This window comes from Dendropsophus ebraccatus, chromosome 10 (assembly GCF_027789765.1).
Source record: "Dendropsophus ebraccatus isolate aDenEbr1 chromosome 10, aDenEbr1.pat, whole genome shotgun sequence".
NCBI classification, from domain to species: domain Eukaryota; kingdom Metazoa; phylum Chordata; class Amphibia; order Anura; family Hylidae; genus Dendropsophus; species Dendropsophus ebraccatus.
In genome coordinates this window covers 13,520,704-13,764,496 of record NC_091463.1, presented here as the reverse complement: position 1 = coordinate 13,764,496, position 243,793 = coordinate 13,520,704, and the positions used below count along the sequence as shown (strand labels likewise).

General features: G+C 46.0%; 5 protein-coding genes and 1 long non-coding RNA gene across 13 annotated transcripts; 2 read left to right on the top strand and 4 right to left on the bottom strand.

Moving 5' to 3' along the window:
- Nucleotides 1-205: 205 nt before the first annotated feature.
- Nucleotides 206-87,780, bottom strand: EHMT1 (euchromatic histone lysine methyltransferase 1). 6 transcript variants are annotated; one of them, XM_069986518.1, is made up of 27 exons: nt 87,672-87,780; nt 41,549-41,618; nt 38,795-39,327; nt 33,440-33,611; nt 33,140-33,276; nt 30,021-30,203; nt 28,184-28,267; nt 27,459-27,579; nt 26,246-26,347; nt 23,962-24,107; nt 22,217-22,360; nt 19,810-20,039; nt 18,063-18,227; nt 17,860-17,966; nt 15,443-15,549; nt 14,243-14,365; nt 13,883-13,984; nt 12,702-12,806; nt 12,014-12,168; nt 11,465-11,620; nt 11,225-11,369; nt 11,064-11,141; nt 10,436-10,551; nt 9,669-9,755; nt 8,961-9,039; nt 4,552-4,727; nt 206-2,996 (listed from the first exon to the last, which is right to left on the bottom strand). In XM_069986518.1, exons 3-27 carry the CDS (start codon nt 39,314-39,316, stop codon nt 2,807-2,809), a joined length of 3,732 nt encoding a protein of 1,243 aa, XP_069842619.1. In that variant the 5' UTR covers nt 39,317-39,327; nt 41,549-41,618; nt 87,672-87,780; the 3' UTR covers nt 206-2,806. The 6 variants fall into 6 exon arrangements, with proteins under 6 accessions (XP_069842619.1, XP_069842618.1, XP_069842614.1 ...); XM_069986517.1 differs by lacking the exon at nt 87,672-87,780 and adding an exon at nt 87,485-87,532; XM_069986513.1 differs by lacking the exon at nt 87,672-87,780 and adding an exon at nt 64,474-64,569.
- LOC138802831 (uncharacterized) lies at nt 87,641-123,122 on the top strand. Of its 2 annotated transcripts, none has more exons than XR_011364815.1 (3): nt 87,641-87,798; nt 88,915-88,962; nt 122,634-123,122. It is a non-coding gene; the product is annotated as an uncharacterized lncRNA (long non-coding RNA). The 2 variants fall into 2 exon arrangements; XR_011364816.1 differs by lacking the exon at nt 87,641-87,798 and adding an exon at nt 88,011-88,094.
- On the bottom strand, nt 109,444-134,770 carry ARRDC1 (arrestin domain containing 1). The gene is made up of 8 exons (XM_069986520.1): nt 134,613-134,770; nt 120,466-120,576; nt 117,064-117,114; nt 115,804-115,958; nt 114,827-115,009; nt 113,933-114,109; nt 111,329-111,752; nt 109,444-110,098 (listed from the first exon to the last, which is right to left on the bottom strand). Exons 1-8 carry the CDS (start codon nt 134,728-134,730, stop codon nt 110,040-110,042), a joined length of 1,278 nt encoding a protein of 425 aa, XP_069842621.1. The 5' UTR covers nt 134,731-134,770; the 3' UTR covers nt 109,444-110,039.
- Nucleotides 134,771-158,643: 23,873 nt separating this feature from the next.
- On the bottom strand, nt 158,644-164,482 carry LOC138802653 (glutamine synthetase). The gene is made up of 7 exons (XM_069986185.1): nt 164,375-164,482; nt 161,940-162,118; nt 160,818-160,979; nt 160,497-160,643; nt 160,105-160,232; nt 159,806-160,005; nt 158,644-159,067 (listed from the first exon to the last, which is right to left on the bottom strand). The coding sequence occupies exons 2-7, from the start codon at nt 162,103-162,105 to the stop codon at nt 158,746-158,748; spliced, it is 1,125 nt and encodes a 374-aa protein (XP_069842286.1). The 5' UTR covers nt 162,106-162,118; nt 164,375-164,482; the 3' UTR covers nt 158,644-158,745.
- Nucleotides 164,483-206,893: 42,411 nt separating this feature from the next.
- On the top strand, nt 206,894-216,922 carry LOC138766244 (neurofilament heavy polypeptide-like). 2 transcript variants are annotated; one of them, XM_069943689.1, is made up of 7 exons: nt 206,894-207,048; nt 210,000-210,133; nt 210,677-211,034; nt 211,699-211,826; nt 212,842-212,900; nt 213,394-213,535; nt 213,615-216,922. In XM_069943689.1, the coding sequence occupies exons 1-7, from the start codon at nt 206,986-206,988 to the stop codon at nt 214,858-214,860; spliced, it is 2,130 nt and encodes a 709-aa protein (XP_069799790.1). In that variant the 5' UTR covers nt 206,894-206,985; the 3' UTR covers nt 214,861-216,922. The 2 variants fall into 2 exon arrangements, with proteins under 2 accessions (XP_069799790.1, XP_069799789.1); XM_069943688.1 differs by having other exon boundaries at nt 210,677-211,181; nt 213,615-216,920.
- Nucleotides 216,015-224,965, bottom strand: NELFB (negative elongation factor complex member B). The gene is made up of 13 exons (XM_069943690.1): nt 224,733-224,965; nt 223,911-224,074; nt 223,613-223,712; nt 222,777-223,007; nt 221,706-221,891; nt 221,350-221,462; nt 221,135-221,237; nt 219,985-220,080; nt 219,559-219,701; nt 218,732-218,838; nt 218,303-218,444; nt 216,694-216,802; nt 216,015-216,482 (listed from the first exon to the last, which is right to left on the bottom strand). Exons 1-13 carry the CDS (start codon nt 224,832-224,834, stop codon nt 216,342-216,344), a joined length of 1,737 nt encoding a protein of 578 aa, XP_069799791.1. The 5' UTR covers nt 224,835-224,965; the 3' UTR covers nt 216,015-216,341.
- Between the last annotated feature and the right edge of the window lie 18,828 nt (nt 224,966-243,793).

The window sequence follows — 243,793 nt, the reverse complement described above, 5'->3', positions numbered from 1 at the left end:
TGGCAAGAAATTGGCCATGTTTTTCTAAGCCCGAACACCACCTTTAAAGTGAGACTGTCCCTTTAAATCCAATTTTCTCAAACCTGCCCATGTCTATGGGAAAAAAAAACAACAACAACGATCTTCCTTTCTACCCGGAGAATGACTGGCACATCGGAGCCACAGCCCCTTTTAGTGGCCTTTGAAGACACCACATCAACGATACTCAGATTTAAAGCATTTTATTGTTTTACTGAAAACAAAACAGGAAACGAAAGACTGAATGTTGGCAATGATCGGGGGAGGGGGGGGGGGGCACTTACAATTTATGAGAAAACAGAAAACAAAAAACCCGGCTGCACTAAGGGACAATTTTATAAAAGAAATGACAAATTAAAATCCACCAAAAATGGCAGGTTCTGGTTTTTTTATTATTTATTTAAAAGGGGGGAAAAAAAACAAAACAAAAAAAAAAAAAAAAACATAAAATACAAAAAGAATTTTATTCACACTACAGTTCTAACCTTTTTTTTTTGTTTTTATTTCTTTTTTTTTTTTTTCTTAAAAAAAGGTCTGCTTCTGGTAATTTCTCCTAAAATTCAGAATTCTTTATGGTACAGTCAATAGGGTATCTGTTCAGTATAGAAATCGGGAGGATATTCAGCACCTTTTTTGTTTTTAATCTCTGGAACTTCCAAACTTTTTGTTTTTTTCTTTATCATCGTCATAAAAAGATCACGTAGGAATTCATCGCATGGAAAATACAAGACGCTCCACTTGCCACTGGTAGAAATCGCTAATGGAAATGTTCAGTGATTTTTTTTATTTTATTTTTCCCCCCTCTAGGCGGGTTAGATTTACACGAGCTGCCGCCATGTTGGGGCCTTACAGTCTGAGAGCAGAAAACATCTCTTTCCTCCAAGGCGGTAACGTGTATCTTGCACTATTAACCCTTTATGAACTGCCGGATGCCACGATAACACAGACTGGCATCAGTCCCTTGGCATTAGGAAACCTTGACCCTCACTTAGTCTTCATGGCTGGATAATCAATATACATTAATGAACCTTCTTAAAGGAAAAAATACTGTCTGATTACAAGTGACGCACAGATCCGACAACCTAGGAGAGCGAGCACATCAACTACTACAGGTCACCTCAAGCTACGGGCACTCTGGATCAGTAAAAGGAATTGGGGTCTACACCCGAAACGATGTTTCCACGGGAACGGTCACAATTCGGCCGTGAATGTGGGAGTCTGATTATTCCATGCTATCATGTATTGTAGTTTAATATTTACTAAAAATTTTGACATGTCCTCTAGGCGTGACAAAAGTTTTAATCGACTGGGGTCAACAGATTGCTAGAACCACTTCTCTCCCCACTCTCTGTGCATGAGACAGAGACGGCCCCATAGACTTCCAGTCTGCCACTAAGACATGTCAAAAGTGACCGTGCCCATTTAAATCCATGCAAGATGCCACGGGAATAAATGTCATTTCTGAAACCCTGACTAAAGCTGGTCATACACATTAGTGTCCGGTGAACCTGCAGATGGATCAGCTATGTATGAAAGCTTTTCGTAGGATAGTGAATAAGCTGATTTCTTGGGGTCTGGCTGTGGGATCCCCACCAATCCTGAGGATGGAGACACAACCCCCAGGAAATGAATGAAGCGCTCCACTGATTCCTGCAATGACTGCCTCCCCATTCTCAGGATCAGCCAGGCCCCCAGAGATCACCTTGTTATCTCCTATCCTATGGATAAGGAATATGAAAGCTGAGAGGCAGAGATTGTAAGCTAAACATATTCCTGATCACTACCAGAGGAGTCTTAAAGGGGTTATCCAGCGCTACAAAAACATGGCCACTATCTTTCAGAGACAACACGACTCTTGTCTTCAGTTCAGGTGCAGTTTGCAATTAGGCTCCATTCACTTCAATGGAACTGAGCAGCAAAACCCTGCCCGAGCTGGAGACGAGAGTGGTGCTGTTTCTGGAAGAAAGTGGCCATGTTTTTGTAGCGCTGAATAACCCCTTTAACTCCTTTCACAGATTGGTGCCCCCTTTTCTTGTTGAGACCCGGTGGCCCTATCCATCCTCTAGTTAAAGGGAGAATTTAGGATTTGAAAAAAGATCTGCTTTTGATTTGCATTCACTTGAATAGGGAAAACATGCAGAACCAGACACAGCCGACAGGCATAAGTGACGCTAATTCTGGGAGAAACGCAAACCCTTTCATCAAATCCCAGACCTTTTCATTAACCATGGGGTTCCCCTTTAATTACATGACCCTTCCTATAAGATCATTTTTGTAATGTGGGTACATTGGCTATTATGGTGCCCTACTCTCCAGCCCTTGGCATATGTTTGTATCTGGACTCTGGTCAATGGTTTATTTCAGAAGAACAGTCGATGAAATCCGTATTCGTTCACTGATCAATCTACGACTGCAGAAGACATATGTACGACTTGAGTGACAAAGGATTAATACAATGTTTTCCCCCCCCAAGGGGGTAAAATACTTTTCACTTGGTAACTCTTGTCCGCCTAAGTCACACTGGCAAGGAAAGGGTTGACCATAGTCTGTGAATTCTTATAAAGGAAAGAACAAAAACAAGTAAAGGAGTCCGTGAGACGTCTGTCTCCTCTTCTCCAACCTGATGGACCAGAAGACTCCACTGTCAAGTAAATTACATCCAGCTTGATTTAACGGGGGATACCGGTCTTTAGGAACTTTGTCCAGGATTTGGGACTCCTACGATTTCACACAAAAAAATGGAGGTGAAGGGGGAGGAAAAAAAAAAAGTAACGGTGTCCATGTCTTCTCAGGAAAGGCTGTGAGTGGTGGTGGAGGAACTGGTGTCTGGGAGACCATTCTCTTGTGGTGCTTCTGGAGGGGTTGCTGGCTGGCACTGGGGGGCAACTTTGATCACAGAGTGCTTGCACTTGGGGGAGCTGCAGCGGCAGCTGAAGATCTTGCCCTTAATGTCCCAGAAGCGGTCGCCGTAGTCAAAACTGCAAGAAGAGGCGTAAGAGATGTCAGGTGACTTACCCACAGAGACACTGGCAGCAAACAACTACTCATATTCACATACAAGTCTATGCAGGTTATGCCGCATATAACAGAATGTGCAACAGACACTGACGGAACCTAAGAGTTAGATGTGTACTGTCCCTTTAAGAAACACTCAATGTGTTGGGGGTGACTGGTTGGGGTGTCAGTGCTGAGGCCCCCCCTGATTCAGATACAGCCTAGAGAGGCGTTCGGCTAAGCGCTTCACTTTTCCATCTCCAGTGAGTGACGTTCTCCATCACTGTAAGTCTATGGAGAAAGTCTCTTGCAGTGGAACTGAGAACACTGCGAGCTGGGGGGAGAAGCAGTCTCGTTTGACTTTTTTTTTTTTTTTTAAAGTGACAGGGACACTTCACTTAAAGGACAAGTGCCATGAAAAACTTTTTCCCAGTAATTGAAGCACATTACAAAGTTATATAACTGTGTAATATGCTTCAATCACCTATCTGCCTCCCTTCCCTGTCTTTTCCCCCCTCCACCAGGAAGTGTCCTAACTCTCACAGGCTGTCACCGTCACCAGGCAGCTCCTTCTTGTGAGGATGAGTCATCAGCAGGAGGGCTGCTCTAGGTCCTGTTACAGCAGCCCCCCCTCCCCAGTCCAAGTGATGGCTTGCAGTTGTTCAGCCAATGGGAGCTGAGCAAGCTGAGTCACCTGACAAGGCAGGGGAGGGGGGAGGCTAGTGTAACAGGAGAAGGAGCTGAGAAGAGAGCTTGGTGACGGTGACGACAGTCATTAGGTCTGTGTGAGTTAGGACGCTTCCTGCTGGGGGGTGGAGGGGGGAAAAGACAGGGAAGGGAGGCAGATAGGTGATTGAAGCATATTACAGAGTTATATAACTTTGTAATGTGCTTCAATTACTGGGAAAAAAATTTTCATGGCACTTGTCCTTTAAAATCTACAAAGGTTACTGTAGTAAGACCCTGACCATAGCAACCGTGCAGGTTTCCAGTTCATTAACTGATCTAATTGGCTGCCATGAGGCGGGTGTCATTTTAGTGAAGGATTGCCACGGTTAGATATACCAGGAGTCTATTCACCCATTGCATCTTATGGACTGTGAATCACGAGACATGATTTCCTTTTCTAATATACACTTTAAGGAGTTGCTCTTGTCAAACATAGTGGTGGTGTTATACTTAACAGCTATTTACGTGGCCACTAGAGATGAGCGCGACTCCAGAATGTCGCATCTGATTATTTTGCATTTTAAAATCGGTGGCTGGAGAAGTTAGATGGAGCCCTAGGGAGTCTGGGAAAACATGGATACAGCCATAGGCATGTTGGAGTTGCGCTCACCTCTAGTGGCCACCCAGGAAAAAAAAATAGTGGAACCAACAGAAGACAAAGTGGCACGATGCTTCCCAGCACCACTGCCACCACTTTATCCCGGTGGGTCAGACATGGATGCAGCTCTAGCGACATGGCACCGATGCGGATGGGACAACCCTTTTAGATACAGAGTCCACTGAATGTGCCACGCAGATTGTCATTCTTACCCAATTTGTTCTCCTGCATGGATCGGTCTACTGCTGAAGAAAGCGATGCGGGGGAAACGCAGGTCTTGATGGGACATGAACACCCGGACGGGAAGCAGATTGGGCTCGCACAGGTGGTTGATGAAGCGACTGATGTTGCCGTAGAATCGGGCATCAATGCAATAAACCTCTCCATCCTGTAGTAAAACAAGACATGGTTAAACCAGAGAAGGATCGGATACTGCGCTAGAGTCTGGTCAAGCAGACTCTGGAGGAAGACTGATGTTTGCTTGCACCTCTTTGGCAAGTCCTTTGGCAGTCATGGAATGAATCTTCCCAGCACATGCGGTGGAGATTTTCTTTATGGGCTTTACAGGGATCAGATTAATCACATTATCGATAACAGGAAGCGGCTCGTGCGAGCTGGAAGTCACGTGGCATTAAATTACTTTAGTGATGCTGGCAACCTGGCCTGCTGTTGTCAACCCAGAATGCTTTGCAAACACAAGACGCCAAGAAATGTTAATTTACTGATTAACACCCCAATACCCTTGCTGCTGTTATCAAACACATAATGGGGGGATATGCCGATGAGACAATGGGGGGATATAGCAAAACTGGTGCACTACTACCATGTGTACCAGCCCAAACTGTCCAAGTGTATTTCTATAGGGGATATACCCCAAACTGCGGCACAATGCTGTATCAGTGGAATCTATATGCACATAAAATAGTGGCCAGCTGACAGCTCTCCCCTCCAATCTGATTGGCTCATGTGTTCTCAATGAGGTAGCGTATGCCCAAGGGCAAAGGGGCAACTTTCAGATCCAACATGTCTTTCCCTCCCCCAATATCTGCCATCGGGGTGAGGAGTCAGGAGGTTAGTATTCATATCAGATGCTCAGCCAGTCCTGTAGGCACATAAAGGAAGCGAGCAGATAATGGAGCGGGGCGGGTGTGAAGATCAATCACCACCCCGATGAACGCAGTATGTTTCCTGTTGCATGGCAGGGGGCACAGCCTATAAGCCGCTACTCACATGTGCTCTGTTCTAACCTACTGACATATATAGCACCCATTATAGGCAATGTAGATAAAATTTGGCGGCCAAAGTGTTTGCAAAGGAACTGAAGGTGAGGAGGCAGTCGAGACTGTATCGCTAGGAAAAATAAATAAAAAGTAACACAAATGAGGCCAATGCTGTCTGAGGAGGAGCTGTGTGTTTTCCTTATGTCCCGGGGAAGCAAGAGAGAAGAAGAGGAGGAGGAGGGGGGGGGGTCCTTTCTTCTCAGCAGTGAACAACTGCACAAGCCAACTTTAATTACCACTGCTAATTTCAGCCACGTCGGGTCCCCGAGCAGAAAGATGCATTAAAGGAGCTAGCCATGCCTTCTGGGCACATTCATAATGATCTTTAATGGACGGCCGATGCCAATGGCGCACAATTAAAGTGGTTGGTGGAGAGCGGTCAAGTGTAGAGGCTTAGAGTACATTGCACAGCAGCCGCCAGTCTCCTGCATGCTCGGACAGCTCGGTGGCTTTCCCAGAATGTAGACGCCTATGTGCGATATTTCTCCTGTGGAGAGTAAAACTTCCTGGAAAGATCAGACTCGTCAAACGCTGAAGACGTAAGAATGACATCAGTGATGATCACTCCCATCAGGTGTCGCTCCCAAGGGAGGTTACCTGCAACACTTGGGGTGTGTGATGTAAGATGACTGCAAGGCCGTGAACTCTGACACACTCTGGGGTATAGTCTGCAGAAATCTATGTGACAACCACATTCAGATGAATGCTACAAATCTGCCACACACCACTAGCTTCCTTGTAATAACAATCGTCTTGGAGTGCTGGTGGGTAAAGGTATCGAGAATTTCCATAACCTGAACAATAAGCCAGTAACTGATGAGATAGAAAGCTAAAGCCCAGGACGACCTTCCAATTTCCAGGGCTGACAGTATGGCGCTTATCAAATCCATTTACCTTCCCTCGTAGCTCCATCTATTTAGGGTTTGGGTTTGCCCTACGTGGGCCAACGAGGGGACATATAAGAGAATTATTGCCATCTTAAAAGTGAATGTGTCACCTAAATTTTCTTTTACTGATTAGAATAAATTACTGTGTTATTTTATTCCAATCTGTTTCTATTTTATGACTGTAATATTTTTTTATTTTCCTTTTTGTACATTGTTATGGGGCTGCCATTTTGCCTGGGCTGTTTTTAACAGCATTTAGTGACATGCTTTACAGCAAGCCTCGTGGAGGAAGACGAAAATAGCCAGTCTGTCCCCTTAAGATAAATGTGACCCGTAAAGAGGTAATTCCCCCAGGAGCTGCTATTGTCTCCTCCATCTACTGGTGTCACATGATGCTGCAATTGCTGTACAGATCACTTTACAGCAGCCTCCTCTTATCACCATAGACACAATAGGAAGTCTCATCTTAGTTTTAGCCCCAGTGGTAAGAATGAAAACTGCAAGATCTCGGGGTGGGGGTTTGGGGCGGGTCTACTGCCCCCAGCCGGCCTGTCTCCTCTAATGATTATTAATAAAAGGGACGGGCCGAATCGGTGCTTGGAGGGGTGTTAGCCATACCCCAGTGCTTCTAACGGCTTACCAGGCACAGCTAACAGCACAGGAACGGCGCTGAGCATGGAGGTAAAAACATACTCAGTGCCCTGAGCCCTCTAGGGAGCTATTAGCAGGTTAGATTCATCTAACCTGCTGATAGTTCCCCTTTATGATTTGGGAGGAGGAGATGGGGAAAGATATAGATATAGATATATATATATATATATATATATATATATATATATATATATATATATATATATATATATATATATATATATATATAAAGGGGGATGGAATCACCGGATGAGGCTATAAAAACATGGCCACTTTCTTCCAGAGACAGCCCCACTCGTCTCCAGTTAGGGTGCAGGTTTTGCTGCTCAGTTCCATTGAAGTGAACTGAGCTTAATTGCAAACCGCACCTGAACTGGAGACAAGAGTTATGTTGTCTCTGAAAGAAAGTGGCCATGTTTTTGTAGCACTGGATAACCCCTTTAATATAAGCCATCAAATGTATTTCACCCCCAAATTCCTATATAAGATCAATCAGAGGGAGAATGACCACTGTCCTAGATGTGGTTGTGAAGAGGCAGACTTTCTACATATGTATAAGGGCCCTATTCCACGGGCCGATCAATAATGTAAACGAGCGCCGATCTGCTAGATCGGCGCTCCTTTACTGGGCCTATTCCACGGCCCGATGATTGTTTAGCGAGGGCTGCAAGGAAATCGTTACCGATGTCCTTGCAGAATACATTACCTAGCAGGGCTTCTCCTCCGCTACGTCTTCATCCCGGTCCTGCTTACAGCATCAACTCCAAAGCGGCCTGACTGAGCTGTCAGACCGCTCAGCCAATCACTGGCCGTGGCGGTCCCGGCCTGTGATTGAATAAGCGGTCTGACAGCTCAGTCAGGCGGCACCGAAGCTGCTGCTGCGTGTGGGACCAGGATGAAGACGGAGCGGAGGAGAAGCCCTGCTAAGTAAAGTATGCTGCTTGAAACGTTGGTCACCCGCCGCGCACCGCTATTCCGCACAGCGATGTGCGGTGGGTGACCGATTATTTTAGGTTTGGGCCTAAATAAACGATCAGCCGATGACACGATCATAGGCTGATCGATTTCTCTATTCCACCGAGCGATATTCGGCCTATTATCGCTCCGAGGAATAGGCCCCTTAGGGTGTGGTTGTATAGCTGTATCTTTCATCAATGTGCAGCATACTTATCCGTTAAAGTGTATGTCCTTTACTTGCCTAAAATTTAATAAAGACTAAGAGAAGTTAAAATAATAAGCACACCGTGTGCACACAAACCTGGATCAGGGCATAGTCTATATGAAAAAATCTGCAACCTTTCATACAGTTTTCTAGCTTTCCAAGATCTCAGGGGTCTGTGTGAAAATGAAGACGTTCTTGTATACTTCTCAAGTCCTGAACTAGCCCTGCTCACAGATCTTGTATGTAGTCCAGAGAATCCGGAGGGAGCCGCACATGGCTGCAGTAGAAATCTTCACTTTGACGGTTTAATACAATGTATCAGAAACTACAGTGTAGACTGTATTCCACAAACCATCTGCTGAGGGAAGCACTAAGGGGGTATTCCCATCTGGGCCTGGTATTCCCTATGGGTAGAGAGATAACAAGCCCAGATGGGAATACCCCTTATAAAGGGGAACCTGTCACAATAGTTTTGTTGAGGACAGCATACAGGTTCTCAGCCTCTTCAGTCACTGACAGCAAGCAGCAACTGAAAAGCAAAGTATATGTGAGAATGATACATGCCTATATTCCAAAGAACTACGGCCGCTACAACAATCTGTGTGCAGCTTCTGCCCAACTTAGGGGTTCTAGGACCTCACCTTATTGTCCAGATCAAACAAATAGGTGTCATCCTCACGTACATCTGCCTCCGTATCGGAAATTAACTCTCCCACGTATCTGGAAAGGGGAAAAAAATAAATGACAGTGTTAGATGGAAATCATTCACTATGCAGACATCTTTTACATTACTCTAACAATTGCACTACCTCTCGCATAATTTTATAGTGCAAAACTACAGCTACCAGCATGCCCTGACAGCCGACAGGTTTTGCAACCGGCTGATGACCACAGTGATGGCTGCAATGAAAGGTGCAGCTGCAAGCATCGGACCGAGTACATTAATGTATCTTTCGATCAACACTTTAACCCGGCTGACTGCAGGCGGCATAAGAGACTTGTGGCCGATCCCTCGCAGATTTCACAGAATGTGTTTTCCATCGTGCAGAAAATTCCTTCAGTGCTTAAACAGGGCAGAAAATCCTGTCTTCAGGCAACGTGTAGGATAAACATTCAGCAAACCCCACCTTGTGGAGAACGCTGGTGTGCAACGTTACATATGGCCACACACAGCAGGGAGGCGAGCCGGGATAGCTCTGCTATGCCATCGCCCTCAATACAGCAGTACAATTACCAGGATGGACAGATGGGGCACAGCCGTCCTGACAGACGCCCAGCGCCGATATATTCGGTACTAACAGAGACTACCAAGTGCCAACAGTGCGGCCAGAAATCACAGGCTCACTTACTCGCAGACAAACGTCCCCATGGGAATCTCCTGCAGCGACCGCACTCCCCAGCCCATGTTTTTGGTCCGGTACAGTTGTAATCTGGCTCTGTGGAAAACGAAAAAATGCGATTACAGAAACGTCTACAATCCGATAACTATTGGGATAAAGTAGGGAAAGAGGGTGTCTATAGGGATCTATAGGGATGTCCAGACTCTTATTTGCAGGCAAATGTTAGGGACAAGGAGGACCCGATATGCTGTTGTTTTTTTTTGTACATGTCTGATCCTTCTTCCCGTAAAAGACTTTGTTAACCGTTTATTCCCCTCTACTTATTAGGAACAAGCATACTTGGCTCAGCCGAGTGTGCAGGCGTATGGGGAAGTCAAGAGAAATGGCTGATGTATGGAAAAGCTAGAGAAGCTCCTTCGGACGATAACCATCCCAAGTAAAAGTGCCAGCCATCAGCTGAGGAGCAGGAAAACACCCGCTAGTCGGCTAGTCACATCTTTTAGGCTGGCGGTAAAATTTATCGCTCTTGGCCGCACATCTTCCCGTGTAATCAGGGGATGTGCGGCCGAAAGCTATATAGCTAAATGTATGAACCCATATTGAGGCCCCTTAGATCGATGCATGATCAATTCGAATTAGATAGGCCACAGATAAAATACAGACAGCTATGAAATAGACAGGCGTCCATAATGTGTTTCTGAGAAGCACCCTATACCCATGGTATCTGTGTCCTCCCCCAATAAGACACACGAGAAAGAGACTTTATGAAGACTTACTTCAAACCATTCTGTACCACCCTGTTGCGGCAGTTCCGCCAGCAGGAGCAGGCATGGTTACATTCAAAGATAAGTGGTGGTTCCACCATGTTGAATTCTGGCAAGAGGCGTCCACTCTAAAAGAGAAGAATACATGTTTATAGCCATATAGCTTATGCCAGCACAATGTCACCAATATGAGACTGCAATGGTATAACTACTTAACTGAAAGGAAACTTTAATAATCTCAAGAATATTAAAATCAGATCCCGGGTATTCCAACATCTGTCCATCCTGTCGATCAGCTGACTGAAGGGTTGTGATGTTCCAGTATGCACCATGTCCCACTATTGTTTACCGGGCACTGTGCCATACATGGTATTGTAGCTTGGGTGTGCCAGGAGTAAGGCCCACGCCAATCTGACACTCATGGTGTTTGCTAAGGAAGAGCCACCTAAGCTCAGTATGGAGTTACACGTTTTACATAAACCTTTTTGACCACTAGGGGAGCAATAACCACTATTTAATGTCCAGAACTCAAATTATTGAACTTTTTTGTTTCCCTTCACCCTTACTTTATATCCCAAAACTTTCTACGCAGTACAGTGGGTACAAAGTCCAATAATGCACAAATACTGACGATACGTACCTTATCATACCAACACCTCATGCTCAGCTGGCTGCACATACAGTTACTAGAGGAACAGTCATCTATACACACACAGTACTGAAAAGAAGCACAACGATAGAGGGTTATTTCCTGCTGAGCTGGCTTCTGACTGTAGCGGGTGCTGCCTTCAGTAGCCATACCTGAAGATGGGTAATGTTTCGGTCCACGTTGAGCGGAGAGGTGACACAGTTTTGGGAGACATACTTGTAGTTGATGGGGCAAGGTTCGGAGTCTTCGCCATTGATGCAGGGTATTGGGATGTTCTCATAGCCCCTGGATATGTCCCTTTAAAAAAGAAAAAAAAAAGGGAAATGCTGAACCGAACCAAAATGGGACAAGGCAGAGATTGTGACAGCTAAGGAAGAAGTGGCGCTACTTACCTGTTCATGACCATCTCCTCATGTTTTGGCTTCTCAGATGAGTTACTGCTTTTCTTGAGAGCGCTCCAGACTTGGGAGTTTGGGCTGCAGCATTCCAGTGGGGTCTCACCCTCCTTGTTTTTTAGACCAACCTCAGCACCGTGACTCAAGAACAGCCTGAAGCAAGAATTGACAGATGCGTCTTACAAGGAGGCAACCCCGCCAGCCCAAATCATGAACAGAAATTCATGGAAAATACTGTGTGTCAACTACACCCCGAGCAGGCATCAATGGAGGAAGAAAGGGGGCAATGTCTACTATAACTCATGTATTCATAAAGAGCATCCCCCTTCTAAAATTCTAACCTAGTGCTTTTTGGGATGGTGGTGACAACCAACATGGTCGGCATTTCTGCTACAGCTAGGCAAACACTTAGCTTATAAAACAATGTATCCTCAGGTATTACATGTGAATGGTGAATATGATAACAACGACATAATACCCTAATATAGGAAATACTGACAGACTGAATCTATACGGCACAATGTGCAGAGAAGAAGCACGACTTACGTGACACATTCATATCGGTTTTCCCGAGCAGCAATGTGAAGAGGAGAATCCCCATGTATATTGACAGCCTTGAGGTCACATTTAGAGGCCAGAAGGATCTCAGCGATTTCAACAGATCCGGCAAACGCTGCCCAGTGCAGGCAGATATTCTCCTCCTGAGAAAGAGGACGACAAGATGAAGAACTTAGAGGCATATGGCATATGGGATTAATCTATCTAAAAAGTTCAGTCACTTGCTAAATAAACTGTATTACACTCCAGAGCTGCACTCACTGTTCTTTTGGTGGGGTCACTGTGTACATACATTACATTACTTATCCTGTACTGATCCTGAGTTACATGCTGTATTATACTCAAGAGCTGCACTCACTAGTCTGCTGGTGAGGTCACTGTGTACATACATTACATTACTGATCCTGTACTGATCCTGAGTTACATGCTGTATTATACTCCAGAGCCTTATGGGAATATCAAACTGCAACTTTGCTGTTTCCTGTAGCAACCAGCACAATGCTGAGTACAACTATGGGGTTTAATACAGGATAAAGCTCAGGACAAGCAATGTAATCTCTTAATGTAATGAACACAGCAGAATAGTGAGCGCTGCTCTGGAGTAAAATTATAAAGCGCACTAATTATTTAGTTAAAAAAGAAACTAAAGAAATTCAAGAAAACGGCATAGACTTACATTATCCCGGATGTTGAGGTCCGCATCGCTGGAATGTAACAGCTTCACTAGCTCCACATGCTTGTACTCGGTAGCCCAAATCATTGGGGTCCAGCCTCCATCGTCCTAGGGAAGAAGCTAAGAATAAGTCCCTGGGAACCCGCTTAACCACAGACAGAGGATTGCCAGATCAACATTATAAAGGTTTTTCCAAGGTTACCCCATTGTTGTCTTATTAGGGGGCAATTACTATGCTCAGCCAATCGCGACTAAGCAGCTGATAACGTGCTGGAGCAGTCCGGACGGCCTCCTGAAGATGACATAAACGTCCCAATATGACGGCCAGGGTTGACAGCGAATACGTAAGTATAATGCACCAACACTTCCAGGTCTAGCGTGGGTGAGGGGAAACATGGGGAAGGGGGGCATTCACTTAAATAACACACATTACAAAGTTGTATAACTTTGTAATGTGTGTTATTTACTGAATTAATGCTTAACACCGCACTACCCCTTTAAGTAAGCTTACGTCCTCTGTCTGATGGCTCAGTCTCTTCACAATATAAAGCTCAATGTGGCCATACCTAACAAAGGGGTACCCCTACCTTATAAAGTGTGATGCCACATGGCCAGGAAATGTCATCACTTTATGAATGGTGGGAACCCAAATGACTGTAAGAACAAAGCTGACACAGTACGGTCCTCTTTCCTGCACAGTGACCCCCCCAGCCACCTGGTTGTGTAGGGAATTGCAGCACAGCCTGAAGTGACCAGAGCCAGCGGTGGCTGACTGCACTGCCTTTTGCTCACAGTTATCTCAAGTGTTTAGGCAGCTTAACGCTATAGACTTCCACTGAATACGGTAACAGATTCCCACAGTGAAACCTAAGGGGGAACATAATGACATCTCAGATACGTAAATCAGAATAAAAGTGGGTGGAGGACTAATTGTCGCACTGGGGGTGTGATTTCTACTGTCTCTACAGGAATCACTTGAAGAATGGAAATGTCATCCCGCTGTACAATTGATTGGGAGGCAATTACAAGATGACAAAGGGAGGTAAAAGGTGAAACAAAAAAAACAAACAGCGGGCGTGCTCACGTGAGCGGCAAACTTATGAAGTGAAGGAGTCGCGGCTTCTGCTGATACATGAGAACAATCTGAGAAGCATCTTGTAAGTAGCAGATACCAGAGGGCTTACCTGGCAGTTCACATCCATTAGCTCATTGGTGAGCAGGTACTTCACCACATCATAGTGACCTTTCTTTGCAGCCAAATGCAAACAGGTGGAGCCTTCAGAGTCCTAGAAGCGGACACGGACATACAAACACAGGGTATTAGAGATGATCTACACCAGGAGGAGTTGGGGTGGTGTTCATACTGGGCAACAGGAAGGCATAATGGCTTAACTTGAGTGGTTATTACATTTCATGTGGTTGGCTCACTATATACTGTACTGTATATGGCGGCACAGAATATAAGGCTAGGTGGGGGTCACCAAGTGGAATTTTACACTCATACCCTGAAGCTTTACACTTTCAATAAATGACAGGTCTTTTACCTTGGGGTCCAACAACGCTCCGGCCTTTACCAGATACTTCACAGTCTCCAGGTGATTGTTCTCGGCAGCGTCCATCAATGGAGTCCGCTGATCCTCAGCACAGTTATCCAGATTTGCTCCAGCCTGGAGGAGGATCAATAAAATGTCCAGGATCATTTATAGAAGATATTCAATATAAGACAGCTAGGACCAATGACTTGTGACACTGATGCCCCACACTACACAACCACCAACTTGTATGTGTTTAATCATGATGGGAGTTGTAGCTCTGCAAAAGCTGGAGAGCCACAGGTTTGGGGTCCCGCGCACTGGAGGAAGCTTCCCGTATACTGTGCTGTTATTGGGTTTCCTGTACATACAGTGTGTGGTAAGCTCTCCCCTGGTGCTGGCTGCTAGAAGACACCATGTTATCTTATAACTCAATGTAAAAGATTAAAAGCTCCCTCTATCATCACAACCACTGGGCAGCATATGCCACATCTGTAGCGCTAGAGCTGCGTCTGCACCACCTGCAGCCAGTGTCAGCTTAAAGGGATTATTCCAGGATTAGAAAACAGAAGGGCTGCTTTCTTGTAGAAAGAGCACCACATCAGTCTGCAGCTTGTGTCTGGTATTGCCGTTAAGTTTCCTATACAACAAAGCCTTGCAAAACCACACTCAACATGTGAATTGGGGTGGTGTGTTTTTTTTTTTTAAAAGACAGCAGAGATGTGTTTAGATTCCTGGACAACCCCTTTAATATTACTGCTGCAACAGCCAGGAACAGAAAGATCATGAGCCCCAAAAGTTTAACCCCTTAGATGCCCCTGTAAACAGAAAACAGCATCCAAGACCGTAATGAAAGCCCCTAAGACTTCTGTATGCTAGGCCACTGACAGTATAATACTCCGCCATACAGGAATACTGTTGCATTGTTACTGAAGTCATGGCATAGTTAAGTCCCCAAAAAATGTAAAAATAAAAGGGAAAAAAATTGTCCCCAAAAGTATTTCTATACATTATATAAACCCCGAAATGTCGCAGAAAAAAAAGAAAAGAAAAAGCTAAATAAATAAATAAAAAATAAAACAAGCAAGACCCCAAAAGCAACATTGAAAGATAAAATGCTGCGTCCTCAGTGGAAACCACTGCAGGGGTTACTGATTTTACTGTCCATCATTTCAGGGTTTGGTAGAACAATGTTGGCGACCAGACTCTCACCTGAACCAGCATGTGACAGATATCAGTGTATCCCATCTCTGCCGCGGCATGCAGGGGTGTCCTCTTACCGTGCTGCTCCATCTTGAAGTTGGGATCGATTCCATCCACTTAAAGAAAAGAGAAAACACATGTACAGTATGAGGGGGAGACATTCAGCCAGGACAGACACTTCACCCCGGCTGCATTAACGTCCAGAGAAGTCTCACGTCCTGCAATCAGCTAGAAAATACTGCAAGAAAAGTTCCCATCAATGTACAGCGAATCTCTTGGGTCCAATATTCTGCAGTGACTTTTTATTTTGTAACCTCTGCATAGACATCTAGTAATAGGATACAGTGCTGGCTGTCCATCTCCATCACTAACAGGAGCTTACAGTGTACTGTACGTGTAACTCAATGATAAACCTGTATGCAGTGGTGGCCGCAGCCAGAATGTTCTTTCCTAATTCTATGTCCATGCAGGGGATTTGGAGCTCTGAATCAGCGCTAACCGCTATAAATATACATCAAGAAATAAGTCAACACAGAATCCTAACCCTATAAAAGATGACTAAACAAGAAAAACAATATTCAAGGCGAGACATGCATTTAAAGGGGTTATTATACTAAACGTATGTTGTAAGTATCTGATCGATGAGGGTTTGACCTTTAGTTACCCTGGTGATTATATGAAGTCCCTTGCACCCTGAGTGAATAGAGCGGCAGCATGTCCCTTTACTTACTAGGAGACAAGCAGTGTACACCGCTATCTCCAGAGGGAGAATAGAATAGCAGCCTGCATGCTTTATTGCCACTCCATTCAACTGGGGACAAGGGACCTCAATCCTTACAACCAGGGGAGGTTCCAGGGGTCAGAACCCCAGCTATCAGATACTTACCCCCCATTCTGTGGATAGGAGATAATTTATATTCTAGAGTAACCTCTTATAACTGTACGCATAAGCATGCAGCACATATACTGGACATGCTGGGATATGCAGTGCATGATAAACGTGAAACAGATTGGGAGACTGGATCGTGGAGAAGCAACAAACAGCTCATCCTATCCTGCCCTTGTTTTCTGCTTTTCAGCAGTGAAGGTTTATGGTAAAGATCGCAGTCAGGAAGAGCTCAGCTTCCGCTCTATCCTTGCAGCACATCTCCCCCAACAGGTTAACACACATAAATTGAAGGAAATAAGCGTGGACACGAACCAATCTACCCACATAGTGCCAAGAATAGGAGGGCAGAGTGAGCGGAGCCTGCTCCCCAGCTGGGTGGTTGGGTCAGCCCCTGGCAGTGTTCAAAAGTAAATTCTCCGGCACATCTGAAATTCTCTTTTATTTCTGTGCTGCAGCTACAGAGGCCTCATTAGCAGGCGCGGATTATTGCATACATCAGCACATCCCTGTGTACTCGCCGGCCTAGAATAGGCAGCAGCCCACGTCTGGATGATATGTCTGCAGCTCTGGGAATTCAGGACTTATTTAATCCGTGAGGAGGCTGGCAAAGCAACAAACCCTCCAAGATTCCTTGCCAGAGAGGGGTTACAGACACCCACCGAAAAGCTGCAGACAGTCGCAGGGGCCAAGAGTGAGGGTCGCCCACAGGCCGCAGGTTACATGGACCTTAATGTGACAGCGCATTCACCTTTGCTCTGATTTGTACATTATGGTCTGCTTACAAATACATACAAATTAATATCCTATAAAGTGACCATCTAATGAGTCTCCGTGTACCGCCAACTACTCACCAATGGTGAATGTCGGGAGTTGTGATTGGTCAGGCTGTTGGAATTCAATATGCCTGACCCCTCGTGTTCTGAAGGGAGGTAAGTGACTGCCAGAAGCGTCTGCCAATGGCTTACCTCCCCATCTGCCAATTCAGAACACATTTATGATGAGTTATGTTCAACATACAAGTGTACAGGGGGCTGGAAGAGATGGCGGTCTTCAAATGAGCCCTTGGCCGACAAATAACTAATGTATACAGCTAACCTTAAGGGGATCATATACTCTCAATAGCTGGTGGTCAAAAATTTGTTCTTTCGCCCCAATCTTCCCATACACATGAATGTTCGACTGCGCCAAATGTACATGAGTTCTCAATAGAGACAGGTGGAGAAGTAAGCCGGAGAACACAAGGGTTCAACAGTTGAACTCCAACATGCCTGATCTCTCTGTCCCCCAATATCATTTGTCAGGGAAGGGTCGGGAAGACCTCATACACTTTAGACAGCTGGACCATTCAGACGACTTCATACAGTTTGCAAAATAGTTTACGAACAATAGTTTACAGCTATAAAGCTGTATTTCAGGACACTGGCCACTATTGTCCACGGACTGTGCTGGGTATTGAGCTAAATAGGGGTAATCTTTGATAACAGACTGAACCCGTAGATATGGGAAATAAAGCTACATAGACGTATTACGCACTCACCAAGCATCATCAACACTTTCTGCAGCTCGCCTTGTCTTGCTGAGAAATACAGCTGTTTGGGATGGAACCGAAGTTTCTTAGGCCTAGAAATAGAGGAGACATTGTCTCTATGACAAGTCAAAAAAAGGTATAGATGTAAATGTGACTGCAATGAGCAATAATGCAGAAATGTAATTAATAATACGGGACAAAAGTCTGCCTACTTTTCTGAGTCCAGTGCGAGTAAAGCACTTTCCAGAGTCTCCTTCACGGGTCCCTGAGACAAGACGGGAGATTTCCCTGCTCCATGAGCTTCTGAGACATCGCAGGATTGGGGAGCCGGCACGTCTGTCTTCGAATCATCCGCTGCTTTCTGGGCTGTAAAATCACTATTGAGAAACACAGGGAGACAATACATCAGTGACGGTCGCTGACTAATCAACAACACAATGCGGCTTGGGTCGTCAAGCCTCAGGACCTGCCAGAAATGTTCTGTCAGGTTCACAAATGTCACTGATTGAGTAAATGGGAGATCCGGACCCAGAAAGTCCTGGTGTAACCCTGAAGAGTCATGAGCTATACCATACATGCTCAACCTGCAGCTGGGGGCAATGCTATCCAATGTGATCAATTATAAAAGAGACAGTCACCATGCGCAATGTATCTGTCCATTCTCTTGCCTCTTAAAGGGGTATTCTAGTCCTATAAAGTGATAATATATCACTAGATTATGGCTCAGCCTGTGGGACCCACATGACTCTGAGAATAAAGGAACTGAGTGACACTGATTCAGTGCACCAGCCACCTAAATATTCCTTTTAATGGAGCTCTGCTGGCATTTCTCTGTGAGCCCTGCCAAGTAGTAAAAGACACTTTTAAGGGATCAGAAAGGTCCTCACAGGCTGCCACCACACAGTCAAAGTTTTAGCATATCCTAGGGATATGGCTTCACTTTACGAGAGGAGAATAGCATTTTAACGGTGCTGTTTTATGACAACGACCCCTATTTTCATATTCTAAATAAATGCATACGGCTGCCATAGACTTAAAGGGAATCTGTCACTAGGTTTTTAGTGCCTTAAGTAAGAGCAGGATAAAACTAGTGAACAAAATGCTGAACAGATCGGTGTCTTACTTACATCATTGTGTTTAACCATTCTCCTAATATGCAGGAGAATAGTATTTGTGCCACACCCCTCCCCCCGCCCACCAGCTGCTGACTGACAGTTGACTGCCTATACACAGCATGGATAGATAACTGCTAATCAGCAGTTGGTGGGTGGAATTTGGTGCTCATGAATATTCAGGACTACTGGGCTCATGCACATAATGAAGGACTACCGATTGTCCATGTTATACAGGAGAATATCTCTGGATCAGCTGCACAGAACAATGTTAAGTGATACATCATTCTATTCAGCTTCTCTGACACTAGTTTATGCTACCTTGAGGTAGGGCGGCATAAACCTACTGACCGAGTCTCTTTTAAGTAGCCATAGCAGAGAGCCACTACCATATAGGTTCTCTCTCCTCTGGCGGACCAAGTCACTTCCTTTTTAGATGGCCGCCAGCAGTTTGTATATTCAGTGAGGGCTTCTACTCACAAAGTGATCATCACAATGAGACAACCCCTTTAATGCTAAGCTCCAGGATGTTAGTATCTTATGAGAACAAATGACATTCTCTGCAATACAAGAAATGCATTTATATATTCATGTCAAATTATTGTGGCTCCTCTCAATGGGTTGTACGGTTCTACAAAGAGTGAATCTCCAACAAGACTGTACTGACTACAGTGGGATGTGTATAAGGCTTCAGTATCACCTACAGAAATGTTTAAATTTCACCAACTAAGTAGTTACTAAAGTCTGTCCATTACAAGGAAATGACATAACAGCAATAGGATGTTTCCTCTGTGCATGGTTGGAAGCAGCCATAATATTACAGACAATGGCCTTGAGTGGAAATCACCTCTCTGTTGTAGTGTCTGCTTGACCCTCTGTTGGGACGTCTTCCATGGGAGCATCTGGTGCAGCACACACAGTAGAGGTGGTGTCCGCTTTTGCAATGGTGACCTCTTTGGCCTTTGAAATCTCTTCCCCGCAGTGTGGACAGTAGCTGGCATTGTTGACTTGAGTGGCGCAAAGCTTATGAAATCTGTGAGAGATGCTGGTTTCAGGTTGGCACTCCATGAATGTGCCCTGAAAAGACAAAATCCATTACGAATTACGATTATCAGTACTGTAATGACAGATGTCCCCTTCTCCATAAACACAGGAGTGCCACAAAAGTTAATATGCCTGGGGTAAAAAACAGTGACTGCCCTTGAAATTTCACAAGGATCTGTCACCACTTCTGACAAGACAATACTATAAAATATTAGGTCTGATGCACCTTCTGCAAAGTGCCAATCCCGAGATTCCTACTTGTTCCCAGTTTGGAACACGCAGAGAAATTTTTAAAGGGGTACTCCGGGCAAAATTTATTTTTAATATGTTATTACATAAGAAAAGTTATACAAATCCCTAATATACACTAATTATGGGAAATGCACATATGGTGCTATTTTCCCTCAATTTAGTAGATCAGGCAGGCTCACTTCCTCTAAAAAAAAAAAAAAAGGTGACGTCACGTCTCAAGTGCCGGGACCAGCAGGGGGCGCATGTATGCAGATGTTTCAGTGCCTTCCTCTCTGTGCTGGCTGATACCCCGCTGTGGAGGCTCCTCCCTCCAACTAGCTATCCCCGCCGCCCGGTCCCAGCGCTCCCCCAACTAGCTCTGCGCCCACCCAGCTGCCCCGCTCTGTGCAGGAGCGCTCACCCGCCGCTCGTTCCTGGCGGGGTGAGCGCTCCTGCACCTCCCCATCTACCCGCCCGTGCTCTGAGCTGCCCAGTCCCTTGTAATAGCGCTCCCGGCGGGGTGAGCGCTCGTGAACGGCTGCATGGGGAGGTTCACGAGCGCTCACCCTGCCGGGAGACAGCGGCTGGTGAGTGTTATTACAAGGGACCGGACGGCTGCATGGGGAGGTTCAGGAGCGCTCACCCTGCCGGGAGACAGCGGCGGGTGAGCGCTATTACAAGGGACCGGGCAGCTTAGAGCATGGGCGGGTAGATGGGGAGGTGCAGGAGCGCTCACCCCGCCAGGAACGAGTGGCGGGTGAGCGTTTCTGCACAGAACGGGGCGGTTGGGTGGGCTCAAAGCTAGTTGGGGGAACCCTGGGACCGGGCAGCGGGGATAGCTAGTTGGGGACAGGAGCCTCCACAGCGGGGTATCAGCCAGCACAGAGAGGAAGGCACTGAAACATCTGCATACATGCGCCCCCTGCTGGTCCCGGCACTTGAGACGTGACGTCACCTTTGTTTTTTTAGAGGAAGTGAGCCTGCCTGATCTACTAAATTGAGGGAAAATAGCACCACATGTGCATTTCCCATAATTAGTGTATTTTAGGGATTTGTATAACTTTTCTTATGTAATAACATATTAAAAATACATTTTGTCCGGAGTACCCCTTTAAGTGGAGGCCACGCGGTGGACTACTCAAAGTTCTGCCCATATCACTGACTCAATGATATTCTGAAGCTCAATCTTCCATCCACCCAAAACTCAATCTGCCATCCATGTCAATTCTGGATTGAGCTCGTGTTCTGTAGGGGGAACATACCCTAAAGATGTATAGTTACCATTCCCTGACAGGCTGACGTACCTTACTGACAATCCAATAAGTAACATCTAGTTAGAAACATAAGTATGAGTTGACAAGAGAAATAACTGAGGAAGGGCACAATGCAGACTTCTCTGGCACTACCATATAAGCAAACATTAGGAGACGACTGGAGAGAAAAGCTGCTCCTCTTTAGAGACTTATTTATTTTCCTCATACGCAGATCCAGCTCAGTGTTACAACTGCAAAGAGCCCTATTTACTGGAGTGTCTTGGGAGTGGTTACACGGTGGGGGTCTCAGAGTTCACACTCAAACCAATGGGATATTAATGCTTAGGAAGGGAACTCTTACTGCTATTCATCCTTTCAAAACAGGGTATGTGCAGTATTATTCTCCCAGTCATACATGAAGCAATCTGCAATGTCGCCATGCTATATACTAACCTTATTGACCGGAAAATGTATTGTTTGGCATTTCAGAAGAAATGAGCAAACTGCATATAAACAACACCAATACGCTGCTAACGGATGCGTCTGGCGGGTCTTATTTTCTCCTAAAAACATGCATGCTTGGCTGAACTGAATGTATATGTGTAAGGGTTTAGAGAAATGCCTTGCAGGATACTGATGGACACTTATTTGCCTGGTATGATATGACGGTGGGAATGCAGATTTAATTTATACAGAGCGTTCAATAAAACAAAAGGAGTAACTTACGGCTGTGCAGAAGTATCCGCACCCAGGACAACACTGGTGCTTTACCATCTTGCCCCTGTGGTCTTCGCACAATACCAGATGTCGTACTTTATTAGACGGCCTCATCAGCTCATACTTGATGACCTCCGTTGTACATCGACTCAACTAGAGTGGAAAGCAAACACCAGAAAGTCGGTCACTTCATATCGGTAACAGCGGCATTTACCTTTTTTAATAGCAAACAACTTACAAAGATAATATGTAAAAGATAATGGGAAGCAGCGTCTCCCCTGTGTGAGCCCTGAAGTAACCACCTAGTAAGGCATCTCCACATGGAACAAACATTACTACATGTGGGAAAGCATTTCCAAGGGCTAGACTGTCCCCTAACACCCCTCCTGATTGGAGCGGCCTCTTGCAGCTTATGGAGCAAGAGAGCTTTGGGCCCCTCAGGCACCAGTGCCCAGTACAACTGCTTTCTCTACACCCCCTCCGGTTATGCCCCTTCTCCATCCCTACCAGTCCTCCAAGAGATAGCACACGTTAGAAAGTCTCATGGCATCGTAAATCTAGCTACACTGACAGCATGATGCTGTTGGACGCCTTAGAATACACTTGCATCAAAAGATCAGACTACTAGGTATAAATCTCAGGGACTACCGTTATATATTTTATATATAGGTTACTATAGTGGTAAACAGAAGAGGTTGGTGGGATTTGTCTGGCGCAACCACCCCTATTGGAACACCGGCCACGTTCCCCTGTAACTTCTCTGAATGAGGAGAACTCCTGGCACTGGTGTGAAGTCAAATTCAGGCTTTTATTTGATGCAACGCGTTTCGAGGGTGCAATCCCCTCTTCATCAGGCATCTGATGAAGAGGGGATTGCACCCTCGAAACGCGTTGCATCAAATAAAAGCCTGAATTTGACTTCACACCAGTGCCAGGAGTTCTCCTCATTCAGAGAAGTTACAGGGGAACGTGGCCGGTGTTCCAATAGGGGTGGTTGCGCCAGACAAATCCCACCAACCTCTTCTGTTTACCACTATTGTGACTGACACCGAGGATCCACTTTGGAGAATCGGAAGGTGGAAGGCAGCATCCCCCGTTGATCCAGAGCGCTTATTAGAGTCGTGCCTAATTGTGTACGACCCACTCAGGTGAGCGTGCATTTGCACACATATGCATGTTTCTCCAAAGTGTGTTTTGACCTGCACATGCAGCGCCGTTTGTGTGTTTTTTTCTTTGCATATACATATATAGGTTACTCTTTAATATACTCCATGCATAACTCTTAAACTGGTATGCTTTGAGGGGAGTGGTTCAAAGGCTGCAGATAAGAAAATCCAGAGATGATCGATAACGGTAATGTCAACTTGTCACCAGAATCTAAGCAAAAAAAAAAAAAATGGCTGGGAACAGGGGAGCCAATCAGCTAGAGGTCACTGTCATGATGTATGCTGACTGCAGCTACATAAAATCTATTTTGCCACTAGAAGTTTGGGTATCCATGGATATGACCACATCAGGTTGGTTCCGCGCACAAGTCCTACTAGATCAGAATGGTGCTCGCACACGGCACAGACTCAGCATGGTCATATCCAAGGATACCCAATTTTCTTTCTGCCAAATGGATTTCATGCCTATTTGGGTGCGTGTACATCATGACAGGTACGCGTTAAAATATATACTATAACATGTATACTCTATCCACATGTGGGAGCTTCAAGCTGAATCTCATTCTCATAGATGCATTGACATCTGACCTCTTGGTCTGTGCTATCGATGGCCATGCAGCGATCTCCAGCGGTAGCAGTCACTTCATCCTCTTTGGGAGTTTCCATTCGGCAGCTACAAAGTGGAATTCCTTGAAGACCGTCAACCTCCATGGTTTCTGATCCATTAGAAAGACCTGTGGGTAAAACTAAAATGTGACACACTGGCTTCATTGAATTCTGTTGTGTGCATCCACAGACAAGGTGCAAAAATCATAAAAAATTATGTTTTGGTCACTGGGGGTCTGGTTGCTGAGATACCCACCGATTGCTACAAGGATCGTAGAGAAGCGGCTCGGCGGTGCACTCTCCCCTGACATCCTGGACTCAACATAGGCCCCCATAGCTCTCCAATGATAATTTCTGTTTAGGCATCCTTAGGCATGTCTGTGAATTTTACATGTATGGGCAGTAAGGTATACTGCTATAGGCCTATGACAGTATGTAATGTTGGATCTGATCTAGCAGGGTTCGACTGACGGCATACCGTGCCATCCCAAGAACAAGGACCCAAGTCTCCCAATCAGTAATGCATGCACACCGCTAATCCATTTATTCTCTATGGGGGCTGCAATGGATAGCCAAGCACTGTACGTGGCTCTCTTAAGCCGCTACCATAGAGTGGGGTGAAGGAGCATGTATGACTGCCCCTCTGTATTGAAGAGGGACCCACGATCAGACCCTTACGCCCTATGCCAGGGATAAGATAAAGTCCTCTCAGCAGAGAAACAGATGGAAAAATGGGTAATACCAAATCATATCGTATAATTATTAGGTACAACTGCAAATCATCAGGAGTCTGAGCCACGAGACATCTTTAGATATCCAATATTAGTGGAAATTATAGCAATAGACATCTGTGATTAATGGGGACATCTTAAGCAGAAGCTCATCCCTGGTGTTAGCAGCCGGAGACGGGTCACGTCTTGGAGAGCCATATGCAGATACAATGAATAGAGATGATTTCCATCTACTCTCCAAACCAAGATCCCTGGGAGGGGATAAGGAGTCCAAATTAGGAGGATTCTCCTAAGAGGAGCGGGAAAACGTCTAACACGAGAAGTGCCGCACGAACAGCAGTGAATCGTGACAGAAAGAAATCATTCGGCCAATTATGTTGATTTATCCTCTGCATTAGAGTCGGCCACCAGAGGGCATCACAGGAGACTGCCATAAAGAGCACAAAGGAGAATAACAAAATGGCATGTTGGATGCAGGCATAGTGATGAGCGTATGCCAAAGGGCTGGGAGCGCCTGCCGAGATGCAGGCGACTGATTAAAATTATTAGACAATTGTACAAAAACTTCCAGAACAGAATGCGGTTGATACTGTCGGATTACAATGGAACGGGGTAAAGCTCATAGCCACTGTGTATTAGTGCTGAAGTTACTCACCAACAAGTTACAGTGAGGTTGTCTACCATAGAAAGTGATGGTGTATTGCTAGGACATGAAACCAGTGAATGGGGGGCTGACTGAAGCAACCCAAAGAGACAAGGGTCCACAGCCTTACTGCAGGGGTGTCAAACGTGCGGCCCTCCAGCTGTTACAAGACTACAACTCCCATCATGTATGGACAGCCAAAGCTTGATGGGAATTATAGTTCTGCAACAGCTGGAGGGCTGTTGGTTTGAGACCTGTTCCTTGCTAAATGGGGCTCTAAAACAGAGCACACACCCTGTATGTATATGTACAATATATATCTATCTATTCTAACCTGACTTGCACTTGACAAAGAACGAACCCTGTGCTTCGCATAAAATATGGCTCCTTTAAACCAATACGGCTCAGCTTCCACCTGTGTGCACAGAAGTTATCATTTTCTCTCAAATTTTAAGTAGAGATGGCCACTCATGTAAATATTTTCCTTCTACCCTTAGACTGGGTTCACACTACGTTTTTGCAATCTATTTTTTTTCATCCATTTTTTCTTTTTTTTTTTTTTGCAAATAACACATGCTTTTGTGTGCATCCATTTTTCCATTGAATTCCATTATAATAAAAACGGATCAAAACGGATACGTTTTTTTAACGTACACAAAAACGTAGTCATCCTCATTTTTGTGTTCATAAATTTTTTATTTTTATTTTTTAAACTGATCCGTTTTGATCCCCCTTTTTTTTTTTATAATGGAAGTCAATGGAAAAACAGATCAAAACAGATGCACACAAAGGCATCAGTTATTTGCGGAAAAAAAGGATTGCAAAAACATAGTGTGAACCCAGCCTAATACTATTAGGGGCTGAGAAGAAATGCACCACCCTGGTTTCTCACCTTTAGACTGGGGGGCCAAGATCTCTTTCACTCGTAGGTCCAGAGAGTCAAGCGACACTTCTGTGTACTCTGTGCTGGTGTCCTGACCATCACCTTCACCAGCTGTAAACAAGTGGGGAACAAAACAGAATTGAGGTCAAGCTTATACCTTAAAATGTCCAATGTGGCTGCACCAACATTTTCTTGATAAAAATCTTAACTAGGCCGGAGCTACATATAGACTTTTCTTCTTAAACTATGGAGGAATACACTGCACTATATGTAATCTTGTGTATGACAGCTGGCACTTAGTAGTTAAAGGGGAACTATTAGCAGGTTAGACGAATCTAACCTGCTGATATGTCCCTACTGCACAGGAGACGGCAAGGAGGAACGTATATCTCTTACCTTGCTCCTCTGCGCCATTCCAGTGCAGTTAAATCATGTGCTCCACGGTCCGGTGAGACAGTTAGGAGCACTGCCCACCTCCAGAGCGCCAATCCACCCCTTTTGAATGATAACGAATGGAATGGGCCAGCCAAGGGCAGGCTGGATTGGCGCTATGGGGGTGGGCAGTGCTCTTAACTGTCTCACCGGAACTGGTGCACAGGACCAACTGCACCGGAACAGCACCAAGGAGGTAGGTAAAATACATATCTTCCTCCTCAGCGTCTCCTGTGCAATAGGGACATCTTAGCAGGTTAGATTTGACTAACCCACTTATAGTTCCCTTTAAAATGAGTCAGTAGTACTAAGTCTCCATGTAGCCCGGGCCAAAACCCACATCCTGAGATAAGTGTTAATATGATGTGAACCCTGCTGAGATTATTTTGCCCCCTCTGCTGTCAGTACATGTACCCAGCCTTGAGGTGGGCGAGCCAGTCATGTCTGACAAGTTAATTGTCAGGAATCAACCTACAATAAATATGCATCAAACTTGACTGGTTGCACTTTACCTCCTGTTTCTCTCCCCGTACCTTATAGATTGTAGGTACTCGTGGGCATGGTCCTCCTCCCTCATGTATCAGTCTGCCATTTGCCTTCTTATAATGTGTTTTGATCTTGTATTGTTCCTGTTTGTTACCCCCTATCTCTTGTATAGCTCTCTGGAATTAAGGGCGCTCTATAAATAAATAATAATAATTGCCTAACCACCACCATTTTTTGATAGGGTTGTGTCTTTGGCAATGAGCCTGTCTAACATTACTCTCTGTAATCAGGAAATGCTCATTACCTAGAAGTGGGTTAGGCTTTGTTTCAGTCTGCTCTTTCCTTTTGTTTTTTTTCATCCACGGACTCTCCGCATGGCCTTTTTGTTTTTTCTGATTCTTCCTCTGTAAGCTGGACTCTGAGCTCTACAATGATGGAGTCATAGCATCAGTGTAAGAAACATAAAACCATACACATCCCACATATCATTATGGACAATGTATAGAAATGCTGGGTAAGTTGTATCACCGGAATACACCCTTCCCTTTCCAGATAAGCTTTCTGTAGCTAGGGAACCACATTTTTATAGTTCTAGGGAAACACTGACACATACAAGGACAATTATATGTCATCTGGTGATATAAGTGGCCCCTTTAAAACTTCCTTCTAGGCTATTCCATTAATGCTTTATAAAATACAAGACATCATCAAGATCTAGAATGGACTTTGATTCCAAATGAAGTCTCTCCATTACATACATTGGGTGAATAATACAATTATTTCCAGACCACTTCCTCTCTGCATTCATTACTGCTCGGAGGAGGACGGGGCTTCTCTTGCACAAATCAATCAACTCAAGCACATTCAGCTTATTAATGTCTCCATAATGTAATCCATTGAGTGCATGCAATTCCCTTAATCAGAGGTTGTTTATAAAACTAGATGTGAATCACTATCCCAACTATAGGAATATATTTCTCTTCCCCCCCCCCCCCCCCCCCACCAAAAAAAAAAAAAAGTACTACTTACCAAGTCAGATTCATCCTCCTCCTCTTCCTCTTGTGACTCCATAGACTCAGCCTCCTCATCTGCTTCAGATTCCAGGTCATCCCCCTGTGTAGCAGATACAGTTTATTATATAATGACAAGAACTATAACATTACAAGTGACCCAATCCCATCATACACATCACAGGCCAAGTAATATTTATTAAGCAAGAAGCACATTAATCTCCATTACGCTGTTTAAGAGGTATTCTCAAGAAGCAAGAGAAGAAGGCTCCATGTGGCAAAACATGGAGTACCTGTGGTTCAGTAATATGGAGCAACATAGTATCAGACAGGTTCTATGTACACAGTTTTGCAGTCTATATAAGGCCTAAAAGGGGTTGTCCTATTATTAATAGTTATCCCGTACCCACAGCGTATAACTGCCGGCAGTACAAGCTGGAGTGTCAGGCATGCATATGCTCTAGCGTGTCAGTCACTGAAGACAGCCGGGTACTGTAATCAGCTATATGGAACAGTCAGACCCCCTGCAGTATGTCATTGATCTCCTATCCTGTGGACAGCGGATAAGTGTTAATGGTGGGACAACCCCTGTAAGGTGACACCTCTCAGGACAATGATGTAGGATGTGCTGATCTAATTACTCGATTTTGATAGCGGCAGCAAGTACAAAGAGAAACAAAAAAAACAATGCATTCTAATAGTACTCTGCATAGCTATTAATTACATAATATAACAGTAAAATACTAAAGAATTCTATATTATGTGTTGCATTACTGCACAATTATGTATGGGATGCAGTACCGGGGAGAGCCTGCAGGTGTCACTGTTGCAACTGTGGTCTATAGAAAGCAAAGTCCTGATAAACCGATCACTTCACAGCTACATCCACAGAGTGACAGAAGGCAGTGAACTCTCCACAAAAGTACTCATTACTTTATATAACAAAGGATCGGGCCAAAACATGCAACAATTTGGGGTTCTTTTACAAGGCCAGCTGCCAGATGTGTGCAGAGTGAGTTGTTCAGCACTTCTTAAAAAAATCATTTACATGGTCCAGTTATTGAGGGAGAATAGCTGCACAATCATCGGACAATTTGTGTGGCCATTCTCCTCCGTTACTGTGGGCAGCACATCCCCAGTACACACCAGGCCTTAAAGGGGTACTCCGGCCCGGGGGTATTTTTCAGCGTTCCAGCACCGGGTCCCGGTACACCCATCCTGCGGATGCTTCCTGGTGTGGGCTGGCACATGAGACGTGACTTCTCAAGGCAGCTCAGCCATTCAGCGGCCGAGGCGGGACTTTGCTACGGCTGCAGAATGGCTGAGCTGCCTTGAGACGTCGCGTCTTATGCGGCAGCAGTACGGGTGTACCGGGAGGCGCGATCCGGGACCCGACGCTTGAACGGGGTAGGTAAGTTACCGTCCATAACAACCCCATCCCCAGCCATAACTGAAAAATACCCCCGGGCCGAAGTACCCCTTAAAATGGGTTTTCTGATCTCAACTAATGTAGTTATACATGTAGGGCTCATCAAGTGAAATATATGAGTAAATCCATTATAATAATCCATAATCCATTTACTTAGCAAGCTTGTCTCCTCCTCCTGATACGCTTATCTTTCCCTCCCATTGTAAACAGCTAGTTGCCTAGGTTACAGACCACCACTCTGCTCTAAGGCAGTGATCTGGCTGATAAAAAAAAAATATATATATATATTTATATGATATATATAAATTATTTTATTTATTTTTTAACTAGATGAGTCCTAAAGAATAACTGTAGCTATTCGGAGGGGTTTCCCATGATCCCACTGTGTAGAGAGGAGCGCTGTTCTCTACCAATGAGATGACGATACCTTCTTCAGGCTGTCGGTCTCGGTGGTGACATCTTTGGAAGCACTGTCCTCCTCTTGGTGTTCGGAGACACTCGGCTCTCCGCTGTGATAATCCTCTTCCTCCGGTTCTTCAGAGTATTCTTCTTCTGAATCCATGTCTACATTTTCTCCGTTCAAATGAGGAGCCTCCGAATCCTTCTCGCTCTACAGTAAAAAGCAAACACCATGTGATAAATGACACCCATGATCGAGTCTACCAGGGGAATTATAGTGGGGGTATCAATGCTGATTTATAGGAAAGCTTTAACATTGGGTAATATTGTTAGGGATCTTGCCTGTTAAGATCTTTAATAAAAGATATGGGCATAAATACAGGAGGTACGCACTTGCTAAATAGGGGGGGTCTTAGATATGCATCCAAAATAGTCTTTCTTTACCTCCAAGTATTTCTATTACCCACTTAACATTCCCCAGGTGAGCCCTAATCTGACTCTTCTTAACTGAAGAGAATGAAAACAAAGTAATGACACAAGCCCCCATGGCACTGCAGAGTAGCTGTGAGGGCTCCATGTCTTCTCAACACTACAGGGAAGGCAGAAATGGGTTTCAACAATGCACAAAAGTCCAAGAGCCACCCAGGAAAAGGTTGTCCAGGCAAAAATAATGGATAGGGGACAAGTAAGAGATTGCAGGGGGCGTCCGACCTCCATACCCTTACCTTTATCTCCTTATCAGACCCCCGGCTTCTTTGTTATGAATACATCTGCGGTTACGGCATGTGACCCCCGGCTTTAATCTTTTCTATGGAGCTGCCAGAAAGGGTAAGGTAAGCCAAAAGGCTCAACAAAAATGAATAGACACGCGGGTCATGTGCCATACCGAGGCTATATCCATAACAAAGAAGCAAGGGACCCAATAGGGAGATCAGCAGGGGGTACAGAGGTCGGACTTTCCCGCAATTTCTTACCTCTGTGTATAGGGGACAAGTTAGTTTTGGGTGGACAACTTCTTTAACCCCTAGGCGACCCTGGACGTCCCCGTACGTCCAGGGCCGCCTCCATGTGTTCAAAGCAGTTTTGGGTGGGGACAAGTTAGTTTTGGGTGGACAACTTCTTTAACCCCTAGGCGACCCTGGACGTACCCGTGTGTTCAAAGCAGGGCCTCGCGGCGGCCGTGCTCTGAACCGTCGCTGTCCTGGGTGCCGCTCGTAGCCCGGGACCGCTAATACAGTAATCGGATGCAGCTGTCAAAGTTGACAGCTGCATCCGATTACTTGATGCAGCCCGTTCCCTGGTGTCTAGTGGGGAGGGTCGCTCCTCCGGGACAACGCAATCCACACCTTACCCCGTCCGGGGCCAGCGCCGTAATTCAGCGCCGTAATTACGGCGCTGATCCCGGCTCAGCACTCGATTGCTTCCGGCTGCAGCAGCCGGAAGCAATCGATGTGCCTATCTCATCGATCTATGCTGCATATCTATGCAGCATAGATCTGTATGTGAGATCAGTGCACTTATACAAGAAGTCCCCCAGGGGGAATAACCCTAACTCCAGGGGGGCTTCTAGTATAAGTGTAAAAGTACAAATAAAAGTGTTGTTACTAAAAAGCCCCCTCCCCTAATAAAAGTGTGAATCACCCCCCTTTTCCCATGTTATAAATAAAAATAAACAAACATGTTTGGTATCGCCGCGTGCGTAATCGCCCAAACTATTAATTAATCACATTCCTGATCTCGCACGGTAAATGGCGTAAACGTAAAAAGATCCCAAGGTGCAAAATTGCGCATTTTTGGTCGCAACAAATCCAGAAAAATTGTAATAAAAAGCGATCAAAAAGTCACATAAGCGCAATCAAGGTACCGATAGAAAGAACACATCATGGCGCAAAAAATGACACCTGACACAGCCCCATAGACCAAAGGATAAAAGCGCTATAAGCCTGGGAATAGAGTGATTGTAAGGAACATATATTTGTTAACAATGGTTTGAATTTTTTACACACCATCAGATACAATATAAGTTATACATGTTACATATTGTTGTAATCATAACGACCTGAGGAACATATATAACAAGTCAGTTTTACCCCAGGGCGAACGGCTTAAAAACGAAAAAAAAACAAATAAAAGAAATGCGTTTTTTGTTTTTTTTTTCAATTTCACCACACATTGAATTTTTTTCTGGTTTCGCAGTGTACTTTATGAAAAAATTAGGTCTGCCATTGCAAAGTACAATTAGTGGCGCAAAAAATAAGGGCTCATGTGGGTTTCTAGGTGAAAAAATGCAAGTGCTATGGCCTTTTAAGCACAAGGAGCAAAAAAACGAAAACGCAAAAATTTTAATTGGCCCGGTCCTCTAAGGGTTAAAGGTGAATTATGAATTATAGAAATATATATTAAATATGAATTATAGAAAAGTCACCAGAGCCCACTGATTCTCCATCCTGAAACACAGCAGAGCGATCATGTGTAAGGGGAGGGCAAAGGAGACATAGTTGTGAGCCATACAGGCCAACAAGATAGCTGCAGATATGGGACCCGGCCCCTTTAGCCCCGGCCCAAAGCATACATTACCTGATTGGCGCCACGGCTGTGTGAAGCTTCCGGTTCCGCTCGCTCCCCATAAGCCAATCAGTGCTGCCGTGCACTGATTGGCTGATGAGGAGCGCGGGGAGCCGGCCTCACAGAGCCGCGGCGCCGGGCAGGTAATTTATGCTTCTTGCCGGGGGCAGTCCTGGAGCATACATCACCTGCTCCAGGCTTCTGCCGGAATCTCCCGGCGGTCAGCCAATCAGTGTTCTGCGGCTGACCGCCGAGAAATGCTGGGAGGCCCCGAAGCAAGCAGGAGCCTGGACCAGGTGATGTATGCTCCGGGGCGGAGCTGCGGGGGTTAAAGGGGCCGCTTTACATATCCGCAGCCAAATGAAAATTCGGCTGCGGATGTCTAACCCACAGACCTTCACAGTACCAGGATTTTGCTGCAAACCCGCAGCAGATTTCCGGTACGTGTGAAGGCACCTTAAGGGTAATATATAAATTTTTTTTTTTATATATATATATATATATATATATATATATATATATATATATATATAAACATACATATATAGTGAGTGGGTAATCTGAGATATATATATATATTACCTTGGGACTGGAAGAGGAATGTGTCATGCTCTTGAACATCTCCAGGACCGTTCTCTGCTTCAAGACTTTGGTCTTCTTTCTCGGTACCAGACTGTACGTTCCCATTCGTCGCTTCTTCTTCCGAGATGCCACAGTAGCTAGACCCCAAAGAGAGACAAAGCAATGGGTTGTCATATTAGCTGGCAATACACTTGGTGAACAATGCTCAAGATGCCATATTGGACAGATATGGAGCTCGCAAGACTATGGGCAACTACAGCAGCTCCCCATAAAGACCTGAAGCAGTGCGGACCCCCGTACCTGACTGCGGCTTTGCTGACGAGACACCGCTCTGACCCTGAGGTAGAAGCTCTTGTGTTGTGCTGGACTGGTTTACGGGCAACTGTTTCCCACTCTCCAAACCGTTTTTGGCAGCAGAATCGTCCATGCTTTCCTTTTCCTCTGGCGACTCACTGGAATCCTTATGTACAGGCTTCAAGGAGAAGAAGGAGGCCATTGTTATTGTCAGCTATATCTGCAGCACTTTGCATATGGAGGGTGGGAGGGTGAGAGAAAAGTGGAAAACGAAAACAGTGGTGTCACTCGCAGCAACCGAGGAGATGACCGCAACCATTCATCTTTAATGGTCAGGAGCAGAATGGTTTGCTTTGGGTAACACCAATGTTATCTCACAATCATGGCTCATACTTGTTTCTGGAAGTTTCTGCTATGTGTAAAGAGAGACGGCCCAGTAATAAGAAAGAAATCCACTTCAGGCAGGTAAAGTAATCGTCATATTTCATCCCGGGCATAGACTTGAAGCTTGCGGGCCCCTCGGTAACAGGGCCCAACTACTATACGGCATTTATATTACTGGTGCCTGATCCCTTCAGACACCAGGTGTGATTGCTACCTCTTACCCAATATAAGTATATGCTGAGCCACAAGGAAACGGATCGCTCATGAGCTGATCATTAAATTCTGACATGTCAAAAAATGATCCGCTGTCGGTCCTGGTCACATGAGCCATGCAATAGGTTGTATAAGCGCCAATCTAGGAGATCAACTCTTATTTACAGTGTTGCTCTGGCCATGTCATACGGCCATAACAGAAGACGTCTCCATTCGGAGTTAGTTACAAAATAGTTTTACACCAGAAAGTGTACAAAGACTACCTGCAGATGGGTTATGTATATTATATCATGTATATTATAACCCTGCTTTATTATCTTACTGAGATATGATGATGGAAATGTACAGGCCCAAGGCTGCACTACTCATCTCATGATCTGTTCCTTTAGGTTGCATGGAGAGCGCATGTGGATCTAAGGGTCCTTACACCTCATTTAACGTAAGACAAGCGATCATTTTTTTCTATTAAATGATAGCCGTTTAGATGAGAAGATAAATTGCTATGAAAAATCATTAATGCAAACGTAATTACAATCAAATATGATTGTGACTGTATTCATATCTATATACTGTGAATGATTGCGACTGCATTCATATCTATATACTGTGAATGATTGTGATTGCATTCATTTCTATATACTGTGAATGATCGTGATTGCGTTCATATCTATATACTGTGAATGATTGTGATTGCGTTCGTATCTATATACAGTAAATGTGATTGCGTTCGTATCTATATACTGTGAATGATTGTGATTGCGTTCGTATCTATATACTGTGAATGATTGTGATTGCGTTCGTATCTATATACTGTGAATGATTGTGATTGCATTTATATCTAAATACTGTGAATGATTGTGATTGCGTTCATATCTATATACAGTAAATGTGATTGCGTTCGTATCTATATACTGTGAATGATTGTGATTGCGTTCGTATCTATATACTGTGAATGTTTGTATATATACTGTGACCGATGAGTGTTTACACTGAAAGAATTGAAAACAACTAACAATGATTTTGACTCAAAAGATGTGATCAACGACATAGGAACAAATTTTGGTTGGTTGTTTGGTCATTGCCGCGTTTACACCAGAAGATTCTCGCTTAAATTCAAACAATTTAAAAAAAATTTGCACAATAATCGGCATGTGTAAAAGGCCCTTAAATGTCCAAAATGTAATCTCAATGGCCTCTATAGAGAACGGTACCAGACAGACATCAGACTCCAGGTCATGACATCCAGCAGTCCCATCTCTGCAGGGGGCCGCAGACACACAGATAGGCTGGCGACCTGACAGTCTGTCCATGGTACCCATGTCTGGCACTACAGGTGTAGGCTGGTTTGCAAAATAGATAATGTGTCCTTGTTCTAACAATGGACGCTTAGTGCTCAGTAGTGGATTAGGTGTAATATAGGCCCCAGGCAAGTATAGATGTCTATTATGGGCAGCCACAGGACCCCGTGTACTCATAGGGCGGCCGCCCAAACCAGACATCATACAATCCACCACCTCCCTAAGGGTGGTATTACACGGGCCGATGGGGGCCCAATAATACCTGTAAACGAGCAGCGATCTGCTAGATCGTCGCTCGTTTACTGGACCTATTACACGGCCCGATAATCGTTAAACAAGGGCTGCAGGGACATCGTTACAGATGTCCTTGCAGCCCTTGCTTAACTATATACAATACCTATCCAGGTTCCAGGGCTGTTCCTGCGGTCCGCTTCTCCCCGGCCGGGACAGGCCACTTTGAAACTAGAGCGCGCGGGACCCGGGGAGAAGACCGCAGCAGCATCCCTGGAACGTGCATAAGTAATGTACATTGTCATTTGCCGGCCGCGCACCGCTAGCGGTGCGCGGTCGGTGCCCGATGAAAATAGGTCCGAACCTATATCAACGGTCATGCGATGATCGTTGTCATCGGCTGATCGTTGTATTTATTTCATGGAGCAATAATCGGCCAAATCGGGTTGATTCGGCAGATTATCGTTCCGTGTAATAGTACCCTCACTTTTGTTGAAGACTTTGTCATCCCCATTATTTTAAGCAAGAAAATATGATCATGGCTCCTTTATTCATGGAAAGAAAAGCCTGGTTTTAGGTTTTGATTCAGCTCATAAAAATGTATTTAATCTGGCAAATGATCAATCCTGACAGATGTGGATAGAACAGATAGTACTGAGTGTAAATGATGGAGGTGCTGCCTGTCTACTGTTACACATTATGTAGGTACAGATAATACCGCCTTCCTGTCAACCCTGTAAATGATGGAGGTACAGACCATACCGTCCCCCTGTAATACAGGTACAGACCATACCGCCTCCCTGTAATACAGACCATACCGCCTCCCTGTAATACAGGTACAGACCATACCGCCTCCCTGTAATACAGGTACAGACCATACCGCCTCCCTGTAATACAGGTACAGACCATACCGTCCCCCTGTAATACAGGTACAGACCATACCGCCTCCCTGTAATACAGGTACAGACCATACTGCCTCCCTGTAATACAGGTTAAGACCATACCGCCTCCCTGTAATACAGGTACAGACCATACCGCCTCCCTGTAATACAGGTACAGACCATACCGCCTCCCTGTAATACAGGTACAGACCATACTGCCTCCCTGTAATACAGATACAGACCATACCGCCCCCCTGTAATACAGGTAACGACCATACCACCCCCCCTGTAATACAGGTACAGACCATACTGCCCCGTGTAATACAGACCATACCGCCTCCCTGTAATACAGGTACAGACCATACCGCCTCCCTGTAATACAGGTACAGACCATACCGCCTCCCTGTAATACAGGTACAGACCATACCGCCTCCCTGTAATACAGGTACAGACCATACCGCCTCCCTGTAATACAGGTACAGACCATACCGCCTCCCTGTAATACAGGTACAGACCATACCGCCTCCCTGTAATACAGGTACAGACCATACTGCCTCCATGTAATACAGATACAGACCATACCGCCCCCCTGTAATACAGGTACAGACCATACCGCCCCCTGTAATACAGGTACAGACCATACCGCCTCCCTGTAATACAGGTACAGACCATACCACCCCCCTGTAATACAGGTACAGACCATACCGCCCCCTGTAATACAGGCACAGACCATACCGCCTCCCTGTAATACAGGTACAGACCATACCGCCCCCTGTAATACAGGTACAGACCATACCGCCTCCCTGTAATACAGGTACAGACCATACCACCCCCCTGTAATACAGGTACAGACCATACCGCCCCCTGTAATACAGGCACAGACCATACCGCCTCCCTGTAATACAGGCACAGACCATACCGCCTCCCTGTAATACAGGCACAGACCATACCGCCCCCCTGTAATACAGGTACAGACCATACCGCCTCCCTGTAATACAGGTACAGACCATACCGCCTCCCTGTAATACAGGTACAGACCATACCGCCTCCCTGTAATACAGGTACAGACCATACTGCCTCCCTGTAATACAAGTACAGACCATACCGCCTCCCTGTAATACAGGCACAGACCATACCGCCTCCCTGTAATACAGGCACAGACCATACCGCCTCCCTGTAATACAGGCACAGACCATACCGCCTCCCTGTAATACAGGCACAGACCATACCGCCTCCCTGTGATACAGGCACAGATAGCACTGACTCTTTGTTGCTTTCGGTCTCTGCATCATTTACACAGAGACAAAGACAATACTATCTATAAACAATGTAGAAACAGACAGTACTGCCTCTGTGTATATACTGCAGGCACAGACAGTACTGCCTCTGTATATATTCTGCAGGCACAGACAGTACTGCTTCTGTATATATACTGCAGGCACAGACAGTACTGCCTCTGTATATATACTGCAGGCACAGACAGTACTGCTTCTGTATATATACTGCAGGCACAGACAGTACTGCCTCTGTATATATACTGCAGGCACAGACAGTACTGCCTCTGTGTATATACTGCCGGCACAGATAGTACTGCCTCTGTATATATACTGCCGGCACAGACAGTACTACCCCTGTGTATATACTGCAGGCACAGACAGTACTACCCCTGTGTATATACTGCAGGCACAGACAGTACTGCCTCTGTGTATATACTGCCGGCACAGATAGTACTGCCTCTGTATATATACTGCAGGCACAGACAGTACTGCCTCTGTATAAATACTGCAGGCACAGACAGTACTGCCTCTGTGTATATACTGCAGGCACAGACAGTACTGCCTCTGTGTATATACTGCCGGCACAGATAGTACTGCCTCTGTGTATATACTGCAGGCACAGACAATACTGCCTCTGTTTAGCTATACTAGGCCTTCCTATAGATGAGTTCTAACTACATGTTATTTGTTCCCATCACATTCTCCCTTGATGACAACCTACATGTTGGCCTGGTCTCCAGTAACAGTCAGCTGAGTGCAGCTCTACCATTCAGGATCACTGCAAGGTTAGGCTCTGTTCACATCATATTTATGGCTACATTGGAGGCATGCATTTGACTGTTTCCATGAACCTCCAACGTGGCCATAGGCCCCCACGCTATTGGTGTGTTCTTTTGACGTAAACTGAGCTACTATGATCATTTGTTGTTACATTTCATCTGATTATTGATCATATTGGTCGAAATCATCCACTTTGATTGATATGCGAACCTTGAAACTGTCTCAGCAGATCCATACATTGGCATCTACCGCAAGCATGTCTGTAAATACATAAACCCTCCCGCTGCCTCCCCTTACCGAGCTGCAGGTGGACCTTGGCAAGGTTTTCCGTGCCCTATGAATTTTCGAGTCCGATACAGAAGAATCCGCTAGCTTTGGGCTCTCGTCTTGAACTTGCTCTCCCGCCTGAGGAGGAGCGGGAGAAGGGGCTGAGGGGACATAAACACTGGAGGCTGGTTTGGTCTTGAGAGACGCTCCAGGAAGAGTCTTTGCAGCGTGGCCGCTGAGAGGAGAAGAACTTGAGGTCCGTATAGGCTGCTGATGGACAACAGCTTTGTTTAATATATATCCATTGCTCCCCACCACAGAAGTCTGCATGGGACTGTTTACTTTCAGGGGGTGTTGTCGGAGATCTCCTGGGTCTCTTTCACAGACACCGTTCTCCGCCACCCAACAGGTTTTGTAGTTCGGGTCCTGGTTATGCAGTTTTGTGCTGTCCTGTCCACCATGTGGAGATACCGTGTGCTCCTTTGTGTCAGTCCTCTCGCAAGACCCATTAGTGTCGCCGACTTTTTCAGGCAAATTTTCGTCCCCTGCCATGGCATCGGTCACTAGAAAATAAAGAGGAAAACTTTAGTCTTTAATAGTTTTAGACTATAGAGAACTATGTCCCCTTAATCCCTAAATATTTAACAAAAAAAGCATTTGATATATTTGGGATTTAGTCAACCCCAATATTTTTAAAGCAATAACTATGCCCCATTCCGGTCTGTATATCAGGATCAGCAGCAGTGCTGGTACATGGCTTGGCAAGCCACTGACTTACATTGAGGACTCAGCTCTCATCTGAATAGACAAGGCATTGATATTGACAGGACAATGGCCCCTACAGAACCAGTTATACCAGGACACAGTAATCCCTATTGACTAGTAATTACAGTCCTCGATTACCCCCAACAAGTCAGTGTCTCTGGATTTCCTCAGGGAGTGGCGACACAATTCAGAACGTCTCTGCAGCAAATGTGGCTACGAAAACCAACATGGAGCACAAAATCTGCTATGAAACTTTCCCACATACTCTTTTTTCCCCAAATCCTCCATATCTAAAAATGTCCCTAGGCATTCTGTGATGTGATATCTTCAAATCCTGACTTGGTTGGGGGTAGTTTTCTCACATAGAGCTTAACCCCTTAGCATCCCATGACATATCTGATACGTCATGGTGACACGGGGGGAGTTCAGAGAGGGGTTATGTACAGCCGGAGAGCGTCTCTATTAGCCGGCACGGGTTCCATTGCCGAGCCGGCTAATTAAGCATCTAAATGCAGCTGTCAAACCTGACAGCTGCATTTAGATGCTTTGCTCCTCACTTCCCTGGTGTCTAGTGGGATGGGGGGGGGGGGGTTCCGTTCTTCTGGCCGGGCAGCAGGCCAGAGCAATGTATCACCGATCTAATGGATCTTTGCTGTGTAGCTACACAGCATTGATCTATATAAGAGATCAGTGCTGTGTATATACAAGTCCCCCAGGGGGACTTCCAGTTAATGTAAAAAAAAAAAAAAGTAAAAATGTTTATTAATAAAAAAAAAAATCCCCTCCCCTATTAAAAGTCCAAATCCCCCCCCCTTTTCCCATTTTATAAATAAATAAACAAACAAACATGTTTGCCATCGCCGCGCGTTATCGCCCAAAGTATTAAATTATAACATTCCTGATCTCGAAGGGTAAACGGCGTCGGCGCAAAAAAAAAAATTCCAAACTGCAAAATTGCGCATTTTTGGTCGCATCAAATCCAGAAAAATGTAATAAAAAGCGATCAAAAACTCACATATGCGCAATCAAGGTACCAATAGAAAGTACATATCATGCCGCAAAAAATGACACTAACACAGCCCCATAGACAAAAGGATAAAAGTGCTATAAGCCTGGGAATGGAGCGATTTTAAAGGAACATATATTTGTTAATGGTTTACATTTTTTACCGGCCATCAGATAATATAAAAGTTATACATGTTACATATCGTTGTAATCTTAACGACTTGAGGAACATATATAACAAGACAGTTTTACCTCAGGGTGAACGGCGTAAACACAAAACTCCCTGAAATGAAAACAAATTCCTTTTTTTTTTTTTCCATTTGACAGCGCAAATGATTTTTTTCCGGTTTCGCAGCATATTTTATGGGAAAATAAAGTGTGTCATTGCAAAGTACAATTGGTGGCGCAAAAAATAAGGGCTCATATGGGTCTCGAGGTGAAAAAATGCAAGCGCTATGGACTTTTAAACAAAGTGGAAAAATAAAAACGAAAATAGGCTTTGACCTTAAGGGGTTAAAGATCTGTTGCACAATAAAAAGGGTATTCCAGGAAAAATAAACTTTTCCCCTGTCCACAAAATAGGGGAAAAGCAGGAGATCGCGGGGGTTTGACCTCTGTACCCCCCACCAATCTCTGTTTTAGGCCCCGGCTTCTGTATTATAAATAAAGCCACGGGTACAACACATGACGCACAGCTCTATTTGTTTCTATAGAGTAACGGAAAGAGCTGTATACGCTGGAAGAACGCTGTACTCAGCTCTTTCCATTGGAACGAATAGAGCTGTGGGTCACGTGCCGTACCTGTGGCTCTATTCATAATACATAAGCTGAGGGCCGATACAGAAATCAGTGGGGGTACAGAAGTCAGACCCCCCGCAATCTCCTGATTTTCCCCTATCCCGTGGCGAGGGGAATTTTTTTTTTTTTTTTTTTAACAGCTCTTTAACTAATATACCTATATTTCTACACATTCCATGAAATAGGTGGTATTAAAGAAGCAGGTGCTTTTCTTACCTTCTTCCTTGCTGTTAGTAATATCTTTCAGCAGATCCTTTCTGGAGTCCACCTTGCTTGCGCCAACCCGCTGCAAGAAAGTAAAAAGGAAAAATATTTTTACACAGGGCAAGGAGAGAATCGGTCGTCATACATACATAGAAGGGATTGTCTAGTCTGCTCTAAGAAGGTGGCCATAGACATAAGATAGTTGCAGTGCGGCTGAAGACCATCTTTCTCGATCCCTTGTACACATGCACACTTCACCTGATCGAGAGTGCACGTATGCTGAACTCCAACACCCTTCATTCCCCCTTCCATGATCTGTTGGAGAGAGTAGCAAAGCCACTATAGAAGGTCCTCCGATCCTACAGAAATTGGCTAATTTGGTCAACACATATGTCATGTTTATGGCTACCTTAAGACCCTTTATTAGATCGCCCTCTAATTCTGCTAATCTAGGGGGTCACCTTTACATTAAGACAATAGAAAGGCCCCCGTATAGGACAATGACAGTCGGTGGCCCTTAGTCTCATGCCTTACGGTCAGCTTAAGACATACCAAAAGATGAATCTTATAGTCAGAAGAATACAGTATAACTACAGAGACAACCAGGGATGAACAAAGCACAGAGGACGTCGGGAACCATTTTCACCGCTACAGGAGCCAATTTGACTTAGTGGTCCGATAATAGGAACAGTCATAGACATCAATAGAGAACAAGGCACACAGCTAGGCACCGGCAGCAAATATCTAAGAGCATTGACTACACAGAAGGGATCCCCAGCTCATCCTAATTGCTCGTATTTAACAATGCTTAAAGGGTTTGCTGCAGGGGAAACCAAGCATTACATTGAAATCAATGGGCCATCCGTGTAACGCACAGATGCCCAGGATTCTCCAGAGCCACTGACGCTCTATTTGATAGAGAGAAATCCCATAAGGAGGCGCCCCCACCTCTAACGCATCCAAGCAGACAACCCTTGTAGAATAACAGGGCTGAACAAATCCTGCACCTTTATCGGATTCGGTAAAAGTGGTAAAAATAAGGCTACTGTCCCTTTAATGGAGGCTTGGGATTGCGTCCTGTGTTTCTGCAGTTAAAAAGAAAAAAAAAGTGAAAACTTGTGTTTGATGTAGACGTTACTGGGAAAGGAGGGATGGCCCACGGCAGGAGCCGACTTGCAGAGTCCCCTAGGAGAATTAATAGATACACAGCCTTCACAAGTTCACCTAACAAAGACGGGCTGCCAGCTCTGGTTGCTTCTCACTTCCACAATAGTCAAAAAAAAAAAGCAAGGAAAACAGGAAAAAAAAATAAATAAATAGCCACGATTTACAGCAATGATACTTCTCACAGAGGCAGCTTAATGTTATGAAGCTCAAGTTTAAGTCTCTGTTCTACATAGACCAGTCCCCAAGATTTCAGCTCAGAGGCCACACTAAGGCCTTTCCCTATGACTATTATGTGGCTTTTCAGCTGCTGCAAAACTACAACTCCCAGCATGGCCCAAAAGTCAAGTTGTAGTTTTGCAACAGGCCAGAGATGACTGTTCTATAGATTCAGCCGAACCTACGATGCCAGGACAGCAGGGTGGGGTAAACTGTACCTAAACTTCCAGGCAACTTTTACCTTGTCAGACATTGTGCTCGGTGGGGGTCTCGTTGCTCAGACTCTCCCCATACACAAGAAGATAAGCTTCTGAAACTTGGTTATAGCAATCCCGGGGTCTCAGCTGCCAGACACCCAGCAATCACAACTTTTGACATGTCTTAAGTTTTAAAAACCGGTGACAATGGGGCCACAATGACAATTATGGCGCCCTGCTGGGTTTCTTGCAGGACTTAAGAGATGGCGCGTCTTAATGGATACAGGGTCCTAGCTATATCGCCAGTCCCTAACGGATACAGGGCCTTAGCTATAGCGCCAGTCCCTAATGGATACAGGGTCCTTAGATATGGCGCCAGTCCCTAATGGATGCAGAGCCTTAGCTATAGCGCCAGTCCCTAATGGATACAGGGTCCTTAGATATGGCGCCAGTCCCTAATGGAAGCAGGGCCTTAGCTATAGCGCCAGTCCCTAATGGATACAGGGTCCTTAGATATGGCGCCAGTCCCTAATGGATGAGGGGCCTTAGCTATGGCGCCAGTCCCTAATGGATGCAGGGCCTTAGCTATGGCGCCAGTCCCTAATGGATGCAGAGCCTTAGCTATAGCGCCAGTCCCTAATGGATGCGGGGCCTTAGCTATGGCGCCAGTCCCTAATGGATGCGGGGCCTTAGCTATGGCGCCAGTCCCTAATGGATGCAGGGCCTTAGCTATGGCGCCAGTCCCTAATGGATGCAGGACCTTAGCTATGGCGCCAGTCCCTAATGGATACAGGGTCCTTAGATATGGCGCCAGTCCCTAATGGATACAGGGCCTTAGCTATAGCGCCAGTCCCTAATGGATACAGGGTCCTTAGATATGGCGCCAGTCCCTAATGGATGCAGGGTCCTAGCTATGGCTCCAGTCCCTAATGGATACAGGGCCTCAGCTATGGCGCCAGTCCCTAATGCATACAGGGCCTTAGCTATGCCGCCAGTCACTAATGGATGCAGAGCCTTAGCTATAGCGCCAGTCCCTAATGCATACAGGGCCTTAGCTATGCCGCCAGTCACTAATGGATGCAGAGCCTTAGCTATAGCGCCAGTCCCTAATGCATACAGGGCCTTAGCTATGGCGCCAGTCACTAATGGATGCAGGACCTTAGCTATGGCGTCAGTCCCTAATGCATACAGGGCCTTAGCTATATCACCAGTCCCTAATGCATACAGGGCCTTAGCTATGGCGCCAGTCCCTAATGCATACAGGGCCTTAGCTATAGCGCCAGTCACTAATGGATGCAGGGCCTTAGCTATATCGCCAGTCCCTAATGGATACAGGGCCCTAGCTATGGCTCCAGTCCCTATTGCATACAGGGCCTTAGCTATGGCGCCAGTCACTAATGGATGCAGAGCCTTAGCTATAGCGCCAGTCCCTAATGGATGTGGGGCCTTAGCTATGGCGCCAGTCCCTAATGGATGCAGGGCCTTAGCTATGGCGCCAGTCACTAATGGATGCAGAGCCTTAGCTATGGCGCCAGTCCCTAATGGATGCAGGGCCTTAGCTATAGCGCCAGTCCCTAATGGATGCAGAGCCTTAGCTATGGTGCCAGTCCCTAATGGATACAGGGTCCTTAGATATGGCGCCAGTCCCTAATGGATGTGGGGCCTTAGCTATGGCGCCAGTCCCTAATGGATACAGGGTCCTTAGATATGGCGCCAGTCCCTAATGGATACAGGGTCCTTAGATATGGCGCCAGTCCCTAATGGATGCAGGGCCTTAGCTATGGCGCCAGTCCCTAATGGAAGCAGGGCCTTAGCTATGGCTCCAGTCCCTAATGGATGCAGAGCCTTAGCTATAGCGCCAGTCCCTAATGGATGCAGGGCCTTAGCTATGGCGCCAGTCCCTAATGGATGCAGAGCCTTAGCTATGGCGCCAGTCCCTAATGGATGCGGGGCCTTAGCTATGGCGCCAGTCCCTAATGGATGCAGGGCCTTAGCTATGGCGCCAGTCCCTAATGGATGCAGGGCCTTAGCTATGGCGCCAGTCCCTAATGGATGCAGGGCCTTAGCTATTGCTTACAACTGGTGGAACTGGAATACTCAAGAATTTAGTCGTTGGCTAAGGTGGCCATAACTCGATTTGATTTAATCCTGACCATTGTGATTATCTAATGTGTAAAATGTTTGTCGTCCTTCTCATAATAGAGAGAAGCTGCCAGCGTACGTCCAGTCTGGATGGGCATGTGTACGGGGAGGACAGAAGAAATAGCTTTCGACTGAAAGAGTATTAAAGATGTATGGACACCTTTGGACAATCCAAAAGCCAACTTGACTTTTTCAAGTTGCCTGACTACAAGAAACCTCAGAACCTTGATTCTAACAAGTTTTTATGATGTGGTCTTTTGACGAATATGTGAGAACAATGGTCAGGTTGGGTCCTGTCAAGTGAATGTGGCCATACACCTCAAATGATAGCTTGGTTAGCAGCTCTCTTTCTCTCAATCTCTCAATGCACATGATTTTTTTTAGTTCAGTCGAGTTTGACCTTAATAGAGAAAGAAAGGGTGAGCCGCTGCCAGACCTCTGGTGGAGAGTTCTCTATACAAGAACAAAAGGATCAGACAGGTAAAATCCAACATGTCTGATCCTTCTCCTCCACACATCATCATCAGTAGGCCTCCATATACACTAGACCAGTGATGGCGGCCTGCGGCCCACCAGCTATTACAAAACTACAATATTTCCATCATACCTGAGCAGCCAAAGCCTTATCTCTGGTTGTCCCAGCATGATAGGAATTGTAGTTTTGCAACAGCTGGAGGGCCGAAGGTTCCCTCATCCCTGCACTAGACCGTCCACAACCCATAGATCAGCAGCCTAACATTATGCTGAAAGATAGTATATCCGAAGACTGAAGTCACAGAATAGAAGCATAAACACCAGTAAAAAGCTAAACTGGGAACATACTAGGGCTGGGCGATATGAACGATATGCAAAAATATCGTCATCAATTTGGATGACGATATAGATTTTCGGCATATCGTCATATCGCGATACATGCCCACGGAGCGGTAGTGAATAAGCTTCTCACTTACCGCTCCGTGGTACCGCGCTGCAGGGCCTTCCGTTCACGCATCGTCAGCGAGCTAGCTGACGATGCGTGTGACATCAGGTCTCTCCCAGTGCATGCTGGGAAGAAGACGCGGCCCCTCTCGCCTCGCGGACTCCATCAGCCAGCCCTGCAGGAAAGGGAAGTAGCAGAGGGGTCGGGGGGTGCAGATGGCTATGGCATGGGGCTGATGATGGCCCTGGCTGGGGGGACATGATGTGGCAATGGCATGGGGCTTGGCTGGCACATAGGGAAAGCTGATGATGGCATAGGGGAGAGGGAGATGACTGGCATCGGGGGTGGGCTGATGATTGGCAACGGGGGGCTGATAACTGGCAAGGGGGGGGCTGATAACTGGCAAGGGGGGGGCTGATAACTGGCAAGGGGGGGGCTGATAACTGGCACAGGGGAGGACTGATAACTGGCACAGGGGAAGGCTGATGACTGGCAAGGGGGGGCTGATGACTGGCAAGGGGGGGTGATAACTGGCACAAGGGGGGGCTGATGGCACAGGGGAGGGCTGATGACTGGCACAGGGTGGGCTGATGGCACAGGGGAAGGCTGATAACTGGCACAAGGAGTGGCTGATAACTGGCACAAGGAGGGGCTGATGGCACAGGGAAAGGCTGACTGGCACAAGGGGGGCTGATAACTGGCACTTTATTTTAAACAATTTTGTGTTTTACTAACACTTAATCTTTACATTGTTTGGAAAAAGATCTGTTATACAATACACATCTTAAAAAATTCTTAAAGTGTTGTAATTTGTATACACACAAAAAAAAATTGATATATCGTGATATATCGTTATATCGTGCATGCATCAAATTATATTGTGATATAAATTTTAGGCCATATCGCCCAGCCCTAGAACATACCACTAAATGCTGTGAAAGAGAGAAAGTCCAGACTCCTCAGCTGGGTGGTTTGGCCTCATTGTGAGGACAAAAAAAACAAACTACTAAACAGAAAGGTAGAAGTATAGGAGATGCTTGAAGATTTCTGGAGAGGAATAGACAGAGATAGCACCCCCCGGCCTGCACATCCTGCTTCATAAAACATGTCTGCAGCTCAGCGCAAGGAGACGATAAATCACATGCAGACAAGAGCTACGGCGGATTACACAAGAAAAAGGGATCTGATCTCACGTCTAAAAATCTGCAAAAATGTTACAGGTCCCATTGCTAAGAAGCCGACACCTACTGTCTATAGATCAGGGGAAGAAGAGCTGGAGCTAGGCGACTAGTAGGTTATGCCAAAGGTCAAGATGGGATGAAGTATCACAACCTGGGGGCATTGGTCTGACCAGGCCGAAATCACAGAATTCAGCTTATCGATCACCTTTAATCAGGGCCGCAGCCTTCCATTCATTCTAGTGTGACTGAACCTGTATACTACAAAGTTTCAGGTCAACCAGGGGCTAAATGACCCAACCAGAAAGCATCACAGGTCCCTATGACCCTTTAAGTCCATAAAAAATGAGGTATAGAGTAATAAAATAGTGAAGCCAATTCCATGTATCGGATCATGTAAAAAGCAGACCTGTTATATAAATGCCATTGTGGTCTTTGGGTAATGGATACCATTGTCTGGCATTAAAGATGAGGGAAACTACCAGGGCTGTGGAGTCGGTAAGCCGCAGCTCCGACTCCTGAATTTTATCAGGACCGACTCAGACTCCTTCGTAAATGGCCGGTCATATACCAGGGAAGTTATTTCTCACACTGGCTCAGCAGCTTCTCCCTAATGTCCTACATGATCCTGGGGCGAATTCTGAGGGAATAAGGAAAGATATAAAGCAGCTTCTCCTGTGTGTGCAGTGGATGCAGCCAGTCTCCAGCCCCCATGTCCTGAACAACTCACAACTAGACTAAAAGGAGCAGGTGGTCTTTTAGTTTCTAACCAAATATTCACTATACACACAGAAACACTGCTAACAATGCCAGATACCTGTAATATAGTGGCCAGCCATATTGATATAGAGGGGGGTCACATATAGTGATATAGAGGGGTAACACATAGTGATATAGAGGGTCACACAGTGATATAGAGGGGTCACACAGTGATATAGAGGGGTCACACAGTGATATAGAGGGGTCACACAGTGATATAGAGGGGTCACACAGTGATATAGAGGGGTCACACAGTGATATAGAGGGGTCACACATAGTGATATAGAGGGGTCACACATAGTGATATAGAGGGGCCACTGTGGATGTGGGGGCACGCCATAGCGCGCGCGCACACACACACACACACACACACACACAGCCTGCTGCAGCCATAGCACACATACACACAGCCTGCTGCAGCCATAGCTTACACACACACAGCCTGCTGCAGCCATAGCACACACACAGCCTGCTGCAGCCATAGCATGCATGCATACACACACACACACACCCTGCTGCAGCCATAGTACAGTAAAGAAAAACACCACATTGAGGACAGAGGTTACTGCTACACTACTTATGTCTTCTCCTCCTCCTCTATATTACACAGGATATCTCCATATTACACTGTTGCTCATATACAGTCATCCAGCATCCAGGAAGAGAACAGCACAGATCTCCCAAATAGTGACCGACAAATTTTCCCCGACCACCTTTATCTAATAAGGCCAGTGTCCTATTAGAATGTTGCTCATAATAAGTATTGATGAGCAAAACTTATAAAATTCATATCAAAACTCAATTCTAAATTGTTCTAAGATTTTTTTAAAGCTGGAGTCGAAAAATTTTTCCAACTCCAACTCCAGCCAAAACTAGCTCTGATTCCGACTCCACAGCCCTGGAAACTACAGTGAGTTTGGGTTCGCGAAAACCCTTAAACGCTCTTGCATTTGTTTACTAGTGGCTGCAGAAGATAGATGCAGGCCTAGGGAGTCCTGGAAAACATGGATACAGCCATAGGCTGCATCTATCTTCTCCAGACACCAGGAGTCAAATGCAAGAGCGTTCAAGGGTGTCGCGAACCCAAACTCTCTGAATTTTCCCTCTTCTCCTTTCGGCATTCGTCACTGCTTCCAATTACAGGTTAGACGTCATGAACCGTGCATAGCCTTTAACAACATACCCAGTAAATGGATGATAAATACCACTGTCCGGCATCCATCACAGCCGTTTAATGGATATGTCATGAACTGTTCCCAGCTTTTCGTAATATATCCATTTAACAGATGCCATAGGAGTCATCACCTACACATTGGGATCTTTTCAGAATTTATGCTATACAGGCGACAAAAAATTGGATATGAATAAAGCCTATGACGTATAGAGCTAAGGAAAATAAAAAAAAAAAATTCAAACATGCTGAGGGTTAAGAATTAAGAATTTTAATTATTATTTAAAATAAAAATTGCACTTCAACCTTTGGCCTTGTGTCATGGCCAGAGAATCAGGTTGTCTAGTTGTCTGGTCTCTAGGATTTTATAGACGCAATAAAAAAAAAAAAAAAAAAGGAGAATTAAAACAACAAATCTATTAAAAGACTGAAAAAATAAAGATAAAATGACAAATTACTGCAATGACAAAGTGAATCTTACCCGAAAGGCCCAACAATCGCCTACAAGCTCCGGGAGCCGGCAGCTGTGGGCCTTGGAGACGCAGAAGCCCCCATGTACACGAGCCGCCGCCTGCAGGGTGTTCAGGTCCAAAGATCTGTGGAAATGATCAAGGGCACCAGGCTCCTTCCTGCAGTGAACAACACAGACAGTGGCGTCTAGATTGGTCTCCAAACCTCTCATACACCTTGTGAGAGCCCAGGGTCAACCAGCACAACCACCTGACATAGAAGAGCTCGCTTCTCAAGCTCCAACCTTGGATATTTTTGAACCTGTTATTTTGTCATTGACTCATGTAAACCACATCCCCCCTCCCCCACAAATATTAATGCTAAAGGTAAACTTAATGCAAACAACTTCCCCCCCCCCCCCCCAATAGGATTCACCATCTTGCTTAAGCTGGATCCACCCCCCTCTTCTAAAGAAAGCAACATGAAGGCAGAAATCAACAAAAACTTGCTGCCTGCAACTTTGTTCCTTAATGCAATACCTTCAATCATCCCCCAAAAGCAAAGTAACCCCTCTGTTTTCAGTCTACCCAGTACCCATTAGCCGTCCTGTGATTGGCAGGAAGGGGGGAAAAGCCCCGCACCCTCCCAGGATAATGTCGGCTGATAGATCAGACCCAACAAAAGCCAACTGCACGGCACTGTCTGCTTTCATAATAAAAGTCCTCGATACCTTCCCCTGTCTGTCTCCTACCACTGATCACCAAGCCCTTGTGCTGGGCTCACTCCACAGACGTGTGCACCACCGCCAAAGACAGATGACTCGTCTGTTTTCTGGGATCTTCCAAGGAGGAGAAGTAATAGAGAGAAAAAAAAAAAAGCATAAAGATTGCAAACATGGAGCCTTGTCCTCAGTGCTGCCTTGTGCTGGAAACAGGAGCTGCTCACAGACATTCAATAGAGGAAGTCAAGAGAAGGGTAGAACACAAACCTGGAGCATGGCAAGATTTAACCCAGACAATCCTATGTATCCTACGCATCAAATCAGATGGATGAAGCCAAGGATATAGTCTTCATTATCACCGATACAGAAAATGTGCCGGACAGACAAAGAAGAGGAGGAAACATTGAGGACAAGGAAGGAATGGAGGCTTCAAACCTCTCAAAATAACAGGACAAAAGGGGTGGTAAACCTCATAGAAGACCCGAAATCTTACAGAAATGATCTAAAGCAAGGCTAGGATGATAGAATAACACATTCACAATCTTATACAAGAGTCCGGTTAGTCCACAAGGTCTTATGAGCCCAGCACCTACAATACGATTGTTTGACGCCCTAAACTAATATTCAAGGGTCTTAAGACCCGGTTGAAGAACAAATAAGTCTCTTTGATGTAAATGATAAAAAAACAAAAAGTGAGAAATCTATTAAGGAAACTATAAGTGCTAGGTTATCGCTGGACTTCGTTCCCGTCTAGGATTCTAGTATTTTAGAAAGTGATGAGGACTTGGGGCCCCTTAAAGAACCCCTTTAGCATCTAGTCTACATTGTGTCACCCCTACACTACACTGGGTCAGAGGGAGAATCCAAGCCACACACAGATCCTGTTCCTTGCCCATATGGCTACTAGGACTTAAAGGATATATATTAGATTTGTTGAACCCTACATAATATTAAGATGATCATAGGTTAGAACAAGTCGACCATTGCAGATATACTTACAACCTATAACACCCAAGATGTAGGATTCTTCTATGGACTTTCAGGCTTTGACAGCTCTCGGACTGAAGTTGCCTGCCACATATCATTGGATCAGGTGGAGAGACTGGCCTGATGTGAATGTCCCTGTCCCTACCCTACACGTCTGCTACCAGGAACTTAGGAAACCAGTCATCTGCTACCAGCCTTGCTATCAATCTTACACCTCACTAGTTCTATTCAAATGCACCTCACCTCCTGAGAAACCAACGTCAAGCGTCTTCACATCCAGGAGCATTGTTTTCTACTCTTTAACACTTTGAAGACTAGGCCGCTGACGTCTGGCAGGTCACATGAAGGTGTTCCTGAGCTGCTGGTATCATCTCTTGCTATGTAAATGCTCTCAGAACTGGAGATATATGAGATAGAGCTGTGGGCGGGGGATCTAGCCATCTCTATGAAGAGCACTACAGTTAGGGCTGATAACAGGGAACAATAGCATGCTAGCAAGTTCACAGCTCGGGTTGATCAGATAGATTTTAGGTCTGGAGGGGGAAATATAATCTTCATGTGTCATCTAGAGAGCCTTAAAATAACACAATGCTCCTAAAGTCATGTGTCCTACAACAGTGGGGGTGGATAGCGAGACTGGACTGTCGTGAATCGAGACCTTTATAAGACACAAAAGTAGTGTCTAAGCCAAGGGGTGCCCAAAATACTCATCACCCAATGCACATTATATAGGGGCATACGACAAGGGTCTACAGCAACATACAATCACAATGTAATGCTACATGAGGTTGCCGACGTGTAGAAGTTGATATGAAAAAAATAACTAAAAAAAACACGGCAGCAGAAAGCCCTTACAGACTGACGTCTTCTTGCAGGACACAGTGATGGAGTCATGAAGTAAACTGCAAGCCTCGGCCTAGCCAGACAAATCCTTGAAGTCCTGGCTTCTGCTCTGTCATTACAAATAATGCCTGGTCTTGTTTTGCCGTCATTCTCAAGGATTGCATGGAATTAGATCATCGTCCTCTCCTCCCCCCTCCTCCGGGCCTCTAGTGAGCATGCTCTCCTGACTCGCTGCCATTTCCCCACTGCACTGTTTACAGAGTGGATGACCGGCCATAGTCACACCACTATAACCAGGTGGAAGGGATTAGCACGGGCCGAAACACGTGAGAAAAAGGGCAGGATGCTGGGCCAAATGCTCCACAACCTCAGCTGCTTCCAGAGAGTGCGAGCACACGGTGTACAGTACACATACATCATATACACATATACGTCATACAGGTCTTTGACCAATGCCCAGGAGAACGCTGGACAGCTGGGCAAGGGATCTGCGCCTCAGAAGGACCTAAAACTGCAAAAACAAGACCAAAACATTGACTGCGATTGGTGGCAAATAGACTGGGTTGGCTAACAAAGCACAGGGTCCATCATCGAACAAAACAGATGGCTGTGCTACACTATATAGTCTATGGGCTGTTATTTATAGGATATAGATAGGTGAGGATACAACATGTCCAGAAGGGGTACCGAAAAACCTTGGAAACGTTAAAGACAGGTCAGAAAGCAGACGACTGCTCCCTATGTTTCTGTAGTCAACATCACCACTACATCTGATCTGTAAACAATGGTGGTGCACATGCTGTATACTGATGATTCCCCCCCTAAAGCTTATTACGAAATTAATTTATAAAATATATTTTTCTTTAAAAAACTATATATATATATATATATATATATATATATATATATATATATATTAAAAAAATACATATTTTCATATAATTTTTTATTTAGTTTTTCCAAGTTTCAGCCAAGTGTAATAGAAGCGGCTACTATGGTTGGGAGGCATCACGCAAATACACATCACAGGATACGCTTTCTTAACATGGGAGCCCATGGGTGACATATACCGCTGTGTGCTCATATAGTAGCGTTTCATCAAAGTTCTAAGTGTCGGGGAACCCTCCTGACATACACCTCTGACGGCTAAGAAAGCTGAAGGCGGCCGGTAAATCCTTCTGTACGGCAACACGCGATAAGAATGTATATGGAGAGAAGCCGCCTAAGGAGAATCTCATTATATGCACTAAGACCCAGGAGGCCCGAAGCCTCGAGTGAGGGAAAGAGCGGAAAACCCTGGAGAGAAAATATGGTTAAAATTGTCAGGAAAAATATAGACCACTGAAATAAAATACATACAATATCCTAGAGAATAAAAATATACAGCAATTTGTTTTTTTCCAGCGAGGTCAAAAAGGGCCATTAAAGGGAACCTGTCACCCCCCGTACCGGGGTGACAGGTTCCCGACCCCCCGTTAGAGACCCCTATACTTACCTCATCCCGCCGGGTCCCGCTTCTGGATTCGGTCGGGTCCCGGAGATCTCAGCCGCTGCAGCCCGGCGCGCGCGCTGAGAGATGAGTCCAACACCCATAGAGAATGACGGGAGAGTCCAGCGCTCCGTCATTCTCTATGAGCGTTGGACTCATCTCTCAGCGCGCGCGCCGGGCTGCAGCGGCTGAGATCTCCGGGACCCGACCGAATCCAGAAGCGGGACCCGGCGGGATGAGGTAAGTATAGGGGTCTCTAACGGGGGGTCGGGAGCCTGTCACCCCGGCACGGGGGGTGACAGGTTCCCTTTAAGGTCTATGGCAGAATTACAATGGGCTTGACCTGTACTTAAAATAGTAATAATAAAATCATTTTCTAGGAAATTGCCGTGAAAATAAAAAAAGCAAGGCAGGCAGGAACTTAAACTATACTTCCCAGTCCTTGTGCCTCCATTGCGGCGTTCGCGGGTCCCGCTGACGATCACCGGCTGTCATTTTTGGCTGAAATCAGGTAGGTCACGTACCCAACTTTTCTGGCTGGACGGTGTCCTGCCCCAGTCACCGACTGGTTGAGTGGGCGATTGTTCCGCCGGAAGAGCTGCAGGAGGCCGGCGGCTGCCACCTAGACTCGGTAGCAGCACTATGAGGCACAAGGATTGGTAAGTACATTTTGTTTATTATTTTCGATTTTATGGGACTTCTCCTTTAAGCATCGATAGCCTATTTGTACTATTCTGTAATATATTTCACATAAGGTCCAAAGAATTTTTTGTACTGATGGTCGGGCATCAAACCCTTGCCAGATAAAGGCTACTATAAGGACAGGGTGGCCATGAAAAAGGCCAAAAACATTTTTTACGCAGGTAACCACCTTATCTACAAACACACGTTCCAATGTGTATTAGCAATTAATTGTCAATTATGGGTCTATTCCTTTATACCCATATCTTTCTTAACCCAATACAAAATATCCAATAAAAAAAGCCTATTATGTTAAAAATTATAGTATACAAAGAGAGCGAAAACAAGGCTTCAGCTGAAATTCATAATTTAATTTTCACATAAAAATTTTAAAACAACGTGTATCACATAATTCAAACATTTTTTTACAAAAGATTGCAAAATGGCGTCCTACAAACACACCGCTTCTACTCATGAAATACTAGGTTAAAAATGCCTAATGTCTGGAGTCAATTGTGTGTTACTATCTCTAATACATAATCGAGGGCCTCCCAAAATAGGAATAAAACATGACTCTGGCCACTATCTGTAAACACAAATCTATCAGATCATATTGACTCACCCATGGCAGTGTGGTAGTACTTGACCCCTACGCACGTTTCGCGTGGCTACGCTTCCTCAGGGGGCGTCTCCTACCAACCATATATCTGTAGGCCTACACTAGAAACCATGGATTCTTACATACGTTACACCTGTTCTTGGGTTGTGTCTGGTAGTGCAGCTCAGCTCTAGTTAAGTCAATGAGGCAGAGTGGCAATTCCCACATACAACCTGTGGACAGGTGGAGGTGCCCCTCCCCCCCCCCCTAAAAAAAAAAAAAAAAAAAAAAAGATCATTTTTTTTGCAAATAAGAACCACAGCCCTACCTAAAGAAGCTTGATGTAAGGTAGGCCGCAGCTTGAACATTTTGAATATGCAAACGCTGCTATAACAGTAACATCCCTTGTGCTGCTCCACCCTCGGGTACCCCTGACCAGGTGAAGAGAACCCTGTAGCTGCTACAACAGTGAAAGCTCCTCTGCTGCTCCACCCAGAGGTACCCCTGACTAGACGGAGGCCATCCCTAGCTCCTGCTATATCAGTGACATTTGTTCTGCTTCTCCACCCTGAGGTCCCCCTCACCATGTAGAGGGATCCCTAGCTCCTGCTATAATAGTAACATCTCTTGTGCTGCTCCACCCCAGGGCACCCCTGACCAGGTGGAGGGGTATCTTTATTGGTCTCTGCACGCATACCCTTCATAAGCAATGACCTGAAGACCAGGCATTACATCCCTGACTTCAAGGACCAGACTGATTTCAGCACTGCCGTCTCCTCCAGACCTGAAACCCTTCCCTCAACAGAGAGCACGGATCCTGAGAAAACAATCGCATCCTTATTGCTCAATGCTCTGCTCTGTCTGGAGACAAAATGCCAACAGGGCCTGCAACACTTCTAATGCTTGAGCCTCATTTTCCCCTTTTGCTGGATGCCTCCACCCGGAGTGTGCAAAAAGCCGCCCATGCCCAGAAGATTTCACAAGGCTTAGAGAGCACAATACTGTACCTGGATGAACGTGATGCCCCTCCAAGAACCCTCCAAGAGCAGAGACGGTGCCAGGTTGTGAGTGGAGACATGTGCACGGCTTGTGTGGGATAGAGCTCCTTCTACTGGCCATGCAAGCACATAGGAGACCATTTCGAGCCGGCTCTGATCAGCAGCCATTTCACAGACGGTGCAGGCACCTCATTGTCTTCTACTGGCAGCAAAAGTGCATAGACCATAGACCTGCACAATGACATTGGCCTGGGCTAGTGCTACCCTTCATCTGCACACAATCCCCACAGCTCCAGCCCTACATCATCTTGCAAAATTATTATAATTAAAAAAAAATCATGTACAATAGAGAGAGATGAAGGAAAGAGCTGGACTATCAATACTACTGACTGCGGTGGTCTCTGCTGACCCAATATCGCAGTCCCAGCAGAAAATCAATAAGGAAATTCAATAGATGCCCTTGGAGGATCACAAGGAGGATCCAAGACGATAGTGGTGTTATCCATACTTGTATGGACTAGGGGGGAAGACGAAGACGCTTTCATATAGGATGATGAGCACCCCCTCCCAACAAAGGCTCCTATGCATTCCTATTGATCTTCCTATCGCATGAAATATTAATGCCAGCTCTGCACAAGATGTCGGCTTATATCATGCATAGAGCAAATCCTTCAATCTGCAGCTTCAGCGATTTGTCATTCGGGGGGGGGGGGGGGATATAGATAAAATGTTGAATGGTAGCATTTTACAGGAAGGTATAGAAAGAAAGGAAATGAAGGGGGGGGTGCTATAAAACACCATGGAAACTGCAAGACTTGTGCCCTAGTTTTGCAAACATAAAATACATAATTAAAGCAAGGAGTGGAATCCGCGGCTCCATGGCGGTGAGGATAGCCGTCGTTCAGACATCAGACGACATCTGTGTTCATTCATAACGCTGAATCCCTGGGTCTCGAGAAGGAACCAGGTCATATACTCCCTCCAGCAGGCAGACAAGACTTCAAGTCAAGACAAGAGACGCTCCCTACGTGTTATGTTCACAATCAAATATAGCGGTATCTGACCTGTGGCGGAACTACAACTCCCAGCATGCTCTGACAGCCTTGGGTTGTAAATGTAGAGACCATCGGCAAGGGAGGTCAAGTGGGGAGGTGGGTTCTACAATTCCTACATGACCAAGGGTATAGAAAACAAAACTTCTTATTAGTAAAATATATGCACCAAGCCTGTGGCTGTCAGGGCATGCTGGGATTTGTAGTTTTGCAACATCTAGATACAACAGTCAAGTGAGGACCTGTCAGGGCATGCTGGGAGTTGTCATCTTGCAATAGATGGAAAGCAAGGGCAAGGGACGTCACGTAGGAGCTACAATTTGTAGACAACCAAGTCCATAGAAAAGACTTTCTCCATCACAACGAATAGGTGCTGGGAGTTTTAGCTTAGCTGGAGACAACCAGCAAGAGACGTCAAGTAGGGAGGAGGGAGCTCGTCCCTACATAACAAAGTCCATAGAAAACAAGACTTTCTCCATATTTCTGAAAAACTTCTAGACATGCAGGACGTTTGCTAAGATGGGTGATGGTCAGAAATAAGAATTAGGTAGCTGCCGGTCATCATACAAACACATGATATTGAGGGTGGGACCTGATCCAAGCCATATGCAAGGTCTTCTCACGGTGCAATGTCTCAAGACTTATCAGCAAGTCACAGGCTGGAGTTCAGCACCTACCAGACACACTAGACTCTAGAAGCCAAGCACAGCCTCCCCCGGGGCGAGTCACAGACACGCAGGCCTCAGGAACGTCTCCTGCCTTTCTCTTCTTCCTTGGCCCACAAAGCCTCCTCAACGGGTCACATGACCTAGCTCCCTCTATAGGTAAAATGAACGCAGTAAAAAAAAAAAAAAAAACATGTCTGGAGAACCATTTCAAATCAGCAGCCATCTCCGATAACTGCAAAGAAAGCCACAAATCCTCAAGTGTTCTGTGAGGAGGAGAGAAGAGGGCAAAGACCTGAGGTGACACAATAAAGACAACGTGCTATAGACAGCCATGTGCGGGGAAGGTCACATTATGCAATGATATGTTCTGGAGAAAGGACCCCAAATGCATCAAAGCTTTCCCAACCAGATACCTAGAACGTGATAGTAAATTTAGTTTCAGGAAATGTGAGATTGATTTCTTCAGAACTTTGGGTGGTGGTGGACCCCCTGCTACCCCACCGCATCATTGTAGTCCCCAGCTTACATATTCTACATACGAAGTGATTTATTTCTCCAATGACGGCTAAAGGCCGACACGGTAATGGCAAACAAACCAGACGGATAAGAAACAATGAAAAAGCCAGGTTAAATGAGAATAAAAGGCTCTTTTTTCCCAAAAACAGAGACACCCTTGGTCACTGACTGATAATATAGCCTCAGTCCCTTAAATAGAGCTGAGCTGCAATACCAGTCATGGCCAACTGACAAGAATGGTGCTACCTCTGAGAAAAAGCAGAGCACCACCCCCTCCCTCCTGTAAAATTGTATCTTATACAGCAAAGGCATACACCTTGTGGGGGCTTGATCTCTGGGATGCCACAAGTCCAGGAAATTAGGGGATTTAATAATACATCCCATCCTAGGAGGGAGCGAACACGTGGTGGATTGTTCCCTGCAGATTTGCACAAGTAGATTATATTTCACAACTCCTAACTATAAGCTGTACAGGTGACCCTACCTTACAGTGTCACTTTAAAAAACTTTTGACATGGCAAAAGTTTTGATTATTTGGGGTCTGGGTAAAGAGGCCACCATCGATCACTAGAACAAGTCACTTCCACTTTTTTAAGTGCGGGGAGCAGCGCGGGAAGCTGCCCGGGTGATCACTTGATCGTCCGGGCAGCCCACAGCAGATAGCAGTGGTCTGCTGCCGCCGCTCCTCTTCCACGGGGTGACGGCAGCAGATCGCTGCTATATCACTCGTTTGTCTTTCAACATGTTGAAAGACAAAAGATAGCAACGATCAGCCGACATCGTTCATGTCAGCTAGTCGATGCCTTCTATTACATAAGATGATTATCGGCTGATGATCGCTTCGTGTAATACAGACCTCGACCGATCATTAAAACAAGTTAGCAGAAGTGTGCACTTAGTCTATTCCCTCCAGACTTTATTATGAGACTCAAAATCTATGGGACCGTTCCACTTCCATAGACACAAACACTGAGCCGCATGCCGCTCTTCCGACTCAATTTAGTCATTTGTTGGGTTGTAATATAGACCCTGACTGATCAAAACTTTTTAGAAGTCCCTTGTATATGTAAAAAAAAAAAAATGATTTTAGTGCTTTCCCTTACAACTGTGGTCTCCGATCTGTAGACCTAAAGTTGGATGTCAGGGTCTGCTGGGAGTTGTAGTCTCACCACAGCTGAACCCGGTTTGTAAATGTCTTCGCCTTTTTCTGCAAATTTCTATAAAAAAAATTAAAATATCGCAGAGGGAGAAAAGTTCTTAATACTTAACACTTTTTAATATATCTTGCATTAAATTCCTCACCGCCTTCAATATCTCTGCTTGCTAACAGCGAATGGAATCCATCTTTACTTCCAGAGGCCTCAAATTGGACAGAATCGGGACGTCTGTCAGCTTCTTGCACTTGTTTGAACTCACAGAGGATTGTCCCAGACTTGCGGCCTGCACAGCCACTAGTCTAGTCTGCATACAGCTGTAGCAAACCCTCAGACCGGACAAGCACTGGAGTATTTGAGTTTGCAGCAGAGTTACTGAAACACTAAGTATATGATAAAGTTGCAAAACTTTTCATTATGCAACGCGCCTTTTACATAACACTTTTCTTATAGTCACCATGAAGGCTGTCTGAGCAAAGGCATATATACTCTTATAGGGGCCGAACATTGTCACCATTAGACCATGTTCATTCTAGTGAAAATCATGGATCAGGTGATGGTACTTTGCGTGGCCTTATCACACGGGACAATTATCGTGTGGAAAATCATTATTTCGGTTGAATTTAAACGATAATCATCCTGTATAACTGCAGGCAATGATCAAAAAGTCGTTTGTGTGTCGTTGATTTAGATCTGACCCAAAAATCATTGTTAATCGTTCGCTAATCATTCGCTGTAATCCCACATTCGTTCGCTAATCATTCAGTGTAATTGCACGTCGTTCCTTCTTTTGCTGGGATCAGATAGAGTAAACAATGGTAGTAACAATCGTTGTAATCGATTGTAACTAACGACTGTCATTGTGTCATATAGTGAACAATTTCAGGTTAACGATAATCTTGTTTGCGATCGTTTATTGTTAGTCATTAAAAATCGCTTCGTCTAATAGGACCCTTAGTTCAGCGTCATCCCCAACACATGCTGCTCTATGTATTCCCTATTGCTTCATCACTACCACAGCACTGGATTTCCTCGTTGACTTCAATACAAATACACGTGCGTCTACCACTGTGCTTTTTTTTAGAAGGAAGTGGTTCTTCGAATATTTTTAGTTTCCATCTTTAAAACAAGAAACATTAGACCAGAACAGGTTGCCCGTGTGGTTACGTGCATCCTTACTCGACCCCTGGGAGATCTTGACCTGAGCGTCACAGTTGTCTAGTTGAGTCTTCAAGGATTCATGGCCGCGTCTGACCGTCGGATGATGGACACCAGGGATAATACGCAGCGGCGTGCAGACAAGCCAGGTCCAAAGTTGGAGCATTTACCGGTGAGTGTTAAATAAATCCAATGCCTGCACCTCATCTGCAGACGCCACAGCATTCATCATTCCTGATACATAGAAGGTGAGCGCTGAAGCCATTTCCTTCCACAAGGTTTTCCTCCTCAAAGTTAGGAGTCACCAGATCCAAGAGCAGACACCTATACCCATACCGATACAAGACGGCTCCTACTCGACACACCGCCCCATAGCACCTCTGTCCTGGCTTATAAAGCTCCCAACATGCTACAAAAACTGGTCTGGCTCCCATCAAAATGCATTGTCCTACCTCATCCGGGCCTACAAGAGCTTCACACACGTTCCAGACACACTGTGGGTGCAGCCAGACTTGGGGCATGCTCAGTGCACACAGCTACTCAGCCATTTGCACGCCGTTCAACAGTAACACACACAAAAAAAAAAAAAAAAAAAAAAAAAAAAAAAAAAGGAGGAAGTGTCATTGCAATGAAAAAAAAAATCAGACCAGCTAATCCACCGGCTGTACTCGCACCGTCACCATATAGCCCAGTGGTGCTGACAATGACACCGCCACGTGCTGCTCCCTGGAAGCTTCTTACTGAGCCCAAGACTTTGCAGCCACATTCCAGGGTGCCCCACCAGCCCACACAATGCACCGCAGCCCGCCCTAAGAGAGTGCACACAACTCTATTGTGTCTGACTCCATAGACCTTCTACAATGCAAACAAAGGCCAACATTTACAAAAAAATTACAGGGAAGGGGGGGGGGGGGATCCTGACTAAACTACCTACACATTGCATGGCTGATAATGGTTAGCAACCTGTGACAACCCCCAACAATCTCTGGCATGCTGACAGTTGTAGTACCATCACAGCATGCATCACCTATAGACACAACTTGCAGACTATACATTGTGGATGGAGCGTTTTGGCAGCGGCAGACGTGACTGTTTCCTTGACAACAATGGTTAATACCTCGGAAATCTTCTGCACTTTTATTATTTTTTTTAGTCTATTCAATAATGAAAAGCCAGCTGAAAGGGAATGGAAAGTACAGTGTATTCTGTACACCAGGACTATGCAAAGCTACAAAAGGTCCCTACTTAACCGTTCCCTATCCAGCAATGAGAAGGTAATGTGCTCAGCCCTATACCTTGCATATTTCTATCAGACTATGAGAGACACCAATCCAATAGTGGAACAAAGAAGAGGGACCTACCTTACTGAGGAGAGGGGGCAAGTAGCGTGACTGATGTGACCGCTCTCTATCAAATAGATAAAGAAAAGTGACCAACTACAAAGGATGGAAGTCAGGGAGGGCGATCAGCTGATCATCTCAGGGATGAGAGGGGTGCTGCGTGGGGCCATGGTGACCCAGCTTTCTGATACATACATCCCCACTGTGTTACAGATGCGTACACATATATACACACACATAATACACCTCAAACAAATAAAAGTTGTTGGAAAAGAGGAAAAAAAACAAAACACGTCTAGTAGTGGGAAACAGCTTCACACCTGGATCACAAAACAGTTGTTGGGCTAATACCCGATACAAGTCCCCCTAAAGCCGGCCATACGCTACTCACTACAGATCACACATATCCATCGCCTACAGGTATACCAGATTACAGGTACAGGAAAGACATGGGTTTAGAAATTCTGGGCCAACATTTGGCTTACAAGCACCTGCCATATATTAACCCATTAGACATAGTAAAGCCTCAAACAAACATCAGTGTCATCTGTAGTTGTATAGCCACAAGCACACACACAAGAGCGAGCACACACACACACACACACACACACACACTTCTGTCCACCCAGTTCAGCCTATGACCCTGCAGTGCTGACGCAGCAGGCGGCAAATCCAAGAGAAGGAACACAATTTGCTCATTTTAGGAAGAGAATTTCCTTCTGACTCTAAATCTTTCATTGAAATAAATCCCCGGATCTAGTGACTATAACCTGTAATGTTATTACACCCGGCCCCCTATTATCCTATAAATCCCTGGATCTAGTGACTAATATAACCTGTAATGTTATTACACCGGCCTCCCATCATCCTATCCTATAAATCCCTGGATCTAGTGACTAATATAACCTGTAATGTTATTACACCGGCCTCCCATCATCCTATCCTATAAATCCCTGGATCTAGTGACTATAACCTGTAATGTTATTACACCGGCCCCCATCATCCTATCCTATAAATCCCTGGATCTAGTGACTATAACCTGTAATGTTATTACACCCGACCCCCCATCATCCTATCCTATAAATCCCCGGATCTAGTGACTATAACCTGTAATGTTATTACACCGGCCCCCCATCATCCTATCCTATAAATCCCTGGATCTAGTGACTAATATAACCTGTAATGTTATTACACCGGCCTCCATCATCCTATCCTATAAATCCCCGGATCTAGGGATTATAACCTGTAATGTTATTACACCGGCCCCCATCATCCTATCCTATAAATCCCCGGATCTAGTGACTATAACCTGTAATGTTATTACACCAGCCCCCCATCATCCTATCCTATAAATCCCTGGATCTAGTGACTATAACCTGTAATGTTATTACACCCGACCCCCCCATCATCCTATCCTATAAATCCCCGTATCTAGTGACTATAACCTGTAATGTTATTACACCGGCCCCCTATTATCCTATCCTATAAATCCCTGGATCTAGTGACTATAACCTGTAATGTTATTACACCCCCCCCCCCCCCCCCCCCATCATCCTATCCTATAAATCCCTGGATCTAGGGATTATAACCTGTAATGTTATTACACCGGGCCCCCATCATCCTAAGCATGAAGAGGTGGATGAAGGGCGGCTATATTGCCTGGTCTTGTTAGTATTCCTCCTATGACGCTAGTTTATAAGGGCGATTTGCAGCTCTATACATCTAAACTCTGCAGCAAGCATATGGATCACTAAAAGCCTCATTCAGAAGAACTCATCTGCCGTGTATGAATTCAGCCATATAGCAATAAATACATAAGGTTTTTTAGTCCGAGTTTCTCCAAAAAGTCTCATAGGGTCTCAGCCTCTAATCCCTATGCGAGTCCCAGCTGAGGACCATGTAATAAAAGAGTCCCTGGTCACTACAGTCCTCTCCACCACCAGCAGCAAAAGAACACAGGATATCTAGGGTAATCCTGGAGGCCACACATAGAGGAGTTAAAAGGAAACGCGTTCTTCAGAAGAATTTTAACCACTGAGAATTGTAGCAGATACAAAATAAAAGTTTTTTTTTTTCCTTCTCAAGTACAGAAGCCTCCAGCATGAGCTATGAAGGATGCCAGCAGAGAGGATTATACGCAGCCATATACAGTCATATACCAGGAGACCAGGCTCAATGTCATCAGCTTACACCAGACCCCAAGGCACAAAGTCCTCCCTGCAACTCCTAAGGTCAACAGACTCCTATACTAAACGCTGAACATTAGCAATCCCATGAATAAGACAGACGCTGCCCAGCCACACGCTCATTCCAAGTATGACTCTGGGATGGGTGGGGGGGACGGCAAACTTTCCAGAATCCATCTACACCAAGAAAGAAATAAAAAAAAAAAAAAAAAGTAAACATAGATGTGGAGGAAAAAAATGGAAGGTTTCTCATAAGGGGCTTCAGTCACGACATAGAAGTCTTCTGAGAAGGGATCCGGCAGAAGAGTAAGCAGGATGGTGAGCTGGGCCCAGATGGGCTGACGTACCTCCACCACAGGCCCCTGTGCCATCAGATTCTCCTCCAGCAGCTGCTGAGGCCTACCCTGGTGTGTCCAGGACATCAGCACTAGGAGTAGTGAGGAGCATGCTCAGTGCCAGCTCCTTCCCTCCAGCAGGAAATCACATCATGGCTGCTCGGCTGGAGATGGGGGAGATCCCTGGTGATCAGCAAGGGCCACACAGGCCTATGCAGTGACAATGCAGAACACCCTCTCCCAGGCAAATACATGAGCCGATATATCAGAAAGGTGCAATGTCCTGGTCTCTGCATACAGCTGCTAGACTGTTTTATTGCTGCTGCTGAATGGGACAACACAAGGCTCATACAAGGAGTATAGACTACGGCTGGAGATGGGCCATAGAAGTCTATAAGGCTGCAACACTGGCAAGGGTGCGACATGAACAGTCAGTCAGTGACCACACGGTGTCTGAAGTCCGGCGCTAAGCTGGATATCAATTAGACATTGCCTTCACAAGCCATACAGGGAATCGCATAGCCCAACAGCATCCCAATTTACAGCTCCAACATTAGAAACTTTTTTTGTGAAAACCTCCCAGAATCCTAAACTAAGAAAGCCAACTACTTCACATAGAAAATCTAAACCAATAACCACAGACACACACACACCAGTTACACTGAATTGGCAAAATGTGATCTGAATCTAGATCAGTCCCCACAGCTGTACAGACCGCACAGGCCTGCTGTCATAGGCTGACCAGAGGAGAGCGGTCCCCACAATACATGTAACAGAGCTGCAGTCAGGCCTGATGTCATAGGCTGACCAGAGGAGAGCGGTCCCCACAATACATGTAACAGAGCTGCCGTCAGGCCTGATGTCATAGGCTGACCAGAGGAGAGCGGTCCCCACAATACATGTAACAGAGCTGCCGTCAGGTCTGATGTCATAGGCTGACCAGAGGAGAGCGGTCCCCACAATACATGTAACAGAGCTGCCGTCAGGTCTGATGTCATAGGCTGACCAGAGGAGAGCGGTCCCCACAATACATGTAACAGAGCTGCCGTCAGGTCTGATGTCATAGGCTGACCAGAGGAGAGCGGTCCCCACAATACATGTAACAGAGCTGCCGTCAGGCCTGATGTCATAGGCTGACCAGAGGAGAGCGGTCCCCACAATACATGTAACAGAGCTGCAGTCAGGCCTGATGTCATAGGCTGACCAGAGGAGAGCGGTCCCCACAATACATGTAACAGAGCTGCCGTCAGGTCTGATGTCATAGGCTGACCAGAGGAGAGCGGTCCCCACAATACATGTAACAGAGCTGCCGTCAGGTCTGATGTCATAGGCTGACCAGAGGAGAGCGGTCCCCACAATACATGTAACAGAGCTGCAGTCAGGCCTGATGTCATAGGCTGACCAGAGGAGAGCGGTCCCCACAATACATGTAACAGAGCTGCCGTCAGGTCTGATGTCATAGGCTGCCTAGAGGAGAGCGGTCCCCACAATACATGTAACAGAGCTGCCGTCAGGCCTGATGTCATAGGCTGACCAGAGGAGAGCGGTCCCCACAACAATACATGTAACAGAGCTGCCGTCAGGCCTGATGTCATAGGCTGACCAGAGGAGAGCGGTCCCCACAATACATGTAACAGAGCTGCCGTCAGGGCTGATGTCATAGGCTGACCAGAGGAGAGCGGTCCCCACAATACATGTAACAGAGCTGCCGTCAGGTCTGATGTCATAGGCTGACCAGAGGAGAGCGGTCCCCACAACAATACTAGTAACAGAGCTGCCGTCAGGCCTGCTGTCATAGGCTGACCAGATGAGAGCGGTCCCCACAACAATACATGTAACAGAGCTGCCGTCAGGTCTGATGTCATAGGCTGACCAGATGAGAGCGGTCCCCACAATACATGTAACAGAGCTGCCGTCAGGTCTGATGTCATAGGCTGACCAGAGGAGAGCGGTCCCCACAATACATGTAATAGAGCTGCCGTCAGGTCTGATGTCATAGGCTGACCAGAGGAGAGCGGTCCCCACAATACATGTAATAGAGCTGCCGTCAGGTCTGATGTCATAGGCTGACCAGAGGAGAGCGGTCCCCACAATACATGTAACAGAGCTGCCGTCAGGGCTGATGTCATAGGCTGACCAGAGGAGAGCGGTCCCCACAACAATACATGTAACAGAGCTGCCGTCAGGCCTGATGTCATAGGCTGACCAGAGGAGAGCGGTCCCCACAATACATGTAATAGAGCTGCCGTCAGGTCTGATGTCATAGGCTGACCAGAGGAGAGCGGTCCCCACAACAATACATGTAACAGAGCTGCCGTCAGGCCTGCTGTCATAGGCTGACCAGAGGAGAGCGGTCCCCACAACAATACATGTAACAGAGCTGCCGTCAGGCCTGATGTCATAGGCTGACCAGAGGAGAGCGGTCCCCACAATACATGTAACAGAGCTGCAGTCAGGCCTGATGTCATAGGCTGACCAGAGGAGAGCGGTCCCCACAATACATGTAACAGAGCTGCCGTCAGGTCTGATGTCATAGGCTGACCAGAGGAGAGCGGTCCCCACAACAATACATGTAACAGAGCTGCCGTCAGGTCTGATGTCATAGGCTGCCTAGAGGAGAGCGGTCCCCACAATACATGTAACAGAGCTGCCGTCAGGGCTGATGTCATAGGCTGCCTAGAGGAGAGCGGTCCCCACAATACATGTAACAGAGCTGCCGTCAGGGCTGATGTCATAGGCTGCCTAGAGGAGAGCGGTCCCCACAATACATGTAACAGAGCTGCCGTCAGGGCTGATGTCATAGGCTGACCCCAGAGGAGAGGGGTCCCCACAATACATGTAACAGAGCTGCCGTCAGGTCTGATGTCATAGGCTGACCAGAGGAGAGCGGTCCCCACAATACATGTAACAGAGCTGCCGTCAGGCCTGCTGTCATAGGCTGACCAGAGGAGAGCGGTCCCCACAACAATACATGTAACAGAGCTGCCGTCAGGTCTGATGTCATAGGCTGACCAGAGGAGAGCGGTCCCCACAACAATACATGTAACAGAGCTGCCGTCAGGGCTGATGTCATAGGCTGACCAGAGGAGAGCGGTCCCCACAATACATGTAACAGAGCTGCCGTCAGGCCTGATGTCATAGGCTGACCAGAGGAGAGCGGTCCCCACAATACATGTAACAGAGCTGCCGTCAGGTCTGATGTCATAGGCTGACCAGAGGAGAGCGGTCCCCACAATACATGTAACAGAGCTGCCGTCAGGCCTGATGTCATAGGCTGACCAGAGGAGAGCGGTCCCCACAACAATACATGTAACAGAGCTGCCGTCAGGGCTGATGTCATAGGCTGACCAGAGGAGAGCGGTCCCCACAATACATGTAACAGAGCTGCCGTCAGGCCTGATGTCATAGGCTGACCAGAGGAGAGCGGTCCCCACAATACATGTAACAGAGCTGCCGTCAGGCCTGAATGTGACAAGGAACCAGAAGAATACAGAGAATTTTAGAGGTATACAGTGAGTCCAAGAAGTATTTGATCCCTTGCTGATTTTCTTTGTTTGCCCACTAATAAAGACACTATCCTTCAGCACTTTTAATGGTAGATATATTCTAACATGGAGAGACAGAATATCAAGAAAAAAATCCAGAATATAATTTTAAAGAATATATTTTAATTAATTTGTATTTCAATGAGGAAAATAAGTATTTGATCCCTCTTGCCAAACACACTCAATACTTAGTGGCAAAGCCTTTGTTTGCCAGCACAGCGGTGAGACGTTTGTTGTAGTTCACCACAAGTTTAGCACACACCAGGGGGAATTTTGGCCCACTCTTCTTTGCAGATTCTCTCTAAATCATGAAGGTTGGTGGGCTGTCGCTTGGCAACTCTGACCTTCAGCTCCCTCCATAGATTTTCCATCGGATTGAGGTCTGGCGACTGGCTGGGCCACTCCATGACCTTAATGTGATTTTTCTTGAGCCAATCCTTTGTTGCCTTTGCTGTATGTTTAGGGTCGTTATCATGTTGGAAGACCCAACCACGGCCCATTTTCAGAACCCTGGCAGAGGGGAGAAGGTTGTCCCTCAGGATTGTGCGGTACATGGCTCCATCCATCTTCCCAGTGATACGGTGAAGTAGCCCTGTACCCTTGGCAGAGAAACACCCCCAAAACATTATGCTTCCACCTCCATGCTTGATGGCGGGCACAGTGTTCTTGGGGTCATAGGCAGCATTTTTCTTCCTCCACACATGGCGGGTGGAGTTGAGGCCAAAAAGTTCAATTTTGGTCTCATCTGACCACAAAACCTTCTCCCCAATAACTTGGTTCATCTTTCAAATGATCATTGGCATACTTGAGGCGCGCCTCCACATGTGCTCTCTTCAGCAGGGGCACCTTTCGGGCACTGCAGGATGTGAATCCATTGTTGCGCAAAGTGTTGCCAATTGTTTCCTTGCAAACTGTGGTCCCAGCTGCCTTCAGGTCATTTGCTAACTCCTGCCGAGTGGTTGCAGGACGATTTCTGACTGTTCTCAGCATCATTGCCACCCCACCAGGCGAAATCTTCTTTGGAGCACCGGGCCGAGGTCTGTTGATTGTCATGTTATACTCTTTAAACTTTCTGATAATTGCACCAATAGTTGTTACTTTCACATCCAACACCTTACTAATCTTTTTGTAGCCCATTCCAGCTTTGTGAAGGTCAACAATTCTGACTCTGAGGTCCTGTGACAGCTCTTTGGTTTTACCCATGTTGGAGACTTGAAATCTGTGTGATCTGTCTGATTCTGTGGACAGTTGTTTTTCACACAAGTGATTAGTGAGAACAGGTGGCTTCAGGTCAGGTAACAAGTTGATTGGGAGTGTCTAACTGGTCTGTAAAAGCCAGAACTGCTAATGAATACTAAGGGATCAAATACTTATTTCACTCCATGAAATACAAATCAATTAATATATATTCCTTAGATTTATTTTCTGGATTTTCTTTTTAATATTCTGTCTCTCCATGTAAGAATACATCTACCATTAAAAGTATAGAAGCATCATGTCTTTATTATTGGGCAAACAAAGAAAATTAGCAAGGGATCAAATACTTCTTGGACTCACTGTATATGACAGTGTGTCAAACTTGCAACCCTCCAACTGTTGCAAAACCACAAGCTAAAGCTCTGGCTGTCCGGGCATGATAGGAAATTGTAGTTTTGCAACAGCTGGAGGGCCGCAAGTTTGATTTCAGTGCTATAGGATCTTAATTTTGGGGTTCCTAATATATTTTAGGGTCTAAGGGTATGTGCAGACTACAGAATTTCTGCTGTTACTACAAGCGGATTCCACAGGGCGGCCTCCACTTGGGGTTCCAATGATATTTGCCAGTGAATTCTTGACACGAGTGGTAGGATCTGATTGATCCTTCCAACTAACTAATAAAACATCTTGATCTACACAGTTCTAAGCAAAACCTTACTTGCAAATATTGAGCTCGGACCTTCACCGTAAGAGAACCATTACTGGAACTAGTGGAGCTCCCCTGTTATACACCAACAACTACAGCTCCGACATATAAAATACAAGATGGAAGATTCCTGTACAAACCCAATAAGAGCTAAGAAACCTTATACTTTCCTTCTACAGATGTGTCCAAAATGGGCAAATATCTGACATAAAATGAACAAAAACATAATAGAAAAAGTGTCTCCTTAGTGATTGATACATTTAGTCTATGAGCCCACAGTCCAGAGAAGCCAATGTAAAAACATACAGATCCTATGGGGCAGGAGGGTCAAACTCACCGCTCTCCAGCTGTTGTAAAACTACAATTGCCATCATCCCTGGTATAAAGCTAAAGTTTTGGCTGTCCAGGCATGATGGAAATTGTAGTTTTGCCACAGCAGTAGGGCCGTAAGTTTAACAATCCTGACCTATAGGGTTATAAGTCTATATGGATATCACATAGTGATATATGGCAGGAGAGGCTGCAAATTGAGAAACCTTCACCCGAACATAAAGATGGACCCCTGCTGTCAACAAATTACGGGGTGAAGCCAAAGAACAGAACATAAGAACTTACTGACCAAACTTACATAGTTAATACGGTTGAAAAAAGACACATGTCCATCAAGTTCAACCAAGGAGGGGATGGATACAGGGAAGGGGGAGGGGTGATAGGTTCTATACATAAGCATTTATATTATTTTGCTCTAAGAACTTGTCTAGCCCTGTTTTGAAGCCCTCTACTGTTTTTGCTGTGACCAGATCCTGTGGTAGACTGTTCCACAACTTCTTATATCTAGGGCCACAGTCCCTCCAGTCCATGGATGCAGCAAAGAGTTAATATCTCGTGTCAGCACTTCACCAGCAAGACAGATTACATTTGCAGTCAACACCTATTCCTTATAACGCATTAGCCAACAAAGCTTCTGGGGTCAGGAGAAAAGCCTGGATGGTCCTTGTATAGAAAACTACACATGAACCAGGACACAAGGACATCACTGTCCCATAATAGAGAGCCGCAAATGGACAAAACTTTACCTACCAATAAACAAGAGCCAGAACATAAGGAGAGATCCTGGATATCAACAATTCGGGGGGCGACTCAATGACATGAGGTTTCAATTAATCCAATACATATGCCATAGAAACTTAGTGACCAAACTGTACAGTGACCAAACTTCAGCCAAGTCCCTCCAATCATTAGATGCAATGAAGAGTTAATATGTTGTGTCAGCACCTCATAGAGGAATACTGAAGGAGGACGGATTACTAGCATTGCATTCAACACCTATTCCTTGCATAGTGTCAGTCACCAAAGCCTATAGAGGAGAAAGCCTGGATGGTCCTTGTATAGAGGAATACATTGTGCAAAACAAGAAGAAACAAGGGTCATAAACCAGGCCAAGGGAGAAGGAGACAAGGTGGCTGCTACATGGAAAGTTACCAAGTCCAAGAGGGGGAAGGGAAGGAAGATCTGCAGCAGCAGCAGCCACCCAAAGCCTGAGCCTCCTCGCTGGAGAAGAAACATTAGCCAAGACTGGAAATATGTAAATTGTCTCCAACAGCCTGAAGGAAACAAAGAGTGGAGAGCAAGTCAGCAGCTCCAGAGCCGATCACTGCGGGATAATGGTGAGCAGGAGGGTGAGCTGGGCCCAGATGGGCTGACGTACCTCCACCACAGGCCCCTGTGCCATCAGATTCTCCTCCAGCAGCTGCTGAGGCCTACCCTGGTGTGTCCAGGACATCAGCACTAGGAGTAGTGAGGAGCATGCTCAGTGCCAGCTCCTTCCCTCCAGCAGGAAATCACATCATGGCTGCTCGGCTGGACTGTGGGGGAGATCCCTGGTGATCAGCAAGGGCCACACAGGCCCATCCAGTGCGGTGTGCAGGCAGTGATAATGCAGACAAACATATGAGCTGCTATAAGGAGGAGGAGACCCATTAGATATACAATGTATTAGAGGCTGCATATAAATAAACTGCAGTCATCTGTGTATCTTGAGGCTAGACGGCGAGTTTTATTGCTGAATGGGGCGGTATTTCTACTATAACATGCAACACAAAGGAACATAGTCTATAGTTACAGTACACGTCTATACCCACCCCTACAGTACTCATCTATACATACCATACAGTACAGTACACATATATACCCAACCATACAGTACACATCCATACCATACAGTACACATCTATACCCACCCATATAGTACACATCCATACCATACAGTGCAAATCTATACCCACCCATACATACCATACAGTACAGTACACATATATACCCAACCATACAGTGCACATCCATACCATACAGTACACATCTATACCCACCCATATAGTACACATCCATACCATACAGTACAAATCTATACCCACCCATACATACCATACAGTACACATCTATACCCACCCATACAGTACACATCCCTACATACCATACAGTACACATCTATAGCCAACCATACATACCATACAGTACACATCCATACCCCTCCATACAGTACTCATCCATACATATCATACAGTACACATCCATACCCACCCATACAGTACTCATCTATACTAATGATACAGTACATATCTATACCCACCCATATAGTACAATAAACTACATATCCACATATACCATACAGTACAGCACACACCTACACATACCAGAGTTCACATCTATACCTACCATACAATACAGTATATATCTACACATACCATTAAGTGCACATCTATTCCTACAATACAGTGCACATCGTTATCTATCATACAGAACACATCTATACCCACCCATATAGTATACATCCATACATACCATACAGTACACATCTATACCCACCCATATAGTATACATCCATACATACCATACAGTACACATCTATACCCACCCATATAGTATACATCCATACCATACAGTACACATCTATACCCACCCATATAGTATACATACATACCATACAGTACACATCTATACCCACCCATATAGTATACATCCATACCATACAGTACACATCTATACCCACCCATATAGTATACATCCATACATACCATACAGTACACATCTATACCCACCCATATAGTATACATCCATACCATACAGTACACATCTATACCCACCCATACATACCATACAGTACACATCTATACCCACCCATATAGTATACATCCATACATACCATACAGTACACATCCATACCCACCCATACAGTACTCATCCATACATATCATACAGTACACATCCATACCCACCCATACAGTACTCATCCATACATATCATACAGTACACATCCATACCCACCCATACAGTACACATCCATACATATCATACAGTACTCATCCATACATATCATACAGTACACATCCATACATACCATACAGTACACATCTATACATACAGTACACATCTATACAGACAGCAATGGCAACACAAATACATCATGTAGGGACTGTTGTCTCTGCATCTCCGCTCAGGTGAATGTTATCAGGTCATAGCATTGCCTCCATACAAGTCACATAGACCTTGTTGCCATCGGGCAACAAGGAACTCACTAGTTGCTCCGGAACTTTTTGCTTCCATGATCATAAAAAATCCCAAGAAACCCTCCTCATTGTATTAACATTATAACTTCACTTAATCTGTGCGGCTCCCACTCCTGGACATGGTAATAATACTATGTGTGAACCCGACCCTATCCTACACCAATGACTACATGGGGTTAACAGGAGGAGGAAGACTGGTCTCCACACCCAACAGCAGCTCAGAAGCTACACGGCAAGACCTCACATTACAGCAGAACCCTTACTTTTCTATAGATACAAAAATGATCAAAATAACAAACCAGATAAATAAAATTATCTGACAGGAAATATATAAATTTGCTACAATGAATAAAGATTGTATAATTACTGTGTATAGAGAATACAGCCTGAGAGTAACTATAATGTGGTGGTACTCAACAGACAGACTGTAATATAAATCTGGTGACGTGACGCCGGCTGTGCGGACCCTGCGACAGACGCACCTGAGGTCGGCAGCGTCTACTCCAATGGGTATAGCTCCCAAGTCCGGGCCTATATGTAGATTGTAAGCCCTCGCCGGCAGGGTCCTCATCCCTTGTGTACCAGTCTGCCATTTATCTTATTCATGGAATGGGTTTTAGATTTTGTAATGTTCTGTTTGTTATTCCCTATGGCTTATATAGTTCTCTGGCATCAAGGGGGCTTGATTGTGTTACGATTCCTGCCACTGACTGATTTTGCTACTTATTGGCGGGTTTATGTTTGCCCCTTGTCTGTATTGTTCATATAAGAAATTGTTAATAAAAATTACATTTATAAAAAAATAAAAATAAAAAATAAAATAATGGGGGCACCCGAAAGTGATAGGAACGGACAGAATCAAGGAAATGAGTTTTTAGAGTCCAAGAAATTTTAGACAAGTTGAGTCTGGATGAGTTTAGGGGTCTAGGATCTTATTTTTTGGGTCAGATAATAATAATGTTACAGCTTTACATCTTAAAGGGGGTTACCAAGGAAGATCCAAGAACAAACCCAACAGGAGCATAGAAAACACAAGAGAAACAAATGACAAATTCTATATATCTTCCCTTTTACTACAGATACCTCAATAAAGATAAAAATAACTTCTATCGGATAAGGAATGAAATTATTTTACCACGATTGTCCACATCAATCTATGTGAGCAGTGTGCAGACGATCTACGGGAGCCAACACAACAACATACAGATCCTAAGGGGTTAGGATCCCATCATAGCGATACTAGAGCAGGGCTTCACCTACAAAGATAGAAGAACCAGGACATTAGGAGAGATCCTGGAGGTCATTTCGGGGGGCGACATAGTTATATAAGGTTTCATTGAATCCAAGGAATTCAGCATAGAAGCTTAGTGACCAAACTTCAGCCAAGTCCCTCCAATCATTAGATGCAATGAAGAGTTAATATGTTGTGTCAGCACGTCATAGAGGAATACTGAAGGACGGATTACTAGCATTGCATTCAACACCTATTCCTTGCATAGTGTCAGTCACCGAAGCCTATAGAGGAGAAAGCCTGGATGGTCCTTGTACAGAGGAATACATTGTGCAAAACTAGAAGAAACAAGGGGGCATAAACCAGGCCAAGGGAGAAGGAGACAAGGTGGCTGCTACATGGAAAGTTACCAAGTCCAAGAGGGGGAAGGGAAGGAAGATCTGCAGCAGCAGCAGCCACCCAAAGCCCGAGCCTCCTCGCTGGAGAAGAAACATTAGCCAAGACTGGAAATATGTAAATTGTCTCCAACAGCCTGAAGGAAACAAAGAGTGGAGAGCAAGTCAGCAGCTCCAGAGCCGATCACTGCGGGATAATGGTGAGCAGGAGGGTGAGCTGGGCCCAGATGGGCTGACGTACCTCCACCACAGGCCCCTGTGCCATCAGATTCTCCTCCAGCAGCTGCTGAGGCCTACCCTGGTGTGTCCAGGACATCAGCACTAGGAGTAGTGAGGAGCATGCTCAGTGCCAGCTCCTTCCCTCCAGCAGGAAATCACATCATGGCTGCTCGGCTGGAGATGGGGGAGATCCCTGGTGATCAGCAAGGGCCACCAACAAAGGCCAAGGCCTGCAGGCTGTGACAATACTAATCCTACCTACATAGTAACATCATCAGGTCACAAACTATCCAGCTTATTCAGTATGACAATTCTAAATCTTTCTATGGAGACTAGAAGCAAACCTCACATGGTCATGATTTACCAGAACAGATAGTTAGATGGTAAGCTCTGAGGACTAGCTGCTCTACTGTTTTCTAGTATTGGTTGAGTTAGATGTCATCTACTGGAATTTCTTGTTGCAAACCTTACATCATGATAGCCCAGAGTGATGAAGTATTCTACATATAGGGCCCTACATACAGTCTGAAAGACGATGGCTCACAATGGTCCGCTATGACTATGCTCCTTCAGCTGAATATGGGACGGATACAAGAGCGCCTTCCAATCTTGAAGGAACAGCTATAGATATGCGTCAACCCCATCCCAGAGTTGTGCATAGGAATATAATTATATGTATGACCCCATCCCTGATCCAACAGAATACAAATCCTAATAGAAACTTCTGTACAGCTGCATAACAGAGAAAAAAATCCTTCATAAACATCCGTCTATCTGCAGCCCCTAAATCTTTGGCGGCACATTGTTTATTGCAGAAGGACAAGGATCCTTCAAGATGAAAATTTACGACGTATGAAGAGGATTTTTCCAAAGCAAAAAATACCCCAATGGGCGTCTGACATGGGGTTTCCTTTAAGACGATGATGCCAACAAGACTGGGTGGACATAGAAAGAAAGTGTCACAGATGACTATTATGCCTTGTACTCAACATTATACATTACCTGAAGGCAAGATTTCATACCTGCCCATAAAACATAGGGGGGGAAAAAAAACCTCTAAAAAGCTAAGATCATTTATACATATGGCACATCCATTCCACCCATAAAGATATGAGTGTAAGGTGGGATTCACAGTGGCCTATTAGACATAGTCTTGTGTCCTGCCACTTCCCGACCCCACTGCGGTTCTGACGATCACAATGCGGATATAAAAATACACCCATATTAGGAGAGGGGAAACTTGGCGTAAGGGTCGAAGGGTAGATGCATAAGGACCAATTATTTACATATATGTAATTTTATGATGCCAATTTATGGTCCATTTACACAGAAAGATTCTCTGACAGATTATCTGCCAAAGATGAAGCCAAAGCCAGAAATGGATTTGAAAAGGGGTAAAATCTCAGGCTTTCCTTTATGACCTGATCTCTGCTTATAGTCTGTTTGGCAGATAATCTTTCTGTGTAAATTGCCCCTAAAGTGGATTTAAGGGTAGGTTCCCACTGAGGAATAGGCGAGTATTCAGCGAGGAACTGAAGAGGAAAGTTTTCTGCTTGAAATTCCTCGCCTATTCAGCTCTGGCAGAATAGGAGTGGAATTCGAGCGGAATTTCAAGCCCCATTGACTTCTATAGGATTTCTCTAGAGGAATCCGCCTAAAGAATTGACATGTCAATTCTTTAGGCGGAAAGTGGATCCGCGGTGGAAATTTCAGCACGGAAATTCCTCATTGTGAAGGAAGAAGCGGAAATCCCATTAAAACCAATGTACATTCACAATGTAAATTTTTAACAGGCGGAATTTCGGGGGGGATTCCGCGTGAATTTTGACACATATTCCTCAGTGTGAACCTACCCTAAATCAGTCATGAAATCTGCAAGCGACTTCCACAGCTATGGTTATGGTTACCTATGGATCGGCAGCAATAGTCACAAGCATTTTTTTTTTATTTATTTATTTTTTAATCTTCATCCAAATCTGTACAATTTGGTGCAGAAAACCTCCGCAGCAGATCCGTCCCGTGTGCATTTACCCTAAGAAGATAAACCGACTGACTAAATCACTGTGCGGCTTCATTCCAGATTAAAAGAGTTTAGTGAGAGGAATAAAAAAAAAAAATTCTACGGAATGGAAGGAAACATGGGATAAATCCTCTCAGTGTCCATCTGATAAGAAAATCCATTAGCGAGGACGGGTCAGACCATGCTGCAATATGCCGTGCCAGTCCTCGACGTGGCCACACTGTATGCTTGGCCAATGCTACTGAAAATCTGTCACCGTGAGACATTACATATATTTATGGAGCATCCCCTCCCTGCAGGATCAGACAGGAGAGGCAGACCTTCACCTGGGCTATATACATGTGACTAACCTTCTATATCAGTCTTGTAAGGTGTCGGTCACTTGCTTTATGAAGCTTCTACACAACCGTAACTGAGTGACGTCATCCCCTTGTATACAGCACTGGACACACAACCTGTGGTCCTCAATCTGCTGTAAAACTTCAGGCATGTTGGGGAGCTGTAAATCTGCAATAAGCTGAAAAGGAAGCAACAAACTGGAGAGCGCTTGTTTATTACACAAAGGATCTGATGTATGAACCCTGCTCTTTACCTGCTGGACATATAGAATAGTTCTCTAGTGCAGTACGATTGTCAATGAGGTGATGAAGAGGTGGACTATCAATAACGGTGCGTTTACACAGGCAGATTTTTGAAGCCAAAGCCAGGAACAGACCATAAACAGGGATCAGGTCATAAAGGAAATACTGAGATTGCTCCTCTTTTCAAATCCATTCCTGGCTTTGGCTTCCAAAATCTGTCAGATAAATCTGCCTGTGTAAACGCACCATAAAGCTTCCATTAGTAGATATTAGATTCAAGTTCCTCAACTTGCAAAACTACAATTCCCATCATGCCCTGACAAAGGTTTCAAGTGTTAAGAACTCCTAGGTAACTTACGTCCCTCGTTAGGGCACTGTTCTCCAATCTGTGGCTGGCAGGGCATGCTGGGAGCTGTAGTTCTGATACAGCTGGAGAGGGAAAGGTATAAGATATAAGCGCTGTATACGTAGACTTGTTACTTGTTCCCCGGGCACCCTGACACGATGTAAGCTGCATATTATAACCGACTTATTACATGTTCATCTTTGCAAAGTCTTTCTCCTTTTACTTTTCGCTTGCTCTGATAGTAGTGAATCCATGAAAGTGACAATGTTGGTGCGGTATACATAGTACGTAGTTTAAAAAAAAAAAAAAACCTTTAGAAAAAATGTGGGTGAAAAAAAAAAACAACACACAAATTTGTGCAACAGCGACACCCGCAGGAAGTCTGCTCAAACTGCAGAATGTGATCTCTGTGTGAGGTGCGAGTGGTTTCTGTATTCACTGGAGAAGAGAAATTCCCAGGTCACAGAACTAAAACTGGAAATGATAAGAGAAGAGACGTAAAACTAATAATACAGCTCCAAGAAGTCAGGAAACTCCAGAGATCAGCCAACAATTCATAAGTCGTCAAGTGAACCGACCAAAACAATTGGGTGGCGCACACTTCAGTACAAAAATAATGGTAGAGGAGGAGTGCTGTACTATCTCAGAAAAGACAAAGCATGAAAACAAAAGAAGAAAGCCTGAAAAGAAACCAGGCACATCCACCAGTAACTAAAATGTTACATTGTATTAAAGCAACATGAACTAAAAAAAAAAAAAAAATAAGATTGTATATAGCATTAAAATACAAATTCATGAGGGGAGATCAGGGTTTTTGGTGCCGGGACCGCTTCTTCCCTACCTGCACATTATCTTTTTGGTTTGTATTATCTTTTTTTGGTCTTGCCATGTATGTATTATGTAATATTTTGGTAACTTTAGATTACTTATCTCAGATATTACTTTATACACACGCTTACATATACATGTGCCATCCATTTCTTCCATGTCTGCAATCTTTCTTCATGACCTTTGGGAGGAAGGACAGTAGTCCACAATAGAACTATGGAGTAACTTTGGCTGTAGGGCTGATCCACCATGATCTCCCCCCACGAGTCTGTATTTTAATGCTGTATACAGTCTCTTTGTTTCAGTTCTTGTTGTTTTAATAAAATTTAACATCTTAATTCTCTTCTCAGTCTTTCTTCTTTTGTTTTCAATTCATAAGACACCTACAAAACATCTCAGATCTATCCAACTTCACAACTCTCAACCATCATCACCTGTGACTCAGCTTTCCCAGACTCCTGAATGGCCGCAACAGGTCTCCAAGTTTTAATCGACAGTGATACGTAGGCCGACCATCTAATGTGTATGAGATCTCTGATCCCTAACCTGACAACCGATCGCGGGGGAGAGAGCTCTTGGACAATAGCCTTTTATTATGTGCAAGGGGAGTGAACAAATATATGGCCAGGATTAATCTATGGGATTAAATGCTTTGCATAATAGCTGATCGTGAGGCACCCTGGGGCTCCAACCCTCAACCACCGATCACACTGTAACTTGGATCATGTGTGGAGCAACCCAAACAAGGTACGGCGGGCAACTACTGAAATCAACAAGGTCCTCCAACTATGGATACCTATGTCCATCCAGCCAGAGGTCGACCTCCCTCACTAGTAAAAAAAAAAAAAAAAAAAAAATGGCTGCAGATATCCTCATCCAGACTACACAGAGTCTACATGATAGTGATGACACGTTACTTATTTCCTGAAAAGTGATACAGTAGGTTAATGTGGAACTTCGATATACTGGGGACCGACGACTCTCTCTGTAAAGGGCTGCAGAATTTGTTGGCGCTATATTAATAGCATAGGTGCAAACTCGCGCCATATAAACCGCGGCACGGATTCCCGAGGGGAGCGGATTCCAAGCATTTTTGACACGGATTCCAAATCAGGATCAGTGTGAATGTAAGCGTCTGGTCACGGCCTTACAGGGAACTTGACACGTTGTCCAATGTATCGGCTTAATGTGTACATAGTCTGTACCAAAGTCCTGGTGACAAATCTGGATAAAATCCAGCACGATATCTGCTTGAGCTTGCAGTGTCCTGTGTGGACATACCCTTACCAGGCCTGGGTTACTTGCAGACTGCTGGGTTGGTGTACAGAATTTCTAGAGACGACCTTCACGTCACAGATCTGAAGTCTCTATACTACGAATGTCATTAGCTCCCCACGTGCAGTGGCATTAGGCTACGGTGAGAGATGGGGCCACCCAAGTGCGGCCAATCTGGGCGCCCGTTGCTTATCTCTTCTCGCAGACACCTCCATCTGGATCAGACACCTGCAGGATATCTCGGCAGGCCCTGATTCCCTGTGAGACGCAAGTCCCCCGAGTGTAGATTAATCTCGCCATTACCGTCTTTATTAGACTGTAATTGTCTGGTGGTTCCCAGGAGACCAGAAACTATTAACCCCCTTGTTGCAGGGTCTCCTGACGGGCTTTGGTCAGGGGACGTATCACATATGTGATGGAGATGAGAGGGTTAACATGTTTTGCTGAAATGTAATCTAATCCTTACCTACGAGCCAATTCTGCGCTTTCCACAAGGATTTCTCACGCTCCCTACTGGACTGACATCTGTCATAATGCAGCCTTGGGATTAAGGAGATCAAGGCGTGTATGTTCATCAGTATACAAGGGGTAGGCCACACCATGACGGTCGCCCAACTTTATGACACCTTCATAAGCATATGGGGTCCCCAGGGATGTCTCTAAGCGGACATGTGCTTCACCATAAAGGAAACACATGCAGGCAATAAACACTGTGTGCTACACTACAACCCCAAACGTGCCCGGACAGCCATGCTGGGACTTGTAGTTGCGTAGCAGCTTGAAAATCATAGATCGGGGAACGTAGAGGACAATTTCTGCTGGCATAAATGCCCATGGGATCCTGTACTTGTAGACGACATCTGCTGCAGCTGTCAGGGCAAGCTAAGAGTTGTAGTTCTGCAACAGAAGAATGACAGACCAGGGAACAGGAGGAAAAAAAATACTTACTATACATCACACAAAGCTCCTACAAACACTTATCAGACAGCATGGTTTTTATCACCCGAGGGGTCTGTGGATACAGGACGTCTCACTAACCATCAGCAAACTATTTATCAGTCCATGTCTGCTCTCCATAGGTTTGAGGAATCATATTAGGTATATGGTAAGAGTCGTGTGCGATGTGACTGCAACATCTGGACCCCCGCTGCTTCAAGCGACTCTGAACCCAAAATCTAGACCCCCCCCCCCCCCAAAAAAAAACCGCTTGTATCTTCGGATAACTGCTTTTAATCCAAGATCTGTCCAGGGGTTTGGCAGGTGATGCAGTTATTGTCCTAAAAACAACTTTGCAGCCCTGTGTCAAATTGGTGAGGCCTAGAGTGTCTATGCCTTAGGATTGCAATGCCTCTCTATCCCTCCTCCTTGCCCTCTTCACCATAACGAATGCCCCAGGCAGAAAACCTTTTGCTTCACTACTATCCTAAAACTTGGGGGGGTCGTCTGTGCTAGGAAATAATAGAGGGTACTTTAGGGTACATTAAACTTTACTTTCATGCTGATATATAATCCAAAGTCTCAGGCTGCACTGCTGACAGTGTGTGGTGTCATGGAGGCCATACATGGCTCCAAACCCCTATGAATTCCAGTACATACATCTTACCTGCTAGTAATGGCTTTATGTGTGTGACCATTGATGTTGGTGGGGGAATATCAACTCAATAAATATCCAAAGGATAGGGGGGATAGGACAGCGATCAGACCTCCGTATTGCACGGTGTCTATCGCACACAGGCAGCACAACTTTCATCCTCTATGGGGCTGCTGAACATTGCCGGTTGCCTATGTTGTGGCAACACCTTTATGCTCTAAGCTCATATGTAAAATAAGAAAAGGCCAATGTTGTACTTCACACCCCATGAAGCGGAGTCCCGCCTCGGCTGCTGAATGGCAGAGCTGCCCTAAGACGTCACGTCTCATGCAGCAGCTCTGACCAGGGATTGGCCGCGGGACAGGAGTACCGGGCGGCGTGATCCGGGCACAGACGCTGGAACAAGAGAGGTAAGTGACCTCTGGCTTCCATTTCCACCCCCTCCCCAGCGATCCTCAAAAATACCCCCGGCCCGGAGTACCCCTTTAACCTGTCCATGTTCCCAGTATTCTCCAGTTTAAACAGGACGCTCTGAATCTGCAGCCGCTGCACCGGGTTGCATTCAGAATGCAGAAGACCGGGAACATGGAGAGGTAAAGTATTGTGTTTGGACGAGGGCTGCACGGATAACAGCATGCCCTGTCGCAGGATTTCCACAGGGAATTTCATTGCAATGTTCTACTTACCTATCCTCATGCCCGAGCCGCATCACAGGCTCCAGGATCCCAGCTGGAACTTATTTTCCTCCAAGCTCCATTTTAGTCATAACCCAGTGACTGCAGAGGAGTCCCGTCCCAGTCACTGAGTGCTTGAGTGGGTAATCCATCAGCTTGGAGCAAGAGAACCCGGAGCCCAGCAGGCGGTCCAGGAGCAGTAAGAAAGCACTGTACAGGCATGGGGACAGGTAAGTAGAGCCTCTTTATTATTCCGCCCCCCAGCAGCTAAATTTACTTGTTACTTTTAAGTTTTTGTGTATGACAGTAACTATGTAGTTAGCTCTATTAGGGCAGGGATGACGAACCTTTAGCTCTCTGGCTATTGCAAAATTACAATTCTGTAATTACTTTGCTGTCCAGACATCATGGGAATTGTAGTTTTGCAACAGCTGGAGGGATGAAGGTTCCTCATCCCTGTGTTAAATGGGCAGTGTCACTAAAACTAACTTTTGACATGTCACCAGACATTCCAATAAATAAATTAAAAAAAGTCCAACAGTCCCTTGTGGGAGTTACACTCCAGATGGCCACTTTGTTTCCAGGTGGGATGCACCCTGGAAGGCCCACTATCCTTGTTGTGGGCACTGTAGACTCCAGTAAAAAAATTCCTACAGCATCCGTAATAAAGCAACGTGGATTTATTCACACATCAGGGTACAGGTGCAATGTTTCGAACCATACATAGGGTCTTTGTCAACAAAGACCCTATGTATGGGTCAAAAAGTTGCACCTGTACCCTGATGTGTGAATAAATCCACAATGCTTTATTACAGATACTGTCAACAGTGTTTGATCAGACCAGGTCTCATTGCTGGGCCCGCTCTGATGAGAAGATATAACCAGGGAAGGATTGTGGCAGCGTGATCCTCTCCCTGGCAGACCCTGATTTCCGTCAATTTTTCTTAGAAACTTCTTTGGGAAATACTAACACAATACAGGGTCAGCCAGGGTGAGGATAGCACTGCCGCAATCTTTCCTATATCTTCTGACAGGAGCGAGCCTCAGCAGTGGGACCCGTTCTGATCAATAACTTTTAGACTCCTTTCTTCATTGCGTCTGCTGGTAAGTATTAGATGGGTGACCATCCAGCGTGTATCTCATGTTTATTTGGCCTTGGTTCCACAGTGCTGTTAGACTTCTATCAGAAGTGGCGAGTGGGGGGGGATAAAGAACCTATACTTACCAGTCCCTGTGCAGCGCTCTGACCCACTATTGGACCCCCGCCAGTCTTTTCTATATCTCCCTCCTGCTATGTCATGACTTGGCTGACGGATGCCCTGCTTACCCAGTCAGTGACTAAGGCAAGACACAGTTGCAGTCACTGATTGGCTAAGTGGGCTATATCCCATCTTGTCCCACCAGGTTGTGAAATACTAAGGTGGAGAGAAGATGACATCCTGCGGGGTCATGGGGTCCCATGAGGCTGCGCTGTGAGGACACATGAACAGGTAAGTATAGGTTCTTTTTTTATGTTGCCCCTTGCCCGTTCTGATTATTTTTTATTTGCCTGGATTTTTCCTTTAAGGTCTCAGTGCTAAGATCCCCACTAATCTCTATATATAGCTGGGAGAAGCATGTGGTAGCACACTTCACTCCCTGTCTCCTCTCACAGAATTATAATGCTGGAATCACACATTGAACATTCAGAGTGCGGTCTGCAGTTATGGGCCGCACTACATACGTAGGAGTGAGGCCTTCAAGGGACAACAGTGCTGAATTTATTTGCCTCATCCACTTGGGGCCACATTACACGGCCCAATGACTAATATAAGCGAGTGTTAATCTGCTAGATCGGCGCTTACATACTGAGCCTATTACATGGCTCGACAATCATGCAGAAAGGGCTGTGTGTATGTGTATATACACACACAGATAGCAAAAGTCAGCAGCACACCAACTTATGGTAGAAAGGGTGATTTATTCCATCAAAAAGGTAAAGGTTACAACTAGAGATGAGCGAACCTGGAGCATGCTCGAGTCGATCTGAACCCGAGCTTTCGGCATTTGATTAGCGGGGGCTGCTGAACTTGGATAAAGCCCTAAGGCTATGTAGAAAACATGGATATAGTCATTGGCTGTATCCATGTTTTCCAGACAACCTTAGAGCTTTATCCAAGTTCAGCAGCCACCGCTAATCAAATACCAAACGTTTGGGTTCAGATCGACTCGAACCCGAACCTGGTTCGCTCATCTCTAGTTACAACGCTTCAACTCTCGCTTGAAAATGAGACTGCAAGAGAGTTGAAACATTGTAACCTGTACTTTTGTGATGGAATAAATCACCTTTTCGACCACAAGCTGGTGTGCTGCTGTATACATTTTGGGATCCCCACACAAGAGACTTTCTCGTCTCTGTCCTATTTCAGCCAGTGATTGGCTTAGCGGCCTGTCACTTCAGAGACTGGCCCAGAAGTTCTAGATGTGGCTATTATTTTTACATTCATCAGCCATCATTTTATAGGCAGGTTTAAACGTCACGATCAGCCAGTGATCGTTGTATTTATTACGTGAAATGATTGGCCTGATATGTCAGACTATCACTCCACGTAATAGGGCCCTTAGGCTCCATTTACACATCCGGCACTACAAATGTGCATTAGTGCCCCGTGCTTCACAAACCACTACATAGAGATTTGGGTTTGCGCTAGGACCTTTTTGGCGGATCAGGGCCCTGTACAGACGTGTAAACAGAGCCATCAAAATCTATTAGCCCTGCGTTCTGCCAGCAATTGAAGGTCCACAACTGCGGACAGGACAACTGATGTGTAAATAGGGCCTGAAGGGTCCTATGAGATGGCCCAATCATAACGTGTAAATGAGCGAAAACCTGCTAGATCGGTGCTTTACTGAGCAATTACTTGGGCCAACTATCGGGCAGCACGGACATAGTCAGGGATGTCGGAGCAGCCCTTGCCTTTAGCGTAAGGGCCAGTTCACACGGAGCAAAACTGGGGGAATTCCGCCAGCCTCCGCGTTATACTGGCACTCCATGAGAATCTTGCGCACCTCCTCTCTCCGCGCGGAAGAATTGACATGTCAATTCTTCCACTTGGAGAGAGGAGGCGCACAAGCCTCCCATAGACTGCCAGTGTGACACAGAAGTTTTACTCTGTATGAACTGGCCCTAAAATAATAAAGTATTTATTTACCTTACCATGTTCTCGGGCCTTCCCGGTCTCTGCAGCTCTGCCTCATGTTCCCTTCTGGTCCGGTCTCTGCACTGACAGGCCAAGTCCGGACCGTAGCCAGTGATTGGCTGAGCGGCCTGTCAGTGCGGAGACCAGACCAGAAGGCAACATGAGGCAGAGCTCCAGATACCGGGGAAGGCCCGAGGACACCGGGAAACATGGTAAGGTAAGTACTTTGTTATTTTATACTACAATCGCCGGCCGTGCATCATTATTACAAGTAGCGATGCGTGTCTGACGCACAACAACTTTAGCTCTGGACCTAAAGTTCCCTCTATTGGTCCGATTATCACTCCGTGTAATAGGGCCCTTACTGTGAAACGGTTTCATCCATTTTTATTATAAATCGATTTGGACCTGGGATGTAAACAGGGGACGCTTCATTCACTACCTGCAAGTGGAGATCTTGAATATTTGGTGGGGAGGAAAGTATATTAGTAGAACTTCTGAAAGCCTGTGACACAACTATTAAGGGACTACAGATCCCTACCATAATTATAGGGACGATGATGGATCGTCCCCTAAACCCCGCACCATCACACAACCTTAGACCCTTTGCCTACTACAGAACTACAACTACCATCACACCCTACTAACATTTCTCCCCAATCTTCCCATCATGCCTTCACAGCCAAGAGAGCCACAGGTTGGTATCGTAATACTATACCCAGGTCACCCATTGCACCACGCCATGACAGCCGCCATCTTGGCCTGTACCACTATTCTATTCATTGACGTCAAGCGGACAAGGCCGAAGTCTAGAGAACCTGAAATTCTAATAAGCGGAGTCATGTGACATTGGTCGCCGCTTATTAGCACACCGCTTCGTTACAATGTACGACAGGAAGTGACGATTGGCTTCAGGTCTTTTCGGCATTGGACGCAGTCTTACTTTGTGGCGGGTCTATAAATGTGGCGGACTACGACACTTATTGAGGGGCAGGTAAGAAGTGGGGTGACCTGGCCTCAGTCACATGGTACAGGTAAGGGGGATATAATATGGGGGGCACATGGTACAGGTAAGGGGGGATATAATATGGGGGTCAGGTAAGAAGTGGGGTGACCTGGCCTCAGTCACATAGTACAGGTAAGGGGGGGATATAATATGGGGGTCAGGTAAGAAGTGGGGTGACCTGGCCTCAGTCACATGGTACAGGTAAGGGGGGATATAATATGGGGGGCACTCATACTATTGAGGGGCCGGTAAGAAGTGGGGTGACCTGGCCTCAGTCACATGGTACAGGTAAGGGGGGATATAATATGGGGGGCACATGGTACAGGTAAGGGGGGATATAATATGGGGGGCACATGGTACAGGTAAGGGGGGATATAATATGGGGGGCACATGGTACAGGTAAGGGGGGATATAATATGGGGGGCACATACTACCACACACACAGGGCAGGTAGAAGAATGGAGCATCAGGCAGCAGCTCTATAGGGCTCACATGGAATAACAAGAGCCGCAAGTGTCTCCACCTCCCCGCAGCCCAGCGACACCCGCGAGCCGGAGCTCCAGCTGCTTCCCCCCCATACAAAGAGCGGGACATGGCGGCCCTCCTCCCCCGGTACACGGCGCCCCGGAGCCTCCCGCGAAGCTGCCGCCACCATCCGCCTCACCTCAGCATCCAGTGTGGCCATGGCTCCGACCCCGAGCGTAGCCCCGCCCCGCCGCCTCTGACGTCAACGCTCCGCCCACTCTATGTTACAAACCCGGGGGAAACGAAGGGGAATATGAGGATCCGGCGCATGCGCGCCGCGCTTCCTCCGCCGTAATCAATATGGTGGCCCTGTCTGAGTGACTGACCTAACATGGCGGGTGTGGGCCACCGTCCTCATGCAGCGGCCCCCAGCCGGCCATTATTTGCACGCGTCCTTGTGTCTGCATCACTGTATTGTTCCATCTCACAGCGCGTTCTTTTAATCCAGCGGAGGTAATGGCGGGCAAACTCATTTACCTCAGAAATGGAAGTGCTCTGGTTGGTTCACTACAGCAACCAATCAGGGCTCAGCGTTCGATTTTTCCAGCGCAGTGTAAAATGAAAGCTGAGCTGTGATTGGTTGCTATGGACAACAGACCGTTTTGATAATTGAAGCCCAGCCAATCAGAGTTCAGCTTTCATTTTACCAGAGAATGGTTGCTATTGGTAACAGTCAGTATAGCTAAAGGAAGTCCAATCAAAACTCAGCTTTCAGAGAATGGTTGCTATTGGTAACAGCCTTTGTATAGGTAAAGATGGCCCATCCAACCATCTCAGTTTTCATTTCACCAGAGAATGGTTGCTATGGGTAACAGTCTTACTATAGATAAAGGAGGTCCAATCAAGGCTCAGCTATCATTTCTCAACCCCCCCCCCCCCCCCCCCCAAAGAATGGTTGCTATGGGTTACGCAGTCTTACTAGTTGTTCATTTTCATCAATGAGGCCTAATATACCATGGGAATGTTGTTCCTTTTCATGTAACTCTTTGCTTTATGTGTTCATAGAGCTATTACCGCACTAATCCTGCGTTTACACTAAGCGATTATCGTTCGAATTTGCAGGATAACGATCGCATTTGAGTGATAATCGGTCCGTGTAAACACAGCGAACGATCAAGCAACGAGCAAGAAATTGTTCATTTTGATCTTTCAACATGTTCTCAAATCGTCAATGATCGTTCGCAAAAAATTTGCAGATCGTTCAGTGTAAACAGTCTTTCAACGATTTCACCTATGTGTGAGATACGCTTAAGCGATCGCAAAACGATTTTTCCTTACGATGTATCGTTCCGTCTAAACTCTGATCGTTATAAAAAACACATCGTTCATTCAAAATCGTTAATCGTGCGATTGGGCGAATTATCGCTCCGTCTAAAAGGGCCATAAGGCAGTAGAATTATACATGATAGGTGGGGGCCCTGTTACAGAATTTGCATTAGGGGCCCCGTAGCTTCAGGTTACGTCTCTGCTTTAGCTTCAGCTGGTTTTGCACAGAGGGGGTTGACATTTTATACAAAGTATGTTATTACGTTGCTATTTTTCTTATAATCTTTTCCTGCTGTTTTTCAGAACTCTAGAAGAAGAAACCATCATAACACGACAAGCCTGAAGCTCAGAGTAAGTTATTACTACTACTTTACCAAAAGGGTAGATGCTTAGAACAAACTTCCAGCAGATGTGGTTGGTAAATCTACAATAACAGAATGTAAACCTGCCTGGGATAAACATATATCTATTCTAAGATAATAAGAAGGCAAATACTATAAGGGCGGACTAGATGGACCTGGGGGGATATATTTTATGACAATTTTTTATGTTTCTTATTGAATGGTGATCGCTGTCTACAGCGACCAGCCAGAGAGCAGGTCCATTGAGGGACATACAAGTGACTATGTTCAGTCCATTACCTGAACATATCCTGCTTTAGTACAGGTCTCAAGAGCGCAGTCTGATACATAAGCAGTATACGTACATGAAACGGACTGAATTTAGTTACTTGTGCTTTTTTTTCTAATCCTGGATGAATAGAATCTACAACTGCTTCCTTGCAAAAACAGCTCCATCCCTGTCCTCATGTTGTGTGTGGTATTACACTGGGCTCAGCTGCAATACCACGCCCAAACTGAGGTCAAGAATTGTGCTGTTTCTGGAAGAAAGTAGCCATGTTTTTCTAAGCTTGGATAACCCCTTTAAACTCAATAGACGTGCCATAGTTTACATTGGAATACCTTTTTTCTGACTTACACCCTGGGCCCTCATATTTTCATTTCAGTTTCAGAAATGTCCTGATTCGTTATTTACACTAAGCAGAGGTAAAGGGGTAAAATCCCTTGGGGTTTAGCTCCACCAAACTCATCAAAGTCCAATATGCAACAGTCCAAGGAAACAGCAAAGTGAAGCGTTCAAAGCCTTTTCAGAGCGTAGAAGCATAAAAGGGCACTAAACAAGAACTAAATAGTCTGGGATGAATTTTTTGCAACTTGTAGCAACGTAACCTCATTTACTTGTGTGAGTGATGGAGTTGCACGACAGGCGCTGCAACATGTTGTTTCCTGGTCACACGAGCGGTAATTGCTGTATAGCCCTAGCCTCAGGTAATGTTCCCACATGGCAATGAGTGCCTGTCGCTGTAACCACGCTTCCATCTTAGTAATGCCAATCACATGGCAAAGCCAGATAATCAATTCAGAAAGAATTGCAGGGCCCACCTAGGGTTGTTGACACAATGGAAGTGCCCTACATTAGTGGTTAAAGGGAACCAATCAGCCCAGTTGGGCAGATTTGTTTCCCTGGAGCACTGTATAAAGCTCCTGTGCAGCTCGCGGCACATACTGGCTGCAGCAGCAGCTTTTATACCGTAGAAAATTAAGTTTAATCCCCGGTGCGGCAGGGACAGGGCGGAAGGTAGCCATCTGGGCGGCTCCCCGCCGTGTCTAGTCACTCACCGCTCTCTCCCTGTCAGCACGCTTGGCGGGGTTGAGTGACAAGCAGAAAGGTCCGTTACTGGCTCCTCTCCCTGTCAATCATCCCCGCCGTCCCAGGTGAACGCAGGGCTGTTTCAGCAGAGCCCAGCGGTGACTGACAGCCAGGTCCTTACTTTAGAAAGCATGTGATTCCCACAGTTTAGCCCCCTAGATGTCACAGTCAATAGCAACTGTGCTGACCAAGTGGTTAGATTTTTTTGTTGCCATGGTTAATCTTGACTGCAGAAGTTGCATGCCATCCTAGGGAGTCCAGGAAAACGTGGATACAGCCATAGGCTGCATCCATATTTTCCAGGCAGCCCTAGGGCTGGGGGCTCAGGTGCATGTGGATATCCAAGGAGACTTGAACTTCCGGATTACCACAGGTACTCGCCGCTGATTCGGCAAAGGGTCGTCATGACAGGTACATTGTAATGCTGGTTTCACACATGACAATTTTTTGCAGAAAAAATGGAGGCTCTCTGCTAACCAATTAATATACTTTTAGGGTGCCTTCACACCAACCGGATCCGCAGCGGATCTCACTTCTGCGGATTCGCAGCGAGATCAGCTGCGGATCCAGTATCAATTCACCCCTATGATAGCACATACTTGCAGCGGGTCTGACATCCCGCTGTGAATATGTGCTTTAACCCCCCCACTGGCCGCAGCCCTGCTGCCGCATCTGCCCATCCCCGGCCGCATCCAGCAGCCCGCATCCCCCTTCCCCGGCCGCATCCCCCATCCCTGGCCGCATCTGAGTGGGACCGGAGCCGGGAGCCTCACTGGAGCCGCGCGGCCGAGCAGGTAATGTATGCTCTCGGCGGCGGGCTGCAGGATGCGGCCGGGGATGGGGGGATGGGGCCGGGGATGGGCTGATGCGATGGCGGGGCTGCGGACAGCGGGGGGTTAAAGCACATATTCACAGCGGGATGTCAATCCCGCTGCGAGTATGTGCTATCATAGGGGTGAATGGTACTGGATCCGCAGCAGTTCATCGCTACGAATCCGCAGAAGTGAGACCCGCTGCGGATCCGGTTGGTGTGAAGGCACCCTTACTCTAGTTACAACTTGAAACACTAGAACCTTTTGGAAAACAACTACATTAGGTATAAAACTTAAGGTTTAATAATCCAGTTAAAATTGATAAGTGCTCAAATACAACAAGAGATAAGTGACATAACAGTCTCCTATGAACAAGTAGATGGTAGTAAGGGGACGGGTGAGGAGGGGAGGTGCCCTCTAAGCTGGAATCATGAGGCTCTGACCCTGCCTTTTGGGGTGATCCACCTCCTTAACAGGGTGGCCCCAACCACAGTGCCCTTCCCTCCCTGATATAAGTGCGGAGGAGAAAATAATAAACACCAAGGGGGAGATTTATTAAACCGGTGTAAAGTACAATTGTCTTAGTTGCCCCTAGCAACCAATCAGATTCCACTTTCCATTCCTCACAGACTCTTTGAAAAATGAAAGGTGGAATCTGATTGGTTGCTAGGGGCAACTAAGACAATTCTACTTTACACCAGTTTAATAAATCTCCCCCCAAGTGTCCACAACAAAAAGAAAACAAAGAATGTGAACTATTTACAATAGGATCAGAACAGATTCCAAATAATACAATGTTCCGAGCGATCAAAGGAACCATAACTGATTTAATCAGCCATTTGAGATTTCACTGTACCGTGTACACTGTGCCGTGTGTACTTACCGTATTTTCTGGTGTATAAGAGGACTTTTTAACCCCGAAAAATCGGGGTTAAAGTCGGGGGTCGTCTTATACGCCGGGCTCAAAAATTGCCCCATCCCCACTGAACGGGGCGACCACTACAAAAAAACATTTAACTCGCCTGGGTCCGTTTCCGGCCTCCGGTACCGTTCCCGGCGCAGGCAGTGTTACGTACACTACCTGCGCCGGAGACTGAGATCGTCGAACCTCTCCCCAGCAGCCGAGCGTCTCATCGGAGAAGCTCGGAGAGGCTCGGCTGCCGGGAGAGCTTCCCGGGAATGAGAAAGGTGCCTGAAGTTCCCGAAGCCTCTCTCATTCTCCCGAAGCTCTCCCGGCAGCCGAGCCTCTCCGATGAGACGCTCGGCTGCCGGGAAGAGGTTCGGCGATCTCCGGCGCAGGTAGTGTACATCACACTTCCTGCCCTGGAAATGGTACCAGAGGCGCGCGAAGACCGGGAACGGGCCCTAGGTGAGTTAAATGTTTGTTTGTTTTTTTATTTAGCTGCAGTTAACCCCTGCCTGACCGCATTTTCCGGCATATAAGGCGAACCCCTGACAATCTGCATAAAAGTCAGGGGTCGTCTTATACGCCCAGTCGCCTTATATGCCGGAAAATACGGTACATGTAAGTACATGCCAGTTTTTGAAGTGGATCCAACAGGAAAGAGTAGTACAAGTCCTCCCCCTATATTTTCCATCCCTTTTGGCACACTGAGCTACAAGGGTGCATCAGAGATGACGATGCTCCAGCGTCATGTCAGCTAATCAGCAGCTGAAGTCCCTGCTCAGTCAGTGACCAAAAGAAGACGTGGAGAAGAACAGAGGGTAAGTTAACCATAACACTATATTGTGGAGGTGCAGACCTTGTTTTTCTAGATCTATTTCTTTTTTTGTGTACACTGAAAGTCAAAAACGCATTTTTTGGGGCTTTTTTTGTGCGGGGGGGGGGGGGGAGTACAAATTGTAAATTGTCACAAAAAAACTATTAGTAACAATTTATACATGCTGCACAGTGAACGACACTTAATTTGATATGCAAAAAAAAAACAACATTTTTTGCGGGCAAACTGTATTGGTAGATACTTCAGTAACACTATTATGACGTTACATAATAAAAGTTGCTGTGTTGCCCTGGAGCGGTGTTAGCTACATAATAAAATGTATCAAAGTTATTTACCGGCTACAATTACATAATGCCGCCTAAAGTGTACCTGTTGCCGAATTATTTATTTTTTCATAAATTAACAGGGGTTGTGAACTTAAGTAATTTTGCAATATTCTCGCTTTATATATTTTTTTACGTTTTCTGTTTAAATCAACGTTATAAAAGCGGCAAAACAGTGGTCTGTGCTCCCTCCAGGCTGATATTTTGTCTTTTCTCTGTTCAAAAAAAGAGACCAAACAAAGGAAGTCCTAGTCCTTTGCCCATTTACACAAGAAAAGACACCATGCAGGTTGTATATCAACTGAGGCCAATTAACAAGCTAACTATATTATTAACTTTTGCTAATTCTATTATCAGCTCCACAGCTTACCAGGAGACAATGCTCCTTGTTATGTAACAATTCAGTCAGTATATGTCACTGTGTGGTTACAGAGGTTTTGGTGCTGTGTGACAGAAGAGCTGACCATACAATGCGAGCACTCACAGAATATAGTAGCAGACTATAATAGGTCCGTTTCGGGCGGTAGCCTGGGGCCCTGTGCTCCTGGGGGGCCCATGGCCAGCCAAAAAGACATACTTTCAGTGGTGTAATGTCTCCTGGCTACAGTTATTTAAAAAAATAACCATAGTTACAGTGGGTTGGCTTAGTGAACAGCCCTGGGGCTATGGTAAAGTTAATCCGCCCCTGCCAGGATTCTCTGCTACCGAATGTGAGTGTGCAGTAGCTGTACACATGCGCAGTGAAGGGTAGACATATGTATACCATTGATTTAAACATAGAAAACTTAAAAAAATAAACTAAAGAGAGGACTGTACATTGTAAAACTGTTTGCAATCACAACGCCTCATGATTAATTAAAAACAATTGTGACTGCCAGCTATACTGGTGCTTAAAGGAAACCTGTCACCAAGACAATGCTATCTAATCTATCGCCATCATGTTATACACCAGGTAGAGCTGAGCAGATTGATATATATCTTAGTGGGGGAAAGATTCAGTATAACTTGTTGATTGAAATCCCTGATCATCCTGTGTAAAGGAGTCCAGTGGGCGGGGTCACTCAGTGGACTGGACTGGACATTTCAATTAATAAATTAGAAGTTATACTGAATCTTTTCCCATTAAGATATATATCAATATGCTCAGCTCCTTCTGCTCTGTAACATGATGCCAATAGTCTAGGTAACATTTTCATGGTGACGGGTTCCCTTTAAGACAAAGGCATCTACATCCATATCCTTATCGTTATTATGTATATGTGTCACTAATGTAACGGTCGTTGATTCCGCCCTGTCATGAATTAGGCAGAAATGGTCAACTTCACGGCATGTTATTGGTTAATTTTTTTTTTACTTTTTTGTAGTTTTCTTCTACATAGGAGATAGTATTTTTATTAGTACTATTATTATACTGTATTTTTGTATGTGTAAGACATAGAGAGAGAGAGTCAGTCTGTGGATATTGATACGATCACACAATGACATCATTTTTCAAAACTAAGCCATAGAACAATGACACTTTATTGTTGGGAGGGCTTTTGCATTTGTGCATTTGGCTCCGGATTCTTATATCGGCTCATCTTTGAGAAATGGTTCTTTATACATTAGAGATGTATTGTGCCATAAATCTATTACAATTCTCAGCCTCAATATAAGGCAATCACTTTCTCCTTGTAAAAAGGTTAATAGGAAAATAGTTGCAATAAAGCGGAGCTGGGCTGGGGATACAATAGAGCTGGGACAATGACTTACACCCCTGGGCCACCCTGCAATAAGGACCGATATGTGGAGGTTACCTGAGGACACAAGATTTATGTCTCTCAGTTTTAACCCATCGGCCTTATTATCTAGTGACCTGTTCTCCAATGTCGGCTTTATGAATTTAGAAATGCACTGGCCGTGAACAATAATACAATCTCGCATCTAATGTAATCACTGCTGCCAAATGTCTCGGCTTCTGTGGTGAAATCCAGCACAGTGTCCATCTGTAGTGAAGGAGAAAAAGTGCAATAAGTACTGCAGATAAAATGTCTACGAGGAGGACCTAGCATTTAACCACATGGTGACCAGGTCAGATAGATTAGATAGATAGATAGATAGATAGATAGAAGATAGGTAAGGATGAATCTACGGCACTCCAATGTAAAGTGAAATAAAAGAGTGAATTTATTCCATCAAACTCATGCAACGTTTCGTTCACCTCACGCAGCAATTTTCAAGGCTTGAAAATGGCCGTGCGAGGCGACCAAAATGTCAAATGAGTTTAATGGAATAAATTCACTCTTTTATTTCACTTTACATTGGAGTGCCGTAGATTCTGGCCCTATGCCACGGAATGATTATCGGCCGTATGTAGCCGATATCGGCCATTACGGAAGATAATCGTCCCGTAGAATAGAAGGCAAGGACCAGCCAACATCATTCAAGTCGGCTGATCATTGCTGTCGTTTGTCTTTCAACCATTTTGAAAGACAAATGACTGTGATGGCAGTGATATGCTGCCGTAGCTCTGTGGAATAGGAGCGGCAGCAGCCGACCGCCACTATCCTCTATGGGCTGCCCGGACAATCTAGCAATCACCCAGGCAGCTCCTCACGGCCCCTCCTGCACTCACTCACTCGCTGCAGCCGCATGTAATAGCAGTGGCAACGAGCGTGGAACAAGGGGCAAACTAGCGCTGACGGCCCTCATTTGCTCCTCACAGTCGCCCCGTGTAATAGGAGCTTTAGGTGGGTGACAGTGTTTACTTCTCTAGGCCTTGACTTTCAGGTATACACAGTTATATCCCAGTTGTAGTTGCCTTGTTCACAGGATATATGTAATGACCCGCCGCCTCCTGGTCCCTTTAAGCAGTAATACACAGAGATCACCGACCCTTCATATCACATCCATGTGCGGCTCCAGTCATGGCGTGTTCCCACATTCCAGCATTATTACACAATCACCTGGATCACTGCGTATAATCCTTACAGTCTGGTCACTGGCTTCCTTGTGGGATGTGTTACGTTTGATGTAGTTTTACTTTAGATATTTAGATATTTGGCCCAATGCCACACTATAACCCCTTCCCACTAACTCCCCCAACAGAAGACATATGAAGACCAATACAATACAGAGACCAGTGATACAATATAGTGATCCAATACAGAGATCAGTGATCCAATACAGAGATCAGTGATCCAATACAGAGACCAGTGATCCAATACAGAGACCAGTGATCCAATACAGAGACCAATGATCCAATACAGAGACCAGTGATCCAATACAATACAGAGACCAGGGATACAATACAGAGACCAGTGATACAATACAGTGATACAATACAGAGATCAGTGATACAATACAATACAGAGACCAGGGATACAATACAGAGACCAGTGATACAATACAGAGATCAGTGATACATTACAGAGACCAGTGATACAATACAGAGACCAGTGATACAATACAATACAATACAGAGACCAGTGATACAATATAGTGATCCAATACAGAGACCAGTGATCCAATACAGAGACCAGTGATCCAGTAGAATACAGAGATACAATAGAGACCAGTGATCACTGATACAATACAATGCATAGACCAGTGATACAATACAGAGACCAGTGATACAATATAGTGATACAATACAATACAGAGACCAGTGATCCAATACAGTGACCAGTGATCCAATACAGTGACCAGTGATCCAATACAGAGACCAGGGATACAATACAGTGATACAATACAGAGACCAGTGATACAATACAATGCAGAGACCAGTGATCCAATACAATACAGAGACCAGTGATCCAATACAGAGACCAGTGATCCAATACAATACAGAGACCAGTGATACAATTGTCACGGCAGCGGCCCGTGCTCCGGGCCGCCGCTGCGACCTCTCTCTGCCCCATGCAGCCGCCGGGGTCCTTGTGCAGGAACCCGGCGCTGCCACCTGTTTGGCCCCGGGGGGCGCCTTACATCGCCCCGCTCCTGTCTCTGTCTGTGCCGGCCGGCGTGCGCGCGCCAGCTGTCTCAGATTTAAAGGGCCAGTCCGCCCCTAATTGGAAGTTGCACTAATCACTCCCTATAAATTCCAGCCCTGCCCCACTACAGGTGTTGGAGCCTCTGCATGCTTCCCATAGCGTTTGGCCCAGCTCCCTGTTGTTCCTGTCCGCAGTCCTTGTCCCTAGTCCCTGCCCGCTGCCTTCCCATTGTTCCTGAGTCCTGTCCGCCACCTGCGAGCACGCCTACAGACCTCTGCCTGCACTATCTCCTGCCTACTGCTCCTGCCACGCCTCGCCTGCCATCACTAGCAACCAAGCCAGGGGTAGCGACCTGGGGGTCGCCTGCCGCAGCAAATCCATCCAGCCTTGCGGCGGGCTCTGGTGAAAACCAGCGGCCCCTTAGACTCTGCTCCCTGGTGAGGTTAGTGCCATCGCTAGTGACGGTTCAGTGGATCCACTACTCCAGGCGTTACAACAATACAGAGACCAGTGATCCAATACAGAGACCAGTGATCCAATACAGAGACCAGTGATCCAATACAGAGACCAGTGATCCAATACAGAGACCAGTGATCCAATACAGAGATACAATACAGACATTAAATGGGCTTCTGGATCCTGTTCTCTGTACAGAAGACCCCCCATCCCCCCCGTCTTGTGTTCCATTATTCAGGATCACCCCAATGCTCAGTTTCACCCGACCTCCAGCCTAGAGCAAAAGGGGCATTGTTGCTTTACCACCCACCAGGGATTCATCTACAGTTCTAACTGCCCCCTACTAGTTGCCCCACACCAGGCTGACTTCATTGCCCCACACCAAGCTGACCTTATTGCCCCACACCAGGCTGACGACTTCATTGCCCCACACCATGCTGACGACTTCATTGCCCCACACCAGGCTGACGACTTCATTGCCCCACACCAGGCTGACGACTTCATTGCCCCACACCAGGCTGACGACTTCATTGCCCCACACCAGGCTGACGACTTCATTGCCCCACACCAGGCTGACGACTTCATTGCCCCACACCAGGCTGACGACTTCATTGCCCCACACCAGGCTGACGACTTCATTGCCCCACACCAGGCTGAATGCCCCACACCAGGCTGACTTCATTGCCCCACACCAGGCTGAATGCCTCACACCAGGCTGACTTCATTGCCCCACACCAGGCTGACTTCATTGCCCCACACCAGGCTGACTTCATTGCCCCACACCAGGCTGACTTCATTGCCCCACACCAGGCTGACTTCATTGCCCCACACCAGGCTGACTTCATTGCCCCACACCAGGCTGACCTCATTGCCCCACACCAGGCTGACTTCATTGCCCCACACCAGGCTGACTTCATTGCCCCACACCAGGCTGACTTCATTGCCCCACACCAGGCTGACTTCATTGCCCCACACCAGGCTGACTTCATTGCCCCACACCAGGCTGACCTCATTGCCCCACACCAGGCTGACCTCATTGCCCCACACCAGGCTGACTTCATTGCCCCACACCAGGCTGACTTCATTGCCCCACACCAGGCTGACCTCATTGCCCCACACCAGGCTGACTTCATTCCTTCAGCCCCAGAGCTAGCTTCTCTATTCAGCAGATCCTGAGACACTGTGGGTACAGAGAGCCCATTACCTGATGACATGGATGTGACTAATGGGGGACGACCGAGGGGGAGATCCTTGATATCAGCCAGGCATATCAGGTGGCCATCATTAGGACTGGAGGACTACTAGGTCCCTCAGTGTAGATGTAATACATGTTGCCTTGCCCTTCTGGGCTTGCAGTCTCTTGGCAATGTGAATGGGGCACATGAACCAGACAGACCCTCCAACAATTGCCTCCTGTATCCGGCACGTGGCTGCACCTCATTGGGGGTTGGGGGGACTGAGCTGGGGTGACCTGGCTTGAAGGTTACAAACTGCATGGAAAGAATAGAGCTGTCGGCTACACTGCAACGACTCCTCTGCCGTTAAAAGCATCAGAGCTGTAGCTGTTGGCAAATGACACCTGAGTCAGGGGAACATGAAGACGCCTCAGGTCAACTGGGAGAAGAGCGTCCCAGAGCTCCCATCACATGAGTGACAATGGCAGAGCCCACCGCATGAGGCTTTCTCATTACACAGGCCCCAAACCAGAACTGAGCGCCACACATTCTAAGCGATACGCTGCCATCTGATGGTCACTGTGCAGAATACGCCAGAGAGGCTCTGTACCAAAATAAGAGTCCCCTGCTGTAGCCCCTAAGCAGAAGGACCAAAAGGAGGATCCACCAGCTTTAGAGAAGGGCAGAACCCCAAATTTATGTCTACGATAGAGCAGGTTATCCGCCCCCCTAAACATCCTGGAATTAGATGGACAAACAGTGAGACGTACTATGGTATTAGCTCTGTTATTTCCCTTATATTGGGTATTTATTCCTCCCTTCATGGGTTGGAAACCAGTGTGTCATCCTCCTGTACCCCAAGTGTCACCATCCTGTACCCCAAGTATCAGTGTGTCATCCTCCTGTACTCCAAGTGTCATCATCCTCCTGTACCCCAAGTGTCATCATCCTGTACCCCAAGTGTCACCATCCTGTACCCCAAGTATCAGTGTGTCATCCTCCTTTACCCCAAGTGTCATCATCCTGTACCCCAAGTGTCACCATCCTGTACCCCAAGTATCAGTGTGTCATCCTCCTGTACCCCAAGTGTCATCATCCTGTACCCCAAGTGTCATCATCCTGTACCCCAAGTGTCACCATCCTGTACCCCAAGTATCAGTGTGTCATCCTCCTGTACCCCAAGTGTCATCATCCTGTACCCCAAGTGTCACCATCCTGTACCCCAAGTATCAGTGTGTCATCCTCCTGTACTCCAAGTGTCATCATTATCCTGCACCCCATGTGTCATCATCCTGTACCCCAAGTGTCATTGTGTCATTATCCTGTACCCTAAGTGTCATAATCATGCTGTACCCCAAATGTCATCATCCTGTACCCCAAGTATCATACGGTACCCCAAGGGTCATCGTGTCATTATCCTGTACCCCAAGTGTCAGCGTGTTATTATCCTATACCCCAAGTGTCATTATCCAGTACACCAAGTGTCATTATCCTGTACTCCAAGTGTCATTATCCTATACCCCAAGTGTCATTGTGTCATTATCCTGTACCCCAAGGGTCAGTATCCTGTACTCCAGGTGTCAGTGTGTCACTATCCTGTACCCCCAATGTCAGTATCCTGTACCTCCAGTGTCACTATCCTGTACCTCCAGTGTCACTATTCTGTACCCCAAGTGTCAGTATCCTGCACCCCAAGTGTCATTATCCTGTACCCCAGGTGTCAGTGTGTCACTATCCTGTACCCCAAGTGTCACCATCCTGTACCCCAAGTATCAGTGTGTCATCCTCCTGTACCCCAAGTGTCATCATCCTGTACCCCAAGTGTCACCATCCTGTACCCCAAGTATCAGTGTGTCATCCTCCTGTACTCCAAGTGTCATCATTATCCTGCCCCCCATGTGTCATCATCCTGTACCCCAAGTGTCATCATTCTGTACCCCAAGTGTCATTGTGTCAGTATCCTGTACCCCAGGTGTCAGTGTGTCACTATCCTGTACCCCTAGTGTCATTATCCTGTACCCCCAGTGTCATTATCCTGTACCCCTAGTGTTAGTATCCTGTACCCCCAGTGTCATTATCCTGTACCCCTAGTGTTAGTATCCTGTACCCCCAGTGTCATTATCCTGTACCCCTAGTGTCATTATCCTGTACCCCCAGTGTCATTATCCTGTACCCCCAGTGTCATTATCCTGTACCCCCAGTGTCATTATCCTGTACCCCTAGTGTTAGTATCCTGTACCCCGTGTCACTATTATGTTCCCCCAGTGTCATTATCCTGAACCCCAAGTATCAGCTGGTCACTATCCTGTACTATATGTTATCCTCCAGACTAAACACCATTGGGTGAACCTGACACAACTTAATAGTAATAACCCTTCGGTATAGTTGACTCTGGCAGACGTGGGCCAGGTATTGTCTAGTGTTGGTGCTGGGAACATCCACAGTGACAACCACATGACTACATCCACCATGCGGCAATCAGTATTGCTATAGGAAGCCCCTGTCAGCCCTGTAGACCCCTCTCCTTGCCTGCAGATGGAGGGATCACACAGCTGCAGTGCTGGCGGGGTCTCTCTACGCTCATGACTAATAACCAGAGGTTTTCCATCTTTAGGGACCTCCCATATAAAGAATGCATTTAACCTCTGAATTGCTGCAGGCTATTCTGGGAATCGCTGAATCAGTGAGAAAGCTTCCATTATCAGCGTAATATTCCTTGCCAAAGAAAGATTTGTCTTTCCTCAACCTTTGCTCTTAAAACTAGATGTGTGATAACTGTGACTTAAAGGGCATAACCCTTCCTTAAAGGGGTTGTCTGACAATCTCGTTTTGATACTGGTAAGAGAAATTCTGCTACTGAACCCCCCTTCAGTGCTCAGCTGTAATCTGCTGGGGAACCCTGAACAATGAACAATTCCTGAACAATGTCTGCAGTGTAGCCCCCAGGGCATTATCCACTGCCATTAGGGAGAGAAGGGGGAGAATTGGTGTGTTCAATGGTTATGTAGGTGGTACATGTCACAGTAACATCCGCTGCCATCAGGGGGTCTAGGAAGGGGGGGCACTTGGAGTGTACAATGGTCAGGTAGGTGGTCGGTGTCACAGTAACCTCCACATGATGCCAGGACACAAGATCTCCAGTAGAACATTGCCCATCACACGGCCCCCGCCATCTTGTCTTCTTCCCATAGTGCATCCTGGTGCCATCTCTTCCCCAGGTAAGTGACGTTCATACACCCGGCCATCCACATAATGGAGAATGTGACCCATCAGACCAGACGGCGCACTCCATTCTCCAGCTCTAATGCCCACTGTAGACACTTTTGGTGTCACATGGGCCCTGACCAGTCTGTAGGGCCCCAGACACAGCGAGCTGCCATGTCCGATGTGATCTGACTCCTTTCTATCATAAACAGCAGGAAGTTTTTCAGCAGTTTGCTCTACGGTGGGATCAGGCCTGACTCCTGACGTCTACTGAAGAGCCTTGGCTCCCATGATCCTGTCCCTGTTTGTCAATCCTTTCACTTTCAGTTGCAAACGGGACCCCACAAGATCGGCCGCTCTGAAGATGTCCGACTCCGAACGTCTACACATCACTATTCACCCTTGTCACAATTTGCCTTATTTACTGACCTGCCTACACTATATATATGTGTATGAGGCTGCTGCTCCTTTAAGCAGAAGTGAGTCCATTTCTGATACAAATGTCCCATTAATAGTTAAATCCTCCTCAGATTAAAGCGGGGGAAATGATCCATCAAAACTTGTGAAGTGAATTACCCTGCAGTCCCGGGAGTCTCGGTGGGAGTGCAGCGCTCCCTGCCCCAGAGATGTCCTTGTCTCTGTTCCCGGCTAATGAACGCGGTGACTGACGTCCCAATAAAGCCGGACCCGGCTCCTTCACGCAGATTAAATCACTCTTAAATGGAAGATTTGCACGGATTTGGTTTTCCAGCAGAAATTGATAAATTGGATCTGCTTTGATAATGAGTCTTTTCCTCCGGCGCTGTGTCCGAGACGGCGAATCGCTTAAGCCTGACAAACTTGGCTATTCCCATCGACCCGTGGATACTTTCTCTTTTTTTTTCTTCTTTGTGCGGTTTATATGTTATTACGTTTTACATGCTGAGAAGGTTTAACGTCAGCCCGGGCCTGCAAAACAAATCCTGTGCACTTAATGTCAAGAGGTTCTAGGAAGCTGAGATTGGGTGTTGTTTGATGGGGGTGTCCGTGCAGTCGCCCGGGCTGGAGGCTCCTTTTAGACCAGGGGCATCAAACTCAGGCCCTCCAACTGTTGCAAAACTACAATTCCCATCATCCCTGATATAGAGCTTTAGCTTTGGCTGTCCAGTCATGATGGGAATTGTAGTTTTGCAACAGCCGAAGGTTGCCTATCCTTGAATTATGACACATTGCCTGTAACACTCCATACACTACCTGGATCTCCTCAATGGTGGATCAAATGCATCAGTCAGCTCTGTACTGAAAGGCAAGAACCCCAAAACAACTCTCTACAGATGGCTGCTGTACTTTAAAGAGTCCCTTTAAATCAGTAGTACAAGCAAATATAAGAAAGGCTGTAATGGCTTTTATTAGGCATAGGAACTTCCTACTGTATTCACAAGGCTGTCCCCATCAGGCATTAGTGCCCTATTACACAGGGTGATTATTGTTCGAATTTAACAGATAATCATTCTGTGTAATTGCAGGCAGCGATCGAAAAATCATTCGTATATCGTTGATCGTTAGATCTAAACCTAAAATTATCGTTAATCGTTTGCTGTAATTCCGCATTCGTTCGCTCAAGTTCCGCACTTGTTCACTAATCGTTCGGTGTAATTGCACATTGTTCATTGTTTTGCTGGGATCAGAAGGAATAAACGATCATAGTAACAATCGCATCTAACGACCATCGTTCTGTGTAATATGGTGAACGATAAACAATCTCATTTGCAATCATTTATCGTTAGTCATTAATCGGTAAAAAACGCTCCTTGTAATAGGACCCATATTTGAAAGTCTCCAAACAGCAACTGGATCTCTTGAACGACAACTAATACAACCTGGTATTGACATCTCACGTACAACATCCTACACCAGTGTGGATTTTCAGCAGACACCTGCAAGCCTATACACTCGAAGAGCACATATACTGTATATACGATGGGTAGGAAGCAACGTGGTTCCGGCACTCCAGGGTACGTTAAAATAGATGAACTTTATTAAATCATATTAAAATCAGCAAAACAAACAATGCTGTGTAGCAAGACCGATGCGTTTCGCACATGCGCACTTATTCATGATCTGGATTAAGCGTGCATGCGCGAAACACGTCGATCTTGCTACACAGCATGGTTTGTTTTGCTGATTTTAATATGATTTAATAAAGTTCATCTATTTTAACGTACCCTGGAGTGCCGGAACCACATTGCTTCCTACCCATCGTGTTTACAGGCGGCCAGCCACCGCAGGAACCGAGCAACCTCCCGAATGCACTGAGATCCGAATAATACAAGGTCAGCTGATTTCTACCTTCTCTATGCTGTTCCATATACTGTATATGTTGGTCTTGACTAGAGATGAGCAAACTTACAGTAAGTTCGGCCAAGCCTGATTGCTTGGCCGTTAATTAACGCTTTCTGGAAAAAGATGGCTACAGCTGTAGGAGACTTAGTGCCCTATTACACAGGACGATTATCGTGTGAAAAATTGTTATATTGTTCGAATTTAAACGATAATCGTTCTGTGTAATTGCAGGCAACAATCAAAAAACAGTTTGTGTGTCGTTAATCGTTGATTTAGATCTGGACCAAAAATTATCGCTAATTCGTTTGCTGTAATTCCCATTTTTTCACTAATCGTTCAGTGTAATTGCACATTGCCCATTGTTTTGCTGGGATCAGAAGGAGTTAACGATCATAGTAACTATCGCAATAACGATCGTAGTAACGATTGTAACTAACAACTATCATTCTGTGTAATATGGTGAACGATTTCAGGTTAACGATAAACAATCTCGTTTGCAATCGTTAGTCGTTAATCGTAAAAATCGCTCCGTGTAATAGGACCCTTACTGTATGACTCCCATGCCGGCTGTAGACTAGAGCTATCAGGTTCAGATGAACTTACTGTAAGTTCTATCACCTCTAGTCTTGACTAATGTCCTGCTCCTCTCACCCACTCTGGATGTATTAAGCCTCAGCAATCCACACCAGCTCTGCAGATTTACACTACAAGGCATACATTGTAATAAACTGGATGCAGGGGGGTCACAACATCCCCTCCATACCATGTTGCACCCCCAAGTGATAGTGATCCCCAAAAAGTCCCACAATTATGTGCAAATATAACACCAGGGTGAATTTTGTTAGATCTATGATTATATATATATATATATATATATATATTCACACACACATATATATGTATGTAGGAATATCAGATATTCTGTCCCCTCTGAGGTCTAGATCATTACTCCGTGTGCACATTTCTCTTCCACATTAGAGGAAAGGAGGGGAAATCAATAAGGAACTTTATGTCTCCCCGACAGAGTTTCTCTTTAATAAATTATTAAAAGCAAGAATGCTGAATCCAGTTAATGACCATAAAGAAAGACGCCTTATAACGGAGTGGAACCATAGCTCCACCTAGTGACACATAACTGGTATGACAGCTCACTGCAGCTTCCAAAGTTATGGACTCATCTGATGCTGAGAATATTTAAAGGGAAGGTGTAATCTGAAAATGACTTATTGTATGTTTTAATGTTAAGAATTTTTGATGACTATTTTTCTCCATTTTCATCAAAACTAAGTGTAGACTTCCTGTTGTGATAAGAGGAGGCTGCAGCTCCCTGTTGAATGACCTCTTCACAGGTCACAGAGCACGCTCAGTAATGTTTCACATTCATCTCAAGGGGACAGACTCTGTCTTTTGTCGTCTATGTTCATGAGGCTTGCCGTAAAGTGTGCCACTAAGTGCTGTTAAAAATATGGCAGCTCCCATAATGTACAAATAGTGAAATAAAAGAAAAAAAATTGTCAGGAAATAGAAACAGATTAAAATTAAAGATTATATATATATATATATATATATATATATATATATATATATATATATATATATATATATAAAAATTTAGGCAACACATTTTCTTTAAAGGGACGGTCCGGGACAAGTGTTTATTACTCCCCGAGACTAAATCAGCTACCTTATGGTGTCTGTATATCTGTATACAACTAGCAGGAGAATAGATTCAACCACATACAGAAACCAAATCTGTGCGGTTCAGTGTAAAATAAAACTACCATACAAATGGATTTAGATCATTTATTTCTTAAAATAATTTAAAGGGAAACAGAACAAAATGTGCAAAACTAAGACGTACAGGAGAACGGCAGGAAAGACTGAGGAGATCTAGTACTCGATAACATTTGTGCCCACACACGGTGGATTTGGTGATTTCTCTCCCAATTCTTCCGTTATTCAGAATTTTTTTTTTCATGGAGTGTTAAAATTTTTGTTTCAAATTCCAAGGCAATGAGTAGGAAGGTGCTGTTACTAGTCATAAAGTGCATTCGCTTTCCTGAGTACTACTAATTATTTTGGAGATTTATTAGGTTTCCGAGACAGAAGTCCAGGTGACGTCCGCTAACAGGGCGGCCGCCATTTTGTTTGTAAGCCAAATCAACGTTCGGGATAGCACTGCAAGTTCTTACTGGATTAATGGATCTCACAAAACGGCTTCCCTCAGGGTATACGGGCATAAGATACACAATAAAGCCAATCATACACACATTCATCAATGTGAATCACTGTGTAATCCCTGAGACTTCAGTTAAAGGGGAATTTCACCTTAATGGGATTGTCCAAGTTTAAAAAAAACCTGGCAGATTTTTGGCAAAAAAATAGTGTCACATCAGTACTGAAGCTCAGCTTGCTTCAATGTAGCCGAGATGCAATACCAGGTACAAGCAACAGGCAGAGGTGGCGCTGTTACTGGAAGAAAGAAGCCTTGTTTTTCTAATTCTGGACAAACCCTTTCAATTGACTTCCTCACTTATGTAAGCAGGTCAGCGGATAACACTGGCGGTGTCTATAACCTTACGAGAGGGTAGTGTGCTCACACATCCTCACAGCAACATAGGCTGAGGTCCCGGCCACAGGTTCAAATTCCCCTTTTAATAGAGATTTACTGTGTGCTGTGTAAATTAACCAGTCATATGCCAAAAAAAAAATATATGGGCCCAAAATGTAGGGAAAATACTTTATAGTACGATACTGAACAATCTCCACCATAATTTTTTAGAAAAATCTGATGGCTACAACCCTGGTGTGAATAAAAAAAAAAAAAAAAAAAGTAGCATGGTTTGGCTGAAAGTTAGAATGGGGCTGTGCTGCCGAGAGGAAAGGGTGAAGCCATCTTAGCTGTGGTCCCATTAAGACGGTCCCCAACTTTCCTTCATTATTAAAGGGGTTATCCAGCGCTACAAAAACATGGCCACTTTTCCCCCTACTGTTGTCTCCAGTTCAGGTGCAGTTTGCAATTAAGCTCCATTTACTTCAATGGAACTGAGTTTCAAAACCCCACCCAATCTGGAGACAAGAGAGGGGAAAAAGTGGCCATGTTTTTGTAGCGCTGGATAACCCCTTTAAAGGGAACCAATCATATGGCTCCCAGCTGCGTCCTATAGATCTCCTATAGAGCTCCCCGAGCATACCAGCCACGGCTGCAGCAGTATCAGGGAGAAAGTTGTGCAGCGACTAGTCATCTGAGCAGAGGGCCGCCCACTACTAGTCACAGCTCTCTGCCTGTCAGTGCCCAGCATGAGGATGATTGACAGGCAGACACACCCATTAATGGCCCCTGCAATAAAACATCTTTTCCCCCAATGCAAAGATACCGCTGCAGACATGGCTGGTATGGTAGAGGAGCCGCATAGGAGCTCTATAGGGTGCAGCCGGGAGCCATATCAGCACCTTCATGCTTATTGGTTCCCTTTAATCAGATTTTTTTCTAATAATGTAGATGGAGAATTTCTATGATTAGGAAGACGATCCCCACCTAAATATATTTTCCCAAAAATCTGATTTAGGCCATGTTCACACTGTATTTTATTTATTAAAAGAACGGCCATTCTTTTCATAATACAGTGACTTGCGTTGCATTGACAGCCACACAATGTATTGGCAACGGAAATAATGTTCATGTCATTTATTTGAGGTCGTTGTCCATAGACTTTGATTTAGAACAACAGCCATTGTTTTGGGTGCCAAGTAACGGCCGTTGTTTGTACGTACTGTAGTGGGCCTTCACCATTTCCTATTGGTAGCACAATTTTCTTTTTACTTTAAGCCAGGGAACCTCCAGTCCTCCATCTGTTGCAGAACTACAATTCCCTTCATGTCTGGTTAGCTGAAGCTTTGGCTGTCCGGGCATGATGGGGATTGTAGTTTTGCAATGGCTGGAGGACTGGAGGTTCCCTGGTTCCTGCTTTAACCAATGGAGTTTGTATTTAGACCAGGGTTATAGTAACAGATCTCCAGCTACATGGACGGCCTTTTACGAAGTATAACCATAACCACAGTATAACTATGGAATATTAAACAAAAAACATTAATATTCTCTCCCTCAAAGCATTAAGTGTATTTAGAGAAGCCGTCCACATAAAATCGGCCGCTGGTCATATACCCGGCTCATGAACACAGGATACCTCACCGGGATCCTCACTGACGGCTGAAACCCTTCTGTTTGTGCTCGGCTTCCTCTGTGGGATACAGGACAAGGCTTTACATGGAAGCCATCATAACGATGCTGTTGATGGATCCACTAGTCTTACAGTATGAATCTTGTACTTTTGGTGGATAATGGTGTCAGTTTGTTTTTTATAGACTTTTTACTATTTTGAAGGGGTACTCCGGCAAAAAAATTCTTTCAAATCAAAAGGTGTCAGAAAGTTACATTGATTTGTCATTTACTTCTATTTAAAAATCTCCAGCCTTCCAGTACTTATCAGCTGCTGTATGTCCTGCAGGAAGTGGTACATTCTCTCCAGTCTGACACAGTGCTCTCTGCTGCCACCTCTGTCCATGTCAGGAACTGTCCAGAGCAGCGGCAAATCCCTATAGAAAATCTTTGCTGCTCTGGACAGTTCCTGACATGGACAGAGGTGGCAGCAGAGAGCACTGTGTCAGACTAAAAAAAATACACCACTTCCTGCAGGACTACAGCAGCTGATAAGTACTGGAAGACTGGAAATTTTAAAATAGAAGCAAATTACAAATCTGTATAACTTTCTGACACCAATTGATTTGAAAGAAAAGAAAAAAAAAATCACTAGTTCTGAGTTATCCGCCTGCTTGCTGGCAGTTACCATAACCAAATTATTTTTTTTCTACTAGTAAAAAAAGGAAAAATGTAAATGTGGCAGACTAGTCAGTGTACAATATTTCACAGTATTGAGGAGACGTGACTGTGAGGTTAGGATCTAACATATACACCACCATCTGTGAGACTACAAATCCCAGCAAGCCACTAGAGGCCATACTGGAACCTATTATTCTAGGACAGGTTTTGCTTTGTTATTGCGAGCTTCACCACCACCATCATCATCATCGGGTACAATTCACAGCAAGTGTCTCTATATGGCATAAAACAATAGATTTTAATGGAACGCAATAATAAAATAGATCATTGGAGAAAATAAAATTACAGTTCCTTTTCGGACGTCGTTCACACTACAGACTCATTCTTAAAAGCAGGATTTAAAAAGGTAAAGAACCAAATTCTATATCCTCTCTCTCAACATACACCAGCAGTCTAACACACACACACACACACATATATATATATATGCTTATATATTTATACACGGTTCAGAGCAATACTCTGCCACCTGCCGCTCTCCCCCAGCATGCTGGGAGTTGTAGTTTCACACCAGTTGAAGAGGCGCAGGGTCCAAAGCAATGACCTAGAAGTTTGTTAATAAGGCATCACAGGTGCGGAGAGATCTATAAAATAAGAGATTCCACCATCATCATCATCCAACAGGCCGGGGAGTGAGGTGTCTCCTTCTATACCACGTCCAGCTGCAACGTCAGATGATTGACAGGGGGAGGGGTTAAGGTTACTGATAGATCAACAGGATAAGAAAAATCCCCTCCCCCTAAACAAATTGTCCATGGAGCGGCCCGCTGAATGTCTGATTGTCCGTTATCTGAGGAGGCGGCGGGCCACCGCTCAGTTGCCGTTACTGACTGCGGCTTCATTGCAGCTCTGCTCGTATGACGGGGGAGCGTCTGGAAGAAAACAGAAGTTTGGTTAGTGTCACATGACCCATCAGAGCGGCAAATGTTTAGTGCAGGGAAAATCAAGCTTGATGTGGATGGGGCTAGCCGGAGTTCCCTGTATGCGACCGGGATCCCTCATTGCAGCAGATGGGCTACATATATTTACTATAGAGCCCATTTCCTGCAATGTGATGGGAAGAGAAGCTCTCAGCCAAGCGCTTCTACTTCCGGATTCTGAACACCCAGACCCCAACAAAAGAAAAGTTTTGATGTGTGGGTATGATAAGTTAAATATTTTTCACCTTTAAATGTGATAGCTGTTGTCCAGACAAACTTAATTCCTTTATACTCATAAAATCTAACGACATAGCCGTACAGTTCTGATAGCCTTTTTCTATATTATGTATGGCGGTCCTGCCCTGTTCGTCCTCAGAAACGTGGGGTCCCATTGGTTGTACCCCCTCTAGCACTATGGCCTCCACATAACAATCCTGCCCCCACAGTAGGCACTCCACTGCCCAACTACACTACACAGTTGTCAGACGGACACTAAAATACAATAAATAACAATATATAAAATACATACATATACAATATTCTAATTGTTACAGTTCCCTTCCAGGTGCTGAACGTCTCTATGAATTAATTCTCAGGTTTGTCCTGCAGTAAATTCTCCTACACACAGGAGGCGCCGTTGTTCCTCATCCAGGCCGTCAATGATTAATCTCACCACCCACAGATTAAACAGACACTTTGTCCGAACATCTGGAGACGCCATTAGCACACACTGCAATTAAGCATCATTTCCATTTTCTTTATTTAAAGGGGAACTCCAAAAGAGTTTTTATTTTATCATTTCGTTTTAGAGAGTTCTATAAAATTTGTAAATTACTTCTATTTTAAAAATTTCCAGTACTTATCAGCTGCTGTATGTCCTGCATGAAATGATAGTCTTTCCAGTCTGACACAGTGTTCTCTGCTGCCACCTCTGTTCAGAGAAGTAGAAAATCCCCATAGAAAAACTCTCCTGCTCTGGACAGTTCCTGACATGGACAGAGGTGGCAGCAGAGAGCACTGTGTCAGACTGGAAAGAATCCACCACTTCCTGCAGGACATACAGCAGCTGATAAGTAATTTACAAATCTATATAACGTTTTGACACCAATTGATCTTCCAGGGGCAAAGGCGTCAGTAGACTTAAGGTGACGGTTAGGCAATCATAATTGTAAGAAGACTTACCATAGGGATAACCCCATGTGCTATATTCCGGGGGTAAGATCAGCGTGCTGGCTGTAGGCACTGGGACGACAGCTCCCTCGGCATAGTACGGGACTGTGGCTCCTGTAGACAGGCAGAGGGTCGGGTGTGAGGGAGATCCCAGAGTTCCTGCCTCTGTGTCCCGCGAGTCTGCAAAGGTTAAGTCTGGAGTGTATGAGAAGGGGGCGCTAGACTGCTGCTGCGAGTGGCACTTAGTAGGAATAGAGACATTGTCCATAGGCTGGTAGCTGCTACACTGCTCTTCGTCAGCAGGAGGCGCACTGGGAACAATGGGCGCTGGACCATGTGATATAGAGTGTCTTAGGCCTAGGCGGGATGGGTTGACCGATATGTTTCCAATGTAGATGGGTAATGTGACAGAAACTTCCGGGCTCTTGACTGTGACCTGTGTAAAAAAAAAAAAAAATATATAGAAATATATAAAATTGTCGCTGTTGTTTCCCTGTGATAGTCCGTGTGATTCCTAACATATCTGCAGTTCACTTCATTTATCAGAAATGACTCCCTATCCGGAGGTAAAAAAAAAAAAAAAAAAAAAAAAAAAGCTTTAAAGTATTGGCTACTAGGTGTCTCCCTACCCTGCACTCTACTATCCACTGCCTTTTGTCAAGGGAAATCTGTCTCTAGTAACAGACAGTAATAAGAAACACAGGTTTTTCATAGAGTTTTCCTTTAAACTGGCCTCCATTCTGGAAGGTATTATGAAATGGTGGATGTTTATACGACAGCCTGCCCCTCTAAGTGCGAGCGCTGTGCAGCAAGACCCCCCCCCCCCTAATCTGATTTAGACTCACTTTATTATGCGCCTATATTATGGATTCATGGCCGTCCAGTAATCTATAAGGTTTAAAGGACAACTCCCGCGGGACCCCCCCTCCGAAAGTAGGGGAAGGGGGCCAGACCGGGTATTTAACCACATTACAAAGTTATATAACTTTGTAATGTGTGTTAAATAAGCTAAAAAAATGTTTGTGGGAGCTGTCCTTTAAGGATTTGTCTTACAACACAATGATTGAAGTTACAGAAGAACAACCAGCAACCATGTATGGCGACTACTGCCGGCAGCCATGTATGGCGACTACTGCCGGCAACCATGTATGGCGACTACTGCCGGCAACCATGTATGGCGACTACTGCCGGCAGCCATGTATGGCGACTACTGCCGGCAGCCATGTATGGTTGACTACTGCCGGCAGCCATGTATGGTGACAACCCCATGTATGGTGACTAACCAGCAACCCCATATCACTACCAACCAATCATAGCGGCCAAGAATAGGTCACCCATTATCTCACAGCAAGTAAGGACTAGAGATCATGCCAAAGGGAGGGGTCCTATCCCAATATGCCCCGTAAAAGACATCCCATGTCCATATGTCCTGCTCAATCACCTCTGAAGAGGTGCCATGTAATACCTCCCTTTCTCCTGTAGTGGCCGCTGCAGGGGAAACACATGACTGGTCATAACTTACAAAACTGGATCCCCAGCAATCACCTGGTCACTGCACTACTGTATAGATAGCTAGCAGTAGAAAATCCCCATAGAAAACCTCTCCTGCTCTGGACAGTTCCTGACATGGACTGAGGTGGCAGCAGAGAGCGCTGTGTCAGACTGGAAATAATACACCACTTCCTAAAGGACATACAGCAGCTGATAAGTACTGGAAGACTGGAGATTTTTAAATAGAAGTAAATTACGAATTTAACTTTCTGACACCAGTTGATTTGAAATATTTTCACCGGAGTACCCTTTTAACTAAAACATTACTAAAAGCAAATTCATAGGGAGTTTATTTGTACTGTCTATAGCCCCCATGCACACGTCCGCTACATTTCCAGGCCCATAGGGTTCTATTAGGCGTGGCTTTGTCCGGAAGGGTGCTGGAAAATAGGTTAGGAAATTATCCAGAATCCTGCCCTATTTAGTCCAGAATTCTGGCACGGATGCCCATAAAACACTTTGAGAACATCCGGAATTCCAAACAGCTCCAGATGTGTATCCAGAAACTGTCCGGAATCTCGGAGGCCAGCCCGGGCCAGAATAAGAACCCAGGCAAGTGCCGCCAGGTGCTGTGAATGACCTTTCACCTGCATGCACTCCTAGTCAGGAACGCTTACAATTAAATCCCCCTGTCAATCACGTTTCTGTCCGGAGGCAGCGCAATGCCTCTGGTCACAGGATACCACTCTCTCCAGCACACCAGCAGAGGCAGGTAAGTATGTATTTTTATTATTATAAATACATCATAATCTCCTGACCGTAAAAACAGCCACAGCAGTGTGCATGGGGCCTAAAGATACGAATTGGAGTTTGTGGTGGGATGCAGTACTGACTCTCATCACCAGGTGGCAGCATGAGGTCTCTATAGAAGAATGTTGGCACCAGATTACTACAATGATTAATATTTCCTTCTCTTTGTTCTGCTACTGCCTTATGAATAAGACAACTCTGGGTGGCGGTACATTTTCCGAGACAGATTAGTAATTATTCTGTATGAGATCATGCCAGGTGCAAATGAGTCAGGAATGATCCTCACCACCATCCGTACCATCAGCAGCCACTTACCTGGAGATAGTATTCTATCTGGATCAGGTTACAGCCTTGTAACATTGACTGAGGGAGGGCGGGCACCAGAATCTGCTCGTCCCAAACCGCATGCTTCCAGGCCTTTACCGCAGCCCCTTCTACCTCTGCGATGGTCCTTAGGTCATACACAACACGTTTTGACCTGTAAGCGACTTTCTGAGAACAAAAAAACATTGTGTAAGACAGCAGCACCTCCAGCTACTACTTATACATAGGAGCGGCGTTATAGTAGTTATATTCTTGTATATAGGAGCAGTATTATAGTAGTTATATTCCTGTACATAAGGGACAGTATTATAGTAGTTATATTCTTGTATATAGGGGCAGTATTATAGTAGTTATATTCATGTATATAGGGGCAGTATTATAGTAGTTATATTCATGTATATAGGGGCAGTATTATAGTAGTTATATTCATGTATATAGGGGAAGTATTATAGTAGTTATATTCATGTATATAAGAGCAGTATTATAGTAGTTATATTCTTGTATATAGGGGGAAGTATTATAGTAGTTATATTCTTGTATATAGGAGCAGTATTATAGTAGTTATATTCTTGTATATAGGAGCAGTATTATAGTAGTTATATTCCTGTATATAGGAGCAGTATTATAGTAGTTATATTCTTGTATATGGGAGCAGTATTATAGTAGTTGTATTCTTGTATATAGGAGAAGTATTATAGTAGTTATATTCTTGTATATAGGAGCAGTATTATAGTAGTTATATTCCTGTATATAGGGAGCAGTATTATAGTAGTTATATTCTTGTATATAGGGGGCAGTATTATAGTAGTTATATTCTTGTATATAGGGGGCAGTATTATAATAGTTATATTCCTGTATATAGGAGGCAGTATTACATATTCTTACCTGAATAAGACTTGCCACAATAGCTCCTGTGTCCCGGCCTGATTTATTTTCTACCTCTGTGTGGATTTTAATAGGCTGCCCCACCACATAGCCCCGGAGGTCAGAGGTTACGCTCAGTAGGAGTTGACCGGATTTCACCAGCTTGTAGTTAAACTTCTTGGTGGCGTTCGCACAGCTCAATTGCTAAATAAAAAAAATATTTAGGACAAAGTTTAAGAGAAACATCATTATAAAAAGAGTTTTCACCTTTATCTATTGAGCATTCTCCTGCAAACCATGTAATACCTGGTCACACTGAGTCATCCAGACCAGACACTTAGTTCTGCAGAATAGATGACGTCTCTATTACTAATGGGCCTATTCCACAGAGAGATAATTAACCGAATCAGCCTGATTCGGCCGATTATCGCTCCGTGGAATAGAGAGAACGATCAGCCGATGATCGTGTCATCAGCTGATCGTTCATTTAGGTTCAAATCTAAAATCATCGGTCACCAGCTGCGCATCGCTACGTGGAATAGCGGGTGCGGCGATCGACCAACGATTTCACAAACATCATACATTACCTGTCCAGACGCAGGTCTTCTCCTTCTCCCGGTCCTGTGCGGCAGCATCAGCTTCGGAGCGGCCTGTCTGAGGTGACAGAGTGCTCAGCCAATTACTGGCCAGGACCACCGCGGCCAGTGATTAGCTGAGCGTTCAGTCAGGCCGCTCCGAAGCTGATGCTGCTGCGCAGGACCAGGAGAAGGAGAAGACCTGCGCCTGGACAGGTAATGTATGAAACAAGGGCTGCAAGGACATCGGTAACGATGTCCCTGCAGCCCTAGCTAACGATTGTCGGGCATTGGAATCGGGCCAGTAAACGAGCGCCGATCTAGCAGATCAGCGCTCGTTTACATGGTTGATCGGGCCCTGCTCAGCCTGTGGAATAGGACCCTAACACCCAGTGCACAGCCAAAGGATCTCTGCCAGCTCACCTCAATATCTGGTATCTCATTCAGGTCCAGGGGCCTCAGGATGTAGAACTGTTTGCTGCTCCTGTAATCCTTAGACAGTCTCCGCGTTTCTATGACCGCTTTCACCTGGTAATTCACCTTACCGAACGGCCCCTCAAAGGACGTCGGTGCCGCTGCTGGAAAGAAGGTGGAAAAGGCCGTATTATTTACCAGATATGCACCAGATATTCTTTTCAGAAATGTAATATAGAATGTGGATCATCATGTGACCTGCATTGGTCAATACCCTTATGTTAGGAGGTGCCCTGAACACAAAATAATGGCACGATTCCACTGCAGAAACCTCCCAGTGATCAGCTGTGATCTGCGGGGAACCTGGCAGCAAGTGTTCATCTTCCCTGTAGCACCACCTCTGGTGAAACTGAGCATTGCACAGCTCCTACTGAAACCAATGAAGTCCTTCAACGCAAGAGGCGTCACTCTGGCTAATAGAGGAGGGTGGTGAACAGGGAACTCCTAAACTGTTTCCTAACATCTGTCTATAGTGGTCTCCTAACTCACTCCTGCTGCAACCTGTGTCCATGGCAGAAACTGTCTATATAGACAGGGCAGGGCATACAGCAGCTGATAAGTACATGGATACTGGAGATTTTTTGATAGAATGTTTTCAGTTTGGATTTGCTACTGCTCTGCACAGTTCCTGACATGGACAGAGGTGACAGCAAAGAGCACTGTGTCAGACTGGAAAGAATACACCACTTCCTGCAGGACATACAGCAGCTAATAAGTACTGGAAGACTGGAGATTTTTAAATAGAATTAAATTACAGATCTGTATACCTTTCTAGCACCAGTTGACTTGAAAGAATTTTTTTTTGCCGCAGTACCCCTTTAACTGAGCTGAGCATAGATGTATATGAGGATCAAGAGAGATGACTCTTGACCAATGAGTGTCGGACCCGAGGACCTATATCAGGCTCACGACTACAGAATGGCTGTGCTTGCCATTTCCTTACATTTACCTACAATTAAGCAAAGGTGAGCGCCGCCACTTATGCAAAGCAGAGTTATACATGAACACGGGATAGCAGGATGTTTACAGCAGAGAGCAGTAAAGCGAAAAAGTACAACTGTGATGTCAATGGTTCTAACCACCCTGGGTATAATTGTGACCGGGAGCTATGCCGATTTGATGTCGCCTCTGTGCAGAGTCATTAATATTAACATCCTAATTCCACCCTCCGCCAAGTGGCGGGAACCCGATCGCTGACGCCGTCATTACCTGGCAACAGGAACTGGAAAGGGAAGGTGTGCTCTCCAGGCTGCAGCGTTCCTGAAAGACACAAACACACAGAGGGTATAAACAATGCAAGCCAGCCATAAGGAGCGGCCCACACCCAGCACAGAACACAATGGGGATCATCACGTATCAGCCACTGGGCTGTGCAATGGGAACACGGCCCTGCTCGCTGTCAGTAAGTGGCAACGTTAAAGGGGTAATTCAGCAAAGAAAATTTTTAAAAAATTCTTTCAAATCAACTGGTGCCGGAGATCTGTAATTTACCTCTATTAATAAAAAAATTTCCAGTCTTCAAGTACTTATCAGCTTCTGTAGGTCCTGCAGAAAGTGGTGTATGGTTTCCAGTCTGACACAGTGCTCTCTGCTGCCACCTCTGTCCATGTCCAGAGCAGTATCAAATCCCCATAGAAAACTTTCCGGACATGGATAGAGGTGGCAGCAGTGAGATTAGTGTCAGAATGGAAAGAATACACCACTTCCTGCAGGGCATAAAGCAGCTGATAAGTACAGGAATACAGGTGTTTTTTTTTTGTTTTGTTTTTTTAAAATAGAAGTGAATTACTAATCTCTGCCAGTTTATAGCACCAGTTGATTGGAAAGAAAAACATTTTTGGTGAACAACCCCTTTAAGAAGCTGAAGTCATACTCCTGCGTCAGCCGGACAGGATCGGGCTGGGTTTTCCATAGCTATTCACTGGCAGCAGTAATAGAATGGGTGTTATGAAGCCCCTCGTGGATTGTGTAGTTTAGGGGGGTTTCCAAGCACAGAATCATAAGAGTCTGGAGGAATTCCTTCATGTGATACAGATAGACGCCCAAAACCTCCACACAGAACCCATCCCCTCCGGAGGGAGGAAAGCGCACACAATATGTATTCACAAGGAAGGGTAGGGCAGGTCAAGAGCACCGACTGTACCAGACTCCTCTGGCAGCGGCTTATCTCCTCTGTGAACAAAAGCAGCGGGCATGTAGGAATCCAGCTGCCAACGTGGAAAGCCGGGAAACCCCCAGATACATACGATGAGCGACTGGGTAACAGTCACTGCGCCCAGCCACCTTCTCTCTAAGCTGTATGAGCAACTTAAAGCGACTCTGTACCCACAATCTGACCCCCCCAAACCACTTTACCTTCGGATAGCTGCTTTTAATGCAAGATCTTTCCTGGGGTCCGTTGGGCAGGGGGTGCAGTTATTGTCCTAAAAATTTACTTTTAATCCTGTAGCGCTGTGTCTAACGGCCGGGGCTTACATTTGTATATGCATTAGGCTGGCACACCCTCTCTGTGCTTCCTCCCCACCCTACTCATCATTAGGAATGCTCAAGGCGGATTGCTTCCTATTCCCCACCTGTGTGTATAATGAACATGAACCTGTGCAAAGCTCAAACAGCAGTAAATGTTCCTGGATCATTCCTAATGAGGAGGAGGGTGGGGAGGAAGGAGGGAGAGGTGGTGCCAGCCTAATGCATACACAAATGTAATGCTGTAATGAAACGATAATTGGCCCCATCGTACGATTAACAATGTCGGAGTAACAATTTTTTCTTCATAACGATCAGCGTTTAGACGGTACGATATATCGTACGGAAAATTAGTTTTGATCGCTTAAGCCTATCTCACATTGGTTAAATCGGTGAACGACTGTTTACACGGAACGATCTGCGAATTTTTTTGCAAACGATCAACGGCGATTTGAGAACATGTTCAAAGATCAAAATGAACAATTTCTCGCTCGTCGTTTTATCGTTCGCTGCGTTTACACGTATGATTATCGTTCGAATTCGATCGTTATCGCGCAAACTCGCACGATAATCGTTACGTGTAAACGCAGCATAAGCCCCAGCGGTTAGACACAGCGCTGTAGGATTAAAAGTTGTTTTTAGGACAATAACTGCATCCCCTGCCCAACGGACCCCAGGACAGATCTTGGATTAAAAGCAGCTATCCAAAGGTACAAGTGGCTTGGGGGGGTCAGATTGTGGGTACAGAGTCATTTTAAAGGGGCAATCTGGTACAAAATATTGTTTTGATATGTTAAAAATTACACGACATGTCCTATAGGTGTCCGGGAATTCCAGCACAGACGTCCCATAGAACCCTGTTGTCCCCTGAAACTGTCCGGAATTCTAGATGCACGGCTAGTCAGGCCAGTGCCGGAGTAAGTGGGCCAGCGCCCTTTCACTGTACACGCTACTAATCAGGGGCTCATACAGTAAACTGAAGCGCTGTGTTTGACAGGGCCGGAGCAAATGACTCCCAGTCCTATCAAACACAGTGCCGCATTTAAAGGAAAAATCCAGCGGATTATGAAATCCTGTACCCGGCAGGGGGGAAATTGATTACAAGTACTAACTTACCTCTCTCCGCGCCCAAGGTGGGCAACGGGGCTGGCAGTGAGACCCCCGTGACTAATACATCATCACTCGGCTGATGGACTGGCCACTCCGCCAGTCAGGGACACTGCTCCATTCACTGATTGGTCATCACAACTCAGGGGGAAATGCCTTCCGGTGGGTGTCTCGCAGCCGTTCGCACCACTCACCGCGGGGAGAGGCAAGTTAGTACTTGTAAAGGGGTAGTGCGGTATAAAACCTTTTTCCACTAAATAACACACATTAGAAAGTTATACAACATTGTAATATGTGTTATTTAAGTGAATGGCCCCCTTCCCCGTGTTTCCACCCCCCTGACCGTTGACCCGGAAGTGTGATACAGTATACTTACGGAATCATTGTCGACCACGGCCGTGTCGACCACGGCCGCCATCTTGGGACGATCAAGTCATCTTCAGGAGGCCGGCCGGACTACTCCAGCCCTCCTCCCTAGGTCAGGTACCCCTAGAGATAGGGCATGTACTCCCTGGAGCGCACATATAGGCGGAGAACCTCAACTTTTTCTATCTATGAGATCAGCCGCAGTAATGGAGCCCTTAGGTTTCCAGTTACTGGATGAGAGGACGGAAGCAGCACAGGCTGGATCTAAGACGCTCAGGCAAAAATAGGGATTTACACATACTGCATGTAAGTGATGGGGGGAGGGGCTTGGTCGCCCACGTATATACTCCATGCAGGATGTATGTATACGGCTGATTATACAGGACGCACAACCAGGTAAAGCTTCTCAGGGACACAAGATCATTCCTATTTGCAGGCACAACAGTCACACCTGACAGCTCCTGCCTCCCTGACAGATCCCACACAATAGGGGTAGATACATGGGGTGGGGTCTCCGCACTCTGCACGACCACATGTTCATATGAACCGACCTGAGCAGACAACCACATTGGAAGGGATCACACTGTGTCATCTGCATCAGTTCAGTAACCTGGTGTCCCCCACATGGTGTATATTCAGAGGGTCCATCCCCCCCAAACCCACAGGATTTACCTTTATCAGCCAGCGAGAACGTTCCATTGAAGTATTGTTCCTCCACGTTCCATGATGTATCGTTGGTCTTGTTGGAGACCCCACAGGAGCCAACACAGTTCACCTTGATGGCTGTAAGAGAGGAAAGTGGGGTCAAATGTGAATATACCGCTATACAAACATCTACATTCTTCTCTATATGGGGCAGTATTATAGTAGTTATATTCCTGTATATAGGAGCAGTATTATAGTAGTTATATTCTTGTATATAGGGGGCAGTATTATAGTAGTTATATTCTTGTATATAGGAGCAGTATTATAGTAGTTATATTCTTGTATATAGGAGCAGTATTATAGTAGTTATATTCTTGTATATAGGGGGCAGTATTATAGTAGTTATATATAAGAGCAGTATTATAGTAGTTATATTCTTGTATATAGGAGCAGTATTATAGTAGTTATATTCTTGTATATAGGGGGCAGTATTATAGTGGTTATATTCTTGTATATAGGAGCAGTATTATAGTAGTTATATTCTTGTATATAGGAGCAGTATTATAGTAGTTATATTCTTGTATATAGGGGGCAGTATTATAGTAGTTATATTCTTGTATATAGGGGGCAGTATTATAGTGGTTATATTCTTGTATATAGGGGGCAGTATTATGGTAGTTACTGTTAAGGGAAGAAAAAGAGAGCTGCACCTCACACCTATGGCTGATACTAGTACCTCTCGGCTGCATAAAAAACATCAGAATTCTGTATGTGAATTGATCAAGCCACACTGCCCCATGTACCTCGTGCAGGTATCTGATACACATGGGTCCCTACACTAAGTCCACACTGTGCCGGTCAGCGCCCCCCCCTCCCGCAGGCGTGCAGTAGTAGTTATAGTAGTTATATTCTTGTATGTAGGAGCAGTATTATAGTAGTTATATTCCTGTATATAGGAGCAGTATTATAGTAGTTATATTCTTGTATATAGGAGGGAGTATTATAGTAGTTATATTCCTGTATATAGGAGCAGTATTGTAGTAGTTATATTCTTGTATATAGGGGGCAGTATTATAGTAGTTATATTCCTGTATATAGGAGCAGTATTATAGTAGTTATGCGGTTCAGGGAAGAAACAGAGTGCTGCACCTCACACCTATGGCTGATACTAGTGCCGCTAGGCTAAAATAAAAAACACATCAGAATTGTGTGTATGAATTGATCAAGCCATACTGCCCCATGTACCTCGTGCCGGTATCTGATACACATGGGTCCCTACACTAAGTCCACACCGTGCCAGTCAGTAGTTATAGTAGTTATATTCCTGTATATAGGAGCAGTATTATAGTAGTTATATTCCTGTATATAGGGGGCAGTATTATAGTAGTTATTGTGTATAAAATAGAAAATAAGTCCAAGCACTCACCGGATGAAGGGATCTCTTTGTGCGTTTATTCAAGACATCACAGGGAGGGAGCGGTGGCAAGGGTGCGGGAGCGTGTAGCAGACAACTGTTTCGCGCCTCAGCGCTGAGGCGCGAAACAGTTGTATGCTACACGCTCCCGCACCCTTGCCACCGCTCCCTCCCTGTGATGTCTTGAATAAACGCACAAAGAGATCCCTTCATCCGGTGAGTGCTTGGACTTATTTTCTATTTTATACACCGTACTGCCCTTGTCTCTGTTCGAGCACCGCGGCTACTTACCAGTGCAGTTTATTAGCCCTTAATCCGACTCCAGCGCACAGCTACTGATTGAGCAGTATTCAGACAGTGCCGGCACCTGTATCTTCCTGAAGCATTATAGTAGTTATATTCTTGTATATAGGGTCAGTATTATAGTAGTTATATTCTTGTATATAGGACCAGTATTATAGTAGTTATATTCTTGTATATAGGAGGCATTATTATAGTAGTTATATTCTTGCATATAGGAGCAGTATTATAGTAGTTATATTCCTGTATATAGGAGCAGTATTATGGTAGTTATATTCCTGTATATAGGACCAGTATTATAGTAGTTATATTTTTGTATATAGGGGTCAGTAATATAGTAGTTATATTCTTTTACATAGGAGCAGTATTATAGTAGTTATATTCTTGTACATTGAAGTGTCTGGCAGTGAAGTGGTTACTCTCAGTAGTTTATACAGGACAGTTCCGCTTCACAAAGTGAAATGATTGCGGCATTTTGCAGCACAGATATAAACCACGGAAGTGTCATGGATGACATGATGGAAGATTACTGCTGCGTGTAGAAAAAGAAACACAATACTCTGTGAGCTGTAGAAAAGACATTTACCTTAATGAATCATCTACCGAGGATTGTAAAACAAGGATAAAAAGCATGATGACAGGATGCTGGGATCAGTAGTACTACAGCAGCGATGCCAGAAACTACTTATCATTTCCAGTCAGCTACATGTCAGCGGCCTCAGTCCAGAGCCGCAGGCGTCTATACCAGGCCCCAGCACAAACCCCCAGGGGACTAATGGTGACAAATGAGCGACTGCGCCCTGCGTGACATCCGAGGCCAAGTCAGTTCACAAACCCGGAAAAGATTAAAGAAATTGTTGTTGTCTTCTACTTTGTCCCAGAGATCACTATTTACTAAGTAAACCGAGAACAAATGACAATGTACAAGTGCGGACAACTCCCAGATAGAGAGGAAAGGCAACGCTGGTCACTGGGGGACGGAGGAGGCAGACTAGTAGACTCCATTAGGCCCATTAAAGTCAATCGTCTATACAGTCTCTGTAACTGAGAATTCTCTCATTTACTACAAGCAAGCAGAGGTAGTGAAAGTAAAGAGACTGTCAGTAGGTTTATGCTGTCCTATCTCAGGGTAGCATAAAGTAATGCCAGAGAAGCTGAATGGAATGATGTATCACTTACATTGTTCTGTGCAGCTGATCCAGAGATATCCTCCAGAATAACATGGACACTAAGTAGTCCTCTTCAATATGTGCATGAGCCCAGTAGTCCTCAATATTCATGAGAAGCAGAAAACTCCGCCCACTAGCTGCTGATTGGCAGTTATTTATCCATGCTCTTCATAGGCAGTCAACTGTCAATCAGCAGCTGGAGGGCGGGGGAGGGGTGTGGCAAGAATCATATTCTCCTGCATATTAGGAGAACAGCTGATCAGAATGATGTAAGTAATACACAGATTTGGTCAGTATTTCTAACACTACTTTATACTGCCCTCATTTAAGGCAGAATAAACCTAGTGACAGAAGTATATTGGATGCTGCAGAAGTTTTCATGGTGACTAAGCTTCATTGGGTTAAGAACAGACAAAGCAATAGCCTAATATATTATTACTGACTAACCAGATGGGTTCCTGTAGGACCTGGGAATGTCTGCTCTGACGCCAGGAGTTTGCCATAAATAATCCTTATCGGAGCCCGGGAACTGACTTTCACTCGGATTGTTTGTATTGTGTTAATGAGAACCTGGGAGATTTTTTTCAGGTTAAAGTTTAATCCACAGGAGTCAACTTATAGGAATCTAGAAGAACCTCAGAATGCCCTGTGTTCCACCATCTGAAAGACGCCACCGTCAGGTAAACAGATGTTATAGTAAAGGGTAGGACCGGCCAACAAGCCAATCGATAGGGGTTCAACTATAATTAGCTGATTGAAGGGGCTGCTGCCACACAGCGCCATGAACTGGTTAGTGGCTATACCTGGTATTGCAGCTTGTCATTGATGTTAACTGCATTACCAAGTCCAACCACTACCAGTGAATGGCACTGTGCCTGTCCGGAAGTGAAGAGGTTTCAGCACTAGCACAGCGGAACCTTCATCAGCTGATCCCACCAATCAAATATTGACAGCTTATCTTACAGCATACGTGTCACTTAAAAAAAAATATATATATATTTTTACATCTTTGATCAGTCAGAGCCTGAGTGTCCAGACCCTGGCTGATCGCTAGAAGAAGCAGAGAGACAAGCGCAAGGACAAATGCTTCTCTCCCCGCTAGCTGTTGGGATGATGGGAGTTGTCATTTTGTAACAGATGGAGGGGAGTGATAGGTTGGGGAACACTGATCTATAAGAGCAAAGGATCAGTGAAAGGCTTTCAGGTCTTGACAGGAGTTAGATATCCTGGATATAGATGATTTCTGACTCTGACTATTGATAGATACATTAGTCTTGTGTACAGATTTACCCTGGTGTCTATGGCCGTGATAGGCTCTCCGCAGATGAATGATCTCCGTGCCATAGATTCTGCTCCTGTACACCGAGCAGTAAGTGAGGTCGCCCCCCAGTGTGTGTCCCCAGCCGCCCCCTCCTCCAGAATGTATAGCCACCCCTGACTTCTCCCTGGTAAGCCCACATACAGAAGGATTGCCTGTTTCCACTGTGACCGTAAACAAAGGAGCAGTCTGGGCCCGGGCCCAAAACCTGAGTCAGACCCCCCCCCCCCCCCCCCCCCCCCCCCCTGCACTTCTCCCATTTCAAGGTCTCCCTATCACCTGCCCGCCTCCCCTATACCAGACCTATCCGTAACCCTCTGTCTGCTGGAAGAACACACAACCTGTCGCCGGGATACAACTAATTCTATTCAGGTTTTAGGTAAAAACTGAATTTGCACAATGGTGATAACACTGGATTACACTGCTGCACCCTCACCGGTCTCATCCAGAGCTGCACCCACAATTCTGTCTATGAGTTCTGGCCGTACCCCTTTCTTTATTGGAAACACATTCTGTGCGCTCTCTCAGAGAGGTGCTTTTTTTTTTTCTGAATCAATCAAAACATCTCCCAGCATGCAATGCGGCAGAGTGGAGCGCACTATAGGAGCTTTAAGGGAGGGTATCAGCTAGATTATTTTCTACAGATTAGGCTTTTTTTCTATTTAATTTTTTTATTATTTTTTTGTACATTATTATGGGGGCTGCCATCTTGCCTGAGCTGTTTTTTGATAACATTTAGAGATATGCTTTACAGCAAGCCTCATGGACATAGACTAAAGAAGACAGTACCTGTCCAATTTACATGAATGGGACATGGGCATACACTGGCGGAGGTCATTCCACAGGGCGGGGGAGGCTGAGCTGTGAGCTTCACCTTGTCATCTACCCAGGTCAATGTTTGCTATACAGATCACTTTCCAGTCGCCTCCTTCCTATCATCACACACAGTACAGGAAGGTTCAGCTTAGTTTTAGGCACAGTGGTGAGAACAGAGGCGGCCACACATACATGTATCCCTTGGTATCTAGCCTCCAGTTCTCCCACAACCAGAGTGTGTTGGTGACGGCAGCGCGAGCCGTGAATAATGACAATTTGATGCCCCATTATAGTATTGTGCCTTTTAACCGCATCCTGTTCTGACTGATAAGAAGGCAATGTGCAGAAAACAAAGTCCCCAGGAAGTCAGCGAGCGTCAGAGGTCAGACCCCCCCCCCAATAACGTGATGGCATAGCCTATTATCATCAGATGAGGATACCCCTTTAATACCCAGGTCCAGTCCTTTATTAGCGGGAGTGGAAACAAGGGGCACTTGTCTAGGACCTCGGTGCATTACATCAGGTACTGCCTGGTATTACGTCTGCATTCCATTAAAGGGGTTGTTTACCCAAAAATTTTTACTTTGAAATCAACTGGTACCAGAAAGTTATATATATATATATATATATATATATATATATATATATATATATATATAAATTTGTAATTTACTTCTATTAAAAGATCTCAAGTCTTCCAGCACTTATCAGCTGCTGTATGTCCTGCAGGAAGTGGTTTATTCTTTCCAGTCTGCAGAGCAGTAGAGGTTTTCAGTGGGGATTTGCTACTGCTCTGGACAGTTCCTGACATGGACAGAGGTGGCAGCAGCGAGCACTGTGTCAGACTGGAAAGAATACACCACTTCCTGCAGAACATACAGCAGCTGATAAGTACTGGAAGACTGGGGATTTTTGTAAGAGAAGTAAATGACACATCTCTGACACTTTCTGGCACCAGTTGATGTGAAGTGGAAAAAAAATTTGGAGAACAAACCCTTTAAAGTGTAGAGCTGAGCTGCAATACCACACAAAACCTGCGGAGGAGGGGGGGCGTAGTTTTTGGTAGATAACGGCCATGTCTTATTAATCCTGAACCCAACCCCTGAGGGAAACTTTAACGCTTGATCTCTCCAATGATGGTGCCACACCAGAAGAAAACATTTCCTGCCTTCACCAGAACCCAGAAATAATAAGAATATAATGGTGTGGGACAGCCGGAGGCCATGGGCCCGCCCCCTGACACCCTGACAACACAATGTATTGGGCACCCAAGTGTATGTCACCGCGTTCTAGTTTCCATCATGTAATGCTGCGGAGTGACCTCTGACCTCATGGCCGCAGTCACATGACTATGAGCAGACTGTCATAACAGAGTAAAGTCCATGCTGGGAGTGGTGGTTCTGGCTGCGGTCTCCTCTGACATCATCCACATCTTAGGTAAAAGTAATTCAGGCATTCACTTACAAGAGGAACAAAGAAAGCTTTATGTACGGGGAAGAAAACAACGCGATACCAGATCGCTCCACGGAGCGCGACCGCTCAGGAAAAGGGGTGGAAAAAGCTATTCAAATGCCCTACTGGGGGGCAACATGATAACATCGGTTACTAAAAAAACATCACATCATAAGGGACAGGTGGTATGGGCCCATCTCTACACCTGTAATAAGACTGCGGGTCTAATAGGGATGCAGCACACCATGCCCCCCCAACAGCACCACACACCATGCCCCCCCAACAGCACCACACACCATGCCCCCCCAACAGCACCACACACCACAGTGCAGCACACCATGCCCCCCCAACAGCACCACATACCCCAGTGCAGCACACCATGCCCCCCCAATAGCACCACACACCATTCCTGCCTTAAAGGGAATCTGTCAGCTTTCTGACCCGAGGTGCTGACAATGTGCTTTAGGTGGTAGTTACTATTAGCTAATGTGTCCTTGGAAGCAATGGTGCACACCTACTGTAAAGAGGCGTTGTGGTGTATCATTCCTGCCACGCTCTGGCGCACCTCACCACTCCTTCCTCTTCTCTATGAACAATCTCTGCTGCCCGGCCTCCTGCACAGTCACGCCATCTTCCCGCTCCGCACATGTGGCACTGGCATCAGCTGATGTGCACATCCTGCATCTGTTGGCATCAGCAGCGCATGCGCAGACCGGAAAGATGGTGTGAGTGTGCAGGAGGCCAGGCAGCAGAGATTAAGGAGGAGAATGAAGAGGTGAGGTGTGCCCGAGCGCGGCATAAACGCTACAACAACTCCATCAACACATTAGCCAAAATGACCCTGCTCACTAGGTGACTGGCACCGACAGCACATGGTCAGCACCTCGGGCTGTCAGATTCCCTTTGCTGCTGATTCAGTGTCTGTTTGAAGCCCCCGCTATCCTGTAGCATTGTGAGGTGTAGTGTTAACACCAGATGCTGTACCGCCGCCAGCTCACAGCTGGGGATTACACATTCATAACCTCCTCAGATGCTTGTATAAACCGCACACAACAATCCCGTGTAAGGACGCCCGCCGACGCCCCGCTGCCCACACCGGCGTTAAAAATTAATTATAGGAACAGCAATCCCAACGCATCAAGTACAAAAGCCACCAAGAGCGGGATGACAGTATTACCTCCGCGCCTCGCACACAATACACTATAAAAATAGCCGTGAAATCAGCTTCATCAATGAGCGGAAAACAAAGCCGACGCTTACGCTACTCCATTAACTCTTCCTGAGAAGTTCAAGAAAATCTGGAAGACAACGGCCACATGTGACATCACGCAAAAAACATGTAGATCCCAGAGTTCTGAGGAATCCGCGGGATCATGTGGATTCTAGAATGGTTTACCTAAACTTATCCTGTTACATCATAAGCATCAGTCACCTCCAGAGCTGCATGCACAGTTCTACCTCCCAGGCTGCAGGGCCTACAGCTCCTGAATCACATTGTTACTCTGTTTACTGCAGATTTCATTCATCAGAATAGGGCGACATGGGGTTCTACAACCCCCATTTAGATGAATGGGTCAGTCGCAGAAATATCTGGACAGACGCGTAGGTTCTCCGACAACCATTACAGACCGCTGACAGATACCAGGAAGCAACAGCAGAGCTCTGTATTATGTAAAGCTGCCTATAGGTTTTACATACTCGCTTTTTTAATCAGCGGCACTTTTCTTTTTTTTTTTAACATAAAACACATACAAAGCGACATAAATTAGGGGCATAGTGTACAGCCAGACCCCATATATCTCAAACAGGTTAAAGGGGTTGTTCAAATTTTATTTTCTTTCAGATGGAACTGGTCCTAGCAAGTGCCAGAAATATTTAATTTATTCTAGTTCTTATCAGCTGCTGTATGTCCTGCAGGAAGGGGTGTATTCTTTCCAGTCTGATACAGTGCTCTCTACTGCCACCTCTGTCCATGTCAGGAACTGTCCAGAGCAGGAACAAATCCCCATAAAAAAAAAAAACTCCCCTGCTCTACAGACTGGAAAGAATACACCACGTCCTGCAGGACATACAACAGCTGATAAGTCCTGGAAGAATGGAGATTGTTAAATAGAAGACAAGACAACAATGATGGGGGCTTATATTTCTAAAAGGAAAAGGATGAAGCAGGCAGAATCATCAGGGAGAATCAGGTCGGCCACAATACTCTCTGGCTGGTCAGCCGATCTCACCAAAATGGGATGTCTGACCATGTACCCATACACCATGTGTAGCTACTTCCCTACATGGATGCACACTCAATACAACTGAGTGTGCATGGAAATAGGGAATCAGCTCCTCTCAGACCCCTCTGTCAGCAGCTTCTCTCCCCGACAACAAAAGGAACAGACAACGATTGAACTGTAGTTTCACAACAGCTGGAAAGCTGCAGATTGGAGACCACTGCTGCAGAGGAAGTCCAGGCTGTCAGGGTATGATGAGAGTTGTAGTGCTGGAGCAGCTGGAGGGGCACAGTGCTTGATTAGGTCCCATAGCTGTGAGTACCCCAATAAGCCCACCACTCCAGTCCTTTTAGCTGCAAAAGTTTTCAAAGTAAATTGTAACTTTTTTCTAAGGAAATCTGTAGACTAAGGAAACCGCAGCAGTAACAGATGAGGATGGCGGTGAGCCTGGCCTTGGCCGCAGCTGCTGCCTCACCCTACACCCCCCCATGAATTCCTCAACCTGACCACAACAGGTTGAGGAGGAGACCGAAACCATCTCCAGGGTGACGGCATTGTGCTCTGAATTCCCCTCCATGCTGCCGGGAGCACAGTTACACGGCACAGGCCTCCATGCTGCCGGGAGCACAGTTACACGGCACAGGCCTCCATGCTGCCGGGAGCACAGTTACGCGGCACAGGCCTCCATGCTGCCGGGAGCACAGTTACACAGCACAGGCCTCCATGCTGCCGGGAGCACAGTTACACGGCACAGGCCTCCATGCTGCCGGGAGCACAGTTACACGGCACAGGGCTCCATGCTGCCGGGAGCACAGTTACACGGCACAGGCCTCCATGCTGCCGGGAGTACAGTTACACGGCACAGGCCTCCATGCTGCCGGGAGCACAGTTACACGGCACAGGCCTCCATGCTGCCGGGAGTACAGTTACACAGCACAGGCCTCCATGCTGCCGGGAGCACAGTTACACAGCACAGGCCTCCATGCTGCCGGGAGCACAGTTACACGGCACAGGCCTCCGTGCTGCCGGGAGCACAGTTACACGGCACAGGCCTCCTTGCTGCCGGGAGCACAGTTACACGGCACAGGCCTCCATGCTGCCGGGAGCACGGTTACACGACACAGGCCTCCATGCTGCCGGGAGCACGGTTACACGGCACAGGCCTCTATGCTGCCGGGAGCACGGTTACACGGCACAGGCCTCCATGCTGCCGGGAGCACGGTTACACGGCACAGGCCTCCATGCTGCCGGGAGCACGGTTACACGGCACGGGCCTCCATGCTGCCGGGAGCACAGTTACAGGGCGCGGGCCTCCATACTGCCGGGAGCACAGTTACACGGCACAGGCCTCCATGCTGCCGGGAGCACAGTTACACGGCACGGGCCTCCATGCTGCCGGGAGCACAGTTACAGGGCGCGGGCCTCCATACTGCCGGGAGCACAGTTACACGGCACAGGCCTCCATGCTGCCGGGAGCACAGTTACAGGGCGCGGGCCTCCATACTGCCGGGAGCACAGTTACAGGGCGCGGGCCTCCATACTGCCGGGAGCACAGTTACAGGGTGCGGGCCTCCATACTGCCGGGAGCACAGTTACAGGGCGCGGGCCTCCATACTGCCGGGAGCACAGTTACACGGCACAGGCCTCCATGCTGCCGGGAGCACAGTTACACGGCACGGGCCTCCATGCTGCCGGGAGCACAGTTACAGGGCGCGGGCCTCCATGCTGCCGGGAGCACAGTTACACGGCACGGGCCTCCATACTGCCGGGAGCACAGTTACACGGCACAGGCCTCCATGCTGCCGGGAGCACAGTTACAGGGCGCGGGCCTCCATACTGCCGGGAGCACAGTTACAGGGCGCGGGCCTCCATACTGCCGGGAGCACAGTTACACGGCACAGGCCTCCATGCTGCCCGGAGCACAGTTACAGGGCGCGGGCCTCCATACTGCTGGGAGCACAGTTACAGGGTGCGGGCCTCCATACTGCCGGGAGCACAGTTACAGGGCGCAGGCCTCCATACTGCCGGGAGCACAGTTACAGGGCGCAGGCCTCCATACTGCCGGGAGCACAGTTACAGGGCGCAGGCCTCCATACTGCCGGGAGCACAGTTACAGGGCGCAGGCCTCCAGACTGCCGGGAGCACAGTTACAGGGCGCAGGCCTCCATACTGCCGGGAGCACAGTTACAGGGCGCAGGCCTCCATACTGCCGGCCTCCATACTGCCGGGAGCACAGTTACACGGCACAGGCCTCCATGCTGCCGGGAGCACAGTTACAAGGCGCGGGCCTCCATACTGCTGGGAGCACAGTTACAGGGCGCGGGCCTCCATACTGCCGGGAGCACAGTTACAGGGCGCAGGCCTCCAGACTGCCGGGAGCACAGTTACAGGGTGCGGGCCTCCAGACTGTGTGTCCCTTTAAATCAGGGATGGGGAGCCTTCGGCCCTCCAGTTGTTGCAAAACTACAGTTCCCAGCATGCCTGGACAGCTGAAGGCAACCAATAAGATTCCAGTTACCAGTGGGCAAGCTGCGATCTGACTGGCTGCCATCAGAAACTACTTGCTCTCGTAGCCTAGTAAGATGATAGGATTTCCCAGCATCCCCCAGTACAGATCCATGGCTTATAAGTGGCAAACCTGCCCAGTCATACAGCGATGCTTCACCCATACTGATCAGGAGTCAGGAGAAAGATGGCGGCCACATTGGTTGACACTCACTTTAAAGTGACTCTGTACCCACAATCTGACCCTCCCAAACCACTTTTACCTTCGGATAGCTTCTTTTAATCCAAGATCTGCCCTGGGGTCCGTTGGGCAGGGGATGCAGTTATTGTCATAAAAACAACTTTTAATCCTGCAGCGCTGTGTCTAACGGCCGGGGCTTACATTTGTATATGCATTAGGCTGGCACACCCTCTCTGTCCTTCCTCCCCACCCTACTCATCATTAGGAATGCTCCAGGCTGATTGCTTCCTATTCCCCACCTGTGTGTATAATGAACATGGGCTGGATCGTTAATACATCTGTGCAAAGCTCAAACAGCAGTAAATGTTCCTGGATCATTCCTAATGATGAGGAGGGTGGGGAGGAAGGACGGAGAGGTGGTGCCAGCCTAAAGCCCCGGCCGTTAGACACAGCGCTGCAGGATTAAAAGTTGTTTTTATGACAATAACTGCATCCCCTGCCGAACGGACCCCAGGACAGATCTTGGATTAAAAGCAGCTATCTGATGGTACAAGTGGTTTGGAGGGGACAGATTGTGGGTACAGAGTCACTTTAAGCAATCATTCTGTCCCTGATTGGTCAATATCTTTTGGCCACAAATACAACAAAAAAGGCGTAAACAGATAGAAAACCCGCTGTGAGCGCAGGCCCTGGCATCTGGGTGCAGTGAGGGCACCCTCATACACATGGCTGGCACAACGTACAGGATGCTATATACATGTACTCAAGGTCAGGTGACACCCAGTATGCCTGATTTAACCATTGCATGCCCAGCATTGGCTCAGGCCTCTACACACCTGTCTGAGCTGCGGACAACTGGGGCCGAGGTCGGGCCGGGAGATACAGTGAGGAATGCGGGAGGTGGGGGGGCCACCAGGGGCCGTAATCTGGATTATCAGGATGGGAGAAGGCGAGGCCTGGGCAGGAAGAGGGGGGGGGGGGGGGGGGGGGGGGGGATTATCACAGACAAGGGGGGCTTATTTACTATACCACAACCTGTGGCTCTCTGACTATAGCACAACTACAACTCCCAACATCATACTACAGCAATGTTCCCAACAATACAACTCCCAGCATCCATGACAGCCAGCATCATACATCAGTGTATCCTGACATATGGCTCTACTATTATAGAAAAACTTCAACTCCCAGCATCATACTACAGCAGTGTTCACCAACTACAACTCCAATCATCATACTACAGCTGTGTCCCTTAATAATGTGGCTATTTTAGGACTACAACTCCCAGCATCCCCGACAGCCATCATACTACAGCATTGTACCCTGACATGTGGCTCTCCTATTATAGAAAAACTACAACTACCAGCATGCAATAACAGCCAGCATTATACTACAGCAGTGTCCCCAAACATGTGTCTGACTATTGCAAAACTACAACTCCCAGCATCATACTACAGCAGTGTCCCCTGATAGGTGGCTGACTATAGCACAACTACAACTCCCAGCATCATACTACAGCAGTGTCCCCTGATATGTGTCTGACTATAGCACAACTACAACTCCCAGCATCATACTACAGCAGTGTCCCCTGATATGTGTCTGACTATTGCAGAACTACAACTCCCAGCATCATACTACAGCAGTGTCCCCTGATAGGTGGCTGACTATTGCAGAACTACAACTCCCAGCATCATAGTACAGCAGTGTCCCCTGATAGGTGGCTGACTATTGCAGAACTACAACTCCCAGCATCATACTACAGCAGTGTCCCCTGATAGGTGGCTGACTATTGCAGAACTACAACTCCCAGCATCATACTACAGCAGTGTCCCCTGATAGGTGGCTGACTATTGCAGAACTACAACTCCCAGCATCATACTACAGCAGTGTCCCCTGATAGGTGGCTGACTATTGCAGAACTACAACTCCCAGCATCATACTACAGCAGTGTCCCCTGATAGGTGGCTGACTATTGCAGAACTACAACTCCCAGCATCATACTACAGCAGTGTCCCCTGATAGGTGGCTGACTATTGCAGAACTACAACTCCCAGCATCATAGTACAGCAGTGTCCCCTGATAGGTGGCTGACTATTGCAGAACTACAACTCCCAGCATCATACTACAGCAGTGTCCCCTGATAGGTGGCTGACTGTTGCAGAACTACAACTCCCAGCATCATACTACAGCAGTGTCCCCTGATAGGTGGCTGACTATTGCAGAACTACAACTCCCAGCATCATACTACAGCAGTGTCCCCTGATAGGTGGCTGACTATTGCAGAACTACAACTCCCAGCATCATACTACAGCAGTGTCCCCTGATAGGTGGCTGACTATTGCAGAACTACAACTCCCAGCATCATACTACAGCAGTGTCCCCTGATAGGTGGCTGACTATTGCAGAACTACAACTCCCAGCATCATACTACAGCAGTGTCCCCTGATAGGTGGCTGACTACCCCAACCTGTGGCTCATCAGCTGCTGTATACCTGTAGACTATAGAGGAGTGTCCCCAGACAGATGATGGGAGTTGTAGTTCAGCAGATCAGTAACCTTCCCCAGACACGGCCGGGCTCCTGCCAGCTCCCCACTGCTTGCTGGGCTTTGTGGTTCTCCCGCAGCAGGTGACTGTATCAGCACACCCAGCCAGGTCACTGAGGGGTTAAGGAGCCTGTATGCCCGGATGAGGGCAGCAGCCTGGCACCGGGAGCCCACAGAGCCGGGTGAGGCTGGCACCCATGGGCGCCCCTGTGACCTCAGAGTCCGGCTGTAGGGCACGGGGCTGGGTACTCACTCTTATAGGAGAGGGCCGCGCCGGTCCTGATGGTGACGGTCCCGCACAGGGACTCCCCGGGGCTGTAGATCACCCGGCTGTCCCTCAGGCTGATCTCAAAGAGCTGCACCTTCCCCATGGCCGACCGACAACTGCAGCTGCACTGCCCGAGCCCGCAGCCACACTGCCGGCCTGACGTCACCGCCCACACCACGCCCCCTGGCGGCCGCCTCAGCTGTCAGCACCGAGGGCTCCGCCCCCCAGCAGCTCTACAGTATATATACTATATACAGCAGCTATACAGTATATACAGCAGCTATACATTATATACAGCAGCTATACATTATATCCTATATACAGCGGCTATACATTGTATCCTATATACAGCAGCTATACATTATATCCTATACACAGCGGCTATACATTGTATCCTATATACAGCAGCTATACAGTGTATCCTATATACAGCAGCTATACATTATATCCTATATACAGCAGCTATACATTATATATCCTATACACAGCGGCTATACATTATATCCTATATACAGCAGCTATACATTATATCCTATACACAGCGGCTATACATTATATCCTATATACAGCAGCTATACATTATATCCTATATACAGCAGCTATACATTATATCCTATATACAGCAGCTATACATTATATCCTATACACAGCGGCTATACATTGTATCCTATATACAGCAGCTATACATTATATCCTATATACAGCAGCTATACATTATATCCTATATACAGCAGCTATACATTATATATCCTATACACAGCGGCTATACATTATATCCTATATACAGCAGCTATACATTGTATCCTATATACAGCAGCTATACATTATATCCTATATACAGCAGCTATACATTATATCCTATATACAGCAGCTATACATTATATCCTATACACAGCGGCTATACATTGTATCCTATATACAGCAGTTATACAGTATATCCTATATACAGCAGCTATACAGTATATACAGCAGCTATACATTATATCCTATATACAGCAGCTATACATTATATCCTATATACAGCGGCTATACATTGTATCCTATACACAGCGGCTATACATTATATATCCTATATACAGCAGCTATATATTATATCCTATATACAGCAGCTATACATTGTATCCTATATCCAGCAGCTATACATTATATCCTATACACAGCGGCTATACATTGTATCCTATATACAGCAGCTATACATTATATCCTATATACAGCGGCTATACATTATATCCTATATACAGCGGCTATACATTGTATCCTATATACAGCAGCTATACAGTGTATCCTATATACAGCAGCTATACATTATATCCTATATACAGCAGCTATACATTATATATCCTATATACAGCGGCTATACATTATATCCTATATACAGCAGCTATACATTGTATCCTATATACAGCAGCTATACATTATATCCTATATACAGCAGCTATACATTATATCCTATATACAGCAGCTATACATTATATCCTATACACAGCGGCTATACATTGTATCCTATATACAGCAGCTATACATTATATCCTATATACAGCAGCTATACATTATATCCTATATACAGCAGCTATACATTATATATCCTATACACAGCGGCTATACATTATATCCTATATACAGCAGCTATACATTGTATCCTATATACAGCAGCTATACATTATATCCTATATACAGCAGCTATACATTATATCCTATATACAGCAGCTATACATTATATCCTATACACAGCGGCTATACATTGTATCCTATATACAGCAGTTATACAGTATATCCTATATACAGCAGCTATACAGTATATACAGCAGCTATACATTATATCCTATATACAGCAGCTATACATTATATCCTATATACAGCGGCTATACATTGTATCCTATACACAGCGGCTATACATTATATATCCTATATACAGCAGCTATATATTATATCCTATATACAGCAGCTATACATTGTATCCTATATCCAGCAGCTATACATTATATCCTATACACAGCGGCTATACATTGTATCCTATATACAGCAGCTATACATTATATCCTATATACAGCGGCTATACATTATATCCTATATACAGCGGCTATACATTGTATCCTATATACAGCAGCTATACATTATATCCTATATACAGCAGCTATACATTGTATCCTATACACAGCGGCTATACATTATATATCCTATATACAGCAGCTATACATTATATCCTATATACAGCAGCTATACATTATATCCTATATACAGCAGCTATACATTATATCCTATACACAGCGGCTATACATTGTATCCTATATACAGCAGCTATACATTGTATCCTATATACAGCAGCTATACATTATATCCTATACACAGCGGCTATACATTGTATCCTATATACAGCAGCTATACATTATATCCTATACACAGCGGCTATACATTGTAGCCTATATACAGCAGCTATACATTATATCCTATATACAGCAGCTATATGGTGTATCCTATATACAGCAGCTATACATTATATCCTATACACAGCGGCTATACATTGTATCCTATATACAGCAGCTATACATTATATCCTATACACAGCGGCTATACATTGTATCCTATATCCAGCAGCTATACATTATATCCTATACACAGCGGCTATACATTGTATCCTATATACAGCAGCTATACATTGTATCCTATATCCAGCAGCTATACATTATATCCTATACACAGCGGCTATACATTGTATCCTATATACAGCAGCTATACATTATATCCTATATACAGCGGCTATACATTATATCCTATATACAGCGGCTATACATTGTATCCTATATACAGCGGCTATACATTGTATCCTATACACAGCAGCTATACATTGTATCCTATATACAGCAGCTATACATTATATCGTATATACAGCAGCTATACATTATATCCTATATCCAGCAGCTATACGGTGTATCCTATATCCAGCAGCTATACGGGAACGGGATATACTATATACAGCAGCTATACATTATATCCTATATCCAGCAGCTATACGGTGTATCCTATATCCAGCGGCTATATGGGGTATGCTATATACAGCAGCTATACATTGTATCCTATACACAGCGGCTATACATTGTATCCTATATCCAGCTGCTATACATTATATCCTATGCACAGCAGCTATACATTATATCCTATATCCAGCAGCTTTACGGTGTATCCTATATCCAGCAGCTATATGGTGTATCCTATATCCAGCTGCTATACATTATATCCTATATCCAGCAGCTATACATTATATCCTATACACAGCGGCTATACATTATATCCTATATCCAGCTGCTATACATTATTTCCTATATCCAGCAGCTATACGGGATATACTATATCCAGCAGCTATACGGGATATACTATATACAGCAGCTATACATTATATCCTATATCCAGCTGCTATACATTATATTGTTTACACAGCGGCTATATGGGGTATGCTATATATAGCAGCTATACATTATAACCTATATCCAGCTGCTATACATTATATCCTATACACAGCGGCTATACATTATATCCTATGCACAGCAGCTATACATTATATCCTATATCCAGCAGCTATACAGTGTATCCTATATACAGCAGCTATACGGTGTACACTATATCCAGCAGCTATACATTATATCCTATATCCATCAGCTATATGGTGTATCCTATATCCAGCAGCTATACGGGGTATGCTATACACAGCAGCTATACAGTATATCCTATATACAGCAGCTATACATTATATCCTATATCCAGCAGCTATACATTATATCCTATATACAGCAGCTATACAGTGTATCCTATATCCATCAGCTATACAGTGTATCTTATAGCTGTCAGCATGGGGTGTTCTCCTCATATCCAGTATCTATACATTGTATCCTATATCCAGCAGCTATACATTATATCCTATATCCAGCAGCTATACATTATATCCTATATCCAGCAGATATACAGTGTATCTTATAGCTGTCAGCATGGGGTGTTCTCCTCATATCCAGTATCTATACATTATATCCTATATCCAGTATCTATACATTATATCCTATATCCAGCAGCTATACATTATATCCTATATCCAGCAGCTATACATTATATCCTATATCCAGGTGTATCCTATATGCAGCAGCTATACAGTGTATCTTATAGCTGTCAGCATGGGGTGTTCTCCTCATATCCAGTATCTATACATTGTATCCTATAGCCGTCTCATTGTTACTATGATTGACCTGTGATGTGCATTATATATACACACCCCCTCTATGTACAGTATGTGGTGAGTTTACCATACATTTTCATTATTGACTTCAGCAGGAACGTTATAAATATTATGTTATATGGTTTACATTAAAGGGGTAGTGCGAGGTGAACTAACCACAGGGTAGGGGGTAAGGGTCTGATGGCTGGGACCCCCCCCCCCATAGTCTATGGAGCTGCCACACATAGCCTAGTACAATGCTCAACCTACTGCAGCAGCTCCAGTGGTTTTGTGGTTATGGCCTTGGACTTACAAATCACATTTCTCAGATTTACCCCTTATATTTGGGTTTAGTTGGCTCATCCTATAGACAGCATTCAGCTTCCTTACTTTACGGCACACTGTGCGACTGTATAGTCATATAGTACTATAGAAGGAGACATCCACCGGAGCTGGCATCATACATAACAGACGTGTCACTGATCCCTCGGAGCCGGCCGCTGCATACTGTATGTGCTCTACACAAGGCATGTAAATATTTTATAGGTGCGGTAGTATACTTTCTATGTTCTTCTACCTGTGAATCATTTATAGATGTTTGGCGAGAGCAAATCAGGTGAACGCTGCTGTATACAGACACCGATCCTCCTCAGCCTGGTCAGCGACTAAAAGAGCAATACCTATCACATCCTAATGCAGCGTCCCCCATCCTGCTGCTCCAAAGCTGTAGCAGAACTACAACTCCCATCATGCCCTGGCATCCTTCGACTGAAATTTGTAAAATACGAAAAAGCGGATAATTTTGCCTAAATGTCTCGGCCCCGTAGGGAGCGGCAGTAGTAATGTGATAAATGGGAGCTGGATCCCCACCGCCGGCTCTACAGCTTATACTATAGGGGAATTTTACATTTCAGTGATTCTGACAATTTGAGGTCAGCTGCACGGAAGGATCGGATCCAGGGAGCGTCCCATCATATTACTCAGACAGAAAAATGCCAGAAATGCTGAGGTTCCAGTTTCTCCAAGTGACAGCTGTGATGGGAGGGGGATAGGAGACAGGAGCACGGGAAGGGTTCTTCAGTCTAGAGCTGCCCATACATGTACCATACCTGTCCGACAAATGCAATTTCTCCCAAATACCATACTCTACCAAATACTCATACTCTTTGTATTTCCCATGGGAAATACAAAGAGCTCCATCCCCACCATCTGTCACTGTGAAATAGTCAGGACACCCCATACACATATAACCATACATAACAACATAACTACTATATACAAGAATATAAGTACTATAATACTGCTCCTATATACAAGAATATAAGTACTATAATACTGCCTCCTATATACAAGAATATAACTACTATAATACTGCTCCTATATACAAGAATATAAGTACTATAATACTGCTCCTATATACAAGAATATAACTACTATAATACTGCCCCCTATATACAAGAATATAACTACTATAATACTGCTCCTATATACAATAATATAACTGCTATAATACTGCTCCTATGTACAAGAATATAACTGCTATAATACTGCTCCTATATACAAGAATATAACTACTATAATACTGCCCCTATATACAAGAATGTAACAACTATAATACTGCTCCTATATACAAGAATATAACTACTATAATACTGCCCCTATATACAAGAATGTAACAACTATAATACTGCTTCTATATACAAGAATGGGAATGGTCCTGGTGAGACCCACATGACCGCAATTAGCAGGAGACACCTGAGTGCACATGGTTTTAATCCCTCCTGTTTTTTCCCATTCTGTTTGCTGCAGCTATGGTGAGTGTAATACCTTATCCAGACTTGTGCTGCTTGGGGGCGACCTTCTCCGCCGGTGGTGCTGGCCGGGTTCTGGTGTGGTGTTTTTGGGTCTGGTCCTGTGGCATGGGGGTCGCAGGGCCGTCCCATGGCCCCCGTTCCCTGGCTGTGCACGCCTGCGGGGTTGGTGGCCACTGACTGGCACGGTGTGGACTTAGTGTAGGGACCCATGTGTATCAGATACCGGCACGAGGTACATGGGGCAGTATGGCTTGATCAATTCATACACAAAATTCTGATGTGTTTTTTATTTAGCCTAGCGGCACTAGTATCAGCCATAGGTGTGAGGTGCAGCACTCTGTTTCTTCCCTGAACCATAACTACTATAATACTGCTCCTATATACAAGAATATAACTACTATAATACTGCTCCTATGTACAAGAATATAACTGCTATAATACTGCACCTATATACAAGAATATAACCACTATAATACTGCTCCTGTATAAAGGGATATAACTACTATAATACTGCCCCCTATATACAAGAATATAACTACTATAATTACCCCTATATATAACTACTATAATACTGCCCCCTATATAGAACTCCTATAATATGTATGTGTCTGGCGGTTACATTGTAGTGGGTGTCGCCCATTCTGATACAATTTCAGGCACTGGGCCCTCTGATCTTAATATAGTTACATATTATCTCTTAGCCAATGACACTTATGTAAGCCGCAGACTGAATATTACCTATGGAGTGATAAGCTCAGGAGTGGCCCAGATAATAGTACACAGAGTCACGAGCAGGAAATAAAACACGTCACACCGCTCACTCCAAACATATCATCAGCCGTTAGTCACAATGGAAATAAACAAACGTCATCTGTATAGAGTCCCAGGTGCTCAGATATAAGGGGGACCCCCTCTGGGACGCTTCTCTCCTATATAAGTAACTACAGTCATGTACGACTCTTCCTCCTCGATGGCTCAAGTCAAGGACCATGGATAGCAGACGTACTGTATGTCAGGGAATCCCATGGGCTGTTCCCAATGGACAACTGACCTTAATGGACTAATAGTAACTTTTTTAAGTCTATTTCTGGAATGTATTCTGTATGTGTGCCGGAGTCAAAGGCAGGGTCTAGCTTCTTACATACATACATCACTGTAGCCACTGTATAGCAGTAGTATGTGGGTATCGTACAGTACTCTACCACTGTATGTCAGTAGTATGTGGGTATTGTACAGTACTCTAACACTGTATATCAGTAGTATGTGGGTATTGTACAGTACTCTATCACTGTATAGCAGTAGTATGTGGGTATTGTACAGTACTCTACCACTGTATGTCAGTAGTATGTGGGTATTGTACAGTACTCTACCACTGTATAGCAGTAGTATGTGGATATTGTACAGTACTCTATCACTGTATGTCAGTAGTATGTGGGTATTGTACAGTACTCTACCACTGTATAGCAGTAGTATGTGGGTATTGTACAGTACTCTACCACTGTATAGCAGTAGTATGTGGGTATTGTACAGTACTCTACCACTGTATGTCAGTAGTATGTGGGTATTGTACAGTACTCTACCACTGTATGTCAGTAGTATGTGGGTATTGTACAGTACTCTACCACTGTATGTCAGTCGTATGTGGGTATTGTACAGTACTCTACCACTGTATGTCAGTAGTATGTGGGTATTGTACAGTACTCTCTTTCACCACTGTATAGCAGTAGTATGTGGTAGAGATGAGCGAATATGATTCGCTCGAGATGGTATTTGATCGAATATTGCGGTATTTGAAAGATTCGAATTCAATCGAGTAGTGTGACGAATACGCAGGAAACATTCGAAAGCCCTCCCATCGCACTTTGCGCTTTTTTTTAATCCAATCACCATGCAGGGAGGCCATGAGGGACCCTGGGAGTACGCACGCAGCGCCAAAACGGCGTCTACCCTCATTGGATGGCTGAACCACATGACCTTGAATATTTAATAATTGACTTCTGCCTCTCAACCGCAAATGCGCTTTTAACCTAGTCAGGGAGAGATCTTCGAGTAGGGAGTGATAGGTTTTAATAGCGTTTTGGTTAGGCAGGCTTACTACAGAATCCAAAAGTCCTTTTCAGTGCTAACACCCAGTGAAAAAGGTCATCTTTGAATCCAAAGCGCTTCTCAGTGTATTCATTCCAGTACCCTGTGTGTACAAGTGACTTATAGTGTCCCTGGTTTAGCCTACTAAGGGCACGTTATACATATTGTGCCAGTTGCCCAGTAAAAGGCACGTGATACCTATAGTGCCAGTTGCCTAATCTCTGCTCTGCTGGGGCCTAGCGTTCGTACAGCGTAATACGGACGCTCTACGGACGCACATTGGAATCATGTATGTAACGCTGCGCACGAAATACGAAGGAAATGTGCGAAGGGGAGAGAGGAGGCGCACGAGCCCTCCCATAGACTGCCTGTATGACACGGAGGATGGCAGAATTCTGCCAGTTTTACTCCATGTGAACTGAGCCTTATACAGTAACTATATGGTGGTATAGTTTGGGTGCAGTATGGCAGTGTAATGTACGAACTGGAGAGAATGGAACGGCTGCACATCCCATCTATGGCTGATACTAATGCCGCTAGGCCTATATTAAAAATCAACACCAGAGTGTCTGTATATGAATTGATCAAGCCATATTGCCCCTTGTACCAACGCGCAGGTCCTCTGGTCCACACGGGTCCCTACGCTAACTCCACACCGTGTTGGTCGCTGACCGACACGGTGTGGAGTTAGCGTAGGGACCCGTGTGGACCAGAGGACCTGCGCGTTGGTACAAGGGGCAATATGGCTTGATCAATTCATATACAGACACTCTGGTGTTGATTTTTAATATAGGCCTAGCGGCATTAGTATCAGCCATAGATGGGATGTGCAGCGGTTCCATTCTCTCCAGTTCGTGTTTGGCAGTGTAATGTGTTTACTCTATAGGGTCTTATATGGTGGTATAGTTTAATTATAGTTTACTGAATGGGTCTATTTAGCAGTCAGTATCTGGCCATATTATAAGGTTTTGATTTGGACACCAGAGAGAAATCCATTAAAGTCAGTGGACTTTGTTGGTGTCTGACAAGCAGCGAATCCACCGTTTAATCCGGCTGCAACGTAGATCCCTAACCTTATACGGCTATCCCCCAATATCCTGCTTTTCCAATAACCACATAATAGTCACTGTTTAAGTCATGGGTCTCCAAACATGCGGCCCTCCAGCTGTTGCAAAACTACATTTCCCATCATACCTGGACAGCCAAATCCAAAGCTTTAGCTGTCCGGGCATGATGGGAGTTGTGGTTACGCAACAGCTGGAAGGCCGCAGTTTGGAGACCCATGGTTTAATTGTTGGACTTGACCACTCAAAGGCAAAATTTCTAGCGACACTCCATAAGAATACAATGCCAGCAGTATACTGTGTATTCTGCGCATAAAGCAGCACAGGCCGACCTAAGAGCGACTGCGGGTTGTTTCTGGATGCTTCGGAGGACTCCATGATGACTAAGTACAGTGACCTCAGTGCTGAGCCGAGTACTATACTAGATGTGAGTACTATAGAAGACGCTATGTGCACCGCTTCACACATGTTCCTGCATGCTGCGTGTTTGCATTCTTTAGAACCTGTAGAACATATACAGTAGTGACATAATGTGCCGCACGCGCCTTTAGAGTAAACATCCCGCCACCTGAGAATACTCTACATAGTGAGACCAAGGCCTTACACTATGCAGTAAATGTAGCATTGTATCCCAGCACAAGATTTATGGCGGTCAGATGGCGCGGCTCGCTTCCAGCTCTATGACCTTATTTTCCCAAACATCCAATTTACTAATCACCGCCTTTAGAATAAGACACTTACAATGTGGCCGTGAGAGTCGTGATTCACAGCGCAAGGTCCTAGAGTTCACCCCATCTGATGATAGGAGGGCATTCACACATGGCAGACACTCTCCTCATAGATTACATGAATGGGTTTTATTCCCTCTCAGTTAATTAAAAAAAAAAAAAAAAAAAAAAATCAGCAGCAACCCCATTCACATAAATGGATTAATGGATTTTCAATAAATTCTGCTGTGTGTGAATCCGTCCTCGATTTGCAAGATACAGACAACTCAAGGACTTATATTTATATGTAGAGGTTCCCGGGTAAACAGGAGTGGGGCGTCATTGCTTATGGAAGAACATAAAAAGAGGAAAAGGCAAATTAATTCTGATATAATATGACGCCACAAAGATAAGAAATGCTGCAGTATAGTGCCATAGGTTTAATAATAAATAACATATACACCTTTAGGGGTCCCCGTGTAGACAGGAGTGGGGTCTTTGCATCATTTCTTATGGAAGAAAATAAAAGAAGGAAAATGAAAATTAAATTGGATATAATATGACGCCACAAAGATAAAAAAATGCTGCCATATAGTGCCATAGGTAGGTTTAATAAGAATAAGATGAGTAATGTGGCAGCGGGGCCCAGCTTGCTGCGCACCCCCTATGGTTATATCACTACAGCAGATGTTGTACTGCGGAGTTTCCTTGGCTGGATGTCCTAAGCCCTAGAGATTAGGGACATTTGGCCACCGTGTAACAGTATAGCCCATAGTGATCATCAGTGACATGGGAGAAGGGCAGATCCTGGGACTCCGTAGCCTCGGGAGCTTTTCCTATGACGTCAGGCCCGCAGTATAGAGGCCTATGGAGGAACCTGAGGCCTCAAGTCCAACAGGCGACTGGTGGAGGAAATGTAAGGAAGAGGGGGCTCAATGAAACAAAGCTGCATAGAGGAGCGATGGGGGTGGGCAGCGGCTTCCCGGCCCCTATAAACCGTGTACCATGCACTTGTCATCCCCATCTCTTGTCAGCAGCTGTGTATATAAACCTCACTGGTTTTATTCATGAATTGACTTCCGCTCCGGCTTTGTTCACAGCACATGTTGTGTTCATAATACTTCTTGGAAGCCTGCCCGGCCGTAATGACAGGGTGCTGAGCACATCCACTCACACTGGGAGCAGAAAACAGGAATACACAATATCAGCGGACGGCCACAAACACCACATATTATACAGATGACCACCTGCCACGGGTCATGACCGCCAGACGTCTCACCACAAAATGGCGAGTTCTTGTGGTGTCCAGGGCGAAGCCGAGGGGGGAACGACATTGCTTCCCAATCCCTGGAGGAAAAATGACCATGAACGACCACCAATACTATCTTCTTACTTATCTTAAGACCTACAAGAAGAACTTGAGAAACCATGTTTGCGGAGATAAATAATGTGAAAACTTTGTTTTAATATCTTTCTTCTAAGCTGAGATATCATTGCGTGAAGTTACAGGCCCAAAGCCTGAGGCTGCACTACTGAGACAACTGAGACAATGTCTTATGGTGTTACCGTGGAGACCAAGAGTGAATCCATATCACCAAATACAATCAGTCTATATATACATGCCAGGTTGCGAGTAGATATTGATGTATCTGGTGATGTGGATGGGCAGATAGGGAGTCTCTCAGTAGTGCAGCCTCAGGCTTTGGCCCTGTAAGATTAGAATAGTAGCATATAATAGTATATAGTAGTGTTATCATGTGACCAGGAAGGCTTTGGCTGTCCAGGCATGATGGGAATTGTAGTTGTTCAACAGCTGGAGGTTCCCCATCCCTGCCATATTACCATAGCCCACTTCTCCTGTCTCTTTCCACTGACCTGCATGTGTAGTAATCCCTCACACATTGCTTCAGAGATCTTTCAAATACATAGTGTTATGGTATATAATGTCCCTACATTTTCTTATCTGTCCCTACCAATTCATGTACTCGTGTGTCCACCCCTGGAGACTGCAGAAGGTGGACACAGAAATCAGCAGAACAAGAAACAGCAGGGGGCGCTAACACTGGACACTGACACTGATCAGTTGCTATGAATGAAATATTTATTTTCATACATACACTAGATATACACTAAATATTTTATTCAGTGTGTGTATATATATATATATATTTATTTTAATGTTGGTTGCTGTCAATATTTTACTTACCTCATTCTCAGTGTTGTGGATACAATTGTTAAGAAACTTTCCTCAAACAAAAGCTGCCGACATCTTATTCAGACTTCAATCATTTCCTTTTCTATTTCTGACTTCTTCACACCCTGCGCCACCTTCACTTCCTCTTCCTCTAAAAACCATCAGAGGATCCATGTGCGGCGAGCGTGTCGTCCACTCTGACTGCTGCGATTTCTGTCACTTCTCTAGTCAGTGCATCTTCCTGACTGTAAGGGTCTGTTCATGGGTAGACGATTAGGTGCGGTTCGCTGTTTCGGGATTAAGAGCGTTTTGGTTTAAGAGCTCACAGTTTTTCCAAATTTTAACTTGGTTTAAGAGCTCCCTGTACTGGGTGGGGCGGGGAGTGGGGGAGGGGCATGGCCTGCACAGGGTGGTCTACAGCCTTTGGACAGGACTTTGGAGGTAATCTCTCCATAGCTGTAACCCCTCTCTCCCCGGACCGAGAGTGCTGCATTTATGTGCCCCCATATGGCCTGCTTATTCCTCCATACTCCCTGCAGTCTCTGTCAGCCCTTGTGATTCCCATCCTCTCCATTCCTGCTATAATGTGCCTGCACTCACACTCAGCTATACACACTGCTGCTATAATGTGTATGCACTCACACTCAGCTATACACACTGCTGCTATAATGTGCCTGCATGCCTGTATGCACAAGCCAAAGAGACAGAAATGGCTGCACATCGCACCCATGGCTGACACGAAAGCTTATTCAGCTACATTTAAAACCAACATCAGAAGTTAGTATATAATTTGGCCAAACCATATTGCCTCATGTACCACGTGCAGGTCTTCTGATACACATGAGTCCCTAACCAAAAAACATCACTGTGCCGGTCAGCGACCACAATCCCCGCAAAACGTGCTCAAGCAGAGAAGGGGGGCCATGGAATGGCCCCGTAACCCCATTGTCACAGGATCAGACCCTAAAGGGCCCCCCCCCACACACACAGGGTGCAGGGTGGACCCCCAAACATTATGGGACCCCCCCAAACATTGCAGAGTCATGGATGGGCATGCGCAGTGCCGCTGCCTTCACTAAGGGGACATTTCATCTGTGTTCTCGTAGTGATGGGGTCCCAGCAGTTGGACCACCTCCGATCAGCTAGGTATCCCCTATACTTTGGATAGGGAATAACTTTTATCTTTTTATAACTTTTATCCCTGGAGATTATTTGATTTTCTTCCCTATCCCTCCTAATATAAGTGCTGGAGAGATCAGGAGAGGACGGAGGCTGCTGGGCACTGGGGGGGGATAAATGTGACTATAGTTATAGACAGTGGAGACATTGTCACCCGTCTGTACCGCGTCTTGTCTGCCCTGATTGGATGCTGTATAATATAATTCAACCTATCCCATCCCTACTGCTAAGGCTGCATCCATACATCCATAATACTGATGTCCATACATCCATAATACTGATGACTATACATCCATAATACTGATGTTATACATCCATAATACTGATGACTATACATCCATAATACTGATGTATATACACCCATAATACTGATGTTCATACATCCATAATACTGATGTTATACATCCATAATACTGATGTCCATACATCCATAATACTGATGTGTATACATCCATAATACTGATGTCTATACATCCATAATACTGATGTTATACATCCATAATACTGATGTTATACATCCATAATACTGATGGTTATACATCCATAATACTGATGTCTATACATCCATAATACTGATGTCTATACATCCATAATACTGATGTCCATACATCCATAATACTGATGTCTATACATCCATAATACTGATGTCTATACACCCATAATACTGATGTTCATACATCCATAATACTGATGTCTATACATCCATAATACTGATGACTATACATCAATAATACTGATGACTATACATCCATAATACTGATGTCCATACATCCATAATACTGATGTTATACATCCATAATACTGATGTTATACATCCATAATACTGATGTTATACATCCATAATACTGATGTTATACATCCATAATACTGATGGTTATACATCCATAATACTGATGACTATACATCCATAATACTGATGTTATACATCCATAATACTGATGTTATACATCCATAATACTGATGTTATACATCCATAATACTGATGTTATACATCCATAATACTGATGTTATACATCCATAATACTGATGGTTATACATCCATAATACTGATGACTATACATCCATAATACTGATGTTATACATCCATAATACTGATGTTATACATCCATAATACTGATGTTATACATCCATAATACTGATGGTTATACATCCATAATACTGATGACTATACATCCATAATACTGATGGTTATACATCCATAATACTGATGTTATACATCCATAATACTGATGTCTATACATCCATAATACTGATGGTTATACATCCATAATACTGATGTCTATACATCCATAATACTGATGGTTATACATCCATAATACTGATGTCTATACATCCATAATACTGATGTCTATACATCCATAATACTGATGTCTATACATCCATAATACTGATGTCTATACATCCATAATACTGATGTCTATACATCCATAATACTGATATTATACATCCATAATACTGATGGTTATACATCCATAATACTGATGTCTATACATCCATAATACTGATGTCTATACATCCATAATACTGATGTCTATACATCCATAATACTGATGTCTATACATCCATAATACTGATGTCTATACATCCATAATACTGATATTATACATCCATAATACTGATGTCTATACATCCATAATACTGATGACTATACATCCATAATACTGATGTCTATACATCCATAATACTGATGGTTATACATCCATAATACTGATGGTTATACATCCATAATACTGATGTCTATACATCCATAATACTGATGGTTATACATCCATAATACTGATGTCTATACATCCATAATACTGATATTATACATCCATAATACTGATGGTTATACATCCATAATACTGATGTCTATACATCCATAATACTGATGTCTATACATCCATAATACTGATGTCTATACATCCATAATACTGATATTATACATCCATAATACTGATGTCTATACATCCATAATACTGATGACTATACATCCATAATACTGATGTCTATACATCCATAATACTGATGGTTATACATCCATAATACTGATGGTTATACATCCATAATACTGATGACTATACATCCATAATACTGATGTCTATACATCCATAATACTGATGGTTATACATCCATAATACTGATGTCTATACATCCATAATACTGATGGTTATACATCCATAATACTGATGGTTATACATCCATAATACTGATGTTATACATCCATAATACTGATGTTATACATCCATAATACTGATGTCTATACATCCATAATACTGATGTCTATACATCCATAATACTGATATTATACATCCATAATACTGATGGTTATACATCCATAATACTGATGACTATACATCCATAATACTGATGTTATACATCCATAATACTGATGTCTATACATCCATAATACTGATGTCTATACATCCATAATACTGATGTCTATACATCAGGTTGTGTGCGGTATTACATCTTGGCTCCATTCATTTCAATGTAACAGAGCTGCAATAGTTTGTGGGAGTAAGCAGCTATGGTTTTCTAATCCTGGACAACACCTTAGTCACCTATTCACACGAGGATTAACCCCATGGTCATTCAATGGCTCACTCATTTCCATGGAACGATAATCATTAATATTTCTTCGCTATTGCGTTCATATCTACTGCGAACGAACGATGTCTTATTCAATGTGAACGATTTGCGAACGTTTTGCGAACGAGCAACGATAAAAATAGGTCCAGGAATTTTCGTTCGGTCGTTAATCGTTAACTGCATTTCAACCGAACGATTATCGTTTAGATTCGAACGATTTAACGATAATCTGAACGATAATCGTCCGGCGGAATAGGGCCCTTAGACAGTGGGAAGCTGCTAGAAAGTCCATCTCCTACCATGGCTGACCCGTCCTGACCATGTATCACATGGTCATCCATTAATCTGAATGGGAGCCTTGTAATACTTTATTCCTCCAGTAGTGGCCACTGTAGGAAGAATGGGATTGTGAAGAGGGCCCAGCATGTATCCCAGGATTATATGGTATCTCTGCGGTGATGTCAGCCTCATATAAATCACAGGACATCAATCGATCTTTATTACACGCGCTCCATCACATGTTTTATTATCAGCTGTTTTATTATGGGCCTACAATACCTGGCAGAGGGAGCGGGGGACAGGAGGCCTCATGTCTTATTTTCTTCCTCCTTTCTCTAGATGGAACACCCTCTGCTGACAGTGTGGAAAAAACTAGGTTAAATTCCTGGCAAATCCGCCAGTGTCAGTCATGCCGGAGGTGAAGAACCCGTGTGTACAGATATAGGTGTCATCACTATAAGCCTGAGGAGTGTGGGCGGCTGTGCCTCCTCCCTATAGGACAAAGCCATCTATAAAAAGCACAACATCGTTCTGCCATGACGCCATTGTTAGGGTGGCTGCAGGTCTCCAGGTATAGGGGGACCGGCGCCTCGTATCTATAACAATCTAAGGTAGCCTTTATACATAAAGGGGTACTCCAGATAATTCTTTTCAAATCAACTGGTGTCAGAAAGTTATATAGATTTGTAATATACTTCTATTAAAAAAATCTTGTCTTCCAGGACTTATCAACTGCTGTATGTCCTGCAGGAAGTGATGTATTCTTTCCGGTCTGACATAGTGCTATCTGCTGCCACCTCTGTCCATGTCAGGAACTGCCCAGAGCAGGAGAGGTTTTCTATGAGGATTTGCTGCTGCTCTGTACAGTTCTTGATATGGACAAAGATGGCAGCAGAGAGCACTGTGTCTGACTGGAGACAATACACAACTTCTTGCAGGACATACAGCAGCTGATAAGTACTGGAAGACTTGAGTTTTTCAAACAGAAGTAAATTACAAATCTATTTAACTTCCTGACCTTAGTTGCTTTGAAAATACACATACATATTTCTTTAAGGCATACACACATAACCTACTTCTCTAAGTGGACACGTGTGTTACCTGTTATTTACCCCTACGATCTTGCCTGACAGGTCCATCAGCTCCTGATACCTGTGTATATGACAGCGATCACCTTTCTTCTATTGTAGAAGACTGTGATTTATGATCTTCCCTCAGCTCCTGGGCAGTGACACGGCCAATATGGCTGCCATTACACTCCAGCAGGGGTTGTCACTCAGCTTTCCCAGACTCCACAAAGCTTCCTAGACAACCATATGGTATGTGGCGTAGGTGGCCACCCATGTGGAGCTTTCATGGTGGCCATATTGGTCATCTCCCAGATTCCGTAGGTACAGCAGGTATACCTTCTGGGGGGTCATGATTTTAGGGCTCTTAAGATTCCCCTGTGCCGTGTGAGTGTTTCTATAGTGTCTCAGGTATGTACATTTGCTGTACATACAGGAACGTTCCTGTACAAAGGAGTCACAAGAGCGATCACGTGCCGCTGAGGTTTTCTTACTTTCCTGCACTGTCACTTGTTTCCTTCTTCCTCCCCTGAGACTCCCGGGTGTGGCTGTAAGACGGGTACAGCGAGGCATGTCATGCCAGGGTCAGGTGCCATTGTGTGACTCCTGGCCTGTGCATGCCAGACACCTCTATTATTTACCAGACTCTGATAGTAAAGCACCATGTATATGGTTACAGGACCCTCAGAAACCCCTGGTCACATAGCTGGCGGGGTCGTCCTCAGAGGCCCAATCACAGAGCAGGAACCCACCCTGGAGGGATCACCCACAGCCACCCAGTCACAGAGTAGGATCCTATCCTGGAGGGGTCACCCACAGCCACCCAGTCACAGAGTAGGATACTATCCTGGAGGGGTCACCCACAGCCACCCAGTCACAGAGTAGGATCCTATCCTGGAGGGGTCACTCACAGCCACCCAGTCACAGAGTAGGATCCTATCCTGGAGGGGTCACTCACAGCCACCCAGTCACAGAGTAGGATCCTATCCTGGAGGGGTCACCCACAGCCACCCAGTCACAGAGTAGGATCCTATCCTGGAGGGGTCACCCACAGCCACCTAGTCACAGAGTAGGATCCTATCCTGGAGGGGTCACCCACAGTGACCCAATCACAGAGCAGAAACCCACCCTGGAGGGGTTACCCACAACCACCCAGTCACAGAGCAGGAACCCACCCTGGAGGGGTTACCCACAACCACCCAGTCACAGAGCAGGAACCCACCCTGGAGGGGTCACCCACAGTGACCCAATCACAGAGCAGAAACCCATCCTGGAGGGGTTACCCACAACCACCCAGTCACAGAGCAGGAACCCACCCTGGAGGGGTCACCCACAGTGACCCAATCACAGAGCAGAAACCCACCCTGGAGGGGTTACCCACAGCGGCCCAGTCACTAAGCAGGAACCCACCCTGGAGGGGTTACCCACAGCGGCAGTCCAGTAACAGAGCAGGAACCCACCCTGGAGGGGTCACCCACAGCGGCAGTTCAGTAACAGAGCAGGAACCCACCCTGGAGGGGTTACCCACAGCGGCAGTCCAGTCACAGAGCAGGAATTCGCCCCGGAGGGGTCACCCACAGCAGCCCAGTCACAGAGCAGGACCCCCCCCCCCTCCCCAGAGGGGTTACCCACAGCAGCCTAGTCACGCCTGATTATGTAGAAGCACCCACAGCAGCCCAGTCACGCCTGATTATGTAGAAGCACCCACAGCAGCCCAGTCACGCCTGATTATGTAGAAGCTAAACACTGCCCATCAATTTTTTTCCAAATCTCATTTAAAAACCGTACAGATGAGATTTTACATCCATATTATGAAAGCCAATCCCAGCCCAACTGACTGGTCTGATCCCTGAACTGAAGCCTCATAGACCCCTATGGTTCTTTTAGTGTACTACCCACTGAACCGCACCTTGCATGGTTCCATTTTATGGTTGTCTGAATGGGAGATTCCTGAATGTGAAAGCAAATGTTAAAGGAGAAAAACAGTCAGAAAAAAAATGTTATCTTTGAACAGTGTTTAGAACAATTACCACGGCTCGCTGAAGAAGAGACCCAACAATGATAGAAGCCGGGATCACAGGAGATTGGTATGATGAGAGATACTGTAGTGTCAACCAAAGGAAAGTGCAACTCTAGTGGTCACAAGGGGAACTGCAGTTTCTTCTTTCTAATTTCCTGTAATACCAATAAAGTTCTATAATATCCATATGACTTAACAGAGTGTATATGTAGATCAAGGTTGTCCAATAAGGATTAATTCCTCCCCCATTGAAGCAGGACACCACCAGGAAATATGTCACCAACATATAGTCCTATACATTGTGGTCATTGAAAAGCAAAGCTCCTGTTCTATATCTCCTATATCAAAAACACATGGGGGGAGGGGGGGAAGCTTTATTACAAGTGTCATATCTGTCCCATTTATAATTTACACAAAGACTTAAAAGAAAAGTTCTTGCCGACCTCGCAGGATTGTGTCATTTGTCTAGGGCTTAAAGGGAAACAGTCAGCAAGTTCAGAGAAAGTGGAGAACAGATTTAGGGCGCCATCTAGTAGTCATGTGTAGTAACAGCATTTTCTGGGGACACTGGGCCATAACCTGTGGCTCTTCGGCTGTTGCAGAACTACAACTCCAGTATCATGATAATAGTTGTAATACTTGCCTTGAAAGCGGGCCCGACAGGCTCCTGGACCATAGAATCCTGACTTTGTATGGGCGCAGATGCTCAGTAAAACCACACTATAAAGTGGTTTATTCCCCGTTTCGGCCACCAATTCCAGGGGGGGGCTTTCTCAAGTGACTCAGGTTTCTCAGGTTAGGGCCGTAATACACGTAACACATGGCCCAGTTAGTTATGTAAATGAGCTCCAATCTGCTAGATTGTCACTCGTTTGCTAAGCCTGTTACACGGCTCGATATTCGGACACCAAGGGCGATATATATATAATTAGCCATATCCTGCAGCTATTATTTTAAAAATGTAAAATCATATAGTATATACTTACCTGTCCACGCTCCCCGGTGTCTTTCTGGCTTCTGATTGCTGCCAGCAGCCGCCTGTACAACTTCACAGTCGGTCTCTGAAGTGAGAGACCGCTCAGCCAATCACTGGCCCCGGTGGCCTATTCCCAGTCAGTCATTGGAAGAGCAGTCTCTCACTTCAGAGTCTGGCTCTGAAGTTGCACAGGCGGCTGCAGGCGGCGGTTAGAAGCCAGGAAGACATCGGGGAGCGTGGACAGGTAAGTATATACCATAATATTTTCTTTACACAGTTATCAGCTATTACATGTGACGATGCACAGTCAACGGCCAATAATTTTTGGTCAGATCAGAACCAAAAGACTCAACAGCTGATGATCGTTGTCTTTATAACATGGAATGATAATCTGCTGAATCGGCCTATTATTGCTCCGTGTAAGAGATTTATCTGACAGGTTTTTGAAGCCAAAGCCAGGAATGGATTTAAAAAGAGGAGAAATCTCAGTCTTTCTTTATAACCTGTTCCTTGTTTATAGTCTGTTCCTGGCTTTGGCTTCAAAGATCTGTCAGAGTAAATGCACCATTATAGGGCCGTTATATATATGATATATACTGTATACAGGGACTCCAGACACAGGCTCCCCTGAGGAAGCTGGCAGTTCACAAACAGGAGGAGTGGAGCAGGGACAAGTGCCGGGACCACTACCGTACATTCTCAGTGATTTGTTACACATCACCATTTTCGAGCATGTTGTATACATAGTGCAGTGATTTTGTATGTTTTTATTATTGCAGTTTTGATATAGTTTACATCGTTCCATCTCACACATTGTTGCATTTGCCGTCATACTCCTTTATGTGCAGAATGTATGGGGTTGACAATATGTTGTGGTGACTATGTGGTGTACCCCCGGATGGTGTTATAGTGGAGGGACAGCCGGTCACTTGCTAGGTGTTGTAGTGTGACGCCACTCCTGTGGTGGATGGCCGAGATACAGCCGGACCTTATTATGTTGTCACGTGACACCAGTGCCAGGTGGGCACACAGGTGTGATGGCACGCCTGCTTTTAGTGTGTAAGGCCGGTTGTACCCTTTCCCCTGTGGTCGGTGTCTTGCCGGGTTGCTACCGGGTCCCTTGGGATAGGGTCACAGATGATGTAGTCACGGATGGCCAGATCGGTGTAATGACCCTTCCGAGTAATAGTAGGACCTGCCACCCACAGAAAGGGGAAGTGTCCCAAGGTTGCGGTGTACATGCTGTGCAGGTGGTGAGGAATAATCACAGACTCTGGGATAACGCTGAGTTGGTTTACTGCTTGTAAATGCAGCAGGTAATACAGAAGATCTCTGATAGACACTTGACAAAGTTCCAATAAAATTTGCACATAAGACAACCAGATCTGTGAGATAAGTGCTGAGTAGGAGAGAGGTGTGTGGGTGGAGTTGTGTTGAGGTAGATGCCGTGAGAGTCTCAACCCATGTAGTAATGTGCTCTGCCGTGATGTTGGAGGATACAATAGGATACTTGTAGAAGACCTGTGCATTGACCTTTGTTTAAAGAGGATGTACCACCCGGTACATCCTCTTTAACCTGAACCCACGGATCAATCGGCGCCGCAGTCTGTTTTTCGGACCGCCGCCCAGTTTCCGTGCACGGCCCCGTTCGATCCAGCGGTACCGGCCAGTGCTGAAGCACTGGAGGTCGGCCGGGCCGCCCCCAGTGGGTGAGAATTCCCTCCCCTGTATGACGCGGCTCGCTTAGAATGAATGGAGCCACGTCATACAGGGGAGGAGAGAATGGACCGCGGCACCAGCTTCCCCGTGTCGGCGCCGATCGATCCGGGTGGTACACCCTCTTAAGTCTTCACACCACCTTATGCCCTCAAGCATTGGCGGAACCGTACTAATGGGTGACACAGGTCCCAGACCTTGTTACCTGGGCAGAGCTGAAGGTTCCCTGCTGACACCCATGCTGTGAGATGCTCGGGGCATGATGGATAAGGCAGGAGATGTGCGGCGTGTAGGGGTAGTATAGTACTGTACTACTCCTACTACATAGTCGCACATCTCCTGCCTTGTCAATCATGTTATATACTGTCCTAATGCCCCTACACACCTCCTGCCTTATCCATCATCATGTCCCATACTGTACTGCTACTACCACCCCTACATACCACACATCTCCTGCCTTATCCATCATGTATTAGGACATTATGGATAAGGCAGGAGATGTTCATTGTGTAGGAGTGGTAGTACAGTATGGGACATGATGGATAAGGCAGGAGGTGTAGGGGGGGTAGTAGTACAGTATGGGACATGGACAAGACAGGAGATGTGTAGGGGTAAGTAGTACAGTATGGGGCATGATTGATACAGCAGATGTACAGCTGTGTAGGGATGGTAGTTGTGGCCACTGTTTTCCCACATGTCACATGAGAAAATTTTTTTAGAACCACACTTTTGATTCATCCCAGATTCTGCTGTGAATTTAGTTTGTCAGTGACCTTCCTATGCACCCAGTCCCTCCCCAGGTTATTCATAGGTTGCTATGCCCGGGCCCCAGCTGATACAAGCTTAGAGGATGGAAGAAAAATATGTGCACAGAAGGTCACAGAAATGTAAGGATGACAGAAGTAGCCATTGTCCTGGCAGCTGTGGCCCCTCAGTTATCTTACTATGAAGTGTGTGTGTGTGATATATATATATATATGTGTTATAGCCCTTTCAGTCAGTAGCATCCACCAGTCTCCATGATGCTGCTGCTGCTGGGATTGTGCAGTTATGTAGATTTTTTTTTATACATTCCACTTAATAGCTTGCTCTCTGGCACCACCTAGTGGAGGTAACATCTGGTGCTCAGGCACAATACCTCCAGCAGGTGGCACCAGAGATCAAGTTCTCTATACTGGAGGATATGTTGCATCGTTCCCCCCCCTACCCTACCCGTTCCCCCCCCTACCCTACCCTTTCCCCCCCCCCCCCCCCCCCCCTTCCCCCCTTCCCCCCCCCCCCCTCCCCGTTCCTCCCTTCCCCCCCCCCCCCTACCCTTTCCTCCCCCCCCTACCCTTTCCTCCCTTCCCCCCCCCCCTACCCTTTCCTCCCCCCCTACCCTTTCCTCCCTTCCTCCCCCCCTACCCTTTCCTCCCTTCCCCCCCTACCCTTTCCTCCCTTCCCCCCCCCCCCCTACCCTTTCCTCCCCCCTCACCCTTTCCTCCCTTCCCCCCCCCCCCCCCCCCCTACCCTTTCCTCCCCCCCTACCCTACCCTTCCCCCCCCCCCCCCCCCCCCTACCCACTTCCACAGTAGAGCATTGCACGGCCTATAAGTCACCACGTCTTAGCATTCTCCTCAAGTCTTATAGAAAGGGTGAGGACTTATTCACAGGCTTCAGTTTTCTCAAAAACTAAGGGCATGCTGGGAATAGTTGTGGATGAGCAGTGTCTTACTCGCTGGCAAACTACTTAGAAGGCATTGTTTAATGCATACAACTTGCTTAGTTCTTTTATTCATCATTTTAACAATAAAAAAAAATAAAGAACAGTCACATTAAAAAGCTGCAGGTTTTATACCCAAGACTTCCTCCCCCCCCCCCGTCCCCAATCATAAAGGGCTCGTAGTTCATTCCCATTGGGAAGCTGTAATTTAGGGTCCCCATCTCCTACTGAGGTATCCTGGATTATGCCCCCCCATTACACTGCCTGCAGGTTGTAGGCCCCTGTGGTTAGAGAACATGAAGTGCAGCACATACGGCACTTGTTAGTATAGGAAACCTTCCTGTAGACACAAGGACTACTCAGCCCATCATCCACAGGTGGGTTAATGCCCCTTTACCCTCCCAAACTGGAAGGAACTTTAACTAAATCTTTCAAGTAGTGTAGACAAAAAAAAAAAAAAAAAAAGATTTCTTAAAGGGACTCCTATGAGATGGAAGAAACACGACGATGGATGGAATAGTCTTGGCGGATCCAGCCCCCAGGTTAATTCTTCCAGTAGTCTTTAGTTTCACTGCCGCTCTCGTTCAGGATGGTCGTCCTCACAAGGGCCTCGGTAACAGCGTACGGGTCACAGTTGGCGGCCGGCCTACGATCTTCAAAGTATCCGAAGCCTTCCTGTCCGACCTGGCGGGGAATACGAATACTGGCGCCACGGTTGGCAACACCGGCTGAGAACTCGTGGATGCTGGAGGTCTCATGCTGACCGGTCAGACGGCGAGAGTTGTCCTTCCCTCCACGCGGGTCGTACACACAGATGTGGTAGTCGTGACGTTTGCCCAGTTTATCAATGGCATCTTCAATGTATCTACAGATGGAGACATGGTCAGATTATACAGTCACATCCTTCAAGGGGAACTACACCTTATTGCAGGTTTGATCAAGAAGTGTAGTGTAACAAGGTACAAGGGAAAGCTATAGCTTAGAGGGTAGCTGTCAGACACCATTGCACCAGGTCAGGGACCACAGGCTAAGATTGTTAAAGGTGTATAACCCCAAGTATCTTCATTAAGCCCATAGAGTTATACAAGCAGTATGTCTGACCACCATTCCATTCAACTAAGGCCATACTGGATCTACTTAAAGGGGTAGTTCAGCAGGGGGGGTTGGAGCTATCAGAGCGCCAAGATACGGGACCCGCCGCTGGATCCGGGGAGGTGAGTGGACGTCTCTCAGCCACCTCCTCCCCGGCCAGATCCAAAAATAGCCCCCCGTTGGAGTACCCCTTTAAGGGGGTTCTGTAATCCCTACTTAGAATGGTCATATGATCACAAGGCTATTACTGATGGGAATACTGGCAGCAAAGTGATGAATTTCTCTGCAGCGCCACCACAGGTGACATGAAGCATTACAGTGTCTATTCAAATTAATGTGTTTAACTGTACAAATAAAGAGCTGCTCTCCTAACCACTCAGATTCAGAACAGGGAACCCGCCTCACAATTACCCAGTTGTGTATATGACTGTGGGCCTTCTAAACTAGAGAACCCCTTTATTGTAAACAGTGGATCATAGTACCCCCAGACCACCTAGGTTAGGGCACTCACTTCAGACCACCCTCCTTCCTCATGTTTGCCGTGCTGTAGTTAGTATGACATCCAGCTCCGTTCCAGTTGCCAGTCATGGGTTTGGGGTCAAGGGTCGCCACCACGCCAAAGTCTTCACACACTCGATGGAGGATGTAACGGGCCATCCACAGATGGTCTCCCATGTCTATCCCCTCACAAGGGCCAACCTGGAATTCCCACTGTAACAGGAGAGAAGATGGTCAGCACCCAGAGAATCTCTTGGATCAGAGGATCTTGGAGGCACCATGTGGAAGGTTAAGCGGCTTGTTACTACGTACCTGGGACGGCATGACCTCCGCATTTGTGCCACAGATCTTGATTCCAGCGTACAGACAGGCCTTGTAGTGACTCTCTACGATATCCCGGCCATACACTTTGTCAGCACCAACACCACAGTAGTAAGGTCCTGCAGGGAAGGGAGAGGATTTAATGCCAAAGAAAATAGGATGCTTGGACCTGCTTATCCCTCTACCCTAATGGGAGTCAGATAGCGCAGCTACATCACTATAAATCCAACCATGTAGTGAGGAGACAACCACTGAGCCGCATCCCCAGCTACGGAGGACATGCCACAGGTTTAATGGTGGAGAGAGGAGAAACCAAAAAAACAAAAAAAAAAAAACCACACTGAGGATCTGGTGACCAGATGGCAAGACAGCCATTTCCTTACCTTGCGGTCCAGGGAAGCCATTTTCAGGCCAGCCATATGGGTGCCCATTGATGCCAAGTAATGTGTATTCTTGCTCCATGCCAAACCACGGGATGTGCTCAGACACCATGTCCATAATCTTCTTACACGTCTGGCGCAGGTTAGTTTCTGAAGAACAGGAGTATAACGATATTTACACAAGACGGACGGCTGCCAGAACAAACCAGCCCACTGTGTACACTGGGAAAGTCCAATACCAGTGTACAATACCCGACACACCCCGAGTAGCCGCCATCACACTGCAGGAAGTCTTAAAGGGACAGATGTCTCAGCACATCTTACCTGCAGGTTTCCGGTTGTACTTGAGGACTTCGCACATGACCAGCTTGTTGGGGTCCAGGCAGAAGGGGTCTCTGAACATCTGCACAGGGACAAGGTACATGTCGCTGTTTGAGCCCTCGGCTTGGTACGTGCTGGAACCATCAAAATTCCATTCTGGGATCTCTGAAATAGAAGAGCAGCGAGGTGAGAGTCTATGGCGGCCAACAAGAGACTTCTGAATCATTGGAAAGAATACTTGTGTGAGGCTGTGATCTCAGAAGAGACAATACCCCAGTGAAACTCCTAAGTGTGTGAACATGGCCCAACAGCCGGACGGCATTGTGGGATCCAAATAATCCTCAGTCTGTGGACTAATTTACCGGATGAGCAGCAGTTTCATTTTAGGTGCCATTAAAGGGGTTATCCAGTGCTACAAAAACATGGCCACTTTCTTTCAGAGACAGCACCACTCTTGTCTCCAGTTCAGGTGCGGTTTGCAATTAAACTCTATTTACGTCAATGGAACTGAGCAGCAAAACCCCGCCCGAGCTGGAGACAAGAGTGGGGCTGTCTCTGGAAGAAAGTGGCCATGTTTTTGTAGCGCTGGATAATCCCTTTAAGGCCACCAGCACACGGCCATGTTGGTCTTGCAGCAGCACAACCACAGATCTCCAAGCCTCCCAGAATCATGGCCTCACCTCATACAACCAAGGCCTCTTGCACGGTGGAAAAAGGGACCCTACTTCCTGTAAGGAGTGGGGGTCCTCGCGGTTATACACCACTCATCTATCCTAGCGAACCTTGTCTCTCCAGCCGATGCAAAACTATAACTCCCATCAGCTGGAGAGACAAGGTTCCCTACCCCCTGATCTATCGTGTGGATGGGTGGTAGTTGTAATCCTGAGTTAACCCTTTATCTTCTTAGAGGCCACCATATTGAGGCAGGATGTTCATTTACTGTGTTGGTTGTAAAGTCCTGATCTCTGGAATCACAAGGCCATACAAGACATCCTAAAGGTCAAGTGTTCCTGGAATTTCCCTCCCATCCGACTGAGCAGCCAGATGTCCACCATAGCGTGTCTACCCTCAGATGTGTAGGCTAGTGTCTCTCCGCAGGAGGAGAGGGGGGAGGGTTTCCATTACCTTCTACAGATTTGGGTTCATAGTCCAGGGTCTTTGTCTTGCAGCGGACGCCTTCTCCAGTTCCATCAATCCACACGTATGTAACTTGGACCATGTCCCCTTGGGGCAACTTCATGTACTGCTCCCTTACCCCCTTGTTGAGTCTGGAACTGTGAGACACAGACATGGTGGTAGCTGATCTGCAATGGGAAAGAAACTGGTTAGAAATTAGAAAACGGGAACTTTACATACAACACAGCTAGGACTCTATCAGACAGTAATGGTGCCCATACACACCAGGCTCATGGGGTATCACAACGCTGCACCATTCACTTCAACTGAACCAGGATGCAGTACCAGACACAAACTGGTGACAATGGGGGCGCTGTTTTGTTTTCAAGAGAAATCAGCTATTGTTTTATTAGAGGATTTATAGAGTGTGTGGACTCTAGACTGGCAACATGAAGTTATATCTGCAAGTGAGAGATACTTTTTAACAAAGTTTTCTACAGACTAGTATGGGGTTTGGATCCCAAGAGCTTACAGTCTACAGGGATTTCCCTGGTCAGAGACTCTTCAGGATATTGTGAATCAGGGGAGGGGGTCCTCATCATGGCAGAAAGTAGGTCGCAACTTCAAAAACTTTGTGCACAATGTGAGATGTTTACCACATCTGCCCCCCGACCTCCCCTCCCCCTCATGGGCAGAATTAGAAAGTTTTATATAAACCACTTCTATTCTGTCCTTGATCAGACAGGATTCTGGGTAAGCGCCAGCTGGGGGTCTCTAGTCATACATTATCTATGTAATTCAGGGCAGCAGCCCCCATCACATGTCTGGTAACCAGCTTATCTCCTGTGAGAGACAACCTTTATAACCCCACCCAGGCAGGAGGAGGACAGAGGAACTGGAACCAACTGGTTCTACAAGTTTTCAGCAGGATTGAGCCCTGGTCACCCCCCACTGGGGAGGGGAGATTAACCAGTGATGTCCCAGGGGGGACCAAGTGTCCGGCAAAGGGATGGACAGAGATAGAAGGGATAAAGAGATTGCAATGGGGTCTGCAAACTAAACACCCCCTCCCCCAGCCTAACCTGCGCCAAAACTACAACTCCCAGCATGCCCTGGCTGGGAATTGTAGTTTTGAATTGGGTCTCAGGAATCAGTGCATAGAACTTTATAACAAGGAAGGCAAATTATTAACAATGATACAAAGTAACAAAAGAAACTCCAGCACGTTCATGGGAAGTCACCAACTCCGCTCTGCCCATCCAGTGAGACTACGCGATCTAAGCCAAGCACCATAACCGGGGATTTTACCGGACTCTACACCATCCAAGCCAGGCACCATAACCGGGGATTTTACCGGACTCTACACCATCCAAGCCAAGCACCATAACCGGGGATTTAGTTCTGTACAACAGAATATAAAGAACTTGGACACAAGAGTCGCCTCAAACAGTGAGCGTAACAGACTGAGCTCTGCTACATTACACGTCCGCCCCATGATGCTGTAGGACAGTGATCCCCAACCTGCGGCATAACCCTGCACGTTGAGAGTTGTAGTTTGGCAAACAGCCGGAGAGCCACATGGTTCTCTATGGACAATACTTTAGCACATGAAGTAGTATGGAGAGTGTCAGAGTCTTTTCACACTTATAGTTACTAAATCTACTCGCAGCGACCAGGTTAGACGGTTACATGTATGTGAAGTCACCAGATGGGCAAAGTAACCAACTCCGCTCTGCATTATCACATCATAGTCCTTTCCCTGATGAGCTGGAATTTTTTTTTTCCTTTTCTATTTGTATAGCGCACACCGATTCTGCAGCCCTTCACCTATCTGTATGGCTTTTGGGTATGGGAGGAAGCCTATGCAAACACAGAGAACATACAAACTATTTTAACACACAGATGTAACAGTGCCGAGTTTGTCATGTGGTGCAATATCATATATACCATAGCAGCATGGTAGCAGAGTATGTGAGCACTGCTACATCTAGTGTATAGGAGGAGGCAGCTCTCCGCCATAGCATGTATAGATCCCCCCCCCCCCCGGATTCTGTTTTGCAGCTCAGGACAAAGGAAGGGGGGGGGTCTCCCAGCCCTACACAATGTCCTGCAGCCTCAGGGGGGGGGGGCTCCCAGCCTGGCACCAGCAGCCTCAGAGGGGGCTCCCAGGCTGGCACCATGCCCTCCAGCCTCAGGGGGCAGACATAAGTATCTGGGGCTGCAGACAAGAGAGAACTTTGTTACTTGAGGCAGGTCACGTGGTCCAGTAAGATGGGAGCCTTCAATGGTTGATGCAATAGATGGGAATGAGGCAGGAGGCGCAGAGGCCAGCGTGGCAGCACATGCCCCCTCCCCAGCACACAGTGCCCCCCTCCCAGCACACAGTGCCCCCCTCCCAGCACAGCCCCCCTCCCCAGCACACAGTGCCCCCCTCCCGCCATTACCTTAGTAGCAGGGATGCAGCACGGCCCCGGTCCCCAGGAATCAGATGTCACCGACCCACTGAGGCTGCAACTAAGCGAGAGTGATCATATATAGTGCAAGACCACGCCCTCCCCCCTGGTGGGCGGGGCTGCAGTGCGGCGGGACACGCCCACAGAGCTCCTCCACAGTCCGGCTGCCCCGGTCCCGGTCCCGGTGCTGGATGTTACCGTATGTGCCGGGACTGTGTGCTCTGTATATATAGCACGGGAGCACAGTGCTGCTACTGCGGTACCGCCCGGACTGTCTGCACACAATCGCACATCTTAAAGGGATACTCCATACTTTTATGTGATATTGTGCAAACTTGGCTGTTGTAGTTATAGAGGAGGAGTCATATGATTCATGTTCGGGCTGCATTCACACACATAATACGGATACATACATCATGGACATAGGGACCAACCTGATCGCAGTTCTCAGCACGTGAACTGAACTATCAGACCAGGTTGAGACTTGTACCTGTAATATGGCAGGAAGCAGGTCGTATTACACGTAAGAGAGCGGCCGGAGGCTGCGGTCACACCTCATACATACATTGCAGCTTTCCAGAAGTTTTTTTGAAACTTAAAATTTTTTTTTTTTTTTACTTTTCTGGTCTTTTTGGTGTGTTAACGGCCTTTAATGTGAATTAGATCTGTGCTATTGCCGCGTGTTTTGGAGCTTTCACATGCAGAATCAGCCGTATCGCATCCACCGCCGCGTCCAGACACTTATTCACACTACCGTCAACGAAAAACAACTTAGATATGAACTGGCCGGTGTTTTCTCATATAAAATACTCAGATTTATCAAACATGGTGTAAAGTAGAATTGTCTCAGTTGCCCCTAGCAACCAATCAGATTCCACCTTTCATTTTCCAAAGAGTCTGTGAGGAATGAAAGGTGGAATCTGATTGGTTGCTAGGGGCGACTGAGCCAGTTTCACTTTACACCATGTTTGATAAATCTCCCCCATGTGTGAACATGGACTAAGGTTGGATTCTGTATGGGGGAGATTTATCAAAGGGTGTAAAACTGTCCACAGCGACCAATCACAGCTCAGCTTTCAGCTCTGGTAAAATGTAAGCTGAGCTGTGGTTGGCTGCTGTGGGCAGTTTATACCAGTCTATATTCATACCCTTTGATAAATCTCGGCCCATGACATATAGGGGGAGATTTATCAAACATGGTGTAAAGTGAAACTGGCTCAGTTGCCCCTAGCAACCAATCAGATTCCACCTTTCATTCCTCACAGACTGTTTGGAAAATGAAAGGTGGAATCTGATTGGTTGCTAGAGGCAACTGAGACTATTCTACTCTCTACTCCAAATTTCAGGTAAGAGTCAATAGGTGTTTTTCCTCCCATAGATTCCTATAGGTGGGCCCCCCCTCCCCCCCCCCAGAAATAACACATCTTATTAGGGAAATTTATCAATACTTTAACCAGAAACCTTTCCGCAACTTTGTCAATGTTTCTGCCATGTTTTAAAGGTTTTTTTTTTTTTTAGAGAAAATAGATGAAAAGTTGCACATGAAGCAAATTGTTAAAAAAAAATGCTCAATTTTTACAGGAAAACATTTACAAAACCATCAATAAACTACCCCCATGGTTTTTTTTTAATGTTTTTCCTCATTCTTCAGTAGAAATCTTTGAGTCACATGATTAATAGACACAGGGTATAAAAGACAAATAAAAAATCTAATACATCATAATTTGAAAAAAAAAAAAGGCAACAAAAAGGGGCCCGGCGGCAGGTCTCGTCATGATATGTTTTTATAGATTTTTTTTAGAATACAAAAACACCCTGAAAAAGGACTAAGGGTGACAACAGTCCAGTAGGTGCGAGCAGCCAAAATGCGTCGGACGGTATCTGCATGAGTTTTGTCTCTGGCTTTGGGGGGGGGGGGGGGGGGGGGAGGCTGTTCTGAAGCTCCTATCAAGTTCAATGACTCTTCAGAGAGTAACCATACAGAAAAGAGGTGACTGGTCGTCATCTGGTTTATCACACAGAAATCAGTGCAGTCTCCATGTCAGAAACCAGTCCTGATTTGCTGTCGTCAGAGCATCAGCTTTCTAATGCAATTTTCTGGTGCACTTCTGCTATGTGTGAATAGGCCCTGAGAGATAGTGTTATAGACTGTACTGCAGGAGGTGGAGGTCAGTGTAGATCAGGGGTGTCAAACTCAAATACACAGTGGGCCGAAATTAAAAAATTGGACAAAGTCGCGGGCCAACCTTGATAATTATTAAAGCGTGAATGCCACGGTCCTGGCACTGTCAGGGCAGCGTGCGGTGTTCCTGGCACTGTCAGTGGTGTGCGTCTCCCAGCCCTGTGCACTATGATAAATGACATGATAAATTGCTATGACATAGTTAAACCCCAACCCATATAATAGCCTATCCCCCAAAAATTGCCCCATGTAGTAGCCAGCCCTTACAATAGTGCCCAAATAGTAGCCAGCCCCCCCCCAATAGTCTCATATAGTAGCCAGCCCCCCCCAATAGTCTCATATAGTAGCCAGCCCTTACAATAGTGCCCAAATAGTAGCCAGCCCTCCCAATAGTCTCATATAGTAGCCAGCCCCCCCCAATAGTCTCATATAGTAGCCAGCCCCCCCAATAGTCTCATATAGTAGCCAGCCCTCCCCAATAGTCTCATAAAGTAGCCAGCCCTCCCCAATAGTCTCATATAGTAGCCAGCCCCCCCAATAGTCTCATATAGTAGCCAGCCTTCCCAATAGTCTCATATAGTAGCCAGCCCTTCCCAATAGTCTCATATAGTAGCCAGCCCTCCCCAATAGTCTCCTATAGTAGCCAGTCCTCCCCCATAGTCTCCTATAGTAGCCAACCCTCCCCAATAGTCTTATATAGTAGCCAGCCCTCCCCATAGTCTCTTATATAGTAGCCAGCCCTCCATAATAGTCTCATATAGTAGCCAGCCCTCCCCAATAGTCTCTTATATAGTAGCCAGCCCTCCCTCATAGTCTCATATAGTAGCCAGCCCTCCACATAGTCTCTTATATAGTAGCCAGCCCTCCATAATAGTCTCATATAGTAGCCAGCCCTCCCAAATATTTTCTTCTATATAGTAGCCAGCCCTCCTCGATAGTCTCATATAGTAGCCAGCCCTCCCCCATAGTCTCCTATAGTAACCAGCCCTCCCCATAGTCTCTTATATAGTAGCCAGCCCTCCCCAATAGTCTTATATAGTAGCCAGCCCTCCCCATAGTCTCTTATATAGTAGCCAGCCCTCCATAATAGTCTCATATAGTAGCCAGCCCTCCATAATAGTCTCATATAGTAGCCAGGCCTCCCCATAGTCTCATATAGTAGCCAGCCCTCCCCCATAGTCTCTTATATAGTAGCCAGCCCTCCCCATAGTCTCATATAGTAGCCAGCCCTCCCCATAGTCTCTTATATAGTAGCCAGCCCTCCATAATAGTCTCATATAGTAGCCAGCCCTCCCAAATATTTTCTTCTATATAGTAGCCATGGTGGGCCGTGGTATGCGAGTTTTGTTTGTCCTCCCTCACCTGGACTTGTTTCAGTCATGAATTTCAGTAGCCATGGTGGGCCAGATGTAATTAAAACTCTGAATCGCCTGGCAGGCCAAAAATGATGGCACCACGGGACAGATTTGGCCTGCGGGCCAGAGTTTGACATGACTGGTGTAGATGGTGGTCAGACCCTGCCATCAGGATGGGGGTCAGTAGCTAAAAAGATGTAAGCCATAGCTGGTGACTATCTGAGGCTGGAGCAGTGACCTCCAATCAGGGGCCCTCCAGCTTATGCAAAACTACAATTCCCAGCATCCCGGGCATGCTGGGAGTTGTAGTTTTGCAGCATCTTAAGAAGTGTTGTAACCCTTTGCAGCCCCCATAGAAATAAATGGCAGTGTGTATTTATACAGAGGAGTCAGCAGTTATATCTATGACCACCTGATGGAGGGACAGAAGGTAAGGTGGTGGGGGGTGGGGTGGTAGATAACCCCCGACAGCTAAAGATCCTCAGATCCTCCGGGAATATTATCAGACTACAGGGGGTCCTCTACAGTTTCTATGGGACTCTTCATCATCCAGTCTGGAAGACTTTTCGGATCCTCTTCCGGATTAGTGTCAGGACTCAGTATGACGCTGTCTGGCAGGGATAACAGGAATCCCAGCTCCCCGTCCTGTCTGGCCGGACTAGCTGCACATGCTAAATGGTGGAGACATCTCTGAAAAACAACTTTTATTTTTCTCGCTTTGTACTTTATCCGGTGCAGAAAGATTTTTCTCCATAGGTTCTTATTCTGTAGCCTCTGCAGTTTGCTGTGGGTGCTCTGCTCTTTCTCTATATACTCACACACTACGTGATCCCCCCCTGCAGACACAGTACCTGCCGCAAAATCAGGAGACATTGGTGGATACTCTGTAATCGCCAAATTGTGGGCACGCGGCTGTGGGTGGTGACTGGCGGAGAGGGCACAATCATGTGTGGAGACTGACACTGGGAAGTGCTGAGTAGCGACACCAGTCAGAATAGTGGCACCAGGGGATCAGGGAAGGTGAGTACATATTAGAAAAAAGTCCCTGTCACCAAGACAATGCCATCTTATCTATCCGTCATGTTATAGAGCAGGAAGAACTGAAAAGATTGATATATATGTGGGAAAAGATTCTGTATACCTTGTTGATGGAAATCCCTGCTCATGCTTTGTTTAGGAGTCCAGTGGGCGGGGTCACTCAATGGACTGGACTCAATCAATAAATTACAAGTTATGCTAAATTTTTTCCCATGAAGATATATATCACTACAAGCCAAAGCTTGATCGGCGCTCGTTTACTGGGCCTATTAAATGGCCGTGTAATAATCGTGTAACAAGGTCTGCAGGGACATCATTACCGATGTCCTTGCAGCCCTTGCTTAAACTGTATACTTTACCTATCCACTCTCCAGGGCTGCTCCTGTGGTCCGCTTCTCCCCGGGTCCCGCGCGCTCTAGCTTTGGAGCGGCTTGTCAGCTGACAGGCCACTCAGCCAATTACAGGCCGGGACCGCCATGGCTTGTGATTGGCCGCTCTGAAGCTAGAGCGAGCGGGAGCCGGGGAGAAGAAGACCGCAGCAGCAGCCCTGGAGCGTGGATAGGTAATGTAGATCGTCAGTTGCCGGCCGCGCACAGCTATTACACGTAGCGATGCGCGGTCGGCGCCCGACAATTATAGGTTCTAATGCTGTGTTTACACAAAACGATTATCGTTCGAATTTTCGCAATAACGATCGCATTTGAGCGATACTTGTCTCGTGTAAACAAAGCAAACAACCAAGCGATGAGCGAGAAATCGTTCATTTTGATCTTTTAACATGTTTTCAAATCGTCGTTTGTCGTTCGCTAAAAATTCGCAGATCGCTTCGTGTAAACGGTATTTCAAAGATTCACCCTATGTAAAAGATGGCAATACAGATTGATGTGGCGGGCACCGCATATCACAAATATAATGGTTGAGGTGCAAAAGATGTAAAAGATGGGCTAAAGTGATCTTAAAAACGATCGCAATAACGATATTTCTTACGAATTTTCTAACGATTATTCTAACGATTTATTCGTCAAAACGCTGATCGTTATAAAAACAAAATCGTTGCTTCTAAATTATTAAACGATCGATTGGGCGGATTATCGCTTCGTGTAATGACTATGACTCCAGCCTGTTGGGGTTTTGGAAAGATCATGGCGGGATCTTATATAAGCCATAGAGGCCATAGATTAGGATCTATTCCAGGAACGCCGGGCAGTCTGTGTCCTGTACTTTGTGCCACGCTGATTATTCCAGGACTTTCATAAGCCATTAACTAAGTGCGAGCGGCCGGGACGGTCCCTGGTTTATCTTCTGTGGGCTGGTTTGTTGCTATATACACAAAACAAGAAGACAAGAACTGGGTGACATGACATGCAGCGTGCACAAGGATGTCAGATAAGAGGGACCAGTGCAGGAGCGACTGCAACTAACATGCTGAGTGTGAATACAACCCAAACTATACAACGGGTGCAGGGAGTGAGGAGGCCGCCACATAGCTCTGACACCACTTTAGGAAGGAAAAGGTGAATGTGGTGTGTCCCACCCTTGTTTCCCTTGATGGCAGACATAAGGGAATGGTACATATATAAGATGTATATAATGTGTATGGATATAGTCCCGGAGCAGCAGGCATGTATATAATGTGTATATAATGTCTATGGATATAGTCCCGGAGCAGCAGGCATGTATATAATGTGTATGGATATAGTGCCGGAGCAGCAGGCATGTATATAATGTATATATAATGTCTATGGATATAGTCCCGGAGCAGCAGGCATGTATATAATGTGTATGGATATAGTCCCGGAGCAGCAGGTGACATATTGTGATGCGTCGTAGCCTGAGGGCGTATATAGAAGTAATGAGAATAGACAGAAGTATCCAGGAGCGGCAGAGAGGAGCCCCGCTGTGACGCCCTCACATGTATAGTGGATTCCTGAGCCGTCCACACTCCTGTATACTGATGAATACATTTCACCTCCTTGAGACGTAAATGAGATACTTGACATTTCCACAGACACACCCGGTATACACACGTATGTGGAGCGCCCGCTCATACACCTCACTCAGAAGTCATCCAAACCCACTGACTTTTGTAGGACCAATGAGTATGGCGGCTTCCTGATTCTGCGTTGGATTTCAACTGCCCAACCCCGGTGGCATAGCATAGTAACATAGTAAATAAGGTTGAAAGAAGACAAGAGTCCATCAGGTTCAACCTAGGGAAACCCTACTGTGTTGATCCAGGGAAGGCAAAATCCCCAACGAGGCAGACGACAACCACCCCACCACAGGGAGAAACCCCCCCCCCCCCGACTCCAATGGCAACCAGAACAATCCCTGGATCCACGTATCATCGGAAATCTAATGCCCATAACTTGTAATATTATTTTGTTCAAGAAAAGCATCCAGGCCTCCCTTGAACTTATTTAATGAATCGGCCATGACAACATCATGTGGCAGAGAGTTCCACAGTCTTACCGCTCGTACAGTAAAGAACCCACGTCGATGCTGATGATGAAATCTTCTTTCCTCTAGACGTAGAGGATGCCCCCTTGTCATGGTTACAGACCTAGAAGTAAAAAGACCACTACAAAGATCTCTGTACTGTCCATTCATATATTTGTACATTGTGATCAGATCGCCCATAAGACGTCTTTTTTCTAGTGTAAATAACCCCAAGCGTGATAACCTGTCCTGGTCCTGTAACCCACCCATTCCCTTAATGACCTTTGTTGCCCTCCTCTGCACCCGCTCTAGTTCAGCTGTGTCCTTCTTATATACCATTGCCCAAAACTGTACACAGTATTCCATATGTGGTCTGACCAGTGATTTATAAAGAGGCAAAACTATGTTCTCATCTTTAGCATCTCGGCCTCTTTTGATGCATCCCATTATTTTATTAGCCTTGGCAGCTGCTGCCTGGCACTGATCACTAAAGTTGAGTTTACTGTCCACCAATACCACCAGGTCCTTTTCGGAAGTAGTTTTACCCAGTGTTTTATTATTTAGCACATAACTGTACTTATTATTTCTACAGCCCAAATGCATAACCTTACATTTATCCACATTAAACTTCATTTGCCATTTCACCGCCCAAGCCTCCAGCTTCTCCAAATCCCTCTGTAATATGATATTATCATTCTCTGTGCTGATTACTTTACCCAGTTTAGTATCATCTGCAAAAATGGAGATTCTGCTCTGTAGCCCCTCAACAAGATCATTAATAAAAATATTAAAAAGAAGTGGACCCAACACTGACCCCTGTGGTACCCCACTAGTAACTAAAACTCAATCTGAATATGTTCCATCAATGACCACCCTCTGTTTTCTATCACACAACCAGTTACCCATTTGCATACGTTTTCCCCGAGTCTCAGCATCCTCATTTTGTAGACCAACCTTTCATGCGGCACAGTATCAAATGCCTTTGAAAAGTCCAGATACACAACATCCACAGCCTCCCCCAGGTCCAGTCTATAACTTACCTCTTCATAGAAGCCGATCAGATTAGTCTGACAGGATCGATCCCTCATAAATCCATGCTGGTGCTGCGTCATAAGATTGTTTTCATTAAGATACACCAGTATAGCATCTCTTACAAACCCCTCAAATACTTTACCTACTATAGATGTTAGACTTACAGGCCTGTAGTTTCCAGGATCACTCTTTGACCCCTTCTTGAATATTGGTACCACATTAGCTATGCGCCAGTCCTGTGTCTAACACAGTATTTAATTCTTGCAAAACTCTAGGATGGATACCTTCTGGGCCCGGTGACTTATGGATCTTTATGGTTTAAAGGCGTCTCCCCACTTCTTGTTGTGTTAGGCAGGTGAGATTTATGGGAGGATTTATATTATTCCTAGTCATGTCCTCTGTTATGGGATTCTCCTCTGTGAATACAGTAGAGAAGAATGTATTTAGTAGATTGGCCTTTTCCTCTTCCCCCTCCACCATTACACCCAGATTTTTTTTGAGGGGACCAACATTTTCAGTTGTCTTTTGTTGTTTATATAGGTGAAGAACATTTTGGGATTCGTTTTACTTTCTGTGGCTATCCTTCTTTCTGTTGCTATTTTTGCTTCTTTTATTTGCTTTTTACACATTCTATTCTTCTGTCTATAGTTGCTCAATGCTTCCCCACTACCTTCTTGTTTTAGTAGTCTGAATGCTTGTTTCTTATCATTTATTGCCCCCCTTACAGCTGAAGTTAACCACATTGGATATCTCTTATTTCTACTACTTTTATTCCCATATGGTATGTGCCGTTCACACAATTTACACAGGATGCTCTTAAATATGTCCCATTTCTCTTGTGTACTTTTATTTCTGAAGGCATTGTCCCAGTCTATGTTCCCAAGGTCCTCTCTTAGTTTTTGGAAATTAGCCTTCCTGAAATTTAATGTTTTTGTAGCCCCTCTGCTAATTATTTTATTGAAGGATAATTGAAAACTTACTATATTATGGTCACTATTGCCTAGGTGACCCCCCACCTCTATTTTTGATATTCTGTCTGGCCTATTGGTTAAGATCAGGTCCAGAAGGGCCTCCCCTCTTGTTGGTTCCTGTACTAGTTGGGAAAGGTAATTATCTTTTACTATTTCCAAAAACATGCTTCCCTTCCTGGAGCTGCAGGTTTCTGCTTTCCAGTTTATATTTGGGTAGTTAAAGTCCCCCATAATAATAATAGCGACCATGGAGGCAGAACACGCAGCCGCTATGGGGCCGGAGCCCCCATTGGCAAAACACATGGTCTGCCTACATGGTACAGGCACCCCTGACCCCCATGGCAGTCTACCGCCAGAAACTCCCAACAACACCCCCCAGGCAGTCGGAACGTGACAGGATGAGAAGGCACTACCACTGGTGCCATCCGCCACCTGCAATTACCACCTGCAGCCCCCCCCTCACAGTGACAGGAGAAGCGGGCACTGCCACACATGCTCCTCCAATACCCCATAAACCAAACCCTATAAACCAAACCCCATATACCATACCCCATATACCATACCCCATACGCCATGCCCCATACCCCATATCCATACGCCATACCCCATAAACCAAACCCCATACACCATACCCCATATACCATACGCCATACCCATACACCATACTCCATACAGTTTACCCCATACGCCATACACTATACCCCAAACCCCATACACCATACGCCATACCCCATACACCCTACACCATACACCATACGCCATACCCCATACACCATATCCTATGCATCATACACCAGGGATGCGGAACCTTCAGCCCTTGAGCTGGTGCAAACTACAATTCCCATCATGCCTGGACAGACAAAGCTTAAGCCATACACCAACTTGTCACATGCTCCAAGTTAAACAGGATCTGGGTGGAGGAGGTTAGTAGCGTCAGCGTGGATGTGTGAGATCTGCGCTGTGATTGGTCAGACATCATTTTACAATAAATAAATTCTGTAGTGTCATGGAGAGGTCTGAGCACCTGTACAGCCGTCATTCAGTATATATGTCTGGTATGTTGTCCTATGACGCCCTGTATGTACACACGTCAAAGCGGCTGTGAGTAATGGTTCACAGTAACAAAACCGGGAGGACGCTATAATATGTAACCCCACCTGGAAGTGTAATGCACAAGGCTCAGTGTGGTGCTGGATCTGCTGTGCTCACTCAGTCCAGCTGAGCACTCAGGTGTCATCAATGGGAAAACACCAGAACAGCACCTAGAACAGGGGTAGGGAACCTTGGCTCTCCAGCTAAAGCTTTGGCTGTCCAGGCATGATGGGAGTTGTAGTTTTGCAACAGTACCCGACCCCTGAGCTACAGGATTGGACAATGGGGGTCAGACACCGAAAGCCAGGGCTACACAGCAACTCTGCCCATAACTTAGGTCCATTCTGGCGATTGGTCGTGGTGACAATGACTGGACTAACTGGACTAACCCCCATAGCTGGGGTCACAGCCATGTCCTATTTCACAAGTCGCTTTTGTCTTTTGGCAATATGACCTCTCACCTTTCCTTCCTGTAACAAAGGGCTGGAGGAGGATGAGGAGGAGGAGGATGCCGCTGGCCATAGAGATCTTACCACACATCTCCACAATGTCAAGAGGAAACCTACAGACCTTGTGTTAGTAAAGATTACTGTTATCCGTCAGGTCTGTCACACATCAGGGTATAGTCTGTGATATGGATCCGAAATACGGATGAAATCCTGACGGCCGGGTCATCTAGACAGGAAAAGAAATAATATCTTATAAAACAGATGACATCATACTGATGATATACTGATGACATCACACCCATGATATACTGATGACATCACACCTATGATCAGGGGTGATTCTAGCCTCTCTGCTGCCCGAGGCGAACTATAGAATGACGCCCCCCCCCCCCCCCGTCAATCCGCCCACATTATAATCCACTACTGCCCCCCCCACTGCTGTCCCCAATAAACATAATGTTTGGTCCCTTGCTGCACAGAGGATGTCAGGAGAGGAGGGGGCTGACTTTATAGGAGAGGTCCCAGCAGCACAGAGGATGTCAGGAGAGGAGGGGGCTAATCCTATAGGAGAGGTCCCAGCAGCACAGAGGATGTCAGGAGAGGAGGGTGCTAATCCTATAGGAGAAGTCCCAGCAGCACAGAGGATGTCAGGAGAGGAGGGTGCTGATCTTTTAGGAGATGGTCCCCCTCTTCCCCCCTTATAGATGGTCCCCCTCTTCCCCCCCTTATAGATGGTCCCCCTCCCCCCCTTATACATGGTCCCCCTCTCCCCCCTCCCTTATAGATGGTCCCCCTCTTCCCTCTCCCCCTCCCTTATAGATGGTCACCCTCCCCCCCTTATACATGGTCCCCCTCTTCCCCCCCCTTATAGACGGTCCCCCTCCCTTATAGATGGTCCCCCTCTTTCCCCCCTCCCTTATAGATGGCCCCCCCTTATAGATGGTCCCCCTCTTTCCCCCCTCCCTTATAGATGGTCCCCCTCTTTCCCCCCTCCCTTATAGATGGTCCCCTTCCCCCCCCCCCCTATAGATGGTCCCCCTCTTCCCTCTCCCTTATAGATGGTCCCCCCCCCTTATAGATCGTCCCCCTCCCTTATAGATGGTCCCCCTCTTTCCCCCCTCCCTTATAGATGGTCCCCTTCCCCCCCCTATAGATAGTCCCCCTCTTCCCTCTCCCCCTCCCTTATAGATGGCCCCCCCCCCTTATAGATGGCCCCCCCTTATAGATGGTCCCCCTCTTTCCCCCCTCCCTTATAGATGGCCCCCCCTTATAGATGGTCCCCCTCTTTCCCCCCTCCCTTATAGATGGTCCCCCTCTCCCTTATAGATGGTCCCCCCCCTTATAGATGGTCCCCCTCCCTTATAGATGGTCCCCCTCTTTCCCCCCTCCCTTATAGATGGTCCCCTTCCCCCCCTATAGATAGTCCCCCTCTTCCCTCTCCCTTATAGATCGTCCCCCCCCCCCCTTATAGATGGTCCCCCTCTTTCCCCCCTCCCTTATAGATGGTCCCCCTCTCCCTTATAGATGGTCCCCCCCCTTATAGATCGTCCCCCTCCCTTATAGATGGTCCCCCTCTTTCCCCCCTCCCTTATAGATGGTCCCCTTCTCCCCCCTATAGATAGTCCCCCTCTTCCCTCTCCCCCCCCCTTATAGATGGTCCCCCTCTTTCCCCCCTCCCTTATAGATGGTCCCCTTCTCCCCCCTATAGATAGTCCCCCTCTTCCCTCTCCCCCTCCCTTATAGATGGTTTCCCCTTATAGATCGTCCCCCTCTTTCCCCCCTCCCTTATAGATGGTCCCCCTCTTTCCCCCCTCCCTTATAGATGGTCCCCCTCTCCCCCCCTCCCTTATAGATCGTCCCCCTCTTTCCCCCCTCCCTTATAGATGGTCCCGCCCTCCGTTCCCCCGTCGAGCCTCTCTGGTCTTGTCCCGGGTGATGCGCGGCTGCCGGAGGTGTCCCGTCCTGTCCCCGGCAGCGCGCGCATCACAGATCTCCCCATGCGCCTGCGGCTGTGACTTCCGGCGCACGGGGATCTCTCTGATGCGCGCGCTGCCGGAGACAGGATGGGACACCTCCGGCAGCCGCGCATCACCCGGGGGACTAAAGGCTGCATTCCCACGTTCCGTGATCCTGACGGATCACGGACGTGGAATGCATGTACTGGAGCCCCCCCGTCCCCGGGCAGTATCTGTAATGAGATGCTGGGAGCGGGGGGGACTGTATTCATAAGCGCCGCACTGTAGTATCAGCACGGCGCGGCTGATTTAGTACAGCGCGGCGCTTATGAATACAGTCCCCCCCGCTCACAGCATCTCATTACAGATACTGTCTGGGGGCGGGGGGGCTCCAGTACATGGTACAGTCAGTGGCGGATTATAATGTGGGCGGCCGCCGAACCACTCATATTATAATCTGCCACTGAATGCCGCCCCCATGGTGACAGCTAGTGGCGCCGCCTGAGGCAGACGATTCAGGTCGCCTCATGATTGCGGCGCCCCTGCCTATGATATACTGATGACATCACACCCATGATATACCGATGACATCACACCCATAATATACCGATGACATCACACCCATGATATACTGATGACATCACACCCATGATATACTGATGACATCACACCCATAATATACTGATGACATCACACCCATAATATACCAATGACATCACACTGATGATATACTGATGACATCACACCCATGATATACTGATGACATCACTAAAGAAAGGTCCAATTGTTACCACTCATCAGGATGGGTAAACGAGCTGACTAACTAGCAAAGATCGTCTGATTGGATCTATTGTGCGGCCACTGATATCATTATATATATTATAGGAGACGGATGGCCGGCAGTGCGGCGCACCATTGACTGACCAAGTTTCTGCAAACAAGCTCCGATCGCTGAGATCGTCCACAGTCAGAAGGTCCCTAATGGTGCGTTTAAACGGAACGATTGTCGTTTGAATTTTCGCGTTAACGATTGTATTTGAGCGATAATTGGCTCGCGTAAACACAGCGAACGATCAAGCGACGAGTGAGAAATCGCTCATTTTGATCTTTCAACATGTTCTCAAATCGTCGTTGGTCGTTCACTAAAAATTCGCAGATCGCTTCGTGTAAACAGTCTTTCACAGATTCACCCTATGTGTGAGATGGGCTTAAGCGATGTTAAAACGATCGCAATAACGATTTTTTAAATGATTTTTCACTTTGTCTAAACGCTGATCGTTATAAAAAACAATCATTGCTTCAAAATCGTTAAACGATCGATTTGGCGAATTATCGCTTTGTGTAAACGTAGCATAACATATAAGAATGAGACGGCCCTTTTACATTGCAATCAATAATACAGATATTAGGCGGCCAATCCATTCATCACTCTCTGCTGTGCGTCCCCTGTTCACACAGGACAATGTGCGTCTGATAGAATCTACATGGCTACACAGAAGATGTAATCACTGGGAGTACTGGGAGTGGAACCTCATTAGTCTGTGTGCCCGGCCTTTCTATGGATTCAAAGCAGCCGCCTGTCTGCTGGGCATTGAAATGCAGCAGACAATGCAAATAACAAGCCGCAGGGGGGTTACAGCAGCCGGCAGTGTGCTTACTAGGTGGACTTTGCCAGGTTTTTAAATTTAAATTTGAAAATTTCTGACCTGAAAAATGTGAAAAATAAAATAAATAAATAAACACTTCAGAGTAAACATGCTGAGATTTAAAAAACAAAACAAAAACCTGACCATTAAAATGACCATTAAAGGGTTAAAAAAAAGAAAACGAAAATAACAACTAGAGGTATGGCATTTTATATTTCCTTTTGACATCCAGTTAACATCCATAGTGATTTGGAGGATTTTTTTTATATATAAGGTTGCATTCACACTGAGTAAAACCGGTGGAAATTCCGATCTGAGCCCCCGCCGCGGACTCCGCTCGGAATCCCGGCTGCCTCAGTGTCTCAACGTAATGTGTTGCGCGCCTCGTTCTCCACCGTGTTCAGCCAATATAAAGTAAATGAGTGTTTCTCTTAAAGATCCGGATTAGATTCAGCGTGATGTTCTGGAAGGCTCTAGCAGTCTCTGAACTGACAGACCGCTCAGCCAATCACTGGCCGCAGCGGTCCTGTTCAGTGATTGGCTGAGCAGCCTGTCAGTTCAGGGACTGCTCTGAAGCTACAGCAGCGGCCACGGGTAGCAAGCAGAGGGCAGAAGAACACCAGGACCATAGGCAAGTATGTATACAATTTACACAATTGTCAGCCATCTGCGGCATATCGATATTACATGTGATCGTTGTCATTGGCTGATCGTTGTCTCTATTACACGATAATCGGCCGCATCAGTCTAATTTGTCCGATTATCGCTCAGTGTAGCAGGCCCTTAGTTCCAACTCCCCAGCATGGGCTAACATTCTGACTGCCAACTTCCACCACCAGGGGGGGCTTAGGAGCTTATTGCATACATATGGATATTATACTGAATAAGAAAACTATGAGCCTAATCTTCTCTAGTGACAGTCACGATTGTATACTGTGACTCTCTATATGCTTTTGGTGGATCCCAGAATCCTCCGGGACCAGCTGATTGACAGTAGAATCTTAGCAGCCATTCTTTTTGTTTTCCCTCCAGATAAGCGGAGTATGCAGTCAGTAATCCTATCTTCCTATTATATGGTAATGAGATGTTTGTGACCAGCTAGATATGTGGAGATGCCGGTACTATTGATCTAGGTACATGACGAGACATAAGAGGTGAGTTGCCTCAGTCTCCGGCTTGTGACTCAGTTTCATTCCCCTTTTACATTCTTCATGTGTTTACAGGAGGAAACAATAACGTATGATGAAACCTCGCTGCCTGCCGCAACAATAGAGCCCATGAAAACACTCCCTGCAGCGCGGGAGAAACTGCTGGGCTGGAAATTCTGTGTATAACAGGGGAAGCTAAAAACAGGTTATTATTCTGGACTGTCCAATGAGGCCCAGGGACCATAGAGGATAGTTGTGAGGCCCAACCATTGTCCAGCAGCACACAAATAGTAGTAACCGGGCAGAACAGCAGCCACATCCCCCGCCTATAGGACAGCGCACATATGGCGACAGCCGTGTCCGGGGGATTCACAGTCAGGTTTAACTTTTCATGTGTTCACAAATATTGCTATATGGTGCCATAATAATGATGCGATACAGTAACCATATTATAGTGCCATATAGTAATAAATAATAGCACCATATAGTGACACATAATAGTGTCATACAGTTATAAGAAATCCTGCCAAATACTAACTGAATAATAAGGCATAGAGTAATAAATAATACTGCCATATACGAACTGAATAATAGGACATACAGTTATAAATAATACTGCCATATAGTAACTGAATAATAAGGCATAGAGTAATAAATAATACTGCCATATAGTAACTGAATAATAAGGCATACAGTAAAAAAATAATACTGCCGTACTGTAACCAAATAATAGTGCTGTATAGGAACAGTACCATATTGTAACAGTGTCATACTGTAACCAAATAATAGTGCTGTATAGGAACAGTACCATATAGTAACAGTGTCATACTGTAACCAAATAATATTGCTATATAGTAACAATGTCATACTGTAACCAAATAATAGTGCTATATAGTAACAGGGACTTACTCTAACCAAATAATAGTGCTATACTGTAAAAAATATTAGTGCCATACAATACTAGTGCCATACAGAAATAATAATAGCTCCCTATATCTCAGCTCCCTGTATCTCAGCTCCCTATATCTCAGCTCCCTGTATCTCAGCTCCCTGTATCTCAGCTCCCTATATCTCAGCTTCCTATATCTCAGCTCCCTGTATCTCAGCTTCCTATATCTCAGCTCCCTGTATCTCAGCTCCTTATATCTCAGCTCCCTATATCTCAGCTCCCTATAGCTTAGCTCCCTATATCTCAGCTCCCTGTATCTCAGCTCCCTGTATCTCAGCTCCCTGTATCTCAGCTCCCTATATCTCAGCTTCCTATATCTCAGCTCCCTGTATCTCAGCTTCCTATATCTCAGCTCCCTGTATCTCAGCTCCTTATATCTCAGCTCCCTATATCTCAGCTCCCTATAGCTTAGCTCCCTATATCTCAGCTCCCTGTATCTCAGCTCCCTGTATCTCAGCTTCCTATATCTCAGCTCCCTGTATCTCAGCTCCTTATATCTCAGCTCCCTATATCTCAGCTCCCTGTATCTCAGCTCCCTGTATCTCAGCTCCCTGTATCTCAGCTCCTTATATCTCAGCTCCCTATATCTCAGCTTCCTATATCTCAGCTCCCTGTATCTCAGCTTCCTATATCTCAGCTCCCTGTATCTCAGCTCCTTATATCTCAGCTCCCTATATCTCAGCTCCCTATAGCTTAGCTCCCTATATCTCAGCTCCCTGTATCTCAGCTCCCTGTATCTCAGCTTCCTATATCTCAGCTCCCTGTATCTCAGCTCCTTATATCTCAGCTCCCTATATCTCAGCTCCCTGTATCTCAGCTCCCTGTATCTCAGCTCCCTGTATCTCAGCTCCTTATATCTCAGCTCCCTATATCTCAGCTCCCTATATCTCAGCTCCCTGTATCTCAGCTCCCTGTATCTCAGCTCCTTATATCTCAGCTCCCTATATCTCAGCTCCCCGTATCTCAGCTCCCTATATCTCAGCTTCCTATATCTCAGCTCCCTGTATCTCAGCTCCTTATATCTCAGCTCCCTATATCTCAGCTCCCTATATCTCAGCTCCTTATATCTCAGCTCCCTATATCTCAGCTCCCTGTATCTCAGCTCCCTGTATCTCAGCTCCCTGTATTTCAGCTCCCTATATCTCATCATCCTGGATCACTGTATGTGCAGTGTAAGGAGCTGGGACAGTGAAGTGATCTGTGGTATATTAGTGAGTTCACACCAGTGACAGGCCTAGGCCGCGGGTTACTGAGGACATGGGGTTCCTAAGCACAGCTGTTGTGTGGTTGTGTAAGCGGCCTCCCCGCCATACACCAGCCTCTACACTCCTGGACTCCTCTGTGTCCTTCTTTGTAGGTCAGAGGAGAAATCAGATTTGGAACAGGACAAAATGTGCGTCACACTTTTCCCCACTGTACAATCCTCCTCCTCCTCTTCCTCCTCTTCCTCCTCTCATTCACTCCGCTTCTGAATTCTTCGTAATTTCGCACAATTTCTGTTTAAAATGGATTATGATCGCCAGGGATCCAGTGGCAGAAGACGTGACGCCAGCTACGTCCTATCTAACCAGCACGTGGTCTCTTGTAGAGCACATGACCCTCCCCCCCATGTCATTGGGTCAGTATGTGGAGTCCTAATTGGCTCCAGTACATGGACATATGATCTCCGGACCAGCTGGCACCTAACCCGATCCCTCACCTCCACCTATACACATTGGGGGAGATTTATCAAACATGGAGTAAAGTGAAACAGGCCCGGTTGCCCCTAGCAACCAATCAGATTCCACCTTTCATTTTCCAAAGAGTCTGTGAGGAATGAAAGGTGGAATCTGATTGGTTGCTAGGGGCGACTGAGCCAGTTTCACTTTACACCATGTTTGATAAATCTCCATTGCCTTTAAATGGATGTTCCCTTTAAATCAAGCCATTCCAAAGAGTTTGTGCAAATACAATTTAGCAATAGATGTTAAATGGGCGCTCAATCTGGGAGTTCAATACCCTGACAGATCAGCAGAATGGGTCGGGGGAGGTGGCCACTCATCGTGTTCTTTTCCAGCTCTGTGTCACATGACTGAGATAGATTCCCTATTCATGTCAACGGGCCTGTTACAGAGAGCGGGGAGAGAAGCGCTCAGCCAAGTGCACTTGGAACACTTTAAAATGCCGACAGCTGTTCCTCAGCTCCCTATATATAGGGGATCTATCTCAGCCATGTTAAAATCCAACACACAAAATCCCCCCCCCCCCCCCTAATATTTCATTCCTCAACATCTCTGCTTGCTGTCAGTGAATGGGACCATTCTAGCTTACATTCAGACTGAGATGTACCCTGAGGCTCCTAGACCCCTGGACCCCAAAACCTGTAGGGCCGGGTTCATACATTGTATTTTGTTCGATATTTTTAGCAAAAAACAAATAAATGTGATCAACGCACCAGGGATAGATACAAGTGGAAAAGTTCTCAAACAGAAGGAATGTCTGGCAGCGGCTCCGACTTCTGCTTTCTGGACGGTTTTATGTTTCATGAGTGAATCTTCACAACAAACAATAAAAAACTATGAAATGAACTTTGTACAAATTTCAGCTTGACCCAAATCAGCAAAAGAAAAAGACAGAACTGCCGAAAAAAAAGCTGAGTAAGGAGGAATGTGACGTGGGGATCAGCTGTCATATAACGTGGAGTCATGTCTGTCTCAGGGATGATGCAGCGTGTGGTGTAACCACAATAACCAGAGCTGACACTGCTGAATCCGCCGCCCCGTATAGCTACGACCTGGAGAACTACTGACTGGGCAAGAGACGACGTGTACAACCCACTACCCACAGATGAGCTCACCCTCATAGCGTCTTGTGATCGCCCATATGGGTCTACAGTAAATAACATGTTTTTCTGGGGGGGGGGGGGGGTCATCAGGTTTCTGGGACACCAGAGTTTTGGGAAGGAGGGAGGAGGTGAGTTTGTTTCTTTAAAACTGATGTTGACACAAAAGGAGCATTACATTGTTCATCCAGCATCCTATCCATTGTGCAGAGATCAATGAGGGGGGCTGTGGCTGACACTGGGTGGGACTGGGTGGGTTCCCTACACGAGTCCTGTTCTAATGTCGGGCAGTTGCCTCAGCAAATATCCCACCCAGCATCAGCTGCAGCTCCCCACACTGATCTATGCAGAATGAGTGGGAGATCAGTGCTGAACTGACAATGAAATAATAGGGGGGGGAGACCTACCCAACTGGTGGAACCTATCTACCTATTAGGGGTAGCTACTTACTAGGGGGCCTATCTACTAGGGGTATGTGTCTGCCTAATAAGGGGATCTAACTACTAAAGAAAAGTACCTACCAGTGGGACCATACCCTACACTGCTTTTTTAGGCCGGCTATATCCTTTCCCCAATGGTCATGACCTGCCGGGCTGTGATGGGTCCCTTGGGCGCTTATCACGGTGGTCCGGAGTGGAGTTATGACCCACCAGGACTGTCGGTACCGCCACCCACAGAAAGTGGAGATGACCCTAGGACAGTGTAACTACTGTGTAGGTGCTTGAGCAATAACCACAGAGTCCGGATATAATAAATAAACTCTTCTTTACTGAAGGAATGTTTCGGCATACAAGTTGACAAGTAGACTTGACTGGACAAAATCTGTGCTGAGAACTTTAGAGGTAGAATAGCAGTGCTGACTTGGTTTCACGCTGAGAAGTAGAGTGAGTTCAGAATAGAGAGGAGAAATAGGTCGTGAGAGTTCAGAGTAGTGGAGAGGAGTTTGTCTTTAGAGTCCCAAAACAATTAGTACTGTGCTCTGCCGGAACTTTAGAAGAAGAAGAAGAAGTAGAATAGCTGAGCAAGGTGGCCAAAATTATCTGGTTACACCTGCACTGCGAGATAGAGTACGTAGGTTTGTAGCAACTTTGCTCTATCCGATCAGTTCCTCTAGCGTTAGGATACTGTCCTGCACCTTTAGAGACATTCAATGGAGTGGGTTGGGGTGATCCCTGACTTTTCCTCTCTGTTGACGTTTAGCACTGCAGAGCTAAAATAAATGCTGCTTGGAAGAAAAGAGTCTCTGTGTTTCCCATGTAGATACACTACAGCTGGTCTGTCCCAGAGTGGGAACCTGGCAGAGCCAGGCTCCTGGCTAAACTTCTGCAGGAGACCCTGGTCTGTGTGTCTTGCCTCTACGAGAACCAGAGAAGAACTCCCTATGTGTGGGTGTACATTTCCTCTCCCCATGTGACAACTTCCTACAGGATGTAAAACAACTCCTGTGAGTGGTGAAGAAGAGAGTGCAAAGAAAAAGGAGAATAGAGATAAGTGGAAGGAAATAGCAGCTCTCATTGGTGCACAGATCACAAACAATAAGCCCTTGCTCACTACAGCTGTGCAATATACAAGTATACATACACATACTAGCGACCTCTAGTGGCAAAACTTAGGCATAACTTCATCACCACTTTGCTTTTGAGTACAGACTTTTGTGAGGGGGTGTACAGACAGACTAGGAATACTCGTGGTGGGACACCACACTATGACAGAGTGCCTTCTTACCTTACAATGCACCTACCTAACTAATGGGGGATGGCCCTATTTACAGTACTTACTAGGGGTAGATATCTATCTAATAGGGCATGGGTCTCCAAACTGCGGCCCTCCAGCTGTTGCAATACTACATTTCCCATCATGCCTGCACAGCCAAATCTTTAGCTGTCCAGGCATGATGGGGATGGCCGCAGTTTGGAGACCCATGTAATAAGGGATCTAACTACTGACTGGAAGTACCTACTGGTGGGGCCATACCTATCTACTGGGGCACTTACCTACTAAGGGGAGCTATATCATAGGGGGACCTGCCTACCCACCCATTTTCTGACATTTTTCATCATGTTTATACAATGGCAAAAACATGAACGGTTTTATCTCCAACATAAGTAACACTCACATTTTTTTACCTGTTACCTGTTTTCTCATTGAGTAACCAGACAATGACTATCGAGGTATAGCGCAGCAGCGTCACTGGACTCCCTGCAGGTTATAGCTCTTTAATTGCAGGTTTCAGGTGACTCTGTTACTATGTGCAGACATTTTCGTGGTCCTAGCAGCACTTGGCTTCACCATAATTGCACCTTTTGCATAACAAATCACCCGCATAACTAGTGTCCCTGCGAGAACAATGAGCTGGGCTTAAAGGGGATCTCCAGCACGACATCATGTCCCAGTTCCATTGTATACAGTGAAGTTAGAGGTGAAATCTTTTGGATTCCCCTAAAACAGACTTTATTATCTGGTGTAGCGGAGAATCCCTTTCATCTGGAGATCAGAGATCAGTGACCTGGGCAGATACGGGCAGTCTGTACCAGTTCCTGCTTTAGGAACAGATGCATCAGCGTTCCTGCGATTATTGCAGCACATACTATAGCAACTGGAGATTTCCTGGTTGTAAGTGAGGAGACTTTGTAATCTCAGAGGAACCAAAAGACAAAGTATATTATAAAACTGAAAATTTTTTACTTCACCAGGGATGGGGAGACTTCGGCCCTCCAGCTGCTGCAAAACTACAATTCCCATCATGCCTGGACAGCCAAAGGCTGCATGTAGGGAGCTGTAGTTTTGCAACAGCTGGAGGACCAAAGGTTCCCCATTCCTGGTCTATAGTGATTAGGCTTTATTTAAAACATATGCAGAACACATTTAAAGGGATTGTCTGTGTTCAAACCACTGTCGATCATTACAACAAGCTGGGAGAAGCGCACGCCTAAGTGCTTCACTCTCTGGCTTGCCGTCTTTTCTGTCTCCTCACTGTTACCCATAGCAGATCATTCCTGATCACTGAATAAACAGAGCCCCACAGGGATAACAAGCATCCCTTAAAGGGGTAGGTAACCCCCCAAAAAATCTTTCAAATCAACTGGTGCTAAAAAGTGCCACAGATTTGTTATTTACTTCTATTAAAAAATTCCAAGTCTTCCAGTACTTATCAGCTGCTGTATGTTCTACAGGAAGTGGTGTATTTTCCTTCCAACACGGTGCTCTATGCTGCCACCTCTGTCCATGTCAGGATCTGTCCAGAGCAGGAGAGGATTTCTTTGGGGATTTGCTGCTGCTCTGGACAGTTCCTGACATGGACAGAGGTGGCAGCATAGAGCACTGTGTCAGACTGGAAAGAATGCATCACTTCCTGCAGGACTTACAGCAGCTGATAAGTACTGGAAGGCTTGAGATTGTTTAATAGAAATGCATTGCAAATCTGCGGCACTTTCTGGCATCAGTTGATTTGAAAGAATTTTTTGGGGGGCGGAACAACCCCTTTAAAGATCAGCTGATCATGGGGGTCTCAATATGAAAAGGCCATATCTTAAAGTGGACAAATGAGTTTCCTAAAGGTTGCCTTGGCCATTGGGAACATCCGTGTCCCTGAAACCTGATTACTCTGTTTACTTGGTAGAAGCCCAGGAAGGAGTAAAAAGCCAGCTCAGGTATTTTCCAAGTGACCTGACCCGGGAGCGGAGTACAGCACCTGGCACACACCGCCCATTCCTGCAGACTCAACACAATGACGATACAAAAAAACACAAAGCTGCATCTAATACAAAACATCCAAGGCCGAGGGACAGTCTGCGACTAGACACTGCCGACCTAGTGTACGGCTCAATGTAAAGGTCATGTTACACATGTACTCCGACACCTCATAGGAAGCCCCTGGGCAAAACACGATGAAGGAAAAGGAGGATAGAGCGACCGTCTAGACAAGTGTTATAATAGATTATAAACAATACAGTGAACAAATAATACCGCCATATAGAGCTGAGATAATATCTCCATATAAAGCTCAAGTAATACCATATAGTGTTTGTATGGCAGCCTTTGGACACTAAAGTTCCAAGTTACCATTTGTCACTACATTAAATGTAAGGGTTTGGGACCGAGGATAATTCTCCTTCTAATTACTCCAAGCTATCACTTTGAGCAGTTCAGTACCCCTCCTGACCACTAGGTGGTGTGTAGATGTTCTCTGTACAATCATAACAGATTGTATTGTTTGAAACTATACTAAGGCGGTATCCATATATACACTGTGTCCTTATATACCACAAAATGACTCAGGGAGCAATAACATAAGTGCAGCGCCTGGTATTTCCCCTTTCATGGTTCAGATGCTGTTTTCGCTGATTCAGGGAATCTTGTGCTTTTCCTCTTGTATTCCCTCCAGTTCTAACATTTGGCAGGAAAAGTCTTATTTCTGAGCAGCTGCATATGGTAAAAATAAAGTCTGCAAATGTTTTAGGCTAAATGTCCATGTTATTTTCCTAAACATTCGGTATGGTAACAGCCAATGACGTTCTTAAAGGAGCCGATCCCCAAAATCTATTCTGGTCATAAAAAAAACTCCCACCGTGTTTTTGGAGGTAGCTCAAATATCACTTTATTTGTTTTAAACCTGGAAGGAGACTTGTTCTGTGCTCACTGATGCCCCCTGCTGAATCGCAAGTTTATGTGTGTATGGGGGGGGGGGGGGGATGGGGGAGGGAAATGACCACTGTTCTAGGCATATTACTAACTAGAAGGCTAATACTGCCCCCTGTGTATAAGAATAGAACTAGTATAATACTGCCTTCTATATACAAGAATATAACTGCTATAATACTGCTCCTATATACAAGAATATAACTACTAGGTTAATGCGTTTATGAAAAAACTAGACAAAAAGTTAGTAACCACGCAACAGGAATCGAAAGAGAAAAAACGTGACAAATTTATGAGGGATAAATTGGACTTTGACCAATGTAGAATTTTTGACTGGCAACCAAAATACAGGAACAGAAATAATAAAAAGTATACGAGAAAAGGACCTAAAAAGCATTCCGAATATCTGACTACCCGATGGGAAACACTGGCCCTTTAGGCGCAAGACCAGGAGAGGAGGAAAGAAAGCGCGTAAGCAAAGACAAAGGAGAAAAGAAAAGGAAGCAAGTCAGCTGGCACTGACCCACAACAGTATTAGCACAACCAATGTTATCAACATCTCTAAAGAGACCTTACCCCCTGAGTGCACAGATCTCCTCACAAAGGGACTTAATTACGGCCTAACAGAAGATTTTTCTCCCCCCACTTTTGATATTGATTTTTTTAAAGCCGTACGCAAAATAAACCTTAAGAAATTTTTTTCTAATAAAGGTTCCGATGAGCATCAGTCTGCCTCTGCTTCGTCTAGATGTGTTATTGGCCCTTTGGGCTTTCAAATACCTACAGAATTTAGTGTCCGAGAGGGCGAATGTGTAAGGGCTCTGGCAGATGTCAATATTGACGACATAGAGTCCCAATCCCAAGTAAATGAGGTATTCACAGGAGGGAATAGATCCACCTTCTGCCCCCAGATAACACCTGGCAGCCCCCTAGATCTGTTCCACAAACTTGTGACCCAGGAGGTGAAGGCACTGGTCTACCCGCGAGCAGTTAACAATCTATCCCCGACTGAACATAGAGCACTTACATGGCTCAAGAATAGACCGAACTTGGTAGTCAGGAGAGCCGATAAAGGCGGAGCGACAGTTGTGATGTCCCGCAGTTACTATCTGCAAGAAGCAAGTCGACAGCTTGACGATCCAGCAACATATAGAAAACTCCCGAGGAATCCCATCCCAAAAGTGAAAGAACAGCTCCGCAGCCTCCTGAACAAAAACTGCCAGTCGGGGGCTTTAGATAAAAAAACTGCCGAGAGATTAATACCCTCTGAGCCTAGGTCGCACAGGTGGTATTTCCTCCTTCCTGGGCGACCGATTGTGTCGGCAATAGGGTCTGCAACTGAAGCTCTCTCCCAGTATTTAGACTGGGTGCTTAGAACAATTTTACCTGGGACGATCGGTTACATCAAAGATTCAGGGGACTTCATTCAAGCTTTGGACACTATTGAATGGTCTGATCATTACACTCTCATGTCCATTGATGTAGAGAGCCTCTACACCCGCATCCCCCATGATGCGGGTGTAGAGGCTATCGATTGGTTCATGCTACGTTGTCAGAAACCAAGTAATTTTAGATCTTTTGTTTGCGAGGCTTTACGGTTTATTTTGAACAATAATGTTTTTACATTTGAGGGAGATTGGTACGGGCAGGAGATCGGCACTGCGATGGGCACGCCGGTCTCCTGCACCTATGCCAATCTCTTTCTCTCTAAGTTGGAGAATGATATTGTCTTCTCGGCCCAGAATCCATACATACAGCACATCGTCACCTACCTGCGGTTCGTGGACGATGTGTTCATTGTATGGAACAGCACCGCTAATGTTTTTGAGGACTTTGTGCAGTACCTCAATCAAACAAATAATGTGAATATCGCCTTTACCTTTAAAATAGGAGGAAATTCTCTTGAGTTCTTGGACGTCCAGGTTGATGTCATAGATGGGGCACTGAATACGTCAGTGTATAGAAAGCCGACAGCTTGTAATTCACTGCTACACTACGCCAGCTCCCACCCTACATATGTCCGTAATGCCATTCCGTACGGCCAAATGGTCCGTTTACGCAGGGTGAACAGCACTGACAGCTCCTTCAGCTCCCAAGCTTTGGAGCTCGAGGAAAGGTTAGTAGCTCGAGCCTACCCAAGACCCCTTGTCCAGGCAGCATACCAACGGGCCCTGAAGCTTAATAGGAGACAGCTTGTCTATAGCAGTAGTAAAGACAGACAGATCGAACAGCCCTTATTCTCATTTGCTTTTCAAAATTCCCCACAGAATAATGTCATAAGAAAAGCCATATACAAATACTGGCACTTGCTACAGCAAGATCCTGACCTCGCCAAACACACCACTCAACAACCTGTTGTTACTTTCTGCAAAAATGGCACAATAGGAGATGCACTTAGTAATACTAGTAATAGCAATCTCCCTAGTACCTGGCTGACCCAAGCACCTATTTCTGGGAATAAACGGTGCGGTCAGTGTAAATATTGCGCGAAAATGTTGAATGTATCCTACATTAACCTGAACGGTAACGAGTGCAGAGTTAAAGATCTTATCACTTGTAAGACCTCATTCGTAGTATATGCGATAGTCTGCACCTGCAAAAGGTTCTACATTGGGAAGACGAAGCGGCCCCTGTGGACCCGATATAAGGAACATTGTTATTCTGTAAGATCTAACAAAGGTGTCCCCAGGCTCATTGAGCATGTTAGATCTGTTCATGCCGGCGACACAGGGGCCCTACGCTTCCTAGGTCTGGAACGAGTTAACCAGCCACCGGACGTAGGGTGACCGGCACAGGCTGCTTTTACACAGAGAATCATTGTGGATATCAAGGCTAGATGCAACAGGGGCCGGAGGTCTTAATGAACGATTTAAGTGTGTTTCTGTAATTGTGTACATTTGGATTTGGCATTAATTTTTATTTCACATTTTATCACCGCCCACTATGTGTATAAAGCACCTCCCCGGGTGTGGCGTAATCGACCTGGCTAGAGGAAGGGAGGAGTCCCGAAATAGCTATCCCAGGTGATGCGCCTGCACCTTCACTGATCCACCATCCCCTCCCTGCGATGTTCTATTTGGAATAAAGTTTGAAAGACGCTGACTGGTGAGTGCTGGAATTTCTTCCTTAACATCATAACTACTATAATAGTACGTGAAGAGCAAGAGACCTCAGCACAGCCGGTGAGTAAAGTACACACCCAGTTGATATGGAGCACGGATGTAGGCAGTAGGAGTAACCCCCTGAAAATAAAGGCAGCTTGAGCGGCGGTGCACGGATACTGATAGTAGTGCAATACAGTCCAACAAGGAAAAAAATGTATTCAGCACTCACCGGTTACTGTAAATCAGGCTTATATCTTTATTTCACATGAAATGTGCAGGCGGGGAGGAGGAGGGTGCGTGGCGTATCTCAAATGGCGACGGCCATTTGATGCTCCTGGCTAGACGACAGGCCCGAGAGGCCAGAAACGGCCGTCGCCATTTGAGATACGCCACGCACCCTCCTCCTCCCCGCCTGCACATTTCATGTGAAATAAAGATATAAGCCTGATTTACAGTAACCGGTGAGTGCTGAATACATTTTTTTCCTTGTTATAACTACTATAATACTGCTCCTATATACAGGAATATAACTACTATAATACTGCTCCTATATACAGGAATATAACTACTACAATACTGCTCCTATATACAGGAATATAACTACTATAATACTGCCCCCTGTGTATAAGAATATAACTACTATAATACTGCTCCTATATACAAGAATATAACTACTATAATACTGTTCCTATATACAGGAATATAACTACTATAATACTGCCCCCTGTGTATAAGAATATATCTACTATAATACTGCTCCCATATACAGGAATATAACTACTATAATACTGCCCCCTGTGTATAAGAATATAACTACTATAATACTGCTCCTATATACAAGAATATAACTACTATAATACTGCCCCCTGTGTATAAGAATAGAACTACTATAATACTGCCTTCTATATACAAGAATATAACTGCTACAATACTGTCCCTATATACAAGAATATAACTACTATAATACTGTCCCTATATACAAGAATATAACTACTATAATACTGCTCCTATATACAAGAATATAACTACTATAATACTCCTCCCTATATACAAGGATATAACTACTATAATACTGCTCCTATATACAAGAATATAACTACTATATTACTGCTCCTATATACAAGAATATAACTACTATAATACTGCTCCTATATACAGGAATATAACTACTACAATTCTGCTCCTATATACAAGAATATAACTACTATAATACTGCTCCTATATACAGGAATATAACTACTATAATACTGCCACCTATATACAGGAATATAATTACTATAATACTGCCCCCTATATACAGGAATATAACTACTATATACAAGAATATAAGCTATAATGTCCTCTTGGATATGATGTGGATGTTTATATGCAGTATACAGGATCTCCTCACATGTACAGGATGGGGCTGTTCCTGTAATCAGTGTGTTCTTCCATTCGCTGATGTAATTGCCGTGACCTGGACTCTACGTGCGTGACTCTAGTAAACCCGTCCTAGCCGGCTGATGTGTAATAACAGAGGACTCTGTACACTTTCAGTATAGGGACTGGATACATCAACCTGTTGTGGGCAAAGTCAATGGTTCTGCTGGTGTCTGTAAATATCTCGGCCATATGTAATGTGTACAGTATGAGTCGGTATTATGGTCACACCTGTAAACATATCCTGATAAAGTTTGAGGGAAGGAATGTATAGTAAATGGATCGGATGTCAGAGATGTCATAAGGCTGTGCCTGCCGCCCTACCACCTTATTACTATCCAGTGTTTATGGTGGGAATAGATGGCAGCCAAACATATGGATATCTTAAAGGGGTTCTCCGTTTTAGTGTTAGAAGGTCCCAGGACAATAAACTGATCACAAAGTGTTTGCCTCAGGACCTCAAATGATCTGCTTGGATCTGATGGGAAGTGTACAATCTCCCTGCAGCCCCACCACAGGAGAAATAAAGCATTACACAATGCCCATTCTATTTAATGAGTTGTCTGTGTAATGCAGGACAGGACAGGTCCTCCAGAGAGAGAGACACTCTTTGTGATCAATATCCAGTCTAGCCAAGAGATGACGATCTTGAATTCAGGCATCCAGTGAGGTGAATGAGAAATGGACAATCCCTTTAAGAACCAGCTGAATAAATTTGCTGGTGAACATGGAAACCCCTCTTATTGTAGAGGTGCGGCCCCTCCCAGGGACCACTATGTGGTAATATAGTCTTACATTCATATAGATGGTCACACACAGATGAAGCCTCTGGACATAGGAACAAGGGGATGTCTATATACCAGGACCCCTTTAAGGCTCTGTAACTCTACATCTGATGCTGTTATTTGGCTTCTTTGCCTGTAATATGTTGTTTACCGTCCATTATCAGTGTAGTAATTCCCCCGTAATCTCCACAATGTCACCACTCAGCAATAACTTACTATCTGCCCTGCAACCCTCGGACCGTCACGGGTGCAGGAGAATTTGGAGACGTTATTGCAGTATCATGCAGCGTTCATGGGTCACGCAGTCTGCACGCCGCTGCTATCACCTGGCAGGCTGCATGGGGAGTGATCGCAGGGATGATTGCTCTATGGCAGAGGGATTCTGAGAAACCAGCGTCACACCTGTATACTCTACTGAGAGGACAAGGACGTGCCCTGACTCCTTACCTGTATCTCCTGTATATAGTGTGTGACTCCTTACCTGTATATAGTGTGTGACGTGCAATCACAACACAGCGGCACCCAGTGCTGTCACCCTGCCCTGAGCTGGACTATAGTAGTTAAATAGTAGTTGTATTATAAGAAACCTCCACTCCAGACAAGGCCATATCCTTTTATAGCGACCACATATTCCATAGCGCTGTATACAGATCACATCATTTACTTTGGTCTGTGACTTCTCACAGTTTAATCTCCGTTTATAGTAGACTATAAATAGATATAAATAGAATTTATTAAGGCTTTAACTAGAAAAAAGTTTTGCGCAAACCACAGCAAAAGTTTTGGCCAAAAATGTGTAAAGAAATGTCATCAAAACACTTAAAACTACCTCTTCCATGTATGTGAAGTAACTATATGTAAGCTCCAGGGCTCTAGTTCTGTTTTGCTGCCTCTACACATCATCATCACAGCTCCTGTGTAGGCCTATGTGTCTCCATGGTAACAGACTACAAACAGAATACAGTGTAGTCTGATGCAGCAATCATCCTCTTTCTTTCTTCGTCTACTTCTCAATTTCTGTTCATCTTTACTAAGTGTCGGAAAATAAAATATTCATGGCTTTAACTTTTGTAGAAAACATGTCTCGAACGTTCACCAGATTAGGTGGGTGTTTAGCTGTTGCAAAATTACATTTCCCACCATGCCCTGACAGGTAGGTATTGTGGTTTGGGACAGATGGAGGGCCACAGGTTGAGGAGCACCGCTATACAGTATGTCTGGTCTGCAGTAAGGATTTCACTCCTGGGTCCTATACACCCCCTTGTAATGTGATTTTTGGGGGTAGTTCTCATATCTGGATCCCTTAGTGCTGGTACATAAACATGAAGAGAACAGATGGCAGCTGATTCAGAGGCACAAAAACATTGCGCAGTGGCCTCAGATCACACATGACAAATCCGTAATCCAGTGCTGCTCCTCCTCCGCCCCCTGCACAGGCTTGTAGAGTCCCGAGACCATGGCAGCTGTCTGGGTAATGAGGCTTGCAATGGCATTATCACAGTCACTGGTTATTACTGTGTACACAGCTCAGAGATGGTGATATATAAGGGTAAGTGCCCATCCTTCACCCTCTAAGTGTCGGAGGACCTTCCCGACCCCTCTCCCAAAGTCTACAGAAATCTGTAACACACAGGACTTAAAGGAGAACGCGACCTAAGCTTGGTAGGAGCCTGAGGGGGAAGTGGTCACTGAAGCATTATTAACATGAGGGTGAATAGTGATGTGTAGACGCCGGAGTCAGATCTTCTCCTGAGCGGCCGCTATGTAGTAGTCGTTACCGACCAAAAGTTGGGATAACAGGGGACCAGGAACAAGGTAATGGAAGCATAAGGTTGAATGATGGGTGGAGTGATGGCTAGACCATCTGATCCAATCCCACAGAAGAGCTGCCATAGAGCAAACTGCTGAAAAATGTCCTGCTGTCTGATAGAAAGGAGTTAGATCGCACAAGACATGGTAGCTCGCTGTGTATGGGGCCCCGCAGACCGGTCAGAGACCATGTGACCTCTGTCCAACCCCGAAAGACTGGAACAATGGAAGAAAGATGCCTGGTCTAATGGGTCACGTTCTCCATCATGTGGATGGTTGGGTGCGATTGTGTCACTTAGGGAGAGATGGAGCCAGGATGCACTGTGGGAAAAAGACAATATGGCAATCCAATCGATCATCTGTGCTGGATGTGCTGGAGAAACAAATGGAGGCCGCTCCTCACACCTTAAGGATCTCCTGCTGATACCACAGAGGGCATCACAAGGATATGGGGTCTGGGTCCTGGGGATGGGGGGACACACATCATAGGCATATTGGGTCTAGGCCTCAAAGGCTTGGGGCAATTTTAGCAGTTATAGGGATCTATAAAATATTGGGCTGATCAGTGTAACGTATATAATTATTAATAGGTAATAGAGAATGTGGTGACCCGGATGCTCTACCTCCCTGCCACCCCAGTCCTCACTGTCTATAATACTGATTGTAAGGCTCCTTTGGAAGCTTCTAGTAACCTTGGAATCCATGGAGCTTATTGGCACAAGTTGTACTAAATGTATCAGTAAGAAATGCTACAAATATCTCATCTGAGTCATATTTTTTTATCCCATAATACTTTGCAGGTTATTTAATTTCTGAAAAGTAAAAAGTTCTTAAAATACAGAACTATATACACACGACCAACACAACTAGGGGTTCTTTGGGGGGGTGGTCCATCCGTGGCAGCTCTCATACACAGGAGACCATTCTGTTATCCGCTCTCCAGAACTGGTAACCTCACAGAGGTAGGAGGCGCGGGGTGCCTCATACTACCGTCACATCCTCAGCTTCTTACAGATAACCAAACTGCATGGTCACTGGCCACAAGACGATTCATCCAATGTGTGAGGTCTGCAGTCGTGGCTCGTCCAGTCATCATGACATGTTCACCTTCAGGACCCAAACACGTTCCCTCTGCTCCCACCATCCAGCATGTTACATTATCCAGCAGGTTACACCATCCAGTACGTTACACCATCCACATTACAGCTCCGGTCTCAGCTTTACGTCAAACTGGCAGAACAGACAAGGAGGCCGAGACGCAGCTTGACCTTTCATCCAACTTCAAATCCATCTTTTAGGCTTTGCGGAAGATCCTCCCCGGTTTGCGGTAGTCCCTTCCGCGGTCTCTCCGGATTGTGTTCATGGTAAGTGGCGAGAGGCTCATGCGTGATGATGATCGGGTGTAGCTGTGGGGAGAAAGAGAATATGGACGTCATTGACTGGTAAACAATGAAAAATTATAGATCACCCTTATTGGTCCAGCTGCCCAATCTTATCCTATGTATAACTATGGGGTGACTAGGGGGGCAAGAGAACCTATAAGGGGGTGGGGGTCCAAACAGTACAGAACATATATGGGATTGATTATTGGAAATACAAGATTTAACTCTTATGAGAAGATATCCCTATGGATCCACAACGACTAGACCATAGACTGGTATGGCAGGTCCCCAGGGTAATGGAGGGTTATAATCTTACATCCCCCCCGCCATGTATTTGGAGAAACTATATGTAAGCTTCAGGATCCTAGTTCTACTTTGCTGGCTCTACACATCATCATTTGTGTTTACAGCTCCTGTGTAGACCTATATGTCTCCATGGTAACAGACTACAAATAGAAATTTCATGTCTTTCACTTTTATAGAAAACACGTCTCAAACATTCACCAGACTGGGCGGTTGTTTAACTGTTGCAAAACTACAGTTTCCATCATAACCTGACAGATAGGAATTAGGTAGGGTTATAATTCTATTGACTGCTGATTATATGACGTTACCCCTTCCCCTATCATGTGATATCTTGGTATAACTTGGTATCACATGATCGCTAAGTGTCCGGAACCTTAATATCTATCTTTATGAATGACGTGCTCCTTTCACACTGATTTTGTTTTGTTTGTATAATTAGTTACAATCTATTACTACAAGCTTCCTGTTACGTCTGTCCGTAGCAGGAGGCATATCTATGTCTATGGACGTGCACTCTCGGATTTGTCTGCGACCTATACTTTTAGGCTTGATAAAGAGGTCCTAGGCACCTTGAAACGCGTTTTCCTTATGAAGCAATGATATATTTTTAATTTTCATCACCGTTTCCGCCTCCAGCCTCTGATCCCCGATACTGGTATTCAAGCACATACTGAGTCTTCTAGCAGGACAAAAACTGCATAAGGAGGATATATAATACAGAGGGTCTGTAGAGGTGCTGTGGGACCCTTTTTGCTATAAAACTTCATAGAACTCTATTACTGTTTCCAAACCAGAGAGAAGGAAAAGGCAAGAGGGTCCGGCACTTTTATCAAGGACCAGGATGGTGGGTGAGTCCTTCTATCCTGCAGGAAGTGTCATGTGACAATAGAATGACACATTATTGTACCCCTGGTGCCTGCAGAGACCCATAACTCAAACTGGGCACCACCTCCTAGAGCAGACCCTCGGCCAGACACACCAACATGGCCTTCTTCCTACAGAATCACTGAAAATGCTGGAAACAAGGCAGGGAGGGAGTGGTATGAGGAATCAGCATTTTGGGGGGGGGGTTTGCGGACGGAGAATGTTCTGGTCCGGTGGATATAACCCATCATGGACAGAGAGCAGACTAGGTGCCAGTATGTAATGATCAGCAGACATGGCACGGAGCCTCCCCTCCCTCCCTCGCTCGCCTTGTGTTGTATTAGCTTCTTCCTCCTATCAGTATGGCAGGATGCAGACAACAGCCTGGAAGACATGTGCACATCCAGGGTGCCACCTGGCTGCTAACAAAATGACATTGGAGACGTCAAACATTGACAGTAATGAAGCCAACTCATAGCTAAACAAGCACAGAGACGGGACTGATCCCGGGGACCAGAGAGAACTCAGCCATGATGTATGAGCCTCATAGTCCAGGCACAATGCTCCGTGTTTGAGCAGCTGCTCCCGCGTCGCTGCTTATCTGTACCGGGGACAGGGCAAATACGGAGATCACATCACCCGAATATCAGGTAATACTTCCCAAAAAATTCTCGCGTCACCCTCGTCTGTCAGGGTTCTATCTCTCTGTGGGTGATGACAACTATGGCCGCCATTACAGCTCCCAAAGAAGTAGTCTCTTAAAAGGGCAAAAAAAGAATTCCTTTCAAATCTACTGGTTTTAGAAAGTTATATATATTTGACATTTACTTCTAATAAAAAATCTCCAGTCTTCCAGTACTTATCATCTGCTGTATGTCCTGAAGGAAGTGGTGTATTCTTTCCAGTCTGACACAGTGCTCTCTGCTGCCACCTCTGTCCATGTCAGGAACTGTCCAGTACAGGAGAGGTTTTCTATGGGGATTTGCTACTGCTCTGGACAGTTCCTGACATGGACAGAGGTGGCAGCAGAGAGCAATGTGACAGACTGGAAATAATACACCACTTCCTGCAGGACATACAACAGCTGATAAGTACTGGAAGACTGGAGATTTTTAACAGAAGTAAATTACACTTCTATATAACTTTCTAAACCAGTAGATATGAAATATTTTTGCTGGAGCACCCCTTTAACTAAGTGGAACTCCACCTAGGTCTGTAGTTTTCTAGTGAGAAGCACCTGGGAGAGTTGGATGATGGCTATGATGATGGCCGTGATGGTTGTCACTCTTATTTACCTTGTAGTCGTTGCGGCTGCGATCGGCAGAGGTCTTCATTTAGGGAAAGCGGTGCACCCATCCTCCAGGCCCGCAGCAGGAGCCTGAGACCGGGGCTGTCAGACCTCAGCTCGCATTCTGTCTATAAGTATAAAAGATTGTAGTATCCAACAACATATGCAGGACTCTCTTGTGATGGAGTGTCCTCCAACCTGTGCAGAACTACAACTTCCATCATCCCATGGGAGGGCATGCTGGGATCTGTAGTCTTGTAATAGCTGGGACTCCACAGGCTGGAGGACTGTGATGATTGGAAAAGGGAGCTGGTTGGGGTCTGACAACCTCTCTCACACCCTCTTACTGCAGGGGAAAGGCCAACTGGAGCACTTCACTGGCCGCAGCTGCAGGGCATGATGGGAGTTGCAGTTCTGCAACAGCTGGAGAGACACGAGTTTGGGGACATTGTAGTAAATGGAAGAACATGGAGCTGGTTGGGGGTCTGACAACCTCTCGCACCTGCTGTTAAGGGAAAACTAACTGGAGCCACTGACCGCAGCTGTAACATTTCTGACATACTTTTACTAAATGGAATCCCCCTTTAAGGTTTTTTTTTATTTATACCAGGCAAGATTATCTAGGAGCTGGCTGAGGAGAGGACATTGCTTCTATTGTCTGAACCAGACTGGAAAATGTGCAGAATTTTAACCGGTTTATGGAATGAGTTATGTTCGGACATTACAGAGAACAGGACATTTCCGGACACCGTGTAATCCCATGTGAATGAGAGCATTTACATGGTCACAGCCGGCCCCTATGTGATCTCAATCACCTGACCGCCTGGCCTGTAGGACAAAGTGCAGCTAGACGTCACCAGGGGGAATGTGGACGCTGCGTATATTAGTGATCTGTGAGGGTCTCAGCACCCGAACCCCAATGATCAAAAGGTTGGGGTCTGTCTGTAAACAGCTATGAGGTAACTCTAAGGGCCCTATTCCACCGGACTATTATAATTCAGATTATCGTTAAATCGTTCAAATCTAAACGATAATCGTTCGGTTGAATAGCAGTTAATCACTAACGACCAAACGAGATCGCTTAATAAGACCTGGACCTATTTTTATCGTTGCTCGTTCGCAAATCGTTCGCATTGAATAAGAAGTCGTTCGGTCATTCGCAGTAGTAACGAACGCAATAGCGATGACAAGATGGCCGCAAGAACGATCATAAGTAACGGTTATCTTTCCATGTAAATGGGCAAACGATTTTAGGTCTTTCGTAATAGCAGTCGTTTGGATCGTTTATCGTTAACGATTATGTGAACGATAATCGTCCCGTGGAATAGGGCCCTAATACTCTGGGGTATAGTCACCCCTCATCCACCTGCCCTAGCCCCTGTGTCTGTATTCAGGCAGCACTGAACCCTGGTAGATGACACCGCTGCCCGCTGCACTGGATATAGATTGCTTTGGTCTGGAAAGGGGTACATAGATAATTCTCTGTAAATCCTTATGTCTGGGGAAGCAGAGTGACAGCCACGTTGCCGCCATTATAGCTGCCATATAGACTGTCACTCTGCATCACATTGGTCCACTCCTATATCTGCAGCAGCTATCACTGTATATCTACAGGAGTCCGGGAAAGCCGGGTACATGGCACGTTATTTTCATATCACACAGAGGGAGGGGCTCCTATATACAGGGAATATACTGAGCGGCAGAATAGGGTTAGTTATATATCATGTGACATCACGTCTGCGCTGCATTATCTGACTGTATAAACCAATGTGGAGAGATACATAATCCATAGGGATTTCCTGAAGATCCTCAGCCACCTCTCTGCCCACAGTGACTGAGGATCAGTCTATCTAATATCTATCTTCTATCTATCTATCTATCTTCTATCTATCTATCTATCTATCTATCTATCTATCTCCTATCTATCTATCTATCTATCTATCTATCTGTCTATCTCCTTATCTCCTATCTATCTATCTCCTATCTATCTATCTATCTATCTATCTATCTACCTATCTATCTCCTATCTATCTATCTATCTATCTATCTATCTATCTATCTATCTATCTATCTCCTATCTATCTATCTATCTATCTATCTCCTATCTATCTATCTATCTATCTATCTATCTATCTATCTATCTATCTATCTCCTATCTATTATCTATCTATCTCCTATCTATCTATCTATCTATCTATCTATCTATCTATCTATCTATCTATCTATCTATCTCCTATCTATCTATCTCCTATCTATCTATCTCCTATCTATCTATCTATCTATCTATCTATCTCCTATCTATCTATCTCCTATCTATCTATCTCCTATCTATCTATCTATCTATCTATCTATCTATCTATCTATCTATCTATCTCCTATCTATCTATCTATCTATCTATCTATCTATCTCCTATCTATCTCCTATCTATCTATCTACCTATCTATCTCCTATCTATCTATCTATCTATCTATCTATCTATCTATCTATCTATCTATCTATCTCCTATCTATCTATCTCCTATCTATCTATCTATCTATCTATCTATCTCCTATCTATCTATCTATCTATCTATCTATCTATCTCCTATCTATCTATCTATCTATCTATCTATCTATCTATCTATCTATCTCCTATCTATCTATCTATCTATCTCCTATCTATCTATCTATCTATCTCCTATCTATCTATCTATCTATCTATCTATCTATCTATCTCCTATCTATCTATCTATCTATCTATCTATCTATCTTCTATCTATCTATCTATCTATCTATCTATCTCCTATCTATCTATCTATCTATCTATCTATCTCCTATCTATCTATCTATCTATCTATCTATCTATCTATCTATCTATCTCCTATCTATCTATCTATCTATCTATCTATCTATCTATCTATCTTCTATCTATCTATCTATCTATCTATCTATCTATCTATCTCCTATCTATCTATCTATCTATCTATCTATCTATCTATCTATCTATCTCCTATCTATCTATCTATCTATCTCCTATCTATCTATCTATCTATCTATCTATCTATCTATCTATCTATCTTCTATCTATCTATCTATCTCCTATCTATCTATCTATCTATCTATCTATCTATCTATCTATCTGTCTCCTATCTATCTATCTCCTATCTATCTCCTATCTATCTATCTATCTATCTATCTATCTCCTATCTATCTAGCTCCTATCTATCTATCTATCTATCTATCTATCTATCTATCTCCTATCTATCTATCTATCTATCTATCTATCTATGCTTCTTTGCAGTTACAGCAGTGCCCTAGTATATCCCTATTCCAGATGCCATCCACGCTCGCTATACCCCGCTGGCACCGCTGGGGACAGTCTCATCTCATACATACACATTGGGTATTTCTCTACATACAATTCCCTAAGATGTAACTACATGCTGGTGGTATAGACGACTCCTATGGTGTCAGACCCCTAATGAATAGAAGTTAGTGGGTATGTATGGACCCATTAATGACCAATACTGGATGGGGGGAAACTGTATAATGCATCTGGGTTACTACCATATTACAAGCTACAATAGGTGCAGGCAGACCCCACCCTAAAGGACTGCAGAATAAAGGTGCTTGATCCCATGAGCTGCTATAGGGGACATTCATGTATAGGGGAATGAAGGTGTTATCAACTGTATATGTCACTGATGTCACATATACAGCACCTGATACTAGTATATACCGCACCTGATGGGACACATATTTAACCTGATACCAGTATATACTGCGCCTGGTGTCACATATACAGCACCTCATTCCAGTATATACCACACCTGATGTGACACATATTTAATCTGATATCAGTATATACAGCACCTAGTGTCACATATACAGCACCTGATAGCAGTATATACTGTGCCTGGTGTCACATATACAGCACCTGATACCAGTATATACAGCACCCAATGTGACATATACAGCACCTGGTGTCACATATACAGCACCTGACCAGACATACACAGCACCTGATGCCAGTATATACATCACCTGATGCCAGTATATACAGCACCTTATACCAGTATATACCGCACCTGATGCCAGTACATAGAGCACCTGACGTGACATATACAGCACCTAATGCCAGTATATACATCACCTGATACCAGTATATACCGCACCAAATGCCAGTATATACATCACCTGATGCCAGTATATACAGCACCTGATGCCAGTATATACAGCACCTGATGCCAGTATATACATCACCTGATGCCAGTATATACAGCACCTGATGCCAGTATATACAGCACCTGATGCCAGTATATACATCACCTGATGCCAGTATATACAGCACCTGATGCCAGTATATACATCACCTGATGCCAGTATATACAGCACCTGATGCCAGTATATACATCACCTGATGCCAGTATATACATCACCTGATACCAGTATATACCGCACCAAATGCCAGTATATACATCACCTGATGCCAGTATATACAGCACCTGATGCCAGTATATACAGCACCTGATGCCAGTATATACATCACCTGATGCCAGTATATACAGCACCTGATATCAGTATATACAGCACCTGATGCCAGTATATACCGCACCTATACAGCAGGGGAGACAGTAAGAGAATGTAGACAGTACAATGAGAGGAATTCCTGCATCATGGAGGAGACTCACCTGGAGGACCACACGGGTCCAGCCTTCTTCTTGGGTTTACACGCCAGCTTCTTATACTCCATCCAGCCACTGACCAGCTCCTGCAGGATCACCATGTACAGGAGGAAGATGAGGATCCTGGGGTCGATCTGCGGCAGCTCTGACTCCAGCTCCCCTGGCATGGCAGACAATGGAGAGGTGGATGAGGAGGCAGAGGATGTGGCTGCTGTGTACGGGAGATGGATGCATGAATGATGCAGAGCCCTCCGGGGGGTGGTGGAGGAGGGAGGGGGACGTAACAGCAAGCAGAGATCTATATAGCCAGAAGCTGCATCTGTGCCCTGCACTCTGCCGGCATTGTCACTGCCTTCTATATAAGCTGCTTCCCTCGTACTATCCCCCATCCATCTGCCACAGCGCATTGCATACTATAGGAAGCCACTATATACTATACTCACTTTATATAGATAGGATTTATTATATGGTGCCTGTCGTGGTGGATATATTAGGACAAGAGTGTAAGGATCTGACAATGGCCGAATAATAATAATGTGTAGACGTCGGGGTCAGAGGATATCAATAGCGGCTGGTCTTGTGGGGTCCCTTGTAGTGGTCAGTACCTGTACCTGTCCAAGGAAGGACAACTGGGGACTGGGTCATGATGTTTGTGGGGGTGAAGGCTAGCCTGTATGCCCCAATCCTTCAGGAGAGCTGCTGTAAAGCAAACTGCTGAAAAAGATCCTGCTGTCTATGATAGAAAGGAGTCAGATCACACAGGATATGGCAGCTCGCTGTGTATGGGGCCCCACAGATCGGTCAGAGCCCATGTGACCCCTGTCCTCCAGCGAGTGACTACAATGGGTATCAGACCTGGAGGACTAAGCGATGGAAGAAGACGGCATAGTGTGATAGGTCAAGTTCTCCATCATGTGGACGGCCGGGTGCGTGTGTGTCACTTACCTGGGGAAGAGATGGCACCAGGATGCACTATGGGAAGAAGACAAGATGGCGGGGGCAGTGTGATGGGCAATGTTCTGCTGGAGAGCTTGTGTCCTGGTATCATGTGGAGGTTACTGTGACACCGACCACCTACATGACCATTGTACACACCAAGTCCTCCCCTTCATGGCAGCCCCTAATCGCAGCAGATGTTACTGTGACACCGACCACCAACAATAGTACAACAAAACTATAATTCCCATCACCCCTGGTATAGAGCTTTAGCTGCTCAGGCATGATGGGAATTGTAGTTCTGCACCAGCTGGAGGGCGGCAGGTTGGGCACCCCTGTACCCCAGTATATTCTGTAGAGGAGGAAGTGTGATATACATGGTATATCAGGAATGTGCCTTGTGCTATACGCCCCCCTTAGTGCCAGTATAACAGGTCTCCATCTTGGATTCCAGCTTACTCAGTATGCAGAAGGTTTAACTCTCTCATTACCAGAGGTGACTTACAGAGAGCAGTCATGGTGGCGGCAGCGAGCTGTGATGGTGTCATACACAGAAATAACATGGTGTGGAGTCACAGGCGCCCGGTCCTGGAGGGGTCCTCACACAGAGAAGGGATGGAGAACCTGTTGCCATGGTAACAGCAGTTGCCATGATGTCGGCGCACTCACCTCAGGCAGCGGTGGGCATGGAGCAGCCTGTCAGACAGACGCCAGACGTGTGCACCAGACATGTGCAGCTCTGCTATCCCACATGGCGACCAGGGCGCAGAGTGACCACCGCTGCATCACTGACCTGAAAGGAGAGGAAGAGCAGAGGATGAGGAAGAGGAGCAGATGGAAGGGGGGTGATGTGCGGCCCATCCACCCTGCAGCTGCTGCACATCCGTATATACAGACACTGGCATGCTGCCTGTATACACTAAATCTACTGTATACTCCACAACCTATATACACTGTAACTACTGTATACTCCATCTCCTATATACATTGTAACCTCTGTATACACTGGCTCTGTAGTCACTGGTGTATATACCTCTTTATACACTGGCTCCGTAGTCACTGGTGTATATGCCTCCTGTATACACTGGTTCCATAATCACTGGTGTATATATACCTCTGTATACCCTGGCTCCGTAGTCACTGGTATATATACCTCGGTATACACTAGCTCTCTAGTCACTGGTGTATATACCTCCTGTATACACTGGCTCTGTAGTCACTGGTGTATATACCTCTTTATACACTGGCTCCGTAGTCACTGGTGTATATACCTCTTTATACACTGGCTCCGTAGTCACTGGTGTATATACCTCCTATATACACTGGCTCTGTAGTCACTGGTGTATATATACCTCTGTATACCCTGGCTCCGTAGTCACTGGTATATATACCTCGGTATACACTAGCTCTCTAGTCACTGGTGTATATACCTCCTGTATACACTGGCTCTGTAGTCACTGGTGTATAAACCTCCTGTATACACTGGCTCCATAGTCACTGGTGTATATACCTCTGTATACACTGGCTCTGTAGTCACTGGTGTATATACCTCCTGTATACACTGGCTCTGTAGTCACTGTTGTATATATACCCCTGTATACACTGGCTCTGTAGTCACTGTTGTATATATACCCCTGTATACACTGGCTCTGTAGTCACTGTTGTATATATACCCCTGTATACACTGGCTCTGTAGTCACTGGTGTATATATACCTCTGTATACACTGGCTCTGTAGTCACTGGTATATATACCTCTGTATACACTGGCTCTGTAGTCACTACTGGTGTATATACCTCCTGTATACACTGGCTCTGTAGTCACTGGTGTATATACCCCTGTATACACTGGCTCTGTAGTCACTGTTGTATATATACCCCTGTATACACTGGCTCTGTAGTCACTACTGGTGTATATACCTAACCTCCTGTATACCCTGGCTCTGTAGTCACTGGTATATATACCTCCTGTATACACTGGCTCTGTAGTCACTGGTGTATATACCTCCTGTATACTCTGGCTCTGTAGTCACTGGTGTATATACCTCCTGTATACACTGGCTCTGTAGTCACTGGTGTATATATACCCCTGTATACACTGGCTCTGTAGTCACTGGTGTATATACCTAACCTCCTGTATACCCTGGCTCTGTAGTCACTGGTGTATATACCTCCTGTATACGCGGGCTCTGCAGTTACTATGGTGACGCAGCAGCTGGCACTGTCTGTGGTGCTGATCTCAGGATCCATGCGCTCGGCGCTCTCAGGCTCTCAGGCTGCTGGCGGCGAGTGATTGGTTCTGTCTGGTTTCCTGGGCAACACGGAACGCTGAATGGCGGCGTCCGAGCAGGAGAGAGAGCGGGGAAACATGGGCGCCCCGGAGGGGAAGACACAGGTACAGAGATAGATAGGAGTATGACTGTATACAGGGGTATATAGGTGGGATCATCCTGGTGTATGACTGTATACAGGGGTATATAGGTGGGATCATCCTGGTGTATGACTGTATACAGGGGTATATAGGTGGGATCATCCTGGTGTATGACTGTATACAGGGGTATATAGGTGTGATCATCCTGGTGTATGACTGTATACAGGGGTATATAGGTGGGATCATCCTGGTGTATGACTGTATACAGGGGTATATAGGTGGGATCAGCCTGGTGTATGACTGTATACAGGGGTATATAGGTGGGATCAGCCTGGTGTATGACTGTATACAGGAGTATATAGATGTGATCAGCCTGGTGTATGACTGTATATAGGGGTATATAGATGTGATCAGCCTGGTGTATGACTGTATACAGGGGTATATAGGTGGGATCAGCCTGGTGTATGACTGTATACAGGAGTATATAGATGTGATCAGCCTGGTGTATGACTGTATATAGGGGTATATAGATGTGATCAGCCTGGTGTATGACTGTATACAGGGGTATATAGGTGGGATCAGCCTGGTGTATGACTGTATACAGGGGTATATAGGTGGGATCAGCCTGGTGTATGACTGTATACAGGGGTATATAGATGTGATCAGCCTGGTGTATGACTGTATACAGGGTATATAGGTGGGATCATCCTGGTGTATGACTGTATACAGGGTATATAGATGTGATCAGCCTGGTGTATGACTGTATACAGGGGTATATATATGTGATCAGCCTGGTGTATGACTGTATACAGGGGTATATAGGTGGGATCATCCTGTGTATGACTGTATACAGGGGTATATATATATGTGATCAGCCTGGTGTATGACTGTATACAGGGGTATATAGGTGTGATCATCCTGGTGTATGACTGTATACAGGGGTATATAGGTGGGATCATCCTGGTGTATGACTGTATACAGGGGTATATAGGTGGGATCAGCCTGGTGTATGACTGTATACAGGGGTATATAGGTGGGATCAGCCTGGTGTATGACTGTATACAGGAGTATATAGATGTGATCAGCCTGGTGTATGACTGTATACAGGGGTATATAGATGTGATCAGCCTGGTGTATGACTGTATACAGGGGTATATAGGTGGGATCAGCCTGGTGTATGACTGTATACAGGAGTATATAGATGTGATCAGCCTGGTGTATGACTGTATATAGGGGTATATAGGTGGGATCAGCCTGGTGTATGACTGTATACAGGGGTATATAGGTGGGATCATCCTGTGTAAGACTGTATACAGGGGTATATATATATGTGATCAGCCTGGTGTATGACTGTATACAGGGGTATATAGGTGTGATCATCCTGGTGTATGACTGTATACAGGGGTATATAGGTGGGATCATCCTGGTGTATGACTGTATACAGGAGTATATAGATGTGATCAGCCTGGTGTATGACTGTATATAGGGGTATATAGGTGGGATCAGCCTGGTGTATGACTGTATACAGGGGTATATAGGTGGGATCATCCTGTGTATGACTGTATACAGGGGTATATATATATGTGATCAGCCTGGTGTATGACTGTATACAGGGGTATATAGGTGTGATCATCCTGGTGTATGACTGTATACAGGGGTATATAGATGTGATCAGCCTGGTGTATGACTGTATACAGGGTATATAGATGTGATCATCCTGGTGTATGACTGTATACAGGGGTATATAGATGTGATCAGCCTGGTGTATGACTGTATACAGGGGTATATAGGTGGGATCATCCTGGTGTATGACTGTATACAGGGGTATATAGGTGGGATCAGCCTGGTGTATGACTGTATACAGGGGTATATAGGTGGGATCAGCCTGGTGTATGACTGTATACAGGGGTATATAGGTGGGATCAGCCTGGTGTATGACTGTATACAGGGGTATATGGGTGGGATCATCCTGGTGTATGACTGTATACAGGGGTATATAGGTGGGATCATCCTGGTGTATGACTGTATACAGGGGTATATAGATGTGATCAGCCTGGTGTATGACTGTATACAGGGGTATATAGATGTGATCAGCCTGGTGTATGACTGTATATAGGGGTATATAGATGTGATCAGCCTGGTGTATGACTGTATACAGGGGTATATAGATGTGATCAGCCTGGTGTATGACTGTATATAGGGGTATATAGATGTGATCAGCCTGGTGTATGACTGTATACAGGGGTATATAGATGTGATCAGCCTGGTGTATGACTGTATACAGGGGTATATAGGTGGGATAAGCCCGGTGTATGACTGTATACAGGGGTATATAGATGTGATCAGCCTGGTGTATGGCTGTATACAGGGGTATATAGGTGGGATAAGCCTGGTGTATGACTGTATACAGGGGTATATAGGTGGTTTAAGCCCGGTGTATGACTGTATACAGGGGTATATAGGTGGGATCAGCCTGGTGTATGACTGTATACAGGGGTATATAGGTGGGATCAGCCTGGTGTATGACTGTATACAGGGTTTATAGGTGGGATCAGCCTGGTGTATGACTGTATACAGGGGTATATAGGTGGGATCAGCCTGGTGTATGACTGTATACAGGGGTATATAGGTGGGATCAGCCCGGTGTATGACTGTATATAGGGGTATATAGGTGGGATCAGCCCGGTGTATGACTGTATACAGGGGTATATAGGTGGGATAAGCCCGGTGTATGACTGTATATAGGGGTATATAGGTGGGATAAGCCCGGTGTATGACTGTATACAGGGTATATAGGTGGGATCATACACAGGTCTATCTATGGTGTATACATCCTGTTCCTGTTGTAGCTGAGGACAATGAATGATAATAATGATAGTTGACGCTGTTATGTGGATTCCGTTTCCTTCTATCAGTATATTATATGATTATTACATGATCAGTGGGGATTACCAGCTCTTCTCTCTTTCCTCCAGGTCATCGCTGCGGCGGCCACAGTAAAGACTCCTTCAGTAATGAGAAGGTCTCCGTATATGAAGAGAAGCGTCACACACCCGGCTAACAACAAGAGCGCCCCCAGCAGGCTGTCTGCCCCTGGATCTGGAGCACGGTATGGAGAATGGATACATGTCCTCTAGTCCAGCCCCAGGATGGCATGGAACGGCGGTCACCTGACTGGCAGGAATGCTCTGGCACTACTGATCATGATGGGGGGTGTAGTTTCGCCACAGCCGGAGAACCTCAGGTTGGGGCACACTGCTCTGGGTTATGTAATACGTCTATTCACTGTATAACACAAACTAGTTACCATTTCAATACCCCAACATTTTAAGGACCCCTGCTTACTATCAGTGAATGGAAACATCCCCCTCACTTCCTGAGGCCGACAACCTGACAACCAGTGTTATTCATCTTCAAGTATTGATGTCACACCATGTATAGTTATTCTAGTTACCATATTGCCTCTGCATGGTCTCCCCTTACCCCTCTGTGTATGCCTTGGTGTAATGATGGTATAAGGGTATATGGACTTGTGTACTGTTGGACATCGCCATAGTGTATTGGGGTGCGGGCAGCACAGTTATCTAAACGTTTTCTTACATGAAAAGTTTCTTCCCTATCACTTTAGTGATAATGACATTTTTTCCCTCAGCAAACCAAAGACCCCATCAAAATCTCCCTCCACTGGCTGTACCAGCGCGCCCGTGGGCAGCACCCGGTCACCGGCAGGAGGAGCACCTGTGGCTAGCACCTGGTCACCGGCAGGAAGAGCCACAGCAGCTAGCACCCGATCACCGGTAAAAGGAGTGCACACAGCTGGCATCCGGTCACTGGTAAGAGGAGCGCCCACAGCTGGCATCCAGTCACCGGTAAGAGGAGCACTCACAGCTGGAACCCGAGTATCGGCAGGAGCACCCACAGCTGGCACCCAGTCACCGTTGAGAGGAGCACCCACAGCTGGCACCCAATCACCGGTTAGAGGAGCACTCACAGCTGGCACCCAAGTATCGGTAGGAGCATCCACATCTGGCACCCAGTCACTAGCAGGAGGAGCACTCACAGCTGGCACCCAGTCAATAGCAGGAGGGGCACTCACAGCTGGCACCCAGTCACCGGTTAGAGGAGCACCCGCTCTGAATCCACTGCTGAAAGCAAAGGTTAGTGAGAAGACAAGACGCTGAGTCATTTATACCCTGCCAGACTAATGATAACATGGCAGGAACAATGGGCACAGCAGTGTTTCACAATCCAGAAAGGGCACTGTGCCTTCCAAGTGTCAGCGGGTGAGATGCCCTGGAGGTTACTCTCAGTCAGGGCAGAAGGTGCGTTATAGTCCGATGGCTGCTGCCCTTCTGTCATCTTTATGGGGCATCATCCAGCCTGGGTATGTGGTGCCCCTGACGATAAATCACTTTCACAGTCCCAGCAAATCATTACAGTACAGGGAACCTGCGGCCCCCCCAGCTAAAGCTTTAGCTGTCCAGGCATGATGGGGGTTGTAGTTTTACAACAGCTGGAGGGCGGCAGAGTTCCTTTCCCTGTTTTATAATGATGTGCTGTAACTTCTTCTGTATTACATCCACCCATATAATATCCAATAGGATCCCACACATTATATTATATAATAATATATTATTATTATATATTACGAGGAGTCTGGTTTGTTCCCCACAGAGAGGAGGGAGTAGCGTGAGCGTTGGGGTAACCAGAGAGAGACACAGTGCTTCTTCAGTTCAGAAAGCGCCACAGATGAAATGTCCGACCCCGTATGTGCTGATACCGACGAGACTGAGGAGGACGGGGTAAGTGTAACATGAGGTACAGGGATAGCCCACTCCTTCCATTATAAGTCGAGGGCAGAGATTTGTCTCTGGTTACTTATTCATGCCTGGACATAGGATCAGTACACTGCTAAAATACTCTGTGCCACTGTGGCACCATGTCCGTGGCTCCAGTTTTCAATAACTTTATGGATGGGTCACTGTCTCCCACCACAAACCCATATCCTAAAATACCCGGTGTTGGTTTAGCACTCTATCACTCCCACTTTTTGTTTTCCAGCATTAGAAACGCTAGATTGTCTGTGTTGTATCTGGGACTGCAGCCACTTTCTTCTGATCCTGGTCCGTTATGGCGGTGCTCCTGCACCCATCAGATAATTGGACGGGTCACTGTGATCAGCAAATACTCCTTTCACCATCTATTCCTATTCATAATTATGATGGTGTGGTTTAGCATTGCACTTACTGCTCTCCTGAAATACTCTGTGCTCCTGACTCCCCATTAGTTTGACTATCCTGTCACATGCAGCTCTATTCTCTCTCTGAGATGCTGTTGTATCCTGTTCCTTCCTGTATCAGCCTCCTTACCCCACATCCCACAGACCACGGTGGGAGATGGCAGCGTCTGCAGAGACTTTGCACCTCCTTATAGACTAATCCTCAGCACTTACACCTGTCACCTATCACAGAACAAAGGTCCCGCAGGCCTGTAAATAGCAGCATTACACCCAGTGACCCTGGGGAGGAATCACCTCTGTATGAGGAGTCTTCCGCAATCCGTGCTACCATCTTTCTTCTGTATACAAACAGTCCACAGCGCGAGTGGACGTCTATGGTGACACCTATGGTGAAGTCTATAAGAAAGACGAGTGATAGTCCACCACCATTGTAGCTTCCATAGGAGTCACCCAGCTTTCCTAGCACCCTGGATGGTTTTACTCAGATACACCAGTTTGTTGGTATCACTTTAGGATGAGGAATAGCTGACGCAGCTCTTTGTACAGTATTAACTGAAATCTATATACTTTTTTGCTAGGTTGAAACTTTTGGACCCTGAAAAGGTCAGGAATTTGACCTCTCGACTTCCTGTGTCAGGTAATAAGCGACCTGTAAAGTGAGTGGGGGGGGATGGGTGATTACATAAAGGAAGCAGCTACTATGCAGAGTAACCGCCACGTGTGCAGACACATGTCTGGTAGCCCGCTGGGTCATATCCACTAGCACATTGGTCTTCGCACCCTCGCACACCTTTGTAGCCAATGTTCACCTCTCCCATCAATGGCTGGTGGTGCTCTGCAGCTTCCATTTCACTATGGAGCCATTCTCACTACAGCAGCAGAGAACAAATGACACTTGCTTCATGAGTGACAGGCTCTCGCCATCAAGATCAGGAAGTGGTCATAATAATGGGAGTCCACTGTGCCCCTACAGGCTATAGGATAAAGGCAAAAAAGAAGAGAGAGGTCCACTCTCCCACAAACAGCGCCACTTTTGTCCATTGGTAACGTCTGCCATTGCTGTATACACAGGGATGATTAGTGTCTAGTGTCCCTTTATCTAACAATGTCCTTGTTTTGGGTGGAAACAGGAGACATGAAACACAGCGTTATTCTTCATCAGACAACCGTCAGCAAACAGCCGCCGAGAAGCCATAGACAGAACACGTTACCCAGATCAACAGTGAGACAGATCGAGTCTTCAAGGAAAAGGACGGGAATTACCAGCAGACGGTAAGATCAGGTTACAGAGATGCAGGTATATAGATCACAGGCTGGATGTCACATTCATGTGTATGGATTTTACCTCTAGGCAGGATATTAACCAGTCTGAAGGGACAAAGATTCTGCCGCTGGATGAAAAAATTGAAGGCCATGAATTGAGTCACCAAATGGGTCGGCTGCTTCTGGATGACAGCGGTGAAGTGTGCAATGGTCCTCCACCAACACCAGCCCAGGATGGAGATGGTCCACATGATAGGAACTCAGGTCAGACAGTCGAGGGTGATGCTGGGAGCTTAGAAAAATCAAGTGTACAGGAAGATGAGGTCTTACCCCTGACCGACATCCCAACAACATCTGAGCAGATGGAAGAAACACAAGGGAATGACCTCAAACAAGATATTGGGTCCTCAGACACAGAGTCACCTTATCCACACACTGGAGATGTCCAAGAGACAAGATGTCCAGAAGACAAGGAGTCACCTTATCCGCACAATAGAGACGTCCAAGAGACAAGATGTCCAAAAGACAAGGAGTCACCTTCACAACCTTCATGTCAAGGTGAAGAGAACCAAGCTGTGATACTAGATCCCACTAAGGATCCACCGCCAGATTATGTCCAGTCTAGAGGTCCCGATATTACTGAGGTTGATGGTCCTTCAGATGCAGAACCAACCGCAGAAGCTGAAGAAAAGTGTCAATCAAGTCTTACTCATCTGAAAGACGCTGGGACGTCACTTATAAGTGAAAACCACTCACTGCCCAATAAAGATTACTTGTTGGTTGAGGAAGGTCACGGGAGCTTAGGGCAAAATACACATCAGGATCAAGAAAGAGAAACAGGAAACCAAGACAAACTAATGCAACATGTCTGGTCAAGAACCAATGATATTATAAGACAGAGCCAAGGAGTCCTGGTGCTGACGAAAAGTACAGACGAAGACGCCATCTTCATTCCCAAACTTCAGTTTGAGTTCACCCCCGATAACAGCATAGACTGGACCGCTCTAGGTCCTCCACTGTCCGGCAGCCATAAAGGAGGGCCAACCAAAAAGGGTGACCCCAGGGTCATGCGCCCCAGTACACCCGGAGGGCCGACCTTTAGTAAGAGTGTACTGAAGAAATCCTTCATGTTGACCAGCCAAGCTCTTCCAGGAGCTTTCTCAGAATCTGCCCTAGGGTTCTCCAGTGCTGGAGATGTCACCAGGGCCGGTTCTCATCCTGTGGACAGGATTGTAGACCTCTCCATTTCATTCCAGGGCAAATTTGAGGAAGAGAAAATTCCAGCAGACATTCCTAAAATACTTCTAACTGAGGAAGACATTGATGAGGACTAGTTTACAAAAGTACCATCTATTGTCATAACTGGCACTCGGAGCATGGACCTATTCATACTCCACGCTTTATCCTGCAGCTCAGCTTGCTCACATTGGCTGTTTCTGTATGTGTCAGGAGCCCTTTAACTTACATTGCTTCTCTTGTGCATCTTATTTTACATATCAGTCCAATGGTGCAGTATAGTCAGAAGCTGCTGGCACCACCTGCGATAACTTATGGCAGACACATCCCTATAGACTATTCTGACATGTGTGGATAAGGGTTTATGGAGCATTCCTATGTCTCAACTAGGCCTATAGACTGTATACAGTATTATTCTCCTCCTACCTATCATCAGCTCTATAGGGCTCCACTTTCCCTCCATGGACAAGTTAATGCAGCAAAGGATCATGGGAAACAGTCAGTTCATCTGTACTTGTACATGTCCGCTGCTGCGATCTGTTCCCAATTTTGGCAGAGATTAAGCAGGTTTTTTTTTTTTTGCAGAATTTTTCTACTGTGTCAGAATACAATATGGCCACTGGGCAGTGCACACAAATAACACAGACAATATAGGGAGATCTGTACAAGAATAATGTGTGGAGAAATCTGATGCTGCTTTACTTTAACTTTATCTTTAACTGTGAAATGACAAGCTATGACTGCCACAGCTCTACAGGTGATCCGACGTCTCTATACCAGCGTATCTGTGTTCCCAGAGTAGATTGTCGTACATCTGCAGCCCTCACCTATTACCGATGTATGCCTGAGGGAATCACCCTTAATGCCAGTTTCAGATGGCCATCAAGCCACCACAACACCGATCCTCCTGTACTTTTATTAGATCACAATACGGTGAGAGACTGTACTAACCAGAGCAACATGGGAGGAGAGCGAGTAATAATAATAATAATAATAGAAACAGATGCTTCGTTGTCACCATGTATATCCAGTCTACATAATACATCATGTAGCGGCTATACAATCACTATAACAAGGATCTCTGAGTGTACACAGGATAGGGGCCAGGACGTCAGTGTTAATGTATCTGCATAAATCATTGTTCTATGTATTATACCTTCTGCTGCTGCTAGGAGTTCTATTTTTTAAGATGTTTCTGCCCCAGAATAACAAGGCAATTTCTCTGCAAAAATCTCATGAAGAAGCTGAAACATTGTATGAAAAAAAGAAAACACAAAGGGTTTTATTTCCAGTCAGTAAAAATAAAAAATATAAAGGCAAGATGTGGTCTGTGCAGATTGACTCACGGCTACCGGTACACTGGTCATCACTAATGCTATCCTATATCAGTGGGGACACCGGACCATGTGGGCAGTGTGTAACCAAGAGCAGCAATCTCAGCCACCAGCAGGATCAGGCAGCAGCTCAGTCTTCCATTTACTTTCATGGTCTGGGATACAGAGCAGCTGGCTGACATTGGCTTTTATACCACAGAATATTTGTCCATCACTATACACTAATCATGGTACCATGTGAGATATTAAACCACCGGAGGCGTGGGCATGTTGTGTAGGGGCAAGTCCATGGGTGCGGGCTCCGGTTCAGCGGCTGGGGGGCTAGGCTTCTTCTGCTGCAGCTTTTCACTCAGCTGGTTATAAAGATCCTTCACTGGCTCACCACTCTGTAAGGTAAGGGGTTGGCATGAATAGGATGATTCTACACTATAGAGCAGTGTTTCCCAACCTGTGGCTTTCCAGCTGTTGCACAACTACAACTTCCATTATGCCAGACAGCTAAAGATGTAGTTTTGTAACAAGTGAAGAGCAACAAGTTGGTGAACACTGCTATATGAAGTTATTACATAACAAGGGATCATCTACCCCCCTACTTACTGTTTTGGTAGGTTCCAGGGCTTTCTGTAAAGACTCCAGTTTGGAAGGGGCCACTTTGTGGTGTAGGTGGAGCAGTAGGCGGAGGACGTGTCTGTGAATGTTTTCTTTCCTGCATAGAAAGATTTTTTTCCTACATTAAAGGACTCAAATAATCTCAGATTACTCCTAAGTGCTTGGTTGTGCTAGCATATACTGACAGCACGGAAGGGGGTGGGTATAAGATTATTATACTTATACATAAATGTATAAGTATAATAATCCAGTGGCCTGTGTGGAGTAGATTCCATGGATTCTTCCATTCTACATGGTTACCATCTCCTCCTTCTTGTTTAGCGTTACCACTTACAATACACAAGGACATTGCTAGTTTCCCCAAATTAAGCCAAACCCAGCCTGCATGTTTGTCAGTATAGGGGGAGAACAATCCCCATCATGCACAGAATCATACAGAGCAGCCTGACCTCTGACCTTTTGCTGTACGAGACGTACTAGGGCTGCCTGATGAAAACAGACGGACCTGAACTTATCAGAACGCTGGGCAAACATTTACTCTGCTTGGGCCGCAAAGGAGAAGTTTTCCATCCAGGGTGAAAGTGACGTCATGTGCTGTTTGCTGTGTTAAGTTCAATGAGGAAGAACTATTGACATTTCAGATCTCAGGAGATTCTGGTTATGGCACACATATCGCAATGTGGGACTAGCGGGGGTCATTACCTAGGTTTCTCTGATTAAAGATAACCTGCCATTCAGCCAGAACTTGTAGAATTTTGCATCGCTATTCCTGTTATTACTCCTGGAAATGAATGTGAACAGGTCATCTTTACTGCAGAGCTGACAATGATATGTAATGATGTATCTATAATGATGGTACAGAACTCCGGGAACAGTCACTACACCAGATTATAGGGGTCTACTGCGTTAGACAGATCCTGACTTGAAATATGATATTATAAAGAGATGAGTTAAAGGGTTTGTCCCACAAAACCAATTTATACCTTGACCCCAAGATAGGGGATAACTGATCGTGGAGGGTCTGACCACTGGGACCCCTTACAATCTTAAGAACAAGGACCTGAAAGGCTCTTAAGAGTGACAGTCACGCATACACACATACACTCCATCTATTCTCTTTAGGAGCCACTGGAGATGGCCAAGTACTGTGCCCAGCTTGGCGGCTTCCACAGGAAATGAATGGAGTTGTAGTCACATATGCGCACTGCTGTTCCATCTAGTGGGGAGAGGTTACAGGGGATCCAACCACAGATCACTTACTTATCCCCTATATTTAAAAAACAGAGTGTAAGAAGGTGCAAGGCATCATAGACGGGAGATATGTCTCACCAAGGATCCTGGAAGATCAGCCAAACTGATTTACTGATATGTAATATGTGAGAAGATCCCACGGCTGAAGGCTATGTCCTCGGACAACCACTGATTTCCAGAATGAAATCCCTTCACAAAGATCAAACCCTTCGGCAATGCTTTGAGATTTCTGTTACTGACAATGATCTTCTCATGCACATGTATAAAAAATCTTAGCTCCTTTCTCTGTCTCTGGACTGAAAATTCTTTGGCGTACTGGATTATCATACCAATAAGGGGCGCTTACTTGGTGAGGGCGACAAGGAAGAAACCATCAAATATCTGGGTGCAAAATTCTTCAGAGCCAAACTCCTCGGAGAGCAGGGTCAGGTTACTGGTAAAGAGGTGCAGGAAGATGTCTGTGAAGGCTGTGTCATTGTATGTCTCTTCTGGAAATAGAAAGCATCAGAAGAGGACGTCACGGAATGCTCAGAGGGGCCGTGCAGCCGCATTATCAGGAGGTTCCTGTTAATCTGCATTATGTGGATTTTATACAGAGAATCATTATCTGCTCTCAGTATATGACTATAGAGAATCCCATAGGGGTAATGCTATAATCAGGGTATTAGGCTGGTAATGTATGTGGCTTCTCATACGATACATCATTTTAAAAGAAGCAGCATTCTGATTTTACAATTTTACAAGCTAAACATGGCTGAGGGGAAGTTGCACTTACTGATGGCGGGCAGCAGGCGGAGTAGAGAGTTCTTATTCCTCTGCTTTGTGATGTGTAGCAGGTAATACAGTCCCACCTCACAGGCAATTCTGTTTTCCAGCAAAAACCTGACGACAGGTGTTACATAGACAGCAATGAGAATACAACATACAGGAACATTTTACTTTCCAATTTTTAGAGTAAAAATGTCCTTGGGGTTTCCAAGCACATTTAGGCCAGGTTCACACAGCGTATGACAACGGCCGTTCTGTGACCTGGCTTTGTCACAGAACGGCCGGTGTCAGTGAACTTCAGTACCGGACAGATGAACTTCATTTGTGCTGAATTGGGATGCGGGCGCATCAGTGTGCACCCACATCCCAATTCACCATAATAGACAATAGAGAGTCATTGTGTGAGCTGTCAGGGTTGTGCGGCCGCTAAACTAACATGTCAGTTTTTCGTGTGGCCCCTAGGGAACCCGGCCAGAGTGTATACTATACGTAAACACTCCGGCTGGGATTCCTTCTGACTGTAGTGCAATGCAACGTTTGTATTAATCACAGCCGTGATTAATACAAAAGTTACATTGTGTGAACATAGCCTTCACATATAACCCTGGGTCTCCCTGTGCAATAAAATGGCCATACATATTTCCACCCTGCAGCTGTCAGATCTTCCTGTTCTTCCTCCTTTCAAATATGTTCCGCTCCCCATCAGTCAATCACTGAGCTGAGCGGGACGCCATTCGAAGGAGGAAGCAGCCATATGGTTAGGTCTTACATTTACCTGTAAAGATGCTTAAGCACATTATATAAACGTATGTAACTCGGCACCATGCTACTCACTTAGTGAAGACATCCGGCAGGGTATTGGGGTAGGTGACTGGCACTTTCTCTTCGGTCGGTAACTTGTGTTCTACATTAAATGTGTAGTCGTCCACTACTAAGGACATCAGGAGAGGCAAAAACTTAGTGATCAGATCTGTGTCCTATAAAGAGAAGTCATACGCAGAGGGTCACTAAGATAAGTGGCCAATGGGAGAAGAAGACAAAACACTGTGGAACCAGAATGTGAAAACTAAAAAGAGACTGATGTCTTTATGGCAGAAACTAAGAACTATACCAAGAGAAGCCCCATTTCATATTAGACATTATATTAGAGTTAGAAATGTGGTTGTGCCCTTATAGTCTGCCTGTGCCAGTAAGAACAGAAATGCTCTGTACTGCCCCCTCTCCATGCCCTGTAGATATCAACACTCTGCTTCAACTTACCAGCTTCGGCTCCTTGAACACCTGACTGTCTATCATGTCCCAGGCTCCATGCCCCAGGGAAAGCATTCTAAGAAGCAGATGTAATTCATGGTTGTCCTGTAAAGCGCAAAAAAAAAAAAAAAAATTACAAACTATATACAAGAAAACAGAAAGAGGACGACGTTTGATGGTATAATCTAGAGAAGTGCTTCTCAATTCCAGTCCTCACCAACTGGTCATGTTTTGAGGATTTCCCATACAAAGGACACCTGTGAGAATACCTGATGCACTGAGTATAATTATATCACCTGTGCAATTCTAAGGAAATCCTCAAAACATGACCTGTTGGTAAGGCCTGAGGACTGGAATTGAGAAGCACTGATCTAGAGGCAACTACAACTACCAACAGCGACATCTGCTGGACATAAAGATTACTGCACGCTATGGGTATGTGCACACTTTGGAATGGTGACGGAAAAAGGGTCCTGCACTCCGCAGTTGGCGTGCACCTCCCCGTCCGTGTCATAGACTCCATTCTAGGCACGAGCGGATTCCGCCGTCCAAAGAATGAACCTGGTCCTTCTTTGGACGGACGACGGAATCCGCCCATGCATAGAATGGAGTCTATGACACGGGCGGAGATGCGTGCGCCCACCACAGTCCACGAGCAAGAAGGGCTTTCCGTCGCCATTCCGTAGTGTTCACATACTCTAAAGTAATGAAGGCTGTACGTACTTACAGTATAAACATTCAATCAAGTAAACTTCTCCTGAATCAGAGTGACTTGTGTACAGACAGTAAGGTCACTACCTGAAATCTCACAAGCACCATTCCTGTCTGTGACTAGCACTTCAATGGACAGCTAAAACACAGAACATTTGATCTATTCCCTGGCAACCCCTTTAAGGGTTTTTTCCCGAATTTTAGTACCGACGGCTTGTCGTTAGAAAGTGAGCGGCAATACCAGGTACCAGATGGCGCTATGCCTGGTAAGGAATGAAGAAGCCACAGCACTTGCATGGAGGCAACTGTCTCTTAAATCAGATGATTGGCACGAGTTGGACCCCTACAGATTTGCTACTGGTGGTCTATCCTAAGGACAAGCTTTCAGTATTCGTCCCAGTACCCTTTAGCTAATAAATAACTGGAGCTGCAAGGTTACAGTACTCACCCTGGGCAGAGATTCTTGGCTGATCAACTCCTGAAGATTCCGGATGGTGCTCAAAGCTAAAGTGTTGATGGCAAAGGGGTCACACAGGATCATGGACAAGTCTCTGTGATAAACACAAGAAGTCAGTGAGATATATGTCTATAATTCAAGGGAAAACACAATGCTGGTAGGGTCACCACCAAAGAACAAACAACCAAAGGGTATGGTGTCCTCACCCCAGAACCTGTTCTTGCCCCTTCTTCACTCCATCAAGAAATCCCTGTAATTCTCGCGCTCTCTTTGCGTCTACATACTTCTCTCGGATGCAGGCGTCCAGGCACCAGGTGAACTGCACACAATACAATGGAACAGGTAAGTACTGCGTCTATGGAAATCTCATCAGGTTCCTTCTCTTTGAACATCCCACTAGTCTCTCTTACATGATTGACTATCATCTCGGTCAGTGTTCCCCAACCAACGCCTTTGCTGTTTGGGCATGCTGGGAGTTGTGGTTTTGGAGAACACTGATCTAGATGATGTGATCAGATAAAATTGAAAGGTAAATCGGTGGCTTTGTACTGCGCTCAGGTACCTTGTGGCAGGGGTCAACTGAGCAGATCTCACTGACATCCAGGTCATGCAGAGACATCAGCAGCTCGGCTCGCAAGGTGCAGTAGTGAACATTTCGAGTCCTTAAAAAGAGAGTGCGCAGGAACTGCAGGACCATGTCATACAGCTTCACATTCTTCCCGATCATCTGAGTCAGTTTATGGACGACCTAACAGAGACAAGAGGGAATTCTGCTGCTAAATGTAAGGCGTGGATACAATACACACTCATCTTACAAACCTCCTTCAGTCTACATAAAATATGGATTTAGTTTCTTTTTTCTTTTATGATGATAGTAGTCACAGGAATAAACCCTGAGGCTGCACTACTGAGACACCGTGATGATGTCATGTCCCTATTCTGTGAAGGGATATCAAGAAAACCTTTAAATCATCAAACACATAAATGTCTCCACATATACAGAGAACTTCCACAAAAAAGCTAGGGAGGAGGAGGCTATAGTTATAAGTGGTGATTTGGGGGAGGGCAGAGTCTCCCTGTGCATCTGACACACAGGAACACAACAACATCAGAGTCTCCCAGCAGTGCGGCCTCCCACTTTGTAAGCTCAAGTCATCATATAATAGTCACTGTCTCTCAGCTGCTGCTCTATCAGTCTTGACAGTATTTCTGGCATTATATTCAAGAAGCCGAGCATTTCCATCAAATAATGGTTCGTTGTCATGGATACCCAAACCTCCTGATTACTACAGAAATTCACTGCTGGTCCGGCAGCGGCTGTAGTGACAGGTACCCTTTCATTTTAAAGAAAGAATCTCATAAACCATGATACAAGCCAAAAAGCAAGTGTTTTGGGGGGATTTGAGGGTGGATCTAAATTGGGGTTTAAAAGAGTTACCCCAAAGGATCTTGGGTAACATGTAGCTCTCGCGTCTTCTTCTTGCAGCTAGGGGATAGCTTTTAATCATGAGTGACCCCTTTATATGTCTTAATGTTTGCAATATAAAGTAAGTATAATATTGGTGATGCTGTAATGGCCAGGGGTGTTTGCAAAGTGTATAAGTATCTCTGGGGTGCAGACATGGCCTCTTACCTCCCCCTGGCGTCTGGTCTTTGGGGAAAGGCTGAAGAAGTTGTGCAGGACGGAGAGGTCGCTGCTGAGCAGTATGTTCTCTTTCTCCAGGATGTATTGCTTAAGCAGAGGAGAGACCTCGTCCCCAAACAGAGCCTGGTTATCCTGCCAGATCTGCCGCTTCACCTCCACCGCGCAGGCTTTATACAGATCCTTGTCGGCCATCACCAGCTTCAGCTTCTTCTCAGGCACCTGGGTCATTAGGAATCATATACAGAGATTGGGGCAACAGTCAATGGGTCATTGGAGATCATATACGGGGGAGCTGGGTGAACAATGGTCTTTAGAAATCATATACAGGGATTGGGGGGATAGACAATGGGTCATTAGAGATCATATACAGGGAGGGGGATAGACAATGGGTCATTAGAGATCATATACAGGGAGGGGGATAGACAATGGGTCATTAGAGATCATATACAGGGAGGGGGATAGACAATGGGTCATGAGAGATCATATACAGGTATTGGGGGGATAGACAATGGGTCATTAGAGATCATATACAGGGAGGGGGATAGACAATGGGTCATTAGAGATCATATACAGGGAGGGGGATAGACAATGGGTCATGAGAGATCATATACAGGGATTGGGGGGATAGACAATGGGTCATTAGAGATCATATACAGGGAGGGGGATAGACAATGGGTCATTAGAGATCATATACAGGGAGGGGGATAGACAATGGGTCATGAGAGATCATATACAGGGATTGGGGGGATAGACAATGGGTCATTAGAGATCATATACAGGGAGGGGGATAGACAATGGGTCGGTACACAACGCGGTGACCTCACCTTGGGCAGATGCTTCATCACACACATGACCACCGGCTGGATGGACGGCATCTTCACCAACGGGAAGGACTTCTCCAGGAGCTCTTCTAATTTTCTATATCTATAAATGCAATCAATCATTATGACCAATAATGACCTGAAAATTCATCCAGCTGTAGAGAAACTACAACTCCCAGCATGCCTGGTAAGGAATGAGAAAGCCGCAGCACTTGCATGGAGGCTGTCATAGAGGGCAGATGGCTTGATAGACTCCAGCATCCCAATGACAAGCACCTGGACAATCTGCAGCACCTCCTACCTGTCCTCAGCTTTGCCCTCCGAGGCGATGGCGGACACTCTCTCCAGTAACTTCTCTCTTAGTTCATCGAACACCGTCTGGTGGAACTCAAGACGCGGGATGCTGTGAAGATCCAGGAATGGTAACGCTGACTGCAGCGACGGCAACAGGACGCCATTCTCAGTCTAGAGAATCAACATGACAGGAAGAGCCAGGAATTAGTCAGGAGACAGGAGCATTAGCCGAATGACTACGCCTAGAAGTATAGGCAGTAAGGTGACAGGGTCAGTAAAAGAGGGGCGGTCAGGTGACAGGGAGGGTAACAGAGGGGCGGTCAGGTGACAGGGAGGGTAACAGAGGGGCGGTCAGGTGACAGGGAGGGTAACAGAGGGGAGGTCAGGTGACAGGGAGGGTAACAGAGGGGAGGTCAGGTGACAGGGAAGGTAACAGAGGGGAGGTCAGCTGACAGGGAGGGTAACAGAGGGGCGGTCAGGTGACAGGGAGGGTAACAAAGGGGCGGTCAGGTGACAGGGGGGAGGTCAGGTATCAGGGAGGGTAACAGAGGGGCGGTCAGGTGACAGGGAGAGTAACAGAGGGGCGGTCAGGTGACAGGGAAGGTAACAGAGGGGAGGTCAGGTGACAGGGAGGGTAACAGAGGGGCGGTCAGGTGACAGGGAGGGTAACAGAGGGGAGGTCAGGTGACAGGGAGGGTAACAGAGGGGCGGTCAGGTGACAGGGAGGGTAACAGAGGGGAGGTCAGGTGACAGGGAGGGTAACAGAGGGGAGGTCAGGTGACAGGGAGGGTAACAGAGGGGCGGTCAGGTGACAGGAGAGGGAGGATACCTGGAATTGCTCTATGGCCTTCAGGGGCTCGGTGCAGTTGGTCAGCGTCTCCTTCAGATCTTCCCCGTTGGCGATCCCGAGCTCCTGCAGCCCCGCGAACATCCTGTCAGGGCCGGGCGCCCTCCTGCGGGCCCTCACAGCCTCACACGACCGCTCACTATCCAGGGTTACGCCGGTCCCGGGCTCTGCAGTCAAAATAAGAACACTTCCGCTTCAGACGCAGAGATCAAACGTCACTTCCTGTCCAGTACCGAATCACGTCTCCTGGAAACAACGTCACTGTACTCGGAGTTCCTGTGTTATGTGTCCCGGGAATATCGTGTTATTGTGACGCTACAACTCCCATCCTTTCCCATAACTCTCCATCTATCTATCTATCTATCTATCTATCTATCTATCTATCTATCTATCTATCGTAGACAAATCAAAGAGCAGCACTACTAGAAGGATAAATCGTCCGGGTGCCACTAGATAGACCCTGACCATAGACCACTAGATATAATGTACACCACTTCCGTTGCAGTTCAAACTGTAGAAGATTTATTCCATAGCGTACTAGATTACAACGTGCAGCACAGCAAACACGGTGGCAGTACGACATTTCGGTGGTTTCTCACCGTCTTTATAAAGCTTGCTTCATAAATAATAATAATAATAATGCTTGATAAAGTTGTGGAGCTCCTCATGGCCTGATGGCTGACCAGTTGATATTTTCCCTGTAATGGGGGAGATTTATCAAACATGGTGTAAAGTGAAACTGGCTCAGTTGCCCCTAGCAACCAATCAGATTCCACCTTTCATTTTCCAAAGAGTGTGTGAGGAATGAAAGGTGGAATCTGATTGGTTGCTAGGGGCAACTGAGCCAGTCTCACTTTACACCGTGTTTGATAAATCTCCCCCATTGTTTTCGGCATATAAAGTAGCAGAAGTGGCCACCATGTGACATTGGGGCATCGGTAAGTGGCTCTGCTGGTGGGGATATTCTTTGGCTGCCACTCTTATCCATTTGGCACTGCCTATAGGGGTACTCCAGGTGGCACTACTAATAGAACTATGGTGGCACTGTTATAGGGGTCACTCTGCCTGTCATTATGGAAACATTACTAGTATTTCACGACATGGAGAGCAGGGTATAGGGTGGGCACATACATGCAGCACTCTGTCCGGGGAGAGAGGGGTTACAGCTATGAAGGGATTACCTCCACAGTCCTGTCCCCTGATGTAAGCCCCAGCCTGATGTAGATCTGCTATGATTTGGAAGGTGAGGGAGACTTCCTGGGTCAGAGTACAGTGCTGTAGACCCCGCTATGCAGACCATGCCCCTCCTCCACTCCCACCCAGTACAGGGAGCTCTTACACCAAAGCAATGCTCTTAAACCAAGTCACAATTTTGAAAAACTGTGAGCTCTTAAACCAAAACGCTCTTAAACCAAGTTACTCTTAAACCGAGGTACCACTGTACTTTATTTCAGGCCGGATCTTCATCTCTGATCTCTTGTAACAATACTGGAGCCCTTTCCCAGTATACCAGTGTACCCCAATCTTGCTGCTGCCGTGCTCCCCCATAGATATAACCCATTCAGGTTGGCATGATAGCAGTTTTTATACCACCAGCCACTAGAGCAGGTGGTGGCGCAGTCTGCCTTGTTCAGGTCATTATCCTCATCTTTTGTTGAGAACTTCATCAGGTTGTGGTAGGACATGGAGTCACCTAATGACAAAACAAATATATGTAATATGTATATAATCTCTTAAAGGGAATAAATTGTCTAGAATTTAGTTTTACTGATAAGATCCAGATACTGAAACATATTCTTTTTTTTCTAAACTGTTTCTATTTTTTTGCTTGTCATTTTTTTATACATCATCATGGGAGCTGCCATATAATGGATAGGACTTGTCCCATTGACTTGAGTAAGAAACATTACTGGGCTGATCTTTGAAGAGGTTATTCCAAAGAGAGGGGAAGGCTGAGCTGTGAGCGTCATCTATTGTCTCCTCTATGTACTGGTATCATCTTTTGCTATAATATGTTCACTTTCTAGCAGCCTCCTCCCGATCATTACAGACAGAACAGGAAATCTCAACTTAGTTTTAGGCCTAGTGGTAAGAATGGAAACTGCAAGATTTCAGGATTAAAAGCGAGTGGTATGGAAAGGATTTATGGTGTATACACAGTGTAATAAGATGTGACCTCTCGCTGCTGGCACTAATCTGTATTTCCATCTGTGAAGTTTCCGAGCTGTAGTTTGTATTTTTCCTCTTCTCCGAGGATCCGGAATGAAGAATATGTGGCGAAATATTGCACATGGTCGAAGTCCTCAGTCTAGATCAATGCGTAAGAGAAGAGGATCACTAGATTCACTGTGGATCTTCATTGTGTTCAGTAGATTGTTACAAACCCTCAGCTCTGAGCGCAGGACCAGATCCTGATGGCTTCGGTGAATGTAGACAAGATGAATGGGGAACCTGCAGCCCTCCAGCAGGTACAACACTACAACTCTCATCATGCCTGGCAGCTAATGCTTTGGCTGTGCAGGCATCGTAGGAATTGTAGTTTTGCAACAGCCGGAGGGCCGAAGATTCCCCATCCCTGGGATACAAGATTGTTGCCATTCACTGACAGGAGGCATGGGTCTTACAAATAGTGAGGAACGAGCTGCACTCACTATTCTGCTGGTGAGGTCACTGTGTAAAAACATTACATTACTGATCCTGAGTTACATCCTGTATTATACCCCAGAGCTGCACTCACTATTCTGTTGGTGGGGTCACTGTGTACATGCATTACATTACTGATCCTGAGTTACATCCTGTATTATACTCCAGAGCTGAGATCCTGAGTTACATTCTGAAGTATCCTGCTAGTAATGTATGTACACAGTGGCCTTACCATCAGAATAGTGAGTGTTGCTCTGCAGTATAATACAGGATGTAACTCAGGATCAGTAATGTAATGTATGTACACAGTGACCCCACCAGCAGAATAGTGACTGCAGCTTTGGGGTATAATACAGGATGTAACTCAGGATCAGTAATGTATGTACACAATGACCTCCCCAGCAGAATAGTGAGTGCAGCTCTGGAGTATAATACAGGATGTAACTCAGGATCAGTAATGTATGTACACAATGACCTCCCCAGCAGAATAGTGAGTGCAGCTCTGGAGGGTGTGGTTACTGGGTGTGTCTGTGTTTGCTGCTGAGCTCCACACATCCAGACTTCCAGGAGGAGAGAGGCTGATTCACCACCTGCTTCCCCAGGAAGGTGGCAGCTTCCTGGGAGAGTCTTCAGCATGGATCCCCTGACCTCCACCTCCCGGTCAAGGCCGGCGGGGGGTGTAGAGTGTAAGCTACCGGCCAGCGCTCCGGCTGGAGGGGTAAGAAGATCTAGTAGGGTTCGCAGCAATGTGGACCCAGCCCTTCCAGCGACGGGTGGAAGCCGCAAGGTTTCTGATGTTGATACAAAGCCTGCAAGTAAGGTGAGCGGAAGACGGGGTGCAGGTGCAGCTGCACGGAGGGGCTCCCAGGAGAGTCAGGTGGTGGAGCAGTGGGGTCTCAGGGGGCCCAAAGAGTCTGCAGCCACCTATGGCTCCAGAATAGCTGCAAGGCTCACTGAGTATGAGCAGCTGGGAAAGATACTGAAGGGGTTAAGAGAAGACCTGAGCTTTGCTAAGCACAGAGCCAGCTCAGCCCCAAAGAAGCAGAAGCCTGGGTTTACAGCCAAGGTGAAGTCTCTGCAGCAGAAGGTGAGAGAGCTGGAGCTGCAGAGAATGGTTATCCTGGAGGGCAGCGATATTTTCAGAGAGAAGCTCCTCAATGCAGACAGATTTGCCAGTATGAAATCCCCAAAGAAGGAGGAGGAGGAGGATGATGGGGGTGATTGTTCCGCAGATGGTGAGAGCAGTAGTGAGGAAGAGGAAGGAGAAGACATAGAAGCTGGAGAGACCACTGTGACAGCGAGTCTGGAGGACTTGGCTACAAAATCCCCCAGTGCACAAGTGGTGGATGAGTCTCAGCTGAGTCTACCTGCAGGACAAGTGGCCTTACCAACATCTTCAGGAGAAGGCTCTACAGAGGATGATGATGGTGGTGATGATGATGATGATGATGATGACGACAACGACTCTGGAGGAGCTCTGCTTGCACAGATAAAACAAATTGAATCCCCAGTGCACATGGAGAACTTCAGCTTTGGAGATGACCTGGGGAAGGAGAGTTTAATTAAAAAGAAGAGGAAAGGCAGAAAAAAGAGGAAGAAGCCAGCAGAGCAGGTGAACCTGGTGTATGTTCCCTTTGTGCAGTCTGGGGCGGCTGGAAAGTCGTCTCAGGGTGCAGATACTAGTAATCTGACTGTCCCCGCTTCTGCTACTGTGGAGCGGGGCCAGAAAGCCAGTAAGAGTACAACCATGATGGCGGAGAGTGCCGGCCTCGCTGGTCAGGGTAGTGAGGTCGGTAACGGTGTAGGAGCGGCCGGGGGGCCGGACAGTTTGGTGGCTGAGGTGACGTGTGCAGGGCGCTCTTCTGCAGGTAAAGGGAGGAGTGTCCCAGTGCCAGCGGCTGGCACATTGCCCGGGCGGTCGGGCATCAAAACCAAGCTTGTGGGCGATCCTTTGAGTGGACCTGGAGCTGCAGGATGCTCCTCTGCAGGCAAAGGGAGGAGTGTGCAGGCCTCAGGAGAAGCCACAAGTGCCAGCGATAATCGTACTGCCGGGGACAGAGCAAGCAGTAAAGAGACTGTAATGTCAGGTGCCTGTCTGGTGCCGCAGGTACACACCAATGGACATGGACAGATTTCTGACAGCCATAACATTAATGAAGCCATGCTTCAGGCGGTGCAGGAGATTGAGGCAGAGGTGCTGGCTGAGGCTGAGGGCCGGACAGGTGGCAATGCTGCATCTCCCCATGTTAAGGGGAAGACGGTTGCCCAGTCAAATGTGCCCGGGGATGCCAAGGATGCCACTGCTAATGCCAGAGCTACTACTAATATATCCTGTAGTAATGTAATAAAGCCAGCCAGACTACAGGTAGGCCAGTCCAGCCCAGCTAGGCAGGAAATGATTAATCCTGGTGTTAATGTTTCTTCTGTGGTTGCTGGGGGTAGTGGGGATGGTCCGGCTGCCCCCCCAGTGGTGGCCGCTCCAGTAAGGAGCTATGCCAACGTCACTGCTGGGGGAACTAGGGGATCCTCATCTCTTAATCCAGGAGAAGGTAACTTGCAACGACGCCTCCTGGAGGCGTTGAGGAGAGGAGACAGAACGCTCCAAGTAGAGGGCCGGGAGGTCGACCTGTCCTTCTACGTAGAAAGATATGGGCTTGGGGCATTCCGAGAGCATAATGGGGAAGTGGTCTGGTCCCTTCCGACACCCGGGCAGGAGGTTGGCCGTAGGAACGTGGCCCGTCTGGTATGGAGAGGCAGTGATGCGTGCCCATCCAGGGCAAAGGTGGTGGAGCTTCTCTTCCAGATGAGATTCAGGGCGAATGACATCTTTGCCCTGATCCACCCCTACGGTACCTCTGAATTCGACATCAGCTTTGTGAAGCCAGAGGGACTTGAGCTCTTCTGGTCCAATCACGAGTTGGTGAAGGATGAGCCTGTGTGGCGGGATTTCGCTGTAAAGGCGGTATCCCGTCAGAGTTCTGTCAAGAAAGTGACCGTTTTGACGCGCAACGAGTCGCTTTCTTGCTATGACATCATGACCTGGCTAGGCAGGTATGGGGAGGTGACGGACATCCCCAAGAAAAATCTGGATGAGCATGGTATTTGGTCCGGAGCCTGGACGTTTTCCGTTCGCCTCCGTCGTTCAGGCAACACTGTCGCACACATTCCATCTGCTGCCTTCCTCGGACGCGATAGGATCCAAGTCTTTTACCAGGGACAGCCGAAGCTGTGTCACAGGTGTGGGGATCCCACCCACTTTAGTGCAAACTGCACTAAGCTGATTTGTGCATTATGCGGTGCGGAGGGTCATCTGGCTGCCGCCTGTGGCCGGATTCGCTGTCACCTGTGTGGTGACCTTGGTCACCCATTTAGCAGGTGTCCACGCTCATTCTCCAATGCTGCGGCCGCCCAAGATGGGGAGAGCCTTGTTGTTGCCTCACCTGGGGAGGGGACCAGCAGAGGAGAAAGGGCACTAGTGCCAGTGAAGAAGGTGAAAAACAAGACCCCCTCTAAGCTAAGGCGAGAGGAGAAGCGCAGAAGGAGCAGGGACCTGGGAAGTTCCCTGGTGGCAGGAGTAGTCAGTGGTCCTGCTCCAGATGCCGGCTTAGAGGGAACAGCTGAGGCTCTAGAGGATATCGAGTTAGATGAAGAGATAAGGAGACTTCGTAAAGAGGAGGCAAAGAGAGCCATTTCCTCCAGTTCCTCCCAATATGAAAGTTTGGATGAGGATGGTGGGAAAGGGCAAAATGAAAAACGTAAGTGCGACAGTAGGAGGCAAGGCCAGAAGGGACCTAGGGCATCTTCTTCTTTGTCCTCCGGTGTTGCGGGCCAAGTGCCAAAGGAAAGCCTGACTGACCCCCCTCTGATCGTTCTGTCCAATAGGTATCAGGCCCTCGGCAAATCCGAGGTTGAGGGACTGATTTTGGAGACGGTGAGGTCTCCAGGAGGTGCCGAGCCTGTTCCTTCTGAGGCTGTTTCCTCGGGAGGTCAGGTGGCCCCTGGGTCAGGAGATGAGGATCTGGGTATGGATATGTCTGCATCTTTAAAGCGGGTTAAAGAAAAGGCAAAAGGATCTTCTTCTGATGGGGAAGGTGGTAAAAAGAAGGGTAGGAAATAAAGAGACAAGGCTGTCCAACTCAATCACCCATGATGGCGGCACTCACCCCATTGACGCTGGCATCCATTAACTGTGCCAGCATTAAGTCGGATACGGCTAGATTCGCAGCCTTTGATTTTCTCGGTCGTATTAACGCCGACATTTTGTTTTTGCAGGAGACCAGGTTGACAGATCAAGCCTTGCTAGTAAAAGCCAAGCGAGAGTGGAGGCATGGGCCTTCACACTGGTCTCTTGCGGCTGAGCCGTATAGTGGGGTGGCGGTCCTTTTTACCGCTCCTGTAGAATGCAGACGGGTTATTGAGTTGGAAATGGGGAGGTGCCTGATCTTGGATGTCCTCATGAGGGGGCAAGAGCTCAGGCTCATTAACATCTATGCCCCACAAACTAAGTGGGACCGTAAAAGCCTTTTCATGAGGATTAAGCCCTTTCTTTTTACGAGTCGGCAGGTGATCTTTGGTGGAGACTTCAACACTATCACGAGGTCTCAGGACAGGAGAGGCGCCAAAGACAAGCTGGCTTATGATAGCATGGCCCTGATTAGCATAGTTAGGGAAGCTCGCCTAGAGGATGCCCACATCCGGACACCCTCGGGCCACGCGGGTTTCACCTATCATCGAGGTAGCTGCAGGTCTAGATTAGACAGGTTTTATTTAAAGGAGGAAGCCGTCTCTTCCGCAGTGTCCGTGGTTGAGGTGGAGTTCTCCGACCACTGTCTAATTTTGTTTTCCCTGAATGTTTCAGAGACCCCCCGGATGGGTAGAGGCTACTGGAGGCTGAATTCGTCCCTCCTGGAAGAAGCAGAGGTAAGACAATCCTTTGAGGATTTTCTTCAGAGTCAGGTACCTCTACTGGGCCTATGTAGTAGTAAGTCAGAGTGGTGGGAGATATTCAAGAAGCGGGTTGCGAGGTTCTTCCGCCAGCTCTCGAGCCTCAGATCCCTGAATAGGTATCGTGTGTATCAGGGCCTGAGGAGGAAACTCGAGCATCTCGTCTCGACTGGAGGTAGTAGAGAGGAGATCTCCAGAGTGAAAGCCTTGCTCATGAGGTGTCAGTATGATAGGCACACATCTTTAGTTTTTGAGAGGGATTTCGGGAGGTACCGCTCGCCCGACCCCTACAGAAACTGTAAGATGTCAGTGAATAGTAAGATTGTGACTGGACTGGTTGATAGTACGGGATCTCTGAACCGGTCCAGATCAGGGATCCTGGAGGTCATCAGATCCTTTTACTCACACCTCTTGGGGAGGAAGGATCTAGATCGAGATGTGATGTCGGGTTTCCTGGCTGAAACCATTCCTGAGCCAGGGGTAGACCCCTCTCTTGATGTTTTGGCAGAAGAGATCAGGGAAGAGGAAGTTAGACTGGCGATTGAAGGGCTTGCCCTGAAGAAGTCGCCAGGTCCAGATGGCTTAACATCTGAGTGGTATAAGACCTTCAGGGACCTCTTGGTTCCCCTCTTGACCGAGGTCTTCAATGAGTGTCTCTCCTCGGGCACTCTGCCGAGGTCAATGAGGAGGTCAGCCCTGATTCTTCTGTCAAAGGGTAAAGATTCGAGCCGTATTGAGAATTGGAGGCCCATAGCTCTTCTCAATGCGGACAGGAAGATTCTGGCCAAGATACTGTTTAATCGGCTGGTGAAGTTTGCACCCCGGCTCCTTTCGGAGGCTCAGCACTGCTCTGTTCCAGGCCGAAGCACCTTAAGTGCTGTCCTTAGTGTCAGGGAGGCAGTGGAGCGGAGTAGTGCGGGTCTTTGGAAGGGGTACTTGCTGTCCTTGGATCAGGCCAAAGCATTTGATCGGGTGAACCACGAGTACCTCTGGTCCGTCCTTCTGAGATATGGCCTACCAGATACTTTTGTCAATTGGCTTAAGATCTTGTATGCAGGGGCAGAGAGTTTCCCGCTGGTGAACGGTTGGTCTGGCCGCTCTTTTGAGGTTGGGTCTGGTGTTCGCCAGGGCTGTCCTTTGAGCCCACTGTTGTATGTGTTCGCGATCGACCCTTTCCTTAGGAGGGTTGGTTGTGGACCGTTGGCAGGGGTCGGGATGAGCCTGGAGGAGCCAGAAGCCACCCTGAGAGTGGTAGCGTACGCTGATGATGTCACTGTTTTTGTATCCTCGAGAGGGGAGGCAGTTATGGTGATGTCTGAAGTGGAGCGCTACTCGGAGGCGTCCGGGTCCAAGATCAACCGGGACAAGTGTGAGAGTCTCTGGCTGGGAGGGGGAGATCCCAGGTTTGATCTCCCGGACACCCTTCCAGAGCCCCAAGAGTCAGCAAAAGTATTGGGCATCACATTTGGCCAGGGTGATTACCCCACTAAAAACTGGGATGGTAGGCTCCAGGATGCCACTCGGAAGGTGGATCAGTGGAAAGGTTGGTCTTTAACCTTAAGGGAAAGGGTACACCTGATCAAATCATACCTGCTCCCTTTGTTTATCTACCTGGGCAGTGTATGTATCTTGCCAGAGGCTTCCTATACTAGGATCTACAGCCTGTTCTTCCAGCTGTTATGGGGGAATAGGCTGAACCTGGTCAAGAGAGAGGTTACGTACCGCACGAGGAGACTAGGGGGTTTGTCTATGGTGAACCCTGTGGTGTTCTTAGTGAACACCTTCTTGAAAGCTAACATCGCAAACCTCTGGAAAGAGAGGGCTCCTCCGTGGGTACTCTCCTGCAGGGAATGGTTTCGGCCTTTCTTCCAGGAATGGGAGACAGGAGGGCGAGTGAAGGACCTTCGTACGCCCCATGGGTATCTTCCGGCTTACGCTACCCCGACTCTGAAGATGATACGTCGGTGGGGTCTGGGAATGTGGGAGATCAGGACTCAGTCAAGGAAATTCCTTGACCAAAGGGTTCTGTTGACCCATTTCCAGAAGCCCCTGGCGCTCAGGGATTGCCCAGGTCAGGATCTGAGGGTTGGGTTAAGTCTATTGAACTCAAAGAGGATCCCCCAGAAGTTTTGGGACTTGGCCTGGCGCTGCTTCCAGGGGAAGCTATATGTGAGGGACAATTTGAAGTGCAGGAGCTCCGATGATCGGGGGTGTCCCCGAGAGGAGTGTGGAAATACGCTGGAGAGCATGGATCATTTCCTGCTTCATTGTCCCTTCAATATAGGGGTTTACACCAGGGTGGGCGCCTCCATAGGTTGGAGTCAGTTAGCCAGCCTCACCTATCCGGAGTGGGCTTATGGGGCATTCAGGAACCTGGGTGGCCGAGATCGCTGCACGTTATTTCTAGTCAGCTTAGTAGTTAGGTACCACACGTGGAACGCACGGTGTCTAGTATCTACACAGCGTAGAGTCCTCTCCGAGGTGGAGGTCTGTAGGAACATCACTGGTGACCTCGGGAAGATCAGGTCTTTGGAGTATGGCAGGCTGGGTACCAGTAGGGCTTCTCTCCTGTGGAGAGGGTTTTCCTTTGCTGTGCCCTAGGTACTGAGCCCACTGGGTGAGGGACCATAATTCTGGTTAGGGACAGAGTAGATAGGGACAGAGGTAGGGAGAGTGTGAGGGTTAGATTAATATTTAGGGATAGTAGTAGGGAGAGGGTAGGGTGAATAGTCAGGGATAGGTTATAAATTATTATGGTACCCGGTCTGCCATCCTCCGATCCCGGTGGGGGGCTATGCATGACACTTTAGCTTTTTGTTTTAATTTTCTATTCAGTTATAAACAGTAAAGGGCTTACAGGCTACCGAACTTGAGCCTTGTTGTTATGTGTTGTGGTGTTGGTGTTTTAGGTAGTTTGGTAAGTTGAGGGCTGGATAAGCCCTATGGACGGTTATAGTTATTGTATATGGTATGGGGTATAGGATAGGTTGGGAGGGGTGATGGGGGGTTTACATCGCATGCTTTTTCCTGGATGAGTACTTGGGGTTCTGGCATGGGTCACTGAGGGACAAGAACTGAACTTATGGACCCAGACTCATGTCCAGATTTGGGGTGTGGGTGATGGGGTTTGTAGTTAGAATATTAGATAGGTTTATGTAATTTGATTGCTATAATTTTATTATTATTTGCATTATTGTTTATTAGTATACATTATTATTATTATTATTATTATTATTATTATTATTATTATTATTATTATTATTATTATTATTATTATTATTATTATTATATTTTATCTTTAAGTATATAAGGCAGCCGGACCTGGTATTCTCAAGTTAGTATTTGATGTTTCCATTTGTACTAACTTTGTTTTGTTAGGTTAGTTTTAGTTGAGGATAGTTTCTTAACTGTTAAAGTTGTGTATTGTGTGTGTGTGTGTGTGGGGGGGGGGGGGATGTTAGGTGGGAGTTATGTATATGGGGATGGGAGGTTTGGTTGGTGAATTGTGCTGGGGTGTGTGTGAGTGGGGGGTGCTGTGTGTGTGTTGAAGAAAAAAAAAAGAAAAAAAAAAAAAAAAAAAAAAAAAAAAAAAGCTTTGTGTAGTTTTGGTTTCTTATTTTGTTCAGTTATGTCCAAGCAGGGACTGTATTAAGTTAGAGACAAGAATGGCTCAAACATGTTATAGCTTTTTGGCCCTTGGTCTAAAGTGGCTTTACTATATTATTTCTGTGTGCTGTGAGGTGTGAGTGTGGGGTAGGTAGTAGCGGTGGTGGGGTAGGTAGTAGCGGTGGTGGGGGTAGTAATAGTTGTAAGTTTGGGGGATTTTGGTACTATCTTATAATGAAGCTGGACTGGCCGGTGAGGCAGGTGTGAGGGAGGATTTCCTTTCCGTAAAGACATTGTTTAAGAATTTATTAATTTGTTGTTTTTGTTATAAGCAGAAAGCTTTGTATTTGTTTTTGTTCTGGCTGATGGAGCCGCGTTTATGTTTATGTAGTTATACTTGTTATGTTTTATATTTTTCTAATAAAAAGAATTACAGGATGTAACTCAGGATCAGTAATGTAATGTATATACACAGTGACCCCACCAGCAGAATAGTGACTGCAGCTCTGGAGTATAATACAGGATGTAACTCAGGATCAGTAATATAATGTATGTACACAGTGACCCCACCAGCAGAAAAGTGAGTGCAGCTCTGGAGGGTGTGGTTACTGGGTGTGCCTGCGTTTGCTCCTGAGTTCCAGACATCCAGGAGGAGAGAGGCTGATTTACCACCTGCTTCCCCAGGAAGGTGGCAGCTTCCTGGTAGAGTTTTCAGCATGGATCCCCTGACCTCCACCTCCCGGTCAAGGCCGGCGGGGGGTGTAGAGTGTAAGCTACCGGCCAGCGCTCCGGCTGGAGGGGTAAGAAGATCGAGTAGGGTTCGCAGCAATGTGGACCCAGCCCTTCCAGCGACGGGTGGAAGCCGCAAGGTTTCTGATGTTGATACAAAGCCTGCAAGCAAGGTGAGCGGAAGACGGGGTGCAGGTGCAGCTGCACGGAGGGGCTCCCAGGAGAGTCAGGTGGTGGAGCAGTGGGGTCTCAGGGGGCCCAGGGAGTCTGCAGCCACCTATGGCACCAGGATAGCTGCAAAGCTTACTGAGTATGAGCAGCTGGGAAAAAGACTGAAAGGTCTAAGAGAAGACCTGAGCTTTGCTAAGCACAGAGCCAGCTCAGCCCCAAAAAAGCAGAAGCCTGGACTGTCAGCTAAGGTGAAGTCTCTGCAGCAGGAGATTAAAGACCTGGAGCTGCAGAGAATGGTTTTCCTGGAGGGCAGCGATATTTTCAGAGAGAAGCTCCTCAATGCGGACAGATTTGCCAGCATGAAATCCCCAAAGGAGGAGTAGGATGATGGGGGTGATTGTTCCGCAGATGGTGAGAGCAGTAGTGAGGAAGAGGAAGGAGAAGACATAGAAGCTGGAGAGACCACTGTCACAGCGAGTCTGGAGGACTTGGCTACAAAATCCCCCAGCGCACAAGTGGTGGATGAGTCCCAGCTGAGTCTACCTGCAGGACAAGTGGCCTTACCAACATCTTCAGGAGAAGGCTCTACAGAGGATGATGGTGGTGATGATGATGATGATGATGACGACAACGACTCTGGAGGAGCTCTGCTTGCACAGATAAAACAAATTGAATCCCCAGTGCACATGGAGAACTTCAGCTTTGGAGATGACCTGGGGATGGAGAGGTTAATTAAAAAGAAGAGGAAAGGCAGAAAAAAGAGGAAGAAGCCAGCAGAGCAGGTGAACCTTGTGTATGTTCCCTTTGTGCAGTCTGGGGCGGCTGGAAAGTCGTCTCAGGGTGCAGATACTGGTAATCTGACTGTCCCCGCTTCTACTACTGTGGAGCGGGGCCAGAAAGCCAGTAAGAGTACAACCAAGATGGCGGAGAGTGCCGGCCTCGCTGGTCAGGGTAGTGAGGTCGGTAACGGTGTAGGAGCGGCCGGGGGGCCGGACAGTTTGGTGGCTGAGGTGACGTGTGCAGGGCGCTCCTCTGCAGGTAAAGGGAGGAGTGCCCCAGTGCCAGCGGCTGGCATTTCGCCCGGGCGGTCGGGCATTAAAATTGTGGGCGAGCGTTCGGCTGGATCTGGAGCTGTAGGACGCTCCTCTGCAGGCAAAGGGAGGAGTGTCCAGGCTTCAGGAGAAGGCACAAGTGCCAGTGATAATCTTACTGCTGGGGACAGAGCAAGCAGTAAAGAGACTGTCACTAAGTCAGGTGCCTGTCTTGTGCCGCAGGTACACACCAATGGACATGGACACATTTCTGACAGCCATAACATTAATGAAGCCATGCTTCAGGCAGTGCAGGAGATTGAGGCAGAGGTGCTGGCTGAGGCTGAGGGCCGGACAGGTGGCAATGCTGCATCTCCCCAAGTTAAGGGGAAGACGGTTGCCCAGTCAAATGTGCCCAGGGATGCCAAGGATGCCACTGCTAATGCCAGAGCTACTACTAATATATCCAGTAGTAATGTAATAAAGCCAGACAGACTACAGGTAGGCCAGTCCAGCCCAGCTAGGCAGGGAATGATTAATGCTGGTGTTAATGTTTCTTCTGTGGTTGCTGGGGGGAGTGGGGATGGTCCGGCTGCCCCCCCAGTGGTGGCCGCTCCAGTAAGGAGCAATGCCAACGTCACTGCTGGGGGAACTAGGGGATCCTCATCTCTTAATCCAGGAGAAGGTAACTTGCAACGACGCCTCCTGGAGGCGTTGAGGAGAGGAGACAGAACGCTCCAAGTAGAGGGCCGGGAGGTCGACCTGTCCTTTTATGTAGAAAGACATGGGCTTGGGGCATTCCGAGAGCATAATGGGGAAGTGGTCTGGTCCCTTCCGACACCTGGGCAGGAGGTTGGCCGTAGGAACGTGGCCCGTCTGGTATGGAGAGGCAGTGATGCGTGCCCATCCAGAGAAAAGGTGGTAGAGCTTCTCTTCCAGATGAGTTTCAGGGCGAATGACATCTTTGCTCTGATCCACCCCTACGGTACCTCTGAATTCGACATCAGCTTTGTGAAGCCAGAGGGACTTAAGCTCTTCTGGTCTAATCACGAGCTGGTGAAGGATGAGCCCCTGTGGTGGGATTTCGCTGTAAAGGCGGTATCCCGTCAGAGTTCTGTCAAGAAAGTGACCGTTTTGATGCGCAACGAGTCGCTTTCTTGCTATGACATCATGACCTGGCTAGGCAGGTTTGGGGAGGTGACGGACATCCCCAAGAAAAATCTGGATGAGCATGGTATTTGGTCCGGAGCCTGGACGTTTTCCGTTCGCCTCCGTCGTTCAGGCAACACTGTCGCACACATTCCATCTGCTGCCTTCCTCGGACGCGATAGGATCCAAGTCTTTTACCAGGGGCAGCCGAAGCTGTGTCACAGGTGTGGGGATCCCACCCACTTTAGTGCAAACTGCACTAAGCTGATTTGTGCATTATGCGGTGCGGAGGGTCATCTGGCTGCCGCCTGTGGCCGGATTCGCTGTCACCTGTGTGGTGACCTTGGTTACCCATTTAGCAGGTGTCCACGCTCATTCTCCAATGCTGCGGCCGCCCAAGATGGGGAGAGCCTTGTTGTTGTCTCACCTGGGGAGGGGACCAGCAGAGGAGAAAGGGCACTAGTGCCAGTGAAGAAGGTAAAAAACAAGACCCCCTCTAGGCTCAGGCGAGAGGAGAAGCGCAGAAGGAGCAGGGACCTGGGAAGTTCCCTGATGCCAGGAGTAGTCAGTGGTCCTGCTCCAGATGCCAGCTTAGAGGGAACAGCTGAGGCTCTGGGGGATACCGAGTTAGATGAAGAGATAAGGAGACTTCGTAAAGAGGAGGCAAAGAGAGCCATTTCCTCCAGTTCCTCCCAATATGAAAGTTTGAGGACGGTGGGAAAGGGCAAAATGAAAAACGTAAGTGCGACAGTAGGAGGCAAGGCCAGAAGGGGCCTTGGGCGTCTTCTTCTTTGTCCTCCGGTGTTGCGGGCCAAGTGCCAAAGGAAAGCCTGACTGACCTCCCTCTGATCGTTCTGTCCAATAGGTATCAGGCCCTCGGCAAAGCCGAGGCTGAGGGACTGATTTTGGAGACGGTGAGGTCTCCAGGAGGTGCCGAGCCTGTTCCTTCTGAGGCAGTTTCCTTGGGAGGCCAGGTGGCCCCTGGGTCAGGAGATGAGGATCTGGGTATGGATATGTCTGCATCTTTAAAGCGGGTTAAAGAGAAGGCAAAAGGATCTTCTTCTGATGGGGAAGGTGGTAAAAAGAAGGGTAGAAAATAAAGAGACAAGGCTGTCCAACTCAATCACCCATGATGGCGGCACTCACCCCATTGACTCTGGCATCCATTAACTGTGCCAGCATTAAGTCGGATACGGCTAGATTTGCAGCCTTTGATTTTCTCGGTCGTATTAACGCCGACATTTTGTTTTTGCAGGAGACCAGGTTGACAAATCAAGCCTTGCTAGTAAAAGCCAAGCGAGAGTGGAGGCATGGGCCTTCACACTGGTCTCTTGCGGCTGAGCCGTATAGTGGGGTGGCGGTCCTTTTTACCGCTCCTGTAGAATGCAGACGGGTTATTGAGTTAGAAATGGGGAGGTGCCTTATCTTGGATGTCCTCATGAAGGGGCAAGAGCTCAGGCTCATTAACATCTATGCCCCACAGACTAAGTGGGACCGTAAAAGCCTTTTTATGAGGATTAAGCCTTTTCTTTTTACGAGTCGGCAAGTGATCTTTGGTGGAGACTTCAACACTATCACGAGGTCTCAGGACAGGAGAGGCGCCAAAGACAAGCTGGCTTATGATAGCATGGCCCTGATTAGTATAGTTAGGGAGGCTCGCCTAGAGGATGCCCACATCCGGACACCCTCGGGCCACGCGGGTTTCACCTATCATCGAGGTAGCTGCAGGTCTAGATTAGACAGGTTTTATTTAAAGGAGGAAGCCGTCTCTTCCGCAGTGTCCGTGGTTGAGGTGGAGTTCTCCGACCACTGTCTAATTTTGTTTTCTCTGAATGTTTCAGAGACCCCCCGGATGGGTAGAGGCTACTGGAGGCTGAATTCGTCCCTCCTGGAAGAAGCAGAGGTAAGACAATCCTTTGAGGATTTTCTTCAGAGTCAGGTACCTCTACTGGGCCTATGTAGTAGTAAGTCAGAGTGGTGGGAGATATTCAAGAAGCGGGTTGCGAGGTTCTTCCGCCAGCTCTCAAGCCTCAGGTCCCTGAATAGGTATCGTTTGTATCAGGGCCTGAGGAGGAAACTCGAGCATCTCGTCTCGACTGGAGGTAGTAGAGAGGAGATCTCCAGAGTGAAAGCCTTGCTCATGAGGTGTCAGTATGATAGGCACACATCTTTAGTTTTTGAGAGGGATTTCGGGAGGTACCGCTCGCCCGACCCCTACAGAAACTGTAAGATGTCAGTGAATAGTAAGATCGTGACTGGACTGGTTGATAGTACGGGATCTCTGAACCGGTCCAGATCAGGGATCCTGGAGGTCGTCAGATCCTTTTACTCACACCTCTTGGGGAGGAAGGATCTAGATCGGGATGTGATGTCGGGTTTCCTGGCTGACGCCATTCCTGAGCCAGGGGTAGACCCCTCTCTTGATGTTTTGGCAGAAGAGATCAGGGAAGAGGAAGTTAGACTGGTGATTGAAGGGCTTGCCCTGAAGAAGTCGCCAGGTCCAGATGGCTTAACATCTGAGTGGTATAAGACCTTCAGGGACCTCTTGGTTCCCCTCTTGACCGAGGTCTTCAATGAGTGTCTTTCCTCGGGCACTCTGCCGAGGTCAATGAGGAGGTCAGCCCTGATTCTTTTGTCAAAGGGTAAAGATTCGAGCCGTATTGAGAATTGGAGGCCCATAGCTCTTCTCAATGTGGACAGGAAGATTCTGGCCAAGATACTGTTTAATAGGCTGGTGAAGTTTGCACCCCAACTCCTTTCGGGGGCTCAGCACTGCTCTGTTCCAGGCCGAAGCACCTTAAGTGCTGTCCTTAGTGTCAGGGAGGCAGTGGAGCGGAGTAGTGCGGGTCTTTGGAAGGGGTACTTGCTGTCCCTGGATCAGGCCAAAGCATTTGATCGGGTGAACCATGAGTACCTCTGGTCTGTCCTTCGGAGATATGGCCTACCAGATACTTTTGTCAATTGGCTTACGATCTTGTATGCAGGGGCAGAGAGTTTCCCGCTGGTGAATGGTTGGTCTGGCCGCTCTTTTGAGGTTGGGTCTGGTGTTCGCCAGGGCTGTCCTTTGAGCCCACTGTTGTATGTGTTCGCGATCGACCCTTTCCTTAGGAGGGTTGGTTGTGGACCATTGGCAGGGGTCGGGATGAGCCTGGAGGAATCAGAAGCCACCCTGAGAGTGGTAGCGTACGCTGATGATGTCACTGTTTTTGTATCCTCGAGAGGGGAGGCAGATGTGGTGATGTCTGAAGTGGAGCGCTACTTGGAGGCGTCCGGGTCCAAGATCAACCAGGATAAGTGTGAGAGTCTCTGGCTGGGAGGGGGAGATCCCAGGTTTGATCTCCCGGACACCCTTCCAGAGCCCTAAGAGTCAGCAAAAGTATTGGGCATCACATTTGGCCAGGGTGATTACCCCACTAAAAACTGGGATGGTAGGCTCCAGGATGCCACTCGGAAGGTGGACCAGTGGAAAGGTTGGTCTTTAACCTTAAGGGAAAGGGTACACCTGATCAAATCGTACCTGCTCCCTTTGTTTATCTACCTGGGCAGTGTATGTGTCTTGCCAGAGGCTTCCTATACTAGGATCTACAGCCTGTTCTTCCAGCTGTTATGGGGGAATAGGCTGAACCTGGTCAAGAGAGAGGTTACGTACCGCACGAGGAGACTAGGGGGTTTGTCTATGGTGAACCCTGTGGTGTTCTTAGTGAACACCTTCTTGAAAGCTAACATCGCAAACCTCTGGAAAGAGAGGGCTCCTCCGTGGGTACTCTCCTGTAGGGAATGGTTTCGGCCTTTCTTCCAGGAATGGGAGACAGGAGGGCGAGTGAAGGACCTTCGTACACCCCATGGATATCTTCCGGCTTACGCTACCCCTACTCTGAAGATGATACGTCGGTGGGGTCTGGGAATGTGGGAGATCAGGACTCAGTCAAGGAAATTCCTTGACCAAAGGGTTCTGTTGACCCATTTCCAGAAGCCTCTGGCGCTCAGGGATTGCCCAGGTCGGGATCTGAGGGTTGGGTTAAATCTTTTGAATTCAAAAAGGATCCCCCAGAAGTTTTGGGACTTGGCCTGGCGCTGCTTCCAGGGGAAGCTATATGTGAGGGACAATTTGAAGTGCAGGAGCTCCGATGATCGGGGTGTCCCCGAGAGGAGTGTGGAAATACGCTGGAAAGCATGGATCATTTCCTGCTTCATTGTCCCTTCAATATAGGGGTTTACACCAGGGTGGGCGCCTCCATAGGTTGGAGTCAGTTAGTCAGTCTCACCTATCCGGAGTGGGCTTATGGAGTATTCAGGAACCTGGGTGGCCGAGATCGCTGCATGTTATTCTTAGTCAGCATAGTAGTTAGGTACCACACGTGGAACGCACGGTGTCTAGTATCTACACAGCGTACAGTCCTCTCCGAGGTGGAGGTCTGTAGGAACATCACTGGTGACCTTGGGAAGATCAGGTCTTTGGAGTATGGCAGGCTGGGTACAAGTAGGGCTTCTCTCCTGTGGAGAGGTTTTTCCTTCGCTGTGCCCTAGGTACTGAGCCCACTGGGTGAGGGACCATAATTCTGGTTAGGGACAGAGTAGGTAGGGACAGAGGTAGGGAGAGTGTGAGGGTTAGATTAATATTTAGGGATAGTAGTAGGGAGAGGGTAGGGAGAATAGTCAGGGATAGGTTATAAATTATTATGGTACCCGGTCTGCCATCCTCCGATCCCGGTGGGGGGCTGTGCATGACACTTTAGGTTTTTGTTTTAATTTTCTATTCAGTTATAAACA

Bases quoted from the DNA above. Each gene is read 5' to 3' on its own strand.
- EHMT1 (XM_069986513.1), bottom strand. From the start codon at position 64,548: ATGTCCTGGACACACCAGGGTAGGCCTCAGCAGCTGCTGGAGGAGAAT. The intron at 12,169-12,701 runs GTAAGTCTATGC...CCTCTTTCTCAG, and splicing joins ACCTCAACATCCGGGATAAT to GAGGAGAATATCTGCCTGCA. The intron at 9,756-10,435 runs GTAAGTCTTCAT...CGTTTTCCACAG, and splicing joins GTGGTACAGAATGGTTTGAA to AGCCAGATTACAACTGTACC.
- ARRDC1 (XM_069986520.1), bottom strand. From the start codon at position 134,730: ATGGGGAAGGTGCAGCTCTTTGAGATCAGCCTGAGGGACAGCCGGGTG. The intron at 120,577-134,612 runs GTGAGTACCCAG...CCTCTCTTACAG, and splicing joins CGCGGCCCTCTCCTATAAGA to CCATCAAGGTGAACTGTGTT. The intron at 117,115-120,465 runs GTAAATCCTGTG...TGTGTCTTTCAG, and splicing joins GTTCTCGCTGGCTGATAAAG to GAACGCTGCAGCCTGGAGAG.
- LOC138802653 (XM_069986185.1), bottom strand. From the start codon at position 162,105: ATGTCTGTGTCTCACAGTTCCAGACTCAACAAGGGGGTAAGGGAGCAG. The intron at 160,980-161,939 runs GTAATGGAAACC...CTTCTATTTCAG, and splicing joins TGAACCCAAATCTGTAGAAG to AGATCCCAGAATGGAATTTT. The intron at 160,006-160,104 runs GTACGTAGTAAC...CTCCTGTTACAG, and splicing joins CGGAGGTCATGCCGTCCCAG to TGGGAATTCCAGGTTGGCCC.
- LOC138766244 (XM_069943688.1), top strand. From the start codon at position 206,986: ATGGCGGCGTCCGAGCAGGAGAGAGAGCGGGGAAACATGGGCGCCCCG. The intron at 211,182-211,698 runs GTTAGTGAGAAG...TGTTCCCCACAG, and splicing joins ATCCACTGCTGAAAGCAAAG to AGAGGAGGGAGTAGCGTGAG. The intron at 213,536-213,614 runs GTAAGATCAGGT...TTTTACCTCTAG, and splicing joins ACGGGAATTACCAGCAGACG to GCAGGATATTAACCAGTCTG.
- NELFB (XM_069943690.1), bottom strand. From the start codon at position 224,834: ATGTTCGCGGGGCTGCAGGAGCTCGGGATCGCCAACGGGGAAGATCTG. The intron at 223,713-223,910 runs GTAGGAGGTGCT...TTGCATTTATAG, and splicing joins GAGGGCAAAGCTGAGGACAG to ATATAGAAAATTAGAAGAGC. The intron at 223,008-223,612 runs GTGAGGTCACCG...CTAATGACCCAG, and splicing joins TGATGAAGCATCTGCCCAAG to GTGCCTGAGAAGAAGCTGAA.